Below are 215,762 nucleotides of genomic sequence, written 5' to 3'. Positions count from 1 at the left end.
CCCTCTCCCTCTCCCTCTCTCTCCCTCTCCCTCTCTCTCCCTCTCCCTCTCCCTCTCTCTTCCCTCTCCCTCCCCCTCTCTCTCCCTCCCTCTCCCTCCTCTCTCTCCCTCTCCCTCCCTCTCCTTCTCCTTCCCTCTCCCTCTCCCTCCCTCTCCCTCTCCCTCCCTCTCCCTCTCCCTCTCCCTCTCCCTCCCCCTCTCTCTCCCTCTCTCCTTCCCTCTCTCTCTCCCTCTCCCTCTCCCTCCCACTCTCTCTCCCTCTCTCCTTCCCCTCTCCCTCCCTCTCCCTCTCTTTCATGGTGCTGGGGTAGAACCAGCGCCTCAGGCTTGCTATGCAGGCGCTCTGCCAGAGCTTCACCCCAGCTCCACAACCGCCAGTTGCCCCCTAAGGAAGTGACACCCCAGAGCCCACCCAGACAGGCCAGGAGGTGGGGGTGGGTGGCTCCCAGCGAGCACTCCATTGGCCCCTGGGCTGCACTCACAAAACAAAGCCAAAGATAGATAGAGCCGAGAGTTCCAAGAGGCCACAGTGGTACATGAGGCCCAAGTGCCAGGCACTTCTGTGACCTGATCCCCCGCGGCTGTCCTTGTCACTGTCCCTGAATCGAGGCCTGCCTTCAGCCTCTCGTACCTCCAGAGCGCCCTCCTGAGGTGTGGGTGGGAGGTGCTGGCCAGGGGGCCTGTGGTTGCCTGGAGGACCCCTGCCCACCTCTCCTTGCTTGTGTCTGGCGATGTCAACGGGTCTTAGCAGAGGGCTCGGCTGTGTACAAAGTCACTTGAGAAGGGACATGTGCTATGTGAGTCGGGGCTGGGGGCAGAAAGGTGCCTTTAAAGCTGTCAAGCCTCTGCCATTTTTGGGAGCCTGCTCTGTCCAATGGTGGGGGATCCTCCGGGATGGGGAAGATGTCCAGGGGAGGCCCGTGAGCCAGGGCAGGGTCTTCCTCCCTGGCCACCTGGCTCCTCAAAGGTGAGGGGATGCGGTGCTGCTGGTGAGGGGGTGTTCACCACTGCCAGGGGTTCATTCCTGGTGCCCTGGGAAGTGCCTCATCCTCTGAAAACCTCTTCACGGGAAACCACAGTGCGAGTCCTCACCCGGGAGAGACGCTGTCAGGGAAGAGGGTGGAGATCTGACTCTTCCAAGGCCATGCAGGCCCACGGTGGACACCCAACCGGAATCTGAACCGTCCTTCACCATTGCATGCCAGCATTTACGGAGGCTCTGCCTGCTGAGCCCACCCATGCTGGGACTTCTTCTAGGCACAGGAACACTGATGGGGAGCCGCAGGGAAGTCTCCCCCATGCGGTGCATGCTTCCTGGGGGGCAGGGGGCAGGAAAGAACAAGACCCTTTGGAGATGATGGGGAGGCTCTGAGGACAGTGAGATAGTAATGGGGCCTGGGTGACGGGGACAGGAGAAGTAAGGTTTTCTGAGGAGGACTCCAAGAAGATAAAAGGGGAAGCAGCCATTCCCAGAGCTGAGGATAGGAAGATCATTGCAGGCGGAGAGGATGGCACGTGCCAAGTCCCTGAGGCAGAAACAGATTAAGTCCCTGCAGGGAACAAAAAAACAGATCAATATGGCAGAATCAGAGGGAGAGGTAGAGGCCAAGATGAGGTCTACACAGGACCAGTGCTGACCCCTAGGCTGGGTCCTAAGGACAGAGAGGGAACTGAGGGGACTCTTCAAGGCTCCTGCCCTTAGGAGATGCACTGGGTATCTATTAGCTCTTAGATATTCCGTTATGTTATCCCCACTCTCTTTCCTTTGCACTTTAAGCCCCTGCTATGGACCTGGTCACATTCACTCATTCTTCCCTGGGCTGTGCCAAATCTGGGGCTGAGTCTGTCAATGGCACTCTTTAGCTTTGTTACAATGATTTTCATTTCGAGCATTTCCACTGGATTCCTTTCTGAGGTTTTATGCCAATCACATATGATCGTGTGTGTTGTCTTCCTTTTCCATTATGTAACAGATCAACCTGTTATTTTGAATTTATTTTCTGTTCCTAAATGATCTTCCTATCCTCAGCTCTGGGCATGGCTGCTTCCCCCTTTATTTTCTTGGAATCCTCCTCAGAAAACCTTACTTCTCCTGTCCCAGTCACCCAGGCCCCAAACCTGTTCCAAAACCTGTGTCATATCTAAGTTTGATTCTTATGAGGTTCTCTCTCCACACACTATATTTTAAAATTGCCTTTAGATGCCTCATTTTTTTTTGTTGTTGTTGTTCTTGGAAGTCAGATATTTTCATAAGAATTTAGATGGTAAATATATTTGACTTTGTAGGTTACATGGTCTGTTGTTGGTCTTGTTTTCTTTCTTTACTTCCTTCTCCATCTTTATTCCTTAAAAATCATGGACCCACAAGACTGCTGATCGGTGCCAGACTAAATGTCAGCCTCAGGAAATCAGGGCGGCTCCATGGAAGGGAGGGCTTTGAGTTTTGAGGAATGGGTGGAAGAAGCCGCAGATGCCACTTGTGAGGCTGTGGGTGTCAGTCAGAGGAAGCCGAAGCCCAGTACTCAGGTGGGGGCCAGACACCCAGGCAGGGCCACTAGTGCTGAGGCCTGGCAAGAGCAGCCCACCCGCCACCACGGCGGGGACTGTATTAAGTCATTTTGCAAGTTTAGGAACACACTTCCAATTTTGGGGGTCAGAAGAATAGTTTTCGGCTACAAAACTTTCTTTCCAGAGCTCACTAAAAGCACAGAGTCACCTGATTCATCTTATAGATGAAGTTGCATTTCAATCCTGTTGAAGATGTCACACCAGGTGTCCCACCAGCAGTGCTGGCCAAAAGGACCTAGGACTTTTGAAAGGACCTAGGATCTGGGAGATGCATCCAACTGAAGGGGTCTGACCTCCGGGCCACCCTCAGCACCATGAGGAGCCAGCAACCACTGTCAGTCATAGAGAGGCCCCTGTCACTAACTGGCTGACACTGCCCAGAGACCAGCTTGCTTTCCTTCTGAGAAAGGGATGAGCTGTGCCCAGTCAGACACAGCACCTTCTGTGGGGCAGATGAGGTGGGCGGGGAAGGTCAGCATCCTTACCCTGGTGGACTCTGTGCTCGGGGTTCCTGTAAGGTGGTGCGGGGGATGAAGCTAGACACTGCCTGTGACACTGCCTCCACTGGGGCATGGGCAGGGAGCACTGCCTCTGCCCGGAGGCCACAGAGGCTCCCGATGCGGGTGACTTCAGCGCTGGGCCTTGGGAGGAATATGGGGCTAGGCAGAAGAGGGCAGAAGGCCCTGGGAGGGCTGCAGCAGCAGGGTGCTGGGCAGGAGCTCTGGGCAGGGGCCACTCGCCCTCCTCCAGGCAGCCATCCCAGCCCCAGGCTGTGTCAGTCAGCTTTCTGCACTGTAACAAAATACCCGAGACAACCAGCTTATGAAGAGGAGGCTGGGCCTGAGGTGGGCAGCACTTCATGGCAGGAGTGTACGATGGAGCAGGAAGCAAAGGTGAGAGAAGAGGGAGCAGCTGCGGTCCCATCACCCCTTGGCAACACAGTCCCAGGGACCTCAACACTTCCTGCTAGGCCCACATCCCAAAGTTCCTGGCCCTTCCCATCAGGGCCATGGGTGGAGACCCAGCCTGCAACACGGGGCCTTAGGGGACACCTACCCGGCCACAGCACACACTGTCATCTGGGCCTCAGCACTGGCCTGGGCAGCCACTCACTGTGAGTGTGAGGCTGGGGGTAAGTCGATTTCCCACGCCTCAGTTTCCTCACCTGTCAAGTGGGAACACCAGGGGAAGCCCAGATGGTGATGTGTCAGCAGTGCTGGGCAGAGACTGGCACTCTCCTGTGCTCCCTGGACGTTGGCCCCACCCTGCCCCTCTGCCCACGCCCGAGCTGGTGTCCTCCAGTCCTTGCCTGCTCATGTCCCTCCTTATCTCAGATGGAAGCCTCTTCCTGGCAACAGTGCTTCCCAAGGGCCCAGGGTCAGAGCGTGTTCCCCCTCCATGGACAAGGACTCTGAGGCAGGGAGTGGCAGGGGCCTGCAAGGCCTGAGAGTAGCAGCCAGGTTGTGGGGCCCCTGCTTCAGGGCCCCATGCGGCTCTGGGGCCTCTGCCTCGGCTGCCCCTGCTTTCCCTGTAGCAGGCTCTCCCAGAGCTCCCCTGGCCCAGGGTTCTCTGGACCTGGGGCCTCCCCAGCCCTGCCTGGCCCAAGTCACCTCAGCTGTGGCCCAATGCCCCAGGAGCTGGGGGCCAGGACCTGCCTCCTCCCTATCCCGGGGCGCCTGCCGCTGACCCTAGGTGGTCACCCTGGCGGTGGGTTGAAGGCCTCCAGAGGCTGCAACCTGCCCCAGCCCTCGGCTGCTTCACTTCAGGGGGAGGAGAGCAGCAGGCCAGACTTCTCTGAGCTCGTCACCTGTCACACCAACAACCCCTGGGCCAGGCTTCAGAAAGGCTGAGCCCAGGGTGCAACCAGGCCCAACGTGGGGTGGGCTGCTCTGCAGACGTCAGCTGGCCAGCGTCCCCGAGCAGGCACCCTGCAGGCAGCACGCAGGCCCCAGGGACAGAGACGTGGCCCCACAGACGGTGCAGCAGGTGTCCTCTGAGCCAGCGGCAGCCCTCGGGTGGCAGTGCACAGGGCCCTACTGGAGGAGGTTGCCCATCAGGTGACTGTGGATGAAACCTCCAGAAACTTCAAGCTTTAAAACACTTAAAGCCTCAAGAAGACTTTTTATTTGCTCAAACCAGTGAGTGAAGGAGACGAGGCAGGGCTGCCCAGGCCGCCTGCAGAGGCCTCCAGCCGCGGCCAGGGCCTGCCAAACCAGGGCTGCAGGCTGGCCAGGTCTCCTTTCAGGAGAGGTTTTGGGAAATTCAGGAGCCCCCTCAATGCCCTTATTTCACTAGCCCTGGGCCAGAGCCAGGCCCGCTGTGCGTGCTGGGTGCAGGCTACTGCAGGAAGGCGCGGAGGAAGTCGTTGTAGGCGACCCTGGAGGACAGCGTCTTGTCGTAGTACTCCAGCACGTGGAAGAACTCCTCCTCCGAGAGGTTGATGCTGTACTGCCTCAGCACCTGCGGGGCACAGCAGGCCACCGTCACCCAGGCCGGCCTGCAGCCCTCCCAGAAAGGCACGCCTCACAGGACGCAGCCCCAGGGCGGCCCCTCTGTGCATCTGGGTGTGACCCTGGAAGGGATGGAAACCCTGGCTCTCCCAGGCTGCAGGCCAATCACCCCCACCTTCCTGAAGGGCCACATGTCCAGGCAGGGACACTGTGAGTGTGAGGCTGGGGGTAAGTCGATTTCCCACGCCTCAGTTTCCTCACCTGTCAAGTGGGAATACCAGGGGAGACGGAGGAGCGGATTGGGGTGGGGAGACCTGGCCTCAGGGCCTTAATGTGGGTGGGCCGCAGGTCGCAGCCACCGGGGCGGGACAGTGATGCAGCCTATGGCAGAGACAGCTATCTGTCGCCCAGAGCCAACTGCCCTGCCCCAGTGACAGAACCTGTTTATCTTCTAGGCTGCTGTGGCCCACTATCAGGGACCACTTCTCAGCCTCCCTTGCAGCCAGGCCCCTGACCAGAGAAAACGAAAGGAGGATGCTCTTTGGAACTTCTGCGAGACTGCTCTAGAGGAAAGGTGCAGGTCCTCCTCCTCTCCTCCTTTCCTCTCTGGAATGTGGACATGAGGCTGGGGCTCCAGCAGCCATCTTGGACCACGAGCTGGCACTGGGGGAGGAAGCCAGGCATCCAGGGTGGTAAATGGAAACACGTCCCTGATGACCGTCCAGCCACCATGCCAGCTCTGGACTCCCTGAGGTGGAAGGAAGTCAGGTTGGACCCCAGCCACAAATCCCAAGAGACAGAGTCTGGTCATAAAGCTTAGGCTACCCACTCTTATCTATGTTTTGTCTTGGTTTGTTTCCAAGAGGAGACCCCTGGGCGGAGGGCAGCTGGCCTGGCTGTCGGGCCCCTGGGATGAAGCAGCGAGTCCTCAGCAGGGCTGGGTCCTCTGCCTGTGCCCATCTCCTCCTCTGCTGAGGGCAGTGTCTGAAGAGGGGAGAAGGGAACCGCCCTCCTTCCTGCTCCTCGTTCATGGCCAGAGGAGAACCCTGGCTGCCACTGTGCCTGGCCCCGGGGAAGGTGGCCATGGGCCATGTGGAGCCACTGCAGGGCTGCTGACCAGGGGCTGGCCTGGGCTCAGTTCAGCCTGAGCACAACGGCGCAGCCCCACTGTGTGCGGGCTGCATGGGAGGCCTGTGTCCTGCTCTCTTCTGGGTCTACCACGAGGCCCAGCGGCAGGGGCCTGGATGGAGCACAGGGTCTCTGCCCAGCACCCGCCAGGGCTCAGGAGCAGCGGCAGTAGGCGGGGCCCACAGGAAGCTGCCAAGGGCAGTGGCGCTGCAGGGTGGGATGCAGGCCAGGGCGACCCTCAGGAGGAACTGGAGCTTGAGGGGAGGGGCAGGTGGACAGGGCCCAGGTAACCAGCCCCAGGGGGCGAGGGCTGGGATAGCAGGTCACCTGGGCCTTTGTGTGGAAGCACAGGGGCCCGGTTTTGAGCTTTCTGGCCACTGATGCTGGGTGGTGGGTCCTGCGCAGAGGCCACCACCCCTGGGAGCTGGGCTCACCTTCCTGAAGTCAGCCACACTCAGAAGTCCCGTCCCGCCCTCGTCGTAGCTTTTGAAGCTGTGCCGCATGGGCCGCCAGCAGTGCAGGATCTTGGGCTGGATGCGCAGCAGCACCATGTACAAAGAGCACGACTCTGTGCCCGCTTCCTTCTGCAACATAAGGGAGGCTGGGAGGGAGGCACCCAGGGCCGGACGGAGGAGGGTGGGAGCTCCCTGGGGTGGCTGTCCTCCCCTGCCATGGGCCCCTGCGGCCCTCCCCGCACCTTGTGAAGGGGGTCGAGCTCCTACCCCCCGGTCACAGAGGAGGAGACGGAGGCTCAGGAGGCCACATGCCCTCCTGCAGGTGAGGGCCTGGCGGGTGCCAGGTCAACTTCAAGACGGTTTGAGAAAAAAAGAGGTTCCACCCTGGGAATTCCAGTAGATTATAAGGAGTCTAAAACCTCGCCCGGTTGTGGTCCCATCCAGCAATTAGAGCACACGCGCACACCGCCCCAGCGTCGCTTAGGCGCCACTGACTGGAAACAGGATATTTCAGCAGGATTTAGCCCAACACATGTCTGGATATCACAGAGGTGAGTGTCGGCAGCAACGAGTAACACTTTTGGGGACAGTTTAATCTGAACATGGCGCTATGTAAAACAAATTAGCAGATCAAACTGCTTTCACTTAGCGCCTATGATGGAAAGACCCCAGATCCCCAGAGCTTTGGTAGCTGCCAATCTGCCTAATCGGTGGGTCCATGCACCCCGAGGACGGGGTTCTGGGCTCAGTGGCTCGTCCCACGTCCAGTTCCCATCACTCCACGGTGTGCTGACACTGTGGCACTCCTTGGCCCGTGACCCTGGCAGTGCCAGAACCAGCAGCCCCGGGGCCATCTCCCCAGCGGGCTCAACGCCGCTGAAGGCTGCAGAGAAGATGCCCAGAGGCTGGAAAGCCCACTCTCTTCCTTCTCTGCAAGAAGCTTCACCAGAGCGCCTCAGTTATGGTGGGGCCGCGGCAGCTCCAGAGGGGACGGAGATGGGCTGAGACAGGGCCACAGCGAGTCAGGTAGGCAGGGGCTGCTCTCCCAGGGGCGCGAAGGGCAGAACCATTGTGAAGCGTGGCGTGGAGCCTGGGGTGGGCCAGGAGAGCAGTGGGCTGTGCTGGGCCATCTGCCACAAGGACGCTCTCCCTGGTTGTCCCAGGGCACCTGTCACAGGCTTTTAGCCACACGGAGGGCAGATGAGTTCTGGAAGCTGGGCAGCCTCTCCTCGGGAGGCTCAGCGCGCTCTTCCCAGCGCTCTCACTGGCCGCTCCGCGCAGGCCTTCCGGCCAGCAGACCTCGCTCATTCACAGGCCAGGCAACAGGTCGTGGGCATGGAGGAAGGAGGGAGGTAGGGGCCTCTCAGGCCACGTGGTCTCCATGGTCCCCAACTGTGTTCCTGGGACCTGTGGCTTCTCCCCGCTCACCAGAGAGCTGAGCTGGCCAGAGGACGCCCCAACCTGAGTTCCCCTCCATGAGCTCGGCCTAAGCCTCACACGGGCCCTGCTTGTTTAAATGGAAGCTCCGCTGAGAGGGCCCCTGATCCTGCACAAGACGACCAATGCAGCTGGGCAGACACCAAGTCATGTGCTGGCAGTGTGCGCCCTGACCTCTGCTGGCTGCCAGGGGTGGGTGGGTGGGTGGGGCAGGGCCCCTCCAGCTGAGTCCCAAAGTGACTGAACTCAGTGTTTGTTCCCTGAGTCGCCAGCAGCACTTGTCATCTAACTCAGCGCCACTGAGCATGCAGAGGAGCTTGGGGTCCCTCCTGGTCCAGGTCTGGGAGGCCTGCCCAAGGTGCGCGGGAGGAGAGGCCGCGAACGCGCATGGCGCCAGGGTCAGTGGAAGACTGCACACAGCTGAGAGTTATGAGCCGCGCCCTTGGGTGCCACCTAGTGTCTGCAGGGTCCCTTTGAGGGAACAGAGGGAGAACTCCGTGAGGAGTGAGGGGTCCTCCAGCCCCACCCCGCGCCCAGGCGCACTCAGCTGTCTCCGGTGGTTGCCGCCCCGCCCCACATTGCAGGGCCCCGTGTGAGTGGCTGTCACTGTGCCTGGTGTCAGGCTGATGCTCCCTCCTCATGGCTCTGGGAAGAGCTACCTGAGCTACCTGAGCTCTTCCCAGGACCCGAGGACCCGAGGTCCAGGCTCCAGGCCTTTCTGTGGTTCCAGAAGGAGAGAAAGGAGATCTCTGAATTATTTACAAGGAAGTAAGTCTCTGAGTTGTCTTCAACGTCCCTGAAGCCTGGCGGACACTCGCCTTTACCCTGCCCTGCTCCAGGCTGAGCCCTGACCCAGAGCTGCCCTGCAGGGCCTTTGGGTAACAGAGGAGATGGGGTCAGGCCGCACTCAGCATGTGTCACGGGTCCAGGAACCTCTGAGCAAGGTTTGTGGGCAGGTGGCAGAGAGGCCAGGGACATCTGGCAGTGAATCCTGGCTGGTGGCAGAGTGGGGGGCTGGCCTGGCCAGGGGCCCCATCCCGCCCGCCCCGCCCCACCCCGGCTGCACTCCTACCATCTTCTGCGTGTTCTGGATCCTCATCCTGTGCATCAGCGCAGTCTCCTTGGCCTTCAGCAGCAGCACGCAGCTCTGGATGAAGTCGCAGTAGGCGAACCTGCCGTTGTTCTTCAAGTCGTACTTGAGGACGAGCTGCTGGCTCTCCTCCTTGCTCATGTCCAGGTTGAACTTCTCCACCAGGGCTGCAGACACGACGGCAGGCCGTCGGTGGCGGTCCCCTCGCTCACCCTCCCCTCAGCACCCGCAGCTGGCCCTCCCTCCTGCCTCAGAGCTCAGGTGGGTGGACGGCCGGGCAGACAGACGCACGACAGACTCAGTGCCCCAGGAGAGGCCCACGGTCCTGGGTAGCCTGCTGTGCTGTCACCAGAGCTGTGGTGGCAGTGGGTGGACAGGGTACTGTGGGAGTCAGGAGAGGGGCTGGTGCATGCAGCAGGGGGAGGCTGCTGGGGCGGCTGTGGGAGGGGGCTTGACGGGCGCTGGGGACTCTGTTAGGCCCTGACCATCTGCACGCTCTGCATTTTCATTCCAATGACATCTACGATCTGTGGAACTACTCCCCGTGCCCCGACCTGCAGTAGGCGTCAGCAGGGAGGGGAATGCAGAAGGACTGGCCGTGGGTCAGTATTGAATTTTGGATGCACTATTAAGCCTAGCAAGCTCCTGGGAATAATGGATCGGTGACTGACCAGGAAGTTCATGGTTAAGAAGAAAAACAACGACCATAAGAACAGCAGCACCAATTCCTCATGCTCAGAATCAAAAGAATTAACTCAAAAACTGAGGGCAACTCAAATGGGCATTAAAATCAGTTTTGCTGATTTGGTTTTAGCAAAACATGTTGCACTTGATCAACATCATAGTATTTGATTAGTATTGATCTCATATTTTCCTGTTTAATTTACGAGTACTTTTTCAGATGTGCTGTTAAATGACACCTTATTTTGTGCATTTTAAGCCTTGGTTGTGATAGTGAGTGTGCACCGTGTTGGAGGGTCTTGAGGGAACTTCTTATGTCAGCAGGGTTACCAGGAAGAGCTAAGCGGCTGGTCCGACTCACTTCCTGGGTGTAGAAGACCGCGGCCAGCACGCCACACCTAGTGGTGTGTAAGTCCCAGCAGTTTAACCAACACCAAGGAGGGGAGGCGGGCGGAGTGGGGGTCCCCCGGACTGTGCCGCTGCCCCTCCCCTGCCTCGCTGCCTGGTCCGTGAGCGCCACATTCTCCACTGATACAGGTCTGGTCTCCAGCTGCCAGTCACAGAGGGTGCCGTGGTCAAGCAGGTTGCAGGCTGCCCACTCCCCAGAAGCCCCCGTGGCTCTCCTGCTCTCCTTTGCCTCCCCCCGGAGTATGGGCTTGTGCCAGGGAGAACAGCCTCCTGCGGAGGAGTGGCAAAGGGGACAGAGGCGCAGCGCACCCAGGAACTCAGAGGCGGAGATGGTGCCCTGCTTGTCCACGTCCTTCTCCTTGCACTCCTTCAGCAGCCCCCGCCAGCAGCCCTGGACCTGCTTCCTGAGCTTGCTCTCCAGGGGCTCGCAGTTCTGCAGGGGCGGGTTGCCTGGCGCTAGCCCCATGCTCGCGGGGGTCTGCTGGGAAGGAAAATAAAAGGTGGTTTAAAATGAGGTTCAAAGTGGAAGTAAGAGCTGGGTGCGTGGAGCACACCTGTCATCCCAGCTGCTTGGGAGGCTGAGGCAGGAGGATTGCAAGTTCAAAGCCAGCCTTAGCAACTTAGCAAGGCCCTAAGCAACTCAGCAAGACCCTGTCTCAAAATAAAAAATAAAATGGGGCTAGGGATGTGGCTCAGTGTTTAAGTGCCTCTGAGTTCAGTCCCTGGTATAAATAAATAAATAAATAAAGTAAGTGGTAATAATAAAGAACCAGCCGAGGGGACTCGGGGTTGGAGGTGCGCAGCGACACAGGTAGGGTCAATACAATGAAGAATAAAGCAGATAAACATCCTACAACTGACAAATTTCATTTCCATCAGTGAGCTGTATTTGAGCCAAAGCATAATGCCAAAATAGCTTGGGAAATAAATATACAGCCGCAGTTGAAATGCACCAGTGGTATACGTGCCTGGGGCCTGGGGCAGGGGTCCCCTTGAGGAGGTCTTACCTAAATGAGGGACTGCCCTGTCATTGGCCCGAGGTATCCATCTAGTAAACACAGAATATCTCTTATTTCGAAATGATGTGGACCAAGCAGGAGGCTGTTCTTGGTTTCCTTGTATTTTCCATTTACAGCAGGGAAGCTAATTCCGTCTAACCCGGACCTCTCTCCTGAGCCTCCTCAACGACCCTCAAGGGGGGCCCAGGTCCTTCTTCCTGCCAGGGCCTGCGTAGCTCCTGGGGTGGGCATTCCCTTCTCCAGCCGCCATGCCAACACTGGGCGGCCTCCTGTGGGTCTACCCTGAAGACCGTCCAGGGTGTGACCCTGCTCCCACGCCCTCCCCACCCCGCTGCAAGACAGGGGCCTCTCGCCCAGACCACCCACCCACCATCTGCCTGCCTCTGTGGGTCCCTTCCCTGCCGCAGCCACAGTGGGCACCAGAGTTCCTCAGACCACGTCTCTGCTGCATAGCAACCTGCCAAGGTTCGTGCCCCTCACAGCGAACGGGGTGTCCTGAGGGCCCTCAGGCCTATGTGTGACCTATTGCTGCTCTGACAGATGAACACAGACCTGGTGACTCGACACCCAAAACCAAAGTCTAAGTGGCCTTGCTGAGCTGAGACCGAGGTGTCGGATGTCTCTCCAGCCTCCAGAGACCTTCCCTGTCCTCAGCTTGGGGCCCCTCCAGCAGAGTCTTCAGGTCCCCCCCGTGCTGACCTCCCTCCTGCCCTCCTCACAGCCAGTCCTCCACAGGAAGCCCCTTCCCGGGTCCCCCGTGGCAGGCTCCCCTGAGCCCAGTCTCTTGGTGGCCTGCACCCTGGGGAAGGAGCACCCTGGCCCCAGGCTGTGTGGGTCTAGCAAGGTGGCGGGGGCCCTGGCCGCCTGAGAACTCACGCAGGGCAGACTCCGCGATTTCGACCCCGCTTTCAGGTCATGGGTGGGCGAGGAGATGGTAGATCTGGTTCTTTCCAAGACCACGGGGACGCTGCTCCCTCTCTGGGCCCTGGTCGCGTCGTCTGAGACTGGTGGCGTGGCTGCCCGTGCCGAACCAAACCTGCTCAGGAAGTCGGGGTACTTCAGCCGCCCCTTGGCATTGACGGGCACCTCACTCCAGAGCCTGTCAAACTGGAAAGAAGCAGAAGTCATTCCCCAGTGTCGGCGGGGCCCAGCTGGAGGCCCGTGGGCCTGGTGCAGCAGAGGGACGGCAGGAGGGGGGGCGAGGGTGATGTCGCTGGCAGGGGCCCAGGCCCAGGTTGATAAAAAAAAAAAAATTAAAAAAGGAAAAAATCCATTTGGCCTCCACTTGGCGGAAGCCTCTGGAAGGCTGGGAAAGCCGAGACGCGGGGATTATTCATGGCTTCCGCAGGACATTTTTTAATTGAATTGGGCCCTTAGTGAGCAGTTTAAGGCCATTAAATCTTGTGATTAGTCACAGTGACTGAGCTGCAGTGTATAAAAACATTTTAGGAGAAAATGCAAATCAAAGCCTGGCCCGCCTCTGTCCCGGGGGGCCTCACTGCTCCCTCACCCCCTCGGACACCCGGCTCTGCCAACTGCTCACGGCGACAGCCCACCACCACCACCACGTTTGCATCCACAATCTATTTCACCCTCTGGGCAAACATGTCCTCTCACAGGATGAAAAGGGAGGCCTTAGCTCACGGCTCTGCGCTGCGGCCACCCGTGCCACGCACGGACAATGACTCCGGGTCTCCTCAGTGACCACCTTTAGATGACTTGAGGGTTTTCAGGAGCCAAGAAGAGCAGCAGCAGCTTCCGGCTGGATTTTTTGCTGAGCCCTGAGCCCAGTGGAGCCAGCCTCCCACGCAGGCTGAGCAGGAGCAGCCCCGAGAGAGCAGAGGGAGACGGACGGGGACGGGGACGGGGACGGGGACAGGGACAGGGAGGCTCAGCTCTCCCTCCTTCCCACCCCACACCTCTCCAGGCTGCCCGGACCTCGCCAGGAGCCCCATCTGCTCTGAGTGTCCACTGGGGTGTCCCCATGGCAAATTAAAGTGACCATCTCTGGTTGTATTCAAAGCCCAAGTTCCCTCAGCCGCCACACCACCCTGATCTGCAGGGGCAAAGGTGTAGGTGACAAGTGTGTGCTGCTGTGTGACTTGGGCTGGGGCACGCACCGACCAGTCTCTGTCACAGCTTCTTGCCCTGCACCAGTAAATCCTCGGGTGTGTGACTGACAACGGGCTGGCACTAAGTGGCCTGAACATTCCCGGGGAGAAGAGCCAGCCTTTGCTTGGGAGGAGGGTGGAGGGCCCTTCCTACCTTGAGAACTTGCTGAAGCCTGGAAGAGCACGCTGGAAGAGCATGGGAGGCCGACTCATGGCCCTGCTGAGCAGCCTCCACCTACCCCAGGCCATTGGGACCTCCAGTCACAGCAGGCTGGGACTTCCAGAAGCCTAAGCCTCACCAACGGCCCCCAGGGATTCTGCTGGGGAACTGAGTAGGGGGGCCTCTCCTCCCACCTCTGCCCCTCCCAGCCTCCACCCTTCCTCGGTGCCCCAGGGAGAGTCCCCACCACCTGCAAACACATCCTCACTCTGACACACCCTCTTCCTAAAACTCTGGCCCTGACTGGAGCTGCTCTTTCCTGGGAGGAGGGAGCCACTCGGCTGGGCCACCAGTGCCCTGCAGGGCCTGGAGGTGTGTGGGGAGGGGCCCTCCTAACCCCCTGCGCTCCCAGGCCCCTGACCTCTTCTCTGTGACTCACGTCCTACTGTAGCTTCTGGCAGATGCGGCACCCCAGCAGGCAGGTGGGGGAAGCCTTGAAACCGGACTCCCCCAATCCTTGGCCTCATCTCAGTTATGTCACCACCCTCGGTGGCGCCCTGGAGTCTCAGGTTTGAACACTCCCCTCTGGCCACACCTCTGTTTTTACCCCCACACCCACCTTACGGGTGCCGCCTACCACTTTGGTCCACCCTAGCACCCCCCCCACCCAGTCCTGCTTCCTCAGTAAGTGTAGATTCCCCAGGTGACTCTCCCTGTCCTCTGCCCTCCTGGTCGCGCTCCCTGCACCAAACTTCCCCAGCAGAACCGTGACTTTGTAATGGTCACGTAATGCCACTCAGGGGCCCCGGGTCAAATACGAGCTCTTAATGGAATAAAGATAATCAGGCACAGAAGCAGCAAGTCACTGTGAACACGAGTTGGCAAGGACAAGCCAAGCAGATTTCAACTTCAGATAGAGAATTATTCATTAGAGAACGTAGCGTGGTTGTGTATAAAGTAGTTAAGGGAGCGGATGGTATTAAAACTGAGCAGGGAGAACGATATTATCAAACTGACAAGGCATTTTTGAAATGAGAGGCAAATAGAATTTCTTGAAATAAAAAATATAATAATTAAAAAATTGTTGAACAATTAAAGTATAGATTAGGCCACAGATTAGGCAAAGCTGAGGGGTGACTGTGTGAACCAGAAGCAGACGAGTACAGTGGGTTTTGACCTCGAGCACATCAGAGCCCCCCAGGAGCTTGCTGGCCCCACCCACAGAGCGCCGGTTCTTAGGTGAGTCCTGCAGAAGCCACACCAAGCCATGACAAGCACAGCCGTGAAAGCTAGAGTGTGGGGGAATGCTATGTGTTTTTTTTACGTGTTAAGAGACAATTACTGTAGATTTACAGCTCTCCAACCAGAAAAATCACTTTTGAAAATGGCAAAAATAAAGGCATTTTTAGATAAAAACAGAGAGTTTACTTTCAACAGATCATGACCCCAGGATATACGTCACAAAGAAAGGAAACAATCCCAGAAGAAAGGTCTAAGAAGTAAGGGGAAAGGAGGTAATTCCGAATGAATGCCTTGTATAAAAGCAAACCAGTCTAAAGTTTAATTTGTAAAGAAAAAATATTTAAAATATGAAATAACAATAGTACAGAACTCACTCAAGGAGACAATTAGAGCTACAGCAACTTAGTGTCTTTATAAGCCAGAGGACCAAGTATGTGCTTTAAACTCTGGATTTTGATTTGTAATATATGGTAAAATTTCCAGGGCAATAGTCAGTTGTTTGTTAAAAGAACAGAAATAAGACACATAGCTTTCAAAAAGGTTAGAAAGATAATTTTAAAAAGATTAATCCAAAAGAAAATAAGGATATATTTTAAAAATAAAATAAATGGGTATTAAATAGAAAGCATAATATCACGTAACAGAAACAAATCTATATACCATAATCACAATAAATGTAAATGGACCAAACATCCATATAAGTAAAAGGAAGAGATTATAAATTTAGATTTTTAAAGATCTGCTTATGTTCTGTTTATAACACACACATGCAAAATCTAAGTGACAGAAGGGTCAAATTTTTAAAAAAAGTTAGCAATAGATATACTGAGCACTCATTAAATAAAAGAGCTAGAGTAGTTACCTAATACTACTAAGACAGAATTTAAACAAAAAACTATTTTCCAGGTTTAAAGATGGTCAATTCCCAAAAAGGACAAAATAGTCCATCCATTTATATTTGATTTTTTTAAAGCCCTGAAAGAAATTACATATCTAACACATTGGTTGGAAATTTCAACATTTCTCTTAATTACTGACGGACCAAGCAGAGTGAAAGGACAAAGATTCTTTGAGGCCAGAGGTTACAGTGGGTCTTAATCAACAATGTGGAGCTCTTCACCCAACAACTGGGGGTTGCACACACTATCTAATCACAAATGCAACTTTTAAAAACTGACCACACATCAGATCTCAAGTATTTTCAAATACAATTCAGTTCTATTCTCTAATCAATTAATTATCTGTTAATTTCTGTTAACAATCTTTAAAAAGTGCTTTCATTTGGAAATCAAAAAGCATATTTCTGAATGCATTATGGATCAAAGAAGGAATCAAAATGGAAATTAAAATGATCAGGAATTGAATTATGATTTTAAAACTACACATCAGAATTTGGATGCAGCTAAAATGGTAATTAGAAACAAATACATAGTTTTATATATTTGTTTTATAGTTTTAAATGCTCATTAAGGAAGAACAGCTGAAATAAAACTGTGTCCAGCTTTGTTTAAAGAAGAACAAACAAGATGAAGAGCAGAAAAGTAGAAAACAGAGATATAGGAGGCTCTACAAAACTAAAAGTTAATTATTTGAAAAAACAGGCAGATTTTGGCAAGAATAATTTGGAAAATAATAATATTAGGAAGGAGAAAGGAGGCACAACTACAAACACAACAAGTACTTAAAGAGACGCCATGGACCATACTATCAGTAATCGTACAGCAGTGAATTTGGAAACTGAGAGAAAAGTGGACAGATTCCTAAGCAAAAATATAATCCACTGAAACTGACAAAAAGAAAAATGCCCAAATAGCCCTGTAACCACAAGAGAAATAAACTCAGTAGTTAAAATCTCCCCACGAGGAGCTGGGGTTGTGGCTCAGCAGAAGAGCATTTGCCTATAGCATGTGAGAGGCGCTGGGTTTGACCCTCGATACTCAGCACCACATAAATATTAATAAATACAATAAATAAAGGCATTGTGTCCAACTACAATTAAAAAATATATATATTAAAAAAAAAACACCTCGGGCTGGGGCTGTAGCTCAGTGGCAGAGTGCTTGCCTTCGCATACATGAGGCACTGGGTTCCATCCTCAGCACCATATAAAAATAAAACATAAAAATAAAAAAGGCATTCTGTGTATCTACAACTACAAAAGATAAATTTTTTTTTTAATATTTATTTTTTAGCTTTAGGTGGACACAATATCTTCATTTTATCTTTATGTGGTGCTGAGGATCGAACCCAGTGCCTCACGCATGCCAGGCGAGCACGCTACTACTTGAGCCATATCCCCAGCACCCAAGATAAATAAATTTATAGATAAAAAAAAAAAGTCTCCCCATGAAAACAGCACTGGGCCAGGTGGCTTCCCAGGCATTTCTACTCAATGGTCAGGAAGCTGGTAGCTCTGACTCTGCCTGAACTCTTCTGGAAAAACAGAAAAAAACTGATTCCAAAGTCAAATAAAACATCATGAGGAAATAAAAGGACAGATGAATGTCACAAACACAGATGCAACTTACATGCCCAACACTGTGAAAACACTTTTAATATATCATGAACAAACAGGGCTTGAACAAGGGACCCAAGTTTGGTCTAATACTAGAAAGTCCATTAATGTAATTCACTGTATTAAGAAACTGAGTAGGAAAAATGGCACGGATGTCTCAATAGATACAGGAAAAGATTTAGCAAAATCAATATCCATTCTCAGCTAATAGTTGTTAGCAAAGTAGGAATGAAAAGAAGGTTTTCACAGTTGATAAAGTTCTTATACTTGATACACAAAAGGTCTGTAGAGAAAACATTTAATCTTCAAACAGTAGAAACGTTTTTGCTAAAATCAAGGAAAACAATGAAGTCCATTATCACAGCTTTTGTTTAACGTGGAACTAAAGGTTGTAGGCATTGCTATAAAGTAAGAAAAATAAATAAAATGTATGCAGATTAAAAAAGAACCCCTCACTGCCATTATTTACTGTGTTTTATCCATGCTCAAGAGAAATTCCTGATGATTGTTAAAATTTGATAATTTAGCAAGGAAGTCCCAACAGTAACAGAGTTTAATGCTAGAAAATACCATTAGAAATATTTTATTTACAGCAAAAATATAAAGAGCTTAAATATGTAAAAGACCTTAAGGCAGAAAATTATAGAAGGGGGGGGAGGGGGGGAGGGAGGGGGGAGGTGGGGGAGGGAGGAGGAACATGCTGCTTGCTAGGGAAGCTCAACATTGGGGAATATTGCTTATAGTCAAAGAGACGAGATTTAATGCAATTCCAAGAAAAATTTCAACAGGGTTCTTTGTGGAAATTGACCAGATGATTGTGAAATATCTTTGGAAAGCAAGGGGCTCAGATGATGGCAGATGTTCCTAAAGGAGCGGAACAAGGGAAGAGAGAAAAGTGGACAAATTCCTGAACAAAAATATAATCCTCCTGACACCAAGACTTACAAACGCAAGCAATTTAATAATTATCTGTTATCTGGTATTAACTCAAGGACAGAGAAAAAAGGCCGGCAGAAAGGAGTAGAGTCCAGAAACAGACCTCGCCAGGAGCGTCCATCAGTGACAATGTCAAGGTTACAGGTGGGAAGTAAAGGCATGATTCAAATACCTGCTGGGCCAGATGTGGTGGTGCTCACCTGGAAAGCCCAGCAACTGGAGAGGCTGAGGCAGGAGGATCGCAAGTTCCAGGCCAGCTCAGCAACTTAGCCAGACCCTTCTCAAAATAAAGAACAACAGAGCTGGGGGCATGATTCAGTGGTAGAGCGCCTCTGGGTTCCATTCCCAGTACCAAAAACAAACAAAAAGTGGTGCCAGGAAAAATGACCATGTGCATGGGAAAACTGTGCTGATCTCATGCTGATGAAGAAAAAGAGAGAAAACTCAAATTACCAAATTCATGATGAAAAATGAATGATTATGATGGATACTACTGAAATACAGAAGATAATTAGAAACTATTTTGAAAATTTATACTCCAGTAAAATAGACAATCTTGAAGACATCAACAAATTTCTAGAGACATATGACCTATCCAAACTGAATCAGGAGGAAATACATGATTTAAACAGATCAATTTCAAGCAATGAAATAGAACACACCAACCAAGAAAAGCTCAGGACCAGATGGATTCTCAGCTGAGTTTTACAAGACCTTCAAAGAAGAATTAACACTAATACTCCTCAAAGTATTCCATGATACAGAAAAGGAGGGAACCCTTCCAAACTCGTTCTACAAGGCTAGTATCACTGGTACCAAAACAAAGACACATCAAGGAAAGAAAACTTTAAGACCAATATCCCTGATGAACATAGATGCAAAAATGCTCAATAAAATTCCAGCAAATAGCATACAAAAATATATTAAAAAGATAGTGCACCACGATCCAGTGGAGTTCATCCCAGGGACATAAGATTGGTTCAACATACAGAAACCAATAAATATAATTCATTGAATCAATAGACCAGCATAGCCAAAGCAATCCTTAGACAAGAATCACATGATCATCTCAGCAGATGCAGAAAAAGCATTTGACAAACTTCAGCACCCCTTCATGTTCAAAACACTAGAAATACTAGGGAAAGTAGGAAAATAACTCAAAATTATAAAAGCTATATATGCTAATCCCAAGGCCAGCTTCATTCTAAAGGGAGAAAAATTGAAAGCCTTCCCTCTAAAACCTGGAACAAGGCAGGGATGCCCTCTCTCACCACTTCTATTCAACATCATCCTTGAAACTCTAGCCAGAGCAATTAGACAGAAGAAATAAATTAAGGGGACTCAAACTATCATTATTTGCGGATGACATGATTCTTTATTTAGAAGATACAAAAAACTCCACCAGAAAATTCCTAGAACTAATAAATGAATTCAGCAAAGTAGCAGGATATAAAATCAACACCCATAAATCAAACGCATTCCTACACATCAGTGGTGAATCCACTGAAAGAGAAATTAGGAAAATTACTCCGTTCACAATAGCCTCAAAGAAAAAAAAATACTTGGGAATCAATCTAACAAAAGAGGTAGAAGACCTCTACAATGAAAACTACAGAACACTAAAGAAAGAAATCAAAGAAGACCTTAGAAGATGGAAAGATCTCCCATGCTCCTGGACAGGCAGAATTAATATTGTCAAAATGGCCATACTACCAAAAGCATTATACAGATTTAATGCAATCCCTATTAAAATCCCAATGACATTCCTCACATAACTAGAAAAAAAGCAGTCATGAAATTCATTTGGAAAAATAAGAGACCCAGAATAGCCAAAGCAATCCTTTGCAAGAAGGGTAAAGCAGAAGGCATCACAATACCAGACCTTAAACTATACTACAAGGCTAGAGTCACAAAATCGGCACAGCATTGGCACCAAAACAGACACATAGACCAATTGTACAGAATAGAAGAAACAGAGACAAATCCACTTAAATACAGTTGTCTCATACTAGACCAAGGTGCCAAAGACACTCATTGGATGAAAGTTAGCCTCTTCAACAAATGGTGCTTGGAAAACCATGTGCAACAAAATGAAATTAACTCTATCTCTCACCCTGCACAAAACTCAACTCAAAGTGGATCAAAGACTTAGGCCTAGAACAGAGACCCTGTGCCTAATAGAAGAAAAAGTAGGCCCGAATCTTCACCGTGTTGGCTTAGGATCTGACTTCTTTAACAAGACTCCTAAAGCACAAGAAGCAAAATCAAGAATCAATAAATGGGATGGATTCAAACTAAAAAGCTTCTTCTCAGCAAAGGAAACAATCAATAACATGATGAGAGAGCCTACAGATTGGGAAAAAATCTTTACCACATGCACCTCAGATAAAGTACTAATTTCAAGGACATATAAAGAACTCAAAAGACGTAATGCCAAAAAGCAAATAACACAGTTAATAAATGGGCTAAGGAACTAACAGACACTTCACAGAAGAAGAAATACAATTGATCAATAAATATATAAAAAAAGTTCAATATCTCTAGCAATTAGAGAAATGCAAATCAAAACTACACTGAGATTTCATCTCACTCTAGTCAGAATGGCAATTATTAAGAATACAAGCCATAGGGCTGGGGTTGTGGCTCAGTGGTAGAGCGCTCACCTAGCATGCATGAGGCACTGGGTTCGATCCTCAGCACCACATAAAATGTAAAATAAAGATATTGTGTCCACCTAAAACTAAAAAAAAATAAATATTTTTTTAAAAAATTAAAAAAAAAGAATACAAGCAACAATAAATGTTAGTGAGCTTGTGGGCAAAAGGGCACACTCACACTTTGCTGGTGGGACTGCAAATTGGTGCAACCACTATGGAAAGCAGTATGGAGATTCCTCAGAAAACTTGGAATGGAACCACCCTTTGACCCAGCGATCCCACTCCTGGGTTTATACCCAATGGACTTAAAATCAGCATATTATAGTGACGCAGCCACATCAATGTTTATAGCAGCTCAACTCATAATAGCTGAAGTATGGAACCAACCTAGGTGCCCTTCAACAGATGAGTGAATAAAGAAAATGTGGTACATATGCACAATGAATTATTACTCAGCCTTAAAAAAAGAATGAAATCATGACATTTGTAGGTAAACGTATCGAACTGGAGAATATCATGCTAGGTGAAGTAAGCCAATCCCCCAAAACCAAGGCAGAATGTTTTCTCTGCTATGTGGATGCTAATTCACAATAAGGTGGGTTGGGGGGCTGGGGAAGAATAGTGATACTTTGGATTAGGCAGAAGGGAGTGAAGGGAGGGGAGGGGGTATGGGGGTGGGAGGATAGTAGAATGAATCAGACAGTATTAATACCCTTCTGTGCCTAAATGACTACATGACTGATGTGATCCTACATCATGTACTACGAAAAGAAAGTTATATTCCACTTATGTATGATGTGTCAAAATGCATGTATAACTAATCAGAACAAAATTTTTTAAAAAACTGTATCTCTAGCTTTTACAGAAGAAGAAAAATATATTTCAGGCACTGAAAAAGCATGAAGTGAGTTGGGCTCAATGGTGTACGCCTGTGATCCCAGCGGCTCGGGAGGCTGAGGCGGGAGGATAGCGAGTTCAAAGCCCGCCTCAGGAAAAGAGAGGCACTGAGCACTAAGTGAGACCCTGTCTCTAAATGAAATACAAAGTAGGGCTGGGGTGTGGCCAGTGGTTTAGAGCCCCTGGGTTCAATTCCTGGAACAACAACAACAAAAAGCCCAGGGATTGAAAACTTCAAAACCTGTGAAGAGGAGAGGTCAATCATCTTACGACCTTGGACAGGTAAGGATTTCTTAAGCAGAGCGTGGAGTGGACATGGGAAGTGAAAAGATGGATGCACCTGGTTACTCTCCACTGAAGTGCTGCTCTCCATCTGGGGACACCCACGGCCCGGCCTCCTCCGGACTCCCCCAGGATCTCCTGTGCTCTGCAAGCCGCTGCTCCGACCCTTGGTGGGTCCCTCCTGTCTCCCTGATTGCAAGCCGGGCACTGGGGGCTCGAGGCTCTCTGGGCTCCAGCTCTCCTGGCTCTGCTGACCCGCCCGCCTCTCCTCCGCCTCACCTTCCGTGGAGCTCCCCCGGCACAGCCCGCTCTGGACCTCTGCGGCCGACCTGCAGCTGCTCCCCAGGCCCCCGCTCTCCCGTCCGGCTCCTGGCTTGCACCCAGGCCATCATGACCTCCCGCGGGCTCCGACTCTGGAACAGCTGTGACCCACCGCCTCACCGGCCTGTTACCCCACATGCCCCATCTCACTGGTGCCCTCCTTGTGCCTGGGTCCCCTCCCCCCAGCCCGGGACCGGGCCTGAGCAGCCCTGACGTTACTGGCTTCCCAGTTAGCGCTCAGCACTGTCCCATCCTCTGGTCACTCAGGTCTTCTCTGCCAGGAGCTCTGCTCCCAGCGTCCTCTGCCCAGGTGCCCAGTCCTCACTCCCGAGGCCGCCCGCCCAGATGGCCTTCCCTACTCCGCGTCTGCAAGTCACCACGGCCCACTACCCTCCGGCTGCCGCTCTGTGCTGTCTCCCTGGCATCTGTCACCACTCGCGCACCCCACGTTTTACTTGGTTTGCTGACGTCTGGAGACCCCTCGAGGGCACTGACCCCACAGAGGCAGGGGTGGTCTGCTGGCACGCTGGCTGCAGGCAGCAGTCCTGACACCCACCGGCTGCGTCTGAAGTGTTCCCTCCACCTGCCACCCTCCTGGTCTCCTTGGGCCCAGCACCCTGCCTGGGGGACCGCCCTCACGTGGTTCAGACCCTGCTGCACCCTGGCTGCTGTGCCCCTCCTCAGCAGGCAGAACCCGTATTCCTAAGTCCCCTCCCCTGGGTGCCCTCCCCCCTTTCCTGACACGAGCCCACCACCACCACCACTGTGGCGAGTTGGCCCCCAGCAGGTGACGCACACCACCCTGAAACGCCCCGCATCGTCAGCATGGACAGCTCTGTGCCCCAGAACCTGCAGGAGTGTCCGAGGACTCAGCCAGATGACGCGGAGCCCAGGGTTGGCAGGTCAGAGGACCTTGGTCAGAGGAGTTGGAGGGGGGAGGGCCGGGGGCTGGCAGAGGCAGTAGCAGGCAGAGGCAGGGAGGGCACCTGGGCAGGCAGGGGCATACCGTGGCCCCCCTTCTTCAGGGAGGACACAGGCTAGGGAGGTGGACTCATATCCGTGGACCTAGCTGGACAGGTGCAGAAGTGGTCTGCTGCCCGAGGGTGGCATTTCTTGGGCTTCCTAAGGGCATCTGCTTGGAAAGTCTCAGATCTGAAATGCTCAGACACCCCAACAGCTCCTCCCCTGATACGGTCGCACGCGCAAGTGCTCTCACAGCACCACGGGCCGACCTGGACCGCCGGCAAGGAGAGAGCGACCCCGCATCTCTCGTCTTAGCAATGGCAAGTGGACCCGGTTCCCACACTTTGTTTGACACACTTTATGCAGATCCACGGAGACCCGCCAGTTCCCCACTCGGCCTGCTCAGGAAGATGCTCTCCTGTCCTGAAAGGTCAAAGGCACCCAGAGCTTTCAAAAGACCAGGACCTTCCCCCCACAGGGCTCTGTGAGCCAAGAAAGCAGCCCCCCAAACAACCGTCATTTTGAAAGTGTGAGATGTTTTAATAATGTAGATAAACTAAGTGATGAATTCTGTAGTTAAAATGAGATTTAATATGGTCGGAACTATCTTGGTGACTTAAGTCACCAATAGTGGCATGAGGGGCCTGGATTTGTCAGGGCCCAGTTACCTCTGAGCTGAGCTTTAGTCAGCACAGAGCCTCAGCCAAGAAGGGCGCTGGCAAAGTGATCCAGGCAGAGAGCGCACAGAGCCCTGGGGCTCTTGCTGACCCCAGCCCATTCCAGAAGCATCCTCCCCAGGTAGAACACACTTCCTGCTCCTTGTACGCACTGTCACCTGTGGGCTCCGGTGCTGCTGTCAGTGAGCTCCGTGAGGCAGGCGACATTCAAGACCTATCAGTTTATTTTTAGAAACGAGCATTTTAAAATAAATGCTTCATTTTGTTTGAGGGGGCTTTATTGCTAGGGATGATGAAGTCTTCTTGGTGGAAAATTAAAATCAAATTCTCTGTTAGGAGTGTCAGGTGTGTCAGCATGCCACTAATTTATACCAATAATTAGAGCAACATTGTATCCACGTAGATGAAAGGGAAAACCTCCACTAGTCAAATCCTTACTGGTGAACTTCTACTAGCTGGTCCCACAGAATCGCAGCATGACTATGTTCCTTTTAGGTGTCCACATGTAACTAAGAGAGGGAAGCGACTGCCAGGTCAGGCCTGGCTCCCCTTTGGTCCTCCGAGGGACAGGACTGTTCTGAAACAGTGATTCCATACTGAGCAAAGATGGTCATAAGAAAATGCTTTCAGAGGTGGAATCTTTTTAAGCATTCACACTCTTGGTCTCTTTGGGGGCCTCTTCAGGGTGGTGCTCGGAGCCCGGGTGGGCTGGGGTGCTGTGATGATGGCCCCCAGCTCCCGGTGAATAATTTCAAGTCCTTACCCCGAACGCCGACAAACAAGACTCGAGTTCAGACGCCCAGACTCTGGAGGTGAAGGGAGATAGCTGTGCCCCCCGTTTCCCCCCAGGACCCCCAGCCCCAGGTCTGCTGGAAGCCTTCGATTGAGCCTGAGCAGAGCCAGGAGGAAGGAGGGGCCTCTGCTTGGTGGGAGGGGACTCACTTTGTGTCTGAATCCTGTGGCTGGAGGGGGCTGGCACAGGAAGGTTTGGGGCTAAAGGGAAGTCCTAGGGTGTGAGGCCGGTGGCACTGTGACGTCTGGCTGCTCAGCCACCGGGCTGGGAGAGGGGCCACCCCATGGTGGACACTGTGCTCATGGGTGCTGGCTGAGCATCCACTCTGTGCCAGGCACTGGGCCAGAGTTTGGCACAGAAGGAGAAACAAAGTGGGGGGTGGGTGCTGCCCCTGGGTGCCAGCAATTAGCATGACCATCCACCAGGGACAGATGCTCCCTCCACAGCCCTCGAGATGGTGTCTGCTGGGAGGTGCTCTTGCCTTGGTAGGCCATGAAGGCCCAAGAGACCCAGGGCAGCAGGTGACCAGAGACTCCCAGCTGAAGAAGCCCAGCTGGGCCGCAGGGGAGGGAGCTGCGGGGAAGCCCTTCCGGGGTTCTGTGATGGGGAGCAGGGACCCAGACAGTGATGGCCTGTGTCCAGCCTGTGCACAGTAAGGAGGCTCCCCAGTGGGCGTGTGCCCAGCACAAGGAGCGGCAGCCCCAGGAGTGGCAGGGAGAGGGAGGTGAGCAGCAGCAGGCCAGGGCAGGGAGAGCCGCCCCCTCCCGGGATCTTGTGTGCCCTGGGTGATCACAGGTGGGGAAGGGGAAAGGGAGCTGGGGCTGAGTTTAATTCGATTTTAAAAATGAAAGGGACATTGTTTGCACCCCGATGGAAACTGCGTGATTTATAGCTGTCACATAAATATGAAGCTCCCATGGGTCTTTGGTAAGATTTAAAAACAAAGCAAAATAAGTAAAACCTCCCGTGTTTTTAAACGGAGAGCGCGCAGGGAGGGGGCACGGGGCCACCCGCCTGGGGCTGGACGGGTCTCACCTGCTCGTCCGTCAGGATCTGCACATGCCGAGCGCAGATGGCCCTGAACTCTTCTCGGGAGACCGTGTTGGTCTTCATAGCGTCGAAGTTCTCCAGCTCCTGGGCGATGGTGTGGGGGTGGGAGGCCACTGCTTTGTGGAGCCGCTCTAGGATGTCCCTGTTGGCCATATCCCCAGGCGATGAGGGGGTCGGGATCTGGGGCATTTTCTCAGCCCACTCATCAGCAGTCTGCACAGAACAGAGGAGAGTGACCTGCTGAGCAGGTAGTCAGGACTTTTTGGCTCTGGGCCCAGTACCCAGGCGAGTCCCAGGGAAGCCCAGCTCGAGAGGGGAGAGGCCAGGACACCAGCACCCCACCGAGGCAGGTCTACGTCCGTGTCCAGGGGCAGGTCTGTCCTAGCTGGGAGGGGGCTTGGGCTGCCCTGCCGCAGGGTACCGGGCGGGGCAAGCTTGACCATCCACCAGGGACAGGCGTTCCCTCCACAGCCCTCGAGATGGTGTCTGCTGGGAGGTTGCCCCACGTCCAGGGGCCAGTCCTGCCCTGCTGGTCCCCCGCTCTGTCTTTTGGGTCATGTAACAGGCACATGGTGTGTGCTGACCGCGTGGCCAGGGAAGCAACAGGATTGTCATCTGCACTTTGGTTTCAGGACGTGGGTTCAGCTGGTCGGCTCCAGCAGCTGGACTCGGGAAGCCCTTCTGGCCCTTCATGGCTGCTGTGGTAGCACAGCTGCTGGCCAATGTGCCCTGAAGCAGGAGGCTTGTCACGACCCCAGAGATTTATTTCTGGTGCGTGTGGAGGGATCTGCTGGAGCAGTGGGGCCAGGCTCGTGGCCTAGGGAGGGCTCTGGTGGCAGGGGCGCTGTCCACAGGGCCTGGGGGTGTCCTGGAGTGAGGAGGAACTGGACCCCAGGCAGGAGTGCAGCAGAAGCCTGTTTAGGCTCATGTGCTGGTGAGCAGGGGGCTGAGGGGACTGCACCACCTTCACATCTGCTGCTGGTCACTGTGTGGACATGCAGGGGACAGATGGCAGGAAGAATAAGCAGGGGAAGCCGCTTGGTGAGTGTCAGCAGAGGGACCATGACAATGGCAAGGGCCTCTCAGTTTACCCTAAGGCCAGTCAGGAGGGAGTGCTGAGGACACTGGGCTTGGGAGACTTGTGGGCAGCTGAGTCCTCAGCCTTCTGCAAGAGGCCAGGAGCCAGGGAGGCAGCCCCTACATCATCCACCTGCTAAGTCAGAAAAGGTTCTAAAGCCAGGCCTCTGGCGGTGCCCACAGGCCAACGGGGGGAGGGCTGGAGGGGTCCTGCCTCTGAGAGCCCAGGGCTGGCGGTGTGGGGAAGCTGCCCCTGGACCCAAGCATCTTCTGAGCTACCCTGGGCGTCCCTATCCTGCTCCTTGTGTCAGTGACAGCCCTTTCCATGTCCCACACTTGGTGACATTGCAGCAAGCCCAGGAGGCTGCTGGGAATGCCCTCAGAACCACCATCACAGGCTCCCACTTAAGCCAAAGCCCACCATGTCCTCGGCCACCCACAGAGTGACAGAAGCTTTTCAGTATGTCCATCAGAGCCATTTGGAAGTCAATGATGATTTTCTTCTCTCATTTTGGAAAAGTGATACCACTGATGCATTTTAAGCATTTTTAGAATTCCAAGTTGAAAACGAACTTCTCAGAGCTAACCAGGCATTTCCTTGGAAGGAAATTTCTTGGAAGGCTGGCTTCCAAGGGACGTCGGCACCCAGAGAGCCGAGGACGGACGCAGAGTCTGGTCTCACACCCTCATACAGCGGGGGTCTGAGGAGGGCCCAGAAAAGCACACTGGGAAGAAGAGGTGGTGGCCCAGGGAGGGCACAGCTCTGGAGCTGGGTCCACACTCCTCCCCCGGTCGGGCCCTGTGGCCCTGCACAAAGCCACATGCCCACCTTTTGCCTCCGTTTCCTCATCTATCCAGGAGGACAGAGATTCACTTGAGACAATGTATGTGGATGTTCTTCCAAAGTATTAAAGCACAACTGAAATACCATTAAGGTAAGGCAAACTGAAAATACCATTATTCTAACAACAGATTCGGGAGGATTCTAACAAAGTATTGTGTGCAACCTTAGGTTAATATGCTTTAAACTCCAGAGGAAATGGAATAGATTTCTAGCAAAATATAGATTACTAAATTTAACTGAGGTATTAGAAAAGCCTGAATAGACTGGGAACCACAAAGAAATGGAAAAGGCTGTAAAAGAGCTCCCATCTATCATTAAGAAGGTGTCAAGCCAGACAGTTCTAACGGCGAGCGTGTGGAACCTTCAGGGAATAGATGATTTTTACATTAGTCAAATTATTCCAGCACACAGAAAGGGCTATGTAGGGTTTAAATCATTGCATATTATCCTAATACCAAAATGAGATAATGAAAATTATAAGCGAATCTATTTTATAGCTATGGACGTAAGAATTCAAAAACAAAATGTTAGGAATATTCAACACCACATTTAATAAAGATTCTCCAGCTGGGCATGGTGGGGCACACCTGTACCCCAGTGACTCGGGAGGCTGAGTCAAGAGGATCACAAGTTGAGGCCAGCTTGGGCAACTTAGTGAGAACCTGTCTCAAAAATAAAAGAGGGCTGGGGATGCAGCTTGGTGATGAAGCACCCCGGGGTTCAATCTCACCAAGGCCAGCTGGGGTTCATTCTAAGAACGCATCAAGAGTCAGCAAATCTCTCAGTTCCTCACATCAGGGAAGCCACATGTTGGGGGATGGCACAAAGGCACCCGACAGCACTCGGCAGCCATTCCTGGTAAAGATGGCAGAGGACAGCAGGGGATGGGCTGACGTCAGCCTGGTGGGCTTGGGCACTTCTACACCACATTTGTAGAAGATCCACTGCTGAAATGATCCAGGAAAACAAAGCAGCAAATGCTGAAAACGATATTTATCCTCATTTTTGAGGAGGTGATTTTACAACTAGAAAATATCAATAAGACAATTTAGGAAAGTGGTCAGTTTCAAGCTAGGAATACAAGAAAGCAATACCATTTTTTTAAAAATAGTAACTATGAGAGAAGTTGAATTGTGAAAAAAAAAATCTACAATCACATTAATGACAGAGCTGCTGAATACGCAGGATGAAAGGCCCGGACCCAAAGAGTCCTGTACACACACTGTGAAGGTACTAAAACGAGAGGGGAATAAATGGAGAGACGTGCCGTGTTCCGGATAGAAAGACTCAATTCCAAAAGAGAAAACCTGTTGCAAGTTGTAAATAAGCTTAATAAAATTTGAATAAAACCTCCACGGATATTTGGGGAGCTCGTTAGACATATTGATATTAATGTTGACGTTGAAAAATATGCGGAAGTTGCCATGACATTTTTAAAAAAGGTCAGCAACAAAGTTTTGAACCCATAAGAGGTTAAAACTTGCCATAAACTTGGTGAAACGCGAGCGGCAGAGCCAGGCTGGGATGTAGCAAGGGTGTCAAGAGCAGCCGCCCCAAGGTGGAGAGGCCGACATGGGAGCAGCAAGTGTCCCCGAGGCAAGGCCGTGACATCAGAAGGCCCATTTGTCACAGCATCCTAGGAATTCGAGAGCAGTGTGGCCAGGGCGAGGGTGGCCCGCCTAAGCAAGGCAGAGCGTCCAGAGTCAGTTCTCTATTCTCCCCAGAGCCACCAGCTTCAAACATGGTCCTCCCAAGGTCCCCAACTAAGCAAAGCAAACTGCCTTCCAGGTGCTTGGGCCTGGGATCAGCTGTGACATCACTTTCTCACTCACACCCACACCGTCCACAGGTCCTGGGGCCCTGAAGTTGCGTTCCATCCCCACCTCCTGGTCAGGGCCACCATCAACCCTGGCTACAGCAGCTGCCCCTTCTACTCTGCCCCCTTCCTCTAAAGGGACAGATCAATTCAAGTGGCTTCAGGAATCATCAGAGTAACTCTGCCCTGCCCTCTGCGCCTCTGGCCCACTCTGCTCAGGGTCCCCCCTCGGTGCCTGCACTTCTTGTGGGCACTGGTGGCACTTCTGAGTGCTGCTCCCCTGACCCTACTTGTCACTCCCCTTCCCCCGCTCATCACACTTGGTGACCTGTGGTCCACCATCTCCGTCATCTTTCTGACTTAAGAGAAAACAAGTTTGTGAAAGCAAGGGCTCTGGTCGTTCAATGGCAGCTGAGTCCCCGGGGCTTGGGCAGAGGCTGGCACGGTGGGGTCTCGGGGCTTGAGAGGGAATGAATAAGGAAAGAGGCCGCGGCCGACAGGCACACAGTGAGGGGAAGGACGTGGCCAGCTCTGCCTGGGCAGTGGCCCAGGCCTGTTACCAAGCTCCGATCTTGTTAGGATTAAAAAGAGAAAGAAGAAATTAAAACAAGAGTCTACTTCTTTCTAACAAAGCGTCAGACTGTCCTCGGAGCAGCTCAGTGTTGGCAGGAGGAAGGGCTCCTGCCGCCATGGGCCTTCCCTCCCTTCAGCCCACGCCCCGCCCCTTCTCTCAGGGTCCTCCGCAGTAAACAGAAGCCCAGGGTTGCCATCCTTACAGGGTTATTTTAAAAATTCATAAAACCCAAGCAATTGGCAATGACCTGGGGGTCTTCCACTAGACAGTGGGCACATTCTCCTAGACGGGCCCCAGGCTGAGGATCATGTCACAAGTCACCGAGTGACGGATCCAAGCAAATGCACAAGTGAGCCCGAGGGTTGTGAGCCCTGGAGGCCTGTGGTGGGGACCGGTGGGTCCAGGAGCGACAGCCAATGGGCCTCACGCAGTCCTGGACATTGGTCCCAAGCCCCTGCACTCACCTGTGTGGCCTCATCCAGAACGCACAGGCAGAGCGAGTCCCAGAGCCCCCAGGGTGGGCAACAGCCCTGCCTAAGACACACTCCTCACAGGATGAGCACACTGTCACCATCTGGCTGTCAAAGTCACCATCCCCTGACATCCAGGGCATTCCTGCTCCATCCTGGGGACCCAGGTAGGAAAGAATCCTTCAAGCCTCTCCCAGGTGGAGCTGAGGGCCCCTGGGTGAAGAGAGGTGGGCAGTTCCCCAGGGGAGTGGGGACGAGGACCACCACGCATGCTCTGAGGAGGGGACACGGCCCTTTTGTGACCGGGAGGTGTAGCCAGAGTTCAGGCCACCGTGACACGAAGGCCTCCCTGCCCTGGCCCGGCCAGGAAGAGGGGGGAGAGGTGAAGGGATGGCCACAGGCCTGTCAGGGGAGAAGCAGAAGTGGCAGCTGTTGAGGGGCGCGGGAAGCCCCAGGACTGCATCTGCAGGGCACCCGGGGGTGGCCACTGGTCGGATGTGCGTCTCCTGCCACAAAAGCAGATCCTGCAGGTTCATGTCGGCAACTTGACAAAAAAGTCGCAAAGAAAGCTCACTGAAAACCCCACCGTGGCCCGCACTGTCATCACCTCTGAGCTCAGGGGCGAACCTCTGCCCCACAGGTCCCCAGGCCCGTGGGCCTAGCCGCAGCACCCCAGCCCCACACTGTCCCAGGAACCCGCTGGCCTGGAGGCATAGCTCCAGGGACTTCAGCCCAGGGCGTTTTGCTCAGAACCTGTGCGGCCCCTGCACTCCCATCCCACCGCCCTGGAGAAAGCAGCTCAGCCGCCACCAGCCTCGCTCCAGTGAGGAGGTGCCAGGGAGAAGCAGATGGCTCCTGGTCTGGCACTTTTGTGTTCCTGGCACTGCGCATGCGATCATTACATCTGAATGGGGAAATAAGGCTCTTTCTGTAACCAGAAGAAATGTCCCTTCTAATCAGAAAAGACATCACCATCTTCAGATGCAAACGACACCTTCGAAGGTTACCGAGCTCAGCAGGAAAGAACCCCCTCAGAACAGGATCACAGGCGCAGGAGGGGGACTGGGGAAGGAAGAGGTCCCAGGTCCCAGGATCACTGGGAAGAGGACCCCTGTCCCCGCACCTCAGGCTCCAGCAAGCCTCCATCTGACACAGAGAAGCACTTTGGTGACTTTAAAAATGTGAAACAAAAAAATGTTTTGCACCCCAGGCCTGACCTGATTAGAATGACAGCCACGCTGTGGAAGGAGCTCCCTCACAGCGCCCATGGGACCTCGTTGTAGCAAACAGGGGCCGTTCTGGAGGTGGCAGAAAGTACAGGCCACCACTGCGGAAAGGACAGTCTCCACCCTCTGTGAGTACCCCATAGTGCTGGCAAAACAGGAGAAGGAGCAAGTCTGCGATGACGAGGGAGCCCAGGGACAGCCCTCCCCCCCCCCCCCCCCCGCCCCCGTCCCCGCCCCCGCCCTTGAGGTGTGTGTCCTGTGGGGAGCACATCCCAGTCCCCAGCCAGCCACGCCAGCCTATGGTGCTGAGGGCTGAGGCTGCCTGCCAAGGCCCAGGTGTCAGAGGGGCGACAGAGGCCTGTGTAGGGTCAGAACCCACCTGGGCCCCTCGCCTGCACCAGCCCACTGCTGCCCCTTCTCCCCAGCCTGACGCCTCTCTGTCCCCCACTGACCCTGACCAGGCCCCTCCTGGCCAGCTCCGTTGTCTGCTCACACCTGGGCAGAGCCCTCTGCAACTCAGCCACTGCTGTCCTCCAGCGTCACCTGGGCTTCACCCTGTGAGGAGTGAGGGGGCGGCAGGCTGGGCTCTGGAGAGAGCAGCCTCAGTCCTGCAGCAGTATGGCCACATGTGGCCTCCTCAGATGTGATGAGTTCAGCCAAGGGCCAGTCTGGTCCAGAGGAGGGTGCCAGGCCTGGAGGGTGGGACAGCCCACCATTCACCCAGGGCTCACCCCAGCTCTTTCTTGTGACCTCGGGGAAAAAAATACCCCAACTGACCTCCCTTTCCTCCTAAAGTGGGTATAAAAAGGAGCCTCTCCAAGGGAGGCCCAAGGCCCGAGCAGCAGGGGCCTGAAGTGGGAGACCCACGGCTGCTGCAGCTGGGGCTGTGGCAGAGTGTTTTCCTGAGTCAGGAGGTCAGGCAGACTGGGGTTGAGCCCTGGCACCTGGCTGACACCATGTCCACCCTGGATAAGCAGGACAGAAGCCTTCTGGTGCCCATTACTGCCTGGGGGCAAATCACCCAGCCCCGGTGTTGTAGGCGTGTCTCCAGGAGAAACCAGGCCTGAGACTTGGTCATGCTGCGGGAGCAAGAGCTGGGCCCATGTGGCATTCCGTGGAACAGCATCCCTGGACTGGCTGCTGTGGGCCTGGACAGCAGGGTGTCAGGGCCGGGCAGTGGGCTCAGACTCCGGTCAGGGCCCTGCTCTGCCATCTCCTAGCTTGCTGAGTCAGCCCGTCTCTTCTCTGCCTAGTGCTCTGTCTGTAAGATGGAGACCGTTGGAGAGGATGGCAGGAGGGGTCAGTGCAGAAACAGGGATGTGCAGGCCACGTCCACCCCAGGAGGGCGCTGCGCTCCCGGTGTCTGTGATGAAGATGGATGGATGGGGCTCTGCCGCAGGGCACTTGTAGAGGTGGGAAAGCTCTGGGGTGCTCGCCTACACCACCCAAACCTCGGGCAGGAGCCAGCAGGTCAGCCAAGGACAAGAACCAGCGGGCGGCCTGGGCGAGCCCCGCGGGGCTGGCTGAGCCCAGGCAGGCTGCACTGGCAGCCCCTGGACTCTGTTTAACAGCTCCGTGAACGGGGTGGGCAGCTCTGGACAGGACGCTCCTAGTGGAGAAGCTAGGTCCAGCCTCACTCTTGGTTGACTGGTAAAGTCACACCCAACTGTGCCCTAAAACCTCTGGACGATGGGGGCTGGGAGGTTAAATTGTCAAATCATGCAGCAGAGCAGGAGGTGGTGGTGTGCTGTAGGCCTGTGTCCTTGGTCCCATTTCTTCAGCTCTCCCTGTGTCCACATGTGACATAGTGGCTTCTCCCACTACAGAGAAAGAAGACTTCCTTACCCCTTGGCCTTGGATTCAGCCACGGCCTTGCTTTGGTCAATGCATGTTAGGGAGACGGGTTCCTCAGCTCAGAGTGGGGCCACTGAAGGCCTGAAAATGAAGACAGGCTCAGCTGCAAATGCACCTGATGACCTTGGCCTCGGGAGCACCCTCGCTTAGCCGCCACACACCATGCACTCAGTGGTCTCCTCTCGTGGTCGCAGGGCTGACAGGGCCTGTGGTCACTGCCACTGCCCAGCATGGAGAGAGAGGATCAGGCCACATGCTGCCAGCCTGGGGAAGATCAAATTCAAATTCCAAAATACAACTTCTACTGAATGTTGCTCTTGCGCCACTTGTAAAGTTGAGAATCTTAAGTTGGGGACTGTCTATATAATGTGATCAAAGAGTTAAACAGCTCGAGCATAACTGGGAAAGGCTTGTGTGGATGCCACCACCCTGAGAATATGACCTGGCAATCGAGCTGGTCTGAGGAGGACGAGAAAGGCATGGAGCAGAGATGCCCCAGCCCTGCCCCCAGATCTGGGCCCAGGCCAGCTCAGCCACCCACAGAGGTGGAGGCCAAGCCCAGGTAGACACTTTGTGCCCTCCGTTAGCAGTTGCTGGTTCCTTGGCAATAGGTCCTGGTATGGTTCTGAATTTCTGATTACAAGCAATGAAAGGGGGTGAGCTTAGAATATGGGAAAAAGTAGCCATATAGCACATAGCACAGAGCGCGTTTAGACCTCAGTGTTCCTTGACCATGAGCCCGCTCTAAGGGCGTTTTGTGGTACCTTTGTGGGTTTCTAAGACAGCCGTTGCCTGAGTCCCAAGTTAGTACGAAGTGGCTTTTCGAGGTCAATGCCAGCTGTCAGATTAGAGACACGTATCTGTATGCGAATATAATTATATGGAGGTGATTAGTAGCTCACTGGCTGCATGCTTCATATAGTAAGTTTTGTTCTGAATACTTAGGAAGACAATTATATAGTTTCTTTCCATGATATCTTATAGGAGGAAAACAATCCTGAAACTTCATACATAACAGGAACACAGCAGGTAGCAAAAAATACTAATTAGAAATATTCAGTAAAGAATTCCTGCTCTCCTCTTAAAGAATGGTATAATTACTTCTAAGAATTGAAAAATTGCTTCATTTGATCAAATATTTTGATTAGAAAAGAAATTAATTGTACTGTATCTTCATTTGTATTTACAGTGAATAAACCGAATGCTAAAAATAACATCAGCAAAACTCCCTGTCAAAGGAAAAAAAAAAAAAAAAAGATAAAACATTTAAAAATCCAGATGGAAATCCAGGGGGAGCCTGGGTGGGAGCTGACTGCTTGGCCTGGATCTGAGATCCGGAGGTGGACAGCAGCAGCCCAGGCCCGGCACGTGCACCCATGGGGCCCCAGAGTGAGTTCTGGGTGAGCGTCCATAATCCGGCACATGGTTTGCACAGGTGAGGCTCTGACCCCAGAATTCCAGGTGCCACTCCAGGTGTCCTGGGCACCACGCGGCCTAGGCCTGGGACCTCCATCTGTACAATGAGTGGGGCCAGTGGAGTCCGAACGTCCTTGGGAGTCCAGTCACTTCAGTGATGCTGACGGGGCATAGATTCTTCTTTAATCCCCACATCACCGGGGGCAGCTGTGGACCCGCATTTTATACCCAATCAGTGGGACTGGTTCCCGGGACAGCCCTGCCGGCGGGTGGAGCTTGGGGCACCCTGTTCCAAAGCCGAGCTCTCTTGCCTGTCTCCAGCCTGTGGCCCACCACACATGAGAACACGGGAGCCCACCCAGAACAGGAACCCAGTAACTCAGAGACACCCACGCGGCCACTGGGTGCCAGGCACCACCCCAGACAGTACCAACAGCACAGTGAGTGGCGGACCAGACCCTCTGCCCTGCAGAAGACGACACACTGAGATGCTCCTCCTCCCCAGCCAGGGAAGCCAGGAGAGGCAGATCAGCCCTCCAGCCCTCCAGCCCTCCAGCCCTGCCCACAGCCTCCTCACAAGACTCTGGCCATGGGCCTCCCTCACGTCCCCTGTGCCCTGGCCATGCCCCAAGTGCTGCCTCCCAACCTCGCAGCGCTGCACATGCCACTCCCCCACCCAGGCTCCCCTTCCCCCTGCCCGGCTCCAGAGCTCCTCAGAAGGCTGTTCCTGCTGGCTGTCCCCAGCGCAGAGGCAGCAGCGCCGCCTCCTCCCCCCTCCCTGCCCCCCCCCCCCCAGCTCCTCATCTCACCTCCAACCTTCTGCTTGATGTTCACAAAGGATCTAGGCCAAGACCTTTGCAAACATCCCCCTCACAGATCCTCTGGTAGCATGCAATTGCCATGAAGTGTGGAGAGCTTCAAGGGAAACCCTGAAGCCACCCCTCGACCCTTTAATGATTCAATAAACTCATGGGTGAAGCCATTTGTAAAACTGTTAAAATAAATTTCTCCACCCAAATAAATTCTACACCATTTAATCACATCATTACTCAGCATTAAACATGCAGCCTCTGGAGCAGGGTGGAATACAAAATAAAAAGACTGCAAACACTCGCAGTTGGCTCCTAGGGACCCTGCAAAGCCCTCTGCACATTGGCTCACCAAATGTAAAAAACGGTGAACACTGAGCCAGCTCTGAGTCCACAGGAAGGAGGCTGAGGGCCTCGGCCAGCACTGGCCAGAGCCCTAATCCCAGCTCTGGCATTCCTAGTCAGGTGACCTGGAAGAATGCTGTGCCTCTCTGAACCTCTGTTTCCTCCTCTGTAAAGCAGGGCTGATGACGGATAGCAGCCTTGGCTTGCAGGACCATCGTGAGGATGAGGAGAATGCCTGCAGCAGTGGCTGCTCGTAGCACCTCCCAAGTCCATCAGCCCTCACTGTGACGATGTCTGATGTGGTGACAAGAGGATGGCAGCAATCTGCCAGGTGCAGTCACAAGGTCGACTCGCTCCTTCAAGTACTAGTCTAGAGATGGAACTTTGGTTAGTTCACGAATGGCCGCAGCCATTTCTGCTGGGGCACTGGCCATCCTGTAGGAGCAGTGAGTGAGGCCACCTGTCTGGCACGAGCCTGGGCCCAGGGCCTGGCCTGCTGCCTGCCTCTGCTTCTCACTCCTGTTTTCTGAGTGCTGAGGTTCCCCCAGCACCTTGCCCAGGGCCTGAGCAGCCGTGGGACAGCAGGAGGCAGTGCCACGTGGAGCGGGCTCCCTCTGCACGGCCACTGCGACGAGCCCCGTGACGGCTGCTGCGCCGACAGGGCCCGACCTGGCAGATCGGCTGGTGCAACTCCCTCTGCTGCCCATCTATCCAGAAGCTGCTGATGTGGCTCTGGAGGGACAGAACCATGGGGAGCCTGCCGGGGCTGCGGGTGCCACGGTCCATTTGCCAGATCACACAGCGTCCGGCTGAGACTGGGAATCAGGAGTCCCAACACAGTCCCAGGAGGGAGGGCTGGTGACAGCGCATCCAGAGGCCTGGGGCGAGCGGCTCTGTGGTGGCGACTGCAGGAACCACACAGCCGGCGCCCGGGAGCCTGGCTGAGCACCTGCAGCAGGTGCGTTGTCTGAGGTGGGTCATAAAGGCGGGCAGACCCCGACTCTGCCGGGCATGCAGGGGTCTGAGAAAACTTGACCACCTGAATCGACTGCTTGACTGGAAATCAGGGTGGGCATGGTGTCCTCTCTCTGGGCCTCGCAGGCAGGGCTCCTGCAGAGCCGGCTTCGGGCGACAATGTCTGTGTTTGCAAGAGGCCTCTCCAGGGGCCACAGGGACTGTGACCAGCCTGCACGGGGTCAAGCCTTGCTGGTGCAAGCTTGGAGTGTCCACTTTCACCCTTCCACAGAGGCATCAGAAAACAAGCCACCTTTGGTGGTCACCCTGCCCTGCTTCTAGCAGAGCTCCATTGGCAGCCGCTGGAGCTGAGCAGGTGCCCAGTCCCTAGACTGTCCACTCTGCTGGAAACGGAGGTCGGAAGGGGCATGTCCCCCTGCCCCAGAAGAGGCTTCTGGTCATGGTGGGGCTCTGAGGAGCTGCTGTGGCCATACGGCCTCCACACTGTGCTGGGAAGGTCCCTTCAGCAGTGGCCCCACCAGCTGCAGCTTTCCATGTCGGTGTCATTCTGGTCACCCCAGCTTGCTTAAAGCAGGAGACCTGGGCACGGTGGCTACCTGGGCAGCACCGGGGCCAATGTAGTGCTGGTGCTCAGAGGAGGCAGCGGCCTCCTGGGCTGGGGTGCCCCTCCCCCCGGCGGGCTGGGCCTGAGGGCGAGAGGTGAGCACACGCTGTCCCCTGGCTTCTTTCCGAGGGTGGGCCGCTGGTAACACCGGGACTGAGGGGGCTGAGGTGGTGCGTCTGCTGCCTGTGTTAGGTGCAGTGCCAGCAGCCGCGGCCCTGCCCCAGCACCGAGGCCACTCCAGCATCCAGGCTGGCCTGAGTCACCCTCGCAAGCTGCCCAGCTTCGAGAGTCCACAGGACGGTGGGCGCTGGATGCCACGAGCACACCTCCCCTTTCTCTGTCACAGTCATTAAAAATACCTGGACGCCACTGTAGCTACAGGAAAAGCAAAGGTCAGTTAACAGGAAACTCACCCAACGTGGCAACCAGTAGGGACAGCATCTGACCACACAAGACTGCCGACATTTTTACATGCTTCACAGTCTCTTCAGCTGAAAACTACACTCTCACGTTCTCTCAGAAAGAAACTCATCTTGAGTTATTTAACACACAAGTGAATGGCTCTAAGATCATATGTACATTATAAACAGAGCAAGAGAAGGTCTCATTGGCTCTCTGCTTGCTAAAATGTGACAAAATAATTACTCTGTATTGAATAAGCATGTGTTTTGTTTAAAAAAATTCCATTATTTCCATGGTAATAAAGTAGCAAGATTTCATATGGGTTTTTACTATGTCTTTTAAAATTTCTATTTCTGCTCTGAGCATTATTTTTATATTCATGGAAGATACTGAAATTGCACTTTAAGGTTTAAAAGGAATGTTAAACAGGAACGATTTTCTAAAAACGAGGTGATACTCTGTATTTTGTACAAAGAATTGGAATGTGAAATGCTTTTCCAGAAGGGCGGGGAGCTTGTGAGAGCTGGCCGTGGTCTGCGGGCGTCTCATGAAGAGGCTCCCAGCTCAGCCAGCCTGGCCCGTTTTCTTTCTGATCAAGCCGCTGGGGCCACGCCCGTGTTAGCGTCCATCTCTCCCTTCCTCCTGCAGGCCAGTTTTCTCATCCTGAATCAAGGTGTGAGGTTCCCGGTGGGAAGGGCCCAGGGCTGGCTCCTCTCTGAAGGGGTTGCCGCTGCCTCTGCCTTCCCACCCGCACAGGCCTCTGTGCCCACAGGGCTGCTCTCTGGAGTGCCACAGGCCTCTGTGCCCACAGGGCTGCTCTCTGGAGTGCCACAGGCCTCTGTGCCCACAGGGCTGCTCTCTGGAGTGCCACAGGCCTCTGTGCCCACAGGGCTGCTCTCTGGAGTGCCACAGGCCTCTGTGCCCACAGGGCTGCTCTCTGGAGTGCCGTGTGCAGGAACAGCCAGGAGGCCGGGGGCACAGGAAGGCTCCGGGCTCTGTCACAGACAGATCCTGCACCCCAGGGTGGGGTGGGCCATGCTGGGCAGCGCCCCAGGCCCTGAACCTTGAGAAGTGCTACCTGCCTCGAGTGGCCTCAAGGCAGAAGGAGCAGGCGAGGCGCCTGGCAGGCCCTGACAGGGGAGGGGCGTGGCACTGCCACACGTGTTGAGGACAGATTTAGAGCTACACTCAGCATTAGAAGTTGATTGTGAGCAGCTGTGACTGTTGTCTTCTCTCCTCCTGCTTCAGTTTCCTCCAGGTCTCACCTGAAGCCTGCAGTACAGTTCCCCTTCTTCCCTCTCCAGGAGCGGGGTCGGTCTGGCTGGGGATTACTCTCTGTGAACTCCTTTGCGAGGGGGCACTGGCTGCCTTAATTACATTTTGGTAATCTCTTTTTAATTACTCGACTCCTCTGTGTCCCTCGAGGGAAGGGAAGACTGGTGTCATATTTAATGAGCTCGGGGAACAGGCACCAAGGACTCCGTTGTCACTTCTCTTCCCTCCTATTAACCAAGCCCCAGGATGAGACTGGAGAGCTTTGGGATGGTGTGCCAGTCCCCAGCCCCACCCACCCACTCCCAGAGCAGGAGGCACCGACGCCCTGCCACCACCACCTGTGCCTAATGGCAGATCCACAGGACAAAGGGGAGCCTCAGTACTCTGTTATTTGCTATGACAGAACTCGTGGTCGCTCCTGTGGGGGTCTCACTGTCCTCCTAGCCAGGCGTCCCCCTGTAGGCAGCCCTTTCCTGGTGACTGCACACCTTCCGACCTCCTGGGCTCAGGTGACCTTCTCAGCAAGGGGTCCTGTGCCCTCCTGGGCTGGTTGCAGACACTGGTACAGTTGGCCCAGAGCTCTGAGCACACCCTGCAGGCCACGTATCAGGAGGCTGCTCTGTGGCTCCCACGGTGGCCCTGCAGGCCACAAGGACGAGGCCATCTCTGCAGCTGCTCCACGGCGATGCACACTTCTCACCGCCACTCCTTTGCAGTCAGCCCTGCTTCTTGGCACCTCACCCGCAGGCGAAGGTGAGGGCGATCCATGGGACCCGCCAGGGTGGGGCGCACTGGTCACAGGCAGCTTTAGGGACGTTCACGCCATGACTCCTGGGTGAGGGTATGAACAGGAATGAGCAGGTCCTTCACAGGCAGCCTGAGCAGACCAAGACCAGCCCTGTGTGACCTGGTTAAAGCCCAGGACCCCAAGCCACCGGCTGCCTGGCCCACCTCTTCTGACAGTGTCCCCTGCTGACCTCCCTTCAGCGACCTCACTGCAGCCCACCACGGGCTCCACTTCTCCAGCCAGCTGGTGCCCCGATCTGGCAGGGACCCCATCTCTCCTCTGCATGTCCTGGAGAGGGCCCTGGGCTCCCTCGCCTGCCTCTCCTCTGCTTCTCGTGGAACATGCTGAAACCTGCCCTGTGACCTACCCCCTCCTCTGTCTTCCTGGCCACGACGGAGGCCCTGGGAGGCAGGGACTGCCTCCATGTGCTCGTGCTGAACCTGGCGTCTGCTCAGTGCCTGGGACACGTGGGCCCATGGGAGACACGGGCCCACCAACAGTGAAGGAGGTGACACAGTGAAAGGGCGCATGCTCACTCCAAGCCCCTGTGGAGGGAGGGGCACAGAGTGGAGAATGCCGGGGGGGAAGGCACTGAGCAGGCCAGGGCAGCCGAGAGGGGAGGAAGCCGCACCTCCCCTCTGCACCAGCACGTGCCAGGGAAGCCCCAGGGGAGGCTGAGGCAGGCAGGAGACAGGAGCAGCCAGCAGCAGCCACAGTGCGGGCTTTGGGGAGCAGGCTGGGGCCGCGGGTGTCAAGTGACCTGTTCTTAAATCTCTCAAAGCGATTCAATAAATATCTGCCTGGGCAGAGGCTGAAAATATTCGTCAATAAAATAGTTGCAAGAATCCAGAAAAGCCCCAGGAGTCCCCAAACTCCATAGCACACCCAGGTGTCCCTCATCCTCCCAGAGGGCATCCTCAGGAAAGGGTGGCTCGGGTGGGCATCAAGAGGGGATGGCAGTTGTTCCCAGGGTGTTTCAAGTCTTTTCTTCAGAATTGTCAGTATATTCCAAACAGTGTGCGAGAGGTATCCACGCCCCTCCAACACCAGCCGAAGCCACCTGAGTCAGTCAACGTTCAGTCATTTGTGACTTTAAAAATGGTGACTTCATACGACTCAATCCAAAAGAATAAATAAACTATTTAAAAACACATACAAGGGGCCGCTTTCAAAATCAATAAAAATATCCCTGTCCTCTGACCCCAGCTATTTTTATTTCTTGGATTCTTTCCAAGAAAGAATGGATGCAGATTTGCACATGCGCTCACTGCAGACTAGACGACGTGGCCGAGCTCGGGAAAGTCAAAAGGCTTAAAAGTCAGGAGTCAGTGAGCTGGTTCAGACATCTTAACTGGTGTTTGGAAAATCTCTAAGAGACATAGTACAGTTCCATGTTAAGTGAAAAAAATAAGAAACAACAAGATACTCAAGTATATTGTCATCTCCACTCTGAAAAGCGTATTGAAAATTGAAAAGTCATCTCCAAGGCTGTGAGTCACGTAGAACAGAACTCAGCCCCACAGCTGAGCCCTGCCTCGTCCCTGCCACGGAGGCCACGTGGTGGTGGACTCCTGGAGCCGTCTGCTCTGCTCCGTCCCCTGTGTGGAGAGGCACCTGAGGGCCAGAGCCCTGCAGTGGCTCCCTAAGGGGCTGAGGTGGCTCTCACCAGCCACCAGTGCGGGCTCCAGAGGCTGCCTTCTTTTGTATATTTCCTCAAATTTCCACAATTAATGTTTTAAATCACAACAGAGCAGTCATTGAAAAGCGCAGTCACGATACTGAAGGAGCAGATGCAGGCCAGACAGGAGAAGGTATTTGAAACTCAAGCGGCAACAGAGGACTGGGAACTTCCCCGGTACTTGTGGACGGTGAAACCGAGACGGCCGACACGTGCAAAATCACTTGCCCGTACCAACCACCAGATTGGCACCAGAGTTGGAACATCTGACGCGCCAGGGCCCAGCAGGCCGGGGCACATCGTCAATGCTCACACACTGGGAGCTGTGGAGGCATCAGGGAAGCTGAGCACGGCCACCCCATTACCAATGGCACCCAGAGCAGCCACACGTACACAGGAACAGGTGTCAGGGACTCGGGTCCTAGAGGATGCCCTCACTGCCCTTCCCAGGGCCTCTCCTCCTGTTGCCCTGTCAGAACCCCTACCTCCACATTCACCTCTGCCTCCCTGTTCACCAGGACACAGCCCAGGGCCGGGACCACAGCAGGCCTGCTTCTCTGGACACCGGATCATCTTCTAGGACCTAAGATTCCTTAAAACTCTAAAACAACCTAACAAAAGCAAGCTCCCAAGATTTTTTTGAAAATAAAATAAATAAAACTTTGCAGGAAAGTAGAAGATACATATTTTCACCTTCTAATACTCTATGTAGAATTCACACCAATTCTTCATTTAGAATGAGCTATTACATGAGGTGATTGCCAATTTATCTGATGTGGTTTTAATCAATTACCATTTTGTAAAAACTAATTTCAGTTCATTTTCATAAAAAGACACTTATGTATTGCAGACACCTTACCTCCTCTAGGAAAGAGCTGAAGTTCTCTAGAAAATATTTCCAATTTATGTAGGGCACTAGATGAATTCTTAGTTTCCTCAAAAAATAATGGTACTGATTGTCCGATAGTTGGCAGCAGACGTCCATAAGGACTTGCCCAAATTCCGTGGCATTTACAAAACCGGTGTCCTCTTTATCCAGGGCAGAAAATGCCTGAAAAGAGCAGAGAAGAGTCTGATGACAAGGGCTGCCGTGAAGTGACCACAACAGGGGAATCACCCTCAGCCTGTCTCTGCTGAATGCAGATGAGGCCAGGGCACGAGAGCGACTCTCCACCGTGGACGGAGGGCTTCTGAGGTCCAGAGGAAATTCACCTAATCAGCTCTTACTGCCGTTCACATTGGGAGGAAGAAGGGGCAGGGGAATCCTGGTCTAGGGCCCTGAAACCTGTTGGAACTGCTCCTCAGCCTCCTGGACTCCATTTTACAGAGGACAGAGTGACTTGTTCAGGTCCCTGGACCATTAGATTCTAGATCCTTTAAGCATAAATAGCAGGGGAAGGTGCAGGGCATCAGGCAGGGCTCGGGCCGATGTCGGACTTGGGGAACACCTTGGGGGAGGGTGATGGGTCCCTCCCTACCAAACCTGTCCCCAGCCGGGCTTTCACACTGAGACTGCTGTCCTGGCCCGAGCCGGGGCCAGAGCCTTAGGGGCCTCGAATGCCGAGAAGATGGCACCGCCCTGAGCCTATGCTGAGGGGCTGAGGACCACTGCAAATCTAGCAGTGCCGTAGTCACACTGAGAGGTGCAAAAATGTGCTATAAAAAGAAAGCACATTTTTTTCCATCTGTCGAAATGAAATCATTCATTTTTATTGCACTAGGAAATCTGTATCAAGTGGTAGATTAAGATTTTTTTTTTAAGTAAGAAATTTAATGTGCCTGTAGACCCCAACCAAATCCTCTTGTGGTTGGTTTTCATTCTGGGCTCATTAGGCACACCCTGGATGGGGTCAGGTGTGGCCAAAGCCACGGCAGAGGATGACCCAGAGCTTCAACATTTCCTCTGGCTGCAGTGACGTGAGGCAGCAGTGCAGGGGGCCCTGGCCCTGGAGTCAGGGGTCGGCCTTGAACTGGGCTCTGCTGCCCACCTTCCGGGCGTGGCCTCCCTATAAAAGTGGCCTGCACTCGGGGTGGCCTCACTGCTGCCCGTGGTGGCTCCCAGTACATGCTGAGGATAATGACCATAGAAATAGACACTGCAAACCAAGTGCTTGGTGCTGCAAGGACCTCAGAGGACAGCATGGGCCCCACCATCCCAGCCCCCCTGGGCCTGCGGTAAGCCCTGCCTCCAAGCCGCAGGGAGGAAGTGTCAGAAGGTCGTGGTGGCTAGAAGGCACTGTTAAGTCACTCCACAAACAAGACGCGCACACTCACACTCACACACACACACCTGCCTCCTCTCTGATGGCATCGCCCGCCCTGGCCCTCTCCCCCTCCAACCCACCTCTGTGTTCTCGGCTGGGGCATCTGGCCCTTGCCCAGCCCCTCACTGCAGAAGACGCATTTCCCACAAACAAGCACCCGGCTCCTCCCACAGGTTCCACGGACCTCAGTGCGAGAAGCACCTGACTGAGTCAAGCGGTGGCACTTTAGATTAGAAGGGACCAGCCATCTGAACTGGGGTTTATCTGACCTGCACGATACTTTTGAAAACCGGAACAGTGTGCTGACCTCAGGCAGCAGGAGACTCACAGCCTCCTGGAGGACGTCCAGACCTGGCTCGCAATGTAGGGCCATCGTCAGTCCACGTGCTCGCCAGGGACAGGGCCGTGCTGCCTGGATTGCTGTCCACAAGCTTTCCAGGTGACCACTGGGCAGGGGGGCCTCTGGCAGCAGGTGTGGTCCTGGGCTCTCTTCTGGCCCACGACCTGCTCACACTAATTTTTCTCTAGACAGTCATCAAAGACACAGCTACTTGCCCATGCGAGACCCTGAGGTGCTGACCCTGCTTCTCTCCAGGACGCAGGCCGAGACCACCGGCTTTTCCCAAGCCAGCTGGGCCATGCTGGCCTCCTGCTCCTCTCCCCATCCATGGACCTCAGTGTGAGAAGCCCATCAGCCCCTCTCCCTGGACTCCAGAGCCCACTTTCCCCACCCACACTGAGAAAAGAGGGATCTGATTCACTCACACACAAAGTTCAGATCTCCAGCGTGGAGAGCGAGCATTGGCTGGGCCTCGCGCCACACTGGTGTCCATGGACAGCTCACAGTACCAGCGGCTCTCGGCCTGGGCTCCTTCAAGACCCAGCGCACTGGAGCTGATCCTCCTAATAAATCGGTTACAGATCTTCAGCACTTCAATTCTTCACACCTCTTGGACTTGGAAAAGAAGGGCCAGGACGATTCCCTTTCTCTCTCTACCCAACAGCCGGTTCCTAACTCACATTCCCTACGTGACCTTGGCAAGTTTTCATCCTGAGCTTCAACTTCCCTCCTGTCCAATCGCCAGCCCTAGCGCCCAAGGCTGTGACCCAAGAGAAAAGACTCAGAATCTCACCAGGGTTCCCGGCCTGCGACAGCTCCCTGGGAAGGAGCGAGGCTGTCTGCAGAGCTACGGAGGCTCCTTCCTGGGCCACGCTGACCTCCCGTGGTGTGGAGGTCAGGGCTCTGCAATGCCTGGGGGCCTTTCATGCGGGGGCGAGGTCACCGGGGCCCTGAAGTTTGACCTGATGGCTAGTTCCAGTTGGCCTGTGGGCATCTGGGGGGCCGGCTTCCTGCGGGACCCTCTGCAGGTGCTGCCTCATTTCATGCACATGGTGCTTTCTCTCCTGGCGGCTGCTGCAGGAGAAAACTCACCTGTGGACCACCCGCCTCGCCCGGAGCCTGAGGACACCAGCACGGGTCACAGTCCGCGCCACACCAACATAAAGCCAATCCCTCGGCTGACCCTCAGCCGACCCTCCCCCTCTCCCTGCTGGCCGCCTTCACCATGAGGTCGGGGTGGCACAGCCACCTTGTGTCCCTCATCTTCGTGGGCCCAGTGCCTGGCCACACTGAGAGCTGGCAGGTCCCGTGGGCCTGCTCTACCTTCTGTGCTCTCCTGACCCCACCCACCCCAGCACTTGCTGAGCACGGGGGACTGGCCCTCCAGGGGCTGAGTCGGGCAGGATTTTACGGAGTGAGAAGGGGTTGAGCCCTGGCTCAAATGCGCCATCCCATCCTGATGAACAGGACGCCCGGAGCAGGAGCAGGATCGAGGCGGCGGGGCCCCGCAGGTGGTGACTGGGGCCGTGGTGGAGCCCAGTTTCCACGCCGACTCGCAGCTGGCCTACCTGGAGCAGAGCTGGTTGCGCAGACTCCACGGCCTCCTGGATGTTCTTGACGATCTCCTCTGGGTTCAGCGTGGAGAAGTTGATGGGCAGGCTTCCTTCTTGGTCTCTGGACTGCCGTCTGCCCAGCTGGCTCTTCTCCAGCGCTCTCAAGAAGTCAAGGTAATTGGCGGAATTATCCTGCCGGCTGATGCCCCAACTTGACCCCCCCCCAAAGAAAAGAATATATTAATTTTTCAAAGTCTATCACTCGCTCATTCAACAAACAGTTGCTGAACAGTGCTGTGGGGGACATGAGCCATGTCAAGATGCTGTTCCCTGCCCGTGGGGACACGTGCCAGTCAGCTCTGTTATTAGACAGGCACATAAATACTACAGCTAGGGGCACTCCAGGTGGTAGGGACACAGGCCACTGCACTCTGAAGACCTGAGACTGGACAGTGGGCTCACTGCTTTGGAGTGTGGATGACAGGAAGGAGAGGACTGGTCACAGGAGCTGGGCCCGAGGGAGGTGCCTGAACAGGGACGTGGCATTGCGGCGCAATCCCATGACGGTGTGGGGCGTGGGGTCAAGACTGACAGCAGGGTCTGAGACCCGGGGAGTGAGACAGCAGGTGCAGTGACGTGGGGTGCCCGGTCGCCAAGGCCGTAACCGAGGGGGCTGTGACTTGGACATTGCCATGGGATTTGAGGAGAATGGAAATCTGTCAGAGAGTGGAAAGCACAAGAGGAATCGCATGAAACAGACATTAAATTATTTTCCAAGAAATGAAATTGTCAAGCCAAAAGCTCTCCAAAGGTATCTTTGCAAAGCCTAGCTGGCTTAATATTTTTTCAAATAAAAATTGTATCTGTGTTGGCCTCCACAAGGACGTCTGGGTGGAAATGGAGGTTCCCTTGTGCCCTCAACTCCAACACTGAGGAAATTACCTTTAAATTATGAAGGAACAGATGGTGGGTAGAACCCAAAGGTTCCCTAAATGTATACAGCATATTTATTAAAGATGTAAAATAATTCGAAATAAAGTTTCGTTGTGTTCAGAATTCACATTTCTGTAACCTAAGTTCTTGGGGCGCCATTGGTACCCGAGGGCCCAAACTGTCCTTCAGTGGCACGGGGTGCAGGTGTCAGAGCAGGACAGCTCAGGACACTGGTAAGTTAGAGAGAGAAGTTTCCAGCGACTCAGAGATTGGCTTCCAGAGAAGACGAGCCAAGAGCCGGGCTCTGCCAGCTCACAGCTGCATGGCAGCCTCCCGCAGCCCGCATCGGGTCGCCCGTGTGACGGAGACACCACGGCAGAGGACAATCAACGCCATTTCATCAGCAGGATGAATTGCCAGCATGGTATTAAAATGTAGTAATAAAACCAAATGCATATGCTAATCTCCTCTGTAGTATTTAGAAAAGTCTATTTCGGATCTAGAAAAGAATAATCTCCATGTAATTGCCAATAGCCAAGATGTTTATCATCAAGGGTCTTTGAGAAAGAACAAGCAACCAAGTAGTGGATCCTTATTAAGGTTTCAGTGCGTGAAGAAGTTGATCACCCATTGAAAGGTGGACTACAGAAATCCCCCAGTTCTTTTGTGGTTGTTTATAAAAGTATCAAGCCTAACTACGTTTTAACAAGTCTCTCTTATAACCATTTAGTCAATTATTTATCTACTGCGATTTCCTCATGGCTCATGCATTGAATTCATATGAATTCTTATTCAGCTGGAAATAGATTCAGTGGGAAGAGATGATGCTGCTTGAGGAAGAAGAGAACATGAGAGTATTTGAGGATGAAATGCCCTCCCTTTCTACACACACACACACACACACACACATCCTTGGATGACAGCTTCAAAATTTAAAGGGAAAGTGATTTTCTCCCTAGGATTCTAGGTTCCAACAAGCTAAGAACCTGTGTGAGCAAGCATTTAAAAAGTTTTAGACCATAAGAACTCAGAAAATTCACTTCCTGTCCAACCTTTCTTTGAAAACTACTTCAGGAAGTACTCCAGCAAAAGAAAGGAAAGCAAGCAAGAAATAAAAAGATGTGGATTGGAGGGATGGGGACGAATTAGAACTCAGAGTCTCCCTCTCATTCCATCAACTAGAAGAAGCTGAACAAGCTGAGCACTGATGGCTTTTCTTGGGTCCAGGGAAAAACAGAGGTCACAGGGCAAAAAGTCACCCTGAAATCTGTAGAGAAGTCATATCCCGAGGATCGCAGCAGAGACCTGCTCTGTGGGAGCAAAGCTCTTGTTGCTGTAAGCTGGTGGGAACTGTGAGGGTTCTCCTGAAGAGCTGGGAGCTGCTGAGTGTGGCCCAGAGGCCGCCAGGAACCACCACAGAGAAGACCCGAGGGAGAGCCCACGTGTTCTGGCAAGGAGGGAAAGAGTGACCGTTGGGAAGTGTGCTCAGACCCTTCTCTGCAACAGGGAAGAGACTTGATCAGACCTTCTCCCAACCCAGGACAGGGAATCAGCCCCTCAGGCACCTTCCAGCTTCCTGTGCCACCTAAAGAGGGAGTAGAGCTACAAGACATGTCTGCAGGCTGCAGCCGGGGGCCTGGCCCACAAACAATGGCGCTCCAGTCAGAAGGCACAGAACTGCAACCCAGCTCTGGCATCGCCACAGTGGGTACAGAGGAGAGAGCCCCGCAGCCACCCCACATCAGGAGGAGTCCCCAGGCAAGGCTGAGGAGGGAATTCGTGTCCACAGAAGCCTCCCAACTGAAATGAAATGGAAAGAAGAATGGGAAGGAAACCCAGGAACCCCACACCAAGAGAGAAGGTCTTGAACTGTGGGGAGACTTCAAAAGCTCTGCTTCATCGAAACCCAGGAAGGAAGAAAGGGGCAGAAGCACATTGGAAGTAACAGTGGCCAAGACTCTTCCAATATCCATGACAGACACCAAGCCACAGGTGTCATCCGGAAGCTCCGAGGATGCTTCTCAGCAGGATGACACTAAGCAGCACCTGACCCAGCACTCCACATCCCAGCTGCAGAGACCCAGGGTCAGAGAGAAAGCCCTTGAAAGGCGCCAGAGGGCAGAGAACACAACAAAAACAGAAGTAAAAGCACAACAGTCGCCTACAGAGGGACAGAGATGCGACGACTCTGGGTTTCCCTCAGAGATCAGGTGGGAACAAAGGAAGTGGATGAGATGAAGTTTAGAAAGAAAAAACCACCAACCAACCGAGAATTCCGCATCCGGGAGGTGCCCTTTGGAAGCACTGCTGGCCTCGGCAGCGGGTTTCTCTGGGGCCATTATTCAGCCCACAGCACCTGTCACTAAACCTCCGTGTGCCTCCCCAGGCAGCACTGAGTGCTGGCAGCAAGGGACCCAAGGTCCTCTCGCCAGATTTAGCAAGCAACAAAAACTAAAGGGTGTGTCCAGGAATAGAATCGCAAACAAATGACAAAGTGTCTCAGTGTGAGTGTTTCCTAGGACTGCGTGGGACACACTTACATACCAATTGATTGTTCACTTGAAGTTCAGATTTAGCTGGGCATCCTGTATTTTATCTGGCAACTCTGTTTTCTGGTAAATCCAACCAGCCCCAAAGAAAGGCTTTAAAGGTGCTGACATTGGGTGTCCTCCACAGACACGGCCCGCCAGGGTCCCCTAGAGTCCAGGCCAAAGTCAGCCCCTTCCGCTGGCTGTGCAGAGCTTCTAATCTGATTTTTAGTAGCCCACTCTTAAATGAGCCTATTTTGGGGAAAGAGTCTAATATGAAGGACTGTTTTAAAGTCACACTGAGGAGATGCTTTTGGGTGAAGGAGACTTTTTAAAGTCTATGCTGGTTTCAGAGCACAAGAAACAGCAGCAGGGTGCGGGAAGACAGGGACTTTGGGAAAGCCAACCGGGGATCAGCCGTGGGGACTGGGAGAGAGACGGCTCCACACAGAAGGGCTGGGAGCTAAAGCAGGCGTCTCCCAGAAGTGGAACCAAGAGGAGAGGTGGAAACAAAAGAGAGAGACTTAAAACCACAGGGAGAGCGCAGGGGCTCGGCGGCGGGCACTAATCAGGAGCAGCTCGGGAAGAACAAAGGAGCGGAGCTCGTTAACCAAACACATCAAGAAAGTCCCAGGAACGAGACCATGAAAGGGACGGTTCAAGACGATGACGATGAGCTGGCAGTGCGCAGGCGCGAACACGCAGAGAGAGTCCACACCCCGGGCCAGCTGGGGACCTAATTAGGCACAGCGAGTACACAGGAAATGAAGTGAGTAGGAAAACAGGATCACCACGTCAGGGAAAGAGCAGTGTAGACAGAAGTGGTCAGCGGGCTGCAGCAGTATGGACACTTCAATGTCTCCCAACCTGGGTGCCACCACACAACACGGGAGCCCTGGGGAGCTCTGCATTCCCGTGGGGTGGAGGGGCCGAGGGGCTGGGTGGTTGGTGGAGGGTGATGCGGGAAAAGGCTTCAACCACGGCTTCCAGGAGGAGGCCAAAGACACCACCCACAAGCACAGAGTCAGGAAGTGGCACGGGCCCGTCCCTTAGAAGTGGGGACGGTCAGTCCAGGAGCCACCAGTCACAAGCCCTGGAGTTGGGAACTCTGGTGAGGAGAGGAGGACCCTGGCAGGGCAAAGGGGCCACAGCTTTTAGGAACAAGCCTCACAGAACTGCAAGACTCTCCCCGAAGCGAACGAGCAGTGTGGAGAAAATGAAAACCAAAATCAGAGCAGAGGTCACGCTGCTGGGGAAGGAGCACATGTGTCCCCCGTGGCGCAACAATGACGAGGGGACAGGAACCTGTTCAGCAGGCTGCTCAGCTCCACCTCCTTGAGGGGACACCCACAGTCTCGCAGCACTTTCCGCAGCTTGCAGAGGGAGACGGAGCCGGTCTTGGATTTATCCAGTGTGGCGAGGGCTTTGCTGATGTCTTGATAATGGTCCTTTAGTTTATCCCTGAAAGAGAGCATGCTTCAGACCCCTCCAAAGCCAGGGAGACACTTTCTTTAAAGCTCAGGTTTTGTGATCACTCTAAGGCAATGGCTTGATGGCTTCTCTAAGAGCTGATCTGGAAGGTGTTTCGCAGGCTCAGTGTAATATTTATGTTAAAAGGTATCCCAGAAAAAATTATATGTGTCCCATTATCATTTTATCATCATTAGCAAACCTACACTGGAGAAATTACAACCTGTCTTTTTACTGAAATTGGTACTTTGAAAATGGAACCAAGGATTTAAAATTACAGGGATATTACAGACGTGAGATACACCTTCGCTCTCAGGAAACGCTCCCGGAGCACCTTCTGCATGCCATGCCCTGCCCTGGGGGAGAGTCAACAGGAATCCCTGGGGCATTTACATTCTAGCGGGGCGAGGGACTACGATGACAGAAGCCCCAAGGGCACTGTGGCGAGGTTGGTAGGCAAGAGAAGGAGCCAGTAGGGGACCGTGATGCCCACGTCCAGTGGGCGGGGACTCTCGGCGGGAGTGCAGGAGGCCTCACTGGGACAGGACACTGAGCAAAGACCAGGAGGCGGGGTTGGCTGTGGGAAGGGCTTTCCCAGGGGTCCAGGGAAGAGCTGGCCAAGGCCCTGTGGCAGGAGTGGGAGAGGGCAGGGGCGGACAGGCCAGGGTTCCAGTGGTTGGGGGACAAGGCAGTGTCCCCGGATACCTTGTTTTTTGATTTGGTCTTTTTACTGTTAAGAAGCACAGGCACCGTTGGGTGCAGCGGGACCGTGCGTCTTCTCAACAGCCCTGCAGGGCTTATCAAGCCCACTTGACAGATGAGGGCGAGGGCAGGGTAGGGACAAGACTGGGCCTTCCCCTGGCAGCCAAGGACTTGGCTCCCTGTTCAGCTCCCAGCCAGGGCTGATTTTCTTGCAGAACACATTCGAGAGTCTAGGAGTCAGTTCGTCAGTTCAGGAAAATCCTTCCCTGACTTCATTATCGTTAGTGACTAAAAGGTGGCGGTCTCTAAGAATGAACAGCCTGGCCCCTGACTTGCGGTGGGCTGACCCTAAGTTCTGTAGCCAGCTCAGCCGGGGGTCTGAGAGGCCCCTGCTCACCAGCTGAGGAAGGGTCACACTCAGGGTGAAGCCCTGTCTGGCTGGTGGTTGTCCATGACTCAGATAAGCGCTGGTGGGAGAGGATAGTGCCTTGAATCTGCCTGAAACAAAAGTGCCAGGGGACAGAAAAGTCACCTGGGAGAGGTAAAATTCACAGGGACTATTCAGGGGCCTGAGGCAGGGCAGTGGTGCTCAAGCTGAAGCCATCCAATGCTCTGTGGCCTTCCCTTGAGGGCCTCTAATGTGGATTCAGCCTGCAGGACACGGGAGTGCTTGATACAAAGGGGCTGCAGTGACCGTCCCCAATGTCCAGCAACAGCACGGATCTTTTGGACTCCCTACAGGAGTCCACCGAACTGAGTCCCACACTTCCGATGGCTGCTGGCCACCGCAACATCATATCCCACTTAATCCTCCAAGATGAAAGCAAATGAAGGTAGATAAAAAAGCAAAACATTTTTTTTTTGAGATACATATTTTTAGAAAATTGAAGCATTCAGCACTTCTTGGACTGGCTTCTCGGCAGTAATTATTTCCCTTTCAGAGTAAATATGTGCACAGAGTAAATGAGGGTTTGGAACCCAGATCACGAACACTGCCAGACAGAAGCGGTGTTGGCCCACATGGAGCAGCAGAGCTGTGCAGGGTCTGTGGCCCGTTCCTGGTCTGGACCGGGCGCCTGGAGAGGGCACTGCCATGGCCAGCTGTGTGGCCACCAGCTCCTCTCTCCCGCCACCTCCCCAGCCCCAGCCAGCTCTGCTGGGTTCACCCCTACCCTCCGCATGTGCTCTGGAGCAGCTGTGTCGCGTGGCCAGTTCACTACTGCTGCTCCGATTCAGGCTGAATGAAGAGCAGGTCCCGGAAAAAGAACAGAAGGCTAGATAGGATATTTCCTCTTTACAAGGTGTTCAGTACACTGCAGACAAGACATGTTCTTTAGATCCAAGGGACAAATGTACAGCTTCAGTCCCTTTCATCCAACACGACTCCCCTGTACCAGCCCCACCTGAGTTTCAGAAGGAATGAGGAGGTAAAAAGATCCTGAGGACCCCGACTCCCAGGCTCACCGGAAAGTTCCACCACAGTCCCAACAACAGGCCCGAGGGCAAGCTCCTTCGTGAGTTGGAGCAGCCCATGTTTTTGAGAGAGCAGAAGCTGGTTGTGTTTGGGGTCAGTGGCCTGCTCATGGGGTGGCCCGTGAGCGTAGTCAACTACGAGGTCCTGCAGCCATGCTCAGCAGAACAGGGGAGAGAGCACGGCCCTGAGAGCAGAGAAGCCTCCTCTCCGAGCCTCTTACACACAGGAGTGACAGAAGAGAGGACGCGGGGTGACGAGGCCAGCCCTGTCGGTGAGGAGAGACTCCACTTTTCCCTGGTCTGGAGGCAGGTCTGGTTCACTGCAACCTGGCGCAGGCATCACGCTGAGTTCCACAAGCCCAACGCTGCCTCTGGGCTCTGTGACTCGGTACCCCAGGCCCAACGCAGGGATGTCCCACGTGCTCTGCTCAAGGCTACCAGGCACAGACTCCCCCTGGGTCCCGGCACCTCACTTCCTCTGGGGATTCTTCAACAGCAACTCGTCCCTTCACTCAGGTGCTAAGCCAGGTACTGGGGACGGAGGGCTGAGCTCTGCCATTTGAGATGACAGACGGGACAGACGTGTGAGCAGAGCCAGGTGCAGCTACGGCAGAGCCACGGGCAGAGGGTGCGGAGGGCGAAAACGAGGGCGGGCTGAGGCCCCTCAGTGTTTAGGGTCACCACACACAGCCAGTTTGTCCTACATGGTCAATGTTAAGAACTGGACGTGAGCAGCTAGTTTTAAGTGGAAAACAGTCCTGTACAATCCCACATCCAAACCCAATGTACTGCCATTGGCTCTGCCCAGCCTGGTCCTTGGGCATGTGCGCGTGCCCTTGACGGCACTCCAGTCGTGGTCCCCGGGCCATCCCAGACCTCACCGCCAGCTGGCCCTCCGAGGCAGCCGCTGTGTTTATCCACGGGGGCTTGGACAGCCATACGCCGCTCCAGGCTCTCCGGGGCCACCCTTCACTGATCTGGGCCTGGAGGTGTTCCTGGGTTGTTGCTGTAGCTACAGACACCCTGCCAGCCACCCCTTGCGACTGCTGAGCCGTTCTCAGCTGTTTCTTTGGATCAAGCCCTCACAGTAGAAAGGGTGGGCTCAAGGCTGTCTCGTCATTCATTTACACATCCATTCACTTACCTGTCAGGTGCTATAGGACAGTGATGGGCATCCCAAGGGCTTGCATCCTAGCGGGGCCAAGGAAGGGGCGGGGCTCTATGCAGCACGTGGCTGAAAAGGGTGGTTTCCCAGGGTGGCCCATAAATCATAAAAGAATGGCACGGGATTGTGCCTGGGGAGGGCGGCATGGGCTTCACGCTTCTTAACTGCTTTCTAACTCTGATTTAGCACCAATTTCTAGGATCTGGGCAGTGAGCACATGACAAGTCCATGATAACTTGGCCAGCACAAGCCAGAAGGCCCCATTTTGAAGCAACTTCTGCAGCCAGGGTAGAGGCAGGACAGACAGCATCCAGCCGCGGCCCCAGCACTTGCAAACCCACCTGGCAGGCACCGCCCTCTCGGTGCTCTGCTGCAGCTCCTGGATCTCTTCCTGGACCTGCTGGGGCTTCGTGAAGTGGCCCAGGAAGTTGAAGTAATCTTCTGCATACGGCCGGTGGACGGTGGGCGAATAGCGAAGACCCAGCTTCTGTAGAAACTCCTGGTAAGTGATGTGGCCTCTTCCTTCGGTGTCATAGCTTTAAAAGAAAAAGAAAAGCTCTCAACAGCCACCATGGAGGTGCGCTGGTGCGCAGGGCTGGACAGGAGTCCTGGGAGGAGTCCCTTCTGCCGCCTCACCACCCGCAGTGGCCCTGTGGGCAGCAGAAGCACAGTCTCAGCTCTAGCCCCCGACCTGCTCTGAAGCAGCACTCGCCAGGGTCCCCAGGTCACATCAGAATGTAAAAGTCACTGCTCTATCCTTAGCAGAATTATTGCCAGTTGTCACCCACCCCAAGAGAAAGCCGTGTCCTGTCATACTGTGGGGGCACAGCAGTGGTCACAGAATTTAATGCCGACCCCCTCCATACATTCAAAATGTTCACAGGGTACCTGCAGTAAAAGAAACTATGTGAGAAAATTAGCAGAAAATCCTTCAAAAAGTATATTCCGTCTTAAAACTTGAACAAATAAATGCCACTTGATTCAAGGATGGAAAAGTCCCTATCTTCTCCTGAGGAGATGCCAGTCACATGCACCCACAAGAGAGACTGCGGGGAAAGCAAGATAAGATGGGTGCTGTATGCCTTTCATGTCGTTTTCTATTATTGAGACTTTTCTGAATTATAATTCATTAAAGAGGCCTGATGGAGAGGTTTTTACCTCCCAATGTTATTCACACAGAATAGAATTACTTCAATTAAACATTTTAAGGCAAATTGTCAATTTTCCTTAAAGAAAAAGAAAGCATTTATTTCTACAGAAAGATCCTCATCTAATCCATAAAATGGTGCTTGCAGATGTGATTTTCCCCCTGATAAGCTCAGAGCTACGAGGAACAAGACGGCACAGCCCCTGGATCCCGTGAGCCAGCTCTTCCTCAGGACTCTGCTTGGGCATGTGCCTGCCTCGGCCTCCCTGGGGGGAGACTCCTGTGGGACAGCGGCAGAGCCCCACGGCCACTTGGACACACTGATCCCTAACAATGGAGAGAACGCATCGTCCTCACGGGGTGGCGTGGCGGGCAGAGGAGGAGGTAAGAAGCTTGGGGCCTGCTCCCGCTCTGTGCAGATGTGCAGAGGAGACAGGAGTTGGGAGGCCGCCATCTTTGGGAAAGCCAGCCGGCCTGCCCTGAGGCTCCGTCCTCCTGTGGCCTACGCCCTCTGGCCATCCCCTGCCCCAGTTGGAGCAGTGCAGCTGGAAACTTTGAGACTAGCAGGTGCTGGCCGGCTTGGAGCCGCTGGCCAGGCTGACGGGCCCTGGGTACAGTCCTTCAGGGATCACCGTGGCCACTCCTGGTCCCTCGAGACCTCTCCCAGGCCTGTGCTTATCCAAACCCCTCCCTGCACCCCACAAGAGAACCACTCTGCCTTTACTTGGGGTTTTGCGTCTAAAACGAAGCCCAGGAACCACTGGCAAAGGAGCTGGCAGAGCCTGTTTCTGAGGCAGATGGTGGCAATGACCCAGGCAGGGCCATCGAGGGCAGTGGCTCCAGCCAGGGCCGTCCTGCTTGCTGGTGCAGGTCAGCTGCTGGAAGGGCATCTCTCCTAATTGCGTCAGGACCATCACTGGCCTTGGGCCACCAGAGTGAGGTAACAGGGCAACTCTGTCGAGACCCCACTCCCCTCGGCAGGTGGTCCACGGCCGCCCCTCGACAGCCCCCATCTAGCAGTGTGCCTCTTCCAGAAACTCCTCTCTCCCTCTAGTTTAGTCTAGACACCATGATCCTGGACCCCCTGAGCTCCTCCAGCTGGCGAGGAGGGGTGGGTCAACGCACACGGGCACCAGCCAGGGTCGGAGACACCAAGAGCCCAGGGCTCTACCGCATCCGCCTCCCTCTTCCTCCCAAGTGCAGGTCTGATTCCCTGTGGACTGCAGTTTCCTGGGGCCCCTGTCCTACTCTTCACCACTCAGGGGGCCCAGTGGCTCAGCTCTGCGTAAGCTGCGCTACCCTCCCGCCGCGGAACCAGGGGGAGGCCCCTCTCCTGCGGTGACCCACTCTGGCCGTGGTGCACTCCTGAGAGTGCAGCTCCCCGCTCTAAATCATGACACTTGAACTGAATGAAAAGGCACTTCTTAATTACTTCATTAATAAAGATCATAAACATTCTCTTCTCATCACGAGGAAACAGAAGACCAGATTGCACAATCGCAACTAAAATATTGTTATGAATGTGAATAATAAGAGAGTTAATTCAGCTTACATAACCTCACCCTTCATTATATAATCCTTTGTGTAACATTAAAAAAAAACAACTTGCCTATAAAGGTTGAATTTTAAAATGGTTCAGCAACAGATGTGCCAGGGAAAACGTACACATAACAGAGGCCCCATAAAACCTGCGTTTGCACACAGCAGCGGCCATTAATTTATGGTATAATCAGATTACTCTGCCCACTTATCGTACACACGGCAGTTCCCTCGTCCACACCATTTGGATGTTCACATGGGTTGTCTTGCTTTGCTGAGAAAGCCTCAGTCCTTCACGCTCAGTTGCAGATGGTTTGTTTCATAAAGTTCAGAAGGAGCTTTGACCACCACTGCCACAGAGGTAAGGGGCAGTCAGAGGCGTGGGATATGGCCTGCTGGTGACCCAGTCATGCTGCAGAGGTGGACGTGGTACCTCGTGCAGCTGGGACATGAGGAATTCTCCCAGGCCCCCCCCCCCCCCCCCGTCTTAGAGATGGTCTCATAGCTCAAATAGGGTTTCTTCAGCATGGGAAGTGACCAACGCCCATGCTGGCCCTGTGGGCACATTCAGCAACCTTGGTCCATCACGGAAGGGTAGACACGGTCTGCTCCAGTCTCCATCCAGGGCCAAAATCCTTCCTCTATTCTCCCAACAAGTGGTGGTCTAGCTTCAGACAGAGCCATGCCGGAGATGGGAACCCCGCTCCTTCAGAGACTGCTAGAGCCCTGGACAGCTCGGACCTCTGGGATGTTCTCTGCCGAGCCAGGAGCCAGCCCCCTGGCAGCACGTCTGCAAGGACAGCCTCCTTCAGGCAGGCGCCTACTGCTCAACCCCTCTGGTCAGGGCACATCGATCTCCCTTTGCTAAGCTAAGGAACCCATTCACTCAACTTCTTCCAACACCTCTAGGTTCACCCTTCCAGTGTCTGCCAGCGACTCACCCACTGAGTGTCACTCTGGACACGGCCTTGGCTGAGCATCAGGAATGGCCTCACTTCCTGTTAACTGAAAGCCCGAGTCCTCTCCTCACAAAGCTGCTGTCCACGGCTCTTCTTTTTACACCTGGATGCTGTCCCACCGTGTGCTCACTGTGGGTCACTGGTCCCTCACGTGCGAACGTGGAAGGACCTGACCACACCTCCGCGGGCCGCGTGGCTGGCTGGTCGCACACCTGGCAACCTGCGCTGACGTCCTGGGTCGCTGCCTGCTGTGGGGCCTCTCTGTGGTGCATTTTTGTGGCACCCTTCCTTCCTGCCACCAGGCACCCCAGGGAGACGGCCCTGGCTTGTTCCTTTCGGGCCCAGCCTGGCTCCCAGCTATGAGGGCGGCTGAGGAGGCAGCTCCAGCTGCCAGGACCACCCACGGCCAGCAGGCCCCGTCCGCGGCTTGGTCACTACCACAAACACTCTGCAGGGTGAGGAAGGAGCCAGGAGGAATGGAGGACGAGGTCCCTGGAACTGAGGCCACGACAACATGCAGAAAAAGGGAAAAAGCACGGAGCCCCCTCCTCATCCCCAGGAGCGGAGCGGAGCCTGCAGTTGCTGCTGGTTCCCTCTTTCTTTGTGCTTTTCTGGATTTTCTTGTCTTCAGAAATGAGTAGGCAGTCTCACTGCAAACCAGGGTCCAGTCTGTGTTTTCATTTTGCTACCAATCTTTATGCTCCCGATGCCGGGCAGTCCAGAACCAGCCACTCATGGAGGGCCAGAGCCCAAGGCCTTGCGCCTCTCGGGGACAAGGTGCAGGGGCCGGCTCTCAGCAGAGCCTTGAGCTTGGGCCGCTCGGCTCGGCCGCCATCTGCACAGGCCGCAGCCTGGGAGCACCCACTGTCCCCGCACAGCCTCTTTTCTGGGCTCCTGAAGGCCGATCCTCGCCTCCTGCATCTCTGGCCAGCTCCTTCCTTCCAGCCCCCTGGCACAAGCCCACACAGCCACAGCATCCTCCTGCTTGGACCGTGACCACTCCTCACTCACCTCTGGCCCTGAGACTTGGCTCCTGCCAGTCACCCCTCCCTGCAGCCAGGTGATCTTCTAGAAAGTGGCCTGTCCAGCCTGTTTTCCTGTTAAGTGCCTGGCCTTCAGGACCAGGTCCCCTCTGTCTTGGCGTCATGATGCCTTTAGCTCCTGTGCAGGCCACTCCTCTCAGATGGTCCCTTGCTGTCCTTGTGGCTGCCCAGTTGGTCAGCAGTCGCACTGTGGCCCTCCCTTGCTCTCCAGGAGGGTGTTCGCCAGGTGGTCCCTGGCCTGGCTTGTCCCTCCCCACGTCCTCTGTGCCACCCCCAGTAGCTCCAGGAGGTCGGCCTGGTGGGGGAGGCAGAGCTGTGGGTTCCCAGTGCCGACCCACTAGGGCAACGGCCGTGGCTCCCGTTAGGCCCCAGGTTGAGGTTCCCATTTGCCTTGGCAGCATCGGTGGACCTGGCTGGGCCGGGCCGTGGGGTGAAGCAGGGTGGAGGCAGGAGACACGCTGCTGCCCTCTGGGCTCTTGGCCCATGGGCGCCCCTCCTCTGCTGCTCCGGTGGCCACTCAGCAGCCCCTGGTCCCTGATGACACCACATTCCCCTCAGACTTGCAGCCCGTCCCGCCTGCACCCTCATTCGCTGTAGGAACGTCACTTTGCATTTTCCCCCTGGACACTGAGGACTGTGCTCCTGGACCTCCCTCTGCCTGGACGCTCCTCCTCATGTGGCAGATGCCTCTCTGAGTTCCCCTGTCTCTGTCGCCTCTTCCCTTGGAAACACGTGCAGACCGCCAGTCCCAGCCTTCCCTCAGACAGGTGCAGCCCTGTCAGTGGGTCCGGCCAACAGCTTGGGGCAGAGTGATGGCCACCTCTCCAGCCCCAGCCTCTCCATGTTGGCCGCGTTCTGCTCTCACTCCCTCCCCTCTCTGCAGGCCAGGAACACGGGCTCCAGGCCCGGGGGTGGCACTGGCTCCTGATGATCCTGAGGGGGAGCACCATCACCCACCCTGACCCCACACCAGGCCACAACACCATCTGGGGAGCCGCAGAGATGGCAGTCAACAGCCTGCCCTGGCCAATGTCACTCAACTACCCAGCTTAAAGCCACTTACGAATTTCAGTTTTACAAGACAAAGAGTGATGGTGATAGATGGCGGGGACAGCTACACACAGTCATGACTCACTGAATGCCACAGAGCTGTATGCTTTCAAATGCTCAAGATGCATGGACCAGGTGTGGTGGCCATGCCCGTAATCCCAGTGACTTGTGAGGCTGAGGCAGGAGGACCTGAGAAACTTAGTGAGACCATCTCTCAAAACAATAATGAAAATAAACAGGGTTAGGGATGTGGTTCAGTGGTAAAGTGTGTCTGGATTCAAGTCCCAGTGGCAGAGGAATAATAATAATAATAATAATAATAATAATAATAATAATAATAATTTTTATATTGTGTGTATTTTAGCACAAAAAAATGGAAGGGGGCAGTGGTTAACAAAATTCGAAATCAATACAAACTTGAGTTTTGAAATGTAGACACAGCATGATATACTGCTTAGGAATAGTTCATCTAATGAAATAAAATTAAATAATTAAATGATAGGTGCTTTAATTTGCAAACACTTCCTGGGAACTGCCTTACTGAGTGGAAAACAAGCCCCTGGGCGGGACTGAGAGGCAGACCTGCGGCTGACAGAGCCTTGGCCCTGCAGTGAGGGGGGTCCCTGAGGGAAGGGCAGGAGGAGGGAAGGGTACCACAACCAGCTTCAAGGCTCCCAGGTCCCTTTCTCGCGCCCCACCCTGTGCCCTGCTGCTGTGAACCTCTCACTGCTCAGCTAACTGATTTGCTACCTGAAAAGTAAAGATCCTGAAGTACTCGGCTTGGAGACCTGGCGCAGCACCCTCATCCCCAGGGCTGTCATCCATCCCTGGGGACATGGCACGGGGTCTCCAAGTGAACCTCTTAAAACCAGGTGACACTGTTGAGAGGAAACTTCTGCTCTTCATCCATCTTGGGTCTCACCCACCCAGCCACCCAGCAAAGAGATGGGGGTTACCCAGCCCAGCCTGGTGGCATCCCCAGGTGGTAGGGAGGAGAGTGAGGACCAGAGAAGTCAAGTAACTTGAGAAGGGCCACACAGCTGGAAGTGGGGTAGAGGTCACACCCCACACTGGCTGTAGAACAGTCACCCTTAACCACTCAGCATCTTGATGCGAGGCCAGGCCGACAATGGTGGACATTATTCTAACCACAGCCAGTTTTCAAAACAAGGTGAAAAATTTATATTTCATGATGATGTTTGTAGCGTCTAAGAAACCTCAGCCTAACGACACAGTGTCCATCTCCAAGGAATGGCCAAGGCTCCGTCCCCTCTGGAGAGGCACATGTGTGTGCTGTCACTTTCCAGATGGGACACATGGACTCCTGCGCCTCTTGCTCCCAAGACTGGCACCATGGGAGCTTGGGGCGCTCACGGGCCCCTGACGGTGGTGGCACTGTCCAAGGCCCATGCCTGAACCAGCGCAGCCCTGGATGGGTTCCTGACCCTTGCCCTAGACCACAGCTCTGAGCTGTCACAGCCACACTGAGTGTTGCTGCCAGTGCTCAGTCAATGACACCCAGAAACCATGACGGTGAGGGGACTGGCCTTCCTTCCCCTTAGGCCCGGGTCCTGGGCCACTGCCCAGGTTGGGCAGTCTCCACTCAGAATGTCCTCCATCTCCATCTTGACCTTGAACTCTGTCTCAAGGTCGTCTCTGTCATCATGCTGCTCAACCCTCCGGGGCTTTTAGCGTCCACCACCTGACCTGCTCTCTGCCAGGGTGGGATCTTTTAAAACTAAGGATTTGTGATAACTTCAAGCTGCTTTTCCAGGCTAGACACAAGCCGCTGCCTAGTTCCAAACTCAGCCACACTCAGCCTCCACTGTGAGCAGGTGAGCGCTAAACCATGACAGGAACCGCTTTGTGCACCTGCATCCCGAGCGGATGTGTGACACCGGTACATCCCGGAGGAACACCAGTGGCAACTAACAAATACTGAAGGAGGAAGTGATTCAAAGATGGATCCGAAACTGAGAAATAGCCACATTGTTGGGGCGCTGGGAACTTAGCCGTCTACACAGGGAGTACCGAAACAGGAGCCTGGTCCCCAGACAGCTACATCTAAAATACATTCTGACAAATAGCACTACATTAGATACTATTCCCAGTTTAGGGGACCTTTGGGAAACCACTCCAAGTTTTCAAAAGTTTGGTTATTTTCTTCTAACAAATTACTTATCCATAAAACAGCTTTGCAACTTGGTTTCCATCTCTGGGCTACAGGGAGCCACTTGTTCCCTTACCACTGCCTGTAGCTCAGGGCGTGGTGTGGGAGGAAGTCTTCGGACAGGACTTACTTCACTAAATGGTGACAGTATGGGCTTGAACTCCCGGGACCCTGGGCCCGCGGACCTGTGAGTCCAGCAGTGCTGGTTGGGGTACTCCGGCTCTTCCCAATCCTGAAGACTGGCCTGGCCACAGCTCTTTCCATGGTAAATGAGGATCAAGGAGATGGACACAGGACCAGAGACCCCCCTCCCCTTCCTCTGGAGAAATGAGGAATTCGTAAGGAGCTTGTTGTAGCAAGTGAGCCCAGATGTCAGACGAAACCGCCAGCCTTCAGGTACCGCTTACCTTTGCCAAAGCTTCTCAAATTCTCTGGGTGTGAGGGGAATATCAAAGCCGTAGAGTGCATTCTTTATGTCCCTGCGTCGAAGAATGCCGTTGCCCTCGTTGTCAGTTTCTATAAAATTCTGCAAACATTAGAAGATGGTGTTTAGGAACGTAAAATGTGCATGATGACTTAGAGGACTCTCAGTGATCGATATGTGGGACAATCTGAGGTGGCTTTCTTCCCATCCACCTGAACACCTTTTAATCTAAGTTTCAGAGCCTCACTGATCCCCTGGAGAAGGTGGGAGAAACCAGGAACAAGGCTGACGGGCACAAGAGGGCTGTTTCTGGGTGAGTGAATGGTCTCCGTCGCAAGACCTGGAATCTTGTTCAGATCAACCTCTTGGGTCCATAGACTATTGGAAATAAAGGTCAACCAGGTCCTGGGAAAGGAGACCAAGGTCATGACCTCAGCCATGCAGCCCGGGGACTAAATCTGTGAATGGTATGTAAGACCTCCATGTAGAAGAGGCTGAAGCTTTCCTGAAAGGTATTAAAGAGGGTCAAAATAAGTGGAAATACACTATGTTCCTGAATTAGAAGACTCCAAAATAGGAAAGAGGCCATTTTCTCCAAACATCCCAAGAGATTTTTTTTTTAATAGACTATGTCAAACTGATTGAAGGATGAGTCAAAGGAATGCCCACCAGTTAACTAAGATGCACCAATAAGTTACAGCAACCATGAAGATGTGGTGTGGGGCTGGGATGGACGAACTGACCAACAGAACAGAGCAAGGCACCCAGTGGGCATGGGGTAAGATAGTGGGGAAGACAGGCTACAAGGAAATGAGGGACACGGGGAAGGTCATTCCCAAGACATGAAATGGGTCCAGGCCTCATAGCACATCTGAGTGTCCAGTCCAGATCTCAGGAGCTCAGTGAGAAGCCAATCAGGTGAGTACCCAGGGGAGACGTGAGAGCACATCGTCATGCCTGCAGGGGTGGGAGACAGGACTTCTTACACAAGACCCACAGAGAAAGGTTAATAAATGGGACCACATTAAAAATACATTTGTCAAAGGACACCAGATAAAAAGCATAAAAACAGGGCACAGACTAGGAGAGGACATTTGCATCAGAGCTCACTTAGGGAAGAGGATTGACCAGGGCCAGGGCGTGGCCCAGTAGCAGTGTTCATCCAGCACATGCAAGGCCCTGGGTTCCACCTCCTACACCACACACACACACACACACACACACACACACACATGAGTGTCCAGGTCACCAGTGGGCATGAGGTAAGGCAGTGGGGGAAGATAAGATATCGCCCAATAAGAAAGAATATAGCTTAGCGTGAAGACTATAAAAACTCTCAAACAAGCACTTTACAAAAAAGAAAACCTGATTAATGAATACACAAATGAAAAGATGCTCAACCTCATTAATGACCAATAAAATGCTAATGAAAACTACAATCAAATACTATTACACATCCACTAGAGTGGAAAATATCAAGTCTGAAGGCACCAAGGGCTATGATAAAGGGTCAAGTCTGTGTGATAGAGCTGTGGGGTCCACAGGGCCAAATGTATTCACTGTCTGGCCCCTCACAGAAAAAGTGTGCTGACTTCTGGCCCAAGATAATGACAGGATTCCTTTCCTATGCCTGGACAGTGGGCCAATGGTGACCACTTTAAATTTATTTGAATTACAAGCATTTTATATATTCCACAGTAGAGTCACAAATCAAAAGACAAACTTTAAAAAAATTAAATCAAGAGAATTTCAAATCCCTTTAAAAACACACAGCAGGTCTGAAACATAAAAATCTTGGAAGTCACCTATCTGTCCCAATGACTTGTAAAAATCTGAGCAAATTGAAAAATCAACAACTCTTTTTAGGTTTATAAGAGAAGTGAGGTCATGGGTCAAACCATGGCCCCCAACTGCAGAGACATATGGAGGTTCAGAGAGTCACCACTCGCTGCACCAGATGATCATGAGCACAAACCTCCACAAAATCAGGGGGACAGGATCAGAAAGAAGATCCCCTGGTCACTCCTAGACCAGCACCACACTAATACCACACCAGACAAGGCCTACAAGGAAAGAAAACCACACACTAATGTCACTTCACATAGAAGTAAGAATCCTCAAGAAAATATCAGCAATGGCAATATGTAAATCAGTGGATATGTAACCGATGTGATTCTGCAATCTGTATACGGGGTAAAAATGGGAGTTCATAACCCACTTGAATCAAAGTGTGAAATATGATATGTCAAGAACTATGTAATGTTTTGAACAACCAACAATAAAAATTAAAAAAAAAAGCTTAAGGAGGGAATGTTCGTTAAATAGTGACACTCAACAATAAGTGCTCAACAATCTTGCTCAATAATATCCTTTCTCTTCTTACCACTTAATTTAAAAAAAAAAACAAAAAAAACCTCAGCTTGGCATCTAAGGTCTTTACTGTGCCTCCCCCATTTTCACGTAATAAACCCTTAAAATAATCGCTCTGGGAATAGTTTTGGAAAAAAAAAAAGAAAATATCAGCAAACTGAGTCCAACAATTATAAAGTTACAGAGTGTGAGCTAGTGGTTTAACCTGGAGTGCAAGGATGGTTCAACACCTGAAAGTCCACTCATGTAATCCCTCCCACAATGGAGAAAAAGGAGAGAAATCACATGGTCCTGCCATAGATAAAGAAAAAGCTCTTGGTGATGGAAGACACCTATGGAACAGCAGCAGACAGCACCACACTTAATGACGGGAAACTGGAAGCTTTGCCACCAAGATCAGGACTGAGATGAGGATGTCCCCTGTCACCACTGCTTTTTAACACTGTATTGCAAGTCCTAGCTAAGACAGTGAGATAAAATAAATTAAAGGTACACAGATTGAGAAGGAAGAGCTGACACTGTTCACAGATGACATGACTGTCTATGTGGCAGATACAAAAGAATTGACAAAAAGAGACCTCCTGTAACTCATGAGCAATGAACCAATGTTGCCCAATACAAGGTTAATATACAAAAGTCAGTCACTTTCCCAAATAGCAGCAATGAGCAACTGGAATTGGAGATTAAAATACAATACTCTTTACATTAGGACCCCCCAGAATGAGATATTTAGCTAAAAATTGACCAAAATACGTACAAGATCTGTATGAAAGAAATCAGAGAACTAAATAAATGGAGAGATGCTCCTATGGATGGGAAGTCTCGATTTCATCAAGTCAGTTCCTCCCAACTTGATCCAGAGGTTCAATACAGTCCAATTAAAACCCCAGGAAGACATGGATAAAGAACTGACTTAGGGTTCATATGGAGAGGCAACAGACCCAGGATAGCCCATGCCACGCTGAAGCGGAAGACCAGAGATGGAGCAGTGACCTGTCCAACCTGGAGTGTGCTGCAGAGCTGCAGGCGTCAGGACAGTGTGGTGTCGCAGAAGGACAAAGTGGTCCTGGAACAGGATGGAGGCCCGGGAGCAGACCCTCATAAAAACCATCCACTGGTCCTTGGCAAAGGGGCAAAGGCACAACGACGGAGAAAAGCGCTTCCCAGCAAGCAGTCCGGAACAACAGGACAGCCCAGGCCTTCCACCCCCCAACAAGAGACGGCTCAGATGGGGTCACGGGCCTAACTGTAAAGCCCCAAATTAAAACACCTAAGAAATAACAGATGAAAAATATCAGAGAAAACCTGAGTGATAGGGGTTTGGCAGTAACTTTCAGAAAAATGTAATACATGAAGAATTGATGAGTCAGACTTCTCTAGAATTAAAGACTCTGCTCAGTGAAAGACACTGCCAAGAAACAAAAACCAAACCACACCCTGGGAGGAAGAATTTGGAACAGACCTTACCTAAGACAGGACTATTATCCAAAACAATTCAACTTGCAAAAGGGCTAAGCCCTGTTACGGTTTGGATGTGAGGTGTCCCTCAAAAGCTCAAGTGTGAGTCAGTGCATGAAAGGTCAGAGGAGACGTGATTGGGTGGTAAGAGCTTGTAAGAGCCTTGCCCCAATCAGGGAGTTAATCCCCTGATAGGATTAACTGGGTGATAACTGAAGTGGTGGGTGTGGCTGGAGGAGGTGGGAACTGAGGCGTGGCTTTGGGGTATACAGTTGTATCTGGAGAGTGGAGACCTCCTTCTCTGCTTCTGGATCACCATGAGCTGCTTCCCTCTGCCACAGTCTCCCACCATGATGCTCAGCCTCACCTCCAGCCCCCAGGAACGGAGCTGGCCTTCTGTGGACTAAGACCTCTGAAACCGTGAGCCCTCAAACCTCTCCTCCTCTGTGATGGTGATGGTTGGGTCCTTTACTCACAGTGGCGAAATAGCTGACTAAAACAGGACCTTCACACACACCTCACTGGAAAGACACGATAGATGACAAATAAGCACATGAAAAGATGCTCTACCTCACATGTCATCCAGGAAACGGAAATTCAAACAACAATAAGGTGCCACCTCATGCCTGTTAGAAGCCCTTATCCAGAACATGACCCCACTGGGATGTGACCAACAGGGAGTTGGGGGAGGGAGGTGTTTCAGGGACGAGGTGACCCAGCTGCTGGCCACACCAGCAGCCTGCTCACTGATTTGTGCTGTGAAAAATCTGCTTTATTGCTCATGGTGATCAACTCTACTGGTCTGTGAGGACCACGAGGCAAGGATCAGACTGATCTTGGTTAGCACTGAGTCTGGTGCATAGTCAGTCAGTACGTGCTGACTAAATCAGAGCATGGAAGGGCAAGGCTGGGCAGGTCCCTGGGGTTGGTTATCAGAGTCCCTGGGCTCCACAGGACAGCAGCAGCAGCACCTGGGGCAGAAGGCTGGTCTTTTCTGCGTAACAGGCAGACTATAGGGAGAGGAAGAGGAGCAGCAGTGTGTGGGAGGGAAAGGTGGCTTCCGAGAAAGGGGGCTCAGGACTGCACGAGCTGGCGGAAGGTGGGGAAGACGGAGGCTGGCAGCGTGTCCCCCTCTTCCCCAGCTGGTACACACTGGGTGTCTAGCCTAGATCCTGCTCCATGCTCCTGGGTCCACAAGGCAGCTCCAAAAGCTGGCTGGCTCAGTGGGCCATGCAGAGCTTTGTTCTGGAACTAGGTGGCCTGGCCAGCAGCATAGCCAGTCCATCCATTGAGGACAGGGTCTAGGAGAGGCGGTCCTGGTCATGTGAGGGACATAATGGACAGAACTTCATATTGGGCGCAGGCCCAGAAAGAGCAGACAGAAGGAAAACTAGGAGATGAAACGAATTGGAGACTTGGTCAAGATGATGTGAAAGTACTTTCATCGTGCAGTTTTAAAATACTTTTGAGAGTGAAGTTCCTGTGTCCTTGTGCCACATAAAATGGTGATTCCACGTCCTCTGTTTCAGAATGAACCTAGTTTTGTCCATTCCATTCTCGAATCCTGTAGGTAGAGCTAGCTGTCACTGTCACTGCCAGATGCACATCCTCAACTCAACGTCATAACCACAATCTGTGCGACTGTCATAGAGGCGTTTGCCCTATACGTGATTCCTATAATTTTGGCAAGATAGGAAGAGAGAGCTCTTTAAAGTGCATGTTTATAATTGTGCAAAATTAGGTATGACAGCTTCTCATACTTTTCATTTAAATTTTTAATTCTGATCAAGCCTGAAATAACACCATGAATTTCCCCGATGTAACTCCTACAATTACTCACCTTCCTAAGTGTCAGTTGACCTTGAAAGTGAGAATTTAGTTTAGAAACATCTCAAAGACTCAAGATGGCGCCCACCACTCGTCTACTTCTCCCCGAGGCAGAACCAGAACAGCAGCACTGAGGGCCACGCCTGGGGCTTGGCAGACGTCAGGCAAAGGAACTGCACCTACCGCAGCCACCACCTAGTCCTGCTCCAACTTTGGCAGATACCTCAATTTAAACAATGGGGGGACAAAAGCCCCCAACCAGTGACCTGTCCCCAGGTGGACACAGCTAGGAGTATCTGACATCCTGCTCCTAGATAGTCACCCTCACATTAACAGCAGAGAGAAAAACACAACCGTTGTGGACATCAGATAATGTTGAGGGTCCTTGACATTAGTCCCTCCCACCCCCTGCCAGATGGCACATCACTGTCAAGATGAGACGTGAGTGCCACTGAGGGGGAGCTGTGGTCCCAGCCCCAGCTTTCCACATGAAACACCAGAACTATTCCTGCGTCTACAGAGGCCCCAAACTGCAGGTTCTTTAATCACAAGTGGAAAAACCAGCATTGGAATCTCCTTTAAGTAACACAGTCAGTATCAACAGTGTCCATGCAAACCCTAGCACCTGACAGGAGGAGAAACCACAGAGGGCGCATCCCAAACACTCTTCTATGTCACACCTGCCCGAATTACCAGAGGGACCCCACTCTTGTGGTACTCTAATGCGGTTCACATTGTGTCGAAACCCACCCGTCACAGCCACAGGAGCCATAGGGAGATTACACTGTAATTGGAATCAATTCAACCCTACACGACAAACGACACCCCAAGACACAGTGTCAAGGGAAGGCCTTTGCATAAAAATGGAGAGAGATCCATCCCAAAGATGCATAAATAGCACAGAAACTCAAGAAATATGAAAAAACAAGGCAATATGACTCCTAAAGTTCATTTTTCTACAATAACAGATTCCATAGACATAGAAGTGAATGAAGTGCTGGAAAAAGAATAGTTTTTTAAAAGATTATTGAATTCCAAGAGAATACAGGTAAACACTTGAATGAATTAAGGAAGACGATGCAGGATATGAATGAGAAATTCAGTAAAAAAGATAGAAATTTTGAAAAAGAACCAAATAAATCTTGTAAATCAAAAGCTTAATAAGACAGATGAAAAACTCAGTTGAAAGCTTCCCAACCGACCAGGTCAAGCAAAAGAAAGAATATCAGAGCTTAAAGACAATTGTGATGAAATATTACATTCATACAAAAATAAAGGGGAAAAAAAGAAACAATGAGTGACACAGACTCACTGGGAACACCATAAAAGACACAATATTTCATAAATGGCATACAGACTGAAGGCACAGAAAACCTAGTCCATGACATAATAGAGGAAAATCACCCAAATCTTGGGAAAGACATGGACATTGAAGTACAGGAGGCATTCAGAACTCCAAATGGACACGGCAGAAAAGAACCTGTCCACAAGATATTAAATTGCCATGTTAACTGATAGGACAGAGAAAGAATATTAAAATCTGTAGGAGAGCACCAAGTCACATTCAAAGGCAGACCCATGAGACCAACAGAAGATTTTTCATTAGAGACCCCGAAGGCCAGGAGAGCATGGAATGATCTATTTCAGTCCTGAAAGAAAATGACCACCAACCAAGATTGTCCTACTCAGAACTGAAGGAGAAGTAGACGTCCAAGAGAAGCATGAACTAAGGAATCCATGGCCACCAGACCAGCACTAGGAAGACGCCCAGGAGAGGAAGGATGATCGTCACAGCTCATGAGACGGTAGACCTCACTGAAGAGTAGGCCTGCAAGTGAAAACCAGGGAATCATCAAACAGGAACAACGCAGACGCCACCAAACTCATCAAGAATGTTCAAAACAACCAGAAGAAACAAGAAAAGTTCAGGAACAACGCAGACCTTTCGATAATAACCGAATGCAAATGGTCTCATTCTCCAGTTCAAAGACTCAGGCTGAATGGATCATAAAACAAGGCACATCAATAGGCGCTGCAGAGAGACTCGCCTCACTGCAGACGGACACAGACTGAAAGTGAAAGGAGACAACACTCCATGCAAATGAAATCCCAAGTGAGCAGGGACAGCCAGGCTTGTCTCTGACAAAACAGCCTCCAAGACAAAAATGGGAAGAGACAAAAAGCTCAGGAACATCAACCGGGAAAAGTTCATCAAGAAAATCTAAGGATCCTAAATATATGTGCCGTGACTGCCAGACGTCGACTCTGATAAGGGAAAAGAGCAGGCCCAAATCTGATAATAGTGGGAGACCTCAATACTTCACTCCCACCAATAGACAAAAAATTAGCAAAGAAGCATCAGTTACATTGAACTGTAGATCAGAGGACTTGACAGACATGTTACAGGACTAACAGAATGTTTCATCTAACAGCTTCAGAATATACGTACTTTTAATTAGCATATGGAACTTTTTCCAAAATAGACCGTATTTCAGACTACAAAACAAGTCCAATAAATTCAAAAACTGAAATAATTGATTGCATCTTATCTGATCACAATAGAATTAAATTAGAAATCAACAGCCAGAGAAATTTCAGAAATTATACAGGGAGATTAGACCACACACTACTAACTGAACAGGTCACTGAAGAAGTGGGGGGAATTCAAGATTCCTTTAAACAATAGAAATGGGAGCACAGCATATCAGAACTTCTAGGACACAGAGAAAAAGCCCTACGATGGAAGTTTATAGCAATGAGTGCCTATAACAAAAAATATCTCAAGTAAACAATTTAACAATGCATCCCGAGGTCTCAGAAAAACAAGAACAAATCAAACCCCAAATCAGTAGAAGGAAAGAAATAATAAAAATTAGATCAGAAATAAGTGAAATAAAGACTGAAAGAACAGTACAAGGGAGCAACAAATCAGAGTTGGTTCTTTGAAAATAAAATTGACAAAACTTTAGTGAAACTAACCAAAAGAAAGATAGAGAAAACTCATATAAATAAAATTAGAGCTGAAAGGGGCTGGGGCTGTAGCCCTGTGGCAGAGCCTTGCCTGGCATGTGGGTTTGATCCTTTGCACTGTATGAAAATAAACAAATAAAATAAAGGCATGCTGTCGTTCATCTACAGCTACAAAATATTTTTTTAGAAAAATTAGAACTGGGGCTGGGGATGTGGCTCAAGCGGTAGCGCGCTCGCTTGGCATGCGTGCGGCCTGGGTTCGGTCCTCAGCACCACATACCAACAAAGATGTTGTGTCCACTGAGAACTAAAAAATAAATATTAAAAAAATTCTCTCTCTCTTTAAAAAAATAAAATAAAAAATTAAAAAAATGAAAATTAGAACTGAAAAAGGTGACATTACAGCTGATGGCACTGAAAGTAAATAAAAAAGGATTGTTAGGGAATATTTTGAAAAACAATCTATGCCAATAAATAAAAAAAAAGGTCTGGATCCTATGGTCTACCAAAATTGAACAAAGAGGATATAATAAACCAAATAGATAAATAACAAGTACTGAGATTGAAACAGTAACAAAAAGTTCTCACAAAAAGAAAAGGCCAGGACTGAATTTATTCATGGCTGAATTTTACCAGACTTTTAAAGAAGAATTATCACCAGTGCTCTTCAAACTATTTCATAAGTTAGAAACAGAATGGACCCTTCCAAAGTCATTCTACTAAGTCAGTATTACCCTGCTAACAAGCCCTGATAAAGACACAACAAAAGAAGGACATTATAGATTGATATCCCTGATAGCATGGATGCCAAAATTCCCAATAAAATACTCGCAAATCAAACTCATTAGCACATTAAAAAGATCCCACACCATGATTAAGTTGGTTTCATTTCAGGGATGCAAGGATGGTTTGACACGTGCAAATCAATGAACATAATATAGCACATAAAAGGAACTAAAGATAAAAAAAATCAAATGGTTATCTCAATAGATGCAGGAAAAGCCTTTGACATGATAAAAGCCCTGAATAAATTAGGTATAAAAAATCATACCTTAACATAATAAAGATAAACCCATAGCCAAAACAATACTGAATGAGCATTTCAGACTGAAAGCATTTCTTCTAAGATCAGGAACGAACGAGACAAGGGTGCTCATCTCACAATTCTTATTCAATACAGTACTAGAAATTTTAGCTTAAGCAATTAAGCAAGTGAAAGAAATAAAAGGGATACAAGCAGGAAAGACAGAGTCAAATTATTCCTGTTTTCTGGTGATATGGTTCTTTGTATAGAAAAAAATTCTAAAACTATAACAAAAGACTTTTAGAACTGATATGTAAATTCAGGAAAGTAGCAGGATACAAAAATCAACATATAAAAATAATAAGTTTTTCTATATAACCAATAATAAATTTGCTGAGAAAGAAATCAGTAATGTAATTTTGTTCACAATGGACCCCCCAAAACACACACACACACACACACACACACACACACACACCCCTAAGTAATAAACCTAACTAAAGATGTGAAAGACCTGTACATTGAAAATTACAAAACAAAGAAGAAAGAAACTGAAGACACTAGAAGGTGGAATGATAGCCCATGTTCATGGATTGGGGGAATTAGTATTGCTAAGATCACCACACTACCCAGGTGATCTACAGATCCAAAGTAGTCTCCCATCTAAGTACCAATGACATGAGCTAGGAAAAAACCAAAAACTAAAATTCACGTGGAATCACAAAAGACCCCGAATAGCCATAGTAATCCTGAGCCCAAAGAGTAGTGCTGAAGGCATCACATACTTGATTTCAAAACATACTGCAGAACCCTTGTAACAAAAACAGCATGGTGCTGGCCTGAAAATAGGTGTGGAGACTAATGGAATGAAATAGAGGACCAGAAATAAATCCATGCATCTTCAGTCAAATGATTCTTGACAAAGGTGCCCAAACCTACACTGGATAAAGAACAGCCTCTTCAGCAAATGGTGCTGGGAAAACTGGATATCCTCGTGGGAAAGACTGAAACTCTCCCTCTCACCGTGGATCAAACACCTTAATATAAGATGCGGAAATCTGAAACTACTAGAAGAAAACACAGGACACTTCAAGATCTCAGTATAGGCACTGGTTTCCTGGATGGGACTTCAATAGCTCAAGAAGCAAAAGCAGGAATTGAGAAATGGGCTGACATCCGATATAAGATCTTCTGCACAGCAAAGGAGACAGTCAGCAGAGTGAAGAGAGCGCCTGTAGACCAGCGAAGATCTGTGCCTGCTCTCATCTGACAGAGAAGTAATACCCAGAATATATAAAGAACTCAAAAATCAGGCAGGCGTGGCGCACACACCTGTAATCCCAGTGAATCAGGAGGCTGATGCAGGAGGATGGTGAGTTCAAAGCCAGCTTCAGCAACTTAGTGAGGCCCTAAGCAACTCAGCGAGAGTCTGTCTCTAAAAAAATATATAAAAAGGGCTGGGGATGTGGCTCAGTGGGTAAGCGCCCCTGGGTTTAATCCTCAGTACCAAGAACAAAATAACCAAAATCAACACCAACACAAACCTCCAAAACTTAACAAAAATAAGAATAATCCAGTGAAAAAATAGGAGAATGTCCTGAGTAGATTCTTCTCAAAAGACACACAAGTGAATAATAAATAAAAAAAATTTTTCAATATCTTTAGCTATCAGGGAAATGCAAATCAAAACTACACAGAGATTCCATCTCACCACAGTTAGGATGGCCATTACAAACAAACAAATAAACCAAAACTAGGGGATGCTGGATGCTGGATGTGGAGGAAGAATCCTTTTACCCTGTTGTTGGGAATGTAAATTAGTACGACCACTACGGAAAACAGTGTGGCATTTCCTCAAAAACAAACATAGCCACCAAATGATCCAGCTGGACTTCCCTGGGTCTACAGCCAAAGGAACTGAAGTCAGCATACAAAATGGTGCATGCATTTCCACATCTATTGCAGCACCGTTCACAAGAGGCAAGGAGTGGAGTCAGCCCAGGTGCCATCAACAGATATGGATAAAAATATGCTTTATGTACACAGTGGAGTACTATTCAGCCATTAAGAAGAATGAAATTGTAACATTTACAGGAAAAGGAATGGAACCAGAGGATATCAGGTAAAGCAAAACACATGCAGAAATACAAGTACTGCTTGTTTTCACTCCCTTGTGAGGATAAAGATAAATAAAAATTAAACCCACAATGAGCAAAACACAAAGATGACCTCAAAGTAAAAAAGGGACTACTTGGGACTATGAATGGGGCTGGTGGGAGGGTGGAGACAGGGGCAGGTGAGAGGGTGGAGACAGGGGCAGGTGAAGGGAGGGCAGGGAGGGCGGCATGACCAAGGCCCTGTACCTGCCTGTGTGGAAATGTCCCTGCGGAACCCGTTAACGGGTACGACTAATGCATGTCGATAATGGTAACAAAGAACACAAGAGCCAACAATCGGCCCACAAAGCTGTCCCCGTCTCAGTCTCAGTGGCTGACTCCAAACAGCCTGGCTCCCAGCAGCCCTGACACTGGGATCCATTTTCTTCCTTTTAAGGGAACAGTCGTCTTCTTACCTTAGACAAATCTGCCCATCTGTTTTTCGCTTTGATAACAAGATACTGATGAGCCTGTTCGCAGGCTAGTTCAGAATCCGCAACTTTCTGTTTGGTTCTTGAAAGAAAAAAAATAATAAATAACTGTGTTTAAATTTAATGGGCTCATGAATCTCCTGAGGGGTTCTCCTACCCCCTATCTGTTTCAAAGACACCATTAAAGTCTGTTATTTCACATCTGGTCTAACTTAATTCTTAAAATACAGTCGCATTTCCCCAGCTGCATGGTAGGGAAGTCTTCTTAAATTTTCTAAGTCCTTGTTTATTTTCAGATAAATGCTATTCAACTTTTTTTTTTTTCCTCTTCCCAGAGCACAAAACAAACAGGGCTCATTTCTTCTCGGGGAAGGAGGGAGCATCACACAACATTGAGTGTCTTAGGAGGAAAATAACCAAAACCTTTTCTTGTTTGTTTTTTTTGTTGTTTTTTTCTGGAATTTGCAAGTTGGAGGGAGAACGCTGTCAAAGCGGACAGAGGGGCCCGACCCGGATTGCGGCCTGGGCTCCGGCCTCTGCTGACTTCGCGGGGCAGGCTTCAGGACTGAGCGCCATCCAAACGCCTGCTCCTGTACTCACACAACGATGCTGTCTGCCTCACCTGGCCCCCGGGCCTGCCTGGATAGGTGGCGGAGACACTGTGGAGACGGTGCCTGAGGAACCTGGGTGTAAAGCCAATCTGGGGGCCCGCAGGTCCCGAGATCTGGGAGCGCACCTGGGTCTGCACTGGGCTCCGGCTGGCTCCCGCCCCCGGGGCCTCCCTTTGGCTCCCTCCTGAGGCCCCTGACCGCCGTGCTGCTCCCCACAGCGCTGGACCTCACCTGCTTTTCTGCGCCATCTCTCCAACTGCCTACCGGACCCCACAGTCACGGAATTCAAGGGTGGGAAAGGATCCAAAGCTCCACCGCAGTCCCCACCCCTGCTTTACCCCCAGAGCTGGGGAAGGTCGCGGGGCCTTGTCACACTTTTGCTGACAGGAACTTGAAGTCCTAGTGATGTCCTGCCTTCACTTCTCCATCTCCCCAGGGCCTGCTGCGCCCAGGTGCTCACCTGGACCTCCCCAGGGGGCTGTCTCGAAGCCCCCGGGGCACCGCTGCCTTGGCAAGCCAGGGCCTCCCACCTCTCACCCACCAAGCACTCGGCCAAGAGCCCCGCAGCTCCCGGGCCACACGGATCCGCTGGTCCTGAGTTGCCTGGCTCAAGCCAGGAGCCCCCCTGGGTTTCCCACCATTTCTCCCGGTTCTCACTTGGCGCCTGTGCCCCTCGAGAGGGAGTGGGGCTGGGGGGCCTCTTCCCGCCGTGGCCTGCTCCTTTCTCCTGGCTCATTAGGCCTCCTGATCACCAGCCCTTCAGCCACAGTACGCATGGTCATTCACTTGCCAGGCACTCGGGCCTGCAGACTTGGTGACCAGCACAAGGACAGTCCATGTCCTCAGGAGCTACCGCTGTGGCAGCCACCATTGGGGACAGACATGCTGAAATAAGCAGCTCAAATGACTTCAGACTCCGAGCACCTCAGGAGGGCAGGGCATGCTTCAGCAAGAGGGCGGAGGCTGCTCTCTGAGATGTCATGCCTATGTGACACCCAGGCCATGCCAGAGTCCTGGGGTGAGCTCTGCTTCCAGGGAAGACGGAGTAGGTACACGTCCCCCTCCCCCTCCCTCCCCTACAACAGAAAAACCCTGCACAGAGCACAGCATGGGACCTGAGGGCTGATGGAGGAGGAAATCTAAACTGAAGGACGACAGACATGAGTTTCTTGGGAGTCCGACTTCCCCGGATCCAGGCTCAGGTAAAAGAGCAGCCCAAACACTGCAACTGTGCGAGGTCGTGGGGGGAAAAGGTGCAAGACCACGTCTGACTTTCTGACCCGAGAGCCAGGCAGGGGGCCTGCAGCACAAAAGCTGTGTGGACCCATTACTCTCCTTAACGATCCTGGTCCTGGTCTAGAGGAAGCCCCGCCAGGACACTGTGCTTTCGTGGTGGGGCTCGCAGCCACACTGGCCCCGGAGGTTCTGAAAACTCTGGGTTCTTCTGCCAACCAGAGGAACGGGGGTCAAGGAGAGTCCGGGAGAGGTGTGTTATTTTTCCACCTCTCCTTCTCTCTTACCACGTTACCCTGAGGGTGGCCCAGTCATGGGAAGCGTAAACAGCCAGACAGGCTGAGGAGAGGGGACCAGAGATGATCCCACCTGGACCCCAGGGGCAGGGCAGGAAACGCACACAGGCAGCCCAGAAGCCAGCACCACACGAGAAAGGGGTCGAAGCCCCATGGTAAGGTACCCAGAGGAGACAGGAAGAGATGGTGCATACAGATATGTGGAAACTGTAGCTGAGTACTCTCCAAATTAGGCAAAAGACTTAAGTATGCAATTCAATAACATGCACATTTCATCCATCTCAGCGACTCCATGCTTAAACAGCATGCTCAGAGGGCTGAAACCTGAAAGTTTTGAAGGCGACCTGAGAGAACACCACGTGACCTGTAGGGGGCACCACCACTGTTCACAGGACTGCTCACCACAGCTGGCCAGGAGGCCAGAGGACAGTGGACAAGACTTTTTAAATGCCAGAACTGTCAATCCCAATATATCCAGCAAAAATACCTTCTAGGAATGAAAGAGAATAAAGGTACTCCCAGAGAAGGCAACTGAGACGACTTGTCTCCAGCAGACCTGTCCTCAGAGACGTGCTGAAGGGTGCTCCTCAGGGGAAGGAAAAGGTACAGAGAGGATCCGGAGCCTTAGAAATAGAGGAGGAGCGGCAGAGGTGATAAGGTCTGGTGACCACAACACACCATCTCTCCTCAGAGGGCCAAAGCACGGAAAGCAAAAATTGATAGGACTAGAAGAAGAAACAGAAAACTCCAGTTATTGTCATTGTCCTCGTTTAGTCATTGATTGATGAAGCAGACAGAAAGCCAGCAAGAATTCAGAGGACCCAGACAATCCTAGCAGCCAACTTGATTGATGTTTCCAGAACACTCTGCCCAACTCAAGCAGAGGACACCTTGTGCATTCTCCAGCTGGAGCACATCAGGGTCATAAAACAAACTTGTAAAAGGACTGAAGTCACCCAAAGCCTATTCCTTATCAATAACTGAATGAAACTAGAAATGAACAACAGAGAAGTATTCGGAAACTGTGCTAATGGTTTAAATTAAACAACAGTAATTCTAGATAATCCATGGACACAAAAGCATGCCTCAAGGAAACGAGAAAGTATTTCGAAATGAAGGAAGACAACAACTACAGCACATCCAAATTCGTGAAACGCAGCTGAATCGGTGCCCACAAGGAAACTTGCGGCATCAGGAGCTTATATGAGAAAAGAATGGACTAAAAAAATCTGAGTTTCCAACTTTAGAAAACAAAAAGAAGATAAAACTATATTCACAACAAGCAGAAAGAAGGAGCTAATAAAGATAAGACCACAAACCAGTGAAACTGAGAGCCGGAAAGCAACGGAGGAGGCTCGATGAAATGAGTAACTGGTTCTTTTAAAAGACCAATAAGATTGATGAATCTTAGCTAAAATGATAGGGAAAAATGGGAAGGTGCCACCTATCAGTATCAGTAATGAAAGCAGGACTATTCCTGAACACTCCACAGAGTTTAAAGCAATAATAAGGAATTACTATGAAGCATTTATTGCCCTTCGTTTGTCAACTTCGATGAACTGGACCAACGTCTTGAAGGACTAATTACCAAGGCTCACTCAGGAAGAAATATGAAAGACTCTATGGCTACTAAATAAACTGACTTATAGTTGAAAACTTCCCAACAAAGGTCACTTCAGGACTTGATGACTTTATTTGTGAATTCTAGAAAATGTTTAGGGAAATAAATGATACTACTTCTCTAGAAGCCAGAAACGAGATGAGGGGAATTCTTCTAGTGGTGTGATGCCGAAGCCAGGACTGCACTACTTACGACTGCTCTTCTTTCCTAGAGGTCATCCAAAGAATAAAAATGTTTGAAATTATTTTCTTTATAAAATAAAGGTCATTCTCTCCTGCAGTGACTGTGAGGGTCCACGGACCCGCCTACATGTCTGTTGTGCATCATAGGGTTTCAGCAATGTTGGTTTTGATTTTAACTTATCTATTTCATTATCCTAAAAATCTGTGATCATTGCTCGATTGTTCCAAACTAAGAAAAAGAGATCATGATAAGAAGGAACAAAAAATGATGGAATGGCCCGCAGGAGAGAGTATACCAAAGTGGGCCACCACCAGCTCGTGACCCTTCGGTTCTCTGGCTGTAGTGCCCAGGGTTTTACAGTGTCTTTCCAGAAAACAGTAATACCATCCACACAGTGTCTTAGTAGATTGTAGTGAACACTGTGAAAAATTCAGAGGCCTGACTTCATGCTTAACTGGCTAAGGGACAAGAGTGAGCAGGAAGCTTCACAATCAGGAGATGAAACAGAAGATGATGGCACAGACGGAGGGCGGCTCAGGCTGCGAGGGTGAGGCACACCCAGCACATAAGCCCAAGCTCCCGATGAACACATGATACATTTCTAAGGGCAAAAATTCTCATCGGCTGATCATTCAACAGCAAGGACTGGATCCTGCGATCCTTTGTGATAAGAAGCTGCACCGTCTCATTTTGTGAGGAGGACACGTGACAGCACTCGTTCAGCTTCTGTGATGTTCTTGCACCTGAAGGTACTTCATGGGGCTGTAAGTGGGCCAGCCGTCAGGGCGGATGTGTTTCAAACAGGGATTGGAAGGCGACGGATGAGGGGGGAATGAAGCGAGCATGGAGTGGCCCTTCTAATGGGTATTTATGAATCTAAACACAAAAACGCTTTGCGGTTTTGAAGTAAACAAGATGGCGGACCCTCTTCAACAAAGCTACATTTCCCAAGCGTTGTGTGTTGATGACGCAGGTGGAAGTGAGGGCGGGGAGGGCAGAGGGGCCCAGGGGAGAGGCCAGAAGGCTCCCTCCTCTGCCCACACCCGCCCACCTCCCCTGGGCCTGCGAAGATGTCTGCTCCAACCCAGTCCTTCACCGTGGAGTCAGGTGGAAGGCCTTCTTGCAGGCCTCAGGACGCCAAGCCCAGCACAGCACCTGGCCCTGGAGACTCGCTGAGGCAGCACCTGGCTTGGACTTCAGAACTATCGTTCCCCAACCCTGGAAGCCAAGCCAGGTCCCGCTGGGCTCAGCCTCTCCTGCTAGGTGCCATCCTCCACTCTGGATTTTTCTAGAGCACACTTGACAGCACATGAACCTCCCTGCCTGGTGACACTCTGCCTGGCACACCTGCCTCTGCCAGGGCCTCCCGCTCACCTCCCCTCCACACCCACCAGGCAGCCCCTCTCCCCCACATGCATCTGGCCTGGCCTCCCCAATGTGCTCAACTCCCACCTCGGATTTTCCAAGTGCTGTTCCCGGGCCTTGAATGACCTTTCCTCTGGCCTGCACCTGGGGGACTCCCACTCCCATTTCAAGACGAGTGAGATCTTCACGCCTGAGCACCTCAATAGCCCTCCTGCCCCCCCTCGGTTCCTGTGGCCCTTCAGTAATCCTGCAGTTCAGTGTAGCTCTTTATGTTTGTTCCTGTCTCACGTTCAACCGTGAGCCCCGTACACGGGAGCAGCTGGGTCCTATTCAAGGCATTTGCACCACCCCGCCCTGGGACAGCATCCCGCAGCATCCCACTCTTAGTAAACATCTAATTAAGGGACAAATAAATACAAATAAGGAGGTTAAGTCACTGGAAGGGGGAGATCACATTTTGTGATGGAATTTCCATGTTCTTTCTGCACACATCCTCCAGAAACTTCTTTGGAAAGATTTGTTTGTTCTGTGTCAATGTTGTGGGATCAAGCCTCAGATCAGAGCTCCTCGGAACCTGAGCGATCGGGTGCAGGTGTTCAGCTCACTTGTCACATGATCGTTTCACTTAGAAAGAGACTGCAGTCATTTTCTAGCCTTTTCTTTTTCTTTTTTTTTTTTAAGTATCAGTTAAAATAAACCCTAAGAATTCAAGAGGGGAAATTTAATGAAGTTCAAGACCAGAGGGCCTCCTGCAGCCTCGCCAAGTGTCAGCAGGCTGGCACAGTGGCCGTGGCTTATGGGTGCTCCCTTTGCTGGTCAGAAGGGTGTTTGCCTGAAGCCCCTGGGGCCAGGAGCACATCCACATTATGCTGGGTCGTCTTGTCAGGAAGCGCACCTTGCCGTCACCACACTTCAAAACACGAACATTATAACCACGGGTCAAGGAGGGGCTGCTCATCACACCTGTCAGCATTCAACAGGCCTCAGCAGGAGCTGCCTGTGACAGGTGCCGGGGGGGGGGGGGGGGCGCTGGGGGCCCCGCTATGCCTCAAGACACATGCATCTTGCAGAGAGGAGGCCGAGAGTACAGGGCACTGGGGCTCCGCGGAGCACTGAGGTGCTCCTGCTGGCCAGGGGTGAGGCTGTGCAGGGTGGGCAAGGATGGGGGCAGCACTGCTGTGAGGAGCTGAAGGTGTCCCTGCATCTCCTAAGGCAGTGGGCACGGCCAGCATCTCAGTCCTATCATGGCCTGTGGCTGCCCCACTCCCACCTTGGGCATGATTAACATCTGGAAGGGAGGAGACAGGAGCATCTACCAGGGAAAGAGCATCTGCAGGAAGGTGACCAGAGCCAATTCTTGTGTGGCCTTCCCTGGCCTGCCGCTGGCCCCGGGGAGGGGCTAAGTCTTTGGCAGCATTCAGAGTGCATAGGCGTCTCCCAAGCCGCATTCTTTCTCTCTCTTTTTTTTTTTTTTTTGGTGGGGGGCAGGACTGGAATTCAACTCAGGGGCACTCGACCACTGAGCCATATCCCCAGCCCTATATTGTATTTTATTTAGAGACAGGGTCTCACTGAGTTGCTTAGGGCCTCACTTTTGCTGAGGCTGGTTTTGAACTTGTGATCCTCCTGCCTCATCCTCTCCAGCCACTAGGGTTACAGGTGTGTGCCACCATGCCTGGCTCAAAGCCTCATTCTTATTTTTTTTTAAAATATCTTTTTAGTTGTAGATGGACACAATATCTCTATATTTATGTGGTGCTGAGGAGTGAACCCAGAGCCTCACACGTGTGAGGCAGGTGCTCTACCACCAAGCCACGGCCCCAGCCCTCAAAGCCTCATTCTTGAAAAGCTTAAAAAAAATACACATCTGATCTCAGATTAATTAATGCACAGAAAAGTAAGTGTAGGTATATACTGGAATGCCTCCAAAAAAAAAAAAATACTGGAGCTGGCACAGTGGCCCACGCCTGTAATCCCAGCAGGTTGGGAGGCTGAGGCAGGAGGATTGTGAGTTCCAAACCAACCTCAGCAACTTAGCAAGGCCCTGAGCAACTTAGCAAGACCCTGTCACTAAATAAAATATTAAAAAGGGCTGGGGATGTGGCTCAGTGGTTAAGCATCCCTAGGTTCATTCAATTCCCCGTCCAAATAGAAATACCGGAAAGATGCCCTGTGAACATAAATGATGCCCCGGAGGAGGGTCGGTGGCTGTGTGTTCTGCTCACTGTATGTTGACACACGCCTTGTTGCAGCTGCTGGCCAAGCCCAGGTGCAAACGATGCGGAAAAGCACCGCCCCTTACCTGATGAGTCTTTGAGGCGCATCATCTGTTCTGGGGGTTCTCTTCTCACACAGATGTTGAAATTCCCGGAAGTTTAAAGTGACGGTAACTCTCAAGCCAAGAAGGCCAAGGAAACGCTCGAACTCCTGCTCCTTCAGGTTGAGCCGGAGCTGCAGCAGCAACTTGTGCAGGTCGTACATGCTGATTATGCCGTCCATGTCGGTGTCCACCTTGAAGAAGGCAGCGTAGGCGTCCTGAAAACAGAGCGCCGCTCAGAGCCCTCCGCTGCACTGACACACACCACTCCCCACTGCAGGGGCAGTGCACGGCACGGGGCGGCGTGGCCAGGCTGCCTGCTGCTCTGGAGATTCCACCCTGCCCTGCCCTCCCTGCGGGCTCTGCTTTTCTCAAGAGCCACACATTGCTCTCCAGCCCTCTCTCGGTCAGGCAAGGAGCCGGAGAGGGGACAGAGTGGCTTCTCTGTCCCTTCCACTCTGTGACACCTGTGCTCCTGCACCCAGAGTGAAAAGAGCACACTGTGACTTCCTAGGACCATCAGACCCGGTGCATGTCTTGATGGAACTGCCATGAGGTCTGGCCACTCTGTCCTAGGCAAACAAATACCGTGCTGCATGTCACCCAGAGGAGACCCCCAAAGGCCAGGGCTCTCCCCAGGGCCTCTGCCCAGGACCCCCTGCTCGGTCCATGGTGCTGAGGGCAGACGAGGAAACAGAGGCTCTGGGTCTCCAGGGCATTGGGACCGAATGGAGCTACACCCTGGAGGCAGGTGGCTGTTGCAGATCCCAGCTCTGCCACCTACTAGCTGTGGGGACTCAGGACAAGACATTTAACCTTGCCACATTCTCTAAAGTGGGGATGTTAGAGAAAGTTCCTCCACCCCTGCAGGTCCTTGTGGGGACTGAACACACTAATATATGCAAAGCTCTTAGAGCGGTGCCTGGCACAACCAGTGCTCTAAGTGCTGTTTGTCACAACTTCTATGCCCAAGGTCACACGGCAGGGTGAGGCTGTCTGAGCCAACACCTGTCTCTCCCCAGTGCTTCCTATGTCAGGGCTTGAAGAGCTGTAGATGTGGCCTCAAGCCCCCATTTCCATCAGCATCTGATTCGGGGACTCACCCGGGGGTTATCTGGCCATCTTGGGGACTGACCCATCCTTTGTGGTACAGCTCTCCTCCACAAGGGGCTGTTAGGATATAAAGCAAGCCCTGCTTCGACTCCTGGATTTGGGGGACAGGTCTACCTGTATTCTCTCCTTTATTCATTCACTAAACATTTTCCAGCACCTAATATGTGCAACCACTGTGCTAAATACTGTGGAAATTAATTGGAAAGCTCCTGCCAGGCAGCGGGAGGAAGGTCAGACCTAACCAGCCCGCAGCCCCTGCCTGAGGGTTCACCTGACCACCAGCCCAAGGCCTCTCACACCCTCCAGCCCACATCTCCAACAGTTTGGGGGCACTTCCTCTTGGATGTTGAAGAAAGCTGTGTCCTGCACTGAGCCGCTCCACACTGTAGACAACAGTGGATTTCAGGCTGCGCCTGCCCCAAGCTACTCCATTTGGCAGGCAAGTGCAAAGGACTTCTGCAAGGCCCAGAATGTCTGGATGTTGGACATTCAGGGCTTGTCAAATGGCCCAGCCGTGCAGCAGAGTCATAGGGCACAAACTCATAAATAATCGTGCTAATAAAAAATCACCCTCTTAAACTTTCTGAATTAAAGCAGAGGCACAGAGATAGGTGGATGTCCCTAACCCACGGCAGAGAAACAGCCCATGAGCTGAGCAAGCCCACCAGACCTCTGAGTGCTGCGCCCTTCCCTGAGGCCCCTCGGGAGGGGCACCTGAGATGTCATCTGTCATCTCCTCAGGCCAGCTGGTGGCAGGCAACGAACTCCTGACTATTCCCCGTGGCTTCAGCTTGGTCAGCTCTCCCTGTGACGCAGCCCACTTCAAAACTGCCGTCGTCCACTCCTGCGCTGCAGTGAGCCCCACGCTTTGAATGAGTTCAGCGCCTGAGCAGCCAGCCACCAGCCTTGAACAGGCTCAAGGGTCCACTCATGCTGCGGGCCGCCCGGCTGGGTTCTGAACCCACTGACCGCCCCCTGCAGTGACTTCTTTTGCATCTGTGTCTGCTCTCTGCCTTTGCTTGCAGTTCTGCCTCTTTAAACCTGAGGCCACTGTTAACCTTATTGGAGCCACTCTGTGATCAATAGATCTTTGTGCAAAGTGTCCTGTGTGACTGGAGTATTATAGATATTAGTAATAAGACTGGTGTGTGTGTGTGTGCGTGTGCACGCGTGTGGGTGTGCGCACAGAGCTGGGGTGGAGGCTGGGGCCTCGTGCATGCTGGGCAAGTGCTCCACCACTGAGCTACAGCCCAGCCCTAGTCATTAAGATTGCGGCGTATTAGCTGTCAGGATGGCCGAGTGGTCTAAGGCGCCAGACTCAAGATTGCGGTGTATAAAAGAACTTGCGACTGACCTGCTCATGGCTACCAAGTGAACCGTGACTACTTGGTGGTTAAAGTCAATGAACTTGATGTAGCTAGTTAATTTGCTGTTATTCAATAAATCCTGACATTGTGGAAAGACGAACATGTGTGGTCTCTGGTAATGACAAGGCTCTCTTGCGACAGACGTCAAACTGAACAAGGCCAAAATCAAACCTGGGTGCCAACCCTGCCCCCACGTTCCTCCCCGGGATCTCTCTTCTTGGCAACCGGCAGCTCACTGTTTTAGGTGTTCGGGCCACATACCTCCGAGGAGTCCTGCTGATCCCTCCCCTTCCCTCACGCCCCACAGGCACCTGCTGGCCCTTCTCCCTGTCCCACTGCCTCCACCCCCTCCCAGGACTCTGGATTCCCCAGGAGGCTGCACAGGCTCCTGGCTCCCATCCTGTCCCCACTGTCCACCCTGCACAGCTCCAGCCAGCTCGTGCCGCTCCTGTCCCGCCCCTGGGCTGTGCCTCACCTGGCACCCGGTCCCAGGATCCTCTCCCCTGCCCTGGGCTCCTCCCAGCCCTTGCTGCCCTCGGGGTGGTGGCCGCAGCTGCAGCGCGGGCTCTGAGTCCTCCTGCTGCAGTACTAGCACCGTGCCTGCGGCCAGTGGCGGGACCCGAGCTGCAGGCCTACGGATTTTACTCATCCCTGGATCTCAGGCTTCCCCGTCCAGCATGGAGACCCTGGTTTTACTGTAATAAAACAGGCCTCACCACAACAGATGGTCAATTCTGACCATGGCGTCTACTCCGTGTGCGGCTCTGGGTACGTCTCTCCCCACCTCTGGCCCTCGGTTTCTCCAGCTATAATATGGGGACACTAAATCCTTCTGGACAGGGCCAAGTGGGACTTGAGGAGATGTCAAACTGATGGTGTGCACAAACCTTCCGGGTCATTGCCTGGCAAGTGGTGTAGATCTCACTCATTCCAGAACAGTGAGTTGGCCCCTACTGTGTGCAGACACTGTGGCAGGCACGGGGTACTGTCTTGAACACACAGGGGTGACTCAGGCTCCTGTTTCATCTGCTTACAGTGGCTCAGTGCCCAAAGGACACTCGAGGGGGAGGGGAACCAATGACCACAGAGCTCCCTCGGCTGATCAGAAGGGGCGCATTCGCTGGCCAGAGGGGAAGGAGAAGCATCCAGGTAAGGAACAGAATGTGCAGAGGCCAGGAGGGGGGCGGAGAGGGAGAGGGTGTGAGTGGCAGCTGAGGGCACGCCTATGGGCCAGGCAGGCAGGGCCAGGGCGCAGCCTAAGAGCTAAGGAGCACAGATCAGAGCCCCACACCGACAAGACTGACCTGCAAGGCCAGTGCCCAGGACCGGCTGGGGAGTGGAAAACCAAGCGCAGAAAAGTGACTGACCCTACTGCGGCCTCACTGTCACGTCACGTCTGGTTTCAGAAGGCACAGGGCACAGGGGCACCTGCCGGACCCAAGGGCATGCTGGTCCAGGGAAGCCAGCTGCAGCATCCTTCCTAGCCACATTTCCAGGTGAGCCCCAGGCCGACGCCAGCCCACGGGGGCCCTGGAGGGCCTGGGTGTGGCTCTGCACTGGGACATGTCCAGGTCACCAAGGTGGTCTGTCCCTGCTTCCCCACTACCATGAGTCCTGGGTCTGTGCTGTCAGGTGTGATGAACTGGCTCAGCCTGGCTGTGGGCTGTAGACTGGCCAGGGCTGAGATGGCCATCTGGTCCATTGTGACGGGGCAATGACACCACTTTGAACTAATCAGAAAGTTCACAAACACAAAACAGTGTGGGTTTGGGTTTTTTTTTTTTTCTTCATATTGATGAGGTGAATTTTCAAGGACAGGCACTCAGTAGGTCAAGTGAAGGTGTTAGACCTTCTCATTCGAAATTCCAGACATGCGCTCCGTCCATCCGGGCATCCCTGAGAGGACAGGAGCAAGCCCCAGGGAGCCCGAGGCAATCTGCACCCTGGCCTATCTCCTCCCAAAACTAGTGATGAGGGGTTACATCTTTGTTTTACCCCCAGGTTTAAAATTCCTAGAGTGGATGTCGGTGAGGTCTCTTCCATCAACTCATTGTTTAATTATTTAAAATAGACATTGCCTTAGGACATGCAGGACAGTGTTCCCTGTAGCCACGCAATGCTGATAGAGGGAAGGAAGCTGTGGGGCTGGTCCCTCCCCGACTGTGACAGGTGAGTGGCTGACAGGGAGGAGAGGGGCTGGAGAGGGGCCTGGGCTGAGACGTGCAAGGCAATGTCAGCAGCTGCCTGGCCTCTGTCTACTGGCAACAGGTAGAGGCCCACCAGGGGCCAGCACGTTGGGGACAGCTGCTCCTGTCCTTCCTCTCTTCCTCCAGCAGCCACACTGCCCACCCAGCTGGGCTTCCTTCTTCAGAGAACCTGGCCTTCCCCACCCAGAACCCCTGCCTCCTCCACACTGGGCAGGCACCCTGAGGACTCCCAGAGAGCTCTGCTTGGCCGGGTGTCAGGGTGGACTCCATAGTGAGGACTAACCCTTCTCCACATGTGCACATGGTGCCCACAGTTTCTATTAAGCAAAAATTAGGACTCACGGCCTGACGAGAGCACAGAATGTTCTAGTCAGACCCCTGCAGGAGAATACCAGCTAGATGGCCATCATGAGTAGGCTCATTTAAAAATGGAAGCTTTGTAGCCAAGATGGACCTCCAGGCAGCGATCAGAATGGGGAAGATGGTTCAGAGCACACCACACCCCCTCACCCTCGCTCGGAGCGGGCTGCCTCCTGCTTGTCCCTCTACCCACTGGGTCAGGGTGCCCTCTAAGGCAGGTGCCCTCTAAGGCTGCGCCTTCTGCCCCTCCTGGAGCTCACACACCCTCTTTGGCTTCTCAGAAGAGTCAGGGCAGTCATTCCTGCTCTGCGTGGAGAAGGCTGCTGTCCACTTCAGCTTGCACCTCCGCATCGGGACCTGGTGCCTCTCCCAGAGCTGGCCCTGTCCACCTCCCCTGGTGTGGGCGGCCCGTCTGTGCCTCGCTCCCTCTCTTCCTGGCCCGCACAGGTTAAGGCTTAAGAGTCCGTGCAGGGCTTCCTTTCCCGCCAAGTCCACCCTGAAGGGCCTTTCCCACAGCCCACTTGCCCCTCCGCAGCAGCCAACTGCAGTGCACATGGACTGTCCTTCACCCTGGTGTCTCAAGGGCTCCTGCCCTCCGTCCCCAGCACTTAGCACAGATTCCAGCACGCGGTGAGTGTGACACTTGTTTGGTGAGTTAACGAGTGGAATGGAACAGGTACTCACTGTGTCACGGGTGGCCATCCCCCCGCCAATTCCAGGAGGGGTCCCCTCACTTCTAGCAGGAACCCAGGAGGGGAAGGAGGGACCTCAGCGTTAGGCTCTCCACCCCCTCCTGGGCCTGCACCTCTCTAACAGCATTGAGCGCCTGGGGAGAGCCGTGTACCCCTGGTGGCCCATCGTGACCGGGCACCAGGACCCACATGGGTGGCTGTGCCATGGGGCGGGATAGGTGGAGCCGCAGGTGGTCCTGGTTACCTGGAAGTGCTCCTTCAGTCTCCTGGGGAAGAGCTTCAGGCACTCCTCGGCTGTGATGAAGAACCCAGCTGGAGTCTGAGGGGGCGTGGCCTCCTGCCGCCTGTGGTCTGCAAGGAGACACGGGGCAGCCCTGAGCGCTTCCTCCTGCTTCCCTGCTTTCCTCCCCTGCCCAAGTCCTGCTGAGCCCCACACCCCGTGTCTGGCTCCCCCTCCTTCCAGGTCTCGGGAAAGCTCCCCTTACTGCTAGAGGGGCTGTCCCGACCGCAGGGACGGGTCCCCCAGGTGCACTACAGGTTTATGTCTGTAGTCTCCGTCCTTCCGTCCTCTCATTCATCTACTGATGCCCAGAGGCACAGGCAGGAAGCTGCCTCTTCTTTGGTCTCTAGATCCATGCCACAAGGACAGGAATGTGTAATTTATCCCCTATCATCAACTTGACAGCCACTTCTTGACCACCAATCTGTTAGATGTCATGCAGGGGCGGTCACACATTTTTTGATTCTTCTAACAACCCAAAGAAGTGGACTCTTGTGCCTTATTTAAGCCCAAGGAAGTTTACCATAGCTATTCACAGAGGATGACAGGGGCTCAGAGGGCTCCCCAGCCTGCCCAGGTAGGGTTCTTACAGCACAGCTGTTCAGGCCAACTGGCTTCCAGCGCCCAGCTGGTATGGTGCCCTCTCCCTTCCCTAAACTGAGAGAGAAATGCAACCTCTACTCAAAACCCAGTCCGTTCCACCAGGCCTGATCATCTGAGCATGACCTTGTCTAAAGCCAGGCCACCACCCGGACATGGTTGTAGACATGACTCTCTGCACGTTGCAGCCAAGCTGGCCCTATCCCCACAGGTATGATTTGCAGGAGATGGCCAGGGACAGGGCACCCAGAGCTTGTGGGAACCCTCTGGTCCAGTCTTGAGCCTGGCTTCTGCCCCACCCCTACCTCACAGTGAGGGTTGGCTTCCATATGGGGATGCCCTGCCCCCTCCACAGGGGCCACCACCGGCCCCAGCATGGGGCTGTCAAAGCCTGGCTTTCCTGCCCCACAGCACCTGGCCCTGTGGGGGCTGGTGAAGGATGCCAGGCTGCTCACAGGAGCACAGGGGACAGGTCATGGGGCAGAAGAGCAGGAAAGGGACAGGGATGGAGCGTGGGCAGAGGACAGGGATGGATGCTGACTCTGGTCTGCTCAGGGGTGGCCTCACTGGCTGGGTCTCAGGCAGGCATCCTTCCCACCTACTCTGGTCCCTTCTCTGAAGGAGGATGCACCCGTGTGGCAGAGTGGAGATCTGTGCTGTAGGCTCCTCCCCCCAACTTTCATTTTCCTTCAGGGGATCAAAACATACCCAGGGCAAGCATCAGAATTCTAGAGGGCCATGCTGCTCACTCTGCCTTCCTCCCTCAGCAGGGGACCTCTCTGAAGTTGGCTGGGGCTGGCAGGACCTCTGGCGCTGACACAGAGAAGCAGCCACCTCCCAGAGCCGGCAGCAGGAGAAGGGCTGCGCACACAGGGCTGCTGTGGCCCAGCCAGCCTGGCCAGGGTGTGCAGAGAGAGAGAGAAGGGAATTCCACCAACTGCATGCCTGGCCCCTGCAGTTTTGTGCCAGGGCCTCAAGCAGACAGGGCAGGAGGCCCCTGTCCCTGCCCTGGGGCAGGACTGAACTGTCAGCCTGAGCATGGTGGACAGCAGAAGGAGGTGATGTGGCTGGAGGAGGGACCCAGCAGGGGCGGGGGACCCAGCCCACCTTGACCTCTCACACCAGATGGGTTTCCTAATTTCCTCACAACTGTTGGGGTGAGAGGTAGGAACCGTGGCTGGGTGACCTTGGGCACATCAGTGAATCTTCTAGAATCTCTGCCTCCACATCTGTCAGCAGAGAAGGGTAAGAACTGCCCTGCCTGCTGATAGCATTATTAAATACAGGTCACCAGCATCATTTCAGGCAGAAAAATCCTAAGGACATGAGGTCTGACTGGGGTCTCAGGGAAGACACAGGCTTGGGAGTCCATTTTAGAACCATTAGGGTCCTGGGTTTGCAAAAGACCCAGGCCCAGTTCCACCCTCGCACTCTGTTTAACTTAGTAAAAGGAAGGGCTGAAACCGTAAAATTAAGCAAAGTGCCTGAGTCCAGTCCAGGACGCAGGCGGCTCAACATCTCAGTGGAGGGGTGCCCAGGCTTGGCCTTAGTACCTTTGAATCCTGCTGCAAAGTCAAGGTAGCTCATCCCCTCCTTCTTAAAGCCGATCTTTGTAGTCAGCTGAGAGAACTGGGTGTCGTCCATGGGCATCCCGCTGTCTTCCAGTACCTGGCGAAGGGAGGTGAGGGTGGAGAGGCCTTGGTCACGCCGGCCACTGCTCAGCGCACCACCTCCCACCCTGATTGTTGCTCCACCCCCAGCCCAGCAGCTGAGGGCGGGGCCCCCCTGGTCCCTGGGCCCAGCACAAGGCTTGTGTTTGTTGAGCATGTGGTGAACAAAGGACCCGGCAGCACCCCTGGCTCAGCCAGTGAGGCCCCGGCCCAGGGTGCTTAGCAGGCAGGCCCTGCCACCCACCCACGTCCCTGTGGTGGCCACTGCAGGGGCTTTGGAGTTTACACTCACATACATTCAGGGAAACACAAAACAAAGCAAGGCAGTGTGAGGAGGGAAGACAGATTTCTACAAGTCTAACATGACCCACAGGTCACACGGCAAGCTGTGTGGCCGGTGACGGGGGTGGAGGGGTATCCATGGCCACCCCGCCCCCTCCCTGTGCTAGCCCACTCCCTATAGGTTGTTCCTGACCCACCAACGCCTGTCCCCCCTGTGCATGTGGGGGTGAGAGCACCCGGGAAAGCACCCTTCCCTGCATGACAAACATCACGGTAAACATCACCATGGAACTGTCCCCATACCACCCCCAGAGAGGCAGGTGGCCGGAGCTGCTCCAGGGCAGACGATGACCTTTGACCACGGCCAGTGGGTCCACAGCCCAGACAGAGCTGCCTGCCTGGAGAGACGGCACCCAGAAGGGAAGCTGGGGGACCCAGGCCAACAGAGCACACCACGCTGTTGCTCCCACAGTGAGGAGGGAAACGGGAAAGTCCTGCTCCCCTCTCAGCCGAGGACACATGCCGCAGTCTGGCTGCAGCAAAATAACCGGGGGGTGACGAGGAACTTGTGTAGATTGATACAGCAGGAGTGGGAGCCGTTTATTGCAGGACAGGAGCAGTATTTATACATTCCACACAGCTTATCTAATTAACATAAACTAGATACATCAGTCAACCAATAAGGAATCTCCACACTTAATGGCTCGCTGGTGTTACTTCACAAACCACTCCCTCTGGCATTTTGCCAGGTGCCATCCAGACTTGTTTACAGACTCTAACAGACACAGAACCACAGCTCAACATGCCTGTGTGTCCATGGGCCAGAGTCGTCCAGGATGACCAACCTCCCGCGTGGGACAGAGGACAGAGGCTTTTTTGCAGGGCTGAGTGTGCAGAGGGTGGTGGAGAAGGGGATGGGGCAGACGCGGACTTAACGCATGCCAGATGGTTCTGGAGCCTCAGGAAGCCCATGTCTCCCAGTGGAAGGCTGGAGGAGCAAAGCCCTTTCTGGAGAGTCCAGGTGCGGGTGAGGACAGGATCAGGTAGGACCGCGGCACAAGTCTACATGGGCAGCATCATTATGGTCACCAGTGTGGCAGTGTTTGTTGCCACTTCAGGCCAGGCACTGGGCTGGGCTCTCTCCAGACACTGCCCAAAGCTCATTTGATCCTTATCATGAGCCCTGAGAAAGACACTCTTGCAAACCCGACTGGACACCTGGGAACGGAGGCTTGCCCTGATGACCAGGGAGCAGCAGGCTCAGGGTTCAAACCCAGTTCTGAGTCCTAACTGCTCTGATGAGCCCCATGGGGGATGGGTAACTAGGCTGGACAAAGTCGGGGAGGTGGAAAAGACAGGAAGCTGGTCGGTAGAAAGTAGGGGAGCCGCCCTGCCCTGGACCCTGGCACCCCTGACCCCAGCATCCAAATTGGCCACACAGGAAAGGCTAAGTGGAGCCCTGGTGACAGGAGAGGGCAGGAGGCTGGGAGGCTGGGGTCCAGGAGGAGAGCCCCTCTCCCACGCAGGGACCAATGAGCATTCGGCTGCAGTTCAGATCTGGCTCTCGGCAGGGACCCACATGATGGCAGGGCTACCTCCCGCTCCTATTGTCTTGGTGTCACCCTCTGTGGTGTGCAGGAAGAGGACAGGGACCTGTGGCTTGTTCTTTGTCTCCTGTCTACACAGTGACATGACCCATCTGAATGTGGAAGTGGTCACTGCCTCTTTCCTGGCCCAGGCGGGGCTGCCGGAAGCTAAGAATGAACCAGCCACAACGGGCTGGAAGTGTCCCTCTCCCTGGGGAAGCTGGGCTGGGGGCCCAGTGAACAGGAGGCTACAGGTAGCCACACAGGGGGTGACAGGGGAGCAGATGGATTCCAAGGCCGTCCCCAGGGCCTGCCTGGGCCCCGGGCAGGCAGTGCGCGCCTGGGCATTCTGTGCCATCTGCACCATCTGCATGGGAGCCTCGGCCCAGCCCTGCGGAGCAGCCGGTCCCAGCCTGGATGGCAACAGCACAGAGGGGAGGCCACAGCCCACGCACCAGCACCCGGAGGCAGTCGGCCTCTGCAGCGAATAGATGGGCTGCTTGCTTTGAAAAATAACTTTATATTTTGAAAACAATTACACATGAATTATTCATGGTGAATTCCTCCTGCTCGGTCCCTTCACAAGAAACATATGTAAAGAACGGGAAGAAAACCTCCGTAGGCGAATGTTTCCCAGCCTGAGGGCTGTGAGCACCGTGGGATGTGGTAGGCCTCGGGCAGCCTGTCGGGGCTCAGGCGCAATCCCCGAGGGGCGGCACAGCACACAGAACACACCAGCCGCTGCTCGGAGGGGCCCCAGAGCCTTCCACCAACACCAGCGACTTGGATCCTCCCGGGCTGCGCCCCACACTTCATTTCTCAGATGGACACAGCCACAGATCAGCTGGATTTATCACAAGCTCAGAGGCGATTTACAATGCCACGTAAGGTGGGTGACACAGTGACAGATTCAAAACGTTCACCCATGTGCGTCGTTTTCTCGGGCCTTTTCTGGAAGTGTTTCTGAGAAACTCTTCGCAGAGTGACAAACTATGGTCTGGCATTTTCTGATTCACCAAATTGTTACTTCTGTCACCGCTGGGACCTACCATTTCCGTCCTAGCTGGGCTCTCCGAAGGCAGGTGCTGGCGTGGGTGGTGGCAGCGTGAGAATCAGACTTGTCTAAGCCCCGACTGCAGAGAGCCTCTGAGAGAGTCCCCCGCCACTGGCTTCCGCGGGGGACACCTGTCCTCCAAGCCTCTCGGCACATGGCGGTGGTGTTTTTCTAGGAACCGCAACACGCGCAGACCACTCGGAGTCAATATCGTGCCACCCCCACTTAAAAAGGTAGAGACCTTGCGACCACACAGGCCGGTCCCTTTCCTAACCATGGCTGTCACTGTTTCCATCTACATATGTCACAAACCCCAAAAGACAAGGCTGGAATTTGTGTATGGACATTTCTATGCATTTTTTTTTTAATTCAGAAAAAGCAGTCCTTTATATTTAACCAGATATTTACCATTTCTAATGTTCCTCTTCCTTTCATGAACATCTGGGTCCCCCTGGCATCAAATTTCTTGGGCCCAAGAACTTCCCGTAGTACTGCTGGGAGGCAAGATGTGTCACAATGCATTATCTTTTTGTTCCTGCTTTGTTTTTCTTAATCTGAGAACATCACCTCCATTCTTAAAAGGACACTGGCTGACCGCGAATTCTGAGTCGAGGCGCTTCGGCAGCCCCTGGCTTGGCTCTGCCCTTCAGTCCATCGGCCCAGTGTTTCTTGGTCTCCGTTGTCTCTGATGAGGGGTCAGTGGTCATTCAAATCATGGCCTCTTGGTCGTAAGGCATCACTTTTCTCATACTTCCTTTAAGATTTCTCTCTTCAATTCTTGTTTTCAGAAGTTTTTCTGTGATTTTCTTTGGCTTTATCTTAGTTGGGGTTTTCTGAGTTTCCTAAATCTATAAATGTAGGCCTTTCGCCAAAATTCAGAAGTTGTAGTCATGATTTCTTCACAGAAGTCTTCTCCAGTCTCCCTCTTGCTTCCTCCCTGGGTTTTAATTGCACCAGCGTTCGACCTTTTCATATTACTTCCCATGACCTGGTGGCACTATGCTTGTTTATTTATTTATTTGTTGATTTTTTTTCCCTCTCTCTTCTTCAGTTTGTAGAACTGATTCTTCCTTTTTTTCATCTGTGGTTAAGACATTGGGTAAGGTTTTTTATTAGTTCTGGATTTTCCACTGGTTTCTTCTTATAATTTTTATTTCTTTACTGAGAGGTCCTACATTTTCAATAATTCTGAATATATTGTTCTTTGTTCACTGAGCATTTTTATAACAGTTAAAGATTTTTAGAGTTAATTCTAACACCTGGTCATTGCAGTCTTTTCTCTTGAGAAAGCATTTATTTTCTGTTTCTCCACATGCTGAGCACTTTGGGATGACATCCTGGACACTCTGAACGTTACGGTGTCATGACTCTGGATTCTGTTCACATTATCTGTGGACAAGTTTGTTGCTATTCCTTTCTTTATTTGAGGAAGCCACAGACTTGGTTGGCCTGGATCTGAGAAAGGCTGTCTTTTTGGACTGTCAGTATACAGTTTGAACTTTGGCCCACTTCTTTGATCCTTGGGTGGGCTGCTTGCAATCTGCCTGGCTCACAGATGGTTCAGGGTCAATCAGGGACTTAAGGAGAATTTCTGCACCAGTTTGGAGCCCCTGCTGTCTGGCTGTCTCCATTTCAAACCTTGCCTCGCCCACCCCCTCTCATTTAGTCTCCAGGGACAGTAGATGCTCAGACCTCTTCCCTCTGGTTCTGTAGGCCAGAAACAGGACTGGCGCGGCCTGTTGGTGTTTTGTATGCGCTGGGTGGCACCAATCTCGTCCTTCACGCAGGTGAAAACCTGGGGACCAGGGCACCTCCAACTCATGCTATTCCCGCCTCAGGACCAACTCTCCCCCAGAATCCTCTTGCTCAGCTTCAGCCTACAGGGTCCTATTGATCTACCTCTCCAACCTCATCCAGCATTTCTATGTGGGATCTTTGAGAAGTTTCCAATAGAAACTTACTCGGCCATACTGGAAACAGAACGTCCAGTAATCCTTCCTGGGGTGTTGTGGCACACATGCCCTCAAGATGCAGGGGTCACTGTTCAGAGAAGGCTTCCCAGTCCTCCGCAGCCTGGGCCCCACTCCCCACACAAGGGACCTTCCATACTTGCCTACTTCTCTCACAGAAGTAGGAGCCTAACACATGGCAGGTCCCAAGAAATTCCTGTAGGACAGAGAAATCACCTGCATGTCCCAAGAGCACAAAGTAGATGCTCAGTGACAAGTGAAAAGAGGAGGAGAGGATGGCGATGCAAGGGACAACTCAGACGTCGTCTACTGTGTCTGGGCGGGTCTTGAACCTAAGAACGTCACGTCTGCACAGACAAGAGCGTCAGGCCGCCCTCAGCCCTGGCAAGGACGCAGTCAGAAAACTGAGACCCCTGTGGGGCGCACAGGAGTGCACTGTGCTTGTGAGACACACAGGAGGAAGGGACAGGCTAGGGACTGTGAAGCTGCGCTGGCTCCTCGACAGGCCCCTCAGACCCTTCTGACTCCATGTTGTGCTCTTCTTTGCTGTGTCAGCCATGACATCTTCACGGCTGTCCCCTAGATGCTACATCTAGTAGAGCTCCTCTGCAAGCATCAGGCAGTCAAGGAAGAAGTTCGTCTGTGTGCTTAGGCCAGGGACTGAAAGGACACAGCCTGAGGAGAACGGGGGATTCAGGGACACCATCCAAACACATCCTTCCTTACCTGGAAATTCTCTGGACAAAGTTCCTTTGTGATAAAACTAAAGAGACTTGTTTTTTTCCCTAAGTAATGGTATTTCTATTTCTTTGCACACCCATTCACAGAGAAGAACAAAACTGACACACACATTAAAAAATAACTGTCTTCCCTAGAATTCCAGACACACTGCCTCCAGGCCTCCCTTTGCCCATCCCAGCGACACCTGATCTTCTAGCTCCTCCATCTGCCTCTTAACTGCCCACCACCAAGAGCCATCCCCAGGACGCAGGTGCGGCCCAGGAATTCTATCATCAAGATGATCTGATCACATGCAAGTCAGGGGAAGGGTCAAGCGTGCCACGGCTGGGAAGGAGCATGGAACTTTCCAGGTAGGTTCACTTTGTGCTTAGGTAGAAAATGCAGATGATTTTGGCAAATGTTTCCTGGAATATTCAGAGGCAGGAGGCTTGCCTGAAAATAGCCAAGAACACCAAAAAAGGAAGAACGTTGAGAGAAAGACCTGTTTTACTAAATTAAGAAGCCATGCTGCATTGAGATGGAAATACAAGTATCATCCAGCAGAATGGAGGCTTTCGGACACGGTACCTAGTTGCACAATTACTAGTCAGGGCCTGGGAGGTCTTCTTGCTCTAAGCAGTGGGATAAGAAGCCTGCTAAAGAATTTGAGGAAGGGCCTGGGGTTGTGGCTCAGCAGTAGAGTGCTCGCCTAGCATGTGCAAGGCCCTGGGTTCCATCCTCAGCACCACATTAAAAAAATAATAATAATAAAGAGATAAAATAAAGGTATTGTGTCCAACTACAACCAAAAATAAATAAATCAATAAATATTTTTAAAAAAGAATTTGAGGAAGGAAACAGAGAGGGAGCTGCCACTGCCCTAGTCTCCAGTGTTAGGGTGAGGGTCAAAGCAGATCAGCCTTGTTGCCTATAGAGCTCGCTCAGCATCGGCAGAGGCCGGCCTGGGGGTGGGGGGAGGTTGCCCCGCCCCATCTAGCCCCTGCTCATCAGTGCAGTGCCACCATCCAGGAGCACGTGAGTCATAAGATGTCCAGCCCTCTCCATGGAGTCCTCCAAGTTCTTTTGGAGGGTCAGTAAACAGCATGCTTGGGGCTTTTGCAGCGCTGCGGCTGAACACTAGTACAATGAGAACTTCAGAAAAGCCCCATCTTATATAAAAATGATTCCATATGTATTAAACATTTACATTCAAAAATAAAACAATAAAAATTCTTGCAAAAACCCTTAGGAAAGACAAGCTCAGACTCCATAAAAACAAAAAGATGCAAGTTACCACAATGAACATGATTTTGACTAGCACAGTAGCACATCCTAAACTTCTTATTATACTCAGTCAGTCCACATTTGGAAATTAGTAATTCCCCAACACTGCCGACAGGGATGAATTTGATAAAATCTTTGGAAATATAAGATGGCAATATGCTTTTAACATTTAAATGTGAATATTCCTTTGACCTGAAAATTGTACTTTTTTATCAGCAAAAAAAATTGTAACAACTTCATTATAAGTTCACAGACTGCAACAAATGTACCACTCTGGCCACGGATGCCGTGGGGAAGGGTTGGAGACGTCAGGTTTGGGGGTTTGTGGGAATTCTCTGAGAGTTCTGTCAATTCTGCTGTCCACCTAAAGTGCTTTAAAAAATAAAGTCTTGGGCTGGGGTTGTGGCTCAGTGGTAGAGCACTTGCCTAGCATGTGTGAGGCACTGGGTTCAATCTTTGGAACCGCATAAAAATAAATAAATAAAATAGAGGTATTGTGTCATCTACATTTTAAAAATAGATTTTTTTTTCAAAAGTCTATTAAAACAAACACACAATAAAGTCTAGGAGGCTAGAGGGTGGAAGAACAACACCTTGCTCACCAAGATGGCTAACTTGGACTTCATTTTCAAATAAAAAAAGAAGGAAGATGGATGTATTTGGTTGCACAAAACTCCAAATGTTTTAATGGCAAAGACATAAATATGATAAACTTAAAAAGACAACTGAGAGATTTGGAAACGGTCGTGCATAAGACAAAGAGGTGGCTTCCCGTTGTTCAGACCTTTGAGCACCTACAAGCCAGGCCCTGGGAACACGGCAAACACAGTCCCAAAGTGAAGGAAACTCTGACCATTGGTGGAATTCTCACGGTGCCGGGGACCACATCTGAAAGTCTTTAATTTGTTGGCTTATACATCTCTCTCAATGCAATGTGTGTGTGTTTTTTTTTAATTTAGTAAAACAGGTCTTTTCCTGAATTTTCCTCCTTTTTGTATGTTCTTAGCTGTTCTCAGATCAGGTTTCTATTTTGCATATAAAATTCAAAGTCATTTTATCCAATTGTAATTGGACTCATATTAAATTTCTATATTATGGGCTGCGGCTGGGTCTCAGCGGTAGAGCACTTGCCTAACACGTGAAGCACTGGGTTCCATCCTAAGTACCACATAAAAATAAATAACATAAAAGTATAGCATTCATCTACAACTATATATATATATATATATATATTTTTTTTTTTTAAATCCTGCATCATAAGTCTGCCTAGCTGTTGAGAAGAGAACACAGAGGAATGCGGTGGCAGAGTGCTTACCGCCCAGTTCTCCTGTCCCAGAGCCTCGGGCCTTGGAGCCTATTCCACTGTGGCCTTTTGCACACCAGATCTGACTTCCAGAACTTGAGAATACCTCCTTGAGGGAGGGAAGTCAATGAAATATCAACTTCATTTGTCCACGGAACACTCTGATTTTACCTGCGTACAAACGAGTGAACGAAACTGCAAAATAGGGTTGAAGGCAAACAGCACGTCTCAGCACCGAGACAGCCACGCCATAAGGTGAAAGCAGACAACTCTCAGGAAGTCTCTGCAATTCTGCATCTATGTGTGCCTAGCACTTCAGCTGCAAAGTGATAATGCAACAATCAACAGGAGAAAAAAGAATTTCACTAAACAAATCCATCAACAGACGGGGGAATTCAGCACAACGACTGACGGAATGAGCAGCTAAGAATCTGGTAAGAATAAAGAACCTCTAAAATCTAACCTACCAGGCGAGCACGGAACCCAAACCTCCTATGGCGGGGCGTGCCCTCTTCACAAGTATTTGTGGAACAGCTACCAAAATTGCCTGGGTACGCTGGGTCATAAGATGAGCATCAATCTATTTCAAAAGACTATGTCATTTAGACTTTAGAACCTATCAGATGACTATAATACAATCAACTTTAAAATCAATAGCAAAAGGTAAACTAAAAATCCCAAACATTTGGAGGCTAAACACACTTTTTAAATAAACCATAAAAAGAAGAAAACAAAAAGTAAATTGTAAAGTTATTTTGAACTGAATGATAATGAAAATATAATATAAAAAAATTTGTATGGTGTAGCAAACCCTGTACTTTGAGGGAAATGTATAGCATAAATTCATACGTTAGAGAAATAAAGGCTGAAATCAATTATCTAAAATTCTATCTCAAGAAATTAGAGAAGTGAAGGCAAGTTAAATCCAATCAAGTAGAAGGAAGGAAATGATGTAACAGCAGAAATAAAGGAAATGTAAAACAATCTACAATAGAGAAAATAACAACACACATGCATTCATCACTGCTTCCAGATGGCGTGGACTCATTCACAGGAAGCAGACACCATCAGTGAGGACCACTAGCAAGGTTCGGGCTCGGCTGGGGCCCTCAAGAGCATCAGAGTGCTAGGGAAGCAGCCAGACTTGGGACTCAAGTCCCCAGCAGGGGACCCTTCAGAGGACAACTCGGGATATGCACCTGCATCACCTGGGAGCTGCCGATGATGAATTGGGATGGAGGGGCCTGTGGCCAGGCGGCTGGCCTCTCTAGCAAAGCTTGGGTTAATTACATGGCAACAGGGTGGCAAGTTAAGGACTTTAGCTGGGTGCAGTGATACGGGCCTGTAATGCTAGCAACTGAAGCAAGTTCAAAGTCAGCTTCAGGAATTTAGCAAGACCCTGTATCAAAATAAAAAAATATAAAGGGCTGGGGATGTGGCCCAGTGGTAGAACACTCCTGGGTTCAAACCCCAGCACCAAAATAAATAAGTAAATAAAAATAAAGACTTGAGAGGGCTCATCCCAGAACTGGTCTCCCTTCCAGATGTGGCCTGCACTCTGGACAAAAGTCCCCACACTGTTGTGGGACTTAGGAGATCCCGCCTACCAGGGGGCAAGGCCCTGGGTGCCAAAGGCAAACACCGAGAAGCCCTAAGACAGCCCAGAGGAGAGCTGCCTTGGGAGCCCCAGCCCTGGGCCACGTCTGCCATTGCTCCAGGGCAGCCACCTGCCCTCTCAGACCAGCAGGCCCCAGTGCGCCTGTGGGTGAACTCTGAGTCCCAGTGCTGTGCCTTAGGGCCAGGACCTGGAACAGGGCCCTGCAGGGGTGGGGCAGGGGAGCAGTAAGACTAGGTGACTGGCACCCTGTTAAACCCCTGCAATGCCCCCAGACTCCCTGTACCTGCTCCCGCTACGTTGTCACTCAGTATCCCCACCTGATCCCCCCAGCCAGGACCCTGGGAACCACTTGACTTCCTCCCCCCCCTCCCCTACGTCTAGCACCTCTGGAGTCGGATCCCCTTGTCCCCCCTTGTGCTCACAAAAGCCCATCTTTGGCTTTGCTCCGTTTTGGGAGGAGGAATGTCGGGACCACCTCCACAGCTCCCTACCCCGTGGGTGCCCTGAGCCCTGCCCCATCTTGTCCATCCAGGAAATGAGCTGAATGAGCTCCATGGGGCTCAGAAATAAGACCCAGAAAGAGCCTGTTACTGTGCCTGGCATGGGGCAGGTACCAGGAAAACAGCAGCCACTGGTGGAGTAGGAAAACAGCAGCCACTGGTGGAGTCATCCTCTTCTTGGAGACACATTTCACTGCCTTCCACATTTGTCCCCATGGACGCGGCAACATATTGACCAAAATGCTTTTCTTAAAAACAGCTGAGAGCTGAGCCCTTGGAGGGGGCAGATAGGAATCTGAAGCAACGGTTTACATTAACTCCTGGGAGCTGCGCACAGCCTCCAGGCTGAGCCTCTATAGCAGAGGCTCGAGTTCTCGTGAGCACAGCAGGTCGGCCCTCTGCACCTCCAAATTTCACTGCCAGGCTGGGTTTTTTGTTTTTTGTTTTTTCAATTTTCTAGAGAAACAACCCCCAGATCTGTTATCACAGCATCGTGGGGATTGTTCACTGGCAGGTGGGGCCTGAGCGGCTTTGTGTGCCCACCCCACCCCGCCCATGAGGCACGGTCCCCGTCTGCAGGAGACAGCCACGCAAGGCAACAGACTTTCTTGTTTTAAAAGTTCATCAAAAGCTGGCCACACCCCTGTTGGAAGTATTCTAGGAGGGGATTGCCACAGAGTCCTTTTGAACTGTGGAAAGGTGACCAGCAACAGCTTTGCTCTGTCCCAGACTACAGCACACTGGAGACTGGGTTCTGCCCTGGTGAAGTGTGCTGGCTCTGCAGGGACAGTGGCACAGCAGGCCCCTTCTCCTACCTTCCTGAAGTCACACAGGTCCATCTTCCCCTCAGGCTCCTGGCTGACCTCGAGAAACCGTTGCCTGAACACGGGGTCCTGCTCCTGGACACAGGTTTTGGGTTTTTCAATGACTTCCTCCTGGGTCATGTTCTTGGTCTCGGTGGTTGTACCCTCGGGGGGCTTGGTTCTAAAAGCACAAGCGGATGTTCAGATGGGCGCATCCCGTGGGTCTGGCCCGTCCTCTCTTTGCCCCACAACGGCAGGGAGGACCCCAGTCCCCACTTCCAAGTGAGGACACACATGCTCAGCAAGGTGGGGCTGCCCAGACCCCTGAGCCCTGGAACGTGCTGCAGTGGGCAGGACGGGGGCGGGGCTGTCGTCCTCGAGCTGACCCAGATGCGCTTTGAGCTGCGTGAAAAGGGTGTGGGCCTGGTGCCCGTGAGGGATTTTTTAATGAACTGGGCCCATCATAAGACTTCAAATGGAGAAGTAGGTCATTTTGTGGTAAGTAGACCAAGGAATCACCAAGGGCCATGGAAGGAAAGGGAGCCACGTGATCTGCAGACTGACTGGATCCGTGAGGTGTGATTTTGTGTGTGCTGCAAGTGCACGTGTGTGTGCGGGGAAGATAACTGCTGCCCCTGCTCTCTCTCCAGAAGGGGACAAGACAGTCGTGGGCATAAACGTCCACTCCTGCTCTGCTCCCCCAGATTCCAAAGCTCCGGCAAAGTCTGACTTCACGCAATCGCTCCTCCCAGGGCGTTCAGAAGCCGACTCACAGAATCTCTAACCTTTCTCTTAAAATGCCATCTCTCTGCTCGTTTATAAAGCTACTATTGAAAAGTCAGATATTCAAATTTCGTTATCATATCATTAAAATGTTCCCATTGCTCTACACTTGAGAACATTTTTACAGGGACGTGAGCCTGCGGAGTCTCGCAGTTCTCCCTCTGCCGTGATTTATGACAAGCTAAGAACAAGCAAGCTAAAAGAATATCTTTTCATTAGACTAAGGCTGATTTTTCAAAATGAAGAACTAGAATATTCATCAGTCCAGCTTTTTATAGATTTACTAAGTGTGTTTTATGGTTACAATTCAATTTGGCAATCATTTAAATATTTCCATCATCCACATTAGAGAGCGTTAGCTGGCTGGCTGGCGTGTTTTGCAGGAACTATGACGGTGGTGAGGAATCTCGGTCTCTGGAGGAGAGCGGACGTGAGCGTGGGGAGGGAAGAGCACAGCCGTGGAGCCTCTCAGGGAGGTGAGTCCCAGGCCCTGACCCAGGCTGGCCATCAGGTGCAGGAGAACTGGAGGCGCATCCCTCAACCTCGGACCACTGCACTTACATTCCTAAAGTTCATAGGTGGTTTCAACCACTGCCCTAAAATTCACCGACCCTCATCTATGTGTGTACAGGGCAGCGTCTTTCTTATTTAAATAATAAACTACTAAAATACTAATTTAGCCAACAAACAGCTACTAACGCCTACTCCACCGTGGCTTCCCTTTCTTTACCTCTCTGAAAGATCCGGCTGCTGCTGCTGCTCTTTCTGGAAATGTTCGCTTGACTTGTCCTTGGAAACAGAAATAGGAGGAATAGTGGGCAGGTCCTTAATTCCAACACATGCCAGAAATTTCTTGTACAGGATTCTTCCTGAAACTGTGTCCTGAAACTTACTGCCGAGTCTGAGAGTGGAGAACAGGGCACGCCATTAGAATGGCTACAATCAAAACACCCAGCATGACGGGGACACGGTAACCACAGCCTTCACCTCTACTCACGGTGTGTGCAGCAGTGTGGCCACTTTGGGAGACAGTTTGCCAACTGAATATACAGTTATCAGAGGAACTAGCCATTCTACTCCTAGGCAGTTATCCAAGAGAAATAAAAACCTATGTCTACACAAAGAGTTGTACAAGGCACACTGCTTATTTATAATACCCCAAACTGGACACCAAACATGTCCATCAACAGATAAATGGATCCACAAACTGGCGAGGCCATGACAGTCAAATGGAATACTATTCAGCAAAAAAAAAAGACCAAACAGTTGATATATGTACCATAAGAATGAATCCGAACATCATTATGCTGAGTCAATAAATTCAGACCAAAGAAGAGAATCCTGCATTCTCCCACTTACATGAAGTCCTAGAGAATGCAAAACAATCTACAGTAACAGCAGGTCAGTGTTTGTTTGGGAGGGGGATGGGGAATAATGCATTGCACAAAGGCACAAGAAAGATTTCAAGTTTGATGTCTTGATTAATACCCTGTGGTGGCTTCGTGGATGTGGACACATGAGGAATTTCATTAAATGATATTGTTTAAATATGTGGAGCTTATTGCATATAAAGTTTACCACAATAAAGACACAAGAAGTGTAAAGAAAGAATTTTTTCTCATTTAAGTACTTATATTGGAATTTTAGCATATGAAAATATTTTAGAAAATGTAGAAACCACTAGTCTAGTGGGACTGGTTTCTCTTTCTTTGTTTTTGTGGTGCATGGGTAGGCAAGTGCTCTGTCAGTTAGGGCACTGCCCACCCTTCACCCAGTCCTAGGATTGATTTCTTTTTCAATATTTTGCTAAATATTTTTCTAATTGTGAACTTATGCATTGTTGCAAACTCGGTGAAGCCTAAGGACCAAAATAAACTTCCACAAATTCATTAAGACCCACAAGGCATCAGCGGTGGGTAAGGTCCAGGCCTGGCACCCTGGGCTGGCTGCGAGCTCTGTGAGTGCAAGACAGGAGCTTGCCAGGCACTATCTGAGGACACCTCTGGGCATCAGCGAGGCCAAGACTATTTCTTGTTGACCCCAAGGCCTTTCCACGCTGCTCCCCTCCTGCCTCCTGGGGAGCCCTGCCGGGGCCACAGCTGTGTGACCATGCCCTGCTTGACCCCAGGGAATGTGTGCTCGAGTGGCCTGTTTCCCAGCATCCCCAAGGTTGTGGGGGAGAGGCTAATAGGAGCTAGGAATCGGTTTTCAGAGAGTAGCTCAGTTCCTAACAGCACTTCTAACTGGGCTCTTCCGTCATACCTGCCACGATTCCCGTCACTGTGCTGACACCCACAAATCATTATTTTGACCCTGAGCCTGCATGGAAATACAAGTATGTGTGTTTCCCACGATGACTCTTTTTAAATACCTCAGTTTTAATTTCTTGGACAGCAAAGAATGACAGACACACTCCATAGGATGAAATTCCTTTGAGGAATTTTTAAGACCGTGAGTGACTCTCAATGATGCTCGGACCTGCAAACTCAGCCAGTTTAACTGAAGTGACTACGACACAGGAGGTTCAGCCGAAATCTTGCATCTTACAAGATACTACAAAAGACTAAAGCATAATATTTGCTTGGCAAAAACAACAAAAAGATCTGGGTGGCTAGAAAGCCAGACCAACCGAGGGTCCAAACTTACCCGTGACCTGGGTTTAAGGTCCACCCCCTAGGCCTGTGTTTTCTCCACCCATGAGACGGGTGAGCCTAGCCTCCCCACACGACTATGGTCAGGTCTGAATCCTAACGTATGTTGAACCCTTCGCCGATGACCAATGCTTAGGAAGGACTTGATCAATAATAGCTATTATTAACTTAAGCTATTAGCATTGCAAAACTACATTAAATGTTTGGATTTGTGAGACAATGAAAGCCATGAAGTGAATTAATTTTGTAAACAAAAAACTTATTTTGTTAAATGTTCATTTGTTAAAAATGGGCAGAAAGTATGCATGATTTTCTTGAAATTACTTCGACTGATGGACCCTGTGTCTCTGAGGTCATATGACTGCAGCGTGTCATAGAAAGCTTGCAGATGTCTAGTGATCGCATTGTGAACCATTTCTTCCACCTGACAGAGAAGCAAGCATATTCACAAAGCGGCTCCTTGTGCACCAGACCCCACAGGAAGGGACCCTAAGGCGGGTGCTGCTTACCGAATTCCAGGCCAGGTGGAGTGGCATCTTGGACTCTGCACAGGGCAAAGTTCTTCTTGTCTGGGTGGAAAGAGAAAGCAGACAAGTAAAAGGCGTTCAGGAAGGCAGCAGGGGCTTTGTAGGCAGAAGGACTTGGACTTAGTCTTGGACTTGAACGTGAACTTTAGCTGCTCTGAGACCTGAAGCAGGTCAGTTTGCCCTCCGGTCGCCATATGAACATGGGGGTAGTATTTGATTTTCACTTGTTTATTTAAGCATACGATAAACATGAAAATCCATCATCCAGAAATTAAATAAAGGCAAATAATGAGATGGTGTTCTTGTGTGTCAAGATGGCAAAATGAGAGAGGGGCCAAGGCCAGCACTGGCTAGGGGTCAGAAAGCTGCGAGTGAGGCTGATGGGAGGTGTCTGGAAGGAGCTTGACCACGGTCGCCGGCGAGATGGGGGCGGCTGGGCACTCTGCATCTTGCGCTCTCTCCATACGCTCCTCTTCAAAGTCATTAAAGTAGTGAGTAAACTAAAGCACAGTCTCTTATGTGCTATTTTCTCAACACTTCTGTCTCCAGCATTTTAGACTCAAGCACCAATCTTAGAGGGATGCCGAAGAGCAGATGCCGGAAAATCGGCCAAAGGGAAAAACAGAGGAGGACATCTAGAGCATAACAGGAAGTTCAGCATCTTTGAAAGTTAGACAGCAGAGTTTTCTTGATGTTAAATGTTAACAATGTATTAATGAAAAACAACAAGGGCTAAAACGTCACTGATTATGTGATCCTGTTTTTAAATAGAATTAAGTATAACATGAAAATTTGTATCCAAACTCACCAAAATGTATATATTACATATGTGCAGCTTTAAAAATATCAGTTATACCTCAATCAGCTATTTTTTTTAAAAAAGAAAATGTGTGTGTGCCCTCGTGCACACAGGATTGGAGGGCAGAGGAGCAGGACGAAGCTTGGCGGGAAGATGAGCCCCGAGCTGAGGTCCGTGGTGCTGTTCGCTTCTCCTGCTTGCACACCTATGCTTTCTAACTTCTCTCCTTCACTCATTCAGCCAATGACCAGGAGGCCACACCCTTGGTACCTGGGCAGTAGTAACCGGAAGGCCACAGTGTGCTCAGTGGCCACGACGGGAGCAGGGGCTGCCCAAGGTCTGTAACTGGAGGATGGGGCGTGGCCAGAGGCATTAGGGAGGGTCCTGAGCCAGTGCTGGGCTCTGGAGGTGGTCCACCAGGGAGGAGGAGCAGGAAGGAGCCCCAGTGCTGAGGCCTGGGAGGGCCACCTGGGGGAGCCCAAGGACAGGCAGGGGGCCACACAGGCTCCTCACCAGCCACTTCTGGAAGTTCTGCTTTATCCCCAGAGCCCCCCCAAAAGCCAAAAGAGGGGTGTGAGCATGGCTGACATGATCGGGTTTCTACTGAGCAAGGCTACCACCCCTCCTGCAGGGAGTGTCCGGCCCACACGGCGCAGGACTGATGTGACGTCCAGACGTGAGGACACCCAAGAGCTGACGCAGGTCCATCTCCCAGCAGGCTTCATTTCCACATGTGGAAGGGACTTTGGAGTTAGGGCCAAGGAAGGACCAAGTGGCCTGGGTTGGACATGACGTGGCCTTGCCAAGGGGGCACTCAGGAAATCATGGCGTTAAAAGGGCTAAAGCTTAATGTAACTAGAGTCTAAACAGTCTGTGGGGTTGTCTGCTGAGTTTCCCTCACAGCCCTACAAGGTGGACTGTTGCCAACCTTGCTTTTCAGAGGCAGACAGGAGTCTGGGGGAGGTGGAGCGTTCCTGCCCTCGTAGCTCCTAAGTGGAGGAGGCCGAGCTGAATGCAGGCCGAGCTGCTCCCCACCCCTGCCCAGAGGCTCCACACCCTGCCCCGAGCTGGTCCCGCTCCGAGGCACCAGCAGTGAACCAAGCCCAGGCACAGTTACAGGTCCCTCGTCACAGATGCTGCCTGGGCACAGGTTTATCCCAGCTCTTCGCAGGGCAGCATGCAAGGCACTCTTCCCTGTCTGCCCTGTCAGCCTTCCCACACTTCCTAGAAAATACGCCAGCAGACGTTCATGTTTAAATAGATATGTATCAGACCATAGGATTTACATATGCAAATTAAGTCATGTCTATATGAGCTCATCATAAAGTGAAGTTGACAAAATAGGCTGCAGGATCACATAACTATGAGTTTAATCATCTTTTGCAAAATAGGTTCACACACTCAGAGTGGAGGGAAGTGTGTAGGGATCCGGGACTTTATCATCATTTTCATCTTTGTAGCTCTGGACATCGTCAGTGAGCTCCCTAGTGAGCCCACCAACACTGTCTCCACCATGTCGGCGGCAATTTCTAGAGGTACCAAGAGAAGGGAATTAAACACAAGACGTTCCCTGTAATAAACTGCCCATTGCTAACCAATGGATGTGCACCCAACTCTGCAAGACCACGGTGTGAACCCACAACAGGGGGAAGGACTCATTCATGATGTTGACTGCATCCTACCCAGAAGCCACCAGAACAAGATACAGCAGGCATCGGTCAAAGGCTTTCAACCCTGTCTCCAAAGCCAGGCACCCCAGTGAAATCCGTTCAACAGAAATGTCATATCTGAGGCAAAGGTGCAACTCTGGATGTGACTGGTTTGAGACAGGGATTTAGGATAAGGAGAGAGACTGAGTCTTAAAGGAAACACCCACAAGCCACTAAGGTGTAGAAAGCACAGTTGTGAACCTGAGCAACACGCCCTTGACCTGCAAGCTCAGGGAAGACTGGTGCAGGATTGCCCAGCTCCACCCTGGCTCCACCTCCAGTCCGGCCCCTAACTACAGCCCATCTATAAACAGTGGAGCCCCCACCCCAGGTGAGGCTTCTCACTCTCTATAGCCCACACTCTCCCTTCAGTGTGTATCTACTTCCTAAATAAACCTCTATCTCTGACTTTGCATGGTGCATGCCGAAATTCTTTTCTGTCACATGTGCCAAGAACCCCTCTGGTCCTGAGTCAAGTTCCCCCTACCTCTGGAAACTTCTGGGACCCTTCTCTGGAGACATCACTTTTTCTGTGACAGTTTGATGTAGACAAATAGCCATGCAGCTTCTTAAATCTAAAATCAGAAGCTAATTTGTACCTGTTAAAAAGACATCTTCAATAAACATTGCAGTAAGAATCTGCTAAAGCCTATCCTTTTTTGCATTATCTGAAACTAATCTGTTTCTTTAAAAAGTCTCAAAATGTTAAATGCTAATAGCTATCAAGGTTACAGATGCATTTATAATAATAAAATGTCAACTCTCCATGCAAAAGAAACAGATACTAAAAGCAAGCGTCAGTCACTAGAGGTAATAAGCAGTGCTTTCTTAAAAGGTGAGCCGCATGTTGTAGTTGTCACAAACACCCCCCAAGGCACGGTCACAAGCACAGTGCTGTCCACAGAGGGGTTTTCAGAAGTGTCAAATATTGTCCTTTGATGAGATTTGGAAAGTAAAAGTTAAATCAAATGACTTGTGAACTCTCACTTACAATGAAAATTAATTCAGTTGAAAATGTAAAGTCGTTAACTGACTCACACCACATTTCATCTGCATCTTTTATTTTACTGAATTTCCTGCCATAAAGAGAAAAGCAGAAGCGAAGTCATTAGGAAACTTACCTTGGGGTTCTCTAGCAGATCAATGAAGGAACTGATGCTGACCACTCCAGTGCCCCCGGGGTCCAGTATCTGCATTAGTTCTTTGAATTCTGAATCACTTAAGTTTACAATTATGCAATTTAGGATGTGTCGCAATTCTTCCCCTGTCATCTTTACATTACGCTTCTGAGCACGAGTATGTAGTACACAAGGGAATTAAAAAAAGAAAAAGACAGAAAAGGAAGGAAAAGTATTATATATATTTAGCATAATTTGGTACCGAATGAGCTTTGACCAAATAGCATTATGATTTGAAATGAGAATACCTCAATTGAGGACCATGATGTCATACATGTGCAAGAGCAGGGGCCTGGGGGTACCAGAACCTTCCCAGTACCCTGCCTACGTGTTCTCTACCAGGTGGGCAGGAGATGGCCAGGTGAGGGATGAGGCCCATCTCTGGGACACAGGCTGACCCCCTTCCCAGGGGCGTCCACGGTGTTAAGAGTCCTCCCAACACCCACCTGGTGGCTCAGAACTTCCCGGCAGTTCAATTACAACTTGCCAATTTACTAAGAATATTAATTATGCTTGTTCTTAGTATGACCAACCTCATCAATTAAATAAGTGGGCGATTACTTAGCGAGATCACTTTCGGCCACGCCACACAAAGAAAATGTTATGAGCAAGATACTCTGAGGCACATTTCTTCACCCAGAATTAAAAATTGTCAATAAGTAAATTAAATATGAAAATTGAGAGGTCCTGTTTACTGGAAAGAGGGGAAAGAACCCCTACCTCTCACTGAGAGATGTTGTGAATATCAATGCAACAAAACTTACATGGAAAGTGCTTACTAAGAGAGACCCAAAATCTGAAAAGGAAATAAGTTCCTCTAGGGTAAATTAAATCAGGGATATACATACATGCTTAGTTTTTGGCTTGGGAGAGATAATCAACTTTTATGCCCAAATAAGGGATCGTGGCAACTTTTAATAATTTCTGTATAATCGTCACCACTAATGGTAGGACCTTGTCACCACCCCAGAAGAAGTACATTTACTCCATTCCCTACTTCCACACAGCTTGAGGCAACAACTGTTTTCATTCTCTGTGTGATGGGTTCTGTAGACAGAACCATACATGAACACGTGGTCTCTCTGTCTGGCTTCTTTCAAATAGTCCAGTGTGGCTGGGCCTGTCCATGCTACAGCATGCTCGAGCACTTTGTTCCTTTTTATTCCCGATCAGTATTACAATATCTTTTAATATCTGGTCACCATCGGACGACCATTTGGATCATTTTCAGCTTGGAAATTATGAACAATGTTGCTACGAATATTTGCAATGTGTTTGTGTGGACTTACACTTTTTTTGATTTCTCTTGGCCTATACCTAGGTGTGGAATTGCTGGGTCAAATGGTAAATTAGGTTTGATTTTTAAAGAAGCTGTTTTCCATGGTGGTCACATGCCCTGCAACAGTGTGGGAGTGTTCCAGTGTCTCCTCATCCTTATCATCTTTTTGAAATGAATATCCAATTTTCTCAGCAGCATTTTGAAATCCTTTTCCCCATTAGATTTGTCAAAAAGTGAACTGATAAGTATTTATGGGTTCTCAATTTTGTTCCACTGATCTATATGTCTATCCTTATGCCAGTTCCAAAATCTTTATTACTGTAGCTTTATTCTAGAATTCAAAATCAGGAGGCTTAAGTAATATAATTTCATTCTTCTTTTCCAAGATTGTTTGGGCAATTCCATGATCTTTGTATTTTCATGTAAGTTTTAAGATCTTTTTTTTTTTTCACTGTAAAAATAAAAAAGCCAGTTGGACTTTGATAGCATTTGTACTGAATACATAGATTAATTTGGAGAGAACTGAATCTCAGTAATGTTGAGTCCTCCAATCCATGAATATGGAATGTCTCTTCATTTACATCTCCTTTAATTTCTTCTAAGTGTTTTATAATTTTCAGTGTACAATTCTGACACTTCTTTGGTTAATTTATTCCTGGGAATTTTATTCTTTTGATGCTATTAGAATGGAATTGTTTTCTGAAGTTCATTTTCAGATTGTTCATTGCTAGTTTACAAAAATATAATCTTGTATATTAATCTTATATCCTGCAACCTTTGTGAATGCTATTAGTTCTCTCTCTCCCTCCCTCTCTCTGCCTTAGAATTTCCTACAGATATAATCACATTGTCTTAGAATAAAGCTAGTTTCATTTCTTCCTTTCCAATCTGGATGCCTTCTCTTTCTTTTCCTTTCCTGACTGGACTGTAGAGAACGGTAGCATGATGCTGAATAGAAGTGGCAAGGGCTAGCATCCTTGTGTGGTTCCTGACCAGAAGAGGAAAGCATTCCATTGTTATCATCACTATGCTGTTAGCTAAGGGTTTGCCATGAATGACCTTTATTGGGTTAAGAAATTTTCTCTTCTGTTTCAAGTTTGTTGAAAGTTTTATCTTGAATGGCTGTTGGAGTTTTTAGATATTTTTTTCTCCATCTACTGAGATGATTATATGGTTTCAGCCCTAACTCTATTCATATTGTGTATTATGTTCATTGATTTGGGGGAAGTTAAACCAACCTGGCAGTGCAGGGATAAGTCCCACATGTTCATAGCATCCAATGCTTGTGACATGGCTGGATTTGACTTACTATTTTTGGTTGAGAGTGCAACCAAGTCAGGAAGGGTGCTCATCTGCATTTTTTCTCATGACACCCCTGTGTGAATTCAGTCTTGGAGTCACATTGGCCTTGGAATGCGGGGGGAAGTGTTCCTTCCATGCTTCTGAGGGTTCGTGAAGGACGGGTGTTATTTCTAAAAGCAACCTTTGTATTCTTCAATGTAGAGAATTTGCACTTTCATTGTTAAGATATATTTATAGGTATTTGATTTTTTAAAAAAAAGTTTTAGCAATACTTTAAAAATTCTTCTTTTTCTAATTATTTATTACAGTTTTCTAGAAATTTATCGGTCTTTGTGTACTGATCTTGATCCCAGTGGATCAAATTCTAGTATTAATTGTATCATTTGGGGGAAGAGTCTTTTGGGCTTTCTAATAATGAAATCATGTCACCAATAAATAATAGCAGGAGGGGCTGGGGATATAGCTCAGTTGGTAGAGAGCTTGCCTTGCAAGCGCAAGGTGCTGGGTTCAGTCCCCAGCACTAATAATAATAATAATAATAATAATACCAGGAGGAGGAAGCGTGGGTGAGGAGGCAGGATGCACACTGCACGTGGCCATAGGAAATGAGCCACGCCTGACTGAAAGGTGAGTGGTCGCGACGCCCAGGGCCACTTGCAGGAGGGCAGCAGAGTCCGCAGGGAGCACACACAGCAAGTGGGAGGGATGCCCACTCAGGGCGACCTGAAGCAGCCTTTCTTCAGCTTTTCTGCAGGCCTCTCTGTAGCGGGAGTGTCCAGCCTGCCTACTCCTGGCTCCCTTGCCTGCTCTTCTCCTTTTCTTGGCCAAGACCAAGAAAAATGGAGGGGGGACATGCCGGTCAGAAACTCCTCACAGCATGACTTCAGGGGGTGTGACCGTCATTGCTGCCTGTGCGAGTCCAGGGGTGAGCTTGTCAATGGCAACAGCCCTGTGCCATCCACCCAGCTGCTCGGCCCCTGAGCATGCGGGGCCTGGCGGGCTGGGCTCTCAGCTCACTTCCCAGTGTGCTGGCTGGCCTCTGGTGGTCAGCGCAGCCCTGACTTTGACACCACCCGGTGTCTGCAGTGGTCAGCGTTATGCCTACTAAAAATGAAACTCCACTAAATGACTGCTTCAGTAGAGTAACCGGACCTGGGTTGGGCGCACACACCACAGCCTTTGCCCTCTTACCCAGGAGGCTCGTCCTGAGCCTGCGTGGGGCCAGGCAGCCTGGTTGGAAACCCTGGTCCACTAGCCAGGTGGCTCAGGCTGGCCCCAGCCCCAGGCTCCCTCTCCTTGCCTGTCAAATGGAGATGATAATGTCCACGTCACACGGGTAGTGAGAGGACCAAGTGTGTACCTGCCAATCACTTTAGACAGGGCGGGCACACAGTAGGTGCTCAATATTATTCACTCAGAGAGGCCAGTCACACAGTCCCAAGGATTACAGTCATCTCCCTGTACCTGGTTTCACTTTTATCCTCGGTCAGCTGTGGTCAGTACAACATGGTACAAGAAAGTATTGAAAAAGAGAGAGAGAGAGCAAGAGAGAGTGCATTCACATAACTTTTATGGAAGCATATTTATTAATTTTTTATCATTTGTCGTTATTTATCTTTTACTGTGCCTGATTTATAAGTTCAACTACATAACAGGGAAAAGGCCTATAAACACGCGCTGCTTCACACCATTTTGGTGGATGGCAGACACACAGAGTGGCGTGCACTTGGCTGTATACAGGTTGTGTAAGTACCCTTGACCCACCGTGTTCACAAAATGACGAATGGCTGGGATGCGCTCCTCGGGTGGGGCCATCAGGGAGCAGCATCTGGCCGTGGGGACCTCAGCCTACCCTTGTCTTCAGGCATCTGAGGGGAGGGGGCCTGGGAGCACATCTCGCAGATAAAGGGGACAGCTGTGTTTAAAGTAGGTAAGACACCCCAGAAGCACCGAGCCCACGCCTCTGAATCCACAGTGGGAGTGGAAACCCCAAGCGATGGCCGCCTAGACTGACAGCGGGCACACCGCCAGCCTTGAGGCCATGCCAGGCAGGGTGGGCTCCCTGCGTGAGCCCTAGAGCTTGCACCTTCCCCTGGGTCGGCACCTGGGACGGTGATGCAAAGTGATGCTCTAGGTAAGGAAGCTTTGGTACAGGGCCCCACTGGAGTCTAAGGACAAGTAATTCACCCTACTCATCATTTACTAGAGACTCAGTTACCAAAAATGCTTAATAAATAACCAACGAGGGAAGCGCTGCTTTCTCAAATAAACGTTACGGTGAACGGACTGAAGTTCACAGCAAGAGAAAGCCAGCGGCCAATCCATGGCGCGGCCCTCGCCCAGCACAGCAGAAAGTCAACAGCGACTGGGCAGCTAGGAACTGGCCCTGCTGCGGGCACCACGTGGCTGAGCTGGTGGTCTTTAGGTCAGGGTGGGCGCTCCAGCAAGTGGGGGTATGTGGTAGCTGCATGGTTGATGCAAGTCCCACCATTCCTAGTGGCCCTGCCGCCCTCTCCCTGCTGATGGCCCTTGGCTCTCTGCACTGCAATTCGTTTGGCACCAAACAAGCAAGGCTCAGCTTTTGAGCTGAGTCCTGCATGCCCCAGCATACAGCAGGAGCTCAAAAACGTTCGCTGGATGGATAAATGGGTGAATACAGAGTTTTTATTGGTCTTGCTCTGAGTGTTAGCTTTCTTAGAGACAATGAGCTTTTCAATGAGAAGGGTTTCAAATCTTACAGTGTTGATTATCAGTAACGCTTTCTTCAACGCCATGTAGCTGTCTTCACCGTGTCTAAATAGCTTGGTGACAATATTTTCCTTCTGAGGTTGGTTTCTTGAGCCAAGGCTATAATGGATTAGGAGAGAAACCGGAGAAAGATTATATTCTTGAACTTCGTCCTTTCTTAATGCAAAAAACAAGCACGTCACAACAACTATAATAATACTTTCTTTGTAGACGACTCTTGCCAGAAGTGGAAAGTGCCTGTGTCGTCCCACTGTCACTCAGCCGCTGTGGGTGTGATCCTCTCAGCATCCATTAGTGGCACCATCCCCTTGCCCTGCCCCCATGCTGGTCAGCCATCTTGCAAATCTGTGATTCTGACTTCAAAAAAGACCAGGAGAGAGACCACAGATCGCTCCGAGACCGGCCATAGACAGCGTGTCATAGCTCACTCACCCCGATTCCAGGGACTCACAGAGTGGCATCCCAGGAGCAGGAAGGGGCTCCGAGTAACCGGAAGGCTGATGACCAGGGCAGTCACTAAATACTAAAGAGACCCCAGAGAGGGAAGGGACCCAGGGAAACGGGCATTGCCTGTGTGGAACATTTTGCTTTACAACAGAGCGCAGTGCTCTTGGTGCCCATGTGACATCAGGAAGCCTGGGTTTTCTCTTAAGCTTCATGGGGGGATCGGTACAGAATGCAGAAGCAAAGGACTTCTGAGAACGAGCGTCTAAGTTCCAAAACACCCTGGTAAGTCCTCCCTTGCACATTTCTGTGCCCCCCACCCCCAGTCTGTACGGTTGTGTGAGCTGAAGTCACAACACATCTGAGAGGGACGCAGACACGCCCAGGACCCAGGACACCTGTGCCTCACAGTGCTGGACACCGTCAGCACTGTCCCCTTCCATGGGACTCAAGGGCACACCCAGAGCTCGGGGCACCACGGGAGGCGGTGCTCTCCGGGAGCCCTCCAGCTCCCTTGCCACCCCCGCCCAAGCACGAGACTCGCTCACCGTCTCTTCAGGTCTTAATTCTCCCAACTAGAAACTAGAATCTTAATTAAAACCAACCTTATAGTTCAAAGTATTTTAAATAAGAAAAATGTATGAAAAATAATCGGTATGTAAAAGTTGATAATGATTCAATGGAGACTAATTGGTCATTCAAGAAATGGAAAAAAGAATCACTCAGATGTTCTTCAACCTTTTACATATTATGATGTGTGTAACCAAATTTAAAGTTTCCTTTTTTACATACCTACTTGGTTTTTTTGAGGAAACCATATAACTGACTTCGAACTCCTGAGGCTCATTAAATGATGCTAAAAAATGTTTCCAATTGATCTTACTGGTGGTTTTAAGTCCAAATCTAGATTAAAAGAAAGCAAAGATATTAAACATTTTTTTCTATAATACCACACAGATTAGATGCTTAATATTGAATTGAAAATGGAAGCAATGAATTTATATGACATTTCAAACCCAAGGTAAACAAAATCATTTAGTAAAAGAGTACTACAAATTGATTTTTTTTTAAAGTAAGTAAAAAACAAACAGATCCCGCCTCCACGCTCTCCGTCTCCATGTCTGTTGGTGGTGGCACATGCCAGGAAGGAGAGAGGGGAGCTGGTTAAATTCTAAGGTCCACTTTGTTTCAGGCTCATTCAGTGGCTGTGGTCAGTAGGCCCCTAGGTGCTCATCCTGACCCTCGGATCTGTAGACACCTCACCTTACCTCACACAGCCAAGGGACTTCATCCACGTGTCAAGGGTGGACCTTGGGGTGGAGGAATACCCTCAGTTAGGGGGGGTGCCAGCTAATCACGTGAGTTCTTAAAAATGGAGAAAGCTGCAGCCAGGAGAGGATGTGGCATTGGTGGCTGGGAGAGGGAGGAAAGGGCCGAGGAGCAGGCGGCCTGTAGAAGCCACAAAATGGGAAATGGATTTCCCCAAGAGCTCCCCCAGGGCCCTGCGACTTCTGGATTCCAGCCCTGTGAGTGGGGATTGGGCTTCTCAACTGCCAAACATTAAGATGATAAATTCAGGTGGAAGAAGCCAGGAGGCAGCAGTAGAAAAGCTGTGCAGATGAAGTCTCAGCAGGAACAAATAATTGGAAAACTGCTCAAAAACAAATTTCCAAAATCAATATGTTCCCATGACTCAGGGCCCAGTGTTTTTGGAGTCACATGAGGCCAGCAGGAGCAACCAGCAGGAGCCGGTGCAGGGTTCAGAAAGGCCCGAGTGCAACTCCCACTCCGTCCCTTCCGGCTGGCTGACCAGGCAAGTGGCTTCCTTCTCCCATCCTCTGTTCTCACCTGTAAGAGAGCGGAGCAGTGGGCCCCGGAGAAGAAGGACAAGGGATAAAGAAAAAGCAGGCTTCTCCTCCTCGCAGGCTGGACGACCCACAGGGGTGTCCACACAGCCTGACCTTCTGTGTGGTCACCCACACACTAGTATCGCCCCATCCATCCACAGCAGGAGGGCAAAAGCTCATTTTGGTGAAGACCCTTGGACTATAGCAATGAGGCGCCAAGTGGGCACGAGATAGGCTGCCCGGGTGAGCGCTGGGTAGACGGACTGATTACCCCATGCAGGGATTAAAACCTCCAGGAGCGCGAGCAAGAGGAGGTTGCTGGGGAAGACCTTTCAGTGCTCCACAAACTCCAACCCTGAGCTGAGGGCAGCCAGAGGCTGTCTGCGCCCCTGAAGCCTGTGTAAGGAACTGGTCCCACCTGGGGGGCTGTGTTCTGAAGCATGGAGACGGGGGTCTGGGGCCTGACTCCCTATTTAACTTCACTTGAGCTCGTCTTCCATGATAATCACGTGAAGTAAGTTTTCTTTCACTATCCTGAGTTTGCTCACCAGCAGGAGGACCTCGGGGCAGCTCCCTCTCTAGCCTGTGCACGGTGCCATGTCCCCGGAATTGCCCTGGGGCAAGCCAATCAGTGACAAGAATGGCGCGTGGAGAACTGCAGAGCTGGAAAACCTCCCACCACCAGGAGATTAGGACCAGATGGTCATTTGGCCACAACCTCCACCTGTGAGCAGGTGCCCACCAGCCTGTGATCACCCACCTCCTATAGAATCCGTCCCTAAGGCAGCTCCTGGCAAGATGGCCCTCTCAGGGAGGGTCCAATAACCCGCTCATCCTGATCCAGTTCCACCCCCTCACCTCTGGACCAATTGGCTTCCCTTGTGCAGGGAACAGAGTGAGCCGTTGCGGAGTGACAGTTCCTCTCAAGGGTCTTGACACGTATCCCCTACGATTAGGATAGTGATGTGTGTCCACCTAGAAATCTTGCAAGTGAAAGGGGAGCTGCCAGCGTGGATTGGGGGTGGGGCACTGGCTGGCTTCCCCATCAGTCATCAGGAAAGTATTCCTGGGCTTCCAGAGGATGCTTTGAGGGCAAGGGCAGGTGCACACAGACCCACACAGGGCATCACAGACCCACATGGGGCATCACAGTCCCAACTGAGAGGGCCACCGGGAGGAACAAACAGACTGAAGGGACCGTCAGTCAGCTGGGAAGGAGATGCACTTGCCTTCATCAAATGTGAAATCCAAAGATGGCCAAGGCTTGGTTGGAAAGAAATACTTTAGACTCTTGCTGGGCCCAGACCCTGGGTGGTGCCATCTAAGAACTCGCGCCCGTCTTCTTCCTCTCCCTCCTGTGCAAGGTGGACACAGGGGAAGCTGCCATCGTGCCCCTTTGCTCTCGCCTGCAATGCCCTCACAGGTGGCAGGAGCACAGTCCACATGAAATCCTGCCTACGGGAGTGAGTGCCAGGACTCAGGCTGTCGCATTTCTAAATGGAGGTCTTGGTATGATCAAGACCACCTGAGAAGGCCAGGTCTGCCCATGTTTCCTTCAGGAAAAAGAACTAATCTGCCAGCAAATGAAACAAAGTAAGGAGCCTGAGACTCAGTCTGGACTGTTCCATGGGCAGCCGGCCAGCTGTCCATCCACCACACAGCACCGAACGCCGGTTTTCTCTAACACGGGGTTTTGCAACCATCTCCTAACTAGTCTCCCTGTACTTGTCTTGCCTCTCTCCAATGCTCTTGCCTTACTCCATATTCCCGCCAGCCAGAACTTTTTGAAATGAAGATCTGATCAGATGACCCCCTTGCTTAAAATCATCCCGTGCCTCTCCACCACTCCTCGGATAACACCTGTCCTGGAACTTCCAAGCTGCGAGGGAGGCTTGGCTCTGCTGGCCTCTAGCCTCCCCAAGGCACCCGCTGCTGTCTGAGCCAGCATATCGCCCTTGCAGCTCCTCAAAAGGGATCTGCTCCTCCCTCTCCTGGACCCTCTATGGGCTTCCTGTGCCACTGCCACATCCCCAGTCCTTTCCCATCCCCCTTGTGGTGCGTAGTCAGATCTGAAACCAGCCTCGCTCATTCCTCCCTGACCCTCACAACAGTGCTTTGGACTCACCCACCGTCTCCCTCCTGGTCATCACCCACCATTCAGGATCCAGAATAGAGCCCCTGACCCTTCCAAAGCACTGTTACTGATCATGATCAGAGCAGCTAATGGTGGGCAGAGGTCATCACTCCTACTTCTAGCACGTGTTCATGGCAGTGAGGAGACCGACGAGTGGATTTGTCCAGCACCGAGACAAGGTCAGCTAGACAAGGGTCCTGGGTTTGGTGTGCTACTATTCACACACAAAAAAATGTTTCCTTCTTACACAGTTTTTCTTTCCCAAACTTTGATGTAATTTGACAATATTAATTTCCATCCTAAATTTCAGCAAGTTGGAAATTAATTTCCTATTATAGGAACATTATGGCTACTGTTAAAAATAGAATCAGCATCAATATATTGCTTACCAAATTGCCTTTCTTTTTGGGAAAAATACCAAATGAGATCTTCCCTTGGTACCAGATATTAAAGTAAATTAAAATGGATTAAAAGTTAAATTTAAAACTGCGACACAAAAAAAACCTAGAAGAAAACCTAGGTATATACTTATTTGATACTTGAATAGGAAGGAATTTATTCTTAAATAAGAAACCCTAAACTATTTAATTATATCAAAATAAAAAAATGTTTGTAAAACAGAAATATCAAACAGCCAAACAACATTATCTACTGTAACTATGCACAATAAACCACTAACATCATCAAACAAAGTGTTTATTTTGGAAATTAATATGAAAATACTAAAACCTGACTTCTTCCAGTAGTGGTAGCATGAGATTCTATAGGATCAACTTTCCTGCAGGTAATCACGGTGCACTCTGGGGTAACACCAAAAACAGCTGCAGGAGGCACGGTGAACAGAAGCAGGAAAGGCTGGTGGGAATCCACGCTGAGAGAGGGGAGGTGGGCCGTTCTCAGTCCTTCCAGCCTCAGGCTAGTACTGCAGCATGAGGTGGGGCACGAGCACCAGTTCAAAAAAGTGAACTAAAAAAGAAGCCTTTCTGGTCTGGAAAGTAGAAGGCCAATTGCTGGTTACCCGTGGTCACTAGGAAGAAAGTCCTAGAAGGGAAAGAGCCAGACAGGAATCCCTTCATCTGTCTCACCACATTTCTGCCTGGCTCCTGAAGCTCACATGCTCAGAAAACACTCCAAATACCTCAGATAAGCACAAAGGAGCTGAACTCAGATCAGGACTGCCACCAAAGAAACAGAGTGTGCAGTTTGAGTCCAACCAATACAGTGGCTAAACCAAAATATACTATATTCATTAGGAAAGATATTCAAATTTATTATCTCCTGAATCGATCATTCCAAATTTCTAAGATGCATTCCAAATATAAACAAGAAAAATGGAGCATACACTAAGGGAAAAAGAAAATCAACAGAGATAACCCAATGTTAACACTAACAGACAAGGATTTTAAAAGCAATGATAATAACTGTCCCTGATGAAATGAATGAAAATATGCTCATAATAAGTCAAAAGATAGGAAATCTCATCTGAGACTCAAAAACATGCTATAGAATACCAGAGGGTCTAATATACATGTAGCTGGAATCACAGAAGGAGAGGAGAAAGAGAGTGGGGAAGAAAAAATATTTAAAGAAACGAAGGACAAATTTTTCCAAATTTGATTAAAAATATATATCTACAGATTTAGGACACAACACAAACACCAAGCAGCAGGACACACACAACAAAGCCATGCAAAGGCACAGCATCAGTGCTAAGTTGTAAGTCAGACTCAAAGGTGACTCTTTTTTTTCCTAATTTTTTTTTTAGTTGTAGATGGACACAATACTTTTATTTATTTGTTTATATGTGGTGCTAAGGATGGGACACAGAGCCTCACGTGTGCTAGGCACGTGCTCCACCACTGAGCCACAGCCATGGCCCTCAAAGGCGAATCTTGAATTCTACAAGAGAAGAACGACTCATTACACACTGGAGCAGGAACTGAAGTGATTGTTTCCATCCAGAACAACGGAAGGCCAGCGGTGGGGACGATGCCAGAAAGCGCTGAAGGAAAGAAATGTCACCCATGGACTTCCTGTCCAAGAAAATATCCTTCAGCAATGAAAAAGAAATTAGACATTCTAAATAAAAAGAAAAACAAGGTGACCCATCATTAGCCACCAACAGCTCGGCCAGGGAAGTCCTCAGGCTGAAAGGAAATGACAGCAGATGGCCTGGCTCCTCAGAAAGGAAGGAGAAAGGGTTGGAATGGAAAATGTTCGAGAAGAGGAAGGACTCTTTGCTATCTCTTAGTGTACCTATAAATCTACAACTAACATTGTCTTGTGGGGTTTCTGCACAGGCACTACATCCATAGTGTAAATGGCATGGCGGGCCGAACAAGACCTATATGCCTGCACAGGTTCTGTTTTATGTGAGTGGTACAGGATCAGCTCTATGCAAACTGGAACAAGTCAGGAGTGCTTATTATAACCTCAGAGCAACAACGAAGAATGATGCAAAGAAATATACCTAAAAATAACAAGAAAATTAAAATGGAATATTTAAGATATTCAGATCATCTAAAAAGAAGGCAAAAGGAAAAGAATAAAGAAAAAACAAAACAGAAGAAAATTTTTAAAAACCGAGGGGACAAAGAATAAATGGAGACTCGAACTAAACATCTGAATATTCTTTTCAATGTTAATATACCATATTCTTCAACTGAAAAATAGAGATTATCAGAATATAATAATAAATAATAATAATAATTTTAAAAATTTTAAGTTGTAGATGGACACAATAACTTTATTTTATTTATTTGTTTTTATGTGGTGCTGAGGATTGAACCCAGTGCACTTCACATGTGCTAGGTGAGCACTCTACCACTGAGCCACAACCCCAGCTCCCAGAATGGATTTTTAAAGATTTAAATTTATGCTTTAATAAAAGAGTCACATTTATAACATAATAAACCTAAGTTGGAAAGAACATGACCTTTAGCTAGGTGATCAAGGTTACCGTCAATAGCAAAAAGTCATACGGATACCAAGCACCCTTGGAGTGATGTGGTGACCATGCACTTCACCTCTGTGGCCTTTCTCACAAAAGACACGCTACTGCTGTCTAATCAGCCAAATCCCAAAGTAAAGACATTCTTTAAAATTTCTAACCAGTAATCCTCAAAGCTTGCAAGGTCACTAAACAACCAGATCCTGATTAACTGTCATAATCAAGAGGAGTCTAAGGGCATCCCAAAATGTAATGGGGCATCCCAAAATAATGTCCTACAATAACAACAACAACAAAAGATTTTAGAGAAAAACTGAGGAAATATGAGTAATTTAAGGGCCTTAGTTGACATATATATCAATACTGATTCATTAATTGTGAAAGTGCAGTAATGAAAAACGTTAATAACAATGGAGTCAGCTGAGAGTGCACTAGAACTCCACAGGCTACCTCCACAGTCATTCTGTTAACGTAAAGCTGCTCTAAAATAAGTGTTGTTTTTTTTAAAAAAAAAGATGATGAGAGAATGTTACAAGTAGCATTATGCTGATACATCTGGCAATAAGATGAAATGGATTATTTTGAAAAACACAAATTACCAAAATGACCCAAAAAGGAGGAGAAAATTTGAATAGATCTATGTTAGTCTTTTCAAAATTTAACTTGTGACTTAAAATATTTCCCCAAAGAAAAGTCCCAGTGCACATGGCTTCTCAGGTGAATTAAATTGCACATTTAATAAATTAATGCCAGTCTGATGGCAGAGTTCAGGAAGGAAACATTCCTCAAGGCATTTTTTGAGACCAGTGTTACTCGGATCCCAAATCCAGAGATTTTATAAGAAAAGGCACTACTAGGCAAATATCACTCCTGGAAAAACATGCAAAAATATTAACAAAATTTAGCAAGTAAACCCAACAATATGCAAAATGGATAATGAGGTACAACCAAGTGAACCTTAATCCTAAGACACAAAGGTTGGTTTAACTTTTGAAAAATCAATGAATGTAATTCACCATATTAGTAGGGTAATGGAGGAAAAACTTATTTATTCATCAAAATTTATTTGGAAAAGTATTTTTAAAAATTCAATATATATTAACATATAAGGAATAGAAAGAAAATTCCTTAAATTAATGAAAGACATCAATCAAAAATCCATCCCAACAGACTGCGCAAACCCCAACACAGGAATACGAGAAGTATGAAAAAATGAGACAACAGGATCCTCCTGAAGTTAATAATTCACCTGCAACTGACTCCAAAGACACTGAAGTAGATGAAATGCCAGATTAAGAAATCAAAAGAATGATTAGAAAAATGATCAATAAATTCTGAGAGAACACAGAAAAACAACTAAATGAATTTAGGAAGTATACAGGATATTAATGAGAATTTAATAAAGAGATAGAGATATTGAAATGAAACCAAGACAGAAATCTTGGAAATGAAAGGCACAATAAATCAAATAGAATGTTCAGTGAAATTCTCTCTGATAGACTATGCAGAAGGCAAATCAAGAGCTGGAAGACAAAGTGGCCTTGAATGGGCCAAATCACATAGTGTGCATGTACGAATATGTGGCAGTGACTCCCCCGTCACACACAGTTAGAATGCACCAATAAAACATATGGGGAAAGGTACATGAAAGGCCAATATCACATGAAAACAGGGTCAGTGCCGTTAAATCATCAGCAAACTGCAACTAACACCCGAAGGAGACCCGTCCGCACATCACCAGAACGGAAGACGGAGGCACCTTCTCACTCCAGGCCAAGGCGCAGGGCAACGCGGGCACTTTGGAGAACAGGCTGATGGTGCCACAAGTGTAAATGAATGCTCGCCACACAATCTGGTGACAGCACCACTAGACATGTGCCCATGAGCCACAAAAACACATGTCCACACAAGACCTGTTCGTGGGTGTTCCTTGGAGCATCTCCCACGCTGGCCCCAAACCCAAACCAGCCCAACGCCCACCAGCTGGGGCGGGACTAGTGGAGAGCAGAGCATGCCACACGAGGGGGAGGCCTGACCCGATGGCCCGGGAGAGGAGTCCAGCCCAACAGCACGTCTGCGGGAACCCACCTCTGATAATGACAGTGACGGGGGCAGGTCAGTGGTGACCAGAGGCCCAGGTTCCCATTGCCAGCACAGCAAAAATGCCCGCCTACACCCGCATGACTGCCAAAGCCCGTTAAACTCCCATTTAGAAATGAGTTTATTTTCTATTAAGTACACTTCAATGAAGCTGGGGTAACAGATTTTAAAAGCAGAAGATAGACAAAGAACACAAGCAAACAATTTAGAGAAGTACATCTGACTTTTAAAAAAGAAAATCACAGGACCCCAATAGCAATGGGGACATGCAAATCTAAGCGACAATAAGAAACTGACCTTTGCTTATGAAATTAGCAAGGGTTTTTAAACAGCGATATTAAAGGCTGACACGAAGCACCCTCATGAACCTCTCTGTTGACAAAGCATTGTGCGGCCACCAAAAATTCATTTCAAACATTTTTCAGTGACATGATATGAGGATGGCCTTAGGCCTGAGCCTAAGCAACTCCAATTAAAAAACTCCAGTTTGAAACCTGCAGTCTCACCTGGAGCACCTAAAGGAGCCCTCCAGTGTGGCCCTCAGGCACAAACAAGTTACTTCCCCCAACCCTGACAAACTCAGAGTGAGGTCTAGGGGAGGGAGAGGTGGAGGCCCTGGGGCGGACTCTCCCTGCCCAGTCCCTGGAGCCCCCCTCGCTGTCCTCTCCTCTCACTCTCACCAACCTCGTGCCCACTTCTGGACTGGTCTGGTAGCGGATGTCCTGGGGGCTCTAGGAAGATACGCGTAGGCCCAAGTGGAGGAGACAGACCTGAGACAGTGCGAGGCCTGCGTTCTGCAGAGTTCCTAGGAACCCGGCGGTCTGCGGCATGTTGGGTGGGAACATCCCCCCAGGTGAAGGGTGCCACTGATCACAAAGGAAGAGGATGGGCTGGAAGGGTGTCCCAGATGGGGGACAATTTGCTCCTGCTGCTCTGATCCATTTGCAGGTAACTCACAAGGTTGCAAATGTGACTGAGGCGTAGACAGTACCATCACTTACAGGTGGTCCAGGCTGGAACGCCAACCGCTGTCCCGCGTGGGCCTCTGACCCAGGTGCCCAATGCTACCACCGGCACCTGTGGTGAAGGGAGGCTATGTGGGCCCTTCCAAAAACCTCACAAGGAGTGCCTCACACAGACCCCTAGAGCTGGGACACAGGGCCCTGCCCTTAGCCTGCTGCGGAGGCCTGGACAGTCTGAATGCCTGACCACAAGACAAAAGTGACCGTGAACCCATATCACCTAGGCCAAACAGGGGAGTCACGGAGCTGGATGTGACACTCGGTTACATGGAAATGGCCCACGAGAGGCCAGGCCCACGCGGGTCTGAACAAGGCAAAGAGTACATGTGAACCGGCCTGAGACGTCCAAGGCACCCGCTCCTGCCCCCACGGGCTCCCACCACCCACACCTGCACCTCAGGAAGTTCCTCGTGCTTGAGTGACAAGAAAGATCCGGGCCTGGCAGCAGATGGCCACCCAACATGCTGCCCCACCTCCCAGGAAAGCCAGTCCTGCCCTCAGGGCCCTGCCCCACTTGGGGAGGGGGGCAGAGACCAGTGCCGCCAGAGAGACGGACCTGCCCGAAGAAGGCATGACGCTCTGTGTGGGTTTGCGGGCGGTGACAGCTGGCTGCTGGCTGGTCAGGGACTCGGGGAGAATGAGATTAAAAGACTGGGGACAGAAAGGCCTGGAAGAAGCCCCCAGTGGACCTCAATTACAGCTCTGAAAGAAATGTATGTCCCATGCAGATGCCCCTGTGTAGTGGCTCCTGACAGGGAGGAAAGTGACTTGTGTTGTCACTCATCACCCCAAGCAACCCAGGGCTGACATAGCCTTCCAACACAAATGAGCATGGCCAGTCGCAGGAATGGCGGCAGCAGGGCAGGTTGAAAATGGATTCCTGACCTTGAGCTGAGCTGGTGCTGCCTGCCGAGAACCCACCCTGCCAACAGCAGAGGCCAGCTGCGCCTTCCTCTGGGTGGACTGTAGAGACACCTGGCCAAGGTTACACCAGATCCCTGGTGCAAATCTGCCTCCCCTGCCTGATGTGTGTCTCCACACCCATCACCTGGGGTCCTCCAGGATGCTGCCCCGTCACCCTGACGTCCAATTGCAGTACAACTTTCAACCAAGGGACCCCTCTGCCTTGAAGAAGGGTGGCGATAGACTCCTGCTGAGAGCCATAGCCAAGTCCGAATGACGCATGGCATTTTTGCCAGAACGGAGTGGTTGAGAGGTGACGCCAGCAAGTCATTGAGATGATAATGGTCATGTTAAGCTGTGTATATTAGACCCCTGCTTTCCACCTCGGCCTGCTACTTTGGAGTTCTCGCTCTACTTTGGAGTTCTTGCCGGGATTCACAGAGAGTTCCCATTGGTTGGGGAAGTGCCGGAGGAGGGATTTCCGGTTGGTGGTTCCTGGAGGAGCCGCATGGCGTTCAGGAGAGTTCCCGGGAGCGTGTGTGTGGAGTGTGCTGGGGGAGTTCAGAAATAAAGTTTGTTCCTGCTTCAGTGGCTCGCGATTTGTGCCCAGCCAGACTGCGGCAGACTCCATGCACGTGGCCAGTGGTCCTGCCCCATCATCTGGAGCTGATGACTTGACAGATGGCTGCAGGCCTTGCCCATAACGCCAGTCCAGTCCTCCTGTGGGGGAGGGCACCGTGCCACAGGACACACACTGTGACTTGATCCAGACACCGTGGCCCAACAGAGACGCACACCAGGACTGAGAACTGTGGAAAGGCAGGCTGGGCGCCTCACCAGGGAACGATGCTGTCCAGCACAGATGCTGGCAGGGAAAGGGGCCACAGAATGGACGGTGAGAGACTGTCCACAGGGACCTCCCGATGGGACAGCATGAACTTCGGCAGCTCTGTGCAGGGCGCCTCTGTTTCCCTCCCACCACGGCCTCCAATGGGAAGCCAGCGGTTCAGATCCTGGGCGGGGACAAACCGGCCTCTCCAGGGCTCTGAGTGGCTCGAGGTCTTCACTGAAAGGACAAGGGTCCTCTGTCCTGAAAGGATGCCGAGGCTCCAACTGGAGACTGTGCTGAGACCACTTTCTGCTCTCTGCTCTGCACAGTGCCCAGGGGTGGCTTCAGCTGGACTCTCACACTCCTGGCTTTCAGCTGGGCTTGGCTGGCACCGGGCACAGCAGGTGGAGGGTGAGGGGCTGAGTTCCTCCCAGCCTGCTCCCTGCAGGCTGCAGCTGGCCGGGCTGGCATTCTCCCACAAAGCCTGTCTGCTGCAGGCCGGGGACCCTCCTCCAGCCACAGCTCTTGTTCCACTCAGGAACTGCCTCCTCTCCTGCCCCTTAAGGCGAAGGAAGTTCTCCTGGCTTCCCTTCCCCCTGGCCCCAAGCTGTTGCCTCTGGTGCTGATTTCACTGCCTCCTGTCTTCACATGGGCCAAAGACCCTTTCAGAAACCTGTAAGAGTCAGGCAAAGTGGCACCCATGACTTGGGAGGCTGAGGCAAGAGGATCAAAAATTCAAGCCCAGCCTGGGCAATTAGTAAGACTCACTCTCAAAATAAAAAATAAGAATGACTGGCCATCTGTTTTCTGCCTGGACTCTGGCCAGTGTGTGGCCAGACTAAGATCGCAGTCAGGATGTGGAGCCGTCTGGTACCCACAGCACCCTCCTGCTTCTCCTCTGAGCCACATCCCCTGGCCCAGCCCTGTCACTCAAGACCTGTTCTCCTGTGTCACTGTGCTGCCTTTCCCAGATGTCACGTAAACGGAGAGATCCTAGAGCCAGGGTCAAAGGGGTTTAGCAATGACCGGAAACATCTCCTAGTGTGCATCCTCCCTCACACGTCTGGGCTGAGTGGCTTACTTCTCCTGTGGCACAGCGCCTGCCAGGCCACCGGGCCACCGGCGTGAAAGGGGAAACCATCAGCAGGAGACGCTTCTGACTGAAGAACAGCTCGCAGGACAGGTGGACAGACACCTCTCCACCAACGTGCTAGGTCATTCCATCCTCTTCCTTAAACTCATTCTTCAGATTTAACACTGGTTTATTTTTACTAGATCTATTTTATAGAAAAGTCTAGGCAACATTGAAAGGCACAGATGTTATAATGAAGGTAAAGTTAGCTGTGCAATTAAAGCCTAGCATTCATTTACATTTTTTTCATTAAAATATATATATATATATTCCATTAAATATATATGAAAGTAGCTTTTAAAGTCTCTATAAGATTATTTAGATCAAGACTTTATGCTTTATTACCAAGTTGTAGGGTTTTTAATTTAATACCTAGATGTTGACTATTAAAAAATAACAAACTCAAATACACACCTATCTTTTTTTTTATTATCTACTCTTAAATTGGATAGGAATAATTTCTCAAATCATTCTGCATGGAGGTAGGTTTTGGATTTAATTTTCCTTCCTTCCTTATTCTTCCCCATATTGTTTGCCTTTAGGAAGAAAACTAAACACGTGTTTTCACTTTATTTCTTAAATTCAAACGCAGGCCTTTGACTTTTCCTCATGATCCAGTTTTGTGAGTCCTGATGTGCTCAGATGCACGTGGACTCCTGTGCTCAGTGCGCGGTCCCCTCACCCAGGGACCCTCTGCTGCCCTTCCCCTGGTTCCTGACCTGGCAAGTCACCGCCCCCTCTCTGCCCGTGGTCTTGCCTCTCCCAGCACGCTGGACGTCGGCGTCCTACTGTGGCAACACTTGAGGCGGCTCCTTTGGCATCTCCGAGGGGACGGCTGTGTGTGACAATGGTCCACACCCTCTGTGCTGACCGGCATCTGCTGGATGGTGTGCAGGTCAGGCACCCACCTGCCGAGTTACTGCTGGGCTGCTTCCAGCTTGGGATGATCGTGAATAGAGCTGCTATGAATATTTATCATAGATTTTTTAAGTTGTAATTGGACACAATACCTTTATTTTTATTTGTTTTTATTTTTATGTGGTGCTGAGGATGGAACCCAGCGCTTCGCACATGCTAGGCGAGCACTCTATTGCTGAGACACACCTCAGCCCTTATCATAGATTTTTTTTTAGTGAACTCTTAAGTTACTAAAAGTCATACAAAATTTGCCCAGCTGTAAACATGGACTCCTCCTGGTAAGTACACGGAAAAATCATAGAAACGTTAAGCCTAAATTTAGATGAATCTCATGATGCTCTTAGTAAAAGGTAGGAAGAAGTTAAGGGTGCCCTCTCCGGGCAGCCCATGTGTCCCCCCCCCCGGCCCCACCTGCACATCAGCCTGGCCCACCCAGCCAGGCGACCCCGGCCCCCACTACTTCTACCTCTTGCTCTCGTTCCCTGCCTGTTCTTTCCTCGTAGAATCCAGCAGGATCTCCCTATCAGTCCTAAGACCTTAACAATCACCATTTAAATCCAAGAAGTAGGTTACAACCAAGCAACTGTGACAGTATGGGGAACTTAATATATGTATTCTCTAAAAGTATAACAGAAAATAAAAAGGACATTTTAGTACAATGGATGGACCATTAAAGATAGAACCTTACAAAGAAATGTCCTTGGATAGAATAGGAAATACAAATTGGGACAAAATTTAAATAAGAATTTAAGATATGGCAAAGCAGACCTTCAGGTGACGGGGAGCCACAGGATACAGAGAAATGTCAGGATAAAGAGAAATGTCGAAATCCAGACAGCCTGTCAGATCACATGCACCAGTCGGCAGTGATGGCTATCCTGACCCAAGATGACCATCTTAACAAACCCCAGAAGCCGTGACGCAGATAGCCCAGATCCTACCTGAGGACCTGGGCAAGGTGTTGGTAAACTTTAAGAAGAGCAAGAGAGCCGTCTGCTGCAGGGGCTGGTCTGTGAAACAGCTGGGCCCCTGTGAGGTGACCCTCAGGCATCTGAATGAGAAGAACTGGGAGAAAACCTGGGAGGCTGTGAGCTGTCTGTGACTTCGCAGCAGGAAAACTGCCCTGGGGGACAGTCCAGCTCAATGGGAAACCGAGGCAGAAGGAGAGGGAACGGAGCTGTGGCAGCCGGGAGCCCAGCCTGAGCTCTGCGTGGCTGTTGGTCTGGTGATTTCCCCAGACATGGGTCTGTCTCCTCTCAGTTGTGTGGACTTCAGCAAGAAATGTGGTATGATTTGGGCACCGAAAGAAGCCACAGAGAAGTAGGCATGAAACACAAAGAATAAGGGCCACAGAGGGCAGTGTCTTTTTAATGAGCTTAATGAATGTTAGATACCTTTAAAATAAAACTGTGGAGAAGGAAAGGGTTATTTAATAAATGGTGATGGGAAAACAGATTATCTATTCAGAAAAAAAGTGTTTTCTTTTAATTTAGATACTCAATTTATATTACAATGGATTAATGGAATTTCTTTTTTTTTACAGAATAAGAGAAGCAAGCAGTACAGAATGGAGTTTATAATCAAGGCTGGGTGAGAATGATGAGTTAATAGATTTTAAACAAGAGAAGACATTCCAAAAACAAAAAAAAGAAAGATTAATATATTTGATTATATTAAATTATAAACTTCAAAACGATGAGGCATCACATTAAGAAAGAAATTGAAAGCTGAGAGAAATGGCTGCAGCACTTAGAATGCAAAGGGTTATCTTTTAACAATTATCTAATTATAAAAAAAATTAACCAAAAAAATTAACTCAAAAAACAATCCATTTGGGCCACTGCCAATTAGAGCATGAAAAAAATTCACACCAAGGGAGACACAGTCAGTGCACGGGCATGTACATGTCCAGCCTCTGTATCAGCCCAAAAATATGAACTAAAACAAGGCACTACTGATATCTGTTGTCAAAATTTTAAAGCAACGTTAATGTTCAATGCGGGAAGGAACATGAGACTAGGACATTCGCACAATATCGACTGCAGTCCTTACAGAAATGCACAAGGGTGACAAGGAGCCAGCAAGAGGGCAGACTAGGAGGGCAGCCCGGAAGCCCCGGCACCCCATGTTCTGGTGTATCGTGTTTCCATTTTTATTTGTGCCACACCCAGGAGTTCAGCAGCACTTGGAGGCCTCAAAGCCCACTCCAAGACTCTGCCAACCCCAAATGATTTTGGCAAAGAGCAGAGGCTAGATCTGCTGCAACCAGGAGTTCCAACGGTCTTCAGCCCAGCCTCAAAGCCCACCCCACGGCACCGCGTGGGCAGGGAGTGAGCCTCGCCTGTGCTCCACTGAGCCAAGTGCAGCTCCTGTCCATCCCAACCAGAGGCTCCACCTAACCCCGGGGCCCTGCTGCCACCCCACCCAGCTGCATCACTCAAAGAGCAGGAGGAACTTGGGAAAACTCACAAAACATGAAAAGTAAGGCTTATGATCTTGAACAACTAATGGGCCAATGAAAAAATTAAAAGGGAAATTAAAAAATATCTCAGGGCAAATGAAAACAGAAACACAACATATCCAGACTTTCAGATACAAGAAGAGCAATTCTAAGAGGAAAACCTAGCAACAAAAGCCTATACTTAAGAAAGATTTCAATAAATAACTTAATTTCACCCCTCAGGGAAATAGAAAAAGAACAAACTGAGCCCAATATCACCAGAAAGAAAGAATTAACAAAGATCAAAGAATAAATAAATGAAATAGAGGCTAGAGAACCCATTTTAAAAGATCAATGAAACTAGTGACTGGGGCTGCAGCTCAGTGGTAGAGCACTTGCCTTGCAAGTGTGAGGCACTGGGTTCGATTCTCAGCACCACATAAAAATAAAAGATAAAAGTATTGTGTCCACCTAAAACTAAAAAATATTTTTAAAAAAGATCAATTAAACTAAGAGTTGATTTTTTGAAAATATAAACAAGATAGGAACACTTCAGCTAGACTATGAAATGAAAGAGGAGACACTGCAACTGATATTACAATTGTACAGAAATTCAAAGGATCGTGAGAATACTATGAACCAAAGAAACTGATTACCTATAAGAAATGGACAAATTTCAGACACATACAACCTACCAAGATCGAATCATGAACCTATAGGACATTTGAACAGACTAATAATGAGTAAGGAGGTTGAATTAGTAATAAAATTCTTTCATCAATAAAAATCCCAGGACCTGATGGTTTCACTTCTGAATTCTATTAAATATTGAAAGAATTAAATTCTTCTCAAACTCTTTCCAAAAAATTGAGGGGGAAATACTTCTAAACTTCTCTTACAAGGCCAGCAATACCCTGATACCAAAGCCAGTCAAGGACATCACAAGAAAAGAAACCTACAGGCCAATTTCCTTGTTGAACATAAATGCGAAAGTTCTCAAAACAAAAACTGGCAAACTGAATTTAATAACCCATGAAAAGGAACATTCACTGTGATTAAGAGGGTTTAACCCCAGATTCAAGGGTTATTCAACATGCTAAAAAGATGGGATACATCGCATTGACAGAATAAAGAATCAAAACTGTGTGATCATTTCTATGAATGCAGGAAAAAAAACACTTGACAAAATTCAACATCCCTTCATGATTTATTTAAGAAAAAAACAACACTCAAACAATTAGATATAAGAAATGTACCTGACCACAATAAAGGCCAATGATGAAAAATTGAAACACTGCAAGATTCAGAACAAGGCCAGGATGCCCGCTCCCCCACTTCCTTTCAACAGAGTACTGCAAGTTCTTGCCGGAACACTCAGGCAAGAGAAGAACTGAAAAGCATCCAAGTAGGAAGGGGAGAAGTGAAATCGTCACTGTTGGCTGGTGAGATGATCTCATATATGTAAAATCCTGAAGATTTCTCTCCCCCCCCCACCTCTCTCTCTCTCTCTCTCTCTCTCTCTCTCTCTCTCTCTCTCTCTCTCACACACACACACACACACACACACACACACACACACACACAGTTAGAAGTAATAAATGAATGCAGCAAAATTGCAGGATACAAAATTAACACACAAAACTCATTATCATTTCATATACTAATAATGAACTATCCAAAAAGGAAATCAAGAAAATAATATAATTTTAATAGATACTAAAAATATTTCAGAATAAATTTAGCCAAGGAGGTGAAAACAATTATATATATATATATATATATATATATATATATATATATATATATATGTAATATATATATGAAAAATTGAAGAAAACACAAATAAATGGAAAGATATCCCATGTCCATTGATCAAAAGAATTAACATTGTTAAAATATCTGTACTATCCAGAGCAATCTACAGATTCAATCCAATTGCTATGAAAATGTCACTTTTCATAGAAATACAAAAATAACCCTAACATTCATCAGGAACCACAAAAATCTTCAAATAACCAAGGCAATTACAAAGAACAAAACTGGAGGCATTACATTACCTGATTTCAAAGCAATAGTAATCAAAACTGCATGGTACTAGCATAAAAATAGACTCATCAACCAATGAGACAGAACAGAGGACCCACTAATGAAGTCACGTGTTTTTGACAGAAAGGCCAAGCATACACACTGGGGAAAGGATAGTATCTTCCTGGAAAACTGAAAATCCACATGCAGAAGAACACAACTGCACCCTATGTCAGACCACATCAAAAAACCAACTCAAAATGGATTAAAGACTCAGTCATAACGTGGGAAATACAGAACTTCTTAAGAAAACAGGGGAGAACTACCCAGCAGGGGGCTGGAGAAAGACTTTTTCTTTCTTTCTGTTTTTTTAGATTTGACCCCAAATGTGCAAGCAATAAATGCAAATGTAGGCAAATGGGATTACTTCAAAATAGAAGGTTTCTGTACAGCAAAGAAAACGATCAACAGTGTGAAGAGACAACCCACAGACTGGGAGTCGATATCTGCATACCATGTACTGTTAAGGGATTAATATCCAACATACACTAGGTCCTCAGGCAACTCTGGAGAAAGAAAATAATCTGATCAAAAATGTCAAGGGACTGAAGAGACTTTTCTTAAAAGACACACAGTGGCTAAGGTGTATGAAACGTTCGACATCACCATCCCACCCACACCTCAGAGCGGCTCCGGGGAATGGAGCTGCGTGAGCTTTCCACGCGGATCTCCTCGGCCTGTGCCTACAGCTGTGGTGCGCAGGTGAAGGAGAGGAGCCCTGTGCACGCGGGCGGCGAGGTGAGGGAGTCCAGCCATTAAGGAAAACTACATGGAGGTCTCTTACGACACTGAAGATAGACTCGCCCTGTGATCCAGCAACCTTGCCTCTGGGTATTTACCCCCCAGAATGTGAGGTCGATTTCTTGAAGATGTTTATCTACATCAAACATGTATTTTGGTGTTTATTTACATCAAGTGTTCAGTGCAGCACTGTTCACAATAGCCAGGTTATGGAATCCCGATGTATCCATCAAGGGAGGATGGGTGAAGAAACCAAGCCATATCACACATGGAATACTATTGAGCTTTTAAAAGGAAGGAAATTATGTCATTCTTGACAACGTGGATGGGACTGGAGAACATTATGCTTAGAGAAATAAGCCAGGCACAGGAAGACAAGTACCACAGCTTCTCCTTGCAAATGGAGGCTAAAACAGTCACCTCACCAGAGCACAGAGTCAAATGATGTTACCAGAGACTGCGGGGAGGGGAACAGAAGTGCTCAATTAGCAGAAATAATCAGCACATTTTAGCTTTGAGAGAGATCACATAGCATGCCAAATAGATTATATTTTATAGAACAGTATCACACATTCCAAAGTCACTGGGAGTACATCTCAAATACCCCATTACAGAGATGTTTAGAATTTTGGAGATGGATATGCTAATTTCCTTGACTTAATTATTCCACATTGTATGCACAAATCATAACACTGCTTTGTACTCCATAAATACATACAACTATAACTTGCTAACTTGTTAACTTTACAATGAAAAATAAAATTCAAAAATAGAAAAAATATTCAGAAGTATGCAGTATGGAAATACAGTCTGAAGAAAAAGTATCCCCTGGGGCTGGGGATGTGGCTCAAGCGGTAGCGCGCTCGCCTGGCAGGCATGCGGCCCGGGTTCGATCCTCAGCACCACATACAAACAAAGATGTTGTGTCCGCCGATAACTAAAAATTAAAAATATTAAAAATTCTCTCTCTCTCTCTCCTCTCTCACTCTCTCTTTAAAAAAAAAAAAAGAAAAAAGAAAAAGTACCCCTCCCAAAGGAAAAAGGAATGTGCCTGGAGATGTCCTGTTATGGCAGTGACAATGTTGCTCCCAGCTCCCAGCTGCCTGGACCTCTCTACAGCAAGGGCGGTGACCCCAGGGCTCCTCACCAGGACCCCGCCTGCCTCTGCACCTGAACCTTGTACCTTTTGGAGCCAAGCCCCAGAATGCCACCTGTGGGCTTGTCCTTAGAGCCAGTGGCCCGCTGCTGGGGCTGCTCCCACAGAGCTTCCGGTGACTGCTTCTCCCGATGCCCCATTTTTCCTGAGGCCTCCTCAGACCACGCCGTCTGGGGCACTTCCTGTGGATGTCCATCGTGGATCCCATGGATTCTCCCGAGCCCGATCCCCGTGCATGCTTCATGCCATTATTTACATGCTTACTTACAGCAGGTCCCCCCACGGCAGGCAAAGCTCTTTAGGAGCACGTTTTCCTTATTCCTCACGGAGCCTCAGAGTGCAGCACACTGCCTGGTGTACAGTGAGCACTCAGGAATTGTGCTGGTCAACTGAACAAGAACATGCAAAACTAAAAACCACCTAGAGACCCCAATGACAACGACGTGGTGCCAGGTAAGTGCACGAAGAGGCAGGTAGATGGTCAGGTTGAGGACTGGGTACCTGCAACGCTTGACTCCAGAACAATTCCAGATCATGGGTTTCACATTCTGGAACATTTGCACACATACATGATGAGAGACTAGGGAGGACCCAGGTCTAACACAATGTCCGTGAACGCCTCCTGCGTGCCTTTTACAACATCCTCAGCACGTCTGTGCTTGAGTTGACTCGTTGTCATGTCAGCACTCAACAGGTTTTGGATTTTAGAGCATTTCAGAATTTGAATTTTTGGATCATATGCTCAAGCAGTACGTAATTCACAGTGACACCTGGGTGTCTACTCTGCAGTTGTTTCTTGTGCCTGGTTCCATTGGGAATTCTGGGTAGATGTAAAAAAGGGACTCGGAGGGCCATGGGCAACAGCAGGGCCACTGTGAGCCCCATGCACTTGCTCTCCACACCCATTATATCTGTCACTCTGGTAAGTCACTCTGGCGCAGAACTGTGTGTCATTTATTTCTGCATTTTTTGCAACTACCATAAATAGACTCAGTAAATGATAGATGAATGAAATTTTATATATCTATTAAAATTATAACTCTGAAGACCATAAAGCCATATGAAAAATGTCTGTTTTTAAAAATTTCTGTTTTTTATTTTTAAAAGCACAATGTAAAAACTGTAAGTGTACCTTGATTACAAATATGTGAAAATTATTTATGTACATGGTTAAAAAATGATGAAAGAAAATGCAGAATAACCAAAATAGTTTGCTATTAAGGTGGATGGTTTTTGTTTTTAATTTTATTATTACTATTAAATTATTATTTGTATATTGAAAATGAAATAAGAAGAAATGTCTTTATGACTTTTAGCTATCCAAGAGAGTAATTTTTGAAAATCTTCATTTGCTAACTGGACATGGAATGTTTAATCCTAAAACTAAACTGTGCTTTTCGCTCTAGAAGTCACAGTGTTGGACACGCAGGGTGCCATCCCGGAGGCCCAGTGTTCTCAAAGTGGACCTGCTGCCTGCTTAATGCTGTTTTCCTCCCCTGCCCACAGGCCTTTCTTTCCTAGGTAACCCCAAGGAATCCACCCTTGCCCAGAGCTACACAGGACAAGCTTTCCATTAGCTTCTACCCTACTTCCCCTGAGAGAAGGTTCCCTGTCTCCCTGGACAGACAACCAGGTAAACTGCAGTATTCCCCACGTGGACTTGGGTCTATATATACCATTTTTTCTAAGTCAGGCCAATCAAACACACAAGCTCAACATTTGATTACCAACTGAAAGGAACCAGGGACCCTTGGAAAATGGCTGATTCCAGGTGTACGGCAAAAGATGTACAAGAGGAACCTGGAGCATTGCTGTCTCTCCAGAAAGCAAGAGAGCTGTCCAAGACTATCAGGGTCAATCACCAGGACTCAGAAACCAACATGAAAAAGCCCCCACTAGCCAAGACAGGGCAACCGAGTATCAGTAAGAATAACTTGTAATGAATTGAAACCCGTCAAATGTACTCAAATTCATGAACTCATAATGATTATTATGAATCAGCACCCACTGCTCATTCCAGAGGACGCTGGGAGCCAGCTGATGATGTTAAAAAGCAGCCACTGAAGGGACAGGACCAAGGACGGCCACCCTTCCCATGGCAACTGTGCTTGGTGGTTGTCACGTGGTTGGAGAAGAGATGATTTCATCACAGAAGTGTTTCAACTAATGACAGAAGAAGAAACGATAGACACAGAACAATTCCACTTCACTGTCACTAGGTACAACTGCTGTGGTCCCAGGTAGATTGGACCATCGACAGTGGCTGCTATTTTAGTCAGTTTTTCATTTCAAAAGACCTGAGAAGAACAACATAGAGGAGGAAAGTTTATTTGGTTCACAGTTTCAGACGTCTCCATCCACAGACAGACGACTGCATTGCTCTGGGCCCAAGGTGAGGCAAAGCATCATGGCAGAAGAAAATCAGCCCAGGCACGGCAACGGGACAAAATATAAACCCCAGAGGCACCCTCCCAGTAACCCACCTCCTCCAGCCACACCCCACCTGCCTACTATTACTGCCTACTTAATCTGTATCCATGGATTAATCCACTAATCAGGTTAAGGCTCACATAACCAATTCACCTGTGAAAATTCTGGCGCTGTCTCACACATGAACTTTTGGAGGACATGTCTCAACCATAACAGCTGCTGGTATTACAGAAAGAAACAATCAGTCAATACCAGCTTGCCATCAGCTCCAAGGTATTCCTGCCCAAGGCAGAAAGCACAAACACAGACATGGGCTGCAGATGGACAGCCTCAGGGCAGGTACTGGGGGAAAGGGACAGGAGCACATGAAACGTCACCATGGGTTGCAATAGTCAACCCATTTCCTTACACCCAGATTGTTCATAAACAATCCAGATTATTTCTAAAATGACCGGAGAGGAGGCCTAGAGGTTACAAGAGGACTGTGGTGGATGGGCCAGTGGCAATGTGCTGGCTGGATATGGATTCTGACTCGAATGAGCTGTAGGAGAGAACACAGGACAGGTGGTCACACTGAACCCGGGTTTATGACAGCAGTGCTAATTCCACTGGATATGAGAGTAGGATTCTGCCTTGGTTTTACAAAGAACTCATATCTTTCGAGTCACATATGGAAATATGATATCTGATGTTTGCTTCAGAAACATCTGAGATTGGAGACAATAAGCAGGGACACAGTGAAGTGACAGGCCAGGACCCAGTAACTGTCGAAGCTGGGGATGGGTCTGCGAGTGGATTCGTTACATTATTCTCTTTACTTGTGTATGTGTTTGAAATTTTCAATAATAAAAAGCCTAAAACACTAATAAAAAATAAATGAAGCTCTTCCTTATTCTCACAGTTGACGTTTGGGGGAAGAAACTGTCAAGGAAACAACAGAACTCTTACCTTTTCATTAGCTGGAGAAAAATTCTTCTTGGTAACCAGTACACAAAGGTGTCAAGGACGACCTTTAGGTAATTCAGAGAGACGTAGCCACCTTTGGAGGGGTCCCCGGCACTGAGGGCTTTTTCAACCTTCTCATAGGACTTGGAAAACTGTGATGAATTAAAATCAGAGAGTGGCATTCATAAAAATCAACTTCAGGGAGCTACTTAGCCATTTTATTTTTACCAAAACCACTTTACATTTTCCTCTCAAAAAAAAAAAAAGAAAGAAAGAAAGAAAGAGAAAACTGATCAAAAAGGTTACTGTGGCATGCACTGAACTTAAAATGATTAATTGATGAGCTCACTACAAAACATCCCCAGTCACAGCTGCTCAATTGACAAGGCAGACAAGCCTCTCAGGGAAAAACAGCAGAGACAACACATCTACCTCAACTTCAGCACTAAAAATACTTGGTGGATCTGCCAATTTGATACATCTCTGTTAATATACTGCAAGCCGTTCCCCACTGTGAGCCCACTAAGCTCCTAAGTCAGGCCAATCAAACATGCAACCTCAACATTTGATTAAAAATAGAAGCTGCTTTTACAGTAAGGGAAGTTATTAATGTAAGGATTGCACAGACACAGTGTACACTGGACATTTCTTAAATTGTGCTTTTAAACAAGAATTACCAAGCATGCGTGAATGCTCTTGGCTTTGGGATTCTTAAAACAGCCAAGTAGGCTGACCAGTGGTTTCTAGAAGAACACTGAAGATTGGTTTTATTTCCAGAGGTTTTCCTACTGTTTATTATTGAGTAATAATAATATGCTCCAACATTTTCAACCCTTCTGCTTTATCTGTATTCAATTTCTCCTGCTAACTGGGATAAGAAGATTAAAGAAATAACATAACCAGGGGACTGGGGCTCAGCAGTAGTGCATTTGCCTGGCACGTGGGAGGCCCTGGGTTCATTTATCAGTACCGAGTATAATAAATAGAAAAATAAAGATCTAACAACAACAACAAATAACGACCAACAATCTAGTGTAAGAGGTGACTTTCTGGGGCATCCAAGCTGGCAGCTAGAGGGAGGGAGCATTCTGTGTCGCTCCAGGACCTGGGATTCCAATCGTGGGGATACTGTTTCTCAGCGAGTGATCAGAGGACCCTTGACAGCTGCTCCCCCGCAGGAACCACAGCCGCCTGCCGCGCAGGTCTCCAGCCCTCAGGTCAGCGCAGGACCCCGGCTGCTCACCCACGCTGGTCCTCCAGGTGCCCGAGCAAGACCAGCGGCTTCAGCACCCGCGCTGGACTCCTGGCCGCGTACCCGCACAGGAACTCTAGCCACCACTCACATGTGGACCCCCATCTACCACCATTGGGCTCCTCTGGTCGCCTCCATCTTGGGACACTGCAACCACTGCCACTGTCCCCTTCACACAGTAGCCTGGCACCTGGGGACGTTGCACAAGGTCTGGAGACAGCCACCAGCCACAACACTGCACGCCACAGAGCTGCATCTCTGAACATGCCACCCACCACCACCATCCAGCCCCAACCAACCCAACACCCCATTTCTGAAAGCAGCCACCTCCATCTTGGGACAGCTTGGTCACCATCGTTAGTTGGGGCGACTCCCAACTTGGGACACCGGGTGAAGCTTGGAAGCAATATCAAGTCCCCAGCTGCTCCCTCTCCCCCGCAGCCGCTAACTGGCCCATGCTTGCCTGGCCCTGAACTGCCCAACACAGACAGCTCTCTGACAGGTACGCGGCCCCCAGAGCGCAGCCCACAAGACCTCCAGAGAGAGAGGTTCCCTCTGGGAAGTAGAAAGGGAGGGTGAGCGAGGTACAGTCTAGAGACTAGAGACCAGGAATTGTGAGGCCAGCAGGCGAGATAAGGAGGTAAGACCAGGTGTCCCCGTCACATGAGCAGCCCCAAAGGAGATCCTCGGGGTGCAGTCCCCCATGGGGAAGGGCAAGTGCTATCTATACCCCACCTCCAGGAGCTCCGCCCCAAGACCAACCCTCCCACCTGATAACCCTCCCCATCCTGAGGGTGCAGATACCAGCCAACCACAGACAGCCCACCTACTGGACCAGAGGGAAGCAGGAAAGACACTGACCCCAACAAAACAACCCTCTATCTTCCTTGGAGATTTTCCCCCTCTCTCTTCTCCCACCCTCACATCCCCAACATTTGTGAAACCAGGTACTTTCCATGGATTAGGCTGCTGAGGCCTGGGACGTCTGAATAGTGTATCACAGTGGTGTGTATATTCGTTTATCTCCTATTTTTACACTTTCTATTTTTCCTAATTTTATGTTTGTTTGTTATACTCTGTTGTCTTCCCACTTGTCTCCCCAAATCACTTTCTCTCTTTTCTCCTGCTACTAACCAACTTCTTTAGATTCCTCTTTCATCTTCCTAAGACCTAGTAACTCTGTATCCTCACCTCCTCCCCCTCAACATCTCATCCTACACCTCTCCCTGGCTCTTTGTCCACCATCAGAAACTGTGACCTTTTTGCAGACCTGCTGTTCATGTTGTAGGTAATAGTTGAAGTCACCATTTCTGTATATTGTGAGAAACCGTAAATGTCTTAATAGCAGCTCTTTGGTTTAAGGCTGTATATTGTTTCTATTGGGATCTGTTCACTGGAACCCTGCAGGGACACTGTAAGCCTATAGGGTAAAAACTGGAACACCTCCGATCCCAGAGCTAGGAGGAAGACACAGGAAAAAACAAGGGAGGAAAGTGCCCCCAACAAACCAAGATGCCACCTTATTGGAATCCCTGGCCAGCACCGCAGAAGGACGGACAGAGAAGGAGTTCAGATGCACATGATTAAAATGCTCTGTAAATTAAAGGATATAAGAGAGCAAATACAGGCAGCAAAAGATCATTTCAATAAAGAGCTACATAAGCAAATGCAGGAAGCAAAAGATTACTTCAATAAGGAGACAGAGCTTCTGGGAAAAAAAAAAAAACAGAAATCCTTGAAATGAAAGAAACTATAAACCAAATTAAAAACTCAATAGAAAGCACCACCAACAGATTAGATCACATGGAAGACAGGACCTCAGACAATGAAGACAAAATGTATAATCTTGAAAAGAATCTTGGGACACTATGAAGCAGTTCTAAGAGGAAAGTTCATTGCATGGAGTCCAACCCTTAAAAGAAGAAAAAGTCAACAAATAAAGGACCTAACTTTACATCTCAAAGCCCTAGAAAAAGAAGAACAAATCAACCCTCAAAGCAGTAGAAGACAGGAAATAATTAAAATCAGAGCTGAAATCAATGAAATTGAAACAAGAAACAATTGAAAAAATTGACAAAGCAAAAAGTTGGTTCTTTGAAAAAATAAATAGAATTGATAAGCTCTTAGCCATGCTAATGAAGAGAAGGACAGAGAAAACTCAAATTCCTAACATCTGTGATGAACAGGGAAATATCATGACATACACTACAGAAATACAGAAGATAATTAGAAATTATTTTGAAAATTTGTACTCCAATAAAATAGAAAATACCGAAGGCATCGACAAATTTCTAGAGTCATATGATTTTCCCAAACTGAATCAGGATGATATACATAAGTTAAACAAATCAATTTCAAGCAATGAAATAGAAGACACCATCAGAAGCTACCAACCAAGAAAAGCCCAGAACCAGTTGAGTACACAGCTGAATTCTATAAGACCTTTGAAGAAGAACTAACACCAATACTCCTCAAATTATGACATGAAATAGAAAAATAGGGAGCACTTCCAAACTCATTCTATGAGGCCAACATCACCCTGATTTTAAAGCCAGACAAAGACACATCAAGGAAAGAAAACTTCAGACCAATATTTAATGAACATAGATGCAAAAATTCTCAATAAAATTCTGGTAAATCAAATACAAAAAGATAGTGCACCATGATCAAGTGGGGTCTATCCCAGGGATGCAAGGTTGGTTCAACATACAGAAATCAATAAATGTCATTCATCACATCAATAGACTTAAAGATAAGAACCATATGATCACCTCAATAGATGCAGAGAAAGCATTTGACAAAATATAGCACCCCTTCAGTTCAAAGCACTAGAAAAACTAGGGATAACAGGAACACATCTCAACATTGTAAAAGCTATTCATGCTAAGCTCCAGACCAACATCATTCTAAATGGAGAAAAATTGGAACATTCCCTCTAAAAACTGGAACAAGGCAGGGATGCCCTCTTTCACCACTTCTACTTATTGTAGTTCTTGAAACACTGGCCAGAGCAATTACACAGGTGAAAGAAATTAAAGGGATATGGATAGGAAAAGAAGAACTCAAACTATCACTATTTGCTGACAATATGATTCTATACCTAGAAGATCCAAAAAAATCCTACCAGAAAACTTCTAGAACTAATAAATGAATTCAGCAAAGTAGCAGGATATAAAATCAAAACCCACAAGTCAAAGGCATTTCTGTACATCAATGACAAATCCTCTGAAAGAGAAACTAGGAAAACCACTCCATTTATAATACCACAGAAAAATAAAATACTTGGGAATCAACAAAAGAGGTGAAAGACCTCTACAATAAAAGAACTACAGAATGCTAAAGAAAGAAATTAAAAAGACCTTAGAAGATGGAAAGCTCTCCCTTGTTCTTTGATAGGCAGAATTAATATTGTCAAAATGACCATAATTCCAAAAGCACTAAACAGATTTAATGCAATTCCAATAAAAATCCCAATGACATTCCTCATAGAAATAGAAAAGCAATCATGAAATTAATCTGGAAAAATAAGAGTCCCAGAATAGCCAAAGCAATCCTTAGCAGAAGAGTGAAGCAGGTGGCATCTCAATACTAGACCTTAAACTATACTACAGAGCAATAGTAACAAAAATGGCATGGTATTGGCACCAAAATAGACTAGTAGACCAATGGTACAGAATAGAGGACACAGAGACTAACCCATATAAATACAGTTATCTCATATCAGACAAAGGCACCAAAAACATTTGCAGGTAAAAGGATGGAGTTGGGGAATATTATGCTAAGAAATATTAGAAAAGATAGCCTCTTCAACAAATGGTGCTGGGAAAACTGAAAATCCATATGCAGCGAAATGAAATTAAGTCCCTATCTCTCACGATGCACAAAACTCAATTCAAAGTGTATCAAGGACCTAGGAATTAAACCAGAGACCTTGCACCTAATAGAAGAAAAAGTAGACCCAAATCTTCATCATGTTGGATTAGGCCCTGACTTCCTTAACAAGACTCCTATAACACAAGAAATAAATCAAGAATCAATGGGGCTGGGGTTATGGCTCAGTGGTTGAGCGCTTGCTTCGAATATGTGAGTCACTGGGTTTGATTCTCAGCACCACATATAAATAAAAAATAAAAGTCCATCAACAACTAAAATGAGTAAAATAAATAAACTTTAAAAAAAGAATCAATAAATAGTATAGATTCAAACTAAAAAGCTTCTTCTCAGCAAAAGAAACAATCAGTGACGTGAATAGAGAGTCAACAGAATGGGAGCAAATTTTTACACATGCACATCAGATAGAGTACTAATCTCTAGTATGTATAAAGAACTCAAAAATCTTAATACCAAAAATACAAATAACCCAATCAATAAATGGGCCAAGGAACTGAACAGACACTCCTCAGAAGAGGATATACAGTCAGCCAACAAATATATGAAAAATATTCATCATCTCTAGCAATTAGAGAAATGCAAATCAAAACCACTCTAAGATTTCATCTCACTCCAGTCAGAATGGCAGCTGTTAAGAATACAAACAACAATAAGTGTTGGCAAGGATGTGGGGAAAAGGCACACTCATACATTGCTGGTGGGACTGCAAATTGGTGCAGCCAATATGGAAAGCAGAATGGAGTTTCCTTGGAAAACTGGGAATGGAACCACCATTTGACCCAGCTATCCCACTCCTCAGTTTATACCCAAAGGACTTAAAAACAGCATACTACAGAGACACAGCCACATTCATGTTTATAGCAGCACAATTCACAGTAGCTAAATTGTGGAACCAACCTAGATGCCCTTTAGTAGATGAATGGATAAAGAAACTGTGGTATATATACAGAGTGGAATATTACTCAGCACTAAAAGAGAATAAAATCATGGCATTTGCAGGTAAAAGGATGGAGTTGGGGAATATTATGCTAAGTGAAGTAAGCCAATCCCCAAAATCCAAATTTGAATGTTTTCTCTGATATGTGGATGGTGATCCATAATGGGGATAACGGGGAGCATAGGAGGAATAGAGGAACTCTAGAGAGGGCAAAGGGGAGAGAGGGGAAGGGAGGGGGCATTGGGGTAAGGAAGAAGGTGGAATGAGATGGACATCATTACCCTAAGTACATGTATGAAGATATGAATGGTGTGACTCTACTTTGTGTGCAACCAGAGACATGAAAAATTGTGCTCTACGTGTGTACTATGAATTGAAATGCATTCTGCTGTCATGTATAACAAATTAGAATAAACAAATAAACTTTTTTTTTAAAAAAAGGTGACTTTCTTCAACAGCTGCGGGATGGGGACCTGTGTGCAGGAGATTTCACCCACTGAAGGAGCAAGGGGCAGAGTCGGAATATGTCCTTTCTGTGCACAGGAATACAAAGGATCTTTCAAATATTTAGAGACCTCAGTTTCTCGGAATGGACCCAAGCTTCTTGGACGGTTGCATACGATTAACTCGAAAAGCACCCAACCTTGCCCCTTTCTCTTTCTGGTGGTGAGCTGCATGTGATGCTCCCTGGGGGAGGGTTCCCCAAGAGGAGGAGGCAGGTGGCGCAGGGCCGTGCATTTGCTGCACTCTGAACTCCATTTTAATGTCTTAGTGACTTTGGCCTCCAGTGAGGTTCTCTTCGGGAATATGCTCCTGACCAAGAGCTTTGAGAAGAGCAGGGAGGGAAACTGAAAGAGTATTTTGGTGACACATGTAACCTCTAGGGATTTTCATTGTGACTGTGTGTTGGTGAGCCTTGGTTTAAGAAAAATCCAAGCAATTCAGCAGAGTGTAAAAAGGAAATGAATATACAGGAAGTCTTACCATCCAAAGCTTTGTACAGAGTGTTCCAAAAGCTCCCAACAAGATCCCGATCATGTCTATAATTTTACAAAAAAGGAACCACACTACACTTTCAGATCGACAGAGGCTTTCTTCATTTAGCACCATCGCTTGAAAATATTCCCGTCAGCAGCAGCGCTTGTCTACATTATTCTTTCGGATGCTTCGGGGCACCCCAGCATATTGGTGGACAGGCAAATGGTACAACCATCGTCCATCTTCACGCATTTAGCTTTATGTTTCCCTGATTCCCAATCTAAACGAGATCCCCCATCATTATTTTCTCTCTCAACACCTTGTCTTCTGCCATAACATTAAAAAGTTACATTGATGACGGTGTGTGTGTTTCACGTCCCTGTCCCTGGTGTGGGTCACAGGGCTCTGTGGAAGCAGAGCTGTGACTGCTCTGTTCATTAGCAATGACCCAGAACAGAGCACAGTTTGGTGCACTCAAAAACAGGTATTTTTTAAAAGCAGATATATTTTTATCAATAATGTCCTAAATAAATGTTGCCAAATATAAAAAGCTGTACAGGAGCTGGGGATGTGGCTCAAGCGGTAGCGGGCTCGCCTGGCATGCGCGGGGAGCTGGTTCGATCCTCAGCACCACATAAAAATAAAATAAAGATGTGTGTCCACTGAAAACTGAAAAATAAATATTAAAAAATTCTCTCTCTCTCTCTTAAAAAAAAAAGCTGTACAAAGCACTAGTAAACAAGGAAGTTACACCTGAGGTAGCATCTGCACCAGGCCAGTAAAAGTGTGACTGTTCACCCCCATTAAGTGTCAGAGGCACGTGTGACAAGGGGAGGGCACGTGCATCTAAATGGACAGGGGAAAAACACACCTGCCAATCAAAGAAAGGCCATGCGCTCCACGGTCCAGCCAGCTCCGCACCTGGGTGTAGAGTGCCCAGAGAAACTCGGCACCTATGCACAGAAGCCACGTGTGCAGTCACCTACAGTGGCCCTGTCCAAACACCCACCCCCAGGAGGACACACAACTCGTGTGCTTTTGGATAACGGAAAACCGTGCAGCACAGAGAATGATAACACAGGTGCATCCGGAGGAGGAATATCACCCCCAGGATGAACAGAAACAGCTTTGCAACTCTGCAATGATACGAGAGGGAGAAAGAAAGAAAGTCGGATAGACAGAGATGAGCCACATCAGGCCAAAGACAAAGAATCCAGTCTCAGGAAACAGAACAACAATATCACCTGCAAACGCTTCACGCCATAAAAATGGACTAAATTAAAAATATGAATCCATTAAAAGGAAATCTTGAAAATTATAAAACAATGAAAGAATGAGAAAGGATTTTCAAAGCTAAGAAAATGAAGGTAGCATCTTTATAGGACTAATAAAATTATAAACAGCAAGAATAAGACATCAGGAAGGAAATTAATATTGAAGATATGCCTCGAAAGAATCTCAACCACGGGGCTGGGGCTGGGGCTGGGGCTCAGTGGCAGAGCGCTTGCCTCACACGTGTGAGGCCCTGGGTTCGATCCTCAACACCACATAAAAATTAATTAATTAATTAATTAAAATAAAGGTTTAAAAATAAATAAGAATCTCAACAATAGCAGAGAAATAGGACAGAAGGGTTACAGCAGCTTGAGAAGGTGACAGCTTCCAAGACAAAGATGATCCAATACAAGGAGAACTGGTCAAGCCCCAGGGGAAGCCAGGTGGGTGGGCGGGGGTGGGGGTGGGGGTGGAGGTTCCCAGCACAGGACTCTTGCCTGCCGGAAGGAAGAGTGAATCTGCCACCAAAGGCCACAGTGTATCCCAGAAAACCACCTCCAAATCCTCCATGCTAGGACATGGCTTAGTTTGGCTTTTTAAATTTCAACGATGGTGGGAAAATGCTTTAAGCGTCCAGGTAGGAAAGGAAATGAGCTACATTCGGAAAGAAATCAGGTGGACCCAGGCTCCTCGAAGCGACAGGAGGCTAGAGACAGTAGATAAAACATTCACGACTTTATGAAGGAAACAAAGTGTGATGCAGAATTGTACCCAGCCGAGTTGTTGTTCAAGGATAAAAGCGAAAGGCACACAGCCTCAAATATGGAAAAAAACAAAGGGAGAAAAGCCCCCTGAGCCTCTCCCTAGGAAATGGCTCAACTATGAGAGGCAGCAACCCAAACAATCAGTCAAGATGAAGATCTGGGAGGGCCACACGTGTGGTGAGCCCAGAACTAGAGGGGCGCAGAAACTCAGGCCAGCAGGAAACAGAGGCCCGGGGCAGGACTGTGGAATGTGGCTGTCATAAACTCTGGGCATCCTGGGGCAGGGCAGAGCCAGGGAAGGCTGGGGGCCAGTCGCTGAGCTCCCTGGCGACAGCCAGCCCGGATGCCTGTGCCAGCCCTGGGGACAGGCTTCAGAGGCAGACTCCCTCTGGCTCACCCTTTGAGGAACTACTCTGTCTCTGTCTCTGTCTCTGTCTCGTGGGAAAGAACTCATGCAAAGTCCAGACATGTCCTGGGCTCCACTCGAGGACAGCCTGGCAGGGTTAAGAGCAGGACCCTGAGCTCCAGTTGGCTCCCAAGGGCTCTAGACTCACTGGCAAGTCATCTCACGGCCTTCTGCCTCTGCTTCCTCACGGTAAGGTGGAGATGACAGCGGAGCCTGACCCACAGACAGTAGCAGGGCTGAATACTCAGGCCCCGAGGCCGCCTGGCCTGGGCAGCCTGGGAGAAGCTGGTCACTAGCGCAATGGTATGCCTGCTTTTCTTCTGAGGAGCCAAGGACATTTAAAATAAATATGCTTTGTTTTTCAAAAAGCGCATGATCCTCTTATACGACCATTTCCATCTGTGTGTCTGCTCACCCAGTGCCCATGGATGCAGTGCCCTTCTCTACATGAACAGGAAGTTCTAGAACAACGTTCACTGAAGGCTGCCTTCAGTGTTTCAGAACTGCACACATTTCTTGCAATGGGCATGCGTTCTATAACGGTCATGTTTTTATGAAAACAATAAAGCTGTTAACAAGAGCAACCTGGGAAAACATGTCTTACCAAATTACCAACGGACACTCAGATGTTCGCTTCTCTAAAACCCTTAGCAACACTGGCTTTGTTAGTTTTTTCTTCATTGAAATTTTTCTATTGAAAATTTCGTATTGACAATTTGGGAGTTTATGTATGTTAGGAACAGTGATATTATATTTGTCACTTACATTACATGGATTTTGCCACATTTACCTTATGTCTACACAAAGTTTTGCTGTATAAAAGTTTTCGTTTTCATATAGTCAAACTTTGCCTTTTTCTTTATGGCTTTTGGGCATTACTTCATGCTTAAAAGATGTTTTAAATTTCAAATTAAAAATGTTTTCACCCAGGCTTGGACTATAGTGCAACGTTACAGCATTTCCCTAATGTGGTATGCTCTCCAGCATACTAAAAATTTAAAAAACTAAATTTTATTTTACCCACATTTATCATTTTATATTTAAATGGTTCATGCTTATAAAATTAATTGTTGGGAAAGAGTAAGTATCTCAATTACAATTTTTTAATGATCCAACCCCTGCCCCCACTTTCTTGTTGAAATGCCACATATCATCTGAGAAGTTTCTGTACATAAATGGACCTAGTATCCAGCTCATCTTTTAAATCCCTCTGAATGTTCATTGCTGCACCCACGCCATACTGTCTTAATTATTAAGCCTTTATAAAACATTCTGTATGTGGTAAGACAAGTTCTCTATTGTAATTATTCAAAAGAAATAAGTATCCAGGTGTTAATAGCAAACCTCCCAATCCCAATCAGGAAGAATCTCTGCATTTATTCAAATTTTCTTCTGCTACTCAATCAACCTGTGTCCGCTCCTCATGTGAGTGTGACATAGTTCTTACTAGAATTGGTGAGAGTGACACAGAGAATGTACTTAAAAATCGACTTCTTATCACCGCCACTGTGGTCAGTGCCCTGGAGTCACCAGGGGACGGCGGAGGTCTCCGGTTGCAGGAGACAGAGGTAGGACCAGAACCAACCTTGGAAATAATGTCTAGCACTAGCAGTTTTATGGGCCATCTCCCTGCTCTGGTTTCCTTCAAGCACCTCTGTGCCCTTAGGAGAACACTCACCTCTCTGCCAAACGTCCTTTCAATGTCATCCAAGGAGCAGTTATCCCAGATGCTGTCAGAAGCCACGAAGCTGGGCAAGAGCTCCCTCCTGGAGAGTTTAGCTTGTTGATTCTCCCGCGTGATCTCTGGAAGAAAAGAATAAATGAAAGGCTTCAGTTTACTCACATGGCCAAAAGTACATTTAAACATTATTTCCTTTTAATCATCGCTTGTTTGATAAAAGTAAGACTTGAATAAACAAAGGAAATGATGAGCCCCATCTAATAAACTGTACTGAAATAGCTGGATGAACAGTTTAGGAAAAAAAAGTCAGTCTTCCACAGGCTACTCTGGAACCAGTTCTAGACAGAGTGAAATGTACACTAAGCAGAGTAATAAAACCATAAATGTAGTAGAAGAAAATTATGATGACAATTACATAATATATAACCTTTGTGTGAAGACTTTCCAAAGAAATCATTAAACCAGAAATCATTTAAATAATGGCTAGGTCTGACAATATAAATATTTAATTTTTGTTTGGTTAAAAATTCACACAAATAACAGTGAAAAAAATTGAGTGGGGAAAAGCTATTGTTAATATACATGAGAAATATAGGTCAATTTTCATAATATATGAGTTTCTTTTATGAATCAATAAGATGAATATAAATATTCAATAGATTATCTGTCTCTAACTCACTTCAAAAGAACTAAAAAAAAAAAAATCCAGTAACTGTATGAGAAGTGCCCAAACTTTGAAAATTTTTAAAATCTAATTAAACCAGTTGGTATTTTTTCCTGCTTTTCAAAAAGGCAAGGATGAAGGACTGATAAGGACCAGTTCTACTGAGTGCGCCTGACCATCCTCAAACCCTTCCCCACACCCTCGACAAGTGGGGTAATGGCACAGGTGACCAACCTTACATGGGCCAGGTCACCCTGCACTACTTATAAGGGGAAAAAAAGGAAACAGTCCAGATGCCCAGAAAAGGGGACAAGTTGTGTGAAGTCGTGGCTCACGGAGCCTGGAGCCTGTGAAAGGGCACACGGAAGCCGACCCCCAGGACGCAGGGCTAATTCATGACCGCAGAGCTTCTCTGTGCTGCCTACTGTGTCACGATGGGAAAAAAAGACAATTGATTTAATTTTCCATCCACACATCTATGGAGGTATCAGGAAACAAAAACCCAGGGCACGCATGCCGGAAGGAGTACAGAGGTGGGGCTCAGGAGGTAGGATTTCAGGGGATTGTTATTTTGTGGTTTTGTATTTTCTGACTCTTGTCAAACAAGCGTGTGTTACTTTTATGATTAAAAAAAAGAATAAAATAAATCTAAAATATAGCCATTTTCTTCCTCAGAGTCGACTGCAAAGAATCACAAATGGTTTCCCAGATTTATTTCCTAAAATGTCTGCATTCAGCCCACTCCATCCAGCTGCCGCTAGGGTCTGCCAGTCACTGGGACTCTATCTCCAGCTCCAAAAAAAACCAAAAACAAAGAAAGCAAGCCTCCCGCAGAGGGGCCCTCTGGGTGACCTCATGAGCTCAGGGCTGCTCTTCGCAGCCTGCTGTGGACTAGAGGCAGCGGGCAGAGTCCTCAGAATGGGGGTCCCAGCCCCCAAGCTGCAGCACCCCTGGCCCAGCTCACCCGGCTGCCTGGCTGCCTGGCCCTTCATCCTGTTCTCACTCCACTTGTGATTCACAGGGACGGGGACACACACACACACACACACACACACACACGGATGGGCAGCCTGTCATCTGGGAACTCGCACTGGCTGGCAGGACCCAGGGCATCTTTGGTTATGCCAGGTCCCGTTCCCCAGTGCAGCCTCGTCCTTCCTGCCACCCTCTGGTTTTCCGACACTCTTTCTGAAGGATTTTTTTTCCTGTGCTGGGGATGGAAGCCAGGACCTTCCATGCGCCAGGCCAGAGCCCTACCACCTTGCTGAAGGATCCCTGTCGGTTTGAACAGTATAAAGAAGTCTTTAGTGGCTGAGCTCTGTTCTAGGTGTGGTGAAGGAAAGCCGCCCGAGTTACCTCCTCATGTGCCCAGACAGATATAGAGGTGGCCTGGAAAGAACCAAGCACCCCCAAGACAGAAATAAGCAGAGATAGTAGGAAACACCGTTCCACGTTCAGAAAAGTCAAAGGTAAGGCGTGGCTGCCACCAGAGACCACCCCACAGAGCTGAGGACAGCACCGAATCCCTGCACAGCGCCTGGCAGATGGACCTTACATGACATTTCCTCCCCAGATGAATATACAGTAGCAGATTTCATCCTGTGGCTTACAGTTCACGGCAGGACATCGTATTAGAGCCAGGAATCACACACCGAAAACTTTAATATGTTGATTTCTATTTGTCAATTGTATCACAATAAAGTTGCAAATAAATCATTGTAGAAATGCAGAGTAAACTAAAAGGAATGAAGAGAATAAAACAGAAATAGAAGGTGAAATAAAGACTGTCAAGTAAAGAAAAAGAAAGGAGGAAGGAGGGAGGAGGAGGAAGGAGGAAGGAGGTGAAAGGGTAAAGTTTCTGAACTGCACACAGAACCTGAAATTCCTGAGGCAGTTAAGACAACGCCCTACTGGCCATTTAGTTGATTAATATCCTAGGACCCTGTGCAGCTTGTCACGTAGGCATTCAAGGCCCAAACCAATCAGTTTGAATGTGTACCCCGCTTAGGAGTGACCAATCACCCCCGCCCGACCTGTTCCCGCCAATGAATGTGCTAATCATGTATGAGAGTTGTTGTTCAATTTTCCCGCGCCTCATGCTGATTTGTTCTGATGTATGCAAAGCCCCCGCCCTCCCCAAAAAGTGTACTTAAGCACTGCTTAACCTCTGCTCCGGGCTCTGGGCTGCTCTCCCTTCTTGAGTGAGCACGGAGCCCCAGCGCGTTGGAATGGATCCCCAATAAATCCCCTTCTGCAATTGCATGAGTCAGTCTCTTGGTGGTCTCTTCCTCCGATGTTTCGCTGGACCCTTACAGAGGGAGGAGGGAGGAGGAGGAAGAGAGAGGAAGGAGCGGGAAGACAGAGTCGAGACCCATGTACTAGGAATTATGCAGAAGACGGTCAGACAACCGGTGAAACAAATACTAAAATTTACAGTTAAAACATCTTTCCTGAAATGCGAGAGACCCAAGTCCACACATTTAAACTGTACACAACGCACTCAGGAGATCAATCAGTCTGCTGGTATCATGGAATATTCTAGAAAAATTTTTAGGGTTTAAAAATCTCTTAACATCCAGGCAAAAAAAAATCAAGTTACAAATAGGGAAATAAAATCAGACTGTCACCAAGCTTTTCTTCAGCCAAACGTTATGCCGCCAGGCAATGGGAGAAAAAAGACATTTAAGACGCTTAGGAAAAACTGGATTCAAGGATTCTACATCCAGAAAAGCTGATTTTTCAAGTGTTAAGGCCACAAACTTAGGAACAAGAAAGAAATCAGAGAATATTGTTTCCATGAGCATTTCCCAAGGAACCTACCAGAAAACAAGGAATACACAAACCGGGAAGGGAAACGACAAGCCCAGGAAGGCAGAGCGCTGAGCTAATGCGCTGGGTGAAGGCCCCTCCCCTGGACAGCGCAATCCTGTGAAAGCGGTCAGCAGGACAGCAAGACCTGCTCCTGAGCCACTCGAGCGGAAAGAACTGGAAGGTGAGTCAACGGGAAGGGCTCCAGGGCGGCCCCAGGGGCCTGTCTGTTCCTCGGCTCCGCCCAGCGCCAGCTCCTAAGAGGGGAATTCCAACAGCCCACCCATGTGCAGGTAAAACGCTTCCCCACCCCACAGCGCAGAGGCCATGCAGACCCCAGGAGGGGCACAGCCTGGGGCTGAGGACTCTGAAGAGACAGGACCCTGGCCGACGCTGAGCCGCTGGTCACAATGCTCCCTTCCGGCTTCTTGCCAGGAGCAGGCCTGGTCCAGACAGAGCCTCAGTCCGGAGCTGAAGTGTGATGCCCACACCCCAGACTCCTGCTTCTTCAAGTTAGAACATCCACAAAAATGGCCTGCCTCTGAAGGATCTGGATTTTACTTATAAATGTTGTAGAAGTAGCCAGTGGGAAAACCAGTGTGAAAGAGATATTTTCAGATGATCCCTGCCTAGGCTGCAGAAGACAGACTAATGAGAACAGATGCATGCCAGGACTATGCCAGGTACAGGGTGCCACAGCCGCACACTGCGAGTGGCTGCGTAGGACACAGCACAGCACAGCACAGCAGCACAGCCAGGGGCAGGAGGGCCGCACTGGGAGGTGCTGGGAAAGTCCTGTGCCTCACAGAAGCCTCCATTATCTGAGGGCGGACTCGGGTTGACAGAAGGTGCATATCGTGAACCCTAAAGGACGCTTGATAATGAATGAAAGATGTCAATAGAAGAAGTAATGCAGAATAGAAAATGCTGGGTTCACCCAAACTTTTTGAAATTAACCCAAACTCTTTAGGAAAAAAGGCAGGGGCTGGATTAGACAGAGAAGTGGCATAACACACAGAAGGAGAGAGCCCACCTTGGAAGAAATGTAAGTAAAGATAAAAATACAAGCCAGGCACGGTGGCGCACGACTGTCATCCCAGCGGCTCAGGAGGCTGAGGCAGGAGGATCCTGAGTTCAAAGCCAGCCTCAGCAACTCAGCGAGGCGCTACTCAAAATAAAAAATACAAAGGGCCGGGGATGTGGCTCAGTGGTAGAGCACCCTTGGGTTAAATCTCTAGCACTCTTCCCCACCCCACCCCACCCCAAAAGAAAGATACAGAACTTCTTACTGAGATCCGAATTCAGTGAGATAGAGCTCAATGGCGAGACAGAAACACAACACGAGGAGAGGGGCCCGGCAGTGGGCCTGAGGAAGCACCCAGAGCCACCAGTGCACTAGGAACAACAGGAACAGAATAGACACGGGCGGAGCCACAGTAGAGATGAAGACTGAAGTGATCCAGTGGCTACAGAGGAGGAGGAGGAGTGGAGAGATGTGGGCAGCAGGACAGCCTGTGCCCAGAAGGTCACAGTCCAAAAAATAAAGACTCATCCAAAGACATATTGCATAAAAAAAAAAAAAACAAACTCAAAATGAAGGAAAGACTCATCCAAAGACATATTGCTTAAAAAAATCAAAATGGAGAGAGAGTTAACTTTACAAACTAAAAGCGCCCTGTGTTCTAGAAGGCCACACAGAGGGCAGGCGCTGAGACCTCCCTGGCCATGCTGCTGAGGTTCAGGGTTGAAAAGCTGTTTGGGCAGCTGGCAGAGAAAGCCCGTCACCAGCCAGGGGGACACACAGGCCTCTCTTCAGCCACTCAGCCCCAGCAGGCCACAGACCAAAGTCCCTGACATTCTGAAAGGGAAAAGTGTAACCTGGGGGTATTGGGTGTGTGTGTGTGTGTGTGTGTGTGTGCACCCACACGCACACTCACCCACACACATGCATGCTGAGGCACTGGGGTGGAATCAGACCTCACAGGTGTTAGGCAAGTGCTCAACCCCTGAGCCACACCCCAGCCCTTTCTATTTTAACTTGAGGCAGGGTCTCACTAAGTGAGACAAAGAGGCGAGCCTTGGCTTGGGATCCTCCTGCCTCGGCCTCCCGAGGAGCTGGGATTTCAGCATGTGCCACATGGGAATACTGTGTTTGTCGTTTTCTTGAGTTTTGTTGCGATTTCTAACTCTCCTGATCCACTAAGGTGAGAGAGAAATTCTCATATGAAATAGCATCTACCTGACCCCATTTTCACAAATGGAGCACTTTTTCCTGTCTCCTATCTACTGCACTCTTAGGAGGGCTAGGAAGAGAGCCGGTGGGGCATTCTGGGCAGCAGATGGATTTGGTGGCTAATTTCAATCTTTCACTCATCTGCATTAGTTCCGGCCTCACAGGGCCATGGGGCTATGAAGAGACGATAGGAGACCATGCTTGGTGAACGCCTGGCACCGTGGCTGCACACGGTCGAGCCCTGTAGGCGTGTGGTTAGCATGCCTGGTGAGCTGGGTTAGCACACCAGGCTGACACGACCCACCGGTGAGATAGATCTGAGGGTCACAGGAGGCGCTCAGGGAATATCTGCTGAAAGGAATTCAGTTGAAGCCAGACAGAGTGACCAATAAGCCTGTCACAGGTGATAAGCCCCTGAGGCAAGAAATCAGTGAAAAGAAACCAGATTAAGTCCAGGAAAATGACCAGCGTCCAGGAAGGGACAATATCTGATTCATAGCCTCACAGAGCCACCTGACGGTTAGGGCACTTCAGCAGTGGGCTGGGATACAGGCTCTCAGAGGGCAAACGAGGTCACACATTTACCTGGCTTTACTGTAAATTACTCTGCCCTTTTGTATTGAGATTTTTCAAATTAAAGGAATATGTGTTCATAATAGAAAAAAAACTTTTGAAAATACAAAAGCCGCAGAAAGAAGAGCTAATACCGCTCAGAGGCAAACCACTTAAAGACCATCTGTGAGCTGGAGACGTTCCCAACCCTGTGCGGATGCACGCACAAGCCCACGTCATCCCAACTCCTAGCTGCACCTTCCTCTATAGTGAGGCACTCACGCTATTCCCATAAACATGGCTCCGCGGCTATTATAGATTATGCATTTTCCATATTTGAAAATATTTCCTCAGGAGAGATCCACCAGAAAGTATTTAGTTGTAACTATCATGCTAAAGCACACTGAAACCTCTTGCTATGTACTGAAAAATCCTTACCTTGATTCCCCATAAAATATCTAAGGTTCAGGTCATTATTTATGCCAAGGTTCTTCAAAAAAACATTGTAATCCACTGCAGTATCTTTATCAATGTCGTAGTGTTTTGAAAACCTGAAATACAAATGTTCTTTAGAAATCAGACATTCTGATACAACACATCTGAAATGAAGAAAGTGGTTCCTAAGGGTTCCTCTACAGGGGTGGGCAGTGATTTTAATGTCTGTTTCTCGCTACAGCTGGAATTTAGAAGTCAACCCTGGAAGCGTTACTGTCAGATTCCAAACATGCAGCTCCTCTGAAGACCACACCCGCAGCCTGGGCCTGGACACACAGTTTCCTGTGGGACAGCATCTAGGACTGGCAGGAGGGTGTGGGGCCATGCCCCACACTTGGACTGCAGGCCCAGGGACCTGGGCAGTGAGCCGGTTGGCACGACATTCCGTGACCAGGGAACCCAGAGCAGGAAGGGGTGCCAAGGAGCGGATCACCTCAACAGAGAGAAACTGAGGGCCAAGGTGGCATGTGGTCTCAAAACAGGGAACAGTGCTGGGGGGGGGGGGGGCGGCAAGCTTTTTTGAAATTTCTACAGTGTTTCCATGTGGCAAGAGAATTTTAAAACACGTAAACCACGGTCCACCCCTGAAATGCAGAGAGAAATGGGATGTGTGGATTTTTCAAAATGGATTTTCTATTATTCAAATCTGATGAATGTTTTTCTAGATAATTTCTGGGTTATTACATTTCTAAAAAATTGACAGTTTTAAAATGTTTGATTATATTATCTCCATGTGTTAGTTTCTATAATTATCTAATTTCATGCTGCTTTCTAAAAATTTAGTAATCATTACTTAAAATATGTGTTACTTTTCTGTTTTCCAGATTGAACAGAGCGCGGTGTTCCCTTCCGTGCCTGCTTGCCACCTTGCCGAGCCTGCCTCTTGTGCTAATCAGACACCTATCTCCAGAGACGGCGGCTGCCAGATGTCACCACAGAAACCCCCTCAACAGCCCCTTTCCTCCTCAGCCTCCATCTTGCAAAAACAGGCTGTGAGCTCAAGCACCGGAAGGAGGGTCTGTGGCCCCCTCTGAGTCCTGCCCTGGGCGAGGAGCTCCCGCCAGCCCGCCAGGCTGTGGAAGCGCAGCGCTGCTGGAACAGCCTTTGCTCCTGGAGCAACCTGACCTGGGCATCCGCGTATCTGCTCAGTCACGAGGACACAGAACCCCGTGGGAACGTGTCCTGCAGGCCAGCCCTGGCCATGGAAGCCTCCGCCCTGCTCAAGAAGCGGCATCCGCACAGCTTTTCACAAGAAAGCACGGAAGATGGAACCACTCCTGAGACGCAAGCACGGGAGCCACTGGCCAGGACCTGAGCTCTGGGCTCAGCAGGCAAGCCGCCTCGTGGAGTGGCCAGATGGAGGAGGAGGAAGGCCCCGGTGAGCCACAGCCTCTCCAGCATGGGCCCCTGGGTGCAGAGCCTTAGGCTTAGCGCCAGGTCTCCAGAGCAGCTGACCTTCAGCGATTGCTCCTCTCCCTGCTCACAGACCTCTTTGCGGAGATCAAATACTCTGGCCTGGAGGGCAGTGAAGGGCAGGGTGGGGTGGGGTGGGGAAGGAAACGGAAGTCTGAGGGGTTTTGAGATAGTCCTGGGCAGGTGTGAAGCTGGGTGGTCGGTCCATCTCTGGCCTCTTGTTTTACACGGGCTGGACAGTATTCTGCAGCTAAAAGGAGCCATCCATTAAGAGCATTGGATGTTTACAATTATGACATGGTCCCCACGAAGGAAGCACCCGCTGTGTGCAGGCAGATCCCAGCACTCCACGCACCCTGCAAAGCCCCCTTGGTCCCCACCCTGGCAGACGGGCTTCTCGGCACCCAATTCGTAAAAGAAAATTGAGTTCCAGGGGCCCAGGAGTCTCCTGGGGTCCTTGAACAGAAAGCACAGGCTGACCCCCTGTGGGTCAGACGTCAGAGCCTGGCCATCCCCAGCACGCGAGCGCCCAACCTGCATCTTCAAAAGGAAGCAGCTAGATAAAAGGATTCAAGAATGCCTTGTTTCTTGCTCCAAAATTAAAAAGACAAAGTTAATACGGAAGCAGCGTCTTGAGGAAGAAGTGCATTGTCGAGCTTCAATAAGGCGAGCATTAAAGCAATTGAAGAACGGCTCCTTTTAGTCTCCGAGCTCTTGGTCTATTGTGTGAAGTTTCTCAAGCCTTATCGTGAAAACAGCATTGTTTTTGAGGCTTAAAAAAAAAATCTCAAATAAAAATTTGTAGAGTTCTTTATTATTCAATACTTAAGAGATGGGAAAACAGACAGTAACATTTTTTATAGATTTACTAGGTTGGAGACTGCGGTGCCAAACACAAGGTTTATTGTCAAATAAAACACTGCTTTGTTTTTTGATTGCCTGTTTTAGAAGAGTGCTGTTCTGTTCTATAATTGCACGCACAAAATTATTTAATTTGTTTTGTTTGGATCTTATTCTGGGCACTTTCCCAGCCGGAAAGGATGTAAAAATTAAAATATCTATTATGTCTTTTATAATATGAGGTGGGTTATAAAGAGGAAAAAAGAAGAAAAAGCCTTCACAGGAGTGGGAAAGACCCGTTTTTCTAAAGCCTCCTTGCTGTTCGCCCTGCAGTGTCTGTACCCAGGGCAATGCCCCTTCCGCTGCCTTGCCCTGGGGACTGATTGCTCCACTTCCAGCATGGACTCTGTCTTTGTGAGGCTTCCTGAGGCTTCTCTGGAGTGACAGCGGCCAGCTTTAATGACAGCTTGTGTCGCAGTCCCCGGCTGAGATAATATGCTCCCTCCTTTTGCAAACTGCCTGGAGGGCCGGTCCCCTGAGCCTGGGTAGCAGTGAGCCCACACACCTAGGCTTCGCTCCTCTAGGAGTACACGGATGATAAAGCCTAAGGCACGGCACTGTGAGGTCACCACCAACAACTGATGATAAAATAGGACGGACAAAATGGCACACTGTGATGGAAGTTACTTCAAATGTAGGAATTATTTCTGGAATTTTCCATTCAACATTTTTGGACTGTGGTAGCTAAAACCACCGGAAGGGCAGCACCCAGGAAAGGCAGGAAGAGGGTGCCTTCCCAGCGGGACTCTCACAGATAAGCCAGGCCAGGCCACCCTCCACCAGCACAGAAGCCCTCTGGCTTCCTCTAAAGGACCTAGAGTCCACTGGAGGTCCAAACGCACTCCCACGCGCGCTGCACAAATCGGGAGCAGGTGGTGTGGCTTTGACACGGTGCTATGCCCACTCCCTGCCACAACCCACCCCCAGCCACCATCCTGCAAGGACGATGACATTTCTGCCATGACATCCAGAGGGAGAGCCATCAGGAGCAGCTGCTGCTTCTCCTCCTGACTTGGGGCTTGGAGTAAAACCTAACTGTTCAGAGCAGAGTGAGGACGGAGGGCATGGCGCCCCAGAGGGCAGGGAGGCGGCTGGGGAAGGAGCAGCCTGTCCCCCTGTTCCAACCTGCAGGCCCTGCCCCAGGGTGCTCAGGGAACGGAGAACCAGCAGGTATTGCTCTGGAAAATTTGCAGGGAGCTTCAGGACCCAGTAGAAACACCCAGAGAGGAGGTGGGCGGGGCCCAGCCACAGTCAGCTGTGCGGCTGCCAAAGTTCCCAGCACCTCCACCTGCCCGGGGCCCTCGCCTTTTGTATTCCTCATCCGTCATCTTCAAGCAGAAGGTCTCCAGAAGCCGCTTCAGCTCCTGTGGCTGAACCAGCCCTGTCTTGTTAACATCAATGAGCTTAAAGGCTTTGGTAATGGTTTTCATGTTCCGAAAAACCTACATAGGAAAAGTGATTGGAGAAAAGTCAAAAGAGCCAGTGTTAAAAACCAAAATGGTAATAAAAAAGTGAACGTTTTTTAATACTTCTTGTAAAATAAAATGCTTTCAAAGATCCACAGTGGTAGGCATTGGAAAATGACATGTCTATGGAAAAAAGCCACTTTGCATTTATTGAATGTTTTCAAGGCAATTTTCTCAGTAAATGGTCTTAGTTTAAAAAAAAAACTTTCTGATGTAAAGCAGTAAGTCTCATACACAATTCAGTCTCTTTTAAGGCAGTAGGAAAAATCTTTTTTGTTAATTGATGCTTCTAAACTACGTTCTGGCATAGCTGGACTTGTAAGATTTTTAACTTTTCACAGCCATATGCAAACTATTTTTACTAGGACCTAGAAAATATAACTGTATAGTTCAACCCCTCTGAAATTTTTAAAGATATCACAGAAAAGTTTTATGGAGCCCTTCCCCAAATCTGGCAAATGATATGCACTGGGCACGTGACCGTGCATCTGGCCTAAGGGGCTGCAGAAAGGAGCGGCCTCTATTCAGAGGGCAGCCTCCACCCCGGGTACACCAGAGCCAGCTCCAGCTCTCGGGCCACCCTGGCAGCCCACGTGAGGCAGGCACCACTTCCTGTTTTTCACACTTTACCTGTTTGCTTATTCATTTTTGGCAGTGCTGGGGTCCAAATCAGGGCCTTGCTCATGCTAGGCCAGCGCTCTTCCACTGAGCCACACCCCCTGCTTTCCTGCCCATTTGTAAAGAGGGAAACTGAGGTTCAGGGAGGCTCCATGAAGAACCCACCCCATGGCTGGGCAGCATGACGCTGCTGCAAACTCAAGTTTACCTTTTACCCCACTACGCTGCCAGGGAGAGGAGACACGGAAACACAGTGTTATGCCACTGCCTGCCACAACCCACCCCAGCCACCGTCCTGGAAGGACCATGCCGTTCCTGCCATGACCTCCAGAGGGAGAGCCTGCACACGTGACCATGCCCTTGTTCTAGTCCCTAGAGACCTCGGTCCCCTTGTGCCTAGGCAGTGTGAACCGTGAACGGTCGCTTTGTACCCTCCACACACTTTAGGGGACAGTGGGAAGGAGAGCCAAGAGCAAAAGCCAGCAAGGGCTGCTGGCCTTCAGAGGAGAGCGGCTTCCAGCCGGCCGGGAGCCTTCCTGTAGGAGGGGCCAGGGGCAGTCCACACCAGCACCTGCGGACCTCCAGGCGGGGGCAGGGGTGGATGTGGGGTGCTCTGTAGGGCGGGGCACAGTGAGGAGCGAGGGGTAAGGCCGATCCCGGATTCCACATCCCACGCTGGATCCAACCTGGCCCTCAGGGAGGAGTGTGGGGAGTGGCTTCAGGGTGACAGCTTTGCTCCCTTCTCACCCACACCCCGTTTCCTCCCCAGGCCTCCTCTGAATGTCCCCTGGCTGTCTCTCTCACCCATCCTGCCAGCAATAAAGCCCCTGCTGCTTCTCCCATGGGAAAGCCCCACCTCAAGCATGAGGGACCATGAGCTGGTGGGGACAGTGGCCTCCTCGTGGAAGCCTGTGCCTGCACGCCTGACCGCGCCTCTCCTTGCTCTAGTCCTGGAGACCTCGGGTCCCCTTGTGCCTGGGTAGTGTTAGCGCTGCACCGTCACTCTGCCCCCCCACACTCTAGGCATTCACAAGGATGGGCCCCGACAGCCGCCTCTCAGCTCCTCAGCTTCATTCTGCAAGATGGCACCTGGGCTTGGCCACCACCCCCTCCTCTCCAGCTTGCTTCAAGTGCCCAAAGCCCACCAACAGGGCCCCACCAGGCCCTGCACCTGCTACTCCGCCTCCCCCCCCCGCCACCCCCGTCCTCACTTCCCCCAGAACCTGTATTAGCACTGTCCCTGCGTGCTTGCCCCTCCCCCACCCTCCCACTCTCAGACCCCAACCCCGAGTAAACACAGCTCCCCAGCTTTCCAAGCCCCATCCAGATGGCTGATGTGGCTGGAGGGAAAACACGTCACCGAGCACTTCCCTGACCCTAGATGCAGACCACTGGCCCTGCCCGGACAGAGTGCTGGGTGACCATCCTCCACCACCACTGTTATGGGCCAGGCTATACGGGCACAGACCAAACAGACTCCATTTTACCTGAGACTCCATATCATGTTAGAAATGCTTCTCCCGTGGGAAAGCGCCGCCTCTGTGCCCATTCATATTTACCTAGCAGAGCACACTTGGCAACACAAACAGCAATTCCTATACGATGGAAAATTGTTCTCTTTGGTTTCCATTTTTCTGGGACAATGTACCTTGCAGAGACTGATTGTCTAGACGTTAGTGACCATTTTCATTCTGTAACGGGTACTGAACTAGGGTCATTTTGACCCCCTTCCCTTCTGCTTGCTTGCTGCTATGCCAACTGGAGAGTCCTGTGGGAAATACCCATGTACCCATTGCATTGTCTCACTAACTGGCCAGCCCAGCTTCCGTACCTGCTTGCTTGCAGCTACGTAACCCCGATGTCGGTTATGCGCTTAAATATCCTGAAATGCTCAAGCTCAGGGCTGTTTCTTGCAGAAGCAGTTATGGGTCCTGTGGGGAGCAGTCGCTGGCTAAATAAAGACTCTTCAATTTGCACAAAACCGGGACTCAGTGTGTTTTCTGAGCGCCCGCCCCACAACACCACAGTCCACACACCAGCTACACAACTGCTCCAGGGCAGGCCCACCCCTGAGCCACCCCACACCTTCCTCACTGTGGCCTTAACCCCCCACTTTCTCATCCTGCCTCTTCCTCTCCGCTGACTGGCCTGCTTCTTGCTTTATGCAGAAAACAGTGGGCAGGACACTCGTCTGTCTGCATTGTCCGTCTAACCCTTCCAACGTTGGCTCCAGAAGAGCAGAGTCTGCTCCCTGGTCGGCGCCCGAGTCGAGTCGACACTCTGGGCACTCAGGAAATGACTGCTGCAATGAGTGGGTGAAGGCCCTCTTCCCACCTGCTGCAGGCTGAGGAAACGCCCAGACCAGGGTCTGCCCACCACGACTGCCCCCTGCATGAAATCATGATGACCGTCGGTGTGATAATGACAATATCGCCATCACTGAGGGACTGTCCATCATACACAAAGCCCATCTAAATTCCCCGTACACCTCTCTGCCCTTCCCACAACCCGAGCACCTCGGCTGGCGCGGCCTGGATATCAACCTGGCCCTGCCAAAGGCAGACAGGGGAAAGGCCCCGCTGGACAGGGCCCACCCCTGCTTGTTCCCCTCCACCCGGCTGCTTGGACTAACAGGCGGCTTCGGCCACAGGCAGCACTTGCTCCCACCACCAAAGAAAAATCTCAGCACCCTGTCCACTGCCAAATCCGATCTGCTCTTGTGGGAGACGGAGGAGGACAGGAGACGGACACTTATTTAAAACCCCAAAGCAGCCCATATGGATCTCCAGCACCGAGAGCCGAACAGCAGCAGACCTGGCGCGGCGCCCATGCCCACCAGAGGTCCGTCTCCAAGTGCCTTATCATTTGTCAGACTGAAGTTTGGCAGGACGGGAAGAAAGGGGCTGCAGATGGCGAGGCTCACCCCAGGCAAGAGAGTGAGGGCAGTGGAGTGCAGGACAGGTCCACGCCCGGGCGGGCGGGGCAGGAGAAATAAGGTGGCTGGGGGCCAGGAAGGGTGACCCTGCCCCGCCCATCCCAGGGCTCCAGCCACGCTGAACTCCTGGGAACTCACAGGCTCGGGGCTCTGCCCACCTGGCCCGCAGGAAGGCCCGGGGCTACCTGGCCTCCCTCCTGCCTCCTCACTCTGCTCCAACTCTCCCTCTGGCACCAGGCCCGCTCCACCCCACTGGCACTTCTGATCTCCTCCCTGCACAGTGTCCTACTGCCACACCAGGTCTCCGTCACAGCCACCTGCTCACAGGGGCCAAGCACTCCTTCACCCCTTTGGGGCCAGGTGCTGCATTTTCCTTCCCGCACTAACCCACACCTGGACCATTTCACGTTTCTCAGCTATTGAGACAGGACCTTGGGCCTGTCCGCTACTCTCCCTCAGGGCCTAGAGCTGCCTAGAGAGAAGGACTTCTGGGGGCTGGACATCCTCTACCTGCTGCCTGGACCGCCTTTCCCTGGTGCTGCCACTGGCCACCCTGGGGCAGGACTTGGTACCTTCTCTCCTGGCTTCCCTAATTACCTTCCCTGGCTTGACCTTGACATCTTGGTTTATTGGTCCTGACCTTGGCGACCAGCGCCCTCCCTGCCTGTCTCTGCCCCTCCCGTCTTCCCCGTCTCCACCTTCAGTCTGCCAACTTTGGGGAAGAGTGCTCCCAGGCCAAATCCACCAACAGAGAGGCCCATGTTAGTTTTCCGTTGCTGTGACCCAAACGCCTGAGCAGAAATCTTAGCGAGGAGAAGTTCATCTGGGGTTCATGATTTCAGAGGCTCAGTCCTTGAGGGCCAACGCACCCCTCTGGGTCCAAGGTGAGGCAGAACATCATGGGGAAGGGTGTGGCAAGAGCACCGCTCGGCTCATGGGTGCCCGAAGCAGAGGGATAAAGGGAGGAAGGGGCTGCAGGGACGATGACCCCTCTCGGAAATCCTGAGATGGTGATGCATCAAACAGTGAGACCCGGAAATCAAAAGATGCCAGTAACATGGAGGGTCTACCCAGGCAAGCTGCTGGCCGTGGAGACAGCCAGCCTAAGACAGGCCACGGAGCGTGTGCAGCAGCAGCAAGGCCCAAGGGGCGGGCCTCCCCAGCCCTGTGGAGAGCTCTTGCTGCAGGCAGCCCTGTGTCCTAGAAGCTGCACAGAGACTATGGGACCTGTGTGCCTGCTGGGTCTCAGTCTCGTTTTGGCCCTCCCTTCTTCCTATGCCCCATTCCTCCCTTTGGGGATGGAGTGTTTACTTCGAGCTGCTGTATCTTGGGTATATGTAAGATGCTTTTGATATATACACCACCTGCCCCCAGTGACCCCCCTTCTTCAGTCACATCCACCTGCCCCCAGCGACCACCCAGTCAGTCCATTCCAACTAGGAGGGATGATGATTAGGGATGATGATCAGGCTGCAGCTCTCACAACCCAATCGCTTCGCCCCTGAACATTCCTGCATTAACAGGGCTCTCGGGACACCTCACATCCAAACCATCACAGGGGCTGGTGCACAGTTGACAGAGGGCCACTGTTTCTTGTTTCTTCCAAGTCCAATGTGTGTCTCAGAGAAGAAAACCGGTCTCACTCTGTGACTGCCCAGAGGGCAGCCTGAGAGAGCTGACGCCGTCACCTGGCATCAGCACCTGTGGAGACCTGGCCATCTTATCCAGGTGCGATAGACCACTACCCACACCTGATTTTGTACACCTGCAAGCTAAGAATGGGTTTGACACTTTTAAGTGGCTGGAAGAAACCAAAAGAATAGCATTTCATGACATGTGAAAGTCATGTGGATTTAGATTTCAGTATCTGTAAATAGATTTTATTGGCATGCAGCCACACTCCCTCATTTACATATTGCCTGGGCACTTTCCCCTACCAGGGCAGAGTGGGGTGGCTGAACAGACCCTCCCAGCACAGAGGCCAGGCTGTTGGCTCCTGGCCCTTTAGAGCAGGTTCACTGGCCCCTGTCGTCCCCCCTCCCACAGGTGTCTGAGTGGGTGGGGACATTTCGGGGGAGATTCTGTGCACAAACACAAGGAAGAGCACTGAGGATCTAAAGAGAACCCTCAACGATAACTAGTCATGACTAAATTAAATGTGCAGAGCCAGGAGGTCAGCCGGCTTCCTGAAGCTGCCGAAGTGTTTCCCTCCTGGCCCCACCCCGCAGTCCCACTCTCTGGACCCTGCGAGTGCTGGGCTGGGGTGGGCACTCCCTGGCCTGGCTCCCACTGCACTCGGTCTTGCCCCACTTCCCCCGCTGTGCCACAACCTGCCCCATCCTCCCCACCGAGCCCTCACCGCAGCCCCCGGAAGCCCTGCAGGATCTGACCCTCTGATCTGGGAAGATGCTGCAGCTGGGGGAATGAGGGATGAGGCCAGCCACCTAGAGAAGGGACCAGAGCAGGCACAGACCTAGACACCAGGTTCTTCGGTCAAGAGACCCGGGCCTGGCACAGCGGAGAGAGGTCTCAAGTTCCGAATGTACTTCGTGAACCAAAGCCCCGTCAGCTGACTCTTAAAGCAAGCAAAGGCCAGTTTCACACAGGCGAGAAGTGAAACAAGTGACTTCTCAAATACAGATGATCACATTTTAAAAACCCACAGGAACAAAAGCTAAAATATTCCAAAAAGATTGAGATGAAGGCAGAATCATAAATGCCACCACAGGAAGCGCTGACCACCTGTCCTTGAAGACTGCAGCTGGGCACGGACGTGCAGGCCTCCTCTCAGGCTCCGGCCTCCCTGTAAAGCCCAGGAGAACGCCTGGCTGCAGCCTCCCCCGGGCAACTCCTGTGCCAACCACTCCTTGCTCTCCCCCAGAGACCTGGACCACACAGCTCAAAAAGAGGCTCTGGAAGCCCAGCTCCACCCTATGATGCAGGGAATCTTGGGAAAGCAACACGATTCCTCAAAACTTCAGTTCCTCACATGTGAAGTGGGAATGAATAAGAGCACGGAACACGTCCGGTCAATGCTGCTGTCCTGGGGACCGCTGACTGGGTCAACAGCTGAGCACAGTTCCAAACAACTACATACCCTGTCAGGGAACGGTAAGTGGCTGAACCGGCAGCACTGGACCCAGCCCCTCCTCCTCCCCACTGCCCCTCTGCCCAGCTGAGGGAACAGAAGCCAGACAGGGAAGAAGGTCTTGCATCAGGCAGGAGTCAGGGCCAAGAATAGGGCCTGGATCGAGGAGTAACTTCTGAGTAGAAGGACGGATGGTTGCACGGACGGATGGATACACAATTGATGGATGATTGAACAGGTGATGGATGATGAATGGATGATGGACAGATGGGCAGTGAGTGGAAGTAGGGACTGATAGAGGATGGATGGATGGATGAATGATGGTGGGTGACTGGATGGACAGATGGATGAAGGATGGAAGGACGGATGGATGGTGGATGACGGATGGATGATGATGTGTAGATGGATGGGTGGGCAGAGGGGTGAACTTGAGGGAGACTTAGAACTGCATAGGCAGTTGGGGCAAGATGACAAATGAGGAAGTCAGGGGCAGGTCCAGACAGTAAGAGAACAAAGAGTCCCCCAATAAAGTACTCATGGATATAAGGAGGGGACCCAATCAGGTACACTTCCATAACAAACTGACTGATGGATATTGGAGGGATGGATATGTAGGTAGGCAGATGGGTGGTGGGTGGATTGGATACACAGAGGGATGACGGGATGGATGGATAGATAGATGGACAGGGATGGACGAATGGATGATGGATGCTGTGATTGCAGCATTCACAGGGAAGAAGTGGAGGTAAGCCAAGAAAGTCCTTGTATAGCAGGATAGGTACCTGCAGGAAGGTCAGTTAGGCATCTCATTTCCCAGGGGACTCAGTGATCTGCTCTGGGCCTTGCTGGTGGAGGAACCGAGAATCTGACAGCAGAGCGAATGGGGCCGATTAAAGCAGTTCTGCCAGCAAGGACAAGACGTGAATTTTCCATGCGTTGCAAAGACACCAAGAGAGGTAGAAAACATGGGTTTTCCTGTCCCCAAAGGGCTGCTCATAGGTGAGGGGACCTGGCAGCACAAGGATGTGAAGGAGGCCAGCTGGTGTGGGAGTGAGGAGGCCCAGATAGGGCTAAGTCGGAGCCCACCCTTCTCATCAGGAAACCAGAGTTCAGAGGCCACAGGCACTGTCCTCATAAGCTCCCTGTGTGCTGGGAGACCGTGGATTTCACCTGCTGCCCCCCCCCCCCCCCCGCTGAGGGAGGGAGAGGCACGCTCTCTGCCCACCTCCCCATAGGCCCCAGATCTTGGAGAAGGAGGCAGGACCAGGAGAGGAGGCCTAGCCACACCCCGGCGCAGCGCGCTCTGGAGCCTAGGACGTGGAGCTTGCTGGGATCCAGGCTCAAGCTGGCCTGTCCTGGGCTGGCCTCCACCTGCACGTGACAGGAAGCCTGAGACCTGCCTGAGCCCTCCTTGAGGTCACGTGAGGTGAGCAGCATGGGGAAGAAGATCACGGGTCCCCCCTGGGCTCAGGTGGCTCAATAAACCGCCCGTGGTGCGCGTTATCCTCACTCCGTGGTTCTTTGTTTAAAATCTTTTCATAGCACTTGGAGCTACAGGAAGGATCGCTGTGAGCCCAAAGAAATGGGACCACCCAGACTTAAAGGAAGAGGCGCAGAAGAGTTCCCAGCCGAGGTGGGAGGCTTCTCCAAGCCGCAGCGCAAGCGGCAAACTCACTCCCACCGTGTCGTCTCCTCCCGGCGCCCACCTAGCCGCTGCCTGTCCACTGCCTCTCCTGGGCCCCCTTTTCCCTGCCCGGTTTCTGGCAGAGCGCCCCCGCCCCGGCCTGCAGACGGTGCCCCGGGAGGGCCTCAAGCCGACATCGGCCCAGAGGAGAGCGGAAGAGTGGGGCGGGCCCTGCTGTCGGTCTGGCACCTTTCTGTCACCACCACAAAATCCATTTTAAATTTAAGAAGTAAAAATCTTAAATGAAACCATGAAAAAGGATTTCTCTTACAATAAACACATCAATGCTCATTTTCCTTATTATTCTACTTTTGGCTATTTTGTATAAAATCTTTAATTAAAGTTTTTCTTTGAAATTGTCATTATCAACCCAGAAGAAAGAAGGGGGAAAAGAACAACACAGCTGTGCAGATATGGAGCACTATTCAGGACTAAATGAACTGGAACGAAATAAGTAGCTTGACTGCTATGTTCTTCGTGTTGGCTCGGTATTCTCAATAGCACAGTCTAACTTGTCACTTTATATCGATTCCATCTGTTTACACTCTGCAGAGTATTGGCTTCCTACCGTGAACATTTCCTATTTACCAGCTGGTAGAGATGAGCCAAACCAGATAGGAAAAAAATTAGACCACATTCAGAACCTCATAAACACAGACTTTCAATTCGGGGACATGGGGGAAGCGTGGTGGCCGGGCACTGCTCACCTTTAACAAAGGCTTCTGCTTCCTGGCGAGCACCCTCCCTGCTCTGGTGCTCTCCCCAACAGGCCAAGGACTGTGCATTTATTCCTGAACATATGCACACCCTGTCTCCACCAGAAACTGAACAAGCTTCCATGAAAAGACATCCAACTGAGCTCCATGGGGAGGGAGAAGGGAGCCGGAAACAACAAACTAAAGGGACCCAAAAAGCACAGTGGTGATGGTGGAGCAGACAGAGGGAGGCCTGCTGTCGTCCACTCCAGAGGCACGACAACCTCCCCCTGCACTGGATTTTCATTTTCAAAATGCTGACTTGCAACGTATAGCTTCAAAGAGTGCTGGTGAGAGACGCTAGCTGCCCATGGAACCTGTGACAAGCCCTAAAGAAGCCCCAGCCTACTACCAGGGGGCTCAAAAAGGGGGCCAGATCTTTAAGAAACCTCCTGCCTCCCCTCTCTTCCTCACCCACCCACACTCCCCGGAGGCCAGCTGTGCCCCAGGCACAGGTGGGGAGTACTGGAGCCCCGAGACCCAGACCCGGCTCACTCTGGAAGAGCCCCTCACCAGGAGGAACTCGTCGAGAAGGTCAAGGGCTGCCACCCTGCCTGGCACCCCGCTCTTTGTTTGAACATCATGGGAGAAGGTCCTGCTTTGAGAAAGCCAGCAAATCCAAAAGGACTTCCCCAGGGAAGTGGAAAGTCTCTAAGACAGTGGGAGTGCCACATGTTACTATGGCACTTTACCAGGATCCAAGTAGGTCACAGGCCACCCAACACGAGAACTAGATCAGGATCACGATAAAAATAGAGGGGGATAGGGCCTGTCATCTACCTCCTCCAGCCTGTCCCAAAGAGGCTTTCCTCCAGGGCAAGTTCCTCTGGATATTGACGAGCACTAAACAAATTACAGAAAGGCTTCCAGAACATTCCATTTCTCCACAATGGCTTCCCCTGAGCCCTCATGGCACCACCTTCACTGAGAGCCACTTTCTAGTATGGGGACCTGAATAGCTGGGACCTGGAAGGCAGAATATGGCACAGGTTTGGGGAGGAAGATTCTCACTCAGGCACACAAAGCAGAAGTATCTCGCCGTCCCCTTCTCCCACAGTGACATTTTTCCTCTTGGAAAACACCTGCCCTGTGTTTCCTTGCCTTCCTGCCTTCTGATCACTTGTTAATTCCACAACTTGATGAGCTCCTAGTAGCCCTGTAAGTGCAAACTGCGGGGACCCCCCCCTTCCCCCTAGGCTAGGCTGGACCCACCGTCCCCCGCAGCACCCCCAGTGGCCAGGGGCACTGCCTTCCTCTTGCACACTGAATTTACTCTCCACATCACTCAACCCACCTGTGCTGGAGCTACACGCTGACCACGGTGAGGCGCCATAAATGAGCAAGATGTGAACCCACTGTAACTTATTGCGCTCGCCTGTGCTCGCACACTGACTTCAGGCTGCTGGAGACAGGGATCAGCCACCTGTGTCCCCTACGCTAGTGGTGCTCAGCTAAATAAGGCAGGCTGATGATGAGGGTAGGAGGGGAGTGGCCTGGGGCCTGAAGCAGGCGATACCTCATTGTGCCACTCACGGCACCCCCACATACCTCCTTGCTCAGGTCAGGGGTCTCAGACCTTCAAGGCCTCCTCCTCCCTGCCCCAGGCCCCGGGATGGAATGAAGCCTCCAAACACCTTCTCCTGCAGACTGCCTTTCACATGTGGTCTGTCCTAATCTTCCTTGAAAAACAGTAAGTCTCCTCAGAATAGGCGCGGGGCTTGTCTCCTGCCCATGCCCCGCCACTGCCCACCTCCATGAGCCTCTCTGATGCCACACTGTAACCCTACGAGCTACCCCGCACCTCTTCCCCTAAACACCATGGAAGTTCCACTGTGGAAACCTACCCACAGCCCAATCGTAGGCTCCCACCCACGCTTCTCCTCAAGCTGTACCTGCCTGTTCCAAGCGACGGGAACTGTCTACAAAACTATTCATCTGAAAAGTGACTGTGTATTAGGTGCTGGAGCCGTTCAAGGTACAACAGTCACACAGTGAGCAAGACAGAGAAGGCGCCCGCGACCAGGAGGCATGTCCCACGTGTAAACAAGTAAACAAACAAACCTCCATGTTCAAAGTGTCAAGGAATGTATGCAATGGTGGCCGGGAAGTCCAAGTCCTCTGTCTGAGAGCTCTCCCAGGTATGGTGCCACCCGCCGGAGGCTCGCCGGCAGCTTTCTCCAAGTGCAGCTAAAGCCATAGGCGTGGTCACTGAGGGGCCTGAGGACAGCCGTCCTGTGAGTGCAAACCAGATGGAAGGGGCACGAGAGGGGACAGGAAACCTAGGTGAGCGGGGACTGAGAAAGCACCTCCAGAGAGGACAGTGGCTTAGGCTGTCACAGTGGCAGTGGGATGGAGAGAAATGGCCAGGTTCTGGGTCCTGCTCAGGATGCAGGGACAGGACTTGCAGCTGGACATGGCAGAGTGGACATGGAGGGGCTGGTTAGCCTCTGGGCTTTGCTTGAGTAAGTGGTGAGTGGGAGGTGGCCAGGGAGGAGGAGGCCTGGGCTGGGCAGGAGAGGAGCAGCAGTTACCTGTGCCCCGGGGCACTGGCCCACGGGGGCTTCATCGCATCAGCCTCTCACCATGCCCTCTGGAACTTTATGCTGAACACTGTCATTTAACTCTCCACCATGAGGACTCACACCCTGTCTCCAAGTGCAAACTCCTCCTAGTCCCTCAGATAACTTCCACGCCTGGCACTACGATGAGTTCACTTTATCTTTATTCTCACGCAGGTCCCAATGGTACTGCGATGCCCCTTCCCAATTTCACAGAGAAGAAGCAGTCTCCTGGGACGCCCACTTGCTGGGGTCACTCAGACACATGTGCGGGCCTGCCAGGGCCAGGGGAGCTCTAGGCTGTACCCTGACACCACTGTTTTGGACACTGATCCCACAGACTGTGTCTGTGCTGTTAATGTGCCATGTGCAGATAAACTTAGTCTGAAATAACTACAAACTCTGTAGCAGGATCTTTGCTGTGGTTTCCTCATGAAGGCTTTAGTAAGCAAATTAATAATAGAGCAACCAAAAATATGTCCTAGGATAGAACTATTTTCAACATAATTTTTTGTGTGTGCAATGGCAACTGATTGTTTTGTGGTGTGAGATTCTCTAGATCAAAATGTAAGCACTACTCTTCATTTAGCTGCACAGAGACACACTGAGAAAAGCTGTGACATTATTAATCACCATCCTGGGTGTGATTGACAGGCTTTTGTGCGGGGAGGAAGAAGTGCCTCGGATCCAATCTGTCCCAACAGCTCTGTGATATGCTAACATTTCCTTCAGCTGAGAGAGGAGATGTGTCCAAATACCTGCTGCAACAGGTAAGTCATACCCGTGCGCCGGTGCAGAGCTGAGGAAACTCCAGTCAACCAAAAGCCTGGAGGTGGCTGGGTCTGGCCTGGCCTTTTTATCAGGCAAAGGCCGCCTTCCAATATTCCTGAACTCAGATGTGGCGTTGCCACGTTAGGTATGTTTAAGAAATGGTGGTTATTCTAACACCTGTTTCTCTGTTTCCTCTCAGTAATTTTTTAGATTTCTTCTTTTAAAGGACGTCCCCCTGTCTCAGACAATGAACCCATCACTTCTGTCCCTTTTCCATGAGGCCATTACAGAGCAAGCAAGCGACTTAGCACCTGTAATGTTTTACTCTCTGCTTCTGACATGGCTAAGGCTGCCATCTATTAGACTCCAAGGCACCACAGCAATCCCAGGAAACCTGAGTGGACGGCTCGGTGTCCGACAGGTTCGGCGTCCGAAAGGCGCTAGCCACAGCTGGCTGGGTGGACCACGTGTTCCCCCACCCGACACCGGAGCCTTCCAGCTTCTTTCCTTTTGAGTCCCCAGACCTGGAGGGTGACTGTGGGAGAGCTCACAGCCTGGGCTCTGCTTGTTCTTACGCTTCTTCAACTCAACTGTACATTCCTGAAGTCCAGCCCTCAACTGAGAATAGTGCTCCGTGTGCAGCAGGGGGAAGGGACGGGCCGTGACATTTACAACGCAGAGCGTCCTCATCGGTCACCGGGCTCCCTTTCCCCGCAGTCCCTGCACATGGCCTGCCATCAGCACCCAGGAGGGTGGGGCTCCCTTCCTTCACTTCCGCCTTCCCAGGTGTGGGAGCGTCGGTGACAGAACAGTCAGCCTGGCAACGCGCTGGAGCCTGGCTTCCGTCGTCCCTTTGTTCCCTGGCAGATTCCTCACCTCGGGGATGTGAACAGTGAAGTCCAAGGTGCCACACTGGCCACCACCCCAGGATGGAGCTGGGGCTCCTCAGGGCAGACGGGTACACAGGAGATGAAGAGGGGGAGCCACGCAGGGCAGGAGGCCTGCAAGAGATGCCAACGTGCCCTGGCACCCCCTGCAGCAGAGGCTCCCCAGAAATGACCACAAAGATGACCCTGTGGTTGGAACAAGCAGCTCCTCTCACTCGGGTGACGGCAGGGACAGCCTGCTCTCTGAGGTGAGGAGGGTCTGCCGTAGGCACGACAAGCTGACACACGTGCTGGGGCAGAGTCGGCCTCGACGCCTTCCCTGGACAGGCTCTCGAGTGGCCCAGCGGTTCAGGCAAGGACGCTGGAGCCAGGCTGCCAGGCCGGACGCAGCTCCCGCCCCTGCCAGCTGTGGGCCTGGGCGGGCCAACGCGGGCCACTGGGGTGCTGGCTTCGTGGGTTTCCTTTGGGAATTCAGTGACTTCATACAGCAAAGCACTTAGAAGAGCCAGGGCTCAGCCCGTGCTGGCTGCCATTGTTGCTAGAGCTGGTAGGATCCATTCCATGGTGAAGGCTCAGTGGCCTAGAGGGCCCGGGCTGGCTGACGCAGATGCTGCTGGACGCTGTCCTGACCTTTTGTCCTCACCCTCTCCTTTCCAAAAAGCCTTCCATTTTCCATTTGTTCAGACATCCACCCTCCTTGGTGGCCTTGTGCTTCCCACAAAGGGACCCAGCGCCATACAGGGTGCCTGATTCTCACTAGCTCCCTCTGTCTGCTCTGGTGGAGCAGAGACCAGTTCTGTTGCCAGCGATCCACGAGGCATGGGCGCACGCAGGCTGGGAGACAGGAGAAGCTTCCCTTGTTTTAAGGAGTCACACTGGGAGAAGCAGCACATTGGGAAAAAACAGACGTTGAAGTATCTGCACGACTCACTTGGAAAGGTGGCAGCCCCTGGGTGACTGGAGGAGGGACAGGTTAGTCACCCTGGACCCGCACTCCCTCCTGAGCCCTTCTGGGGTAAGATGAGGTTCGTATTGTCAGAGGCAATGCAGCGGAAGCCTTCTGTTCTCGTGAGGAAGGACTACACACCTGAGTGGCCACAGCAGGGGGCCCGGGTGGCAGGTACAGCCAGCACAGGACGGTCTGGCAAAGAAAACCAGCTACACTAATCACAGTGAAGGGAACTAACATTTATGGAGCACCTACTGTATGCCAGGGACTTCACCTGTATTCTTCTCATTCATCCTTATAGTAACCTGATTGGCAGGTTTTATCGTCAATCCCACCAGGGAGATGAGGAAACTCAGGACTGCAAAGTGAGTCAGAAAGCTGCCAGGTGCCTGGTTCTCACCAGCTCCCTCTGTCCCCAGCACCCTGGGTGCAAGAGCCTGGTGGAGCAGAGCTCAGGAACCAGTCCAGGAGATGCCTGGTGGGGAGCCGAAGGGCAGCCCGGGGTCAAGTTTGTGACCAAAATGAAAAGCAAGGGCCAGAGTGAGGGCCAGTGAGGCTCGGGCAGGACTCGGGGTGACAGCCAGCTGAGGGGAACCTAGGTGCAAACACCAGAACCGGGACCAGGTAGAGCCCGGGGAGACTCCGGAGCCCCCGTGGGAGCAGACTGGCCCCGAAGCCACACAGCACAGGCGCCGACGGTGGAGACGAGGCGTGGAGGCCATGCACCCTGGGGGAGGGGGTGAGGTGCAGGAAGCCAAGGGTCACCTGGGCCAGGGCCTTGGTGTGAACACACGCAGGAGGCGAGCACCGGGAGGAGGGGGCGAGAAGCCAGCCGCCAGACCTCGCTCTCCACACAAGAGCACTCAGGAAGCACGAGGAGGGGCTGTCAACTTGGGGTCCTACCTCAGGCGACTTGGTGGCCCAAGGTTAGTCCCCACGAGCATCCGTAGGTCTGGCGCCCCAGATGCAGAGAGCCCGTGGATGGACAGCTGAAGTAACAAACATCCTTTTACCCCCAAAGCGACCGGCAGCCAGCCCTGATGGCAGAGAAGTGGACAGCGCCACCGTCCTCCTGGGTCTTCCTGGCTCCAGCAGGAGCGTGTGGCCGCTGAGGCTCAGTGTGTGACCTGGACGCAGGCGGACACCCAGGTGCCCGTGTGGCTGCTATGGGCACTGGGCGGTTCTGCCCCTACTTCCCAGGAAGCTGGACTCCAAGCAGGACGATGGCGGGCGGCACTTCCCCAGGGTCCGGGTGCTCATTACTGGGTGTGTTACACCACAACAGCCCTCCAGGGTGGGCACTGACACTCAGGAAATCCAAGACAAGGGCTTGTCTAAGACCGCCTGGCCAGAAGATGGCAGAGCCCAAGATGGACCAGGTCTACCTGTGTCCTGAGCTCAGTCGGGCTGGTCCCACCCGCCTGCCCAGAGCCAGCCGTGGGCAGAGCCAGGGCTGTCGTCGATGCCCATTAGAAAACAGGACAGAGGACGGCTGTGCCCCGGGCTGTGTGCTCTCTCTCTAGTCCTCCCCGCAGCCCCTCACTGCACAGGAAGTGGGCTTGGACCCGCATTGGTTTAGATTCACTCTTCCTCTCGGGAAGAACTTCTACGGGGAGAAGCGGGAATAGAAAGGGGATTAAAGAAAGGTCTGGAGGGCAAGATGGTCAGCACAGCCCAGTGACTGACCCTCCTGGCCCTGTCCACTTGCTCCACCCCGTGCCACCCCCGTCACTGACCCACAACAATATCTGTGCTGCTCTGGTGACCGTCCAGGAGTATTTCATGATTAACACAGTTTACTCAGAGACAAAGAAAAGACATATACCAAAAATACCAACCCTGTTACGCGTTTCTTACAGAATGATCAACGGGCCTCAGAGAGGAGCAGGGTTCTGCCAGGGTTCCGACGACCAACTGTATGCCGACCATAATGAAGCAGGTTTTTAGGAACACATAACGCTATGAAATTATCACATTCAGATGAATTGTCTGGTGGTACTGTCCCAGCCAGGGAGCTTGAAGCAAACATTTTGTGGATCTCTGGTTATTTTTGATTTTGAAATGTATGAAAGTCTCGGAAGAGTTCAAAAAAGAAAGAAAATTTGTCACATTTCAAACCAACATATTGCATCAAGTAAATTAAACCACGATTCTCAAACTGCTCGTCTAACTGACAGCTCAAATGCATTTTAAAAAGGCGTCCGATTCCAAGCCCTGCTGACATTACCATCTCCTCCCCTCTCTCTCTGGGCTCAGTGAAACCCAACCACAATCAGCAAATAGGAGGGAAGCCACATGCTGTCCCCCAACACGCCACAGCTCTCGTGGCTAAATCACTCGATGCTTCAATACATAGCACTTGGAGTTTGGTTATTTTTACCCTGCCACTCTTGATTGGCATCTACTGCCAAAAAGCAGTCGTTTTCTCTGTCTAAAGAAAAACCTGCTCAGTTTTACACAAAAACAGAAAAGGCAGCCCTACTCATAAAAATCCAAAGTTAATACAAAAGTAATTAATATTCCAGGACTTCTGCTGGTGTCACTCATGGAGGAGATGCCATCCGAGGCAAGCAAAGTCGCAGAACGCAAGCTTTCACGTCGCTCTTCTAAGATCTAGTCAGTCAGGCGGCTTTGATGTGTGAACCCGGATGACAGACAGGCTGCGGCTCACCCACCACCCACCGTGGCTAACAGCTGCTGCCGACTAGGGCTGGGGGACGCCTTCTAAAAGATCCCTGTTACCTTTTCTCCGACTTGGACTTCAAGATCTTTTAGTGTCCGGTAGCCATTTGCTTCACTCACACCTCCCCTTCAAGATAAAGAAAAAACAAAAAAACCTTTGTTAAATATGTTTTGACCAAGCAACTGCTTACACAGGGCCTGCAGAGATCAAGACGCTGTTTTAAAGCGCTAGGTATTTCTTGCGTGTTGCCACCTGCAGGGGTGTGAACTCGGCAACGTCAGCTTCCCTGTGCCTCAGTGGCCTCATCTGTAAAGGGAAGCCGGGCCTGCTGCTCAGGGGTGGGGACAAAGCCATCACAGCTGACGCCTAATGGACACTTACGTGTGCCAAGCCACATCTCATTTTACCCTGACGACGGCTCTCTGGGTCGGGGACCTTTAGCACCCTGACTTTACAGACCAAGACACAGGTGACATGTGGGCTCCAGAGGCACCCTGTGCAGACCCCCTCCTGCCCCTCTGCTGCAGCACTTGGTCCTGGCCACACGGGGCTCCTGCCCATTCTGCGCACCGTGGCCACTCCGTGAAGGGCTTTAGGGCGACGTGTGCCACACAGCCCTCCAGCTCCTGTTAACCTGCACCTGTGTGTTTTCCAGGTAGCCCCCGCCACTCAGAGCCCTCTCTGGACAGACAGAGGCTGGGGACGGAGTGGAGGGAGCACTCAGGCTCCTGCCCCTCACAGGGTTTGCCCTGTGCCTCCCACACACTGGGTCCAGGCAGAGCTGATGAGCAGGACACCCTCCCTTCTGGTGACAGCCACCGAGGGGAAATAACCAGTAACAAATAAACAGCTGAACTAACAGCGGGTGTCACCAAGAAAATAAAGGTGGAGGGACAAACTGGAGGTGGGGAAGATGGCACGGCCCTTGGATGAGTGGGCAGCAGCAGGTCTCTACAAGAGTGGCGATGCTGCTGCCCAGGCAAAGCAAAGGGAGACACAGCCAGCACGGAGCCCCGGGGCAGGCACCAGGCAGGCCAGCCCAGCAGTGAGGCCAAGGAGGCCAGAGCTGATGGGCAGGGCAGAGAGGTGGAGGCTGATTCAGAGGCAGACGCTGCCAGAAAGGGTCTAGTAAGGAATCTGGACTTCAAGCCGAGGACAAAGGGAAGCCACTAGAGCATTTTAAGCAGAAACTAACTTCATTTCCAGAGGAGGAAAGCCAAGCTGGAGGTTCAGCTCTGTGCCCAAGCTACAGACAGGACTGGTCAGTGATCCAAGTCTGATGACACTGTCAGAGGGAATGGAATGCTTTAATCTTGTTTTAATGATGAATCAATAGACAGGAAACATCGTAACACGTTTAAGAGCTAAAGAGTAAACAAACGCAGTGCACCCACCATCCAGCTGAGGAAGTGGACAGACACTAGGACACAGAACCCAGCAGGCCGCAGCCCAGTCCCTGGCCAAGGCTGGGCCAGGCCCCATGCAGGCCGACTGCTCTCCTGCTGCCGTGCGTGGCTGCTCTCTGTCACGGCTGTTCCCTGCCTGTGCCTGCCGCAGCGACTGTCCCAGGCTGTGCTTCAGGAGAATCCGGCCAGCCGCCGTCCGGGCCCATGTGACTTACTGACACTGGTTTTCTGTGGGTTGTTACTGAAGGATGCCTCTTTTTTAATGCGTTCACTTTTGACCTTCTATATGCTAATGTGTAGGTTTTTCTCTTACTGAATTTTTCTGTTTGTTACTTCGTCAGATGATCTTTGTCTTTTAAGCAGAACATTTATTATAATTAAGTGTTTAAATATTCAAACCTATTTTCCTGAAATTAATTACCCCTTTCTTTTGTTCTGCCTTTGTAGTATCACTTTTCCCTCTTTCTTTCTTTCCTTTTTATCCTTTTATTAATGTATCTTTACTTTTGAAAAAGCCAGTAGTTGAAATTTTAAATAGTTTAATAGTCTCTGTCTTTTTGAATTATTTAATCCTTTTACATTTAATGCAATTATATAATGTGCATATGGTGTAGGTCTGTAAATTTTCTTTGTGTGCTTTATTTACACTACCTGTTCTAGGTTGTTCTTTCTTTTCTTGCCTTTTTTTTTAGATTGATTTTTCTTAATCATTTCATTTTTTTCCCTCCAACTATTGGGGAGTTATATACATTTTGTTTCTACTCTTTGGAAGTCATCCTAAAAATCACAATGTGCATATGTAACATTTCGATATGTAATCAATATTCCAATTTTCCTGTCAGCTAATAAATGGAATTTAGAAGACCTTAACTCAGTTTGTCTACTCTGAGCTTTCTGTTGTCAGGTATCTTCATTCTGGACACTTTAACACACACCGAAAGTTCATGCCAGTGTATACAGCCAATAATCATTTATATTCACCCCTAGGAAACCACATTCTTTGCTCTTTACTCCTAAAATCTCAGACCTTCCATCTGGGATATTTTCCTTTCACCTCACCACCTCTCTTAGTTAAGATCTGCAGGAGAGTAACTTTCTCAGTTTTTGTCTTAAAATGCATTTAACCCTCAATCTTTATTTTTTTAAATATTTCTTGCTGACTTTTATCAAGTCTCTAATCTCCATAAATTCAAAACAAGCCATCCATATTGAGTCGACCCTTAGCAGCACCAAATCCAAGATGCTACCCAGCCGGCTCCCATTATTCTACTGGATGCCCTTTCTGGTAGTTTCTCCAGCTGCTTCTTTGTAGCAAACAGCCTTTTCCTCTGCAAACCCTCTTCTCTTGATAAAAGGGCTTCTTCTCTGCCCCAGACCACCTGCCCAGACTCCGCTCACGCATGCTCTTTTCAACCTCTGCCGCTGCTGCCTCCTTTGACGACAGGTGTCTCCGTGGCTGGCCTAGCAGAGAATGGCTGCCCTGCGTGGTCTGTGTGGGTGAGTTCAGTTTCAGGACAATTATCAGATTCTTTAGCAAGTTCTGTGGGACACTGTGGTGGATCTTCTCACACAGCGCTTAGAAAGCCTCCTAAGACGTTTAAGATCTGTACTGACTGTGTCACACATGGAAGACTTTAGTCATTCTTGGTGGCATTCGCGTGCCAAGTGCCCTATGGGTAATTTAGTACGTGGAGGTCACCCTCTTCATCCCATGTGGAAAAATGTTCTACGTGTCCATCAGAAGTGGATCTCAAAGGACACCTCAAAGGATGAATTTGCTCTTTCAGTAGATGATGTCTTGGGTGTTTCTGAAGCAGGGATGATGATTCTGCCGTTGTCACCGGCAGCACAGGCTCCTGTGTATGGGACACAATAACAGTCCCACATTTGCTCTCACACACTCAGGGGCATAAGTTTTTTAAAAAATATCACTCCAGGTCAAAAAAATTTTTAGAAGCAAAATGCCCTAATCTTCATGTTGCTTCTAACTCAGTCCACCGCCAGCTACTCAGGGGTTTCCTCAGTATGGCGACTGTCACACTCGGCCAGTTCTGGAAAGGCTGAGGTGGCCAGAGCAGAAGAGATGGCTTACCACTTGTGGGTGCTGTTCATTGTTTGCTGCCAACCACATCAAGTCTTGGCCAGTATAAAATGTGACCTCCGCAGCCATCCAGAGGGAAGTGCTGTGACCAGAGTAAGTCCCACACCACCGAGGCAGGGAATCTGAGCTGCAAGTCTGTGGAGTGTCCCGGAATTGAGCCCCTGTCTAGTGACTTCATGATTCAGTGACTGAAGAGGCTGCTCCTTATATTGATACACTTGGTATGAAGAAATTATACAAGATCTGGTGGAAATGATCTGGTTTGAACACAGTAGGCAAAGGTATCAGATGCTTCTATCTTTCCCAAGCACCGATGCTTCTTCACTTACAATGCAGTTATGTCCCATTAAAACCCATTGTAGGCTGAAATAGCCTGAGTCAAAAAATAAAAAATCATTTAATACAGTGCGCCTGACTTACCTGAAACCCACTCTGGCAGAGTATGAACTTCACCCTGTGAAAATGGACTGACTGCAGCGGAGGCTCCCCATGCCCAGCATCATAAGAGAGCATAGTACTGCATATGTCTGGCCCAGGGAAAAACCAGGATTCCAAATGTGAAATGTGACTTCCACTGAACGTGTATGGTTTTCACACCATCATAAAGTTGAAAAGTTATAAGTCGAACCATCCTAAGTCAGGAACTGTCTGCACTCTGATCTCAGGAGATGAGCATACACTGTGGTAAGAAAAGGAGAGGGTCCCAGGGATCCCCCAGGAAAAACTTATTTTATTCTTACAAATATAGTACAGAATTTTGGATGGCAAACCTTTTATTCCAGCAGGTTAGAGACACCTTTCCACAGCCTCACAGCTCTCCCTGCCACCACCGAGGAGTCAGCTCAGACTGCCACTCCTCTGAAGTCACTTTAGCTTCTCTGCTCACCGCCTTTGTCATTTTCCTCTGATGTTCTCAGTCTCACCATGATATATCTGGCTGGGCATTTATTTATCTGACTTGAGAGTCTCCGTCACTATCTTTTCAAATATAATCCCTGCCTTATTTCTTTCTCTTTTATTGCTATGGTTAGAATGTCCCCTCCAAATCCAGGTGTTACAATATGGCGTGTTAAGAAGTAGGCCTGTAAGAGGCAATTAGGCCACGAGGGCTCCTCCCTTGTGAAAGGGATTAGGTGCCCTTAAGGAGCTTCATCAAGGAAGTTGGTCCTCGATTTCCCTTCTGCCTTCCTCCATGTGAGGATGGAACTGGTGCCTTTATCTTGGGCTTGCTGGCCTCCAGAATCAGGAGAAATACGTTTCTTCTAAATTACCTGATCTTGGGTATTCTGTGATAGAAGAACAAATCAGACTAAGACTGATATCTTTCTGGAAATCCAATTAGAAGTATATTAGGACTCCTCCTGCCTTCCATGTCCCTTATAGTGAAGGTTCAGGGAGTCACATTTGGTATCTCTTTGTCTTTCTGTGGTGCATGCCGGATAATTTCTTCAGATTATCTTCCACTCCACAGATCCTCTTTTCAGCGTGTTTGAACCCACTATTTTCACTTACCCACTGAATTTTATGTCTGTAATTATATTTTCATTATCAGAAGTTCCATTTTGTATCTCTTTACATCTTTGTTTTATTGCTTCTTCTTCACATTTTGAATTCATTCTTTCATTTCTTTAAACACATGAAAACTCTAGTTTTGGGTGCTGGGGACATAGCTCAGTTGGTAGAGTGCTTGCCCTGCGTGCACAAGGCCCTGGGTTTGAGCCCCAGCACCCATAAAAAAGAAAAAAAAAACCCTCTAGTTTTAGATTACGTATCTGAGAGTTCCCGTAGTTGAAGAGCCTGGCGATCTCATTCCCCTGGCGACTTTACCTCCAGGTCACCCGTCCTCATTCCTCGTGTCTGCGAGTCTTTCAGCTCTTTTGTGTGCTCTCTTGTTACCTGGCACTTTTCAGAAATTCCTCGGGAGCTGGGTTGAAGATACGTTCTTCTGTGTACGCAGTGTACCATCACTTCTAAATGAACATCTAGCCTTGCACTTTTCAAACCGCACAAGTAACATTAATTGAAACTCAGATGTGCATGAAACCCAATTATAATTGCAACTTCTTCCCTACTCACTCAATACTGGTGTCGAAGCAGGTAGGTTTAGCTGTTGCACCTAGTTTCCATGTTATGGTTTATTTGTACACAGGGTGCAGATGGCCCAGCTTCAGGTGAAGGGTTCCCGTGTCAGGTTCCTCCACCTGGGGCAGCCCCCGCCCTCTTGTTTCCTTTACTTCAAGTGGCCAACAAAATGGAACACGTGAATTCGTCATGATTTGGACAAAACCCTCAGTGCAAAAGCTGGCTTTCCAGGGTGCTTCCTTCTTTGGATTACAAGTTGCATTTCATTTTGGCCTCTGAGGAGTCTTGACTTTCTTGTTGGCTCAGTTATTCATTGAAATGTATGTATTTTCATTAAAATATATGAATCTTAATTGTTTTCAGTGGAAATGCTATTCCTGGTAGAAGCCACCATGTTACTAGAAAGTCTCTGATCACTGTGTTGTATCACTTCCAACATGTAGAGAATTAAACTTCATGGTAAGTCAGAAGTCTTCAAACTTAGTTTAATATTTAGCCTTTTATGTTTAAGAAAGTAACTCATGATACTTTTCAACTCAATTCAATTACTTGGCTAAGGAAAAAATAAGGAAAAGAAGAAAAAAAAGGAAAACAAAAAACCTCTCCTGCTTAGAGTTCTTCCAGATGTTTGGCTTTTCCAACAAGGACTATTCAGATATTAGATTACAGTCCACACAACAATCTCACCCCACAAATGGGAATGGCTTTAGGTCAGGCATGAACATGTAGTCTACAAAACAACCAGTCATTATTTGGGGCAAAATTGGAAATTATCTCAGTTCCCCACTTACTGAGAATTAACTAAACATTCAAGGTCATGGGATATGCCTGAGTCTATTTTCTGTTGCTATAACAGAATACCTGAGACTGAAAAATTTATAAAGAAAAGAGGTTTATTTTGGCTCCCTGTTCTAGCAACTGCAAAGTCCAAGAGGGCCTTTAAATTTTGACCCTCTAGGGAGGGCTTCATGCTGCTTCAACTCATGGTAGAAAGCGGAAGAACAGGCGGTACATGCAGAGGAGAGAGCCCAGGGTGTCCTTGCTTTAAAACAGCCGCTCTTGGTGGTAACTAACCTAGCCCCATGTGAGCAAGAGTAAGAACTCACTCACCTGAGAAAAGCTTTATCCTTTCATGGGGTTCTGCCCCCGTGCCCCAAACACCTTCCATCAGGCCCCCCCAACACCGCTGCATTGAGGAATACAGAGTTCCAACACACCAACTTTGGGGGGACACCCTGAAACCACCGCAGAGAGGGTAATACTTACTCACCCTAACTATCGCCGCTGCACTGGCTTTTGTAAAAATTGTGATTTTAAAAAAACACATAACAAAATTCACCATCTTAACCAATTTAAGTGCATGATTCAGTGGATTAAGTACTTTACATTGTTGTGCCAGAGATCTCTGAACCTTCTCATCTGCTAAACTGAAGCTCTGTATTCACGGAACCCCCTCCAACCTCCCTCCCCTGCGGCACCGGTTCTCCCCCTCAGCTGCACCGAGGACGGACCCAACCGCGAAAGCCCCACGAAGCCTGCTGACAGCTCAGGGCCAGACTCACTTCTTCGGATTGTTCACACGACTCCTGAGAAAAACGAGGCTTATTCCTGCAGAAGATGGTTAGTGACTGTGTTCACTAAAACAATATTTCCTGAAGCAAACACAGGTGCAGAGAGATCTCTGGCTGACGGGGTCCTTCAGGGTGCACTCTGGCCCTCACTCTGCAAACGGAGCCCAGGAGCCCGGCTCCCAGGAGAGCTGTGAAGCCTGGAAGCGGCTCACACGTATCTTCCATTTCATCTCCCTCTCCAGCCGCCAAAACGTGATCACTTTCAACAACCAGCATAAAAAATATACAGAGCCCCGCAAATATTTGGCGTCGTAATATTTTACTTCGAAATTAAAATCGTTATTCTTTTTTATTTAAACACTTTTAGTTGTCAATGGACCTTTTATTTTATTTATTTACATGTGGTGCTGAGAATCGAACCCAGGGCCTCACACATGCTAGGCAAGCGCTCTACCACTGAGCCCCAGCCCCAATCTAAAATCACCATTTTCAAATCTAAAATACACTGTGTGCAAAAGTATGACCTGATTTTAATTTTCTATTCACATTTCATTGCGGTATCATTGCTCCAACTCTGAAAGCCCTCCTGCATACAGTTAGAGTCTTCTCTAATGGAAGCCTCAATGTGACTTTGTTCTGTTGAATTCTCTGTGGACGAGCTCTGCCCACCTGTCCTCCACATGGACATGGTCATCTGTGGCTGTGACTGGCTCTCGTGGCCTGTGTCATGGCTCTTACTCACCACTGCAAGTCTCCTATCTTCACATGAGTGACAGAATCCTTACCTCTTTCTGGTGTTTATGTTCAGGTCAATCCCACCAAACCTGGAGAGGAATTCAAGGTGCGGTACATTGCCAGAGCCGGTGACAGGGACCTACATGAAAAAAGGACAAGGACAGCAGGTTGGAGGAGAGAGACCCAGGCAGAGGACAGCAACAGCTGTCCTAAACACCGCCTTCCTGATGTCATAGTGAGTGCCATCAACCGAGTGGCACCCTGCTGAGCATTCTGATGGCTCACTCAGGTGTCCAAGCTGACAGCATTCTTGGAAAACCAAGGAATGCCAGTCTGTGTTAGCTAAAAGTGAACAAGTCATCCACACAGTTACCTAAAGTCCAAATCTGGCTAAGCCAGAGTCTAGCTTAAAATAAAATTATCATGGGGTTATATTCCATGCTTCTAGGATTATGTCAAGATGAACCTCAACATTACATATATGTAATGTTGTAATAAATGAAGTAATAAAATAAATAAATGCAGTAATAAATAATGCAGTAATAATAATAATAATAATAATGCAGTAATAAAATAAATAAAAAGAAATTAGCAGAGATATATCCTAACATGAGATATACAGAAGCTAAGGTGAGCACAACACTCAAAACTCGGAGGGTCATGTGACTATTCTGTAAATTCATGTAGTGTTAAGGTACAAAATGCCATTTTTAAGTTAAAAAGTCTATCGAGAACACTATGGGACAGGTGGGTCAATATGAACTATAGATTAAAGGTTTGATCTCCATGTTTGATTCCCTGAAGTTGATATCTACTGTGATTATGTAAGAAAATGGTTCTTTTTCTTAGGAAATAGACTGAGGTGTTTGGGAGTCAAGCACTGGGATAAAGCACTTTCCTTGAAAATATTTGGGTTTTTAGAAAAGGCATCACATGCAGATCGTGTGTGCTGAGCATGCTGTTTGTACGCCTGCACAAGCACAGCTAGCGAGCACGCACAGGAGAAGCGCATGGGGTAGGGTGGCCACGGCAGGTATGCCCAGGTGCGGGGCTGTGAGCGTTACTGACAGGTGCCACATGGGTGCTGCAGGGTGCTGCAGGCACTTTGCTGGAGGTTCAAAATCATTTCTAAATAAGAAGTTAACTTATAAATAAAGATAATGGTTCAAAAAAAGCATTTGACTCTAGGATTTAAACAAAGTATATAATCAATATAAATATATCTTATCAAGCTCCATGCAGATGCACACCGAGCTGCGCCCCCACAGCTGGGCGGTTCCTGGGGTGCACCGTGCAGTCAGGGTTTGCCTAGCTTCACGGTGCCGGCTGGCCTCGAGGCCTGGTGTGGTTGTCCCTGTCTCTCCCAAAGATCAATGAAGTTTCCTTAATATACAAAAGAAGGGCAAAAATGCATGAGATGTGTAGTTCAAGGTTGGATGTTCCTGTGATAACGCCAAGAGTTGATGAGGGAAGGAGGGCACCCACGTTTCCTGGGCCCCGACTCCAAACACAGGTACCACTTTCAGCCCCCCTAAACCACCTTCAGAAGGTGGTGTCACTGTCCACGTTTCATGACATCCCTGCATGGCACCACCATTAAAAGCCAGAGCCCAAGTGACCCCACTCCACCCTCCATCATCCTGCATGAACAAGAGCCACCAAAGGAGCCCCGCTCTCCTCACACTCACGACAGCCCTAACGTGGCAGGTAAGCTCTTGCCTTGACCCATCGCCAAGGCAGGGTCCTTTGGACAATCAAAGAATCCAGTCCACAAGGAAGGCTCTGGTCACTGCTCATCCTCTATCCTCTCGGTATTTATGAATCTGTCACAAACGTTCCGTGACCAAAACCATCCAAAGGTGAACTGCTGCAGGCAGATTCTTAGACTGTGGCTGGGGCGGGGGCGGGGGAAGTCTGCACCTGCTATATTGATAAGTGTCCTCCAAGAAGACTTTCTCTGACCTGGCACGATCCCTGGGCCCAGAACAGAACTTGGTTTTGTTTCTCTGGAATCCAATTACCAGTTCAACTTGTTTAAAACTAGGCCACATTAATACTCAGACTAAGGCCATGTGTTTGCACAACTTTTAATGGAACCAGGCTCCAGGCAGACAGCAGAGAGCCCCTATATCCTCCTCGCTGACGGGAACATTCCTGACATGGGTCATGAAATAAAATCAGAGCCAAAGGAGATTCAGACTATAACTGGAAAACTGTTTTTTGATTTTAAGGTAAATTCCCGTGAAATCCTGTATTGGTTTTGTAAGTTTCCAGTTGGGCTTCCATTAACCTCTGAGAAAGCAAGGTTGTGTCACCACAGGGTTTGTCATAAACAGAGCTGGCCAAGTGACCCGGCAGCCCGCTTTCGAACCACACTGCACCCAGGGCCTCTCCACTGCTTGTGGGTCCAGCAGACCAGCTCCAGGAAGGCAGGCCAAGCACGGGAGGGACTACCAGGATCTGCTCTTACAGTCTTTGAAGTTCTCAGTGCTCAGTGACTTCTTTTAGAAACAGATGTAGCTTTTAAAAACAGATACGCGTTTCATATTTTCTGCACTTTTTCTCTTCCTGCATAACTGATCAGCTTGGGAAGATTGTCAGAAATTTAAATTCCCATTAGATCATGACTATAAGGGCACAGAGAAGGAAATGATATTCTAACTCTTTATTCCGTATAAAGCGACAGTTAAATCAAACTTCCGAGGGAAACTGGCACAAGGTTTACAAGGACAAATGGTCCTTGAGGTAAAGAACCTTAGCCCAGGACACAGCCATTCCACTCCCAGGAATGGAGCCACAGACTGAAAACACGTCCACGCAGAAGATGCGTCCATCACTGTCCACAGCAGCTTTGCTCACAAAAGCCAAAAGAAGAAACAATTCCAACAACCCTAACCCCAACCGGAACCCGAGCCCTTTGGCCAACAAAAGGGGCTCTATCCACTATTGGTCCACTAAATGAATGGAGTACTGCCCTGTGCGACGACCGATAGGGGAACCTCGAAAGCTCACTCATGGAAGAGCCAGACACAAGGACCACATGCTGTGAGAGTCCAGCTGGGTGAACTATTTAGAATCTACAGTGACAAAAGTGGATGGGTTGTCTCTACGTACAGGAAGGAGGAGAAATTGGGAGTAACTGCAGGGTTACTGAGTACAGGGTTTCTTTCAGGGGTGATAAAAATGTTTTTAGATTCAATGGTAGTGATAGGTGCACAACTGTGAGTATATTGAAATCACTGATTTATACGTGTAAAAAGGATGAGTTTTATGATATGTAAATCTCATCTTAATAAAGCCGCAACTAAAATGTAGACAGCAATAACAGGAGCTGTGGAAACGAGCAACCCACGCCCTGTGAAGTCCCAGGCAGGAATAAAGGAGGAGCTTTTATAGAGGGGAAAAGAAAAATCTCGGCCATCCTCCTCCTGCCTATGTTCCCAAGTTACTCAGACCTAAAGTCACCAGATAGGGCAGAGAACAGTGGTGTCTGCCTGCTGGGGAGCCACAGGGACGAGAGCGCCAAGCACCCCCCAAGGGGAGCGCTGGGGTGAGGGATGAGCCACCCAAGGGAGGGATGTCCGAATGAGTAAATGCACTCAGGACCACAAAAGCCAAGTGTCTGCTCCGTGAGAGGGCAGGGACTGCCACGCGGCAGAGAAAGCCGAGGCGGGCAGCGCACCGGGTAGAAGGGCGTCGGTGGTGTGGACTCTGGGTTTTCAACACAGAGAGAAAGACTGGCCCAGAAAACACGTGGACAGGAACGTATGTAAAAACTGGGAGGCAAATGGATGCCCTAGAGCTCTGCCACTGAGAGGCTGGGGAACAGCAGCACCCCACAGCATGGGCGACCCCAGGCCCAGATCCCATCTCCATGCTTTTTCCTTGAGAGGAACCTGAGCCCTGTGGAAAAGGTGGATGATTCTAGGACCAAAGCAAGGGAAATGAAGATGAGCTCAGAGCATCCCAAAACAAAGAAATGCCCAAGGAATGCTGAGGACCTGCCAAAGGACACAGAGACCAGACAAAAGGGGGCCCAACTGGCCAGATTAAGGATGATTTCAACATTACAATAATTAAAGTAAGACACCCATAACTCATGCACTAAGAAACCTCGAATCCCTGCAAATATTTAAACCACAAATGAATCAGCTGGATGTCAGATGAGCAATGGAATACTTACTGATTTCACAGAAAATCGGCTTCACAGTGCATGCCACGGAGAAGCCTGCCAGACCCCCAGCCTCACCAGGTGACCCAGGTGAATGTCAGCGGGGTGGGACGGACCGTGCCAAGGCAGCCTGGCCGGGCCACAGCAGAACACGGCCAGAGACCCTAGCTGCATCTTGGCCAGATGAACACAGGCAGGGACTTTTAAGCAAAGGTGGTCTGCAGTCCTCAAAATGTTAAGGTCGTGACAGTCAAGGAAGGGCTGAAGGCCATGCCAGGTGGAGGGGCCTGGAGGGGCAGGAACCACACGTCACACTTGATTCTGACCTGGATCCCACAGGGTGTTTCTGGAATTGCCAAAGCCTGACTGGGCCCCAGGGCTGAGGTGGGAGCCATGAGTCATCGGGACTGCTTTATTTTGAAGGTTGGATTATGGCTGTTAGAGATCCTAGCTTGAAGAAAATATTAATATATTTAGAAGTAATGGAATATTTAGAAGTGGTTTAGAAAAAGATTGTTCTTTGCACTCTACTTGCAAACTTTTCTGTAACTTTGCAATTGCTTAGAATAAATGACAAAGCAGAGAAGTTGCCACAGAGAAAACTCAGACCAGCCCTCCACAGAAAATGACTGTGAACTCTATTCAAAGTACAAAATAATAAAACTATGTAAAGATAAGAGTTAAACTGAGAAATGAGCCATTGGCCACTGAAGCAAGACAGAGTTTGCAAGTTAACTGTCTATCAAAACAAAAGTATCAATAGTCTTCAGCAGAATATAACAGAATCCAGAGTCTCCACAACACACCATTCATAATGCCTAGCACTATACAGTCTAGTACACAGATGTAGCCACCATTAGTTACATAGCATTTGAAATGGGGCCAGCATTACTAATTAGCTGAACTCCTTTGCTTTATTTATGTTAATTAATTCTTTTTATAGTACTGAGAATTGAACCCAGGGCCATATGCATGGTAGGCAAACATTCTGCCACTGAGCTACACCCCAGTCCTTTATTTAAGATTTTACTTCAAGACAGTATCTCATTAAGGTGCTGAGGCTAGCCTCAAACTTGCAACTCTCCTGTGTCAGCCTCCCAAGTCACTGGGATTAATGTTAATTAATTTAAATTTTTTAAATGATATCAATTCAGTTTTTGGAAGATACTTGATATGTCTGGAACAACCAGGTATGTGAACCTAGTATTTCAACTATACATTTTATTAAATCAAAATATAGATCAAGTTTTGCCAGTAGAAGTTTAGTGTCAGAATTGAAGTCTGCTGTAAGCGTAAAGTGTGCCTTCACCATGTCTGAACACTTAGTAACGCTTAAAGCATGAAAAGAATGTAAAATATCTTATTAGCAATTTCTCAGTGACTATATACTGACATGAAATATTTTGAATATATTTGGTTGAATAAAATTATTATTAAAATTAATTTTACTTATCATCTTTTCATGTGGCTACTAGAAATTTAAAATATGCTCACGTACTTCTATTGGACAGCTCTTGTTTGGGATATTATCCAAATACGTTCAAATATGAACATCCAGACCCACTCTGAGAGAGCAGCATGTGAGATGCACACACAAGGACTTCAAGGCAGCTATTTCAACTATGTTCAATCAGTTAAAAGAAAAATGCTCATAATTGAGGAAAATAGGAAATTAAGCAAGTACAGAGAAATCATAAAAAGGAATCAAAAAGAAATTCTAGAATGTCTAAAAAATTACAAATTCACTGACTGGGCTTAATAGCAGAATGGAGAGAATAAGAGGGTGTCTGTGGATCGAGGACAGATCAATAGACATTATGCAACCTGGAAAACAGAGTGAAATACTTTAAAAAATAAAGAGAGCCCAGGGAGACAGCGGGGCAACATCAAACACCCCAAAGAGAAAATGGGGCATGAAAACCAGCTGAGGAAACACGGCTGGAGAACCCCCAGTTCGGAAAAGGACAAAGCTCAAGGGCAGAGGAAGCCGTGAGGTTCAGGTGGACTTTGGGTGGAGCTCTTTGTGCTCACAGCGCACATTCCCCCTCCTTCCCGGGACAAGAGGTAGGAACACTGCGTCGGGTGGGTGCACAGCAAAGTCCAAACTGAAGCAGGCTTTTTAAGTACTAGGAAGTAGCGTGGAACCAGATGGATTATGAATGAAGGAAAGGAGGAGGAAAGTGCACGTCTCCGTGTGTATGTGTGCGCGTGCACACACACGTGCTCACATGTGCCCAGGACCCTGGGTGTGCAAAGTCAGCCACTGAGTTGGAAGGAAACTATTCCAGCCCAAGGGTTCCACTCTTAAATTTGCTATTTTGAGTCTTACAAGCCCATCTTGAGAATGTTTAATTCCTATTGTGTTTCAAGTTCCTTTTCTAGGGCCCCAGAGAACAGGGATCACCCCTGGCCCACGCCATTGGTAGGCCCAAGGGCCCTAGTCCTCCCCCACACCACCTAAATCCACCCTGCTGCAAACCCTTCCCTGGCTCCCTGCGGCCTCACAAAGCCTGCTCGCAGCTGGCCCTCAGAGCCACACCAGGTCCACAGCCTTGACTTCTAACGTAGCAATGCCCCCAGATCCTTGGACGAGCAAGAGGCTGATGCAGGCCCCTCCGCTTCCCATATGGCCTTTCCCCTCCCCGCTCCTCTGCGAATCTCCAGTCCAAACCAGTCAAAACTAAGTTAAATACCTGCTCCAGAGTGGCCTTCCCAGACACCCAGCCCCAGCTAGAGACAGCTGTCCTCCCCCCAGCACCCAAACTCCCTGGACTGGCCCTGCCCGGCCTCGCCCGCACTCTACTTGTCTCACTGGACCACGAGCAGTTCCAAGGCGGGGCCGTGTCTCAGTTCCTGCACCCTCGAGTCTAGCATTGGCTACGGTAGTTAGAAGATGCCCTGTGACCTTTGATGACAGAACAAATACCAAAACACTAAGTTCCAAAATGTAAGTTGACCAAATACTTTTATGTAGAAGCTAGAAAGAAAGAGAGAGAGAGAGAGAGAGAGAGAGAGAGAGAGAGACAGAAAGAAAGAAAGAAAGAAAGAAAGAAAGAAAGAAAGAAAGAAAGAAAGAAAGAAAGAAAGAAAGAAAGAAAGAAAGAAAGAAAAAAAATGGCTGACACACTCCTACCTCCAAAATGTGACCAAGCAAATGTGGATCATGGTCTTCCAAAGTGACCTCGTCTTAAATAAGTGAATTGTAAAAAATTAACACCACTTCAACTTATCATTTGGGACACTGGGGAGAAAGTCAGAATAAGCCCTGTGCCCCTCTGACCCACGGCAGCTGTTCCAGAAGCCACCTGCTCTATAGCTACGTCGCGCCGTACCTGAGCCAGCACCTCTTGAAACTGCTCCCTGGTGAGCGGCAGCAGGAAGGCCGCGATGGTTCTCCTCAGCTCACTCTTGGACACAGTCAGGTTCTGACCAGTGTCAAGCAGCTGAAAGGCTTTTTTCAATTTGTCCCTTTTATCGGTAATTTTTGAAATAAAATCCGTTTAACATCTAAGAAGGACAGTATTGGATTTGCAACTGTTGTGGCTACAAAAGAGATACAGCTATTTGTTAAACGTGTTTAAAGTTAAGATTCTAAACAAAAACTACTGCACTGTTTAACAAAATCAAAGAGTCGCTCTTCTACTATGTTTAGATTTATATGTCTGATCATTCGGTGGCTTGTAATGGAAAGTCTAGTCATTTTTCACCTCTGAAGTCAGTCAATTGAAGGATGACAGTGATAACATGAGTAAAACCAAAAGAGAAAAAAACAAGGCAAATATACTCTATGAAGGACATGAGATGTTGGGGTATCGGGTGTTAAAGAAACAAGGAGAAATGAAGGATGATTCCTTAGCACCGTCCTTGAGGACCTACATCAGTGACGATGCCACTGGCTGAACGGAAGGCCTGGGGCAGTCTGGAGATTGTCTGACCAGCTCATATTTGAGATCTTTGCGGGACAAGGGGCGAGCAGAAAGCCATCCCAGCAACTGGGCATGTGGCTTGGGCCTGGTGGGGAAGGAGCCAGGGGACCCACTTCAGGAGAGGACAGACTGGGAGAAGGGGAGTAAGCACAGAGCCTGAGGGACAGGGAGCTGAAGTCTCCCATGAGACTCCCCAGGACGTGGAACGTCACTTTGACTCTCAGAAGCAGCTGGTTCACACACAGGAGCTGCACAATGCTACCCCCCCTCTACCCTGCCATTGTCACCGGGGGTCCCTCTTGTTAACGTACCCCTCCATCTGAAATCTTTCTTCAGACTTTGCGTGTATATTTTTAGCTGCTTTCCAAGAAGCCCCAACTTTGCACTCAATAATTATGATTTTAAAGTAGCAGAAAATATTTACTTGAAACTTTGAAATTATGTGAAGGAAAACTTGTTCTCTCACATGTCTAATGCAGGAAGATGAAAGCAGAGCCAAACCTGCATAACGTGCTGGTGGGAGTATAAGTGGATGTCATCTTTCTGGAGGGCAATTTGATAAAATTTTCTACATCCGTTTAGGATCTAGAAAGTCATAACAGACTGTCATTTTCGCCCTAACAATGAGAACAAGTAGAATAAGCTAAAAATATACATAGTTCAAAAACCCATCAGAGATTTGAGACTGCAAAGAAACTAAATTCCAAAAGCATAAGCCACTCCTCAGTCATCCAGAGGATAACACCTCCTGTCCCTGCAGGGCAGACAAGGGAAGCAAACCCAGTATTTAGTGGTCACGTGTGGACAGGTGGGTGGATTAGAATTGCAGGGCTGAGGTCAAGCGCACACCAGAGACTGGTATGTGACAACATATACCTCAAGGCCCACAGGATGTACACAAGCCCAAGGCAGCTGTACACAGAGGCCAGGGACAGGAAGAGGTGAGCTGAATCTCTGAAACACATGGGCCCGCTGCTGAGTGAACATTGGTGGCTGCTGCATAAAGGAAGCAGGGCCACAGGTGGACAGAGATCTCTTGCTGTGTGAAAGCAAGGTCAGAGCCGGTGAGCAAAGAGAACTCCCAGGAACCGTCCCTCCCCACCCTGGAAACGGCAGGAAGGCTGAGGAGCAGACACCAAGCTGGCAGATGGGCTGTAAAACAGCGCTCTCCGGAGTCTCCCCAGTGTTCGGCTCTCGGGCCTGCTGAAGGGAAGAAGGTGAAACCAGGCTCGACCTAAATCCAACAAAACTGCAGCAAAAGCAAGACACAGTTCAGCGTAGGGATCACAGTGCTGAGCCCGCCCACCTCACTGACCGCTCGAGAGGAGGGGAGCCGTCTCTTTCTGGTGGTGTCACTTACTTCTATTTCTACTGCATTTTACACAAATGCCTTGCATTATCTTTTTAAACTTCAAGATAAATGAACAAGAAAATATAACCTAATCAAGAGCAAAAACAGTCACCAGAAAAAGACCCACAGAGAAAACAAATACAGAAATGATCGGGTATTTAAGAAATGCTGGGCACCGTGGTGCACACCTATAATCCCAGTGGCTCAGGAGACTGAGGCAGGAGGATCGTGAGTTCCAAGCCAGCCTCAGCAAAAGTGAGGCTCTAAGCAACTCAGCAAGACCCTGTCTAAGTAAAATACAAAATAGGGCTGGGGATGTGGCTCAGTGGTCTACTGCCCCTGAGTTCAACTCCCAGTACCCCCCCCAAAATAGCAAAATGCTAAAGAGATTAAAGAAAAAAGTTAAAAATATGTGAACGTACGGAAGGTTTCAGTATAGAAACTGAAACTTTTTAAAGATTGTGTGAAACTGTTAGAAATTAAGAACTCAGTCTCAGATGGGCAGAACTCACGCACGCTTGCTTAACAGCCGACTGCACACAGTAGAGGGATGAACTGATGGTGGTGAAATCTGGTCCATGTAAATAATCCCAAATGAAATACAAAGACAGCAGCATTTTAAAAGAAACAGTATCTAGCATGAGTTGTACTTAATACGGCATATCATGCAAGTTGCGCAGGTAGGTCCCTACAGATCTGTATACGTGCGTGCAGAGAGAGCAGCCCGACGGCTGACAGTGCCTCCGAGGGACGGCGGCCTGGGGAGAGACATGGGCGTCACTCCAGCACTGCACTGTCTGGGCTCAAATTCTGACCCAGCCACTTAAGAGCTATTTAGCCCTTAAAAGTGACTTAATCCATCCATGTCTCAGTTTCCCACATAGGAAGTTACCACAAATACACCTCAATTCGTGGGGTTACTATGGTAGTTAAACATCGTGCAAAGCTTTGCCCATGCCTGGTGTGTAGAAGGATATTAACTACTAGGCTTTCTATTCGCCTATGATACTCACTTGAAGAAGAAGGTCTGAACATATTTTGGAAACCATTCTTTGAATATACTCTACCAGGTGAAGAATGGGGTCTTGAAGATGTGTATTTTCGGGGGTGAGGACACAAAGATTGCCAATTTGGTATAATCGCCATTCTGTGCATTAAATCCCTGTGACAAAAGAGAACAAGTTACATTATCTTAAAGCATCAATTATAAATGTGACCACTTCCTGTCTATTCCCTTTCTAAAGGACAGCTGGAGAGTCTCAAAATGCTGCTCACCATGATCTGCTTCTGCTACTTCAAAGGCTACACTTAAGATGAACACAAAATAATGATCTTTAACTCCCTGTTTTTAGCAGATCCAATAAACTTCTAAAATGGAACAATCAACAGGACAACCGTGACTGACTTCCTCAGTGGACAGTCACGAGTAGGAATCTGAGTTCTCTGAGTTCTCATGAAGGGTCTACTGCAAACAAAAGCCCGGTCATCAGCGGCAGAGCTGGGGTAACTGCGGCAGAAATGGTGAAGGAAGGACCCCTGAAGGCCTCTCCTCCGTAAGACAAAGGAGAACCGGGCAAACACCATCAGAATCCATTCTTCAGGATGCTGGAGATGAACGCAAAGCTCAGAGCAAACTGGGAGCTTTTATTCACGAAAAATAGCCAAGTCTCAGGATGAAGAGCAGGTGTAGCATTTAACCAGCCCGACTCCCTCTCCTGTTTCCCACCCACCCCCGACACTGGGGCTCTTCCTTGAAAGCAAAGCTTGCAATCACAGGGAGACTCGGCAGCCTCTCGGTCACTGAGGGGGGCACAACAGGACTAGAACTTCTTCATGGCCCCATCACCAGAAAATTACCATTATTTGACCTGACGGTTTCCCAAAAGACCACACTCACAAGGCTGTCTTTATTTGAACTGATTCAGACCTTGCCCATGAGAACACCTTATTGTGAAGAGACATTTGATAGAAAAATAAGAAGCAACTGTTACTTGAAATCATAGCTGCCTGAATGTGGCTAATGGAGCAAATAATCAGCTAACCCAAAGGCTTAAACGGAAAAACTGGGGGATGAGAGATACATCGGAGCTTTGAAAACCTTCCTCACATCCTTGGGAATCTAGAAGGCACCCACACGCGTAGAACTGAGAGCATTCCTAAGGACATTAGACCTTTACACTCAGGAAAGATCCAACAAAGCCCCGGCTCTCACCTCTGGCTGACCTTAAGGGTCTGCCAAGCAGGAAGTGAAGGCTAAGGCAGAGTTGTCCATTGCCTAGCTAAGTCTTGGAAGAAATGCTCCAGTGCACACAAAGAGCCCCCTGGCAAACATTGGGAGATATTATTTTCAGGCACTTAAGGAAATTTCTCTCCGACCATGAGCTAACTCCTAAGCTAATCAGAGACTTTGATGGCCACATAGACATGAATACAGACTTCACAAAGTAGGTTAGTGAACAACAAACAACAATAACAACAAAACATGGAAAGGGCTGAGGATATCATTTCCATAACTGCCACATCATATGACTTAAATGTCACGTCTTGCTTCTGTGGCTCTGGTGAGGGAACGGCTCCAGCAAGCTAGGCAGGCATCACAAGCACCGTCCGCATGAGGCCTTTGGCTGCATCCCCAGTCCTAAAATGTCATGTTTTCAACAGAAATTCATGGTCCCAATACAGTTGCCTGATCCTTGATGAAGCTGCCAAAAACATACATTGAAGAAAAGACAGGCTTTTAACAAATGGTGCTGGGAAAACTGATGATCATCCCATGCAGAAGAATGAGAATAGTCCCTTATCTCTCACCCTGAACAACAGTCAACTCAAAATGGATCAAAGACCTCGGATTAAATGAGAAACTATGCAATTCCTAGAAGGTAACACGGGGTGAACACTCCAGCATATACACACAGGCAATGACTTTCTCAATAGAACCCCTAAAGCTCAGGAAATAATACCAAGAATTAATAAATGAGAGGGCATCAAGTTAAAAGCTTCTGCACAGAAAAGGAAACAATTAGGAATGTGAAGAGAAAACCTACAGAATGGGAGAAAATCTTTGCTAGCTCCTCTTCTGACAGAGGACTAATGTCCAGAATATACAAAGAACTCAAAAAACTTAACACCAAAAAACCCAAATAACCCAATTAACAAATGGTCAAATGAACTAAATGGACACTTCTCAAAAGAACAAATACAGGGCTGGGGATACAGCTCAGCTGGGAGAGTGCCTCCTAGCACGCACAAGGCCCTGGGTTCAATTCCAACCCCACCCCCAAAAAAAGAATAAATACAAAGGATCAATAAATATGTGAAAAAATGTTCAACATCATTAGCAATTTCAGAAATGCAAATCAAAATTACCTTGACATTTCATCTCACTCCAGTCAGAATGATAATCATTAAGAATACAAACAATAATAAATTCTGGAGAGGACGTGGAGAAAAAGGAACACTTTTACACTGTTGGGATTGTAAATTAGTACAACCACTATGGAATCAGTGCAAGGTTCCTCAATTAGGCTGGGAATGGAACCACCATTTGACCAAGATATCTCACTCCTTGATATTTTTATCCTAAAGAATCAAAGCCAGCACACTCTAATGATCCATGCACACCCATGTTATAGTAGCACAATTCACAATAGCCAAACTATGGAACCAGCCTAGGTGTCCACCAATAAATGAGTGGATAAAGAAAATGTCATATATCACACACACACATATACATACATACACACACACACACATACATATATATACACACACATATATACATACACACACATACATATACACACACAAAAATACACACACATATACATACACACACATACTCACACATATACATACACACACATACTCACACATATACATACACACACATACATACATACATATACACACATATATACATACAGACACACATACATACATATATATATGCACACACACACACACACACACACACACACGATGGAGTTTTATTCAGCCATTTCATAAAACTGAAATTATGTCATTTGCAGGAAAATAGATAGAACTTGAAACCATTCATTATGCTAAGCCAAATTCAGAAGGGCAAGGGTCATTTTTTTCTCACATGTGGAAGCTAGAGAGGAAAAAGGATAAGAAAGGTGTGAAGGTGTCTCATGAAAATTGAAGGGAGATCAGTAGAATAGAGGAAAGGGTCCAGGGAAGGGAGGTGGGGGGAGAGGGGAAATCTGGAGGAACAATATTGGGCAAATTATGTTGTTACACTGTGTGCATGTGTGAGTATGCAACAACAAATCCCACCGTTATGTACAACTATATCAATCAAATTATGGAAAAAAGAAAGCATGGGCCACATAGACATCATGCAAATAAGAAAGAAGAGTCCAGGGAAATATTTTGAAAGTGTTGAAAGAAAAATAACTAACCCAGAATTCTGTATCTAGAAAATATATCCTTCCAGGTGAGGTATGAGGTTAGTTCTTAATAGCCAGTAATGTCTGATATTTTGTTCTAGAAAATTGTATGCAAGATTGAAAACAGAAATGACCTTGGTGATTTTAATTTCCTGTGAACTATATGCCATCGTAAGCTATTCAAGAAATAACAAGGATCTCTCTCCTGAACAAATTCTCTGTCCCATAACCAGTAGTACACCATTTTAGAGACCATTGAGTCAATGTTTGAAATCTAGTCCTCAACACTTACCAGCAGGTGACATTGGCTAAGACGTCCCTCATCCACAAAGTAGGAATAAGGGGCTGGGGTTGTGGCTCAGTGGTAGAGCACTTGCCTAGCATGTGTGAGGCACTAGGTTCGATCCTCAGCACCACATATAAATTTTAAAAAATAAAAGTACATTAACAACTAAAAAAAATTTTTTAAGTGGGAATAAAGGCATTTACCTTATAAAAAAAATCTTTCCAAAATGAAGAAGAGGAGAAGGAGGAGGAGGAATAGTATTATTATTACTTTTTTTCTCAGTCAAATAAAAATTTAGAAAATTGTCACCAGCAGACATGCTTGCAAAATATGTTAAAAGAAATTCTTCAGAAAGAATGAAAAATTATATAGATCAGAAACTCAAATCTGTATAAAGAAAGAAAGGGCATTAGAAAGAATAAATGAAGGTGAAATAAATATATATGCACCTGAGAACACAGCCCCAATATCCATGAAACAAAAACTGACAAAATTGGAGGAGAAATAGACACTTCAACAATAATAATTAGAGAGTTCAATACCTACTTTAAATTTTTTTTTTAATAAACAGAACTGAAAGAGGGAGAAGAAGGGTAGGGAGGGAGAGAGAGAGAGAGACAGAGACACCCCTGGGGGTGGGGTGTCCAGAGCTGGTGCCCAAGGGAGGGAGGGTGCCTTGCCCCTTCATAGATTTTAGGTTTCCTTTCTTTTCATGCACCCTTCTTCTCTTTCTGTATTTTTGGTACCAAAGATTGACTGAGGGGCATGCAACCACTCAGCCACATCCCCAGCCAGGCCTATCTTGTGTTTTATTTAGAGACAGTACCTCATTTTCACTGAGGCTGGCTTTGAACTCTGATCTCCTGCTTCAGCCTCCCGAGTTGTGGGATTACAGGCGTGCACCACCACGTCTGGCTCAATACCTACTTTTAATAATGGATAGAATAACTAGACAGAAGATGATGGAGAAAATAGAACACCACTATTCATTTGAACAACCCTAAAAATCAACTGGACCTAACAGACATCTAAAGAACATACCCACCCACCAAAAGAAAATACATTCTCCTCAAATACACAGGGAACATTCTCCAGGATAGGCCATATGCTAGGACATAAAACAAGCCCAAATTTAAAAGGATTGAAATCATCAAATATGTTCTCAAACCACACTGGAATGAAATCAGAAATCAATAACAGAAGGAAATTGCATAATTCACAAATTTGTGGAAATGAGACAACATGCTCCTAAATTACCAACGGGTCAAAAAAATGACAAGAGGAATAAGAAAACACTTTCAGATGGTGAAGATGAAGACAGCATATCAAAATTTATGGGATGTAGCTAAAGCAAGGCTCAGGAGGAAACTTATAAATATAAATGCCTATATTCAAAAAGAAAATTTCAAATCAATTAATGAAGATTCTTCCTTAAGAAACTAAAAGTAACAGTAAACTAAACCCAAAGGAAGAATGAAAAAATAACAAAGAGAAGAAATACACAAAACTAAGAACAGAAAAGCAATAGAGAAAGTCAACAAAACAAAAAGTGGTTATTTGAGAATAACTGCAAAATTGACAACGATTTAGCTAGACTGGCCAAGAAACAATGAGAATAAAAAACCCAAACTATTAAAATCAAAGATGAAAGGGGACATAACTACTGACCTCAAAGACCCAAGAATTATAAAGGGAGACTGTCAATAATCATATGCCAACCAATTAGATAACCTGGATGAACTGGGAAAATTCTTTGAAAAACACAAGTTAGTGAAACTGACTAAGAGAAGAAGCAGATAATCTGAATAGATCTATGACAAAGAGAGTGAATTAGTAACCAAAACACCTTCTGCATAAATAAATAAATAAGTAAATAAATAAAGTCCAGGATCAGATGGGCTCACTGTATAAATATTCTATCTAATATTTAAAGAATAATTAAAACCAACCTGTCACAAACTTCTTAAAAGTCAAATGGAGTTAGGAGGGGCTGGCGGCGTAGCACTTGTCTAGCATATGAGAAGCCTGGGCTCAATCTCCCCAGTGTGAAGGAGGAGGAGGAGGAGAGACGGAGGAGGAAGAAGATGAGGAGGAGCAGGAACACGTCCCAACACATTCCATGAGGCCAGTATTATCCCAACACCAAAAAACAGACAATGCCACCAGAAGAAACGAAAGCCAACGACCGTATCTGTAGGATGAAGCGTGAAATTCTCAACAAACACTAGCAAACTAGATTCAGCAACATACAAAAAAATTAGCATGGCCAATGAGATTTATCTCAGAACACAAAGGTGGTTGAACATATAAGAATCAATCAATATAATACACCATATTAGTAGAGGGAGAAACGGAAGAGAAAGCACATGACCATCTCAACAAATGCAGAAAGGGCATCTCACACAATGCCATACCCTCTTACGGTTTTAAGAAGCAGCAGCAGTCAGGCACCATGGTGCACATCTATAATCCCAGCAACTGGAAAGGCTGAGACAGGAGGATCCCAAGTTCAAGGTCAGCCTCATACACAGAGAGAACCTGTCTCAAGATTAAAAAAAAAAAATCTTTATAGGACTGGGGCTGTATGTAGCTTCGTGGTAGAGCACCCCTAGTTCCATCCCCAGTACCATAAACAAATAAATAAGTAAAAATAACTCTATGAACTAGGACTAGAAGGGAACTTCTTCACCTAATAAAGAACAATTCACAGGAAAATTCACAGAAAATATCATACTTAGTAATGAAAGACTAAAATCTTTACCCCTAAGATCAGAAACAGGACAAGGTGTCTGCTCTTACCATTTGTATTCGACATTGCACGAAGGTTCTAAATAAGGAAATGAGGCAAGAAAAAGAAATACAGAAGCATCCACATTAGAGTCTAAGAAGTAAAACCATTTCTGTTTGTAAGTGGCGTGACTGTGCATACAGAAAGTGTGAAGGGATACAGACACACACGCCAGGTGTGCACACATGCACGGGTGTGCACACATACACGGGTGTGCACACATACACTGTTAGAACTAATAAACCCGCCAGGAGTGTTGCAGGATACAAGATTAATATGAAAAATCAATTGTATTTCTATACACCAACAATGAAAAATCTGAAAATAAGATTAAGAAAACAATTCCAGTTTCAGTAGTATCAAGGGCTATGCATGTGGTTAGTGGTAAAGTGCTTGCCCAGGCTCAACTCTATAACATTGTCAAAAAGAATAAAAACACTTAGGAATAAATTTAACAAACAAGTACAAGGTTGTATACTGAAAACTAAAATATATTGTAGAAAAAACAAACAAGACCTGAATGAATGGAAAACACGCTCATGGTTAGATGGTGATATGGCTCAAATTGACCTACAGAGTCAACTCAATGCTTCTCAAAATCCCAACTACCTTTTGTGAAGAAATTGGCCAACCAATCCTAAAATTCATACAAAAATTTAAGTGATTTGGAATAGCCAAAAACAATCTTGAAAATTAGAGTGAAGTCTGTGGACTTACACTTTCTGATATCAAATCTTAATACAAAGCAATAGTAATTAAGACAATGCGGTCCTGGCATAAAGATAGACACAGATGAATAGAACAGAATCGAGTCTAGAAATAAGCCCTTACATTTATCATCAACTGATTTTGACAAGGATGCCAAGACCACGCAATGGAAAAATAATAGTCTTTTCAGCAAATAGTGCTGAAATAATGGATATCCACTGGGAAAGGATGACAGTGCACCCCTACCTCACACCATATGCAAAAGTTAAGTCAAAATAGACGAAAGATCTAAATTTAAGAACTAAAACTATGAAATTCTTCAGAATAAAACAGGCATAACCCTTTTGGCTTCAGATTAGACAATGATATCTTCAAAATGACATCCAAACACAAGCAACTAAAGAAGAAACAGATCATTTGGACATCTTCAAAATTAGAAAGTTCTGTGTTTCAAAAGGGACTATCAAGAAAATGAAAAGACAGCCCACAGAATGAGGTTGTCTTTTAGAAATTTAGAAATTTTAGAAAGTTTCTAAAAAATTAGAAAATTTTTGATAATCTTATGTCTGATATGGATTCAGTATCTAAGAATATACTAAGAACTCTTAATATATTAAGAAGTATTGGCAAGAATGTAAAGCTATTGGAATCCTCATACATACTGGTGAAATGTAAAATGGTACAGCTGCTTTGGAATACCATTTGGTAGCTTCTCAAAAAGTTAAATATAGAGTTACCATATGGTCAAGCAAGTCCACTCCCAGGTATATACACAAGGGAATTGAAAACATATGTCCACACAAAAACTTGTACATAAATATTCATAGCAGCATTATTCACAATAGCCAAGAAGTGCAAACAACCCAGAATTCCATCAAGTGGCGAGTGGATAAGTGGTATATCCTTTCAACAAACTGTCATTCAGCCATGAAAAGGAATGAAGTACTGATTCACCCTACAATGCAGGTGAATCCTAAAAACATGTGCTAAGGCAAACCCAGAAGCCCACACACCGTATCACCCATTTATATGAAATGTCCATGTTGGGCGAATGCACAGGACAGGAAGTAGAGCATGGTGGGGTGAGACTGCTAACAGGCATGGGGTTTCTTTTGGGGTGAATTGATAGTGGTAATGGTTATATGACCATGTGAAATACTAAAAGCGACTAGATTGCACACATTAGAAGAATATATTTTATGGTATATAATTCACCCTGCAACCAGGAAGGGGGTGGGGAAGGGAGGGAGAGGAAGAGCAGCAGCAGCACCAGGAGCACCAAAGGAAAAGCTGCCCTCGGGGCACCTGTGGCCACAATGCCCTGTCTTAAATGTGTCTTTATTTGTTCTGATTACCATGCATGACAGTAGGATGCATTCTGACACATCCTACATAGTGGAGCGTGACTTCTCACTTGTCTGGTTGTTCATGATGTAGAGTTACACAGGTCGTGTGATCATATGTGCACACAGGGTAATGATATCCTGTTCATTCTACTATCATTCCAGCCCCCCTGCCCTGTCCCCTCCACTCACTCCCCTCTCTCCAGTCCAAAATACCTCTACTCTTCCCCCTCCCTTATTGTGAATTGGCATCCACATATGAGAGAAAGCATTCGGGCTTGGGTTCTTTGGGATTGGCTTATTTCACTTACCATAATATTCTCTGGTTCCACCCATTTATAGCAAATGCCATGATTTCAGTCTTCTCTAAGGCAGCAAGTACTCCATGGTGTACATACACCAGTTTCTCTATCCACTCATCTGTTGAGGGCACCGAGGGTGGTTCCACAGTTTAGCGGTTGTGAGTTGAGCCAACAGTGTCCTTTTGATAATTTTTGAGGTAACATATTGACCTGATGGTTTTGCAGACTCTGATTAAATGACCTTGCAGATAAGGGGCAAAAGCACCACACTGAGAAGGCTGCCCCGGGTTACAGGGAACTCTTTCCTGGGGCTCCACCTGGGCTCCCAGAGCTAATCCGGCTATTTCCTCACCAACCGCAGGCCGGGTGCTCTGTCACCAGACGGTCACATGCACTTGCCATGTTTGACTCGGACTCTGCCAGCCTGGCAAACAGCAAGGTGGCTCATCAGGGTTTCAGAAAGCAGGAGAAATTTAGCCTGACTCATCCACAAGTAAGAAGCACACTCCCCCTTAGTTCAAGTGAATCAAGAAGCTCCAGCTTAACAAGGAAGTTGTACAGCATAACGTCTGATGCTGACTTGGCTAAGCGACTCAGCAAACAAAACAAAACAAAAGGCAAGATTCCCCTACTGTGCTTAACATGTTAAATACGTAATGAGCATTCAGAACAGATGCATGGCACTGTGAGTACACAGAATCAGACCAGACAATACCTCTAAAGCCATCAATTTGAAGACCCCCAAAATTTACAGGGTTAAACAAAATAATAAGAATATCCATAAGAAACCCATATTAGCTAGTACTTTGCTTTGCCTGACTTTTAGCAGGCACTAACTGTCTTGCACTGGATGATCTAGAGACTCACTGTTATTTTCTATACTCTGTTGGCAGGTTTCTGTGGGTAAGCACTGCAACATAGTGTATAGGTCTGTTTTCTGTTGCTATAACAAAACACACAAGGCTGGATACTTTATACAGAAAATAAATAAAATAAACCTCTTTATACAGAGGTTTATTTAGCTCTTAGTTTTGAAGTCTGAAAGTCCAAGACCAGGAAGCCCCATCTATTGGCCTCTGGTGAGGGGCCCCTTGGTGGCATCACAAGGTAGTAAGTAGATGGCATAATGGGAAGAGCACATGCAAGAGAAAAAGATCACGTAGCAAGACCAGAAGCTGGAGTGGGATTCAGTGTTCAATCTCACGTTCTTAGAACAACCAGCTTTCTTGGGAACTAACCAGGGTCCCATGAGGACATGGGTCCCTCTCAGAGGTGGTGCTCCCAGTGACCTGATCCTTGCACCAAGCCCCCTCATAAAGATCCCACCACCTCTTAACACTGCCACACTCAGGACCAAGCTTTGGACATTGATCCTTGTGGCCCCAAGGGAGTCTCCCCATAGATGGTCCCGTGAGAAGACGAGAGGGCCAGAGCAGGCCTGGTGCCAGTCAGAACTGGCCGTTTGAACCCAGGGCCCGGGCTGCCCCAGGGCAAGGAAGAGCTGCAGCCTTCTCTCTGTGGCTCTGCAGAGGTGCTCCTGGCAGAGGTGCCCTGGGAGCCGGACCTGAAGGCTGAGCAGGGAGGAGGTGTGCAGCCAGGGCCAACGCACGGCAAAGACCCCGGGGATGGGGTGGGGGGGTTCACAGAAGCTGCCAGGGCCACCAGGGCACTGAGACAGACCAGAAAGAGCGTCAGGGCCAAGGAGACACCTTTCAGCAAACTACAGCCAGCCCCGTGATGGCGGTGGGAAGTCACTAACCCGGAGGCAGGCAGGCGGCTCTCATGCAGATAGCCCCAGCAGCAGGACGCCCACCCTGGAGGCCCTGCAGAATCACATGCTCACCCTCAAGGTGAAGGTCAAAGGACGGGCACCACGAATCTAATTAGCAGCAGGGACTGCTGGCAACCAAACTCCCTAAGTCACCTCCAAACTGCAGCACAAGGCTTACACCATGTGATCCTCAGAACCTCAGCAGAGTTCCACATTAGGGCTGCATCAAAGCCAGAGGATCACAGCGCAGCTGATTTCCAGGATGCTACTGAAGAATGGGGGTTGGTATGTGTCCACCCAGTCGGTGCACATTTATTAAACCCCCTTCTGGGAGTCTGAGGATCAATGAATAAAACAGGTAAACTTCTGGACTCCATGGATGGAACACTGTAGTGATGGAAGATGGACAAGAACGGAAATAAGCAAACAGACCAGTGAGTAAGCAGCGGGGAGGTCCCGGGGACACTGAGCGGAGGTCTGAAGGAGACAGGGAGCGGGCAGCACAGCTAGGAGGATGAAGACGCACTAGCAGAACCTGGGGGACTCTGTTGTGACCAGTGAGTGGCATGTGGAGCCACTGGAGGGTTCTGTGCAAGGAGGCCATGGTCTGCTGGAAGTCTTACAGGTGCAAGGAAGAAACCAGGTGACAATTAGGAGTCTGTGCAGAAATCCAGGCAAAAGATGGCGGCCTGGGCCAGTGTCGATAAGTGCTTGATTCCAGTGCATTCTAGAGGGAGGGCCAGCTCTGTTCTCCCGCAGCTTTGATTTGGCAGGCAAGAGAGGCTGGACTGTTAGCTGCCGTGGGAAAGATGTCGGGCTGAACGGTGTGGAGGATGCGATTCCATCCCAGACACGCCAACCTCAGGATGCCCACAGATAGCCAAGTAGAGGTGCTGAGTAGGCACTTGGATATCTGCACCTGAATTCAGGGGGCAGACTGGGGCTGGAGAAAGAAGTTTGGGAATTGTCAGAATATAATATATAAAAAAGCAGGACATCACCAAAATGCAGGACTAATGTAAAAAAATAATAACAATAAGGTCCCAGAGCTGAGCGTGGGCCTTTCCAGGCTGCAAGATGGAGTCCGGGCAGATGAGCAGGAAGCAGAGGAGACACAGCAAAGCGGAGACTCGCGAGTTCTGGAGATCACACTCCAAGGATGCTGGGGGAGGTCAGCTGTGCCAAATGCTACAGTGACAGTCACGTGAAAGGACCATGAACTGGCCCGCAGTGAGTGACCCCCATGGGAACCTTGGGCAGCCAGGGTGGGCAACAGTGCGGCTGGAACGCGGGAGAAAAGCCTGCCTCGGCGGCTCCGGAACAATTCAGAGAACGGGACCGAGACTCGACCATCCGAAGGACTGCGCTTCTAATGGGGAGGACGGGAAACAAAGGTGGTGTGGAAGTGGGCGGAGGGAGAGGGGTCGAGAAGTTTCCTTAAGACAGGACACTCTGTGGCGTGTTGGGACAACATGACAGAGGCCAAGAGCAGCGTGCAGGAGGGAAAGGACGGGACTGCTGTTCCCATGGGATTGCGGTGGAGAGGGGACCACGTGCCCCCATCTCAACAGGGATGAGTCCTCCCTAGGACCCTGGATGGTCCATTCACTCACAACAGAGAAGCCGGAGCAGGTGGGCCCAGGACCCAGGAGCCTGTGGCAGTTGCCTTCTCATTCTATTTTCTTGTTGAAACAGGAAGTCAGGTCACCAGCGGCAAGTGAGGCTGGGGACAAAGACTTCAAGGTGCAGGCCAAGGAGTGAAAGATCCCTAGCAGAAGAGGGGGCAGCGGGGAGCAGTGACTGGCAGGGAGCATTGAGTCCATCTGGGGTTTGGCTTTGCCTGGACACTTGGCCGCATGGGGAGGAGGGAGCTGGGTTTCCCCAGGGCCAGGGTCTCGACAAGCAAGGGGCGCGTGGACATGAGAGACGCGTGGTCCCCCACAAGGAACACCAGCAATAGTGGGAACTCCCTGTAACTGAAGCAAGGGACGAGGCTGAAGAAATTAGGAGATCAGATTCAACCCCATGAGGGATTTTAAGAAGAAAAAATAAAACATCGACCTGCATGAACATTCGCTGGGGTCTGTCTCTGCCAGGAAATGAGCTTGGGGTTTCTAGAACCTGCCCTGCAGCCCTCCACACCCAGTCACTGCCCTTCCCACTTGGGAGGTGAGTGGACTGCCCTTGGGGAGGCAGACACTTGGCCCTGGGCCACACCAGTGCTGAGCCCAGAGCTGGGGACTGGGCCTCTCTCCTGTGGGGCAGAAGTCTCTTCCCAGACATGGAGTTCCTGTGGCCAACAACAACTGAGGCTCTCCTTTGACAAAACCAGTTGAGTTCCTGAGAGGCAGCAGGAAGTCACTGGCGCCCAAGGTTGTGTGTCTGGCCACTACTGCTGGCCCTTCACCTCCGCTGCCCGGCATGCACAGCGAACCTACCAGGACTGCAATCTGCGGTTACTGCCGCCGCATAGAACCGTGCTCCATATTGTACCCATCAACCCCTCCCTGAGAGCACAAGGCCTGTGCCTCGCTGTACCACCTGAGGAGAGAGATAATCACCCCGAGGAGCACTGCCTGGCGTGCGCTTTATTACTTGAATACAAAGAGAGTCGATTCAAGAAACACTTAGTTGAAGACAGCGTGAAAAAAAAATCATAATCATATGAAAAGTAATTCCTCCTAATGCCACGGAGTGCACGGCAGGAAGTAACCCTCTTCCAGCGGGAAAATGGTCCCCGTGACCTGTTGGGTCTCTTCCAGTGCTGATTCCCACAGTGGCAGGATGGTAAAAGCCAGGGAGACTTTAGTCACGGTGCGGGTACTCTAAGGAGCCGATCTGGACAGTAGGAATGGAGCCCACCGGGGCTGGCCCTAACCCTCCGTCTGGGTGTAAGCACCTTTCAAGCAACAATTCTCTCCACAATGAACGCTGTCTTCAGCAAACCCCAGGCCACACGTTGACAGGTCCAAGATCAGAGGGGGAAATGCCACACACTGGCCCTGCAGCCGCTCACCAGCTGGCTCAGGTATAAAAGATCACAGCAACCAGGCTGTGATCCAGGAGAGTTTGGGTCCTGATCCTTGGTCAAACCGCACTGACCGAGGATCAGGGAATCCACTGTTGTGCGGGAGCTGACAAGGTGGCCTCACTGAACAGAGTGGAATCAGGACAGAGCTGGCAAGGCACATGGGAAAGGGTAGTGAGCAGGCACAGGGAGCGGTGGGACAGGAGTGGTGACTTCCAACGTCCCGCAGCACAGCAGGTCAGCCGTGGCTGGCACAACTACCTACATGTTTAACATGAGAACCTGGAGTGTCAGACACAAAGGAAAGAGACGCGTGCCAACTTCCCTGATCTGATCCTCACATGTCTGTCGCACAGGAAGTAAAACGCCACACTGTACCCTGTAAACACGGGCAATTCCCATGTCTGTTAAAGTAAGAATTACATTGTAAGGTTAAACAGGACTCCAGCGCTGCTCTAAAGCATCCCTAATGTGTGCTGTGGCCTCCCTCGCCCCGTCTCAAGAGTCAAAGGACCCCTCGAGACGCTCTCCACGGCTCGTCTGAAGAGAGGACACAGCTGGTCCATTGGTGGACACTCAGGTGGAATTTATATTGTCATCAACATCATTGTCTTTTAAATGCTGTTACTTTCCACTTAAAAATTAGTTTTAAAAAGGCTGTTGACATAGGCACATAGTTATGGATCAGCGGTTCTCAAAGTGGGGCCCTCAGCTAGCTCTGTAGCTTTCCCGGGTCCCTTTTGGAAATGTACTCTCCCAGACAATCAGATCCGAACCTCTGGGGCGGATGCAACTGCTGGGTGAGAAGCACCTGAGGCTGACGTACTCTGTGTCTCTGGACTCTGTGTAAGGACGCTCGGGTGTGCAGTCCCCACTGTACAGTGAAGCGAAGCAGGAAACCAGCGCTAGATTCAACTCACAATGGAGCATGGGTTTTGCTGGTCACAGGTATTATCCTATTTAATCACTGACCTGCGACGGTCTCCTGAGTTAGATACCATCATCCACATTTGTAGAGGTGGGGAACTTAAACACGGGAATTAAACAAGGAAAAGTCAATTTACTCAGAACAGTGAGGCCAGGACCCACACTCCCCTGAATTTAATCCTAGGCGTTCTGCCTGATTGTACCAGGGTGTGCGTGTGTGCGTGTGTGTGTGTGTGTGCACATGTGCCTGTGCATGTGTGCACACACATTTTTATACACATGTCTGAGCGATCTGTGTGCATCCTAATATGAAGAGATAAGAACGATGAAGTCTATATATATTTGATAGGGAAATAAGACAATCCCTGTATCCATCCACAGGAAGAATAACCTGAGGTTGCAAAATGTCTAATAACTCTTCAACTTACTCAAAAGAACACATACAAAATTAAAAACAAGTCATCCACATAAATTTCTTGTCAAATATTAGGATTCCAGGGCTCTTGGCACCAACAGCTGAAGTCCACAGTGGCCTCGCATCCAGTCCCTCAAGGCCTAACCTCTCAGGCAGGCTGCACCGGCAAGCCCTGTCTCCTGCTCCACACGTAGGAATTGCAAGAATGCAAGTTGATTTGCAAATAGATTCCAAATGATAGGGTATCATAAAAAACGATTTAGCCAGTCATCTGGATTCAATTTAGCAGAAACATCCATGGTTACAAACTGACCCGCCTCCACACCGGCAGCCCCACAAGGCTGAGCCACAGCCTCCTCCACCAGGGTCTCCCCAGACCCCGCGCAGCCTCCCCCCCTCCCCCAGCCTCCCCCCTTCCCCCAGCCTCATCCTCACAGAGGCCTCTGGCAGGGTGGCTCTTGAGTCCACCCACACACTAGGAGGCACACCACAGACCCAGCGAGCAAACTCACCATCTAACACACCTCTCCAAGTTGAGGCCGCTCCTGGATGGTAAGTGGTCATTACAACGAGTACGAAGAAGCAGAGCGTGTCTAGAGAAGCAGCCCGTGGGGACTTCCCGCGAATGCCATCATGGAAACACGCTTTCACGAGTGGACAGTGGGGAGGAGGAACCGCAAAACAGCTACCCTGGGACAGTGGGGACGGTGCTATGTTTTGTTTGGAACGTTCTTTAATAAGCCTGTCACACAGGTCACACAACCTGTGGCTCCTGCCCACCTCTCTCCTCAGGCTTCCCACAGCCCTGTGGTTGCCACTGCCCCACTCCTCTCCAAGGACTCCCCTCAGGCCTCTGGGGGACCAGCCTGCATCGGCTTCCGCGCTGTACCTGCCACCATCTGGAGTGACACTGTAAACTAGACTATGAGCCCCATGACACAAAACAGCAGCTCTGCCCCAGCCCCAGGGCACATGGCAGAAGCCCGAGCCCCAAAGCACTGGCGGCTTCATAACCCTGTCACTTGGCCAGCACTTTCCTTCCACACACACCCACACCTGCGCACACTCACCATGCTCAGCACACAGACAACACTCCTCACACACCACACACTCCTAACACACTAACCAAGCACACCCACATCTCAGCCCACCACACACGCTGCACACGCTCCCAGCCTCCCCAGAGCACATTCACATCCTCCCACACCTGGATCTCACGTAAGATCACCCCTCTCTTCCCAGCCACGATGGCAGGGTCCACCCCATGCACGAATCCTCACATTCTCCCCTCTATTGAGCAACAGGGACCAGTGTCCAAAAGTCACCTTAATTGACACCTGTGACCTTACGATTGTTCAGTGTCCCTCTTCCCGTTAGTCCTTCAATGTCATGAGCGCAGGGACCAGGACTGTGTATGTGTGCGGCACCTACTCAGTCCTGCAAAGACCAGCGCGCGCTGCCCGGGGCTCAGCGGAGCGGCTGTGCCCCCGTGTGAGCCACCTTAGCACCGAAGCCCCGCGGCAGCTCCAGCGCCTGAGGAAGCAGTTCACGGTGACTGGTTTGTGACACTCTCCCTCCGTTGTGGGCATAAAAATCTAATTTGGGGACCTGTCTCAGAAGCCCACTATCACCGAATGCCTATCTCCAGTCTCCCCACATTTACAATGACAACAGACACAGACACGGCAACGGGAGGGAAGCCCAGTGGTCACGAGCACTGACCACAGGTAGCCTCAAGCAGCGGCTCCCAGCTGGAAACGCTGCACCCGCAGGCAGGCCTCTGCAATATGAGACCTGCACCCCCAGCCCTGCCGCAGACAGGGAGGTTCCCACGCCTATTTATAGTCCAGCCAAGTCCCCAGGAGTCTCAGATCCAGCAGAGGAAAGTTTCCAGGGCTTCAGGGCTTCCTGGCTTCCACCGGAGGAACTGAAGCCTTTGCTGCTGCTGCCACCTATAGTGAAAAGTGGGAATTCGGAGTCGAGAAAGCCCACTGCCAGCCGCCCTTGGGTCCCCCACACACCCCCTTGAGGCAGGCTGACTCTGCTTTCCAACTCCTGAGGTCATCTCGTCCTGGGGTCACTGAGCACGAAGCTAAGGCCATTCGTGCCAGCCCAGATGACAGACAGGAAGGTTCCAGACAGTCTTGGCACAAAAGTCAATGTTTAGCGACGGTGTTGACTGAGGCAGACCAGAGGGAAGGGGAAACAGGGCTTTACCAACAGGAAGGCACCTCTCCCTCGAGCCCTCGCGGCGCTCTGCGTGAGCCCCCTGGGCAGCACATTTCGGGGACCAGTAGCAGCAGCTCACCTGGCTTTGGTGCTGCACGATTTGGTGCTATTGGCTTTGGTGGCTTTGGTATGGTTGCCATTCCTTTTCATTTCCTTCAAGTTAAAATATTTTTGAATTTGAGAGTTCTGAAAATAAAAGAGCAATGGGGTTAGCACAGGTTGGCAGACAACGGACTTCCTTGGTTAGCTCATCAAGCCACCGGATGGAGCCTCTGGCTTTGCCAGACCATCACAGGGTTTGCAGGCTACTGGAGACCCGCCTGGAGACCTCAGGCAAACCTTCTGCGGGAAAGTCACACTCAACTTAGGACTCCCACCTGGAGGGACCCCAGGTGAGCACCACCTGAGCACGCTCCTCCTCCCAAGCCTCAGCACCCCGACTCACTCAACACGACACAGCTCCTGCCAACCCTCTTCCTCAAAAACAGCCAGAAAAAAATCACTTCCAATGCGGGTCGCCTCATGTTACTTTGTTGTTTAGAACATTCCAGTTGTCAGATGCAGCCTGAGCCCAGCTACTCCTCCTGCTGCCTCCCGCCTGGAATCCCCAGGCCTCTGCCACGCTGGCCTATAGGAGCTCCTTCTCCTTCCCATGCAGATTCTTTAAGTATCCAGGGATTGTAACCTCCTCCTGGGACCCCCATCCCCTCCCTCCCTACCACACTCCTCCCATCCTACGTGGGGGCCTCAGAGGCACCTGGGGTCTGGGTAGAAACAGCCTGCTGCCCATCTATACTCCACCTCTGGCTGGGGTGGGGTGCCACCTAAGAATCTGTATGGCTGACAAGTTCCCTGGGGACACACAGCAGACGGTCCTGACACCGTTTCCAGTGCCACTTCCTTGAGGAGCCTCCCTAGACAGCCGCCAGGGCCAGCCTCTCGCCCGCACATGGTTGCCCCTCACATCCTTGGTCCAGCTTGCAAGATGCGCCTGTGGATGAGTCACTGACCAAGGCCTGGCTCCTGCTGGACTTGAAATTCCATCAAGAATTCTAGAGCTGAGCTGATTTATGCTATCACTGCCTCCCAGATCTTACGCTGGTGACAAATTCAGAGTTCCAAAAGACACAGCGAAGCTTCCCCTCCTGAAGCCTGGCAGCCGAGACAGAAATGCTCTCTTTTCCGTCAGCCAGTGGGCAGTCTCCCTCTGATCTGGAGAACGCTCCCTGCCCTCTTCGTCCCTGATGCCACTGTCCATCTTCCCCACAGAAAGAGCCTTTCCAATCCCTCCCAGCTCTCTGCTCTTCCTCTGCCCCATCCGCCTCTTCACCAGGACTCATCTTCCTCATGCACAAATACATTATTCCCCTGCTTAAAAACACAGGACGCAAATTATACACAAGAAAAAGCATCTAGGAAAAAGTTTGTGCATAAAACCTGGTAAAATCTGAACAAAGCCTTCAGTTTAATTGGCACTGACTCTCGTTAAATTGGTTTTGATCACCAGGCCATGGTTATTCTGCAGGATGGGATCATGAGTTCAAGCTGGGAGTGCACAGCAACTCCTGCTCTAATTTTGTAACTTGTAGATGAAACTAAAATTGTTTCATATATATATATATATATTTTAACTGCAATACTTCTCCAGAACCTACAAGCCGAAACTCCAACACTTACCTGTGGGTGGGCCACTGACATGACTAACAACCTGGCCAGGGTGACTGCCCAAGGCCACTCCCCCCACACAGGCTGTTTCCACACAGTGCTCCAACTGCCCATCAAGTTCTTCCCTCCAAAGTTCCAGTTCATGCTTTTGCTAGAATGATCTTCAGCCTTGTCCACCTGGCACATTTCAATTCATCTTTCAAGACTGAGGGTATAGCCCCTTCCTCCATGAAGCCTCCCCAACCACCTTCAAAAAATCTATCAAGCCTCTGCAGAGAGCCAAGGCCCCAGGTGTGCTTGCTGTTTTATTTAATAAAGGGGGAAAACATCAAAGGTGCTGCATAAGATTTGCAGTGTAAGCACTGCTATCCCCACCCGTCTCCTCACGCTACCTGGACTTTCACTGTGATTCTCTGTGTCAGGCTTTTCCGTTGGCCCTGCTCATCAGGGAGCCCATCCGGTGAAGGGGCTCTACTAACTTTCTAGACCTGGCATGGGCTGGAAGACAGTGGGCAGTCCATTCATTTCTCCTGGTGGACCACAGTTACTAACTCCTCATGCTGCAAGGGCAGGAAGTCTGGGCTAATTTTACCCTCCACTGGGAAAGCTGAACAATGTTCTGAGTCTGACCAAGACACTGGTGAGTGCCTCCGATTAGGTCTTCTAAGTAAGGAGATTTCCGAGACATTAATGAATGTGATAACTTCAGAGCTTGGTGAGGCAGAGATTAGCAAATCAGTACCTGTCTGGGTGCAGAGGTGCATGCCTATAATCCCAGCAGTTTGGGAGGCTGAAACAGGAGGATTGTAGGTTCAAAGCCAGCCTCAGCA

General features: G+C 49.7%; 1 protein-coding gene across 1 annotated transcript; it reads right to left on the bottom strand.

Annotated features, from left to right (window-relative positions):
* Positions 1-4,905: 4,905 nt before the first annotated feature.
* Positions 4,906-196,219, bottom strand: Efcab6 (EF-hand calcium binding domain 6). The gene is given in 32 exon segments (XM_071609135.1): positions 4,906-5,028; positions 6,581-6,730; positions 9,111-9,295; positions 10,527-10,695; positions 12,113-12,343; positions 25,826-26,053; positions 42,852-43,043; positions 46,165-46,360; positions 50,916-51,071; positions 54,762-54,956; positions 62,736-62,854; positions 74,974-75,070; positions 82,600-82,832; positions 88,598-88,690; positions 89,599-89,624; positions 90,787-90,901; positions 102,036-102,204; positions 103,537-103,713; positions 105,727-105,881; positions 105,967-106,026; positions 109,614-109,778; positions 114,990-115,098; positions 116,236-116,346; positions 139,079-139,227; positions 150,257-150,381; positions 156,955-157,067; positions 160,630-160,766; positions 177,778-177,844; positions 185,664-185,752; positions 193,117-193,274; positions 193,277-193,327; positions 196,075-196,219. Coding segments are annotated over 32 exon segments (4,485 nt in total). The 5' UTR covers positions 196,217-196,219.
* Positions 196,220-215,762: the final 19,543 nt, after the last annotated feature.

Source organism: Marmota flaviventris, chromosome 3, assembly GCF_047511675.1.
Source record: "Marmota flaviventris isolate mMarFla1 chromosome 3, mMarFla1.hap1, whole genome shotgun sequence".
NCBI lineage: Eukaryota > Metazoa > Chordata > Mammalia > Rodentia > Sciuridae > Marmota > Marmota flaviventris.
The sequence above is the reverse complement of the archived record's forward strand: the minus strand, read 5'-3'. Positions and strand labels throughout refer to the sequence as shown.